The 287,530-nt window shown below is 42.6% G+C and overlaps 3 protein-coding genes and 2 long non-coding RNA genes across 10 annotated transcripts; 3 read left to right on the forward strand and 2 right to left on the reverse strand.

The window, feature by feature from the left end:
• The first annotated feature begins 5,612 nt into the window (after positions 1 to 5,612).
• On the forward strand, positions 5,613 to 11,777 carry LOC308633600. 2 transcript variants are annotated; one of them, XR_014018807.1, is made up of 3 exons: positions 5,613 to 6,218; positions 10,777 to 10,939; positions 11,632 to 11,777. It is a non-coding gene; the product is annotated as an uncharacterized lncRNA (long non-coding RNA). The 2 variants fall into 2 exon arrangements; XR_014018808.1 differs by lacking the exon at positions 5,613 to 6,218 and adding an exon at positions 7,635 to 8,065.
• Positions 11,778 to 16,963: 5,186 nt separating this feature from the next.
• Positions 16,964 to 65,484, forward strand: LOC308633601. Its single transcript, XR_014018809.1, has 3 exons — positions 16,964 to 22,067; positions 63,892 to 63,930; positions 64,273 to 65,484. It is a non-coding gene; the product is annotated as an uncharacterized lncRNA (long non-coding RNA).
• KLHL38 (kelch like family member 38) lies at positions 29,219 to 38,503 on the reverse strand. Of its 2 annotated transcripts, XM_081266485.1 has the most exons (4): positions 38,301 to 38,502; positions 36,293 to 37,643; positions 32,383 to 32,488; positions 29,219 to 31,566 (listed from the first exon to the last, which is right to left on the reverse strand). In XM_081266485.1, the coding sequence occupies exons 2-4, from the start codon at positions 37,640 to 37,642 to the stop codon at positions 31,277 to 31,279; spliced, it is 1,746 nt and encodes a 581-aa protein (XP_081122611.1). In that variant the 5' UTR covers position 37,643; positions 38,301 to 38,502; the 3' UTR covers positions 29,219 to 31,276. The 2 variants fall into 2 exon arrangements, with proteins under 2 accessions (XP_081122611.1, XP_081122612.1); XM_081266486.1 differs by lacking the exons at positions 29,219 to 31,566; positions 32,383 to 32,488 and adding an exon at positions 35,843 to 35,985 and having other exon boundaries at positions 38,301 to 38,503.
• On the reverse strand, positions 62,961 to 117,510 carry ANXA13 (annexin A13; the record flags this gene model as incomplete). The annotated part of the gene is made up of 12 exons (XM_081266487.1): positions 62,961 to 63,164; positions 65,568 to 65,680; positions 68,863 to 68,938; positions 72,832 to 72,933; positions 73,335 to 73,403; positions 74,782 to 74,861; positions 74,966 to 74,999; positions 79,018 to 79,188; positions 82,253 to 82,347; positions 96,981 to 97,056; positions 116,226 to 116,348; positions 117,496 to 117,510. 12 exons carry the CDS (start codon positions 117,508 to 117,510, stop codon positions 63,045 to 63,047), a joined length of 1,074 nt encoding a protein of 357 aa, XP_081122613.1. The 3' UTR covers positions 62,961 to 63,044.
• FAM91A1 (family with sequence similarity 91 member A1) lies at positions 97,009 to 183,182 on the forward strand. 4 transcript variants are annotated; one of them, XM_081266483.1, is made up of 24 exons: positions 97,009 to 97,065; positions 148,682 to 148,768; positions 149,892 to 150,043; positions 150,647 to 150,704; positions 151,418 to 151,485; positions 152,019 to 152,132; positions 153,389 to 153,479; positions 153,875 to 153,937; positions 158,162 to 158,268; positions 159,268 to 159,306; positions 159,832 to 159,944; positions 160,372 to 160,487; positions 161,297 to 161,409; positions 161,744 to 161,830; positions 163,792 to 163,924; positions 166,192 to 166,340; positions 167,239 to 167,373; positions 167,502 to 167,615; positions 171,831 to 171,903; positions 174,106 to 174,255; positions 176,153 to 176,257; positions 176,749 to 176,872; positions 177,967 to 178,036; positions 180,206 to 183,182. In XM_081266483.1, the coding sequence occupies exons 3-24, from the start codon at positions 149,960 to 149,962 to the stop codon at positions 180,389 to 180,391; spliced, it is 2,292 nt and encodes a 763-aa protein (XP_081122609.1). In that variant the 5' UTR covers positions 97,009 to 97,065; positions 148,682 to 148,768; positions 149,892 to 149,959; the 3' UTR covers positions 180,392 to 183,182. The 4 variants fall into 4 exon arrangements, with proteins under 4 accessions (XP_081122609.1, XP_081122608.1, XP_081122607.1 ...); XM_081266482.1 differs by lacking the exon at positions 97,009 to 97,065 and adding an exon at positions 123,688 to 124,315 and having other exon boundaries at positions 148,684 to 148,768; XM_081266481.1 differs by lacking the exon at positions 97,009 to 97,065 and adding an exon at positions 142,813 to 143,778 and having other exon boundaries at positions 148,684 to 148,768.
• Positions 183,183 to 287,530: the final 104,348 nt, after the last annotated feature.

Below are 287,530 nucleotides of genomic sequence, written 5' to 3' on the forward strand. Positions count from 1 at the left end.
AGAGAGAGAGAGAGAGAGAGAGAGAGAGAGAGAGAGAGAGAATTTTTTAATATTTATTTTTTAGTTTTCGGTGGACACAACATCTTTATTTTATTTTTATGTGGTGCCGAGGATAGAACCCAGCGCCCTACGCATGCCAGGCGAGCTCGGTACCACTTGAGCCACATCCCCAGACCGAAAATACCATTTTCTAAGGGAGTGGTTCTTATAGCTTGGGGAGGGGCTATTTTGAGGTGAATTTGGAAAACCCTTTTGTCTCTCTCAAATCACACCATTGGTTGTGGTTGGGTGAGGTGGTGGCCTCTTCTACCTGTTCTTTTGGCAAATTCCAGGAGACCTAGAGTAAGCCAGTGAAGGGCCTATTTTATTTTGTAAAGAATTGGCTCTAAAAGTTCATGCTCACATGTGTTTTACCTCCTTGGATTGTCTGGATGGTGGTGGTCTGATTAAAATGCTCTTCCTGGTGACTCATCCCCGGTGGGTGGGGGTATGTCTACCGCAGAGAAGGTCAGGTCCAGCCAAGTGAGATGTGTTTATTCCTTTCCAAACTCACAAAGAGAAGCAAAGAGCTAAGGGCAATTATTAGGGAGGGTCTCTGAATCCTGACTTAGAAGGAAAAGCTTCATTTTTAAAGGGATGGGTCCCAGGTGGTTTCCAGATTTTGGAAACTCACTGAATACTTCCTCTGTGGCTGACAGAGCCACCCAGTCATTTAAAGCTTCCCACCCTGGCCCTGTTCGATTCAGAACTGATCTCCAATAGTAGAGCTTTCCCCTTTGCTCTCTAATTGGTGAAAAGTGTCTTACAATTCACACCTGTGAACCCGGGTCACCGGCATGTTGGGACCACTTCCTCTTCAGGCAGGAAGTTTAAGGAGCCTCAGGACCATGTTCTGCCTCAGCTCTTGGCTTTTGTCCAGGTTCCTCTGCCTGGCTTGCCTTTCCCTTCTGGGGAGCTCACGCTCGTCCTTCACTCTCCACCCTGCAAGGCCAGGTCACCTCAAGTGCATTTACATTTTGCACATCTGCAAGTAGGCTTGAGGCCTAGCCAGTGTTGCTCTCATCAAGCCTCAACTCTGTCTTGACAGGGGCAGATGGAGTTTTCTAATTCATCTCCCCAGAGCAGGAGCCTTTTCTAATTTTTCTCCAAAGGCACCTTCTAGGCTGAGGGAGACGCTGTAGATGCACCTTCAAGACTCTTCGGAGTTTTTCCTGGAAATCTCAGGCAGGGATGGTCCTTCACTTCTGTGCTTCTGTGCCACCTGCTCACGTGGTCAATGCTGGAAGTTTCTCTAGACCAAGCAGCCTGGCTTTCGGCTTTGGAGAACCATGGCTCAGCAGAGGGGTGGAAGAGACACCCACTCAGAGGGCAGATCTGTGGGATGAGCAGGAACTGAACTGTGAGTGCAGGCTGGCCACTGTCTTTTCAGCTGAGCAGGCAGGCTCTGGTTCTGGTCCTCAAGATGCTGATGGTCCAGCTCCTCTTTGCATGTGTATGGAAGAGAGACGGGTCCTGCCGTCAAAGCCCTACCCTCACTTGCTCTCCTTTGGTCTACTGAGGAAGACAGGGATGCCTCAAAGAAGAAGATATTAGGCTTTCTGCCAATATTGGTATGAATTAATTGAAAAAATGAAAGCAAATTGGTGCATTTGACTGTTGAGATCATGAAGCAAGTTAAACTGAACAATGTACAAATATGTACATATTTGTAATTACCCACTCCTGTCTCTTTTTTTCTCTCCACTTGATTAAAGGAATTGGAAGGCAGGAGTCATGTAATTCACATCTCAGAATCCACAGCACCCAGAGTCTGCCCCTTAATCAGCACTCGATAAATGTTTGTACTCTCCTAATAAATTATTAAGTGGATAGCTTGTTTTTTTACGGATTCAAAGTCAGTGTACTTCAAGGCCGGGGATAATAATGTTTGAACTTTCCAGCTGTAGACAGGAACACAAAGGTGAACCCACACTGGTTCTGGTTCTCAAGACACTGATGGCCCATAGAGGCACAATAATATCTATAACCATGAGTCAAATAAATACTACGGAAAGTAGAAGGAGCCATTAGTTTCAATATGGCACTTGTAGAAAGCTTCAGGTTATTTTGAGCAGGTCTTTGAAGGATTTCAACACATGGAGAGGAAGGAGGTTTCAGGTTGAGAAGATGGAAAAAGGCATAGACATTATTACTCAGTGGTAGTTAAAGAGTATCTAGAAAGAAAGAAAGTCAGCTTGCTGGTTGCTCTAACTGTCTCACAGATATGCCAGTTGGGAGAAAGGCTAGAATATCGGTTAAGAGGGTATATCAGTCTGCACAGGCTAAGTTATGCTGTAGTTATAAACAGAAATGTGAGGGGCTATGATAACAAAGGCTTATATTTAAAAATATGTAAAAATTTTTTTTTGTTGTAGTTGAACACAATATCTTTATTTATTTATTTTGATGTGGTGCTGAGGATCGAACTCAACGCCTTGCATGTGCTAGGTGAGCGCTCTACCACTGAGCCCCAGCCCTAGCCCTAGGCTTATCAAATCTTTAAAAAAAATGTATATATATTTTAAAGTTTTGATGGTTCTTTATTTTGTAATATTTTTGTACCAACACACCTGACTAGACATTGTCTTTCCTTGTCTCAACCCCCAGAAGGTTAACTTCTTCCTTCCTTTCCCTCCCTCCCGCTTCTTTTTTTCCTACTCTTTTTCTTCTTTCTAAAATAAACTTCATATTTGGGAATAAGTTTAGGTTTACAGCAAAATTGCAAAGATACTGCACAGAGTTTCCATATACTCCTCATCTGGTTTTAGTGCCCCCTGAGGTTATTACCTTACATTCAATTCCATGGTTCTTCCTTAGGTCTGAGGAATTAAACTGCTGGAGGACCATGTCCTTTCTGACCCAGTGCTTCCCTGCTGTGCCTCAGAGAACTGTGGGTGGTGTTCTTAGCTTGAAGTTTTAACACCTGAATTTTCTGTTGGTTGTAGATATCTCTGGTTTGTCCAGAGGCCGATAAGGCCAGCCTTCCAGGGGACTATGAATGGGAGGGACCAAGAGCTCCCAGGAGTGGGAAGAACAAAGGTGGAGGTGCCCACACAGTTGGTGCAAGGGCATGGGAAGGAAGGAGGCTTTGAGCTAAGCAGGAAGTGTGCCTCAGGAGCTTTCTCTCTCTCTGTTCTTTGACCCAGGGAGAGGAGTCAAACTCTGGAAAGACCTTTGTACAAAGGCTGCTGTACTCCATGACACATGCATTGAGGAGGGCGGGCTGGGGATCACGGGAGAACATTATGCACCTGAGATGCAACAGACCGCGGCCACTGAGCCTGAGCTGAGCGGGGAGTCAGACCAACCTGTTTCTGGATGGGGCAGGAGCTCTAGAGCCATTGCTGTTGCAAGAGACAGTTCACACAAGAGCCCAGGAGACTATGTTCCCAGCACGTGAGCATCTTCTTGGGGACCAACTGAGAAAGAGTTGGGTGGAGGTGGTGGTGTGAGGGGGTCATAAGTCTCCCCCAAATTCAGTGTTGTTGATGTATAGGGGCCCTGTTGTATTTCCAAGGAAGGTATAGCTGGGCAAATATAAGTGACATGCTCTGGAGACTTGGCAAATATTGTGATTCACTTCCTATTATCTCTCGAGTGAAGGAAAGTCCCCAGAGGCCAGGACCCAAAGAGATGAGTCCTAACTTGGCCTAGGCACCTCAAAGATGCAAGTCACCCACTTGAGACAATTGGGCACCTGAGGGGTCATTAGCAGGCACCAGAGCTCTGACCCCACACCTCTCTGCTGAGAAGAGGGACTGTAATCCAGAAAGGGGATCCTATTCCTCCTCCAAAGGAGGAGCTTGGGGGATGGGAGCATTGGTGAGCACCAGCCTCAGAAAGAAAAGCAGAGATGGAGAGCTTAGAGGAGCTGCCAGGGACTATCCTAAAGAGGATCCAGCATGGAGAACCTAAGAACTTTGTGATATTTTATACATTTTGGAAGAATATGTGTGTGGTTGTTTGTTGCTTAGTGAGGCCTGTGGGTTTGTCTTTGGGGTGGCAAAGTATTAGAACACAAAGCCATGCTCAGAAGAGGAACCTGTAAGATCGGCTGTGGGGCGGTAGAAGGAAAGAATGCAAGTCCCTGGGCTGGGAGGGAAATCCCAGTCCAGGCAAGGACTGACCTTGGGGCCTCTCCTTCTTGGCAAGGGAAGGGCCATGTTGGTCTGTAGCAGGTCCTTTAGGGCTGGAGCTCCTGGATCTGCTCCAGCCTGTTCATCCTAAGTGTTGCTGCTGTCTTGGTCAAGGGTATCGCCATTGCCTGGTATCCCGGGTTAGAAAGTCAAGTTCCTTTTGTGATGCGTCCTTTAGTCCATAGTGTTCTGTGCACTGTGTTGGGGGCTTTACAGGTATCTTTGCCTTCAATCCTCCTGATAACCCTGAGAGATGGGCATTGTTACTCTTGTTCAAGTAATGAAGCTAATATTTTGCAAGTGGTGAAACTAGTGTTGAGATTAAGTAACTGGTTCAAATTTAAACTATGTCTGATGTCAGAAGCCGCATTCTCTCTTTCCCCATACTGCTTCTTAGGGTTCTCTGTGTTTGTTATCCTGCAAGATCAGTGTTTCTGCAGGAATGGTACCACAACTACCTGCCTCACAATCACTTGGAAGCTTGTTGGGAAGAGTTATGGACTGAGTCCATATCTGTGGAGTCAGAACCTGTGTACAGTGCCACCCCTGGCCTTTCTAGAAAGTTTTTCAAGATATTCCAATGTCACTCATGCCCAAGACCTTCATGGGTGGCCTATGACCATCTCTAAGATTCTGGGGAATGCACAGTCTCCAGAGATGGTCCCACGTTTGTTGATCATAGTCACTAGTTAGAAAAGATGTTATATATGTTCAAGTTAGATTTGGGGGACATTTCAGAGTGAACTTTGATCCACAGAGGAGGCCATTGAAGCAGCTGTTATTTTGAAATGTTTATTATTTGTTAGGCACTTTGCAAAGTGCTGTGCCTGTAGTATCTAATAGCCTTATGAGTTGGATATTATTATTCCAATTTGTTTGGTACAGAAACTGAGGTTTGGACCTCAGTTAAATAAAATAAAATAGTAAATAAAATATAAATATTTTATAAAAAAAATGAAGTCACATAGTTTGGGGCTGAGGATGTAGCTCAGTGGTAGAGCATTCACCTAGTGTGTGTGAGGTCCTGGGTTCAATCCTTAGTAGCACTAAGTAAATAAAAAAGTCACATAGCTTATAACTGTTGGAGGCAGGATCAAATATAGCCTATGGTACTTGTTATTCAGGAGCTGACTACCAAGGATACTAGGCCTCAGTGAATCTGTCTCTTGATATTTTAGCTGAATAAATCAACCAAACTTTCAGCCAATTGATGTTTATATTATATTGAGCTAAGACTCTACTAGTTGCTGTAGGCCCCTCAACAGGGTAAAAGGAGATATCTGCTCCCCAAAACATATTGTGTAATTAAGAAAATGATTATTATGCAAAAAAAACCCCCAAACCCTGTAATGACTCAAATGGGCTTTTGCTCTGCAGTCCCGAGTGTATGCATATAACAGTGTGTATTGAGGAAGGCTGTGAGATGAGAAGAAGGGCTAGGAGGAGGGGTGAGGGAAAGTGATGTGGCTTCAGAACCTAGCCCCAAAGGCATAGGGAACTCAGTGTCCTGCCCTGCTGGTGTGATAAGAGAATTCTCTGGGGAGGTCACATGCAAAGTCAAGCAGGCAGCATGCTAGACTATCTAGGGAGCTTTAAAAAGACACCAAGGCCTATCTAAAGATACTGATTTAATTGGGCCAGGCTGGGGATCCGAGACAGACAAATAGTTTTTGGAAGTCCCCTATGAGACTCTTTATGCGTCTTCAGACTGAGAACTGAGCAAGTGCATGCTTTCTGTGGCCCCCCTGGTTTGAATACCAGCCACAGCTCTTTCAACAGACTTCTTGGTGCTGGGTCTCCTTGTTCTCTCCCTCTTCTCTCCCTCGTGTGACCGAGAGGCCAGATGACCATGCATTCGCCTGCTCAGAGAGGCCACCACCTGTTGCTGTAAATCTGGTGTTTCATCATCTCTTTGCCCGTGTATTTTCAGAGTCTTATGAGTCCATCTGGATTGACGAGCTGTTGTTTTCTGCCTGGTAGCAGCTTGTACAGTCACAAGGGGATGTGGTGCCATCGGGACTGTGTCCTGTGGACGCAGGCTGGGTGAGCAATGTGATAATCACCTTTGCTTGTTATTGACCAGAGTGGCTTGCACATGGCTTTTCTTTTTAAAATTTTTTTATTGGGTAAAAGTCTTGAACAGATCACTTTTATAAAAGCCTACTGAATCCTAACCAATGCAGGGGGATTGCCCCTATAGGGGCACTTTGGTGAGATCAATCCTGGAGGAAATGGTGGAGAATCTTCCTAAAGTAACCTGAAAGAGCAAATGTGTGGAAAAGAGGAGCTTCATAGATGGGTGCCTTATGTTGCATCTCTTCTTCTCTCCCTATATGTATATGTTTTTTCTGAACCATGTGAGAGCTAAGGACAGTTGTCCAGATCCTTTATCCCTAAATACTTCAGAAGTTTATTTCCTGCCAACGGCATGTTAAGACAGTGGTTCTCAGTCTTGGGTGCACACATTAAAATCTAATTGCATAGGAGAATTTTCTGGGGAGCTTAAAAAAAAGTCCCAGGCTATACCCTGGGGACACTGGGTAAGTGTCCAGGTCACGGGACCCAACACTGGTATTTTTTAAAATCTTCTCAGATGATCCCAAGATACAGCCATGGTTAAGAACCCCTGAGTCAAGGATAAGAGAGGCTTGAAAATAAGAAGACACCCGATATGTTGCAAGGAAGAAAGAAGAGTCAGAAGGCAAGGTTGGGGAGTAGTCACAGACAACAGCTTTGGAGAGTAATAATTAAATCCAGCCACTTCCAAGGACTCGGCTTAGCCTTAAGAAACCGATGGCCAACCTCCAAACATCCTCACAATCCCCAGTTCATGAGCCATTTGTGTCATGTGTCCAGGGCACATGTGAGGGGTGATAATGAGAACAGCACCCTGATGCTTCTGTGCCCCTTAGCCCAGGGAGAAAGGAAGGGGCTTCACGATTCTCTATGTAGTGAACGATCCCCATGGAGGATTCTTCTGTGTAATTAGATTTTAATGTGTGCACCCAAAACTGAGAACCACTGCCTTAACCTGTTGTTTGTAGGAAATACACTTCCAAAGTGTTTAGGGACAAAGGAGCTGGAATTCTCCCCTTAACCCTCATATGGTTCAGGGGAAAAAAAAAAAAATATATATATATATATATATATATATATATATATATATATAGAGAGAGAGAGAGAGAGAGAGAGAGAGAGAGAGAGAGAAGCCATAAGGCACCCATCTATGAAGCTCCTCCCTTCCAGACATTTCCTCTTTCTGGTTACTTTAGGGAGACTCCTGATCACTTCCTCCAGAATTGATCTCACCAAACCTTCCCTCTCCATAGGGGCAATTCCCCTGCAGTGGTTATGATTCACTAGGTCTTTACTAGGTTTTTGTGTCCCCAAAAAATCTGTCAGAAAAGATTAGGAAGGTCCAAGGGCCAGGAAGAGTGTGATGGTTCTCTGGGGGATGGTTCTCTGGGGGACAGGCTGAGTAGCCCCCATTTCTGCTTTCCTAGTTCTGCAAGGAGAACAGACAAAGTGACTGTGCACTTGTGCATTATTTGAGGTCTTAGGTGACCAGGTGTGGCCCTTTGGGCAGAATGTGAGCAATCAGCTGGGGATGTTTTTAAAAACCTTTTCATTTTGTAATCATTTCAAACTTCTAAAAGAGTTGCAAGAAGAGAACAAAGAAGTCGGAGACCATCTACCCAGACCCGTTGCTGTGACCTCATTTCTTTTGTCACTTCCTCCCTCTCTGTATGTGTGTTTTTCCGAATCATTTGAGGGCTCGGGGCAGACCCTTTACTTCTCAACACTTCAGCATGTGTGGCCAATGGATGGAGACGTTCTCTCTCAATACCACAGTGCTGTCGAAATAAACAAAGAGCAACCAAGTGAAAAAGGTAAAGGCTATTTATTCTGAGCTTGCTGTGGCATGGAGTCAGATACCACCACTTGCATGTTGGCAGAGATGCAGAGGCAGGCAGGGCATGGGGAAACTTCATTGGGGACCAAGGGGAAGGTGCAGGCATGTCTTATTGGAGGCTGTCTCCATGGGGATGCTCAATGCGCCACGAGCATCCTAGGTGATTGGCTAGGGGGCATTTTGACTTTCTCTGGTTGGTCCTAGGTTGGAGGAGGGGATAAAAATCAGGGAAGCTGTCAGTTATTTATCAAGTCTTAGCCATTAGGTGTTGATTGTTACAGAATTTATTGTTTCATTTCCTGGATTGTCACTAGAGATGACGATCTGGCTTCCTACGAGTTTAAATTATACCAGGCTGGCCTCCTGGGCTTATTGTCATGAAGGATTGTTTTCTTGGATAGGTTGTTGCAGGCTGTCTGTCCACATCCCATTTTTATATATGGTTTGGCCATTGTCCATTTGTCCATTTGGTCTTTCAGTATAATAATCAAGTTCAGACTTCACTTTGGTTTAACACTGTTGTCTCATACACACTCCAGATTTGAATTTTTCCAATTGCCCCAATCACATCCCCCAGGGCAGTTTCCCCTCTCCGCTCCCCAGCCCAATATGCATCACACCTGGCATTTGGTGGTCACATTGTTTTCATTTTCTTTAATCTCAAACAGCTCCTCAGTCTTTGTTTTTCACGGCACTGACATTTTTGAAGCATAGAGTCTAGTTGGGGTGGGGACACGCTAGCACACATACATATGTCTGTGTGGCTTGAGGAAATACAGCCACAGCCAATGCTCCTGTGTGTTCTGCTCCTTAATTTTTGTCCTAAAGCCTCTGGGAATTGTTTGGGTTTATGCAGCCCAGGTAACCGGATAATCAGCCCTGGTCGGGGACTCGGAAAGTCACGTCTACATGCAGGGCAGAGGGCAAGCTTGTAAACAGAGAGTGGTACCCACAGTCACGTCCTTTAGCAGCTAATCCTTCCCAAGGCCAAGAGAGTTTGTGAAATATGTTTTGGTTCCAATTTTGGAAATATGTTCTTTCAGGGACTCAGCCTCCCTCTGCATTTTATATACATAAGCATTGGCTCTTTCCTCCTCCTTACCTCTCCATTCTGCCTCCCCCTGCACCAGTTTCTCATCTCTGTCAAGATGCCAGAAACATTTTCCAGGCCTTGAGTGGAGATGGTCAGGGTGTTGCTCCTCTGGTGTGGGGTACTGTGGCAGCCATGTGTCCTGAGATGATTGAAATAGACCTGTGTTCTCTAAGAACATCAGGGAGTCAAAGAAAGTTTTTGATGTAAGGATTGACCCAGTGCAATTTGTGATCCTTGACTGTATTTTGGGGCAGAGAGGGAAATTGTTGTTTAAAAAAAAAAAGCCATTTGGAAGCTGGCCTGCCCCTCTGAAGACATTCACCCCTCAGTAACCTCAAGCTCCTGTCAAAGAGCAGATTTCTGGGTCTGTCAACAGCCTGGATTGCAGCTGAAATCTGCTCTATCTTCATCCCTCTTAATACACTGAGCAATAACAAGTTTTTATTTATGGGCGATTGAGCTAAAATAAGTTTGCTATGTGCAGTGGTTAAGATTCTGGTGTTTGGTGTCAGATTGTCTGGCTGAAATCTTGGCTATCTCACCGTGTGTCCCTGGGCACATTGCTTCACCTCAGGTTCCTTTGCAGTGAAATGAGGACAATGTGAGCTGTTTCACAGGGTAGGATGAGGATGAAAAGTCCTGAGAAATGATGGCGTCGTGGTTGGCAAATCACACGTTGTCAGAGAATGTTTATTGTTACTGATACTTTGCTTACCACTGAAGTGGAAAGCTAAGACTCATTTGATAAAGATCGTTTCTTGGTGACTACTGCAGGAAGAGTATGGGTTTTGATGAGTCTCAACGTCCCCTGTATGTAGAATGGGAATGGTTAACAGGTGAATTTGTTGTGAGAAGCCTGGAGGGTCCATGGGATGCATCATAACTGTAAGGACTGACCAAATGCAATTCGTGATCCAGCGCAGTGTGTTTTGGAGTGGAAGCTGAAGAAGATACCTGGATGGTTATTTTTTCTCTTCTCTTTTTCTCACCCCTCCTGGCCCCACATGAGTATCATTTTTCAAACAGGAAAGTGAGCAGCTATTTCGATAGGTGTCAGGGATTACAGTGTCTGAGGATCAGTATAACTGTATCTATTTACCATTCAATGGGCATCCATAAAGGTCTAAAAGCCTTTTACCAGGGCAGACTCCTTGTAGTTTTAATTAAGGCCCAGCCAAGAAAAAAATGTGAAATAAGAAAAATAAGTTTTATTTGGACCTTATCTACTCCTCTTTCCTTTTGGTTTCTCCTGAAAGAAAGCCCTGCGCTTCCGATGACTTAGCCTGGTCTCCCATCAACTTCTTCTCCCTTGGTAGACCCCATCTTTGAAATCTTTCCTTTTTCATTTCTCTACTTACATCACTTTTTTTTTTTTTGTAAGAAGATGGGCACATGAAACTTGGAGGCTCTTTTGAGTTAAGTGTGTAATAGTCAAATAATATGTCACTACTTTCAGAGAATTATTTGTATTTAAACAGAGAATCCTAGATACTTTAGGGTAGAGAGAATTTCCAGGGTTTGAATTCCTTATATTCCTGTGTGGTCAAACCCCACAGAACCTGGGTTAAGTTCAGGTCTTCTGATTTCCCATTCAGATTTCTTCCAGTCTCAAGTGCCAAGGTGGGCAGGATGGGAGAAGAGCGTCAGTCCTTTGGACTGGTTTAGTGCCCCTCCTGCTCCACAATGAGCCACAGCCAAGGGCTCTGATGTGCCTTCAACGGTACGTAGCACCGCAGTGGACTGTAATAGCTTGGAAGGGTAAGTTTCAGGTTTTCATTTTTAATTTAATTTTGGGGGGTGATTCAATTTTCTAGATTGAAAAAAAAGTTTTGTTCATTTGTGCAGGAGAAGAGCAGATACTAAGTGATGGGAAAGGGCATCTCTATTCCAACATCCAGTCGTGTCATTTACACCTGTAGTAGGAATTCTCTCTCCTTCCCTCAGTACTGGGGTTCTTCTTGGGTACCTAAGGGAGGACCTGGGCTCCTCTGAGGTCTCTGTGTGTGCCTGCTGGAAAGACGGCGCCAGTACTACTTCCACCGTAGGTCACCCTGGGGGATGACTCCTAGGAGGGCCCTGGGAAATGGTGGGAGTGGAGCTGAAGATAGTCATGACACAGTCACCCATTACTGCTAGGGAAGGATTGGTGAGGGGTGGGAAGAAGGGTCCCCAGGGAGCGGGAACAGGGGAAGATATGATTTGAGGCAAGCGGAGAGTCAATGAGAGAAAGATGGGAGAAACAGGAGAAAACACGTCTTTGAAGAAAGAGGAGAAAACACACATTCATGAATAAGCCACTTCTGGGTAGGGCACCTGTCCAAAGCCATCGTGTGCTGTGTGTGGACTCCCCCCGCATTGTAGCCTTTGAATAGGAAAATCTGGTATTCGGGGACTTCCCGTGGCAATCCCACAGGATCAGATCACCCAAATACATGTGAATTTCTATTCAGCTCTGCCTGGCCCCACACAGCATCGGGGAGGGGGTGACCTGCTGCAGCCATAAACCTCTCAGAGATGGGTGTGACCTGCCAAGATGCCCATCAACCTGCTAACTGCCAGACATCAGGAAGCAAGACTGCACCCTGAAACCTTATCCCTGCCTTTGATGGACCCCTCAAATAAACCACGTCGGAACTGGGAACCGTTCTCTAATTGTCTAACTCAAGCTCCTGAGTGGGCTGATTCTATCAGGTTCTCCATCCTTGAAAACTATAATTTGTCTTTTGTTCTTTACTAGTTATTTCAGACTTTAAGTTCTTTGGAGGCTTATCCCTCTGAGTAGGCAAAAGTACCCTGGTGAGGTGCTGGCCACCCCACAGGCACTTTAGCTTGGGGGACAGTGGAGGGACAGAGGGCATTATGAAGATAGAGAGTGAAGTAAGGAGAAGATGGCGAGTCAACTTCACCTGCTTGTGACCCATTCATGAGTGTCCTCTGTCTTTGAAGACCCCAGGCTTGTCACTTGGAGACCCATCAAATGGCCACTTGAACAGAATTTGCCTATTTGGACTGGCTGTGGGAAAGGTGAAGAGAAACTTTCAGGCTCACCCCCACTCTTTTCTTGTTCCCAAATAAATGTTTTAGGCAGGAAAGAACACACAGACCTTGACCCCGTTTGTGTCTAACTGAAGCAGAGCTGTGGGAGTTCAGGCCTGTAAATCAGGTTTTCCTTCTGAACTCCTCAAAGACAGTCTCCCCCAAGGCAGCCAGTCTCGTCCAGGGTTCACGCACACTGCTCAGCCCTTTGAAATTCTGTCTGCTGACAGTGGTAGAGTCCGATGGCCTGTCATCTGTGAGAGACTCCAGAAGAATCCCCAAGGTGTCTGATGAGATTTGCCGCTTGGAGGAAAAATTGTAACGAGGATTATAACACATTTCACCTGGTATTTCAAACAGAGGTCTTTAATCTTGTCATCCTAGGTATTTTAGGATTCTAAAGTTGGGAAGATTGTCTTCCAGTTCAGTTTGGATTCAACTGTGAGTTGATGAAGCACTACCGTCTCTTTGGCTGAGTTTTTGATGGACAGAGGCTTTTCTGAACCCTGAGGTCCACCCACATCTGAGGCTACAAATAGCCAAGACTGGATGGATTGCCAGGGGCTCAAGTTAAGATGAGAACACAGGGTGAGAGAAAGTCTGAGTGTGTGTGTGTGTACTGGTTTTCTTTCTTTCCTTTTTTATGAGTACATTTTAATTAGTACATTTACTTAGAATAATAAGTTTTATCGTGGTATATTTGTATGTGCAAATAACATGAATCCTTTCTACCCCCTTATGCCTTCCTTTACTCTCGATCCCTTCCTCAGATCCCCTTCCTCGATCCCCTTCCTCTTCCCTAATAGCCTTCTATTTTCTTGTCATCTTTTTCCACCCCTAGATGCCACATATGGGGGAAATGTGGCATTTGTCTGAGTCTGGCTTATTTTATTTAACATTAGGGTCTCCAGTTCCATCCATTTTCCTGCCAATGGAATGATTTTTGTTCTTCTTTGTGGCTGAATGATACTCCACTATGTAAATAGACTATATTTCTTTATCCATTCATCAGTTGATGGGCACCTGTGGACTGTGCCCCAATAAACACAGCTATGAGGTACCTCTGTAGTATGCTGACTTTAATTTCTTCAGGTAGACACTGAGTTGTGGTATGACTGCCATAGTGGCTGTTCATATTTACATCTCCACCAACAGCTGTATGAGGGTTCATTTGCTCTTCATCTTCACCAGCATTTGTTGTCTTTTGTGTTCTTGATGAATGCCATCCTGACAGGGGTGAGATGGAGTCTCAATGTAGCCTTGATTTGCATTTGCCTAATGGCCATTTGTACTTCTTTGAGAAGGGTCTGTTCAGTTCTGTTTGCCCATTAAGTGATCTTGTTTGTTTTATGGTTCTTTAGAACTCTTTGAGTTCTGGATTCCATCAGAAGAGCAGCTGGCAAAGATTTTTCTCCCGTTCTGTAGACAGGTTCTTCATTCTACCAATTGTTTTTCTTTTGCTGGGCAATTTTTTTTTTTTTTAAATTTGATGTCATCCCATTTGTTGGTTCTTGCTGTTATTTCCTGAGCTGTTGGAATCCTGTTCAGGAAGCCATTGTCTTTGACCATTTTTAACTGATTTTTGCATAGGGCGAGTTAGGGATCTAGTTTTAATCTTTTCTCTGTAAATACCCAGTTTCCCCAGCATGTTTGTCTTTTCTCCGACATATGTTTTTTGGCGCCTTTGTCAGGAATCACATGGCTGTAGCTGTAGTTTGTTGTTGCGTCCTCTGTTCTATTCCGTCAGCGTACATGCCTATTTTTTGCAAGTGCCATACTGTGTGGCTCTATAGTGTATTTTGAAATCAGATATTGGGTGGCCCCTTCAGCATTGCTATTTTTGCTCGGGACTGTTTTGGCTGTTGGGGTTTGTGTATGGGTTTTCCATGTTGAGTATACAAATCAGAGTTTCAGTACACAATAACAGATGCATAGGAAGCTTGTTTTAAATGCTTGATTAAAATACTCCTGGGCTCCATCCCAAACCTACTGAATCAGAGATCTGAGTGGGAGGCGAACTAGAACTTTCTATCTTACAAAGTTTTTCCATGTGATTCTAATGCACACCAATGGTTGCTTCTTAATGAGACTCAGCTCCCCAAATTTCTAATATCTGTTAATTTCCAACCAAAATTTCAAAGTCTTCAGAGAAAAGGGCTGATAAATTTAACGTTCCTATTATCTATCACTGAATAACAAATTATCATGAAACGTCTGGGGCTATTGATGAACAGATGAAGGATCCATTTCCAAGATGGCACATTCATATGATAAGCAGGTGCTGGCAGCCTGTTAGAGCTCAATGTTGGGACCATTAGAGAGGAGACTTCAGTTCCTCTTCACATCAGCCCCTCCATGGGACTGTGTGGGCTTCCTTACAGAACATCAGCTGGATTCTAAGAGAGGATGTTCTGAGAGACTAAGATGGAAGCTGAACAGCTGTTTCTGACCTACCCTCAGAGTTCAGAGGACGACTTCTGCTGTTTTCTCTTGGTCAAGAGAAAGACCAGCCCAGATTCAAGCATAGGCAGAATGGGCTCCACTCTTGATATGAGAAACAACATATGCATAGAAGGAGCAAAGGAATTTATGATGGTCATCTTTGATGACTTTCTATTATACCCTTCTTGGGTCAGTTGTTGATTCCTGGGTCCATCAGTCATGGGCACATGGATATGAACATAGAATAGCTTTAGCCACTGGGAGCTGAACCTACCTGGCATACTGATGATATTGTCATCAATCTTGTAGTCACCCCAGGAGATTTTTGATGATGACAGATTTTGAGAGGTTTTCTGGTTTGAACTCTTAAATAGGAACTTCCCATTGGCATTGTTTAGCTGGACTCTACTTGTGCTCTTCTGACCAGTCCAGGAGTCAGTTTATTCCATTTGGAGAGATGTACTTTTCAAACATGATCCTGGTTCTCTGTAACAGCCAGCCATCACCCATGAGAGGAGTATTTGCTATGGATGAGTTTTCTAGATTCTGAGTTTCTCCACCAGGCTCAAACTCTGTAAGGCCTGTGTATTTTGTGTATCCAGTCTCAGCCCCGGCACATAATAGGTGGTAGGAGAATGTATGTTGATTGTTTAAATGAATAATCACAGTTACTTTTCTTTATCTATGTGGGTAGCAAAATTGACTTTGATGTTCATTTATTGTCACATTTTCTCCAAGTCAAAAATCAACTGATGTAGTTTATAACACAGGTGGATAAATCAAGTGAACACTGCCCTAAATATTTTTGACAACTGAAAGTTAATTCTTTAAAATCACAGGAGTCGGAATTGAAATAACCATAAACAGAAGCATGATGTGTTTAGTTGTTGTGATTTGGATTTAAGCAGAGATCAGCAGACTATGGCCTCAGATCAAATCCTGCCTGCCGGCTGATTTTATAAAGTTTTGTTGGAATAGAGCCATGCCTATTTGTATCCTTGCTGTCTATTGCTTTCTTTGTGGAGGTGAGAAGTTGTAGCAGAGACTGGATGACCCTGAAAAACTTCAAATATTTGCTACCTAGCCCTTCCAGAGAAAGTTCGCTAGCCTCTGGTAAAGGGGTTGATTTCTTTACCCTAGATCCCTTTGTTCTTGGTTATTTTATTTGGCAAAGTTGAGGGAGTCTTAGCTCTGTATTTCTGGATATCTAGATATTTATTCCAACTGCAGAGGGTTTTTTTCTCAGCTCCCCCATGGTGGTGTTGACTCCAATGATGCTGAACTTCTTAAGTAAAGGCAAAGTTATCATTCTTGACCAACTAATAAGAACAGACAGACAATGTGGGGAATGAGATTGATCATGTACAAGCATGAACATGGCATAATAAAGGCATAATTATAATGTACCCATTAAAAAAAAAGAACCAAGGACCAGCATATGGAGGCCAGGACTTTTAACTTAATGAAATGAGGATGGGTTTGGGAGCCATTGAAATCAAACCCTGTTGCAGACATTTATTTTTCCTTAGCCATTGAGGATCCATTCTTTCTTTTTCAGTAACAGAAATTTATTTACTTCCCCCCCCCATTAAGGGCTGTCTTGGTTGAATCAAAGCACCCTGTCCTTCCCTCCCCCACCTTAGCTTAGCCATGTGACACAGGATGGATGGAATGTTGAATTGATTCATCCCAGTGATGGTAGCCTGCAAGACTGTCTACCACCCCTTCCTGTTGCCTGGAGCCCTGGGGATGCTCTGGGCCCTCTCCATTTTCAAGCGAGGTTTCCACCTTTCCCTTTAATTACATGAACTACTAGGTGGTCTGCTCCTCCTCCTTTTTTTTTTCTTTGTGTGTGTATGTGTGTGTGTACTGGGGATTGAACTTAGGGGCACTCAACCACTGAGCCACATCCCCAGCCCTTTTTTATATTTCATTTAGAGACAGGGTCTCACTGAGTTGCTTAGGGACTTGCCAAGTTGCTGAAGCCAGCTTTGAACTCGTGATCCTCCTGCCTCAGCCTCTTGAGCTGCTGGATTACAGGTGTTCTCTGCTGGCCCAGGTATCCTTTTTAATTCCAAATTAAAATTAGTTAATTGGATTATTCAAACTAAGTAATATCTTTATAGGAAAGGAAACAATAGAGTTAAGAGACAATTTATGGAGTAAGAGATACTATTTACCAACTGTTCATCTGACAAGGGATTAATATTCAGAATATGTAAGCAATTCAAAAATCTTAACAACAACAACAACAACAATAACAAAATAATCCCATGTAAGTGTCACAAATAATCAGAAAAATTGAAATAGAAATCACAGTGAAATATTACCTCACCCAGTTAGGATGGCTATTATAAAAAAGACAAAAAATAAATGCTGGTGAGGATTCAGACAAAGGGGAACCCACACACTTTTGGTGGGAATGTAGATTAGTGTAGCCACCATTGAAGATAGAATGCAGTTTCTTTAAAAACAAACTAAAAACAGAGTTACCATATGATCCAGCAACCCCACTACTGAGAATATATCCAAAGGAAATAAAAGCATTTTATGAAAGAGACATCTGTACAGCCATGTTTATTGCAGCCCTATTGACAATAGCCAATATATAGAATCAACCAAAGTGTCCATCAGTGGATGAATAGACAAGAAAAATCTCCCAATCCACCCCCCCACACAAACACATGAATATTATAAAATCCTATCATTTGTAGCGACAGGGGTGGAATTGATGGGGATTATTGTGTTAAGTGAAATAAGCCAGACACACAAAGATAAATGCCACATTTTTACGAATTTGTGGAGAATTAAAGAGTTGATCTCATAGCAGAATGGAATGGAAGAGTGGTCACTAGGGACCGGGAAGGCTGGGAAGGGCAGCGAGGATGGGGTGGAAAGAGCTCAGGTAAGGGGCACCAAAACACAGTTAGAAATGGAGTTTTACTCAGCCACAAAGAAGAATGAAATTATTTCATTTTCAGGTAAACGGATAGAACTTGAAAACCTTATGTTAAGTGAAATAAGCCCAGCTCAGAAGGTCAAGGGTCGTCTTGTTTTTCCACATGTGGAAACTTGAGAGGAAAAAGGAAAAGAAAGTTGTGGGGTGGTCTCTGAAAATCAAAGGGACATCCACAGAGTAGAGGAAAGGAATCGGGGGAGGGAGAAGTGGAGGGAAAGAGGAAATACTGGGAATGGGGTTGGCCAGATTATGTCACAGGGCATGAACATACAGATGTGTAGCAATGAGTCCCACCATTAGGTACAACTACAATGCACCAATAAAAATGGGGAAAAAAACCACAGGAGGAATTACTTCTGATTTTCTGCAGCACAATAAGCTAACCGTTATCTACGTCAATCTATATTTCAAAATAACTGGGAAAAAGTATGAAAGTTCCCAATACATAGAAATGATTAATGTTTGAGGAAATGGAAGTGTTTGAGGAAATGATCTGATCACTGTAAATTATATACATGTATCAAATGATTATATTATACCCCATTAACAGTCCAAATATTATGTCTTAATAAAAAGAAAAAGTTAGTTAATTGGCTTCTTTTGCTTATAACGAAAGACCCCAATGAATCAAATACATAATAATGATGAGAAAATTAAGAAGTGTTCCAAGAAATGCAAATCAAAACTAGCATTTTTAGCCTACAAAAACTAATAGAGATTTAAATGATGTTAATATTCAGTTGTATTAAGAATACAGTGAGACAGACATCAGACAACCGCATGGGCTTTTATTGGTTTTTCCTTTCTGGAAATTATATTTTGCATGATGTACCAAGAGCATTAAAAAAATCCATACTTTTTGACCTGACAATTGTATCTCTAGGAATTGTCCTGAGACAATAGCAGGAGATGCAGGAGATGGAGGTAGAAATTTATGTAGAAAGAGTTGTCTACAGAGTTTTTTTATAGTAACAAAAAATTGAAATTTACTTTAATATCCAATATTCATAGGATAGTTAAAGTAAAGAGGTGGTATCATGTTATAGTTAAAAGTCTGAGTTCGTGAGTTGGTCACTCTAGCTTTAAGTCCTATTCTGTAGCTGATAAACCATGTGTCCTTCAGCTAAGCTCTTGGGCTTTCAACTGTAAAATGTAAAGAAACTCATATTACCCAATGGAGGTATCCATCCTTCCAAGGTGGGTCCTATTGCTTTCCTCTTCCAAAGACTCTTGTCTGTATTAATCTGTTTTCTGTTGCTATAGCAAAATACTTGAAGTTAGATACTTACAAAGAAAAGGGGTTTATTTAGCTTACCACTTTGGGGGCTGAAACTCCAAGTTCATGGGGCCTCATTTCTCTGGCCTCTGTGAATCCCTCCCGACTAATGACCATCAAAATATGGCAGAGAAGTAGAAAGGGAAGTGGCCTGTGCCAAAAGCCCTGAGTGTTGGGGTGCCCACTTTATAACAATCCACTTTCAAGAGAACTAACTCTGTGAGGCCAGCATTAATCCTTTCCAAGGGCAACATCCGCAATGACCTAATTATGTCACGAGGCTCCGCCTCTTAATAGTTCCACTCTTAATACCACCATTTTGAGGATCCAGCCTCCAGTTTTGAGGAGCTTATCCTCTACCTGCTTGAGGGACAAACCATATTCAGACCCTAACGCACATGTCCTCGTGTGGTTCTCTCCCACACTGGAAAGGCTGACCTAGATACCCAGTAGCAGGTGGGAAAATGATGGAATCTGACTTCTGACTCTAGATCACAAAAGACATGGTGGCTTATGTTTTGCTATTTTGGATTATTCAGTATGGGGGACCCAGCTGCAAGGCTGCGGGGCACTCAGGTGTCCTTTGGCTTAAGTAGTATGTTGCTTACAGAACACTTTGTAAATTGTCTCTCACTTAATAGGTACTACATGTAATTATAATTTTATAATTATAATTTCATGCATCAATATGATAGAATATGACAAAATAAAATACAAAGAAATAAATCAAAATGTTAGGAATCGTTTTCTCTAGGATGGCATGATGCTAATTTTTTCTGTTTTGTTTTGTATTTTCCAAATTTTTTACAATTACTGTTTTAGGTTGTGTTTATTTAAAATCATCTGTACTCTTCTCTTTTTGCTTAAGCATTATTTATGTTTGGGCATGCAAACCATAAGCCGAGAGAGTCTGAAAAGCAGCTTTCATGCAGGAGACATGCAAGAAATTTGGGATGTGTCAGGAATTCAGGTCCCAAAAGCCAATGTAAACGTCAGCAAGGGTATTAAATCCATGGCCACTCACTTCCTTCAGCCTCACAATTATTTATAGGGACAAGAAGTACCCACATATAAATGTATGTAAGAGTAAGCAAAGAGGAAGGGCAACTAGGATGAAAAAAAGCATTTGGGTAAAGAATGAAAATAATTAGATGAGTGAAGACATATTGGAGGGAAAGAGCATACAGAGAGGAAGAGGGAGGGAGGAGAGTCTTAGCAATGCAAACTATTGGGTGCTATGTTTTTTGTTCATTTGCTTTTGTTTTTTATTTTTGTTTGTTAGGTACTGGGGATTGAACCCAGGAGTATTTTCCACTAAGATATATCCCCAGATCTTTTTATTTATTATTTTTTTTAAAAAAATATTCTTTCACTATGTGAGAGCTGAGGCTGGCCCCAAACTTCTGACCCTCCTGTCTCAGCCTCCTTAGTCTTAGATTATGGGTGTGGGCCACTTTGTCTAGGTTCTAGGTATTTTGTATAACATATTTTTCATGTTCACAGTAACTCTGAAATGCAGAATGTTATAACGTACCATATTCCATTTTAAGTACTTCATATATATGTATATATACATTTAATGTCTATTATACATACATGCCTCTGTGTGTGTGTGTGTGTGTGTGTGTGTGTGTGTGTGTGTGTGTGATGATGATCAATTCTTCCCCTTTGGAGGGAAGAAAGAGCAGAGGCCTCTCAGTCAAGAGTCTTTGGCTAAAAGCTAAAGAAATCCCCTCTGGCCAATCCACACAAATAAAGGCTGACAAGCCATAAATTCAGGATTCAGAAATCTCAGGGCAACTCTCAACACCTAGCACATCTTCAGGGACCCTTGCTGGGACCATCCACCTCCAGCTCTTGTGGTCTTTGAGTCACTCCTCTCTGGGCTCAGTTTTGAGGAAGTGTGAATTATTGGCTAAGCTTGGGCACATGCCCTTCCCCTGCCTAGGTGAAAATGGGACCTCCCAAGTCTGCAAGCAGTAGAGGAGAGTGGGGAGAGGAGAGGAGAGTGGTTTCCTAAAGTAGAACTGAGGTGCTGCACAAAAATCAGGGCATGGATGGATGACCAATGGGGAAAACAGTGAATGCCCAGTACACCTGGGTTCTAGTCTGGTTTGACACTAATTACTTGTCCACACAAGTAATGTTTGAACTTCTCTAAATCTCAGTTTATCCACTTGTTGAATGTGTACAATACTGCCTGACCAAGTTTATGCAAAAAGCATATAAAATCAGTGAAGAATTATAGGTCCACCATCTTTATCAGAAAACTTGGGTGCAAGTATTTTGGTTTTCTTGGGTGCAAGAATGTTTTAGCCTTTATAAAGGTAATGAGATGCACAGGGGCTATATGTCATGAAACATCATATTGGACTTTGATTCAGAATCTCATAATCAAAGGATAGCATTGCTACACCAAAATGTATGAGTGTGCAACCAAAGTGACATAAAAGACTAAAAATAGTCTTATATCAATTTTTGTTGTCAGGCTTTGCTTCCAAGTATATTTGCTACAAATATGCAAAAGAAACAAGCCCCAATCTTGGTTTCTAGGGTTTCCTAGCTCTCAGAATTGTGATGAGGATTGTGGATATGTATCATTTCAGGTTGGTTTCCTCCCAAACATCAACTCCCTCTTTTTTTCAGTGGGTTTCTGGTTGTCTTGTTCCATTGTTTTTAGATTGTTGAGGAAGAGATCAACATGGCTTCCACTACTCTTTGGAGACCCAAAGAGTGGAAGCTTGAACCATCAGAAAAGCTGGAGTTTCAGTTAGAGGATATCTTCCCTTATAAATTTAGTTTTCATTTCTGGGTCAGCACCTGATAGTCATGACCCCAGTGGAGATCAGTGAATCATCCAGTCACGGGGTTTGGGGATGACTCAGCAAGAGCGGAGTGCTTTTGGCTGAAGTTCTCTAAGGTACAGATTACAGGTCCTATTATGCAACCGGCCCGAGGCCCACATTGTGGTCCGATCTGATTCTCACCCAAGCTAAGAATGTGAGGCCGGGCTCTCACCTGGTACAGCGTGATCTCTTGGTAGATCTCGGAGCCCAAAGAAGTTGTTCCTGCCAAGATGGTCTTTTTCCTCTCCCCAGAAGATGGAAGATGGACTGGGAGTCACCTCTATTCATATTTGCCCTCTCAACGTCATCCTCTTCCATGGAACTAAGGTCAGGGTGATTTGGGGGACCCAGAAATGATGTCCATCTGATATCTTCTTGTTGTGTTGTTGGACGTTGTAGTATGAGGGGAGACTTCTCCAGGCCAAATCAGTTCCTAATGCCCACATTCAATAATCTGAAACCCATTTAATGGAGTAAGACTTTGTCTCCTGTTCTTGAAGGAATATGGTATGATGGGACTAGAAATCATAAGCATGGGTTCAAACTCCATCTTTGCCCTTGACCCTGTCACTTTATCTTTCTGACCATCATTTTGATCAGCTGAGTTGGGGTGGGGGCAGAAGAGGTTCTACTGGCTTTAATATTCTATAATCATTTTTGCAAATGTGATTTGAGAACTCCTTTGCCTCTATTCTCCATTCATCCAAACCATAGTGTGTGAATACTTAACTGTGTGAACTGTTTTAGGCACTGAAAATATATTGTCTCTGGTCTTAAGGCAGAGATAAGGTAGAAAACAAATCTTAATAGAAGAAATGGAAAGTGATGATAGACTTACCATGGCTAACTAGACAGAAGTTGGGGAAGGGTCTTTGGAGGGAGGTGACATGTGAGAAGAAAACTGATAATTCCTTAGTAATGTTTATTGAATGTACGAACGATCAGGAAGGAGTTAGTCATGGGGAAAAATGGAGGAAGAACATTCTGGGCAGAGGAAAGAGGCGGGGATTGCTTTGGAACTCTAGCAAGAAGGCAGTGGGGCACAGGAAGTAGAAAGTCAGAGGTGACCAGAGTTCTGCAGATGGGGGAAGGAGTCGGGTTTTATTGTCAGTGCAAAGGGAAACTGATTTAAAAATATCACTGTGCAATGTGATCCCACATTCCACCCACCAGAATGTCCATGATTAAAAAAGCAGAAAATCCCCACTGGGGGTGAGGCTGTGGAACCCCTGGAGATCCCAGACACTGCTGGCAGGGGAAGAGATGGGGACGGCGAGTTTGGGAAACAAATTGACTGTGTCCCTTAAGCTGAATATGTGAAGCCCTAGGACCCAGCCTCTTCATTCCCAGAACACTGAACAGATCTGTGTTCATACGGTTCACCAAAAGTTCTGCACGAGAATGTCTGCAATAACTCCAAATGGGAAATGGCCCAAGAACTCGCCAAGCATCCATCAGAAGCAGGAGTTGTGCTATCCTTGTGGCCCAGTATTCTAAACCACGAGAATGAGCAGGTTTAAACAAGGGGTTTAAACAAGATGATCCTGGTGGCAGGATGTGCACATGGCCACCTGGGGAACTGCACAGCTTCATGTTGAGCAAGAGGGGCCAGTGTGAAGAATTCCGACTTTCGGATTCCATTTGTATGCCTTTCAAAATCAGGTGCAACCAATCCAAGGTGTTGGAAGTGAGGATGGTCGTTTCCCCTTGGAGAGTCGAGTGGCTGGAAGTGGGTGTGAGCGGCCTGGGATCCTATAGCTGGTTCCATGAGTGTGTTTTGTGGCTTTCTCTACATAGTCCTTCGTTCTTGCCTCCACTGGCTGAGTGGGCCTTGATGCTGGGAGCTGGAGGGAGGAATGTAGGAGACCGTTCCTCCTGGCTGTCAGCTGCTTTCACATTTGTCTCAGGAGTGCTGGGCATGTGGGCATGGCCACAAGGATCCCATGGCTTCGTAACCTATCCAGGGTCTCGTGCTTAGTCCAGGGAGGGCTGCCCCTCAAATGCAGCTTCTCAGATGGGTCTTCTGAAGCCCACTGCTGTTCCCATGCTCCAGGATGCCTCTCTGGACGGGAACAGGCCTCTCTACCTCCTGAGTCAGAAACGCTGTCTATGCATTTGAGAATTTGAGTCTTGAAACGAAATCTAAGAAATTACAGCATTTTGACCATTATTTTTATTCATACACCCTATTGCTAATTACTTTTAAAAAATGTTTTTGATTAAGGGGATAAAAATATTATAAGTTAAAAAAAAATAGGCCCGAGGTCCATTAACCCCAGGGAGAAAGAGGGTGGTTTCTATTGTCAGATTTCTCTCTTGGTCCCGCTCCATGGACATATGGAATCGTGTGTGACACATTTTTGCTCTGACCACAGCATTTCATGAATTTTCAGCCACTGAATAATAAAATAAATCATTCCAGACAAAAAGAAGAGGGCGATTTTGAGGGCAAAAGTATTTCCTTGAAAACTTTTATTGAGAAACAAAGGGCCTTGGCCACATCCGCAGGGCTCAGCCCTCATGGAACAAAAATCTCCCATCCTAGGCACGGAGAGCAGGTCACCGTGTCCCCAACGGATGAGGTGTGGTGGCCGGGCATTGGAGATCTCTGAAGTCTCTGTTTATATGTGTCTGTAGCTAATAGCTAAGCGTTGTTTGTCCACAGGCAAATGTGCAAGAGCACTCCTCTGGGCCTGAGTGCCTGCCGAGGGGCCTCGCCTCCATTTTCTTCTTATCTAATCCAATGGAGACTGTTTATTCTTTCAGACATAAAGGAATTCAAGAGCCTAGAGGCAGAGCCAGAATTCTTGAGGTAGGAAACTGATGAAGGGGTTTAAACAAGGAAGGGGACTTTAGATGACAGATGGGTTTATCCCCTACCCTGACTGTCCCTCTGATCCTGGTGGCAGGGGAGAGGGTAGGACAGGGAGGACGGGGTAGGGAGAATGGCCATCTCTCTGCCTAGTCTGGCTGAGAGGTGGCTGGATCCCACGCCCTGCAGCCACGCAGAGTGCTGTCTCTGTCCCTGCCTTTCTGCTGACATGTGACACACTTCACTTGTATACCTGACACTCTCACCACTCAGTTATAATTTCTGGCTTAAATATTTATATGGTTTTCTTAAGTGTTTCCTCCCCATTGAGCCCTGAGTGGGAGGAGGAAGATATCACAACTCCTAAAATGTCACCTGGGCCACCATGTCCTGGAGAGAGTGACAGAGTCGATTGCAACCTTCCTTCATGTGGGAAGAGCCAGAGGGTGACCATCCAGAGCCCGCTGTCCTCTGCAGTGGACACAGCTAGGTGAAGGCCCGTGAAGGCGACACCCTGCCTTTCGGGCACCCTGGAGTGAGGAGGAGGGTGAGGGAGATGGAGAATCAGGTAGTCCTCCTGCCTTGTGAAGGAGTCGGGCCGTGACGGAGCCCGTGCCAGGCGGCAAAGCCCAGCCACCTTTGCCCGACCTTGTATCTTTGTTTTATGGGGGAGACCAAGGCCCAGGGCAGGGATGGGAACGACGAAGATCATTGCTGGCTGTGCACACCTGGGACCTCGCCCGTGCCTGCGCGGTCCTAGGAGGGCGTGTGTCAGCTCCTCGTGGCTGCTGGGACAGATGACTCCGAACATGGCTCAAGACACTGTCGTACTTTTGCTTATGGTCCTGGAGGCCAGAGGTGGGAAAGCAGGGAGGACAGGGCCACACTACCTCCAGGGGCCACTGGGGGAGCATTCTGTGCCTCTTCTAACATCTGGTGGCTCTGGCATTCCTGGGCTTGTATCTGTGACACCCACCCCTGCCCCAGCCCTCGCCCATCATCTCCTGGGCCTCAAATTGCCCTCTGCCTTTCTCTAAGGGACACTCACTGGTGGACTTAGGGTCCACCCAGATATCCAGGGCGATTTCATCTTCAGATCCTTTAGTAATTATATATTCAAAGTCCTTTTCCCAAATACAATCATAGCTTTTTTTGAGGAGAGGCTTTTAACCCACGGCACGGGGATATCATCACCTCCATTTTACCAACGAGCACACTGAGGCTTAGAGGGGCAAAGAGATCTTTCCTAGGCCACACAACTAGTAGTAATAATGGCTAATTCATGGACAGCACTTATATGTCAACTCAATTAATCCTCATAAAAGCTCTCTGAGAGGGTTGATATTACTCTAGAGAGAAAAATGAGGAAACAGTAACAGAGAGGTTGATTCATTTTCCCAAGACCTCACAGCCAGTGGATTCAGATCTGGGTTGACACCAGGACTTCAGACCAGAGTCGGTCTGGTCTCATCTATTCTGAGATAAGCCTGCCAGTCTGCCTCTTCCTAGCTTCCTTCAGACTCTTGAATCCCTGTCTGTGTCTTCAGAACACCATTTTCTGGACCACTGACTTGTTGTGTGGTGGGGAGTCACCAGGGTATTCAGGGTCATGGGCCCTGGCATTTTAATTTAATCAAACAAGTGAAACGAAGAGGAAAACACACTCATGATTATCTTCAGGGAAAACAAAGACCAAATTACCCACATGAAGAGAATGACGTAGCATTTGAATAGCGGCCTGGGATTCCTGTAAGATTGCACGAGAGCTGACATTTCAGAAAGCAGGGCCCTTTCCCAGCACCCCTGCACACATGGTGCTAGAGAGTGAAAGGGGCTAGAGCCGGGAAGAGGAGGCACTGCAGAAGAGGCGAAGGTCCAGTGGGAGTTCATTAGGCAGGGCAGGGAAAGGCATCCAGCAGAGGGAATAGCACGTGCAAAGGTACAGAGACATGGCGTGCATAGTGTGTGGAGTCTGAAGGAGGGACCAGGCATCCTGGGAAGGGTGAAGCATTCATGCAAAACTGGGCACAGTTTGCCCTCTGGGGTGTTATGGATTTTAGTTAGAGATGGTGAAGGAGAATTCCACCTGCTTTGGGCTTTGAGTGTAGGAGGTGGATACTTGGGACTTTGTATTGTCACCAGAGGGTGTGGCTGCAGCAGAGGGTGAGGAGGATCATGAGGAGGTAGCCACCTAGAGGGGGACTGGAGGCTCCAGGCTGGGTGCCAGGGAGGTACCCTTGGAGCCTCCCCTGCTGTGGGCAGAGAAGCAGGAGGGGTCTGAAAGCAGAGGTTCTGTCCTGCCTGGGACAGGCCATTCTGCCAGGGAACCATTCCACACAGCATCTGCTGGCCAGGTCCTGGCCCGTGGGCCTGACAGTGGCTCAGGAGAGCCAGGCCTTCTTTTCAAGTGCCCACTGGGAGTTGGGACCGGGTGGCATTGCCCAGTGCTGAGGCCCGCAGCCTCCTCTGGTCACTCTCGCTGCCCCTCACTGCCCACTCCCTGCCCTCCACTGCTCCTTTCTCCCTGGTTCCTGTGCTCCGGTTTCAGGGTGGAAGGGGCCATTGGTATTTCTGTTGGTGTTTTCTTGCTGAGCGTCATTTCCCGCCTGTTGAGATAATTAGTCAGGTCCTTTGACTTTTTTTTTAAAGTTAGAATGTTTCCATTTAACTGCCGCTGGCTAAATATATTTTGACCTTGGCTATGGACTGTGACTCTATCCAGCCTGCCAGGCCAAGGGAGCCTCCTGCCAAGACCATCTTTCTCCTTGGTTCCAGACAGACTATCCTTGGCAGATGGAGAGGGGCCCCTCACAGGCTGACCTTGTTTTACAACTCAACTCGGATTTTGGGTTGATCCAGGTGTGTGGATCCATCGGCCACAAAGGCACTGGGTTGGTCACACACTGCTGGCCTGTGACGTGTTTTCCAAAGTGTTTGGCCCTGATGCCATCTTCCTTTATGAATCCCAGGAGGCAACTTACATAGTTCTTCTGTCCCCTAGGGAGACTTGGACAAGCTTCGAGAGGCCACAGGAGCTGGCTGTTTATCAACTATTGCACCGAGAAGAAAAGCAAAGCCAGTCAAGGCGTTAGCAAGTCTCTGACAGGAGGATTTTTGGAGGACACAGAACGAGTTTATAGACTCTCACTTCCAATTCCAGGCAAATAGGGTCCTTTGGGCTGGACCCCGGAAGGCCAAACCACATCATACCAGCCAGACCCGCCACGCTCAGCTCAGGGCAGGAAAGGGTCATGGAGGGAAGGGCAGAGTGACCCTTAGCAGAGGGTTTGGGGCCTTCAACTAGTGCCTGTGTGGACTTCCCTGAGTTTGAGATGAAAACCCCAGAGAAGATATTCAGCTTCTTTATTCATTTGCCAGTTCTTTCATTCATTCATTGAATGTTTATTGAGCTTCTACAACATATATGCAGACCCAGAGGCCAGTTTTGGGAATGTGGAGGAGGGAGAATGGGGCAGATAAAAGCAGCTAGTCAGAGGACAGACGATCAAGTAATTTCAAATAGGATGAGGGTCTTGAGGTGAATGCATGGGGCACAATGGGCTTTTAATAGGAGAGCTGACCCCAGCCAGGGTGGGAGGCAGGGATGGCCTCCCTGATGTGGGGACTTTTAATCTGGTGGGTGAGGTCTAAACTGAAATTGTCGCAGGTGAAGTCCAGAGGGGTGTCTATCAGGGAGTGGCAATTGCTCTTGCAAAGCCTGAAGCAAGAGAGAACAGGGCATAGGATAGTATAAGACAGCTGCTCTGGGGACACCTGTAGGGAGGGCGGTAGCAGAAGATGAGGTCAGAGAGAGAGGTGGGTGCTGGGCCCAGGAGGCCCCAGGAGCTGGATGAAGGGTTGGGGACTTTGTTCAAAGGCCTCTGGGAAGCCATGGAGCACTTTTAGCAGAAGAACAGCATGCTCAGGCTCAGGTTTGTGCTGTGTAGAGACGGCCCTGGCTGTGGCTCAGGGAAGGATCAGCAAGCAGGGCACCGAGTCCCTTTAGGAGGCTGGACAGGAGACAGATGGCTTGTCCTGGAGACGCAGCAGTTAAAAGCCCAAGGTATCTGAGAGCTATTTCAGGGCCTCGCTGAGAGACCTGCTGACGGGTGGGATGGAGGTGGTCAGGGAGGCGCCTCCATCCAAAGCAGGCCCCTGGGGAGTGGGGGAGGGACTGTGCGGTAGGTTATCTAGGGCAGGCATTTCCAGGCAGGGGACAGAAGTGTGAAAACAGAGAGTGGGGACTTATCCAGGATGTGCGAGCCCGAGGGTCAGCAAGGCTGGTGCTGAGGGAGAAGAGCAGGATGTGTTGGGGGACAAGACAGAGAGGGAAGGCAGAGCGTTGGTGGCCAGGTGGAGGGACCTTGCAGGTCTCTGAGCGTCAGCTCAGTAGCCAGGAAGGCTTAGGAGACTTTTAAAAGGGGGAATGGCCTATTTCAACTTATATTTGTCTTTTTTTTTCCTCTGCCACTCTGTCAACTTACATTTAAGTTTTTAAATGATCAAATAGCCCAGCTGATGGTGGTACAGTCCTGTAATCCCAGTGACTCTGGAGGTTGAGGCAAGAGAATGGCAAGTTTTTAGCTAGCCTTAGCAACCTAGTGAGACCCTGTCTCAAATAATAATTAAAAAAAAGAGGCTAGGGATAGACTATGGTGAAAAACTGCCTCTGGGTTTAATATCCAGCGCCAAGGCCGGGGGCTCAGGGAGGGTAAACAAGGCTGTGTGGAGAAGAGATTCAGGAAGTCAAGCTGAAAGCAGATGAGAAAAGATGGCGGCTTGGGCTGGACTCTGGTGGTGTGTGCAGGAAAGGTGTCACTCTCCCCGAGGGTGGGGAAGCCCATGGGAGGAGCAGGATTGCAAGAAAGTTGGCTAGTGAGTGGTGTAGGGTGGTGTGCAGATCCATGGGCCACAGGAGCTCACCCAGCCAGGGAGAGAGTGGATACACAGACGATCTAGGGACTGAGCCCTGGGGTGCGTCACCATTTAGCAGTTGGGGATAAAAGGAGACAAGAAGGAACTCTGTGGAGGAGGAGGAAGAGTGAGTGGTGTCCCGAGGTGAGGAAGAGGTCCTACAAGATGGAGGGAGGGCAGCAACGTCATATGCTGCCAACTGATCAACAGGACAGGAAATGCTGATTTGGGGACTCTGATGGCCACTGGTTACCTTTCCAAGCAGAGGCAGGGAGAGGTGGGATTGAGGAGAACCGGCTGGGGTAAGATGCCAGCCAGTAGCTCAGGGGCAGCGTGCAGGCCGAGCAGCAGGCACTGGCTGGTGGTCCAGGGAGCACACAGAGCTTCACCCTCAGCCCGAAAGGCTGAGGCACAGAAATACAAACCAGGAAGAAAAAGTCCAGAACCCAGAGCAAGAGAGCTAGGTGGGAAGGGAGGGCCCAGCACCGGTGCACCCTACACTCAGGGCACCAAGACTTGTTCCAGATGTTGCTACGGGGTGGAGGGTCCTTTGTGTACAACGCTAGGTTTGGATAGGGCTGGCCAGGACAGGATGGGAATGGAACCCGAGGTCTTCAGTGCCCACAGCTGAGCAGGACTGTGGTTCTTTACCTTCTCATCTAGGAAACTTAAAAAAAATCCAGAGTTCTGGGCCCCAGCTAGCTGAATCCCCATCCATCTATCTTGAAGGGTGCTCGTCCTGGTTCCAAACATCTCCCCAGGTGGTGGTGAGGAGCTGGCAGCGTGCAGAGCCGCTGTTCTCAGCTTCAGCTTGTTCTTCAACTGGAGCCTGAGCTGGGGTGGGAGGTGCTTCAAGATAAAGGGGCCGCAGGGCTCATCAGCCCTGGCTTCTGGAGGGTAATGTTTCCTGGAATCACTGAAGGAATTTGTTGGCTTTCCCTGGAAGAGCAATTCTCATAGCATTTACTAAAATGAAAACCCAGATTAATTCTGCAGGTTTACAGCTCCCCAGAGGCCGGAGAAAAACATCATTTGGCACCAGAAACCAGCTTTGTTCTGTTTTTATATCCTGCAGTACGAGATCATTTTGCAAACACGAGATACTGAATCGCACATACTTCTCTGGAATTTTAATGTACGACATCCATAGAATTCAGACAAACACAGTCGTGGCCAATTTCTCATGCTGCCACCTGGACCAAATGCTTCCAGGGGTCCTCTTGGGTCTCTCAGCCCTCTTGTTCCAGATTGCAAAGGTGTCCTGGGCCAGATGTGCTTTTTGTCTATCCAGAATTTCTTCCTTTGGAGAAATCCTTTCTTCCCATTGCATGTGTTTTGGATGGGCTGCCAATCACAGGAGTTAACCCCACTCTGTTCCTAGGGACCTGATTCAAGACTAGGTGGATGTAGTAGCACCATTCTGGCAATAGTGATTGTCTCAAGAGGCAGGCATGGGATTCAAAAAGGGCCTGCCAGCACCTTTTTTTAAGATTAATATGTGGATCATGGTACAATGAAGATGCAAAGCTAGAGGTGGTGAGTTAGAGTTTATCAATTGTCACTGGTAATCCTCATGCTGTGTGGATGCAGAAACTCGAGGAAGGAGACCTAGTAGAGACAAGGTAGAGACAGTGGGAAAGGCTGGGGGAGAAGAGACTTCTGGCCATAGGCCTGGCTCCAGGCCCCCAGGCCTTGGTTCCTTCAGTCCTGAGAGGGGTTCGTCCCTGCATCCCTGTAGGGTTAGGCTCTTTGGAGCTGGGTTTCTGTGCTTTGCAACAGAAAGCATCTCAACTAAGGTTCCCTGTGGACTTTACAAATGGGTGGTCATGTGGGGTATGCACTGGAGGGTGAGGCAGGCATGGTCGAAGAGTTTGTGAGGCAGCTGCCCCTGGGATGTCCAGGTGTCTGACTCAGGGTCATAGCAGTCAAAAGAGGCTGAGTCCTCAATGTTGCAGTCTGTGGTCAGCCGCCGCCCGCCTGTCACATAGAGCTTGTTCCCCATCACCGTGGCCCCGTGGTGCATTTTCCGGTCTTTCATGTCTGCACATTTGGCAAATTTGTTGGTCTGAGGGTCGTAAGCAAGAATCCTCCTCGTGTAACCTAAAAAATCAAATGACGTAAGCAAGCTCAGTGTTACCCGTCTGGCCTGGAAGTCAGCGGCTCTGCAATGTGTCTGTCCCTGCTCACAGCGAGGCTGGGACCCTGAACTAACGCGTGGGATGTTGAGGGACCCTTCTGTGGTCCAGCATGAGACTGAGCTGGGGCTGGCCCCCAGTTCTCTCTGACCCTGGCCCTGCCTCCCATTGTAAGTTATCCATAGATGGGGAGCAGTACCCCACATCAGCCTCGCTGGCATTTTGTTTCTTATGTGCCCAACCAAGAGTTAACAACCCAAAGAAGCTTTTCTGTGGGAACTCAGACGTAGGTCCCCACAACAGTCCTCTATGGTGGACACTTTAAGGATCCCCATTTTACTGATGGGGAAACTGAGGCACAGAAAAAATGAAAAGCTTGCCAAAGTATGGTTAGTGGTAGAGCCAGGACCTCTCTGACCCCCAAACCAGCTCTGTTAACCAGGTCACGTTATGCAAGCACAGAGAAGCCATACATTGGAGCCAATACTGTTCACAAGGGCAATCACTGCTTATCGACTGAGTGTCTGGTTAGTGCTCTGAGCTTCACGTGCTCTGGCAACACCTTGGCGAAATCAGTATTATTTTGTCCCTTGTTTACAAATGAAGACAGGGAGAAACGGCTGCATGAGGAAAGAGCTTGGCCAGGCTGTCCACGCTCTCCCGCGTGGATGGATGTGCTTTTAAAAATACCATCCTGCAGAACAGCATCTACTAGCGACCCATTTTTCCATGAGAGGCGCCAAGTTTCTGTCCAGCGCGGTGAGTCTCCGTTCAGACTCACCTCCCACAATGACAATCCGCTGCCCAAGCACCACCGCAGGGGCGCACACGTTCTTGATCATCCTCGTCTCCATTTTGAACCACGTGTTTCTGGAAATGTGATAAACCTGAGGGAGGAGCAAAATCACAGCACGGCATTGAATTTTTTTTTTTAAAAAAGAAGTAGTGATTAGCAAGGTGAACCAGGCACGAGTTTTTCTATTTCTTTACAGTTTTTAAAGCGTAGCTAAATTACTATCAATAAATGAAATATTGTTAAATGACAGAAGATTAGGATGAGAAGTTGGTCTTTCTGTGACTGCATAAGATCAGTGGCTGTCCTTCTATAGAATGAACTGGGAATTCAGCATGTGGTATGTATTTTGCTGATCTTGCATGGAACCTTTTTTTTTTCTTTTATTGAGAAATGGAGCAACTTGGGTATTTAGAAAACCAGTGACTTTTCCAATCATTTTTTATTACTAGCTCATGTTTAAATTTCTAAATGTTCTGGTGGATTGGAGAGGGTCAGAGAGCCAAGAATAAATTTGAGGCTAAATGAGGAAGGCTTCTGAACAGTTTATGCCTGAAAGGAATTAAGAATCTCAGAAAAAAAAAAAGAAGCATGAGAAAGAGAAGAAAGACCAGGGAGGAAAGGGCAGGCTCACTTGCCATGCTCTGAAATAGTCCCTAGAGCTTGTTCTGGTAATGTCCTCAGTTTAAAATTCAACTATAAAATATGGGTTTAGTTCATTACAGGAAAAATTTAGCACAAGAGATATAGGATGGACTCCACAGAAAAGAAGGGACAAAAACATTCATTTACAGTATTCTTTGGTGGAAATTCTTTCCATACAAAATCTAGTTCCTAGATTTTTTCCTTTTGATAAAAAATTGACCTTCACAATCATCCTATGTGGTAGATGCTATTATTTCCCCTGTTTTTCAGATTAGGTAGTTGAAACTCAGAGAGGTTCAATGACCTGCCCAAAGTCAAACAGCCTGAGTGGAAGAGCAGGGTCTGGTTGAGCCCAAGGAGCATACTCTTAAGCACCACACTCATGGCTGTGTGGGGCCATGAAAGTGTGGCCTTTCCTGTAGAGGCTGTTGAGTTTGGTGTCTCCATGGAGCTCTTCAAGCCTAATATGTCTCTTCAAGTTGGTGAAGCCCGGAGGGGCTGGGTTCTAGAGACGGGCCAGCGCAGGGCTGTGTGAAGCCTCTTGGTTTCATCTGAAAATACACAGGTGACACATTCTTGGAAAGCGGGGTCCTCAGGGAAGAGCAGGCATGGTTGCATTTTCTCAAGTAAGTAATTGCCTTCTGGCCTTCTGTTCCCGCTCAGCTTTGGGTATGGTTTTAAAAATAAATTCAACATTTGCTCACAATCCTCTTAATGCCCCAGAAATACTTCGGCAGGGGTAACAAAGGAGGGTCTTTGGCCAGGGAAGCAAGTGAGACTGTCATGGTAAAGGATGTGCCCAATGCCATCAAGAAACAGAGGCAGGAAGGAAGCCAGGTAGAAGGGGGGACCCACGCGCACAGTCTGCATGGTGTAGTTCTAATCTATACCCACTGCAGGGTAGCTCTTGAAACAGGGCAGGACACAGAGGAACCATCCCAGAAAGAAAAATGCCAAGGCCATGCCTGGAAATCCAACCTGCTCTACCCAGCACCTTGGAGCACTCGTTTTAAATTATATTCAAGTGAGCAAAGTTTCCATTTCAAAGTTAGCGCTGAATAAATAAGAAAAGCATCCAAATGAATACTTTGACCCCTTTCCCTCATCCGTGGCTGTACTACAACAGGATCACTCACGCGTTTAGAACTTTTGACTCTGCAGGGATCTTGTTTGATCGTACTATGCATTTCTCGATAGGCTAGTTGAAAGCTTTTTTGAGCAGTGCGTTTTATTCTTAGGAGGTCGATGACAATTTTGCAACGTGAAATCATCGGCATATTTGTTGATTCTATTTTGAAAAATATAGAGGAGGGAGGAGTGTTCGCTTTACAGAGAAGCACTTTGTCAGATCTACTTTGTGTGATCAGAGTTTGGAATGGAGCCTAATATGTCTCTCCTGGCTCAAGTAAATGAGCAGAACTGGGGACAGTCATTCTGAGAAGACTAAGAATCTGATGGTGAAGATGAACATGGGCTAGAGAGTAAAGGCAAAAGTGGAAAAAAATCTCCATCGTTCTCTCTTGCTGGGACTTGATGAAGAATCTCCTGACTAGACTCCCCAGCCCTTCTCTACGGGGCATCCAGAGGAACTTCCGCAGATGAAAATCTGATGACCGCACTCACGGGCATGGATCTCTTTCATGATGTCCCTGTCCTTGGACTGAGGCTGCAATCCCAATTTCTAGACAAGACCTAGAAAACTCTGCCAGACCAGCCGCATCTCCACAAACGCCCATCCCTTAAGAATGTTCCAGAATTTTGATAGGAGGGGCTCAGGGGCAGCAGTCTGGGTGGAGGGGGTTGCTGGGTGTCTTGGGAAAGGGCTGATGGGGATGGTGTGGGGACTCATACATGTCCCTTGGTGCTGTCCCTTCTCCTCCTTGCTCTGCTTGGCAAGGACACTGTCACCATGGTCAGGCTTTTGGTTCCTCAGGGCAGTGGGCTGTGCACCCTTTGTGCTGCAGGGCCTTCCCCGGGGTCACTCCTGCCTCTCAGTACTACTCAGTATTGCTCTGACTTCTTCTTCAGCTGGCAGAGGGCCCCACCCTGCCTATGCCAGACCCTTCTGTTTCATGCTTTCTTAGCACCAACCCTACCCTTCTCCCTGCTGATTCTCCATCACCCACCGTCTCTCTTCTGCTTCTTTGCTCAGGTCAGCTTACGTGGGCCTCACAGGATTCCCTCCTAAGCTCCCCTGAAGCCTTCTCTGATTCCCTCCAGAAGGTTTTAGGACACCCCTATGTTAAAGTCCCCCTGTATTCAGCTTCTGAATTGCAATTGTCTTGCAAGGTCCTTGAGGATTAGGTGGAGTTCACTGTTCCCTCTGATGTCCCCAGGCCTTCACAGTGGGCTCAATAAACCACTTTAAAATGAATGAACTGCATCTCATGGGGTCTTTAAACCTAAAGATAACCTTGTTATTCAAGTTTTTCATATAGTAGATGAATGCAGAGATTACTAGAAACTTGCACAAAGTTGGAAAACCCTTAATATTCTAGCCTCTGGTAATCCTGCTTCTCAGAGAGCTTATTAGTGAAATCAATATCTCCTTTCATTTAAGGCAGGGGTTCTCCAAACTAGATGCACTGAGAACCTCCTGGAGGCTTATAAACCACACTGTCAATATCCAACAATGTGAGATTTTGATTTAGTTGGTCTGGGGTAGATGTGGACCAAGTCTTGGGCATCTTCTTTTAAGGCCTTACTGATATGGGGTAGAAGCATCTGCTAAAGTCCTATAGGGCTTCACTATCTGACATATTCAATATTTCTAGCTTGAATTTCTAGATATGCTTTTTTCTCAAATGAAGACACAATTTTTGTAGATAAGGATTGTATTTGTTATTAGTCTTACATTGAAAAAATTCAAAAATTGAAAAACTTCTTGCTGAAAATTGTCCTTCTTCTCTTTCTACCTGTCTTGTTCTCTCTTTTCCTCTTCTTTCCCTACAAAAGACAAGTGTGTATGTGTGTGTGTGTGTGTGTGTGTGTGTGTGTGTATACAGGCATGCATGTATCCATGTGTGCTTGTGCACACATATGTATGTATGTGTCAGGATTGCACACACACGTTTATATGCATGTATAGCACATCTTTTGGCATGCATGTGCATACCTGTATATGTATGTATGTTCACATGGGCATGTGTGCACATATGTATGCTTGTGTGTGCATGCAGGTAGGCTGGGCGTGCACATGTGTATATGCAAACACACTCATGCACTTACATGATGGGAAGGACCAGCCATTTACCTGGATAAGGCGCACAGGGTTCTGCATGATGTCCTCTCCCCCAAAGAGGTAGAGCCTTTGGTCCTTCGCAGCAACAGCAGGGTGGAGAACTCCCACGGGCATGGTGGCCATACTCTCCCAGACATTGCAGATGCTGTCGTACCTCTCCATGGAGCTCAGGAGCTCCTGCCCTTCTCCGAGGCCTCCGATGGAGAAGATGAAGTTCTTGTGGGCAATGCTTCTGTGGGAGTAGCGGGCCACCAGCATGGGCTCCCCGAGTCTCCACTGGTTGAGTTTCAGGGAGAAGACATAGACATTGTGACTGACCAGACTCTTCCCCCCGCTGACAGTCATGCCCCCGAGCAGGTAGATGCTGCGGTGCAAGGTGACAGCTGAGGCCTTGTATAGCCGGGTGGGGAGCTTGGCAAGGCTCTGCCATTGGCCGGTCTGTAAGCTGTAGAGCAGGACCTCCCTGGTGGTCTGCTGGTTGTCCTTCCTTCCACCCAGGAGGATGAGGAAGTCTTGGTAAGAGCTCCTTGGAGGGACATGCCACAGGGGTTTGCAGTCTGGGGCACTGGAGCCATACAGAGAAAACATCTGCCTCCTGGCCCTCTCCAGGATGGTCTGGCAGGCCGGCGAAGACTGGAGGAGGGCATCGTTGGCGATGAAGTGGTGGAAGAAGGCTGGGTGGACGTACTGAAGCCTCACCTGCTGGAACAGTTCCTGCATGTATCGCTTCCGGGCCTGGAGGTCGTGCTTGACCCAAGCCATGAGGGCCTCGAACACCTTCTCCTCCTCCCCGCAGAGCCCGTCATCTCCGAGGTAGTCTCTCAACTCCAAGGCGCACAGCTCCTTCAGGTCAGCGGAGGTGGCCACCTCCGGGAAACACGCCAGGGCCACCTCCCTGGCTTTCTCCTTGAGGGTCTGGCAACTCAAGATTTCTGAGAGTCTGATCATGCCCAGGCAGTTGCTGGGGGCCAGCTGGCTCTGCAGGTACGAGGAGCAGGCCTCGAACAGCCTGGGGTACTGCAGCAGAGAGGCCGCCTCCATCAGGGCGAGGACGTTGTCGGCCGCGATGCGCACCTCCCCGGTGTACACGTAGGCCACGATCCAGTCCAGCACCGGGGAGTCGATGCCCTTCAGCTGGACTTTGGCCTCACTGCTCTCTCGGAAGTTGCTGCAGAACATGGCCCTAAAGTAGGGGCTGCTGGAGGCCAGCACGTTGCGGTGGCAGGGGACCTCCCAGGCACCAGCACAGATGCTCACATCCGTCAGGATCCTGTGTTGTCTTAAGCCGTTGAGCTGCCTCAGTAAGTCCGAGGAGAAGTTGTGGTCTTTGAAGAGCAGCTCGTCTGGCGACTCGTCATCCATCCTACAGAGAGGGCGACAAGGGTCAAGTCGGCCTCCGCAGCCTGTGCTGCAGGCTCTCGCTGGTGTGCACCTGTGTCCCTCACCAAGGGGTTTGTGGGTGTGGCCAAGATTGCCACCCGGTGAAGACCAGAAAGGGAGGCCACCCTCACCCCAGACCCCAAAGCTGACACATCTCTTTTGGGTCAAGATTATTCTCAAGGGTAATAGGCAAACAGCATCTTTAGCTAACCTGAGGGGCAAAGATAAAATGTTATTGCAAGTTACTAGATTGCCGGGGCTGAAACACGAGCCTGGAGCACAGTTAACAATCCATGCATTTGACCAGCAGAAGTGTGAGCCTTTCCCCAGATTCTCAGTGTATCTGTCATTTAGTAAACTCATCTAAACATCTCTGTCTGGGTGTTAGTCTTTTTCCAGGGATGACATTCTGGGGGTGTGGAATTACGGTAACTAGACAGAGATGGGGATGAAAATGGGCCCTTGTGAGATTTATATCTTTAGCTCTCTATCTATCCATAGTTAGAACACACGACTGTACAGAGTCTTGGGGTTTTACTTTAAGGATGGAATCAGTAGAAAGTAGAGAAAAAGCAACTCCCTGGTCTATTGGGTGACCCATCAGTCCACCTGCAGAGAAGTAAGCAGTAGGGATATTTACCTTGTCTTGCTGCAGTGACACCCACCGATGCCTGGTCTGTCTTGTCCCCCCAGAAAGTTTCCACCTCTTGCTCCGAGTGAAACCGTAAACCCCAGGCCTTTCCTTCAGTTGGCAAGCGATTTGTCCTGGGAGAGTTCTGGATTGTTTATGCTGAAGGCACTTTCACAGTTTTCTAGAGCTTTGTGCAAGGGCCGCTGGGCAGGGAGACCGTGTATACATTCCAGGGCTAAGAATAGCTGCATATGTACTTTCCACTGTTATGACATGTGACTTTCCAGTTGCCTTTTGCAGCCACCCGAGGGCCTGCAGGGCCAGCGCATGCCCACATGCCTTGTTTCCTTGGCAAGTGTTTATATGGGCATAAATAGACCCGGAGGAACGGTTTCTCTTAGTAAGCCTTCACTGCCCATTTGGAACTGCCCCGGAGTCCCTTGTCCTAAGAGTGCCTGTGAATTCTAGATGTTTGTAAACAGGTTGTTGTAACCTGCCCAGACTCACTGAAGTAGTTCTGGGACACGGTAAAGGTGATGGTTGGTCACAAGGGAAGCCAGAGCACAGCACGAACTCCTGGATGCTGTTGGTTGGGTCTTGATTTCCCACCACCCACTTGGCAGGATGGTGGAGAGGCTGAGTTCCTCCTCCAAGGTCTAAGGTGGCAGAATTCATGATAGCATGACAGAGTGAGGTGTTGTGTGTGTGTGTGTGTGTGTGTGTGTGTGTGTGTGTGTGTTTAATATTTGTTGAGTACCCTGGACTTTCCAGACTTGCGAAAACCCCAAGCTTGGTTGGGCCTCCTTTCCTGGGGAGCCTCTGTTTGGGGTGGCCACATCCTTCCCATCAGGCTTCCTTTCCTGACTTCCTTCCTCTCCCCATTTTTTTCTAATTGGGCAGGTTTGAACTAGAGGCAGTAAGTCTATTGCTTCAGAGAGGGAGAGAGAAGGAGACGAAGAAGAGGAAGAGAAGAAAGAAAATGAGGATGAGGATGGGTAGGAGGCAGCCTCCAATTATGTGAATCAGGACCATTATGGAGGACTTTAGAGCCACAGGGGAAGAGTAAAGGGGGACGAAGGTCCTTGCTCCCCAGGGTGGTCCACAGTTGTTCAAGCCATGAGTGGCCGGGGAGTCACCTTCTCTTCTTCTCAATTCTTGCTCAGGCTATTGCAGTTCTTGCTCTAGTCTCTCCCTCTCTCTCTCTGCCTTGTCGACATCAGAGTAACCCCTGAGAAGGCAGCTCAGAAATTTGCTAGACCCCTACATCATTCCTCTTGATGGCTCCCCAGGTCACCTACCTGCTTCCAGATGGTGTCTCCTCCTATATTTTTATTCTAGCTCCATCAAATAGCTTGCAGATACATCTGGTCTGTGTTGGGGAGGTTGGGCTGGCCTGGCCTTTAGGGTATCCCAGGACAGTGTGGAAGGGGGAAGTGGAATGTCTCAGGTTGTTGTAGGTCATAGAGTTGATTATGTACAAAAGAGTCCAAAAGGTCAAGGTCATGGAGGTATATCCTAAACATGTGGTTGGGATCAGAATCCTGGAGGTCAGAATTAGAAGGAGAGGGCCTGAGCAAAGGGTGTCAGAGACCCAGAGAGATGCAGGCCGGAGAGGAAGAGAGGAGCTGGGCAGATGGCCGAACTGTTGACTCTTCCTGGGCTCCTGATCATGCTAGTTACTCAGGTAAATAGCCACCTACCTGTGAGACTGGAGGGCCTGGTGTCCCTCTATCTTGCACTCCTCTACACAGGTGATCCCCTTTGTCCTCTCTTGCATTTTTACTGCTCCTATTCATCCTTCAAGACTTTGTTTGTACATCAGCTTCTCTTCCTGGAGCCTGTCCCGTGATTACTTTCTCTCTCTTCGGTGCCCTTACCATTTCCTCTACACACTTTTAACATGACAGGCCTCATACCTCACTGCAGCTATGTTTACCCATCTGTGTCTCTCTTTTTAGAGTGGAAGTCCCTGGGCAGCAGGGACCTTGCCTTAGCTGTCGGTCCATCCCTCCCAAGTGCAGCACAGTGCCTGGCTCCAGCAGGTGGATTGGCTCAAGTTCTCTAATGGAGTGTGGCAGAACAGAGAATGGGGCGACGGAGGGAGCTTTGTCAGGTGCCCTCCATACCCAGCAGTGTAGCAGGGCTGCTGTGGACAGCTTCGTATGTAGACTGCATTGCAAATGTGCCCTGAAACTGCCCTGTGTCCCTCATTTTATACAATCATATGATGATGTGAAAAGCAGAACAATTGCTCTGCGTTATAGAGAAAAAGTGAAGTTTGGCCTGGGAACTGCACAGAGGATCCTGGGAAATAGAACTTCCCCCCTGCTCTCAATTGCATGGGTTCGTTCTTTTCCCAGCTGGCCAGCAAGCCCAGGCCTTATTCCGTTGGGGAGAGTTAGGATTTGGGGAGTGAATGAACGAGCCCTGCTCACTGGTGGACATCTCAGATTTCTTCTTGATCCCCCAACTCATTCATCCCTCTGGAATCCAGCCCCGACCAGCATTCAGTTGAGCCTCAGCCAGCCAGCAATGTCAATGACTGACCAACTTGAATAAACCTTTTGGTTGTAACATTTAGTAAAAACTGACCCCATCCCATTGGCCTGGGCTACTAGGAGAGTTCTGGATGTATGTAAAATGTCAGGAAAAGACACAAAGGGAGTGTTCTAGTTAGCTTTTTTTTTTGTTGTTGTTGTTGTTACTGTGATCAAAATACCTGACAAGAGGAGGAAAGTTGAGTTGGGTATCACCATTTCAGAGGTCTCAGTCCATAGATGACCCAAGATGAGGCAGGGTATCATAGGGAAAGGGCCCAGTGGAGGAAAGCTGACTAGCTCATGGTGGGGTCAGGAAGCAGGGAGACACAGACACACAGAGAGACGGAGAGACAGAGAGGGGTAGGGGCTGTGGGAAAAACATCCCTTCTAGGGCATGCCCCCAGTGACCCACCTCCTCCAGCCACGACTCCCCTGCCCATGGGAACCACCCACCCAGCCATTCAAACTAGGAGGGACTGATTAGCTCTCACAGTCCACTCATTTCATCTCTGAATATTCCTGCATTAGCAGGAGCCTTTGGGCGACACCTCATAGCCAAACCCTAACAGAGCATATTGGTGTTTAGCTCACAGTAAAAGCACACATATAACCCCCAAACTAATCCAACGTCTTCACAGTAATCCCAGCCAACCTACTCATGAATCCATTTCTCTCAGAGCGTTTCATGACTTTTCATCTTAAGCTTTGTCTAGAAGGTGTCTTACAGTCTGAGCAAATGGTGACCTAAAATAAATGAAGGATACCCAGGACCTTGTCCCTGCTTTTGAGGAAAGTCAGCATCATAACTGGTCAAGGCCCAGACTGTGGGGGCAGAAGGGCTGGGGAGAGTTGGCACTTCCCTCAGTATCTGATGGTCTCTGACAAGTTACTTATATTCCTCCAGTTTCAATTTCTCCATCTGCCAAATGGGGATAGCGGCTTTGTCACAGAGAATTATGTGACATGTCCGGTAAGGTGCCTGGCATGGTTGGTACTTTATTAGTGCCCCAAAGATAACCTCAGTAGAGTCCTACAGGTCTTAGAATCTGGTTTTCAGTGTCTACTTTGGCCTCCTGTGCATTCTAGCATTTTCTCTGCCTTGAACAATTGCTGTGTTCCTCACTCTCTGCTCAGCCTTCAGGAGTCCTGGATTCTAGTCTGAGCTCTGTCAGGAACTGGCTGTGTGTCTTGGGACAAGTCACGTAACCTCTCTGTACTTCCTCACTTGAGAGTGTCTGCTTGCCCCTTCCTGTGGTTGTGCCTTGAGGTTTCCGCTGCAGGCTGCAATCGAGAGGGAACCCTGAGAGGGTGAGCCTCAATGATGAGGCCTCCTCCAGAATACCTCTGGCCTGAAGCCAGGTGCAGAGAAAACCACCAGTCTAGGGATCAGCCAGTGCCTTTTATTAGTTTCCCTTTGTGCAAGGTCAGGAAGCCTTCATTTTCCTCCTAGAGGCTCCAGTTGATATTACAGGGCACTCAGGGGCAGCCTCAGTTTCTTTCGGGTCTGGATGTGCGGGTCCTGGATTCCTGTGGAAAGGGTGGGGGTGCTGGCTCAGTTCAGCAGCGGGTTTGACTACAGCCAGGAAGCCACAAAATGCGCCCCACTCCCTACCCCTGGACCCTCCACACCCTTGGTGCATTCCTGCCTCCCCTTCTGCAGGGAGTTACCTCATGCTAATTAGTACGGCCACCCGGGAGCTGTGTTTGAAGAATGGACAAACTGCACAAGAGGACCCAGGCTGGCTGCCCGGTCCCTGGCAGGCTACTTCCTGCAGGCAACCAGGCATCTCCTGGTCCTGCCTTGGGTAGGTGGAAGAGAAACAGACAAATAGGGCTGACTGGACCATTTCAAAGTGATGGGAAGGAACTGGCCTTCATGTGTTTTTATTTTATTATTATTTTTTAATGGTCAGCCCCCCATATGCACAGGTTCCACACTGTGGATTCAACCAAGCACAGACGGATCAAAAATGCTGGGAAAAATTGTGTCTGTGCTGAATGTGTACAGACTTTTGTTCTTGTCACATTTAAACAAAACAGTGTAACAACAATGTACAGAGCATTTGCATTGTATTAGGCATAAGTAATCTAGAGTTGATTTAAATTATGGACAAGCTATATGCAAATACCACATCATTTTATATGAGGGACTTGGCCATCCATAGACTTTGGTATCTATGGGGGAGCCCAGAACCAACCCCCCTAGATCCCAAGGGACAACTGTGTATGTGAGCCTGTCTCTCTGTCTCTGGATCTCTCCTGCGGGGTGTGCTTTTTTAACAGCATTTTGAAAGCTGAACAAGGACTTTGTACCCCAGACAATGGCCCAAAAGGGGCCTGCTTCTAGATCCAGGGGTTGCCATGACAACCATCCTCCAGGGGCTGACGGCCTGTCACTTCTGTTACTAGCCTGGTAGCACAAATGACCACATCTACATCTCTTCCTCCACCCTGCTTTATCACCAGAAAATATCTTCATATTTTTTCCCCCTGGGGAGGGAAGGGGTAAAGCAGGCCAAAAGAGATGACGTCAGGACTGTTAGCAGATTGTTGGTATAACCCCGCTGTCTGGGGCCCTTCTTCCCGCAAATGAAAGTCTGACCTCATGCATCATTTACGCACAGACCAGCTTACTGGGCCCTCAATCAAACGGGGAAGGAAGAAGGATCAGAACCAAGGGTGCTTTCTCACTCTCCTGTCTAGCACTGAGGAAGAACAGGGCTGCTTGGCATCCCCCCTGCCCAGGCCCAGGGGCTCTGACAGTGAGATGGCATTCAGGCAGGGGTCCCATCTCCTCCTGGCATGCAGGGACACTGTGCGACAGATGGCAAGAGGCCAAAGAGGGAGGTCTGATGTAGAAGGCCAACTCTGCTATCTCACAAATAGGATTAGACTCCCCAGGGGAAGTGGAATTGAGCCAGGATCTGATGAATGAGGTGCAGTCACCTATCTCTCCATCTCTCTGTCTGTCCATCCTTCCATCCATCCATCCATCAAGACACTAGGGAGACAGCAAGGTCTCTGTCCTCATGGAGCTTACAGCCTGGTAGGGAAGTGTCCTGAGGATCTTCCCCGACACTCCCCCTTCCCCCCTCGCCATCCTCCTTCACCCCACCAGGAACTCAGGGTCCCTGAGAAGTAGAACTTCATATTTACATATTTGAAAAGCTGTCACATCAGGCTGACTTTTAATCATGCGTTTCTGGTGCTCTCTCTTGTGTTAGTCTGTGGCTCCTCAAGGTCAGGGATAGATTGTGCTCCTCGCCCTATATTGGTGAAGGCAGAGAAATGTAATGGAATCAGCTACGGTGGCTGCTGCTGGGGAGCGCTCTGGGCCCTTTGGGGCTGTTTATATCTTTACTAGTCATGGCCCAGACTGTGGGGGCAGAAGGGCTGGGGAGAGTTGGCACTTCCCTCAGTATCTGATGGTCTCTGACCAGTTTCTTATATTCCTCCAGTTTCAATTTCTCCATCTGCTAAATGGGGATAAACTGGCCTTGTCACAGAGAATTATGTGACATGTAACATGGCATGGTTAGTACCTTATTAGTGCCCGAAAGATCATCTCAGTAGTGTCCTGCAGGTCTTGGCATCTGGTTTTCAGTGTCTACATTGGCCTCTTAAAATTTTCCAAAGGTGTTTTTAATCTATGCTTTTCTAATGATTAAAATAAGAGTTAATGGGACTGGGTTGTAACTCAGTGGGTAGAGCGCTTGTTTTGCATGTGTGAGGCCCTGGGTTTGATCCTCAACACCACATATAAATAAACAAATAAAATAAAGTTATTGTGTCCATCTACAACTAAAAAAATTTAAAAAATAAGAGTTAAGGAATATATATGTGTGTGTGTGTGTGTGTGTGTGTGTATAGACAGATAGATGCAGACATATATGTATTTTTAAATCCCTGATAGGAAAGAAAATAATCTGGAAAACTTCTAATTTTTTTAAAAAATATATATTTATTTAGTTGTAGAGGGAAAAAAATCTTTATTTATTTATTTATTTATCGCTATGCGGTGTTGAGGATCAAACCCAGTGCCACACACATGCGAGGCAAGCACTCTACCTCTGAGTCACAACCCTATTTTCTAACTTTTTATTCTTCTTTTTTTTAGTTGTAGTTGAACTCAGTACCTTTATTTTTATTTATTTATTTTTATGTGGTGCAGAGGATCGAACCCAGCACCTCACACGTGCTAGGCGAGTGCTCTCCTGCTGAGCCACAACCCCAGCCCCTCCATTTTCTAATTTTTATAAAGATCATATGAAGTTTAAATCTTAGATTATTGTCATCAAATCATTTTATGTAAGTATCTTTTAAGAATTACTTTGCTATTTAAGTTTGAATCATATTCATAATAATTATTTATGCTTAGCTGTATATGTAGCTGATTTATGTCCACACTGCCAATTCTATGCTATACCTTTCCCATTCTTAAATGCTTAATCTGGCCAAGAGTGGTAGTACATGCCTATAATCCCAGCAACTAGGGAGGCTGAGGCAGGAGGATTGCAAGTTCAAGGCCAGCCTCAGCAATTTAGTGAGGTCCTGAGCAACTTAGTGAGTGAGACCCTGTGTCAAAATGAAAAATTAAAAGGGCTTGGGGATGTGGTTCAGTGGGTAAAGCATTCCTAGGTTCAATCCCTAGTATCAAAAAATTAAAAAAAATAAATGCTTAATCTGATACATCTTTTGATCATCATTGATTTGCAATATTTCTAAAGGTATGGGAGGGATGCATTTTCTGAATCCTTTCTTGTCTAAGGTTCTCCTTCTATTTCCTGCCACCTAGGAGCCACCACTTGAGCAGGCCCTATAGTTTAGCATAAAATTTTGTTTTCCAAAATTTTTACCCATTTTATTTTGGGGAAGTGGAAGTGTGATCCCTGAGAACTGAGTGGTTTATATACCTTTTTTTGTTTGTTAAAGTTCTTTGTCGTTATACTTTTAATTAGAAAATATTGCCAGGGTACATCCAAGTCCATGTTCTTGTGATAAACTTGGCTTTGACAACATAGGGAACTTTTCTTCAATCATTTCTTTGACTGTTATTTCACTCACACTTTTGATTTTCCATGAACAATATCTATGTTTTTAAACTTGTCTTCCTCATCTAAGTCATTCTCTCTCTTGAAACATTTTAATGGCTTATCCTTTCCCCTCCGTTCTGAAACACTATGCCAAATCCATCCTTTACACCATTGGTTTATTTTCCCACCAGGCTAGTTTTTCCCTTTGTTGTTTTGAATGCAGATTTGAAAAATGTCATTGCATTTTCAATCCCTCTGAAGTAATCCCCTGGTTCATCCACCTCTCATCTCAGCTTGATTTCTATGCATTTCTACATATTTCACAGGAGGAATGTCTTTTTTTCCTTTCTCTTGATGCTGAAGGTATTTTTTTTTTTTTTTTGTCTTTTGGACTTTCCCTTGTCTTTACATGACGTTCTCTTTCCTTGTCCTGCAGTAGTTTCCCGTATGCCACATTTTTTCTTTATTTATTCACCTTTAATGAGAACATTGATCCAGCCCTGGTGACAGTGTTATCCATCCATAGTCTGTATCTTTGGAACCCTCACCTTCTCCCTTGGGTGCTATTTGGCTGTCCTTATATGTCCACTTGGAGGGGGCTCCAGGTCCAGGGGCATAGCAGGCTTCCTGTACTTTGGAGCTGCTGGATTGAGATATGTTTTTCTTCTATCTTCAATGCATTAAAAACTAAAATCCTCAAGTATGCTACAAATACCCCTGCAACCCTCCATGTTTTCTCCACATATTTCAAAACTTTATTTATGCAAACTCTATTCCACCTTCCAGGATGCCAAGGCTCCCTGGCCTGAATGCTTCCCGACATCTTCCACATCTTGCCCTGCTGCTTGCTTTGAGAGTTGCAGTCTCTGGAAGGATACAGAAAGATTTTGTGCAGAATGTGTGTGTGTGTGTGTGTGTGTGTGTGTGTGTGTGTGTGTGTGTGTTAATGTTTTACTCCAGTTGCCTCCAAAAAACCACCCATGTATTAGAGAATAATTGGCATGTATCAAGATTGGTCTATTCTTTGTGTCTCCTAATAGAAGAACAGGAATGTAGCAGAAATGAACTCTTTCCTTACTGACTTTTGCAGAATTGAATCTTCTATGAGGAAAAGAATGGATATGTCACACAATATGTCTCTCAGGCCAACCACACTGTCTTTGTCATGATTCAAATGACTCCCTAATTTTGATACTGGATTATTATCAGTCCTACTTTTCTGGGGTGCGGTCAATGTTCAATATTCCTTGTAAGTGATTTTTATGGGAAATAGATATTCCAACAATATATCATTTTGAATTAAAATGCTAGCTGTGCATATTGTTCATGAGATTCAGTCCCCAGGTATTCAGGGTCCCTTTCAGGTAGATAAAGGTTTCCCTTGTCCTCTCTTTACTTTCTCCTACAGCTGAATAATCAAGAATGGGCAAAGGTAAACATGGTTGATTTGGTAACCTCCATTCGTAGGAAAACTTGCCAAAGTCCCCAGGGCTTTGGATAAGGAAGTAGGGAGGATCTTCTTGCGCTTTCCATTCCAGTGGGCAGGCCAGGACAGGCCGCGGAGTTTCAGACATGAGCTAGAGGTTGGAGAGTCTGCTATTTAAACCCTTCCCAACACCTAGGGCTTTGTCAGTTGCCCAGAGGGATTGCACAACATGGGTAGTAATCATAGCAACCAGGAATCTGCTCTTCCACCTTGGAGAGGTGCACATTATTCCTATTGCCATTTCCAGAATTTTCTTCAACACAAATATCCAAAGGAGGAACTTCCTCTGATTGTGGTTCTCAAAGTAGAACATTATACAAAGGGAGTGGGCAGACATGGCCGAGCTTCCCAGCCATCAGTGTTCCTCCAGAAATAATTGTCTAAGAAGAGTAACAAGGATAAAGGGTGATATTTGCTGAAATTTGGAGCAACAGTGACTCATACTCACTGATTCCCAGTATGAAATTATTGAAATGTGCTACCTACCAGCTCTAGTCACAACTCATGTAGTATGTTTGGGGAAATAAACAAAGAACCCAGATCTGCCAGGCCATGAGGTATCCCTCTTCTACCTGAAACTCAACCCCTCCCCAGGTTAGAGCAGATGATGAGTTGACAATAGTGAGGAGAAAGACACAGGGGAGGAGGGAAAGAGGTGGTTCAGAAGGTGTTATTGAAATGTGACTTATCCCTAGAAAGGATGTTCTGGTCCTGCCATGGGTTAGTTGGGCTGGTTGGGGTCTGAGAAAGGGGCTCCTTGGACAGGTAAACAGAGCGGCACCAGAACTGGAATGGTGGTAGAGGTTTCTTGAAGATAAACTCATCGCTTTACACATATGTGGAGGTTGTCTGAGGACTTTTGAAAAACATTTCCCTCTCCCAGTGCCTCATGCAAGATGCCCAGATGGTCTGATTTAGAAAGAGCAGACCCTGCCTCGTCTCCCTTCTCTCCTCACTATCTCTCCATCTCTGTTCTCCTCTTGCTCAGCCAAAATTATTTTTTTGCTTGCAAAAACCTCTATCCTCTTATCTCTTCCATTATCACTCCTCATGGGGAGTTTCTGTGGACTTGACAGACAAATTCCATTCCTTCCCTCTTCTTTCCTTGAGTGCACCCAGCTTCTCCCAAGTGGGGTGACTGGATGGAAAGAGCCATTTCTCTAGTTACCGCTCCTGAGTGCCTCTGCCCAAGGGGAGGCAGCTCAAGGGAGAATTAATGGATCGCTCATGGGGAGAGAAGCTCCTTGGGTGAAAGGAGAGAACAGAAAGCCCCACAGACAGAGGCAGCCAGGTTTGCTTCGGTAAATTTGCTTTTTAAACTGTGAGTCAATATCCCATAAGGACTCTTGAAAAATTCTGTATGAGGGTCCAGGATTATCCACTCCAGCTGTTATGAAAGGAAGACAAGCAGTCTTCGAAAAGGCCAGATGCAGTCAAGTGCTGCCATTTGCTGGTCGGGTACCTTTCACCATCTGTGTGTTGAGTATCCTGAGGGTGCTGTGGGGAAGGGCTTGTTAGAGGGTTTTTAATGTACCTTCCAAATATTGTATAGGACATACTTATGCCCCCAATTTTCTCATTCTCTGAACTTCAACTTTAATATGTGTTCTGTATTTTTATTTTCTGAATATGGCAGCTTTCCATTCAACATGTGCTAGAGCCAAGGTTTTGCTCAGGGAGCTTGATAAAAGGCAATTCTTGCTCCTCTCCTCCCCTATTTTCACCAAATGGTCAACAGAGAGAAAGGGGAAAGAAGGAAGAAGGAAGGAATCATTTAAAATGAATGAACATGTTCTGGCTTTCTGCCATCTGTTAGATCTTTTTGACTATTATCAGACGTTCCCTGACGTCACTTCAGTAAACGACATGGTGATGATCTGATCTTTTGGCTGAATCTTGACCAGAATTCTGACCTTTCTGAAAGGCACAAGGCAAAGCAGAGGGCCCTGAATCCTTGGCTCCCACAACCATGAGTACCAGCCCTGGCCTTGATACTGACTTGGTCCATGGGCTGGGCCACCTCTATTCATTCTTTCATGAGTTTTCGTTTTTTCATTGAAAATCAAGGATGGCAATACTGATTTTCAGTCTCCATGAGGCCATGTCATACAGCATGGTGCAGCATCTGATGTCAGACAGACTGGGATTCAAACCGCAGCTCTACCACTCCCAGCTGCATGACCTGGGGCAAGATGCCTAATCCATCTGCACTTTGGTTTCCTCATCTATAAAATGGAGATAATGACAGAGCAAAATAGAACGAGGGCTGCGTGGTTTTGAGGCAGGGCTTGCTAATTAATTCTTTCATTCACACAAGCTCTTATTGACAACCTGGATAACCCCTCCTGCAGACGGCTCTGTTCAGGGGCTATGATGAATACCTGGCTCTGTTCAAGGAGATACTGGGGATACCAAGGGAGCAGAAAACCTGATTTATGCCCTGAAGGACTGATGATCCCACAGGAGGACACTAGTTGTACCCAGGTGAAACAACAAGACAATAAAATCAAGGGCGTGATGATTCACCATGAATCCAGGGACGTTGCTAGGGAGGCGGGAAAAGCAGCAATCTATGACTTATGCTTTTATACCCATTCCAATTTACCACGGGCATCCACACACGTTTGAGGAGAAGGAGAGAGGGCAGGTTGAGATGGGCTGGCCAGGGAAACTCCTTATGCAGGGTGGTTCTTGAAGAAGTAATGGATTTGGATTGGAAAATGGCACCTGTGGTGGGACAAATGCAAAGTGCAAAAGCTGAGAGCCAGTGACACCCAGCATGGCCGGGGAGAGTTGGAGTAGGGCTGCCAGTCACAGGGCTGGGGCCTTTGCACCTGTGGTTCCTCTGCTGGCCCCTGACTGCGCAGGCTCAGCTCAGTCAGAGCCCTTCCCTGAGCCCTGGAGGCAGTGCGTGGCCCCACCTGCCCCTCTGTGTCCGTTACTCTGTTTTATTTGTTTCATTGCACATTCAGGTTTCGAGATGATTCTATCGATGACATTTTATTGTTTGTTCTCTGTCTCCTTTAAGAAAAATTAAAGTTCTATGTGAATAAGAACATTGTGCCCATGGAAGGGCCTCGGTGACTCTTTATTGGATAAACATATGAGCAGGTAACCAGAGGTCTCAGAAGGTAGCCTCAGGAATTGGGATTTTACAGAAAATTGTGAGGGTTTCAATAAAACCTATGCAGGAGAATGTTGTAGGTTTCAGAAGGTGACTTTCTAGTGACAAGAGTTCATGAGTCATCTATTCTCCCCTCTTTGATTTAAATTGGCCTGAGGGGAATGGGGATGGCAGGGGGGGTGGTCCCTGGGTGCAGCTGGAGCCTGGTTTTCAGACTCCCCTCAACCTGAAGCTGTGTTAGGGAAGGGGTTCTCACTCTGGCTTCACATGAAAGTTCCTAGGGGTTTAAAAATTCCTAATTCCCAGGCTGCACCCCAGTCCAAGTTCAATAAAGCCTGAACCTCTGGGGGTTCTGGCATTGGTGTTCTGAAAGTCCTGGAGGTTTCATGTGCAGCCAAGGTTAGGAACCATGGTGCTCGGCCCACACACGTCTCCTGGGCACTGTAGGTATGAATCAGCGCCTTCTCTTACAGTAAGAGAGGAAGTGAAAACCAATAACTTGTCTTATCTTTTTTGTGGAGACTCTGCCTAAAGGTGAAGGTGGTCAAGGCAGTTCTCTGGTACAATTCTAGCACTGGTAACCGGTCTAGGATCAGCCATACCCAGGGTGTGGCTGCTCCAGCCAGGCCTCGTGTGCCATCCTGATGAAACATTTCTTTGGGGTTTGTGGCTGGCAGCCCCAAGCTGGCCATGTCGATTGACCCAGTCTCCACTTTCTCTGCTCTGTAGCTCCCACATTGCCCGACTTCTATTTTCATACCTTCTTCAATGCTGTGGACCCAGTGTGGCTTAATGTGCAATATTATTTACGTGCCCCACAGAAGATGCCAACCTGATATTGCCACTCACATGCCCTCTGTCCTTCTGGCACAGAATGTGGGTCCCTCTAAAGAGGCTATTAAACCTCTGCTCTTCTTGAATCTGCATTTGAAATCTGTTTGGCTGAGTGTCTCCAGACGCTCATCTTCTGCATGCAGATGGGCATGTTAATCTTCTTGGGCTGCTTATGCAATGTGACCTCTGATGCAATCGAACACTTGGGCAATTATCTATAGACATGTTTCTAATGGGTTTAATTGAAATAGAATTAGAGCTGCAGAGAGACTTCCTGCCCCTGTTTGGGCTCTCCACACCAAACAAAAGGAGGAACCAGTCTGTTGGTAATTCAGATGGGGGGTGCCCTGGAGCAATTTTGAGACCCATTTTTCTCATTAGCCAAATCTCTCCTTACCCTTTCCCCTAACGTTTGTTTTGGGATGTGATTTTTATGAATCATATCCTTATGTTGTTTTGGAAAACATGAGTAAGTACTATAAAAACATTGAATCTCCCTGCTCTTTGGGTATGCTGAAATTTATTTTGCCTGTGGTGGCTAATCGATCAATTATTCATTCATTTAACAAGCATGTGGGATGAGTCATTTGTAAACAAATCTATAGTGAGCCCCTACCATTCCTCCGCCACTGTTCTAGGCACCAGGGACACATTGGGGGAGGCAGACAATATAAGAGCAGAACAAATGAACCAATCAATGGAGATAAGTGTTTGAAGATAGGTCGATGGGAGGGGAAGTGGATTCCTATCTGGTGGTCAGGGAAGGCGAAGAGATCAGATGTGTACAGAATAGCTGTGGGCATTGGGGTTGGGAGGCTGAGTGAGATGCAATTCTTGTCCTTACATAGCTCCCCGTGTACTTGTGGATATGAATGAGGATAATGATGGAGAATGAGGTAGTAGGTTCTGTGATGCAATTGTACAAAATGAAGCACACAGAGGGACTGACCCACTGCGTGGCGGTGGGAAGGGAAGGCTTGCTTTCTGGGGTCATTCTGCTGAGCTACGACTAGAAGGAAATGGGGAAGCCAAGAGGTAAAAATGACTGGTTGGAGGAAGGAGGAAGGACATTAAGTGTTCATTTGGCCAGTCATTGAGCATTGTTTCATTGAGCATCTGTTAGGGGGAGCATTGTTCTAGGTGCTGACATTACAGTGGAGACCAATCGAGAAACAAGTCTCTGACCTCCTGGAACTTACACTCTAGTGCTGGGTGGGGCAGGCAATGAATAAGTGAGATAATTTTGAATGCTGACAACCACTGTGAAGATAATACAGGATAAGGATAAAGGGAGAATCCAGATGTGTGGGTTTTTTTTTAGACATTGATGGACCTTTATTTCATTCGTATATTTATATATGGTGCTGAGGATCCAACCCAGGGCTTCACACCTACAAGGCAAGTGCTCTACCACTGAGCTACAGCTCCAGCCCTGCCAGGTGTGTTTTGAGGGCAGTGATGGCACTGTTTGACAGGGTGCCCAGCGTGAGCCGTGGAGGAGGAGAGCCATGTGTGGAGGGACGGTGGAGTTGCCGGGGAGGAGGGAGTCCTAGGCAGAAGGAAGTCTTGAGGCAGGAGTGACTGTTACAACTTGGAGCAACAAGAAAAAAGGGAAAAGCAGGCATTCCAGCAGGGGTCAGAGACAAAGCCCTGGGGGGAGCAGAGAGCCTAGTTAAGAATTCATTGTGGGGGTCCATGTTAGAAAGGACGGGCAAGGACTGCCTGGTTTCTGTGGGGGTGATGCAAAAGGGAAATGGTAAGGTGTTTGGAGGAATAGAACTACTAGCAAGGGGTCCTTGAGGGCTGAGGGATGGGAGGAGCCAAAGATGACTCCTAGACATTTGGTTTCAGCAACAGATGGGAGTGAATGGTGAGATGGGGAAGACCAGAAAAGAAACTGGTTCTGCAGGGAAAATCAAGACTTTTGTATTAGTTGTGTTTAATATGGGATGCTAATTAGGCCAGGGACCAAGCTGGCCTGTCTTGTGGGTAATCCTTCCAGAATCTCCACCTTAGGTTTGCCTTCTCCTGCAATGGTCTGGTCCATGATCTAATTTCAGGGTTGACCACCCAGCACTGAGGATGGGGTGACTTGGTTAGATAATAATAAGACAATAATAAAGCGGATCACATGAGTTCTGCTTGACATGACTGCAGCCATCTTGAATCATAACCACTATGATTGCTCCTAAGTAACCCTGAATGGTTTTCTGTATAGTTTTCCAACATGATAAATAGATAAAACCATGAGAGTATTATGTGGTGCTTTGCACCTGAACCTGGATCCAGGGATGTGCCCAACTTTTCAATATTATCTTATGATAAACCAGGTACATCCCAATTAGGAAGAAGTCAATATTGTCCCAATCCATAAATATGCCTCACTTTCTGACCCAAATTGCAGTGATCCAACTGGTCCTGCTGCCACCCAGGACCAGGCTTCTAACTGTAAGAGTCCCCCAATAAATTGCACTCAGTACAGTCCTGGATCTGTCTGCCTCCCTTCCTTTGGGGCAGGTCCTTGCACACTAGGACTGGTTTGGTCCAGGACACTGATGTGTGGCAAGTTCTCAGCATGGGTCCATCTCTGGTTGAGAGCTTCCAATACTTGATCTCATTTCACCCATGCAAGATCCCACAAGGTGGGCACAGCTCCTCCACTTATTAATGAATTTAATTGTTCTTGCTGTTATTTTTGGTAAGCTCAAAATGGCACTAAATAAGTAGCCTCTAAAGACATCTGTTGGTAGCCTGTTTGCCCTGGAGGTGGTTTTGTTCTTGTCTATAAAGGTGCTTTTGCTTTGGATTTTTTTAAGTAGGGGAGCTTCTGGAGTGTCATTCAATATTATTTTATGATAAACCAGGTACATTCTAGATAGGAAGAAGTCACAGATTTCACAGATGAAGAACCGAGTCCCAGAAGGGCATTTGGCTTCCCAAGGAGACACCTGTTATTGGAGCAGTCAGGAGACTCCCCCTGGTCCTTCTCATTCCATGGCCCCTGTTTCTACTTAACCCAAGGAGGGCTGGTATAGGAGAAGTGGGGGGCCAGGTAGCTCTGCGTAGAGTTTTGACCAGAAGAGAGGCCTGTGGGAGACTCATGGACAGTCAGTGTTCCAGAAGGAAGAAAGGGTGTGTGTGCAGTGGAAACCCAACAATTACCGGACACATGTGAGGAACAATTTATATTCAAGCCTAAAGCTGAGAATCATTAAAATAAAACATCCATAACTTAGTTTTATTTTTCATATAAAACATTCAAATATACATTGATTTACTGAGAATTTGATTTTCCAAGAAATTTACCATTTTCTTGGAAAATGAACCTTGGATGAGCATTCAGTGTTACTGTTTATTCATTTTTTTTTAAAAGAATGTAACCTAGCTTTACCTAATCTTTCCAAAACATTCACTTTGGCTTCCACAGAAATGTCTTTTTAAATATTTAAATTAAATCATTTGGCTACAAATAGATAAGTAGATACAAACAGTTTTGGGCATAAATACAATCTGTTGCAAAGTGCATGATCCACCAGAAGAGAGGAGGCCTCCTACCCAGTCCCCACCAGCTTCCTGCCTTTGGGGCATCTGGGGATTGACCAATAGGGCAGGGGAATAGTTCATGCTGATTAGCTTGGCACATAGGTTCCATTAAGAAGCTCCTACTGATTGAAATGCATACAAACAGTATATATTTGTATGTGCCAAGTACTTAAAATGAATGGAATATTTGTGTGGATATGATTTTGCTTTTCTGATTAAATATTCTGGCTCAACCTTTTCCAAAGACTGGTTCTAATTTGAACTGGTTCAGTAGGATTTTAAAAACAACAACTTTGATTTTGTTTTTAGGACAGTTAAAAAAAAATAACTAATACTTGGGGAGTTCAGGCAATTAATGTCATCCACTTCAGCCTGAGTCATCTTATCCTGGTCCGTATTACTCTCAGGGAGGAATAATTCCAAACCAGTGCTTTTCCCATCCCCTTCTAATGCAGAGTCTAAAAATGCCTCAGGTCCCTTTTGTCCTGAGCTGTCCTTGTCCTAAGCAATCCTGAAGTGCCATTCATTGGGGACCAAAAATCATTAACAGGAAGAGACTGATACCAAACATCACTGTCTCCTGGTCCAGAGGCTGATGATGGTCAGTACACTATTGCAGAGGAACCCATAGAAATCAATAACCTTTCTCACTCAAATGCTCTTCAAATAAACAATCCTTCCCAGCTGCGATCTGTCTGCTGGGAGAGGCCCAATCTATCTCAAAAACCGTATGTACTCTCCTGGGACTGACCAATTTTGGTGGAAGATATTTTGAACTTATTCTCATTGGGAAGAGAAGACATCAGTAGTCACAAAGAACTGCTAATGTCCTGAACTACTGGAGGATTCTCTTCAAAGCCAATTCCTTGGGTACCTGTGAGCACAGGTCAAAGGATCATTCAGCCTTGGCCTGCCCTTTCTGACCAGTCTCTGGGCACAAATTTGGCCACTCACAAATAAAGTAGTGCATATCCTAACTAAATATGGGAAATAAATGAAATTCTATGTGTATGTGTATGTGCATATTTAGGTCTGTATATGAGTTGCTAGGGTTTGGATGTAGTTTATCCTCCAGAGACTGGTGTATTAGAAGCTTGGGTTCCCACTGTGGCTGGGTTGAGTTGTGCAACTTTCAAGAGATGGGGCTTAGAGGAAGATGGTTAGGTCATAGGGACATGGCCTGGGGAGAGATCAAGGCTCTTCTCAAGGGAGTTCTTGTTCCCATGGGAAGTCCCAAGAGACCAGGTTGTTGTGGGCAAGCCGCATCTCCCCTGAACCACTCTTGCTTCCTGGTTCATTCACACGCCCCTTCTGCACCTTATTGGCTCCCTTTCCACTTCTCCACCACGTTGTTATGCAGCCATGTGGCCACTGGCAGGGGTCAACAGACGGCACTGCCTGATCTTGAACTTCAGCCTCCAAAACATTGAGCCAAATAAACCTTGAAAAAAATTCTGCCATCCAGAACCTTATCTGAAATGTTTGGGGCTAGAAGTACTTTGGCTTTTAGATTTGTTTGAATTTTGGAATATTTGCACATACATAATGAGATCATGTTGATGCTCCAAAAGTTTTGGATTTTGGAGCATTTCAGATTTTGGTTTTTCAGATTAGGAATGCTCATTCTTTATAGAAATGATTTTAGATGTGTATATATACCTGGTCAGTAATTACACTTACCGTTCCTATTTCTGTCTACTGAGTGGGCCTTGAGCAAGGTCATCCCCAGCAGCAACAAGTATACATGGGGCCCAAAGGGTGGTGTACAATTAAAAAAAAATTCCACCATCCACAATGGGAGTACAATCAGATGATTTTATTTTTATTTTCCAATAAAAGGACCAAGGGCTCCTTGGAAAAAAAATGGCTGGTTTTAGGGCTGAGGAAGGATATGCAAGATGAGTCGAGAGCATCCTCGACAGAAATTAAAGGAAATCTCAAAAGTTAAATGAGAGGATAGTCAAAGGAGCACAGGAGTCAACTGCAAAAGCTCCTAAAAGAAAAAACTGGAGCGGGGCATAGGGCCACATGCCTGTAATCCCAGCAGCTCGGGAGGCTGAGGCAGGAGGATCTAGAGTTCAAAGCCAGCCTCAGCAAAAGCAAGGTTCTAAGCAACTCAGTGAGATTCTAGGTGTGTGTGTATGTGCATATTTAGGTCTGTATATGTGCTGCTGTGGTTTGGATGTAGTTTATCCTCCAGAGACTGGTGTGTTAGAAGCTTGAGTTCCCACTGTGGCTGTGTTGAGTTGTGCAACTTTCAAGAGATGGGGTTTAGAGGAAGGTGGTTAGGTCATAGGTCTCTAAATAAATTCAAAATAGGGCTGGGGATGTGGCTCAGTGGGTGAGTACCCCTGTGTGAAAATTTTGAGCAACAAAATAAATAATGTAGTATTGGATTATAACTCAAAATACAAAATAAACGTAAGTCTCTACTGAAATCAATGAATTATTAAATATGTAAATGATATGAGTGAACCAACAAATCTCTTGTAGAGGAGAGTCCTGTTTTGCTCACGTTTTTTGCTGCAGATTTTGGGTTTTCCAGATTAGGGATGCTCATTCTATATAGAAATGATTTTAGATGTGTATATATCTAAAAGATCTGACCAGCACAATTATAGAGGAGGAAGAGTTTATTTGAGGGCTCATGGTTTTTGAGGTCTTACTCCATAGAATGCTGAATATCATGGTGGGAGAGGTGGCAGAGGGAAGCAGCTCCTGTCCTAGTGATCAGAAAGCAGAGAGTCTCCACTCACCAGATCCAAATATATACCCCAAAGCCACACCCCAATTCCCATCACCTCCAGCCACACCCTACCACTTCAGTTAATACTATCAGGGATTAATTAACTGATTAGGCTAAGGCTCTAACCCAATCATCTCTCCTTCTTGCATTGTCTCACACATGAATTTTGGGGAGGCACCACATCTAAACCATAACATTCTGCTCCTGGCCTCCCAGAGCTCACACTCATCTGACAATGCAAAATATATTTAGTCCATTCCCCAAAGTCCCCAGAGCCCCAACAGTTCTGAGATTGCTCAAAGTTCAAGTGCAAAGTCTTCTCTGAGGTTCAAGGCAATCTCGCATTGTGAGCTCCTGTTAAATTAAAAGAATTTTACAAGTATCCAATGTATAATGGTACAGAGTAAACATTTCCATTCACAAAATTAGGGGCATAGGAAGAAAGGATAGGACCAAAGCAAGACCAAAATCCAGCTGGGCAAACAGGTCCTGTAGCTCCATGTCTGGCGTCTGGTTCATATGGCATTGTGATATTCTCTCCAAAGGGCTGTGTAAATCCCAAATAATTTATATAGATACTCCCCATTCAAGAAAATGGAGGTACCTCCCCACCCCTCAGGTGTGGGTGCACAGGAGGTCTTTCTTCCAATGAGTACAGCATAGAAAAGAGGAACAACAACAGAACAATAAAGTGGTGGTGTTGTCATAGTAGGACGCCCTGACAAACACCACCTGGCCCAGCTGATCCAAGGTGAGTCAACAAAGGAATGTCATCTTAACAGCGTGCACCCTGGATATGATGTCCTGGGAATGGCATTTTGGCTCCGGGATCCTCCTTCCTCAAAGCCTTAACTCTGAGGAAAACAAGGGAAAGACCAAAACTGATAGGACATTCTACAAAATACCTGACTGGTACTGCTCAAAACTGCCAAGGTCACCAAAAAAAAAAAAAAAAAAAAAAAAATCTGAGCAATGGTCATGGCTAAGAGGAGCCTAGAGAGACACAGTGATTGAATGTGAAGTGGTGTCCTGGTTGGAACCTGGGACAGAAATAGGACACAATGATCATGTGCCAATGCTAATTTGTCAGTTAGGATAAATGCCCCATACTAATGTGAGTGATATGGGGAACTGGGAGTGGGGTATTTACAAATTCTAAGAGGATTGCAACTTTTCTGTAAATCTAAAATCTCACCCTCTCCAGACCATTTCTTCCCTTTCTCCTGACCTTATGTCTCCCTTCATCCTGGTCTGCATCCTGTGCCCTGGTTGTTAGAGAGATGGTGGTGACGCTGGCCACGCTGACGTCACTCTGTACCCAACCTGTGAGCTCTCAGTTGTGAACACAGAGAGCTGAAGTCCATTTCTAGGTTTTCTGGTGCCTGAATTTCTCAGCTTATCTAGTTTCTGGGGCTTATCTGAGGCATTCTTCTGGCTGTGTGTGGTTTGGAACATAGTCTGTGGCCTGGGGCAGGGGGTGGGGGGTGGTCCTGTGCATTAATCTGTTGCTGCTGTAGGAGCCAGGCTGCTCCTGGGCCGGGTGAGGATGGGGGCATCTCACAGGGGCTGTCACACCCAACTGCAATCAGAGTGGTGTCCAGTGGGAGCCTTGTCATGCTCTGCCTCCTTGGGCTTCCCCACCAATGATCATCTTTGTGTGGCAAAAACCCCATGTCATCTTCTGGACCATTATTTGCATCTACTTTTCCTTTTTTTTTCCCCTTTCATAACTTCTGCTTTATTGTCTGCTTATTTTGTTTTAAAATAATACATTTTTTAATTGTTTATTTTTAGTTATAGATAACATTAGGATTCATTTGGACCTAATGAAAAAATAATATTTTAACAGTACTGGTTGAAATAAAAGATTGTAGTTCCCACTAAGGAGGATGGAGGGGATACTAAGAGGAAGACAGTATAAAGAGGTTGTTGGGATAGTATTGTATTCTGTTTCTTGATATAAGCAGCAGACACAAGTATTTTCTTTATGGTAATTCAAGGATTTATATAATTTTGATATTTGTCCTCTCATTTTGCTCAATAAGATCAAATTTGTTTTTTAAAAATCAATTAAAAATTAAAAAATACAACCAGAGATATGAAAAATTGTGCTGTATATGTGTAATAAGAATTGTAATGCATTCCGCTATTATTTATTTTTAAAAAATCAATTAAAATTTTTTAAAAAAGATCAAATTTGTTAAATAAAAGATCGTGAGGAAGAGCAGAAAGGAGGGATTTAAAAGGGAAGTAGGGTACACTTAATAGTAATTGACATGTTAATTTTGTTGATTGTGGTGCTGGTTTCATGGATGTGCACATGTCAAAAGATAAAAGTATATACCTTAGATATATTCAGGTTGATATATGTCAATTAAACTCCATACAGCTATTTAAAAAAAAAGTGGGTTGCATGTAAAGCTGAGGCAAGAAAAGAAACATAGAGTTTTAAATCAATAAACTAAAACCAGGACTAAGAATTTGTTAACTAATCATACTTTTCCTTCTTAATCTTCACTTCTCAACACTCCTAAGAATGATTAACAAAGACTGACTGTATGGTAGATCCATTCCCAGCTTTCATTGTTCAATAAAATAATTTAAACAACAACAACAACAAAAAAGACTGACTGTATGGTATTATGGGTTGCCTAGAGAGTCAGAACCTAAAATTTGTAGAAGAAACTGGTCACAGGCATCTTGTTGGAGGAAGAGGCTCTCAGCGGCCTCTCCTAGGTAAAACAGGTTGTGTGCAACGCCAGCCAGTTGGTACCAGCCCAGAGGGCAGCTATGTGCAGATTAGCAGAAGGCGCCCTCTCTAGGAAGCTGCGGCCCTGCAGACTCCGTGGGAGAGAGCTAGGGCTGAATTTCAGGCCCCAAATGTCTCCTCAACCAGGCAGTCTTGTGCAGTAGACAACCTATATGAGAGGTCATTGTGACCCTAAAACATACTGTGGGTATCACAGGCCCTAGGGTCAGAAACAGAGCTGAATTCTAGCCCTAACCCTTCCCTTGGGTAACCTTGAGCAAATGACCTTGCTGCACAGTCTCACTTGGCCCATTTCTTCCCCATGAAACCCCGTTTCTCTTCTGCCTGTGTCATGGCCTCCAACAATCTCAAATTGTGTCTGTTTTTAACAAATCTCTTTCCATTGGCTTGCTTTTCTGTTTTTACCATGAGCTCAGATCCTAAGAATGGGGTTCTTTGTTCCTGTTTTTAAAAGTAAAGATCACCTTTGGCAATAAATGAATGAGAGTATGTTTTGTCACTGAACTTGGCTCTAAAAAAAATAGCCTTTTGTGAGTAAAAGCTTACAGTGGTTCCAATGACCATTGGGTAGATAAGACACCAACATAAACAGAACCTCTTAATTTTTCAGTCACTGTTTCATAGCTGCTAAAATGACACACCATGATATGACATCTGTTCTTAGACTGGGCGAATTTGCTTTTCTGTTAATCACACCACCACAGTGATTTCCCCAGGCCCGGATCTGATCACCATCCTCATTTTCTTAGACTTCTCTGCTGATTGCCACTGTCCAAAAGACCCAGCCCATGCTTGGCAGGTAGAACCATTGCTGATGGGGTCCAATTATGTCTTCAGCAGGCTTCTTGCTGGGCCCCCCACCCCAGTCCATCCCTTCTTTCACTACATATATGCTCCAGAAGAATGGAGTCCATTTGTTCCTGAGCATATCCTGCCCCATTCATGCTTTGGAGACTTTGCTCGTGACTTTCTTCCTTTATTTCTCTGAAGAGCTTCTGTGCATTTTTCAAAACCCAACACAAATGTGTCTGTGTGAAACATTCTCCAGATCACCCATGCAGAGCTGTGTGCTTATGGGTAAAGCCCTTTTTTCTATTCTTCTTAAAGCACATGGAGCATTGTGTGGACCAATGGAGATATCTGTCTCCCTTGCTGTCTTGAGAATGAATTGCCCAAGGTGAACACTGGGTTGTACTTACCTTTGTGTCCCCAGTGATTGGCAGATAGCAGGGAATTAAGCAGATGAATGAATACAGACCTATTACCATGTGCTTCAATTACTTTTCCAAAAAAAGTAACCACTTGGTTAATAGTGTGATTTCTCAAGTCAATCAATCTGAGATTCAAATCTCTTTTTTTGGGTACAGGGGATTAAATTCAGGGGCACTCGACCACTGAGCCACATCCTCAGCCCTATTTTGTATTTTATTAAGAGACAGGACTGAATTGCTTAGTGCCTCACTTTTTCTGAGACTGGCTTTGAACTTGTGATCCTCCTGTCTCAGCCTCCCGAGTTGCTGGGATTGCAGTCTTGTGCCACTGTGCCCGGCTCAAATCTTAATTCTATTGTGTACAAATGCATTTATCCAGGGTTCTTAATGTCTCTGTTTCCTCAACTGATAAATGGGAGTGATATTAACTTCATAGAGCTGTGGGAAGGACTATGTATAAAATTAGGCTACTGAGCAGTGCCAGGCACAAATACTTATCCAATGAGTGTAACTGTAATTATGAGACCAAAGTGCCCAGGTTCTCTTGACAGGTCCCTCTATGTCTAACTCCATGTGACTATGAGACCAACACCTTGCAACAGAGATTCTATTGGTGCAGAACTTGAGAGGCAGGTTATGGGCCTTGGCCTTACTGGCACTTTGCTTAGCGTAATGGTATTTCAAAGATCCGAAGGAAGACTGATGAGTCAAACGTCTCAGAATGAGAAAACCCAATTAAACCAGGCAGCAGATTAGGGCAGTTTACCCCTACTTGCAGGTCACATGGGCAGGTCACTGTTTCCTTGCTGCCAGCCTTGATCCCTGTCCTTGGTGATTGTTAATAGATGTAGTTGTGCATTTTCCTAAATGTGTTTGCATTTCACTAGTCCTATAATTTCCAGAACAAGAGCCCAAACTACTCAAGCCAGTTTGGAAAAGCAACTGACTAGGCATAATCCACAACTTTAATTAACATTGAGGCTTTGAAATTGAGCACTCAGAAGGAAAATTAACAAATTGGTTAAATTTGTCTTCCCTGTACTATAACCATTCAGTCTTTACTGGAACCATATACACTCCCACATTCTTGTGTGATAGGTATTCTTAACATTTTATTACAAATGCATAGGGTTTTTATATTTTATTATTATTATTATTATTATTATTATTATTATCAACTGCTGATTTTATTTGTGCTTGGAAAGCTTTCAGTTACCATGTTAAAGGAAGGTTAGGGGGCAACCTAGATACAGGCTAAGCCAGCATTCAAGGTGTCCCATCCAAGTGTCTTTAGGCTGTTGCTCTTAATGTAAATAGCTTTGGCCTTTCAGCTGCTTAAGATGCCAAGAAAACAAACCAGGACTTGAGGGGTTTTGGTGCCATGGTCCCATTTTCAAGCTTGATTCAGAATGTGCTCTTGATAAAGGCAGTTTCTCCCTGTGTTCCTCCTAATGCTCTGGCTTGGTTCAGTGCAAGAGGGCCAGCAGCAATTTCTGGAAATCCCCAGAGGTGTCCGAGCGAACCATGTCAGAGAGAGACTTCTGATATTTCTCCTGGAACTTGGCCTTTATGCCCTGTAGGTCCACCTGTAGGAAAGATAATGGAAGGGGGGACCCCAGCATTGATAGTATGTTCCCCAGGAACAGTCAGCTAAGCCCTCACACTCATTTGCCTTAAACAGCCTTTAGGGGTAGGGCTATCATCATTTCCATTTTGTGGATGGGAAAAGGAAAGCTGAGTTCAGTTCCCCAGAGGTGTCTGCATGTAGTTGTATGAGCCATTAAAACTGTATTGATGGAATCCAAAACCTGAACGTCAGAATGGTTTTTATGTGTTACAAAATAGAATTTTTATTTTTGAATTTTCTTTCAAGTTATTTGTGTTCGGATTTAGAAATGAATCATTCTTGGATATCAGGATTGTTCAAAAACAGGTGATGGGCCCCGCTCAGGTGATAGGTCAGAGTTTGCTAACCCTTGGTAGAAGACAAAGGAAATTATCATAATGGAAACCTCAGATGAAGCATTTTTTTCCCCTTATGCTCTGGATAAGCAAGGATATTAAACCTGTCAACAGAATTCAAATCATTTGTAGGACTTAGTTTAAAGCTTAAAAACCTGGGTGCTGTGGATGAGGATAGACCTCAGGAGAAAAACAGCCAAGAAGATCACTCTGCTAAGGACTCCTTCCAGCTAAGAGGGAGGTAACTTGCATCAGAAAAGATATAATTCCAGATTGAAGAAAATGAGTCTCATAAAAGAAACAAAGAGCCCTCTGTAACCAGGAGTATTTTTTCTTTTCTTTTTGGTTTAGGCTCTGCCTTGCACTTCGGACCTAGAAACCGTGGCTCAGGTATCTGATTCTTTATTCTCCTGCCCCAGTTAGAGGGCTGAACTGAGAGAGAGAAGGTGGGGGAGTGAGGGATTGTTTGAAGTGGACACTGAGCAGGAGGAGAGGGACTCTTGGAGGCAGTGTGTCCCCTGCTCCCCTGCCTGGCTCCTTACTTAGTGCTGGGGGAGGGGTAAGAAGGTGTGGGTCAGGATGCGGGCTCAGTGGGCCTCTGTTGTGGCTGTGAGGGATTAAAGGATCTGGCTAAACTCTAAGTGGCCAGGAGAAACTGCCTACCCAGGACACTGGTCAATACCGAGAGGGGACAGAGCATTCTGGAACTGAACATTCCATGGTCTCCTTCAGGGTGAACATGGAGCCCTGGACAGCCACTCTGGATGGATCCAATCCCCCTGGAGCTCTTTCAGAACCTTGGGTCTGTTCTGTTGTGAACCTCGAGACCTCTGGAGTCTTGGGCTGGGAGATGCATTGCTAAGAGCCAGACAGCCAGAGCTGGAAGTCTTCTGGAGAGGACAGAGGAGGAGAGCACTCCAGGAGAGCGGTAGAGAGGCTGAAAAGAAGAGAGGGAGGAGAGAGAAGCAGACTTAGAAGAAAAGACAAGTCATGGAGGAGGAGGGAGAGAGGGGGAGGAGATATTCCAGGAATAGAAAGAAAAACAAAAGAACTGTCTTGCTGCGAAGTTTTATTTAAAACCAGCATCAGATGTTAAGTATTTGTCAAAAGGCGTGGATCAAGATTTGGCCTGGCACTTCTCCCTCTCCCTTTGTCAATTTTTAGGGGGAAGATGTCTGTGGTTTTCACCTGTTTTGTTCTACTTCATCCTCCAGGGCTGCCACTGCAGAGAATGCCCTTTCCCCTTGACGTCACACCCTTTCTATCTGTGACCTGATGTCCTGAAGCGTTAGCTCGGCATCTAGGCAGCTGCTCCCAACCTTTTGGCAATTCATTCCCTTTTCTTTCTTAGACATGTACATTCTTTGACAGAGACAAAAATTGGTCCTTAAAGGGTAAAAAGGACCCTTAATCTTTTAATGTATAAAGGTGCATTGCTATTCCTGGAAATAAATAATTCAAACGGCACATAAATGGATCAACAATACTGTCTGTGGTTTTAAAAAACATTTGGTGGGTGGAGGGAGGTTGTTAATTAGGAAAAATAAGTGTGTGAACCAGATCCTTGGGGGGACAATAAGGAAAAGGTTGAGAAACACTCTTAGGCTAAAGTGTTCCTTGCGTGAAAATTGTGCTTCTATGGTGTGTTCAATTTTAAAAGGGCTCGCTGAGGAACTGGGGGGTCATTTGCTTATTATCTCTGTGGCCGGGCAACCTCCTTCAGTGTCCCTGTTTTGGCTTCCTTAAAATGGAGGTGGGCGTAGCTTCTGTAAGTTCCCCTCCACACAGCACCACAAACTCTCCAGAGCCACAGAAGACAGAAATAGAAGCAACTATCATTCTTGTATTTTTATAAAAAGAAACAGATTGAAGCAGAGCACAGTCTTCTACAAATTCTGGGAAGGCAGGGACCATCTCTGTTTTGCTTTTCCTGTAAATAGGTCCTTAATGAAAACTACTTGTCCATGACATCAGTCGTGGGCAAAAGAGAAGGTGCAGCTGCCTCTTTGGAGTGGAGTGTATCTTACCTTATCCCTGGTCACCAAGATGCGGATTAATGTTTCCTCATCGGTCCCTGCACCTTTCATGGACTTATACAGACAGTCGGCCAAATAGCCATCCAGGTCCTGAGCGCATCTCACTGGGCAGGACGAGAAAAGGATAGGGGTGGTGTTCACAATTTGATGGGTAACATGGAGACCCTACCAGGGCCCGGAGTGGCCCAGAGTGGCCCCTGGCAACCCTTGGAGCTGACTGATCCCTGAGACAGAAGTTTGGAAGAAGCTGATGTCACATTGTTTTGGAATGAGATCTGGAAGATTCCCCAGGTCAAGATACCAGGGCCTTCAACTAGAGCCAGATCAAAAGCACTTCAGCAGAATAAGAGCACATCCTGCTTCCTGAAGGCCCTCTGGGGGAGGGCGTCATCCTCAGGTTTGTCCTGTGGGATGCATGGGTCCCACCTGCAGAAATTACTGTTCCTATCTCAGGGAAATCTCTGGTGCTGGAGCAGGATTCTGAGGGCAACGCAGGTTGGCCAGCAACCTCGTGTAATAAAAATCCGTAATCTCGCAGGTTGACCCCTCAGGTCTGTGGGCTGCTTTCCTGTGCTCAACCAGCTTTAGAAGCCTTGTATCTGTACCTTCTCCAGTCTCCCCATGATTTTCTCAGCCAGTGACCTGGATGTAGGCTTGGTAAGATGATTGGTCGCCTTCCCAGGTGCTCTTTCTGACCTCCCCTTGCCTGCCAGCTTTGCTCCATCCACAGATGAATGGAGTGTGGTTTCTAAGCATCAGCTGGGCGACAGGGTGCCTCTCTATTCCTGGGCTAAATCACCATTTCCCTTCCTCTCCAGCTCATATGCATCTGTCATGACTAATGCTTAAGAGCAATAAGCTATTTACTCTTGGGGTTGTTAACATTTCTCTAGATTAATTTTTTTGATGTTAGTATGAATAATAAGTTCCGCATACATGTGGACCATGCAAGCTTAATATGGCCTGGAATGGGGCTCTTGTTTTCCAGGTAAGTATCTGTGTGGCTGATGCTTCTAAGCAAGGGAGGGGGAGCAGGATTATGGAAGGAGAGCCTAGGGGTGAGTGTGTGGGGGGGAGTGTCAGTCTCCTTTTATAGGCCACATGGCAGCCTCCAGAGTTTTAGTGGAAAAGAAAAGCCCAACCCAGATGTCTGGTCTCTTTACCCCAAGAACAATCCAAAAGCCCCTGGGTGGTTGTTGGTGGAAACCTGTATGCTGCTTTGAAGAGCAGCGTATTTGAGACTCACTGTGGTCCCCAGGCAATTGGAGCTATTGACAGACAAACTTTTCCTCTCTAGGCAGCATGAATGGATCTGAACCATCGTGAGCCCAGAGTCAGGGTGCTCCGTACCTACTCAGAGTCTTCTTTCTTCACATTCCTTCTTCCCAATAGATTGGGAAGAAAACTTTCACCATCTTTAGTGCAGATAATCTGTGTCTGGGGAGTAGCTTATGCTGTTAGCAGCAGGAGGAGTCTTTCAGCAGGATAGTGAGGGAAGCATGGGGTCAAGTTGCTCAGGTGAGTGGAAGGATGGACAGCCGACTCTTCATGCTGTGCTGTACCTCACTCAAAGAGCAGGGGACACAAGATGAGCTGTGGGGAGCTTATAAGTGTGGCCTCTTGGGCTCCATTCCATTCCAGGTTTCTCCACAGGAAACCTGAAAGGGGCTCAGGAAACTGTTGTAACAGGAGATTCTGAGGCAGGTGATCCTTGGGCCCCATGGTCATGGTGGGAGTGGTTTGGGTAGAGCCCCTCTTTTTACATTGTAGCTATAAGTTGGTGTTTCTAGGAGTTAGGTGCGGGCAGGGTGAGGAATGTCTAGAAACTAAAGTTGTGAAGTCATGTTCTATTATTTGTGTGGTTTATTCTCAAGGTCTTTTCTAATTATTTTTGCTTTTCTACTGAATATCTCAACTCCTACAGTTCCTGGCTCCAAATTCCCAGGGATTAACTTTTTCCTCCTCTGTACTCTCCTTGTTCTGATTGTTAATTGTTCATTTCTTTACTGTAGCCCTATCTGTTGACTTGGATATTAAACTCCATAAGAGCAAGAACTGGGTCTTATTTGCCTTTGATCCCTGTACCTAGCACAACCCCTGTACTTAGGTTGGTGCTGAGTAGATGTTAAAACATTGACTGGTTGCAGGACCACCCTCTGACAGCACTCTGCTATTTTTCTGGCCTTAGAGCCTCTGAAATAGAGGCTCCATCTGCAAAGGCTTCCATCTGCTTAGGAGACTCTTCCTTAAAGCCCTAAGGACAGTCGTCCACACTAGGGCTCCTGTGTGTCCATGTGGTCATGAATAATACTAGAAACATTTAGGCCTCTGCACATCACAGCACAGGTCCTGCTAAGAATGCAAAATGAGCATGGATGGGGGAAAAAATCCCCAATTGTTGACATTGTTTTTAAAAAAAAATCTCAAGTAAAGTTTGGCAACTGGAGCACATTTTTGAGCTTCCAGGACTGCTTGTTTGGTTCTTCCTCTTCTGGGGATGTGTCTCTCCATTCTTCATGCCATTTGGGTTGGTGCCCTGGACTCCTCGCCACAGCAGTGTGGACAATGGACAATGCCTTCATTCCAGTGCTTGCAGAAAGGAAAAGGGAGCCTGCCAGACACGGCCCTGTGCCCATCTCTCTGCTATTTCCTGTCTTTGGGCAACACCTGGAGAGAAGGTCCTGGGGTTTGCTTGGCATAGCCAAGATCTAGTCTCCCTCCCCTCTCTTTCTAAACAGAACTCATTCTTTGAATGTTGAAGGGCATCAAATGGAAAGGAAACCCTCCAGCCATGGGGCATGTGTAAAAACTTGTCTCGATACTAAACTAGGTATTCTTGAGTATGTGTCATTTGAGCCCCATACTGCCACCTGAGACTAGATCATGATCCAGGGCTGCTGACAAGTGCTCTTTAGGACTCCCTACCCTGGTAGGACTGCAGTGGACATTCTGGTGCACAATGAGATGTCTTCTTCAGGGCTGAGGCATGCATTCCAGGGGTTGCTTATTGACTGCTCATATCTGGTGCCCTCTGCAGAAATTGCTGACTTCCCCAAGGTTGCAAAGGTCCCATTACAGTTTGATATGGTGTGCAGAAAACTGGTCCCCTTGTTCCACTGTGACCATCCCCATTTCAGAGCTCCCCGTTGGACAGATACAGCATCACCTAAGCCAGATGCTGATTAGGTATGTCATTCCTGAAATCCTCCTGCATGCAGAACTCCGTCTCCCAGGCCAGCTTCAGAGAGCCTCACTTAGGACAGGGACCCTCCTAACTTTACTTTACCCAGGGTTAAGTAGGCCTTCTGCAAGTCTCCTGATGTTTCTTCTTTAATGGATTCTTCTATGTCTTTGCCGATGAGCTGGAGAGACAAGCAAAGTCTGGCTGTTATTCTAGAATTTGCTTTTGGCCCTGGAGTTCTTGGGTCTTTTCTCTAAATGACATGCTAAACTCTCCCAGATTTAGTGCCTCAGCTGTAGGGAGCTCCTGTCCTGGCTCTTGCTCTTCAGGGTGGGGGTGGCTGCCCCTTATTTGAGAGGAGCTCTTACTGCTAAGGAGTTAGTTCAGAGGGGACCCATACTGGACCCACACTGTAACACTCTACAGTACTTTAACTTCCAATGTATTTCTCATCTTTTCCAGTTCCCAGGAGACTGGTATAATAATCTGACCTGCATCTCCCTTGTCTCCTTGTCTTGGAACTGGGAGTCAGTCACTTATAGCTTGGGTGGAATAAGTGGAGGCCCGTGAAGTTCATGATGGGGACATGATCTAATGTTCCTGACAGAGCGGGGTTGACCACATCAGAATGCCACTTTCCTTCGCTCTGGGGTGACTGCAGATGATCTTATATTCACCACTGGTCTGCATGTCACTCTGCACAGCATTGCACATTAGGTTTCTTTCCAAATATTTACAGAAGCTAAAGTTAGAGTAAATTGTGACTCTTCTTAACACAAATACAGCCTGGGCCAAGCTCAGGGCAGGCAAATAGAAAGGAGAGCTCTTTGCAGGGTTTGAGCACTTTGCCTTTTTCTTAGAAATGATCTTTTCAGGATATGGCACAATTGATCCTATAAATACTTGGGACCTTTGAGTACATACTAGTGGAGCTGATGGTTTGTATTATGGAAACAAGGGTAAACAAAATATTCTTTGAGATGCAAGCACAATATATGTGAGAGGAGGGGGGTCTGGATCCCCAGCCATGTCTGCAAAGCCACAGGCCTCAATGTGTCCAGAGTAGAAAGGGCAGGGCCTTTCAATCCTGTCCCTGCCCCCAACTTTCTGGGGTTTGGTCTGGAAGGGATACCTATCACTTTCCCAGAAACAGAGTTCTCGTTTTGCAGACTGAGATTGAATTTCAAGACAACCTTTTGTTCACACAGATCTGTATTTACTTTAAAAAAAAATCCTCACATTAAACCACTTTCTGTTTCTACTGTTAATCCCAGGCCAGGGGAGTGATTTTCAATATTCCACAGACTCTCAGACCACAAAACAGATAAAGGCAGATGAACAGCTGGTCTGGGAAGGTGGAGGTGGGCTCCCCACACGAGTCCTGGACATTGATACCATGTTCTGGAACCTCAGTGCTCTTCCTTGCACAACTCCTGGGGACTCTATTCACATGCTGCAATGAGATGCTACTTCCCCCTTTTCTCTTCTGGCTCCAGCCCTCCTGAAGGCTGCAGGAGCATCTCCCTGGGCTCTCTGGAACAGAGTCTGGAATAATGGACTGGCCCAGCTACTGGGACTCTCCTGTGTCCACTTTTCACTTTAGTTACCTCAGTACCTAATTCCTAGGGGACTCTTTGGACAGAACCAGGTTTTCTGATCTCAGAATAAAAACACTTTACAAGGGTGGATTCCAAACCAGTCTCAGAGACTAGTTAAACAGGTAGCAGTGCCTGTAGGGAGACACATCTCTCTTTTAAAATGGAAGCCTCCAAATTAACAGTATACTGACCACAGAGCCCCCTGCATTCTGGCTTTGATGACAGAGGGCCATTCTGGCTCTTGATGGCTTAGGAATGTAAAGAGAAGGGCCAAGAGGCGAGGCTCAGGATGAAGAGGTGTGGGGCTGGGCTGTGCCTGTATGTAACCTATTTATTCTGAGCCCTGTTGGGGAACTAACTTTGACTTTGTGATTGTGTGTTTCATGTTTGGTAAAACTTGGGACTGGAATAATCTTGCAGGATGTACCAGTTTGGAGAGATCTGTTTATTGGGTTGGATTGCTGAGCATGTCAGAAGTTAAGACTCAGGCTTAGAGGGCAAGTAAAGGACAAAACCCTGAGTTTTTGTGCCAAAAATTAAAATTCAACTGTACGCCATGCCAATCTAATACATAATACATTCCAGTGTTCTCATACAAGTGTCTTGGTGCTCTTGGCCAGATACCATCAAAAACGTATTGAACCTAGGTTCTAAGAACAGGATAAATTCTAAAAAATAAGCAATGAAGATCAAGATGAATGAGATTTGAACAAGGCTTTTAGAATATACAGGTAGCATTTTAGAGCTGGTTTTGTGTCAAGAATCAGCACCTCTGTAGGGTGCTTTATTTCCTTTGGAGATTTGCTCTGATTTTTGGGGTCCTGTTGGTTCAAATGGGGAGAGTGCTAACAATTGCTAATGTTTATCGAGAACGCGTATACAGCAAGCAAGGTACTGTCTAATGTTTACTTCCGTGAATTCATTTAATCCTTACTAATCCTATGCAGTGGGTACCATTAACCCCACTTCATAGTTGAGAAGAGTTAGGCACAGACCTTTAAGAATTTGCCCCAGACTCTGTTGCTAGTGGCCTGGGGCCAACTCCTCAAGCTTCATCATGCATCAGAATCACCTTCGGGTCTTGTTAAGTCCTGCAGTTGGTTAGACCCGAACCCCAGAGAATCTGGTTCAGTGAGTCCAGGGTGGAGAGTGAATTCTCAGGTGATACTGATGCTGCTCTTTTGGAATCAACTTTGAGATATTGACCTAGAGTGTGTCCTAGTTCATACAGTTGCACGTGTGAGTGCACGCACACACATACAACACACACACTCACTCCCGTGTGGGAATTTCTCTGGTGATCACCAATGACAGCCATTCTTGGAAACTCCATCAGTGGCCTCTATCACGTGGAAGAGGACCATGGTCACCGAGAGGTCCTCCAGCTCAGAGGCCAGAGGCCTGCGGGCACTGAGAGCAGGGGCTGCTCGATTGGCTGCCTTTGATTATGACTCTGGGCACAATTTGAAAGCAGGGGCCCCTCAAGGCTTCCATGCAGTAATGATAAAATTCCGAAGCCTCGTTGTCTTTTCATCTACTGGCAGCTCCCAAGAAAGGCTATTTCGAGTGAGGAGCAGCCAGCTCCAGCTGAGGTAGGCGCTCGGGCCGGGGAGGCTTGGAGCTCTCATCCACTTTCTGCTACTGACTTGTTGTGTGGTCCTGATAAGTTACAGATGGCTCCTCACTGGGCGGACTTGCCCTGTCCAACAGTTACAGGCCACAACAGCTGTTCAGCCTACATTATGGTTATGATATTGTCGTGAAATTGAAATGAGACACGAGGCATAGAAGTGCTTTGAACAGGTAAAAGCACTCTACAAAAATAAAATAGGAGGAAAAAAAAGGTTTTTTGCAAATTCAAGATCGCTTTTAAGGGAAGGACTTAGAACTAAGTACTCCAGAAAAGCTAACTCACTTCGTTGGCTTAAACTGATCGTGAGATTAGAAACACAATTTATCCATGTCTTTTCATGAGGGATCTCATGTCTGTCTGGAGAGTTGTAGGTACACTGTGAACACAACTGTAAATTGGAATAATACCACCAATAATAGAGCTTACAACCTGTCAGATATTGTTCTGAGCCTTTGTCTTCTTTAACTATTACAAATAGCTCTATGAGGGTTGGGTGGTGATGCTCATGGTCCCTGTTTTACAGAAGAGGGTGGAAGAGGTTTGGTCACTTGCCAGTGGTAGAACCAGCATTTGCACCTGAACCCTGGACTCTTGAGTTTTGCTCCTAAACATAACACTCTGCATGTCCCTGGTATCCCCGGGTATCCCAGACTTAGCACCCCATCTTGGGGCTGTCCTGTGCAGGATGAAGGGAAGCATCCTAGACCTTACCCCACCCCTCACCACTGAAAACTACTATTGTTTGTGATTTTCTAGCTCTGTATCCCAGGTCTTGGCTTCCTTTGGAAATAATTCAGGAGAGTTTCTGAGGGAGCCTTCTCCCCTCAGTACTTCATTACTTACAATCTGATAGGCTTGAAAGGTGGCTTGTAACTGCTTGTAGTTCCTACTGGCCAGGACTTCATTGAAGGCAAGCTCATCAGTACCCCAGCGGCCTTCCCCTGCCTCGAAGCAAACAATTTAAAAAGGACTTTGTGAAAAGATCGCACACTCAGTGCTGTGATGAGACCTTACTTACAGGCAATTACAAAATACAAGCTGAATAGAAGTCAAATGGATTGACTAAGCACTTTGAGCATCTAACCCACAAACATGCATTATATATTTATATTATTTATACCTTTCCCCATTCCCAAATGGATCCAGGTTAGCCCCAGAGTATAAGAATAGGAGCAACTCCCTATCTATGATCTGAATAGATGTAAGCATATATTTATTTCTTAAAGGTCACACTCATTTCCCAAGTAACTCCCATGTGCATGAAATAAAGAAAACGTTTGTGGAAAACCATGCTCATAATTTAAAAACAAAAGAAGTTGCGGAGACTGGCACAGGAGCACACTTACATCATACAGATCTTTGGCATCCCGACCAGCCAGATCCTTGTCCACTTCATCTCCCTCATCACGATTTGCCTAGAAAAATCCATACATTGTTGTTAACTCGAGTTCCTGCTGGACCACCGTCTTGGGACGGTGAGGGTGATTTCCGAGTGGCCTGAAGCACCCTTCAGCCTGGCAAAGCGTCAAGGCCTGCTCTTTGCTGCCATCTTTTGGGCATGACTGATAAACAGTGTCACTTCTGAGCAAATGCTTGCTTGTAAAATCAGCGTCAGTCAGGAACCCCACCGACCTCAGAGCAGGCTGACAGCAGTGACCTCAGTGACCCACAGCCTGATGGAATCCCTTTCTCTGAGTGTGCAACAGTGGAAACAGAGATGTCGCTCTGTGGTTATGTGATGGTAGATGGTCTGGGGGATTTTTGTAGATGTCATTCGGGTCCATAATTAGTTGAATGGATCAAAGAGGAGGTCATTCTGGGTGGGCCTAACCCAATCAGGACCCTCTTAAAAGTGAGAGATGGGAGTAGTCAGAGAGATGAGCTTCTGCTGGCCGGGAAGAAACCCCACAGCTCTATTGTAAACTGTTCCCAGGGTCCATGTGGCAGGGAGCCGCAGATGGCCTCTGGTTGACAGCAGGGAAGGGATCAGAACACCAGGAATTCTCCCCGAGCTTCAGGTGAAATGGCAGCCTGGGTTTCAGCCTGGTGAGACCCTGAGCAAAGGACACGGCTAACCCATCCCTGGACTCCTGGCCCGTGACCAGGGTGAGAAAGTAGAACTCCGTTGTTTTGAGCTGCTTAGTTTGTGGCGATGCAGCAGGAGAAAACTTACACAACCCTCCTGCGGCCATTGATGCCTAATTTTTTGGTTCTGTTCTGTCAGTCTATCCACAGTGGGATAAATGACATGGAGGAAATGTATGAAGTTCAAGTAGATGGCTGTGAATGAGATGCAGGTGCTACCTACCTGGAGACCCTGGAGTGGGAGGGCTATGTCCCAGCAGGGCCAATTCTGAAAGCCCTGCTGTCCTGGTGGAGTTCCTTATAGCAGTTCCTACAGGCCTAGACTCTGGGCACATCCTAGAAGTAGGTGCAGATTTGTGGTGTGGAAAGAGCCTGGCTTGGGTCAGATGGTCTTGCTCCTGGGCTGGGTCTTACTGGTTGTGAATCAGGCAGGTCCCCCATCTTGGGAGACCTGACTTTCCTCACTGGTCAAGGGAAGTGGTTATATTTAATCAGCTAATCCAGTCACCCAAAGGCTTTGCAAACCGCACATGACTGGGCAGGTTGTTATAAGAGGAGAAATCCCAGGTGGATAACTTCCTGGTCCCTGGGCTGATGGAGCAAGGGTGGACAACTTTTAATAAAAGAAGGAAATGTTTATTTCTTGTCATGGTACCATGTGGCCAAGAATTATTTCCTCAGATGGTAAAGTAGGTGAGAACAGTTTACCTGCAACAGGGACACCAGAATCTTCTTTAGGTTGCCACTTACGTCACCTTTGACATCTGATTCAAGGCTCCTGTCAAATACTTTTGAAGAAGCAAAAAGGAGAGGAGAAAGCAGACAATTCAGTTCCTAGAAGTGTTTTCAAAGGGACAGACCTTATCCAAAGCCAGAATGAAAAGTCACTTACGCCTTTGGTAAGCCTCTTTGATGGCACCGATTTCCTGGAAGAAAATTAAAACAAATCAGTGTCCAAGTGGAGTCAATCAGCAAAAGGCAGGTGCCCACAGACCGGGCAGGTGACTGTTTCCAGACACAGGTGTCTTCCTGACGTCTTAAGATAGTCATCCCTGTGAGACTTGCCTGGGGTGTGAAGGGACCCTCTCCCTGCAGACATTTCAAACACACCAGTAACACACGCATATATTTAGATACAGAACCAACCTAGGTGTCCATCAATAAGCAAATGAATAAAAAATAAGTTGTATTTACACAATCGAATACTATGTAGCCATAAAAAGAATGAATTTCTTATTGTTGAGGAAAAGAAACAAAATTAACTAAAACAATTTTTAAGCTCAAACTTGTACAAACAAAAATTTAGTAGATGTGGTTTTTTCATATTTGTGCATTTTATGTCTTTCTGTGTCAGTTATAATAATTTGATTTATATAAAATGCTACTGAAAGAAGAAAAAAAAGAATGAATTTCTATCATTTGTGACAACATGCTCGAGCCTGGAGGACATTATGTTAAGGAAACTACCCAAGCACAGAGAGACAAATACTTCATGATGTCACTTTTTTGCAGAATTTAAAAAAGTTATCTCGTGAAAGTTGAGAGTGGAATGGCGGCTACCAGAGGCTGAGGATGAGGGGAGAAGAAGGAGAGGGAGAAATTGATGGACAGTTACTAAGTTATAATGAGATGGGACTAAGAAGTTCTCCTTTGCTATTGAATAGCAGGATGACTGCTGCTAACAATAATATATTGTATACTTCAAAAGAGCCAGAAGACCCACCAGCGGCCAATTTGGAAAGCAGTTTGGAGATTCCTGGGAAAGATGGGAATGGAACCACCATTTGACCCTGCTATTGCCCTTCTTGGACTATTCCCTGAAGACCTTAAAAGAGCATGCTACAAGGATACTGCCACATCGATGTTCATAGCAGCACAATTCACAATTGCTAGACTGTGGAACCAACCCAGATGCCCCTCAGTAGATGAATGGATAAAAAAAATGTGGCGTCTATACACAATGGAGTACTATGCAGCAATAAAAAAATGACAAAATCATAGAATTTGCAGGGAAATGGATGGCACTAGAGCAGATTATGCTTAGTGAAGCTAGCCAATCCCTAAAAAACAAATACCAAATGTCTTCTTTGATATAATGAGAGCAACTATGAACAGAGCAGGGAGGAAGAGTAGGAAGAAAAGATTAACATTAAACAGAGACATGAGATGGGAGGGAAAGGGTGAGAAAAGGGAAATTGCATGGAAATGAAGGGAGACCCTCATTGCTATACAAAATTACATACAAGAGGTTGTGAGGGAATGGGAAAATAAACAAGGAGAGAAATGAAATACAGTAGATGGGGTAGAGAGAGAAGTTGGGAGGGGAGGGGAGGGGGGATAGTAGGGGATAGGAAAGGTAGCAGAATACAACAATGACCAATAGGACATTATGTAAAATTGTGGAAGTGTAACCGATGTGACTCTGCAATCTGCATTTGGGGTAAAATTGGGGGTTCATAACCCACTTCAGTCCAATGTATGAAGTATGTTATGTCAAGAGCTTTGTAATGTTGTGAACAACCAATAAAAAAAAAAAATAAAGCAAGTGAGGGCAAAAAAAAAAAAAAAGAGCCAGAAGAGAGGATTTTGAATGTTTGCACTACAAAGAAATAATGTTTGAGGTGATGAATATGTTAGTTATTCAACTGTGATCATTACACATTGTATATACATGTGTCAAAACACTATACTGTATTCCATAAGTGTGTATGTACAATGATTTCATATCAAATAAAAATGAAAGGTTAAAAATATCACAGCTCAGCCTTTCTCCACCTCCTGGCCAATCTCACAGTCTCACACCCATCCACATAGCCAGCATTAGAAGTTCAGTATGGGCCAGGCACGGTGGCACATCCCTTAATCCCAGCAGCTCAGGAGACTGAAACAGGAGGATTGTGAGTTCAAAGCCAGCCTCAGCAATGGCAAAGTGCTAAGCAACTCAGTGAGACCCTGTCTCTAAATAAAATGTGGCTCAGTGGTTGAGTGCCCCTGGGTTCAATCCTGTGTGTGTGTTTGTGTGTGTGTGTGTGTGTGTGTGTATATATATATATAATTCACTGTGAATCTTCCCAAACATTTTCCTTTGCATTTGCATAGAGTTAGGGTGCTGCTGAAAACATATAGGAATTTTTGAGTGTGAGTGTTTAGAGGTGGAATGTGGTCCTTATCATTCGTGACCCACTTCTTGACTACTTAGTGACTAGGAGGATCAAGCTCTGCTCATAAGTAGACAGTCATCTCATTTTTTAAAGGGCACAAAGTGTTCCATCCTACTGCAGGCCACAGGTTAGCCAGTCACTCACTGATGGCTGCTTAGGTTATTTCTAGTTTTTTGCTGCTTCAATTAAGGGTACACCTGATGCCAGCAGGAGTGCAGTCCTGGGGTGCAGACTGAGAGGGATTGTTTTATATTGAATGTCTCTGCCGTGGCTGCCTCAGGAGCTGCCTCCGTTTACACTGGCCCCAGCAGTGGACCACACAGGCTGCCCCAGTCATCCCCTCAGCCAGAGGGCAGTGATGAGCAGCAGCAGGTGGGGGCAGCAGGTGAGGAGCTGGCTGCAGGGCTCTGATGGTGGGAGGGAGGGCCCACCAGGAGATGGGGGCTGCTGACCACGAGTGAGGTACAGCTCCCCTGCCCCCTTCCAGCCCACCACTAGGATCTGCCTCAACCTGGCGCCTGCTCTCTCTCTTTCCTTTTCTTCTCTTTATCATCAGACCTATTTGATTAAGAGAAAGGCTTTGCTTATTGCTTGGACCTTAAAGAAACCAGGCCAAGGTGAGAAAAAGAATAAGAAAATTAACCTTTTTCACAAAGGCAGGAGCTGATTGCCCTTGACATTGGGCACCTCACGGCTGGGACCTTAGGGCTTCTGAGAAGGGCAGCATGAATAGGGAAAGTGGTGTGACTATGGATCCGTGGGCATCACCAGGGCTGGGTGCTAACTCACCTCTGAGGCATTTTCTGAACCTGAAATGGAGGAAAGGAGTGCAGGGGTGTGGAGAAGAAGGGTCTGCAGCCATAGCATGGGTCATGGCCGTACTCTGGGGGGAGAGGCTAAGCCTGCGCCCTGGGCTGGACGGAGTGACAGGTGGCTAGCACTGCAGGCTTCAGAGAACGTCCAGCATCAGAGTGCTACTCCTCTTCTTGCTGTCTGCCCCAACCACTGATGCTGTCTCTTACTGGGAAGTCTCAGAATGTGGGGCTTTTCTGGTATTGTTCTTGCTGGGTCCCCCCCATTCTCGATGATGGGTGGTTATGGAAGAAGACAGGGTCACCTATTGATGACTTGTGGACTCTCTTTACTCTTGATGAATTCCTTGGCCCTCCTGGATTCTGGAACCAAAGACAAATGGGCTTCTGCAAGGGCTTTTATTCTTTTCTTTCTTTCTTTTTTTTTTTTTTTTTTTTTTGCACCTTAAATGATGGCATGAGCCCAAGGGATCTTCTATTGATTGAAGGACATAGAATCCTCCAGGGAAGTGCTAGCAGCTGCTGGGGGTGCTCACTGGGATCCCTGACTCCACCAACCTTTCTGTCTGGTTATATAGTCTTATTCATGCTTTACATGGATAACAGTCACGGACAAGGTGGTAACACAAACGTGCTTGGGTTACCTATTGCATTGTTCATGCCTGAGGGCCCACATCGTCAGGCTGGGAAAGGTAAAGTAGAATCACGCCTCCTGTGCATAGTTAGAGAAACAAAACCTAGACTGACGCAGATCTGGAAGGATCTATTCTGTCAAGCAGGGGTAGCAACACCAAGACTGACCTATGGAAGACAGCACGAGACATCCTTCCTACATGGGCCAAGTGGACACCTCTCTGCACAGACTCTTGCTCGCCCATGGAAAGAAGGCCAGGAAGTGGCTTCCCTCCACGGGGTTGCAGCCATTTCTGGAAGGTGTGCAGATTTTTGTTCAAGAGTAATGTGGGACTGACCTTATTGGTGCTTGTGCACAGGATCTCGATGAGCACAGCCTCGTCTGTGCCCAGACCCTTCATAGCCTTCTGCAGTTGTCGGGCGGCATATTCACTGGGCCTTTCCAGAAGAGCCAAGGCTGTCTTCTCAAAGTTTCCACTCAGCTCACCCTTGAGCACCTCTTCCAGGTCCTAAAGGAAACACAGAGGCCTGTTGGGGAGTGGCTGGGGGGAAAGGGACAGGTGTCTCACTGCACTATTGCATGTGCCCAGGCCTGGCAGGAAACCTGCCTTGGCCACATACAGAGTGACCTGGCAAAAACGACCCACTCTTGAGAACAGTGGTCACCATGGCCATCCATCCAGTCTCCCATCAAGGCTAGCAGAGAGGCAAAGAGGAGATTTCCCACTCAGGGCTGGAGACCCCAAAGAAGAATCATTGAAACAGCAACGTTTGCAGAATATTCTAGGGTTCAGAGACCTTTTTCAATAGATCCTCAAGACAACCCTGTAAAACTAGCCTAAGTATTGGCACTGTCCTCATTCATTGGACTTCAGAAGATGAAGGGTTTGCTGCCAAACATTCAGCTAAAAAAGGACTGAATGCAGGTCTGTTTTCTCTAGAGGAATCTGATAATTTACCATCCAAACTGGGTTAGTTTTGAGAGGAAAGGGGACTATTATTAATAATTGTGATGGACAGCAGGAACAAACAGGGACTCTCTTATTAGGACCAGATGTACAGTCACTTCAGTTATCTTGTTAAATCCTGAGAGGGAGGTGTGTGAGAAAGAACTCAGACAGGCAGATGTCAAGGAAATTCTCCCTGGCATCCTGTTTTCGGTGGGCATAGTCTTCAACTTTTCTTAGAGCTCCCTCTTATCACAGTGAGGAAACTACCCTTTCCTACCTGTTCATCTCTGATAACGGGGTATAATAAGGACAAGGTCCAGAGGGGGTAGTCAGTCTATCCAGTTGTCAATGCCCCAACTTATATTAAGAACCTGCCGTGGAGCCACAGCCCAGGATGGGTCAAATTGGAGGCCCATAGATCAGTGGGCATCTCAGGGATCCAAGTAACAGCAAGGTCCTGGCTGGCTACTCAGCAACAAGTCTGAAGGCTAAGGACACAGTCACAGTAACATTGTGACCTTGGAAAACTTAATTTCATCCACAGGCAATTTTCTTCTCTAGAAGATGGGAAGAATAATCAGATTTATAGAGTCGATGGGAAAATTAAATGAGAGGATCCATGTAAATAATGAGCACAGTGCCTGGCATATTTGATAATGCTCAAAAAATACTTCTTATTATTCATTATGTGTCTTATATAAGAATATCATTGTTAGCCTACGTTGAAAGGGATTTCCTGAAAGGAGGCAAATCAACTATTTATCAAATGAACCTCTGAGTTCTGGGCCAGGGAGAAAAATCCACATTTTTGTGCAAGGCCTTGGGATCTACCATCTTAAGAGGACTGTAATATGACACTCCTGTCCCCACTTCTGCCTCTCCCTTTCACACTGCATCCTGTGAAGGCAGGCTTCTGCTCAGGACTCTGTGGTGTGCATCCACCTGGACACTGGAAATCCTTTCCCAGGTCAGAATGGTGTTGTTTAGAACTGCAGCAAAGAGAAATCCCGGCTGACCACTCTCGGAAGGCACAAGCCTGGAAATAAATCCTTGAGGGTTTATATTCTGTTGGGCAGAGAAGCAGACTTGGGATTCCTCAGCTCCTGTCCTGCTAACTAGCTGTGTGACCCTGGGATGGTTATTCTCTTTGGAGCTTAGCTGAGATGGGGACTCTGATTTCATCATCTCCAACACCCTCCAGCTCTGAGAATCTCTTCCTTGGTCTCATCTCTGAAATACAGCTGAGAAGCAGAAAGGAAGCAAGGGATTGGCAAACAGGGGTCACGTTTCATTCTGGAACATGCCCTCTTTAGTTTTAGCAGAGACCCCAGGACCTTGTTTGCTCCTATGTCAGAAGAAGGTTAAGGAGCCTTGTGTCTGACTTCCCATATTGGTGGGGTGCAAGCAGACATAGAATGTGGGGGCTGCTAGAGTTTGACATGTGGACCAGGATTAAAATTCCACTTCATTCAATTCAATTAAATGCAGTTGAACTGGAGACTCACTTATTTTCACAAAACGAATGGCATCGACAAGCTGCTGATGAAAAGAAGCAGGAAAACTATGCAAGCACAGCCACCTGGGATGTTTGGAATAGGAGGGAAATGGCTCTGCTCTTGGCCCTGGATCCTCCAGGTATGGACGCTGGCCCTGAAATCAGAGACTTAGATCTGAGTCCTGCTACCTCCCCATGTCACGAGTTTATGTAAGTCCTTGAAACATGTGAGCTTTTCCTTTCCTATCTGTGAACTGGGAGCAATCCTACCTATCTTAGCTTCCCTTTGTTGATAGTGCTAGTGTTATCTTCTTTGATAAACCAGCAATCTGAGAAGGGAGATGAGTGACCATCTTATTTACCTGTGAGGAGAACAGGCCTAAAGAGATTGTTACCTGCCCAATGTCAAATAAAGAAGAAAACCCATCTTTCTCTCATCTGTTTACATGTCTAGTTTTTGAAATGGTAGAGGTTTTATAAATATGGATGAGACTACAGCGTAATGATGGATATTCACTTTGCATAATGGTAATTATAGCAACACTACAAAAAGGTTAAATTGTGTTCATTATATATTAATAAAGAAACAAGAAAACCTAATGCATATTTTAAGATTCCTGTCCATAAGTGCATCGTCAACAACAAAAAGAATAAAAAAGGGAAATAAAAAAAAAGAAAAAAAAAGCCTTGATCAAAAGGAAGAGTTTGGGGTTTGTTTTAGTTTTCTGTAACAATAATTTATGAAGACTGTATCATTCTTGAAGAGAGTTGAATATATGAAAAACTTCTGCATAAAAACCCACCTGGGGAAACTGATTTTCAAATCCTTAGCTCATCTATAAGTTATTATGTGGAATTAGACCAAATTGAGTAGAAAAAAATGACGAAGGGCTTAAGAGAAAAATGAAGTCAATTTAAAAAATAATAATGAGTTAGAGTATTGATTGTATAGGCTATTAAGTTAGCACAGCAATTTCAGGTTTTCTGAAGTCAATTACAAGTTTTAAGTGGTTATTTCAGTTTTTCTCCTGGGGTAACTCAATAAAGCTTTGAAGACATTCTCCACGACCAGGGGAGTGTGGAGGCAGAAGAGATAGTCAAGGCCACCCTGGTGCACCCCGCAATTACCTTGCCGTACTTTGCCTTGTACTTCTGCTTTATTTGCTGCCTCTGGTTCGAGGTCCTGCTTGCTAAGATTTCAATGATGGGGGCTTCATTTGTTCCTAAGGTGCAGAAGAGAGAAGTGAAGCTGGAGTGGGCGAGACACCAGATGAAGGATCAAGTCACTCAGGTTGGGAAGCCACAACCCATGATTTCAGGGTGATCAGAGGCTATGGTGGAACTGAGTGGCCCCCGTTAGCCCTAATGTTCTGTGCTGAAAGTGTGTTCTCGGCACTCACTCAGACAAGACATTGGAGCCCTCTCTGCAGGAAGCACAGCGAAAACATTCTAGTGGAAAGAGGAACATGTACAGCCCAATCCCTCATTTCAGTCCTAGAGAAGCAAAAGCATGTCCACACACAACTTGTGCATGATTATTTCTTTTTTTAAAAAAAAATTGTTCTTTTTAGTTACACGTGACAGTAGAATATATTTTGACATTATGAATACACGGAGTATAACTTCTTTCCCATTCTGTGGTTGTACATGATATAGAGTTACACTGGTCGACTATTTGTATGTGAACATAGGAAAGTCATGTCTGATTCATTCTACTGCCTTTCCTGTTCCCATCCTCTCCCTTCTCTTTATTCCCCTTTGTCTAATTCAGTGAACTTCTATTCTCCACCCCTCCATGAATTTTCATAGCTGCATTATTCCTAATGGCCAAAAGGTAGAAATACCCAAAACTCACTCCATCAATGGACAAATGGATAAACAAAATATAGTATATCCATATAGTAGAATATTTGGTCAAAAAAATGTTTATTTGCTGATAAATATGGAAGAAACTTAAAAATATTATGCTAAGTAAAAGAAGTCAGTTGCAGAAGATCATGTATTATATGATTACCTTCATATGAAATTCTAGAATAGGGAAACCCATAGACACAAGAAAGTAGATTAGTGGCTGGGGGTGTGTGGGATGGGAAGAGGGACAAAGGTTCAGGATTTGAGTGAGGTGATGAAAATGTTCTAAAATCAATGGTTGCAATGTATGGCATATCTATAAATATATTCAAAACCATTGAATTGCATACTTTAAATGGGTGGATTATATGGTATGTGAATTACATTTCAATAAAACTATTTTTAAGACTCAAGAAAGAAGTTGTGATCCATTTCTAGTCCACTAGGTACTTACTACTGACATAGGCCTAAGATCTAGGCCCAAATTGCAACAGTATCAATCCCATTCACAAAACTGTTAATCTCAGAAGTCTAAACTGGGACTGTAAGGATAGTTGTCCCTATAAGCCTGTAAGCGCCCATAACACCTTTGAACTTTGTTCTTATAAAGCTGTTTTTTTCCCAATGCTCAAAGTAATGAATGCTCATTTCAGCAATTTGATCAGTACTCAAAGCTGTCATGATTAAGAAGGGACAGGAAGATGTCCTTGAACAAGGAAACGGAATTAGGAAGATGCCCCAGGCATGGCCAGTGTGGGAGTGAGAAAGACCAGGTAGCCATCAAGCTCTAGATTAGATTTTCTCAGCTGAATTCAAATTGTGGCTCCACCCCTTACCGACTGCCTGGCACTGGACCAGTTATAAGCCTCATTTCTCCACCTTTACAATGGGGAATACTAGAAAAGGCTGTGTGAAAATGAACTGAGAATCCAAGGAGGGGTCTGTGGTGGAGCTGGGCGTGCACCCTGGGGACCCCAACCTCAGGGTACGTAAATGTCCAAGTGCCTTGGCGCTGCCTCACTCCACGTGGGACTTGTGCAGGCCACCCAGCATGAGCAGCCCACCTTGGTGATGGAGTACCCTGGGATCCCACATAGCACTCAGCAATCATGAGCTCTGGAAGGAAATCTGAGGACCATCTAATCTAAACTGTTCGTGACAGATGAGGAAACTGAGGTGTAGCTCAGGGCCTCTTCTCAGGTCCTGTGCTGCCTTTCTTTGCCTGAAGCACCTTCCTTGATGACTGTCCTCCTCTCCTCTCATTTGTTTCTTCCTTCCCTCTCTCCACCTCGCTCTCCCATCCTCCTTTGGCCCTTCTTTCACTGGTCACCTAAGGTCAGTTTCCAGTTCTCCTTTCTAGCTATTGTTACTCCTCCCACAGATGACTCCTTCCTTTTGTTGATGACCCTCTGAGTTCAGATCTTATTTCCAGTATCCCATGGCCATCTTCCCACAGATCTCTAAGGGGCTTCAACTTCCAGGGGAGCTAAAGCTGAACACATTTTGTCGATTCTCAGTTTAACCCACTCTCCACTCTCCTATTTCTTTTTTTTTTCTTTTTTTAAATTGTTGGTCGTTCAAAACATTACATAGTTCTTAATATATCATATTTCACAGTTTGATTCAAGTGGGTTATGAACTCCCATTTTTACCCCGTATACAGATTGCTGTATCACATCAGTTACACTTCCATTGATTTACATATTGCCATTCTAGTGTCTGATGTATTCTGCTGTCTATCCTATTCTCTACTATCCCCCTTCCTCTATCCCCTCTACTGTAAATCATTTCTTCCACTTGTATTATTCTTCTCTTACCCCTCCTTTCCTCTTATATGTAATTTTGTATAACCCTGAGGATCACCTTCCATTTCCATGCGATTTCCCTTCTCACTCCCTTTCCCTCCCACCTCTCATCCCTGTTTAATGTTAATCTTCTTCTCAAGCTCTTCGTCCCTACCCTGTCCTTGGTTACTCCCCTTATATCAAAGAAGTCATTTGGCATTTGTTTTTTAAGGACTGGCTAGCTTCACTTAGCATAATCTGCTCTAATGCCATCCATTTCCCTCCAAATTCTATGATTTTGTCATTTTTAATGCAGAGTAATACTGCATTGTGTATAAATGCCACGTTTTTTTAATCCATTCATCTATTGAAGGGCATCTAGGTTGGTTCCACAATCTTGCTATCGTGAATTGTGCTGCTATGAACATCGATGTAGCAGTGTCCCTGTAGCATGCTTTTATTAGGTCTTTAGGGAATAGACCGAGAAGGGGAATAGCTGGGTCAAATGGTGGTTCCATTCCCAGCTTTCCAAGAAATCTCCATACTGCTTTCCAAATTGGCTGCACCAATTTGCAGTCCCACCAACAATGAACAAGTGTACCCTTTTCCCCGCATCCTCTCCAGCACTTGTTGTTGGACTTCATAATGGCTGCCAATCTTACTGGAGTGAGATGGTATCTTAGGGTGGTTTTGATTTGCATTTCTCTGACTGCTAGAGATGGTGAGCATTTTTTCATGTACTTATTAATTGATTGTATATCCTCCTCTGAGAAGTGTCTGTTCAGGTCCTTGGCCCATTTGTTGATTGGGTTATTTGTTATCTTATTGTCTAATTTTTGAGTTCTTTGTATACTCTGGATATTAGGGCTCTATCTGAAGTGTGTGGAGTAAAGATTTGTTCCCAGGATGTAGGCTCCCTGTTTACCTCTCTTATTGTTTCTTTTGCTGAGAAAAAACTTTTTAGTTTGAGTAAGTCCCATTTGTTGATTCTAGTTGTTAATTCTTGCGCTATGGGTGTCCTATTGAGGAATTTGGAGCCCGACACCACAGTATGTAGATCATAGCCAACTTTTTCTTCTATCAGACGCCGTGTCTCTGATTTAATATCAAGCTCCTTGATCCATTTTGAGTTAACTTTTGTGCATGGCGAGAGAAAGGGATTCAGTTTCATTTTGATGCAAATAAATTTCCAATTTTCCCAGCACCATTTGTTGAAGATGCTATCCTTCCTCCATTGCATGCTTTTAGCCCCTTTATCAAATATAAGATAGTTGTAGTTTTGTGGATTGGTTACTGTGTCCTCTATTCTGTACCATTGGTCCACCTGCCTGTTTTGGTACCAGTACCATGCTGTTTTTGTTACTATTGCTCTGTAGTATAGTTTGAAGTCTGGTATCGCTATACCGCCTGATTCACACTTCCTGCTTAGCATTGTTTTTGCTATTCTGGGTCTTTTATTATTCCATATGAATTTCATGATTGTTTTATCTATTTCTACAAGAAATGCTGTTGGGATTTTGATTGGCATTGCATTGAACTTATAGAGAACTTTTGGTAATATCGCCATTTTGATGATGTTAGTTCTGCCTATCCATGAACAGGGTATATTTTCCATCTTCTAAGGTCTTCTTCTATATCTCTCTTTAGGGTTCTGTAGTTTTCATTGTATAAGTCTTTCACCTCTTTTGTTAGGTTGATTCCCAAGTATTTTATTTTTTGGGGGGGATATTGTGAATGGAGTAGTTGTCCTCATTTCCGTTTCAGAGGATTTGTCGCTGATATACAGGAATGCATTTGATTTATGCTCCACTCTCCTATTTCATTTCAGTGCACTTGAAGTAGAAAATCCAAAGTTACATCGGGGTGCCCATTTTTGTCTCCCTTGCTTTCCAAAGTCACCAAGTCCCATCCATCTCACCTATGATAGAATACTTGCATCTGTCCCTTTCCTTCATTCCCACTGCCACTGCCAGTAGATCCTGATTGTTTCAGTCTTTCTGATGCTAGGCTCCACACTCCATCCTGGACCATATACATATGTGCTCATTTCACTTGGTAATTTAAATGCTTTTGGTGATTCCTCATGACTTCTTGAATCAAATCAGAATCCCTTAATGGAGCATCAGGACTTCCTGTAATCTGGTCTCAGACTACTCTTTCAAACCCATCTCTGCTCTCATGGACACAGAACTCACTTACCTTATCTCAATCACATTTGCTGGTGGATCAAGTGCTTTAAACCTTAAAGAACTAAGTTCCAGCTCCATAGCCCAAGGCTTACATAGCAGTAGTTCCTTGCAATGATTATAGGATTGCATGAATGAGACATTCTGAGCCTTGTGGCTGGGCCACAGGGAGTGGTCATTAAACGCAGCGTGTACTATCACAGTGCCAATTATGGCCATCTTGCTTGGGCCACAATTGGTTGCTTGGGGGAACTGGATCTGTCTGGCACACCAGAACTATTTTCCAAGCATATCACTGAAGGTATAAAAAGTGACTTGGGACCATTTTTATTTTAATAGTTTCACGTTTATTTTAATGTGAACCTAATGTGTAAAAAAAAAATGAGCTAAAATGAGTTGATTAAAAGAAAAATGCTGTTAATAGTACTCGGACCGACAAAAATCATGGAAGTGTAAATGGTGGAGGTCTAGATTAGATTGTTGCCTGGATTGTTGATTCTTTGGTGACAGAGGTTGTGCCTTATGGTTGAACCCTCCACACAGTGGGTTTCAGCTGTACTTAGTATTTTCCAAATAAATCTGTTGAATTGCCTTGCACTGATTTGACTTAATTAAAGAAAGGCAAGGGTTCATCCCAGTCCACTACTTTTTTTTTTTTTTTTTTTTTGGTACCGGGGATTGAACCCAGGGGCGCTTGACCACTGAGCCACTTCCCCAGCCCCTTCTCTATTTTTATTTAGAGACAGGGTTTTACGAAGTTGCTTAGGGCCTTGCTAAATTGCTGGGACTGGCTTTGAACTCGCGATCTTCCTGCTGGGATTAAAGGTATGTGCCACCATGCCCATCTCCACTGCCTCTTTTGAGGACATCTTGGTACCCTATGTGAATTCCAAGACAGGTTCTGTATCCTCTTCTCTGGTCCTGTCGCATAGCACCTGACCTGCTGTGGGCTGGGGGGAAAGATCCATATACATGAGACTGGGCAGCACCATTGGTCTCATGGGGTCTGGGGATATATCCAATGTTTTGACCTCTTGTTTGAATGATGTTTAAAGAGGATTTCAGCAGCTAGTCCATAGGTGGAGGAAACAACGAAGGTCTGTTTGATTGGAGGGAGAAGTTAAGGGAGGGGCTCCTGGCTCCTGGTCAGGTCTTGTGCATCACAGGGGAGGAAGAAGAGTAACTGAAGTTCTTGATTCTTGTACAAGTAGTGAGCTCCCGTGATATCCCACCTTGGAGAGGTCTAGCTGTTGCTCCAGATTTTTATACGTGGAGGACCTCAGGGTTATATTCTGGGGGGAGGAAGTGAGCAGGGAGGTGAGGGGACTTGTTTGAACCTGAATTTTCATGGGACAAATGCTGTTTTTCCTTGGTTTGCATGCTCATTCAGAAGCAGCCTGTTAGAGGCAGTGGAGTCCAGGGATGGGCTAAAGCCATTGTCCTTGCCCCATTCCCAAATATCATTTGATCTGACACTCCTTCAATCAGAGCTGTGGGCAAGGAGATGGCTGGTTCTATGGTAGGACTCTAGGTTTTAGGGAGGAGTACTCATCTGTCTCCAAATCCTTCTCTACTGTTCCTGCCATAGGACCCAAGATCCCTGCTATTAGAATCACTTAAGCTAAGATAGTCTCTCAATGGGGCCTGTTGGACCTGATACATAGGCCAGCACATGAACTCAAGCAGGGAATGGCTCATGGAGATCAGCTTCCCTAGCAGGCTGCAGGGATGAGAAGCAACTGGTGTGGAGGGAGAAGGATGAACTTTGGAGTCAGATTGGACTTCCAGGTCTGCCTCACACAAGCCAAAAGATGCTGGACTCTTGGGTTGTAATGTCCCAGACTGTAGCAGATATGGCTATCTGCTATCTCAGAAATGGGGCAAGTTGGAGTTGAGATGGCTAGGAAAGCAAAATACAGACTGGATTTCAATGACTTTATATACAAAAAGAGGGTTAAATATCTCACTAATAATTTTTATGTTGACTGCCTGTTGTTATCATTTCAAACTGATAATATTTTGGGTCAAATAAAATGGTTAAAATTAATTTCATCTGTTTCTTTTTAAAAATGTGGCTTCTAGAAACTTTGAATTTGCGTTTTTAGCTCACATTATTTCTCTGCAGGACAGCGCTGCCTAGTAGAACCTAGTCTACCTGCCCCTAGTGGATGGAGATTGTAATACTGATCCCATAGAGGCTTTGAGAGGATGGGGTACAGGATGGGGTGCAGTAAAGCTCTGTTCTGATGTTAGTCCTTTGTCCATCCTGGGCCCTGCAGCAGTGTGTACATTTCTACAGGAAGGTCTACACTGGCAGAACCTCCCATCCAATGCTCCCTGTATCCTGGGCTATTGAGGAGGCACCTGCAGGGGTTGAGTTATGACCCCACAAAAGTGCCATATTGATGTCCTAACCCTCAGTACCACCGAATGGGGCCTTATTTACAAATAGGGTCTTTACAAGGCAATCAGCCCAAATGAAGTCATTAGGGTGAGTGCTAATCCAATAGGACTAGTGTCTTTATTCAAAGGAGAAACCTTCACAGAGGGACCTATACACACAGGGAGGATGACAGGAAGACGCACAGGGAGGATGCCCCCCCGGGGGGGGGGCGAGGAGAGGAGAGATGCATCTAAGAACCACAGAAACCAGAGGCTGCCTGGAACCAAGGGAAGTGAGAGACATCCATCCCAATTGCATGCAGGGTGTGTGGTCCTGCCGACCCCTTGATTTTAAACTTCTGGTTTCCATAACTATGTGACGATAAATTTCTGTTGTTTTAAGCCACCTGGTTTGTGGTACTTAGTTATGGCAGCTCTCAGAAACAAATATGCCTACTATCTTCAGCAATGCCTTAAGGTTTCAAGAGAAGAACTATAAAACATTTGTCACAGCCCCACGTATGGAAACTCTGCTGCAGTTGCTGACAAGTGGTCTGATGCTCATGGTCTGCTGTCGTGGAGGGTGTGTGTGTGTGGCAAGTTTTGAATGCAGGGTGGGGAAATTGAGCAGGTGGGCATTATCACACTCTGGGACAGAGCCTGGGAAGGCCATATTGGTGGGTGGGCTGATATATCCTTATTGACAGGTTGGTAGCCGGAAAAAATATGAACCATAGGTGTGGGCAAGGGATGGAGAGGTCCTGGCTGAAAAAGGGGATGAGAGAAAGAAGTCTGGCAAAACCACAAGATGTTTTCACTCGCCTCACCTTTGGCACCAGACCTCAAAATCATCTTTGGAAAGGCTCAGCAGGACTTAGGTCTGGCCTGGAACTTAGAGAGGCCACCAGCTTTTTGTTCTTGGACCATTCACTTCATCTCAGGGATTATTTCCTCCTCTATAATTCTGGGAAGATTTAGCTATTTGATTCCAACGGGAGAAATTGAAAATCCTAGGATGAGTTCACTTGCAAAAGTTAATTCACTCGCAGGAGTTCATTGCTTGCCTCATTCTGGTTTGGATCCAACACTGTTACTTACATTGTTCTTCTTCATTTCTCCCAGAGCTCCACCTATGTAATGTGGATCTAGTTACTTAGGCTGTGGTGTTACGATTAATTTTTAAATTTCCGAGTACCAGAAGATCTCCCTCGAAAGGGATTTCTTTTTCTTGTAAACATCCCAGATTTCTTTTTCTCATAAATGTCACTGGAGCTCGCCCCTTTGGGTCCAGTGACATCCCCTTCCATTTGGGCTGCTTCTTCCTGTCCATGTCAAGGGCCTCACACCTCAGGCCTGGACTGTGGCAGTGCCATCCCTGGAAGGAGCTTCCGGCTTCCACGAGGTCCATTTGCTATTTCGCGCTGGCAGGAATCTGGGGCTCACCCCGGGCTCCCTCTTTTCCTTCACCTCACGTCCAGTTAGTCGCTCCAAAGCCTCTCTCCTCTGAGTCCTTGGGACCTCTCAGACCCACCAGCTCCTCTCCATCGCCACCTCCACCACTGCTCAGAACTGCCGACATGGCTCACAGGATGCATCCCGTCTCCCTCTCCCCTTTGCCCCCAGGAGGGCCTTTCTGAAGTACAGATGGACCTGTCACTCCTCTGCTTCCGGCTGTTCAATGTAGGCCCCTTTAGTGCGGAAGGAAGCCTCGATGCTCCAGTGGAGTCTGCGAGGCCCTTGGGAGTAGCTCCTAAGGAGCGCCTCGGTTGGAAGCCTCACAGAGTCTTGCCCTCCTACCTGCTCTTCCCCAGCCCCCTGATCATCCATGCTAGTAGATTTGCAGCGCCCAGAGCAATTCTTTCTTTCTCCCATAGGGTCTTTGCTGGCTCGCTGGCTGGCCCACCTGTATCTTCGACCTTGGACTTCACTCCCACTCTTCCTTTAGGACTCAAAAGGCTTTTCTGGATGGCTGTGTCCCTCATGCTATGCACATCTCTGCCATGGCACAGCAAGTTCCCGGGGAAGGGGCGTTTTATGCATGGCTACACACACACACACACACACACACACACACAAGGCTCTCAACATTGACCTTGCTGAATGGATGTGTGCATACAGGAGTGGAGGAATGGATAACTGCAGAGCATCGTGATGAAACCCCATCTCCAAGCCGGTGGGAGTTGCGTGATATTCACTGGGCTGTGCAGAGCAAGGACCAAGAGAAAATCTTCCCTCCTCAGAGGCCACGTGTGGCCCACAGCTGCATAATTGGGAAAACAGTTAATATTTTAAAAAGTAAGGTCCTCTAGACTTTCCTCCTGGAATACTCTTCAACAAGAGGGAGCCTGGAGTGTGGCAGGCATGGAGCGGCTCTGTTCTAGCCTGCAGATGGGGGAGGTGGGACCATGACACTGGCTTTCCCTCAAGCCCTAAAGCCCCAGGCTCAGGTTGATCCTGGGAGCTTTTTTTTTTTTTGCAACCAAGAAGCGATTTGCTGAAAGGTGACTTCATTCTACATTTCACAATACCTGTGTCACATAAGCAGTTCGTGCTGCCCCACGGTTTCCTGTAAACATTTACGCTGATTTGAGGCACCAGGGCTAGTCCCCAGTGATTCTGGGAAAGACTTCTTAAAAACTGAGAAAATAAGGACCCTCAGTCCTACTGAGCATTGGACATGTAGGGGTAATGACACAGTGGAGGTCAGAGCCGGGTGATAATCAGCCTCAGGAAGCGCCCAAGGTTCTCTGTGGTTTGCTTTCCCAGCATTTTTCTGGGAAGATACAGAGTGAGGTTTTTGTTTCGAAGGGGTGGAGGGTACGGGGTTTGAAGGCCTCTGGGGACTGTGTGCCAGATAAATAGTCTGAGCCAGTGGCAGAGCTCAGCTTTCCCACTGTCCAAATGCTAGCCCAGCCTGCCCTCCTGAGCCCAGGAGGCTGCAGCCCCATTTCTGGTGCCCAAGAGCTAGTCTCTCTCCTCAACCACTGGGCTTCCAGATTTCTTCCTGGAAGTGGGGTGCAGGGAAGACAGATAAAGCAACAAATGGGGCAGAATCCTGCCTGCTTAAGCAAGTCATGGCCTTTCGCTTGTCCTCTGTATTTAGTTTCCCGAGGTGGTTACATCATTCACCACAAATTTGGTGACTTCAAACAATCTAGTTCCAGGTACAGTGGTGCATGCATGCCTATAATTCAAGAGACTTGGGAGGCTGAGGCAGGAGGATTGCAAGTACAAGGCCAGCCTCGGAAATTTATCAAGACCCAGTCTGAAAATGAAAAGGACTGGACTTGTAGCTCAGAGGTAGAGTGGCCCTGGCTGCAATCCCAGTACAAAACCCAAACCAAACCAACAAAAAGATCACCACATGAGCAAACAGAAAACCCCTATGTACTCCCATTCTGGAGGCTGGAAGTCTAAACAGCGTCAGTGGTGCACAGTCCCTTTGGAGGAGCTGAGGCAGAATCTGTCCCTGGCCTCTTCTGGTAGCTGGCAGTCCTTGGTGTTCTCTGGTTTGTGGTCACGTCACTCCATCTGCCTCCATCTTCACATGACCTTCCCTGCACATCTTCTGTCTTTCGTAAGGACACTTGTCATGGGATTTAGGATCCACCCAGGTCATTGGGGACGATCTCTTCTTAGGATCCTTAATTACATCTGCCAAGGCCCTTTTTCCAAATACGGACACCTTCACCGATCCAGGGTGGATATATCTTCCAGAACCCCAATCAACCCAGTGCTCCCTCCAGATGGAGGACAGGGTGGGCCTACTGGTGCTCAGACTGGTCTGACTGGATCTGAGCATGTGATTCAGAAGGAGGCGACTAGCACGCTCCATGAGGGTCAGCGGGTGGCGGCGCACTGTGCTGTTACCTATCTCCTCGCCACCTCCACCCGAGGAGGCATTTGCTATGACATTTTTTGGATGATAAAGCTAAGGTCACACGGCATCAGTAAATGACAGAGTGGGAGCTAAAGTTCACACCTGTCGTGTGGAAAGTGCTGGGCAGAGAGTGACTCGGTTCTAGGCCTGGTTCTGCTCCTGTGTGGCTGAGCTGCGTTGCTTGACTCCTGGGTGTCTCAGGAGGACCTGGCCTTGACCCCAGAGCCAGGGCAACACCTGGAAGCCTCCTGGAAATGAAAATGGGAGCTCTGCCTCCTCCCACACTCCACCAAGACCCCAGATGACTCGAATGCCCCAGGAGAACTTGAGAAGCTGTGTCCTGATCACCTCTGGCCGTGTTGACCTCTAGGAGCCTGTCGGTTCACACGTGCTCAGGATTAAGACTTCATCGTCAGGAGAGCCCCTCCTGGGCTGACCCAACAAGAGCAGGACTTGGAAGAATCTGATGAGAAGTGCAGTCCCTAGGGGCTGGGGCAGGGGCAGCAGAGGACCAGAGCCCTGGGACAGAGGTAATGGTGGCGCTGTGAAGGTGGGGATTGCTTGGGGGTTACCTCTGACCTTAACCACATGCACAAAACTCCAGGGGAGCAGAGATGCCAAAAAATGAAATCTGTAAATTCTGTGTCAATTGGAGAAATAAAATCTAATTTTATGGCATTCTAAATTATTATTTTGACTCACATAGGTGGGTAAGGGGTGAGGAGTGCATGTAATCTTGGTGGTACCTGGGACCTCTGTCCAGTAGCATAGCCACTGGTCACCTGTGGCTATTGAGCCCTGGGAATGTGGCTTGTCTGAGTCTAAACCTTCTGTAAGCATAAAGTGCATGCTGGATTCCGGAGAATTAATATTTTTTTAAAAGCAGCATGTAGAATACCTTGTTAACACTTTTTAGGTTGATTCACCTAAGGAAGTTGATGTTTTTGATATAAAATGAGGTTAAAATAACATAAAATAATGCATTTTATCTGCAGTTTTTCTTCTAAAATTTGCTTCTCAAAAATTTTAAATGACACTACTATTCATTTAAATTCCACTCTGGAAGGGCTGGTATATCCATGAGAGGGCCACACGGTCTTGCAGACAGACATGGCCAACAATATAATGTTGCTTCCACTTGTACTTATCAAAGAGGGTGGGACAGTCTAACACTCAACCAAATCAGAGCCCTCTGAGGCAACTCTGGTTTTCATAATTTGATGGTCTTGGGCAAGATACATAACCTCTAAGCCCTGCGTCCTCATCTGTGAAGTGGTTCCAATAACACCAGTTGTATAGATTATGGGGGTTCTGAACATGGTGACGGTAAGTGACATCCAGCTCAGGACTGGGCATGGAAATGGTGCTCCACACAATAACCAGTTCCACATTGGTCCCACCCTGTGGCTACATCCCAAATAGGGAAGAGAACACCGTGAAACTTTGCATTCAATAGGTGCTCACTCTGTGTGTACTGAGCTGCACTTTCATGGCAAGTAAGAGAGTGGGTACTGGGCCATTCTCACACCCAGTTAGTCTCCATCCCCAGGCCAGGTGTCAGGACCTCACCCAGGGCAGCAGGAGGCTTCCCCTGTCTGGAAAGCACCTGAGAATCCTACCGCTCAGCAAAACTCAGGGTCATAAACATCCTGTGGCTTCCATGCAAAATCTGCTTCCCACAGCTGTCCTCCTAACAGGAACTTTGCCTGTGGGCTGAGAATGCGCGCCTTCTCTCCCTTCCTCTGTCCATCCCTCCCCTTCCCCTCTCTCCTCCTCCCTCTTTCTCTTCTTCCTTTGCCTTTCTCTCTCTCCTCCCTTCTCTTCTCTTTCCCATCTCTTTCTGATTTATTCAAGAATATATACTATGTAGAAATCCCTCTACCACTTTCCTACCAGATCTTCCCCAACCCCCAGCTCCTCAGGACTTCTCAGAATTTCTTGGGCAAGGCAGACTATTTCTCATACTGAAGCAAAATATATCCACTTAGAACTTCCATCACGGATCCTGATATTTTTCTCTCTACACACACACACACAAAAATTTGTGGCCATATTTATTTTACCACGACAGCCATTCCTAGGCAAGAAAATCTCCATTCATTTCCTTCTAAGTATAAATCTACCACTTGTTTTTGCAAAAGCATTATGACAAGTAAAAGAAACCAGACCAAAGGCCACGTATTGTATGATTCAGTTTGTATGAAGTTGCAGAGCTGGCAAATCTTTAGAGACAGGTGGGGTATCCGTGAGTGCCTGGGGCTGAAGGGAGGGATGCTAATGGGCTTGGCTTTTCTTTTTGGGGTGATGGAAATGTTCTGGAATTAGTGGTGATGGTTGCACAACTCTAAATATACTAAAACCCACTGAATTATATGTTGCAAGAGGGTGAATTTTAGGGCATGTGAATTATATTGCATTAAGAAAAATAAAATAAAATAAAATACCTGTGGACTCAAATGGCTCCTGTCAGTTGTTAACAGCCCCGAGCAAGGACTTCACAGGCCGTCCTTATCTGCTGGTAGCACAGTGGTGTGGCTGAGATGGACTAACTATAATGTCTCTGAGTTGGTGACATCTGGAGTGAATGATAGGAATGGCACCGACCCCACCGTTCGCCACTAACTGACTTGGTGACTTGGGGTTTGTTATGTAACTAGTCAGGGCCTTCATTCCTCCTCTGAAAAATTGATTTTTTTTATGAGGATAACTTAATGAGATTTTGTGTATAAACTGTCTAAAAAATTTTAAATTTCCCATTAAATGTAAAAAAGATGATCTAGGAAATTTAATTAACTCCATCCCTTGACCCTTCTCTCCTATCCATTTCTCCTGTCCTCTTCTCTCAGGCTGCAGGAGAAGATCCCACAGCTGTGTGGGCTGGAGCCATGAGAAGACATGGTTTCCCTACTCAATGGGGCCCTGAGCATCAGTCTTCCTGGTCATCTCCACCTCTTTGCTACTCAAGGGGTGTTCCAAACTGTGACTCAAGGCCCACACTCCATTGTCAAACCCATCTCTTTGGTAGATGATCTTGCCTGAGCAGTGTCCTGTTTCATGCATGAGCACCTTTAATTTTTGCCCTGACAACACTGTGGAATGTATCTCCTCCAGCTGTCAATCTCAGCTCCTTCCCTCCTCCTTCTGGTTCAGGGCAAATCCTTCCGTCTGTGCTCTGGATTTCTCTTCTTCCAGAATTCTGGACCAAACCTTGTTACACCAGTGGCCTCCTTGGACCCTAAGCTTTGCTCTGTAGCTTTGGACCTGGGGGCTCGCTTCTTCACCTCACCCTGGTCCTGGATTTACCTCACTCTTGCACCATGTAAACAGCTTCTCCAATTTTGACCCTGGGGATTCTCAACTGTGGCTACAGCTTTGTACTCACTCAATCCACTTCTCTGTGCGCTTCCCACATCCATAATCCAGCTCTCATTAGACCTGATTTCCCCACCACCTCCACGAAAGGAGTCAGGGGGGTTTAGATGACATTAGGACTGCAAGAACTACACTTCTTATGGACCTTCTCTCACCTCAAGCTCAAAGTAACTGTCCCAATATCCACCTTCTGCCCATTATATATAATCCTGAAAAGTTAAAGGATCTGATTATATCTTTGGGAATTTGAATAAAGAGATCATTAGAAGTGATCAACTTGAATTAACTTGGAACACATAAGATAAGTAGGTCATTTTCTCACCATCGTGGGAAAGTTGATTATGAGATTGAGTTTAATCAATTTCTGAAACAAATTAGCAGACAAAAATGTATTTTCATACCCATTCCTTTGCAGGCTTTGTACAGCGTTTTGGCATCTCGATCCACATCGAAACCCTGATGACTTCTCTCTTTGGCCTGGAGAAAATAATTCGAAAGGTGAGTGGATAATAGAGTCATTTAAATTTTCTCTGCCTGAAATGAGTAGCTAACTGGAGGACCAAGCCGTCATCTGAGCAAGAGACCAGCTGCCACGTTTCACATGGGTGATGTGGAAATCAGAGGGGGGGCTCTGGCCCTGGAGAGAGAGCTGGTACTCTGTGGGCCCAGCTGGCTTTGGTGACCATTGAAGAATAGACCCTTCTGTTCTCAAGGACAATAGTCTTGGCCAATTTTGTGAAAAGCAATTTTCATATCAACCCCTTCTTTGTGTGTCTGTCTCTGAAACAGGGACTAATACAGTGGGCCAATGTCCTGGAGTGCTGGTTCTCTGCTTTGTCATGAGACACAAGTCTATCTAGGGAATAGGTTTTGCCTGCCAGAAGCTATGAATTCTAGGATCTTACTACAGATTCATTTGGATCCCTGCCATCCACACAATGAGGTACATACATTTGTCAGTGGTATATTATGAGAACAAATAAGAACATAGTTTTGGGGTTTTAGTGCTCTTTGGGGAGAAAAAAGTCCTGTTTATATGCCGAGCCGTGTCCCATACTTCAGCCTTTGGTTTAATACATGTACTAATGTATCCACAGTTACCATGTCGATATCATTATTATTTATTATTTTTCTTTCAACAGACCTTCTTTGTTTTAACTTAAAGTTAATTTTTAAAAAGAGACTTTTATTAGCACTAAGCTGGAAAACCAGTGTTGCTTGCATAAGTAGAAGATAACTATAAAAATATACGTATTGCTATTAAAAATTTAAAGATGTGAGGCTAATCGCAGTTATGCAGCTAGTGACCTTGAGCACACCCAGAGTTTTCTCAGTTCCTTGCCTCCCTTTCCTCTGTGAGGCAGCACGTGTGCCTGTATTTCCCATCCTTCAGCAAAGACTGGTTTAAGTGCTAATTCCCGAACCTCCCCTGCTGGTCTCCCCCTCCTGTCATGTCCTTTGTCTCCTAGAGGGAGTGATGGTAAACCACATAGAGCATATGTTGCATTTATCTGCCTGACATCAGCTTTCCTTTGGGGAATGCCCCTTCCCCCATTTATGTGATCTCACAGAGTCATGAGACTGGAGCCCCGTGGTCCAGTCTCCGTCATCGTTGTGGGCACCTGCCCTGTCACTCTGGCAGTTGTGATTGGTTTAGGAGTGGAGATATGATCCACACCGTATCCATGAGTCTCTCCCTTGGCTAGTATAATGAGAGAGATATGTGTCTCCCCACTGGGCTCGAGAGACTGTGCATCTAGGGCTGTTGGCAACCATCTTGTCCACAACATAAAGAGGTGGAGAGGGCGGGAGGGAGAGAGAAGGAGAAACAGAAAGGGAATGACATGCTTAGATGCAGCAGTGCCTATTTCCTGTACTTCCCCAGCCTCATTAACTAACAAACTTCCCCTTTGGCTAAGTTAATATGAGTTGGATTTCTGCCCTGGCAACCCAAGTGTCCTAATAGACATGGTCTGGAGGAGGTCTTGGTTAACGGAGAATCATGGGCTCCTGAGCCAAAGGGTCTGCAGGGCCACCGATCATCTCACTGCCTTTTGAAACACAAGGGCCTGGTCCATCTTGAGGTATCTATTCCTGAAACAAGCTGGGAGGGGATCTGACAATTTTTTTGAACACCTGCCCTGTGCCATGTCGTTTCTAGACTTTTTTCATCACTCACAGGGAAGAGTAAGCATGAGTGGGCCACCTTCGAGTTAAGGAGACCTGGGCTCAGATGGGTGAGGGTTTTGTCTGAGGCCTTGCAGGAGGCAGAATTTTATCCAGCTCAGTTGACCAGCTGAAGCACATGCTCTACCTGGCCACCGCCCTCTCACATTCCAGTTATGTCAAAGGTCTTTGTGCTTAGGCAGAGGGGTGATATATCCCATTTTCCTTATCCAAAACTTTTGTGGGGTGTGGAAAGCTATGTGGTGTCTCTGAAGGCTTGCTGGCAGGACCAGCTACATAATTTGCAGAGCTCAGTGCAGAGTGAAAGTGCAGGGTCCCTTGCTCAGAAAGTAAGGAATTTTAACACAGTGATGCCACAGCATTAAACCCAACACAAAGCCCTTCTGAGCACAGGGCTCTCGGAGACTGTATAGGCTGTGCACCTAAGAGGCCCACCCGGCTTTTCCATCAAATTTTAGAGAAAGTGGAAGTTGCAATCTCAGAACTGAGTGTGTGGGGGTCTTTGCTTTTCATTGGAAGTATCTGGGAGGGCTTCAGAAGGAAGGCAGAACTGAACCAGAAACCTACTAACAGACTAACTGTTCTGGGGGTCCTGCTAGTCTCCTCAGGGCAGAGAATGTGGTGGGACACTGGCTATCAGTCCCACTTCACTGATAAATGGAAACACACAGGCTCTGCAACTGGCAGTGCAGGTTATGCCCTTCCTGAGGGCACCGAGGGCTGGGGTCACACCTGCCAACCAGAGCTGGCAGGGCTGCTTCCCCACTCAGGGGCACCTTTTCCTCTTTGTACAAAGAAGCTGTGTGGGTTTGTAGCAGCCAAGTGTAGGCTTGTCTGAGATCCCCTGGCCAAGCAATGGCTGGGTTGGAGCCAGGGCCAAACCAGGACTTTCTGATTCTGGCAGATATAAAATGACATTCCTGGCCCTCATCCCCTTCCTGTTTTAGTAAGATTGTCCCATGATCCAAATATCATAGAACTATAGGAGCTGAGAGATGGGAAAAGGACCCTTTGAACTTGTCCAGTTTGCTAAGCCAAGGTTAAAGGTTAGTCTGTGACCTTTGGCTTGGGGGGTGCAGTGGACAGGTGCTGATCCATGTGCTAGGAATGGACATGCTGCTGAGACTTAGATCTTTTTTTGCTTGGTGATAATGGCAGGTAGCAGTCTATGTCAGAGGTACTGCCAGCAGCAGGGCAGACTGAGGTCACTGGCCCCTGGCTCCTTGTAGGAACCACTGTTAGTCATGTTGGTCGTCCTTCCTAATCCACTGGAGAAGAGAACACAGTCTTGTTCCTTGTAACAGCAGGATACGTGGTGTTGGAGCCAAGGAACCATGTGATGTGATGATTTAAAAATGAGTGACACAGAGAGAGAGCTGCCTGGAATCTTCCCCTCTGTGCATCTGCGGCTGCCTCAACAATGGTCGCATTCATGAGGGATGCCAGTGTCCTGGCCAGGGTGTGCTGTGGCTCCTTCAGAGGAGCTGGGAAAGCACTTCTCTGGATGTCTAGGGCTGCATTCCACCCCATTGTCCATTGTTGGAAGGGCAGGCAGCTGGCTCTGGGGCTTCAGGCCAGCTTGCCAAGCAGGAGATTTAATTTGAAACCTGAAGCCACTGAGCAGAACTTCCACACGGAATGGGAATTTGAGTCAGGTCCAGAATGGGCGCCCTGGAGACTAGCACCTGGTCAAGTGCTTCCTGAGGTGGGGAGACTCCACTTGCCTTCCATCTTCAAGCCTGTAGAGGCAGAGCTACAGGCCTTGTTGTGTTTTGTTTGATTTTTAACATCATTTGCACAGACACCCAGGAAACAGTGACGGCGCAAGAAATTAGATGCCAATAACAATGGTTATGAAAGTCTGGGCTTGGAGCCTCTAGGAATTGTGCTTTGAATGTGGTTCTGTCCCTTAGCGACCATGGAAACCTGGGTCATTAACCTGCAGGCCACCATTTCCTCATCAGTAAAAGGGGTTTAGAGTCCACTTTTCAAGGGTTGAGGCTTAACATGGAATAACATTTCAAGAGCCAGGTTCATGGGGAGCTGTGTAAGTGTTAGTCCTTCCCTGGTTCTTTGGGCCACCTTATGGCTTTTTGTCTTATAATAATAATTACAAAACTTCATAAAGTGATATTTATGCAGGTTTCAATAAAATATATTTTAATTTGACAAGTTTGAAAGATATATAGATATATAATGATATATATTCACACACACACATATATATATTATATGTAGACAGATGTTTAATTTTGCACATTTTTAAAATATTTATTTTTTAGTTGTAATTGGACACAATACCTTTATTTCACTTATTTTTTTTTTAATGTGGAGCTGAGGATCGAACCCAGGATCTTGCATGTGCAAGGTGAGCGCTCTATTGCTGAGCCACAATCCCAGCCCCTAATTCTGCACATTTTGATTCAAGAAATTTGGAAGCTATCTAGATATGTTCCAAACTTTTTTTCTCTCTCTCTCTATATATATATATATTTTTTTCTATATCTCACAACACCCCAAACAATATCATATCATAGTTTATATTAGGTGAACACTGAAGATAGAGAAGTCAAATTTCAGAAAAAAAGCTTTTGAGTCAGGCTGAATCTGAATCCCGGCATGACTACTTATTAGCTGTGTGACCTTGGATAAGTTACCAAACTTTGGTAAATGGGGATAATAGTGCCTGCCTCATAAGGCTCTTGTGAGAATTTATATGAAGTCATTCATGCCAAACATCTAAAATGAAGCCTAGCAGAGCCTGTGCTTAATAAATGTATGATGGCAGATCAGAAATGAATTTTCTGGACTCTTTTAAACACACTTTGCTTGAGAAGTTTTATCTTGTAAAGGGCACCCTACAGGTCCATTTTTTCCTCTCACCTGTATTTTTTCTCTCATATTGCACCAGGGCAGTAAAGAGGTTAAAAATTCTGGCTGTGGAGTCTTTGGCCTGGAATGAAACCCCAACACCCCACATCCTTAGCTGTTTTACTCAACAAGTGTGAGAATTCACACCTCACAGGGCTCTGAAATTTGCTGGGCTACAATCCTGGGGAGGTGCTTGCCAGTCATCCCAGAATAACTGGAAATGGAAGTGAGTACTGTCTGCCCTACCAGAGGCACCCCCTGTTTGTACAGCTTGGACTTTCTGTCTTGAAGTTTCTTCCTTCTAGAAGGTATACATGCCACTTTCTGAGTCTCTGTGCTTATATCTAAAACAAGAGAGTGACCCATTGTTCTCGAGGAAGGACACACAGAAAATAAACTGAGATGCAATGATCCTAGGGAGCAGTGTCACCTGGGGGAGAAAGAATGCTGAAATACCTGCTCTGTGAAATTACCCAGAGGTCCCTGCTGCAGTATAATGGGTGCCCCAGAGGAAAGTAGACCCTTGCACCAAGTCCCTGATATCCCCGGCCAGAGGGCCAGAATGCAAGATAGAGACACCCAATCAAGGCCTTCGGTCCCAGTCAATTACCAGGGCAAGGAAGTCTTATCATTTATGAAGTGGGACATTCTAGAAAAATCTTCTTCCAGGTTGCAGCAAACTCTGGGGATGAAGTTCACGGAGTTGGCTGAGAGCAAAGGTTTATATATTGGTTTCTCTCTATATTATACGATAGCAAAGATTGTCTAGGACATAGCTTTAAGGGCACTCATGTCTGTCAATCCTCATGTCCTGATTTCCTATTTGGATGGCATCAATATTGGACACTAAGAATACAGTAGCTCATGAGTGACATAGGAATTCATTGAAAAATATGTTGCAAGCAAATTAAACGCTGCTCTGAATTCTTCCTTGCCCTGTCTTTCTTCTCCTCCTTCCTTCTTTCCCTCCTCGATCTTACTGTTTCTCTTGCCTCTTCTCTTTCTTCACAAACAGGTATTGAAGAGCTATTGTGCACCAAGCACTATCCTAAGTGATGGGGACACAACAATCCAGGAAGCACAGTCCTTGTCCTTGGGAAATAAGCAGATAAGTAGAGAAATAATGATTGCATTGTGATAAAGCAAGAACTTTGGGTGCAAATAACTGAGACAAGAAAGGAATTTTTGTGGGGGAGGGGACATTTGCTATGGTACTTGAAAGATAAGAAGGAGTTAAGCAAGCAAAAAGTAAAAAAGGGAGGGGTGGAGGTGAGAGAAGGAGATGGCTGGGAGGGACCCCCAGCATGATACTTCTGGCTCGTGTGCCCATGTGCTTACTGTACTATTGGGCTGCAAACAATTTTGCCTTAAATCTGAAGGTGACATTGGTCTATACTGCATAGACCTGAGGGTCCCATCTACTGTGTTCAACTATGCTTTGGCCCTTGCTGGGTGATGACTCTGGTGGGCTGACCCATCTCTCTGAGCCTTAGTTGTCTCATTTTTAAGGTGGAGACCCACCTGCTCCTGTTGGAGTGTGATGTTGAATGCGGTCGTGTTGGGGCTGGAGTAGCACCGTGCTGGATTTCAGCGAGCACTCAGTTGGCGGCACGTAGGGAGTTTGATGCCTAGTGACATAAGGATGTAAGGGTCATTTGTAAACTCTGAAGGATGATGAAAAGTGTAAGGGGAGTGGCACTTGGATTGTCTAATATTTCCAGTGCAGTTCCTCAGAAGTCCTGACTTGCTGAACTCTGCTCAGTAAATATTTGAAAGTGGTTGCCTGGTATCCAGACTCTGAGCCAAGAGGGCTCTTAGGAAGCGCTGGGGAGCGGAGGACATAGTGCTTGCTGTACACTGATCTACAGAGAGCTGCTGTTGGAGCTGACATGAAAGAGGAGGAGGCCAAGGAGATTAAAGAAAGGCCGGGATTAGAACCAGGCAGCATCTACCAAGCAGGAGCAAAGAGGAGGCAGGTGGAGGTTTTGCTGGCGCAGGCTTTGAGGTGCCCAAATTCTCCTCAGTGCTACCCGTGACCATGGCACTGTTTGTTTGGTCATGGCACCGCCAGCCAATGTAACAATTCTGCCAAAACTGCCTTGATAGATTTTTTTTTAAACGAAATTCATGAAAAATATCTAAACTACTTTATTAAGATAAACTTAGTATACAACAAACAGCATACATTTAGTGTATACAATTTGATCCATTTGGATAAATGCATCTACCCACAAAACCATCACCACAAACAAGATAATAGACACCCATTACCTTCCAAAGTTTCTATGTATCCCTTTGTATATCGTGTGTGGGGAGAGCACTCACCATGAGATCTACCCTCTTCACAAAACTTTTTTAAGGACACAGTAGTATCCTTGGCCAGAAACAACATGTTGTACAGAGTTTTCTAGAATAAATTCATCTAGCGTAATTGCAACTAAACAGCTATATCAACTGATCAACCCCACTTTTCTCCTCCCCTTGTTTTCTGGTCAACTCTGGCTACTCGTGTGAGTTTGGCTCTTTTAGGCTCCTGGTGTCAGAGGACCCCCGAAGTTTGTCCTTCTGTGACTGGCTCATTGTATTGAGCATGGTGTCCTCCAGGTTCATCCAGACGGACACCAGTGGCAGGATTTCTATCTGTTTGAAGGCTGAATAATATTCCATTATAAACTTGCTTTGTATAGAGTTTGGGGACAGTATAGAGTTGGGGACATGGAGGTCCCTCAAAGGGACTTCTTTGATATCACATGTGTTCCCCCCTCCTGCCTCAGGGATATCTACCTTTGACCAGGAATAGAGCTAATCTTTCCCTCTTATCTTTTCTGTTTTGCCATCTGGAAGGTGGGGATAGGAAGGTCTACCTCTCAGGTGTTGTCACGAGGAATGTATTCAGAGTACGTGGCCAAGGGCTTGGCACAGGGAGGCTCAGTGTCATTGCCAATGACTTCCTCTGTCTTCTCCTGTTTCCTGGTAAATGAGCCCCTTCCACAGTGCTTCATGTGGTGACTTCAACACCACAACAAACTCAAAATGACTGATCATAGAATTTTGCCTTATATTGGAAATCACTTTGTACTTAAGTAATGGCAGGGGCTAAGAGTCTAAAAGAGATTTATGGGGGGGAAAAAACCTTAAAATCATGAATGACAACAAGCTATAGAACACTTATTATATACCAGGCACCAGTCTAGACAATTTATGTATAATAATTCATTTAACCCTCACAACAACCCTATGAAGTATGTATTATAACCTGCGATTGTGCAGATAAGAAGATCAAGACACGGTGAGATTGATAACTTGCCCAAGGTCCTGTGGCCAATAAGTGGTGAAATGGGGAGTCTGGTCTACACAGCCTGGATCCAGAAACCCTACTACTGACTTCTCATCAACTTCTTATTAAATTGAATAATAGAAAAGCTCAGCATAACTCTTAGAAAGCTGGCCTTTTACAGAAACATCAGTTGAGACTTGAAACTTGTCCACTGGCTAGGGAAGACAAGAACCTCTTGTATAACTTTGGGATGTTTCTGCTGATGAGAAAATGGAAAACAAAATGAAAAATGAAGCTAGTTCCCACCATTTTCCAGGCAAAATGGACAGTCATCCTCCATGGACAGACTGTATGCCAGACACGCACAATTGTCAAATTCTGCTCCTGAGGTTCCTTCTAGTTTAAATGGAATATTATATTCTGCTTCTCATGAGTATACTGGGACTAATACCTACCCTACCCGTCAGAGTCTTCAGAAAATTAAACATGGTGACCAGAGAGTGCTGAGCAGGGAGTTTTCATTGTGATGACCCACAGCTGATTGGGGAGGAGCAGGTTTTCTGCTTTTCCATAGGCTCACAAGAGGAGAAGAGGGGCAGAGTGAGGAGGAGGAGATGAAACGATGGAGGAGGAGGAAATGTCCTTAGAGCTATTTCATGCTAAACCCGCCAGTTCCCCTTTGCTTGAAAAACTTTACCCTTAGAGTAAGGGAGGGATCCTAGGTAGAGTACTACCATGTTCCAGGTACACCAGGGGTGGAACTTTAGTAGAAGCATTTCCAAGACTGAAGTGGCGGAAGGCCAACAGGATGGCCACGGTATCTTACTTCCTTTGGGGGACTGATTTCTAGCCTGATAAATTGCCAAATGTTTTAATATGTAAATTGTCACTTGAATGACAGAATCTGTGCCTGGAGCCCCAAGCCCCTCCATGTTTTAAATACTTGGTCCGCACTGATTTCCTGGGCAAGTGTGGGGAGGTGTATTTACATAGGGGAAATGCGTTGAAGTCTCACCTTCATTCTGAAATGCTTCCTGAGCCCCTTGGGAAGAACTGAGGACTTTCTGTTAATGGAGTGCTAGAGTGAATGGATGAACTATTTGGTAGCCGAGCCTGAGGAGTTTTCTGGAATGTGGGAGTTTCTGTGCCAAAATTGGGGGCAGTTCTAGGTAAACCAGAATGGTTCACCCACCTACCTGGAGCTGACTTTGCAAGAGCATAAGAACATTCTGCACACCCTTTCCAAATTCTGGGTTCAGTGTGATCATGTTGTTGATTTGAAATCAGCCGCGGTGGCAGTATTTATACCTCAGAAATTGGTAAAGACCACCAATTAGTTTTTGTTTTCTCCCAAGAGAGCTGATGCAAGGCATTGTCTAACATGCTTTTCTCTTTGGTGCTTACATTCTTCTCCAGGGATTTCTATCTGACTCCCTTAAGATACGTTATTATCTCTCTCTCCCTGGACCATAGTCTCTCTCTCCCTGGACCATAACCCTCTTGGAGCAAGATTCATGTCACCTTTCATTTTCACAGCCCTAGTCCTAACACAGTGCCTGGCATGTTGTAGACCCAGGGTCAGTGTTTATACATTAATGGAGGACAGCTGAGCTCCATCCTGTCAGTCTAAGCATATGAGATTGGATAGCAAGGAACTCTTCTCTGTGTGTGCAAGCCATCTCTCTTTCCTCCCAGGAGAGGATGCATCACCTTCCTTTGTATATCATAGATACACTGCCTACCTTGCCTTTGCATCTTGCCATGGGGTCAGAGGCAACAGTTAGGGGCAGAGAAAGGGGACGGTTAGCAAGAATAAGTTCAAGCTATCTAGGATGATGAAGAGGAGAGATTGAAAAGAAGCAGTCACCTTAGCCAGAGTGCCAGAAAGGGGTCAATCAGACCCCACCTGGAGGAGCAACAGGTTTAGAACTTGGGGCTCTTAGAATTAATGACATATGGAGGGAAGAATGCACTCCTGGAAAAATGACCTGGCCAACAGAGAGATTAGTATCTTTTTAGTTCTGGTTGCACATAAGAATCATTTGGGATGCTTTAAAATATACAGATAGCTGAGTCCCATCCTGGTCCTATTGAGTCAGGACCTCTGAGGAATATACAAGGGGCATTGAAAAAACTCTCTAGACTGTTCTAACATATAGGTAGTACTGAGAGCCATTGGTCTAACAAAACCCTTTGGGAACTTTCCCTGTTGACGTCCCAATGAAGGTAAAAGATAAAAATGTACTGAGGGTTTACACAGGTAAGACTTATCTAAGATGCTAGATAAATACAAGAGGCACGTAACAGGATCTTAGGGTGGAAATTCAACCTAGGTTTTTCAAATAGGGTGACATGGAACCCTGAGGGCATTAAAGCCTATGGGCTGCCTGGAAAAAGGAATTCCTTATTAAATTCACTCCCAGTTCTTCTCATTACATCTTTGCCTGGCAATAGCAGCATCTCTCACTCTTCTCACCTACAGGATGGTAAATTGTATCAGTTTGTAATTTTTTTTAAAATAAAGCTTTATTGGAAAACAGCCAACTACTCATTCATTTATATGTGATCTGTGGCTACTTCCATACAATAATGGCAGAGTCGAGTATTTGTAGTAGTGGCTGTGTGACCCACAAGGCCTAAATTTTATTCTGTCATCTTCTGCTCTATCCCATGCAAACAACTGAACAGTTTTTTTTTTTTGTTGTTGTTCTTAAGACAAAGAACAAGTGATAGGATCTGAGCCTTTAGGTGGCAACATGAAATTTGCCAACATTTCCTTTGCTTTCCTTTACTTTGGTATGAACAGTCACTAGTTCCCCATTTATAGTGCTAATATAAACTTAACTTTTAATGTAAATTGATGTAGGTAAAAAAGTGAGAGGATTAAAATACAATAATTAATAGAACAATTAGTAGAACGGATGATGCATATATTTGGCAAAAAATCATGGAGGTCAGGCTTAAGTCTGAAATTCGGGAAACATTGAATCTATCTAATCCCTTCATTTTGCAGAAGTCTGGTTATTAAGTCAGCTGCACTGGGTCACCTACTTGCTTTAAAAATAAAATACTTGTTTATGGAAAAACCTAATTCCTGTCTCTCCTGGGGCAGAGATTTTTTTCAGAACAAAGAAAAAGATAATGTGGTGCCATCTATCAACAGGAGCCTTCTACAATTCTGTTGTAACATTGTTGCCACTTTGTAGTTTAGACATAGAATGCCCAACCAGATAATGTGGATTATTTTATAAGGGAGACAAAGAACTAATATGTAAATGAAAACTGGCAAAAGTATATAAGGCTATGCTCCTCCATGCTGAAGTTTCAGCATTTGGATAAGAATCCGCTGAGCCAGAGCTGGCATTAGTAAACACTGCTTCCTGCTGATAACCCTGGAGTCTTGTATCTCTATGTGAGTCTCCCAATGTTCTTTTGCCTCTGACTGGTTATTCATTTGGACTTTGAAGCTCACTAGTGTGAATAAAGTATTGTAAAAGACAATAATTAATAGAACAATTAGTTCTATTAATTAAAGTTCGTGGAATTCAGAGCCAAAAAATATCCTGGTGACATTTCCTCAGGCATGGTTAGTAGAGACTAATGTGCATTTTGAAGCAGAATCAAGGGGCCATTCACATTTTAAACATGACTCTTGGGTGATTAGTAACATATTGTTTTCATTAAGTTGATTGTTTCTTGGGTATGGTTCCTTAGGGCAAAAATATGGTGAAAAGTCTTGCTTTTTTGTTATTGGTCTTGTTTTAAATCAAAACCCACTTAAATGTTTGTATGAGCAAAAAGTAAAACTACCAAAAAAATCTACCAAATTTTTTTTAGTATACTCTGTTGGGTATATATAAGTAGTTTGTATCTAATAAGAATATTTTGTATTTCATGACATCATTATTGCTCTCAGTCAGCCTCATCATCTTAAGAGTAAAAGACAGTGGCTGTAACTCAGTGGTAGAGCACTTGCCAAACATGCATGAACACCAGAATTTAACACCTAGGACTGAAATGAAGGCAGGCAGGCAGGCAGGAGGAACACCTTTCTTCTACACTTGGGATCGCTTTTCACTGGCATTTTAGTACTTTTTGATGAAGATTTGTACAGTTAGGTCATTTTCCCAGAAAGATCAGCATCCCTGGGCTATATACTGTCTGGGTTATATATGTCAATGTGATTTTTACTATCAAAGCTGACTGTGGAATTGGACAGGAGCAAGGAAATCTGACCTTAAGCATTCTTTAACATCTAGTGCCTCAATGTGGTGACACCATTGTTCCTGCAGGCCATGATGAGGGACTCAGAAGGGCAAGCCACATAACAAGCCTGCAGTGCACTGAGCTCTGGTATGGGGACACCAAGTCGGGCAGCCTTTTGGGAGCAACTCCCAAGCAGAGGAGAGCTGAGCAGATCAAGGCCCGAGTGTTTCAGGCCAGCACTGCTCATCTAGGTGGGAAACCCTCAGCTCGAAGCCCAGGAGTCGGGTTCCCCAGTGTTCCCAAAGGAAGCCCTCCTAGTGCCCTGGCCATCAGACACTGGTGTGGGCTGACAGCCTTTGGGAGAAACGCTGCTACCTCGGCTGCTGCTTCCTTAACGGGAGAACAAGAGCCAACCTCCAGCAGCAGTTGGCTTCCCCCGGAGACAAGAGAGGGTATCAGTGTGAGGGAGTTCCAGGGTCTCAAGGGTGGAACGTGTGCTGCTGGTGGAGGCCCAGGGAGGTACAGACATGATGGAGACACCTCTGCCCCTCTGCCTTGCTTATCTCAGGTCTGGGTCTAAGGCAGTGGCTCTCAATCAACCAGGAGCAATTTCTCCTCCTAGGGCACAGTTGACAATGTCTGGAAACATTTTTGCTTGTCACAAATGGTGTTGGGATTGCTACTATTATACCTAATGACAAAAGCCAACGATTTTGCTAGACAACCTATGCCAAGACTGTCCCCTCACTACAAAGAATTATCCAGGCCCAGATGCCAATGGTGCCGAGGTCCTATGTGCCAAAGGTCTATAACGCTGGCCTAATGGTTGCCTCAATTCTGTCCACATGTTACTTTAAAAGGTGTCGAGGAGGCCGAGCTTCCAGTGGCCCATGGGTACAGTTAAGGGCAAGGCCTCCAGTCACCAAGAGGGAATTGCTGTGGTTACACAAGAAGGAAGATCACAAGTGGACCACGATGTCTCTCTTTAATTTTTTGTAAAGTAGCCCAGAGGACAAATCTGAAAGATGAGTAGGAGCAGGATAAGGCAACTAGGAGGAAGAATGTGATTTGAGATGAGACCAAAGCAAGAAGCCTGTCATCACCTCCCATTTCTAAGTCTGCGTCATGACTGCTGTGAGCATCCCAGCCTCTCTGAAAGGATGTCATGGCCATGTCACAGCTCTCATTTGAATCCTTTGAGGGCCCTTTAGTGCTGGGTTCGGCTGGAGAACTTGAAACTTCTGCTAGAGGTAGAATAACATTCGTTATCTAGAAACAAGATTTGTGTCCAGGGGAAAATGACAGTCTGCGTTGAGATTGTCACAGATTGTTTTGGGAGTGAGAGACCTCTGAAGAGTGTTTAACTTCCAGATATGCCACGTCTGATGTATTTCACTGACAAAAGTGTGCTTCAGGGTAAGGTGGTTGTGGAGAGATGGCGGCCATTCCTCAGCTGCGAGAGGCCGTGCCTTCGGGAGTCATAGAAAATGAAGCACGTTTCTCATTAAAGAGAAATGGCCCACTTCCTTCCTAGAGTGCCAAGGGCTCTCTTTTGCCAACTCAGTCGAGAGTATAAACGTGGGATTCATTATTTACAGAAAAAAAAAAGAGACTAGTATACTCTGGAATCCTCAAGGACCATTGATAAGTGGGCGGATGGAATTGAAAAGAGAAAATACCTGGGGCTGAAAAAGACCTCGTGGTATCAAATGTGCTGTGTAGTGAGATATAAGCAACTGTGTATGAACAAGTTCTGATTTGCAGAGAAGGAAATGAGGTGAAATAGCTAAATTTGCTTTGAGCAAATTCCTGTCTCAATCAATATTAAAACAATGAATGTTATTCTTTCCCCTGGTAAGAGAGTTTAAATATGCATTGGATCCAAATCCATGCATTCTTTCTTTAAAATTTGTTCTAACATTTCTCTCTCTCCTCATACTCACTGTAAACATCCAAGCCCCATCACCTGGAGGGCGAATAGTTTCACTTCCTTTCCATCAGATATTCCAGGCTTCGTTCCCTTTCTGTCTTCCCCAAGGGTTAGAATTAGTTGTGGGAGAAGAAGTAATGTTAATAAAAATAATTGTTATAAGAAATCAGTAATGACAAGGCAATGTCCCCACCCCCAAGAATACCTAAAATCAACCTTGACCAGGGATCATCTAAGCAGTAGGGACATGACCTGAACCAACCAGAATTCTCCTCTGACATTTTATATGTAGAAACTGAGAAGAAGAAGATAAAGTCAGCCTTTTCTTCTGCATGGACTCTCCTTCTGCAGATTCAGTCAACCACTAATCAAAAATATTTGGGAAAAAAAGGATGCATATGTGCTAAACATGTGCAGATGTTTTTCATATTACTTCTGAGACAGTAGAGTATAACTGTTTATGTGGCTCTAGGTGTTACGTAGACATTAATCTAGAAATGACTGGAAGTGTACAAGAGGATGTACATATGTCACATGCAAATACCATGCCATTGTGTACAAGGAACTTGAGCACCTGTGGATTTGGCATGGAGTGGGTGGAGGCCCTGGAGCCAATCCTCCACAGATACCAAGGGATGGCTGTCCCCTCCTTGAAGTCGCTAAGCTGGAGCTAGGTGGCACTTGGTCCATCTGTGGCCAGGCTTCCCTCCCTCCAGCCCCTTTTACCCCCCACACATTGAACAGCAAAAGCAAGAGTTCATTTTCAGAAGAGAGTGTGGACAACATGGGGGGAGAGAGTCGGGAAGGAGGGAACAAGATGATCAAGATGATCTGCTCAGCCCAGGGACAACTCCTGAGTCACGGCTTTCCCCTTTGCCAGTCTAGGGTTGGTGGTTTGACCATTTCTGGCCAGGGAGGTGGAAAGGACTGTCTGCTTGAACCTTTTCAGCTTTTCCTTGCTGACTGGGGAGTGGGGTCCGAGGAGAAGGTCACTTTCCCTCTATCCCCTTCCTTCTTGTTTGTGACTCTATCACATGAGATCACCATCTTGCATTCTGCCACGTGGCAGGTGGCAGAATGAAAATGCAGACACGATGTGTCCTTAGCGATATGACTGAGGAGCTGAAGCAACCTGGGCACCTCCTTCCAGACTTCCTGTGAGGGCTGACAATGAAATGACCTTGTCATTTAAGCCACTGTTGGTCAGGTACTGTGCTACTTGTAATCAAGCACATACTGGTGGTTTAAATAATGAACAGAGAAAATAATTGAATTCTTACTTCCCTAATTACCTCAATCCCAGACTTCTCTCTTGAATTTCAGACATTCATCCCTTGGGCTTTATACCCAGACAAGACATCTCAAACTCAACAGATCACAACACTGAACCTCCTCTCCCACTTAGCAAGCCTTCACCTTGCCCTCCATTCCTGTGATGGACCAGTCTACCTGGGTACAAAGGCTGGACTCCTAGCAGTCATTCTGCTCTCCTCATTTCCCCCGGCCTCCCATATCCAATCCATTAGCAAGTCAGGTCTACTTCACATTCCAGTCTTTCTCCTCTCTCAATTTTATTGCCACTGTTTTAGTTGGCGGGCGGGAGGAAGAGGCTCTTCATTCCGCTCCAGGATCACTGCCCCCCCCCCCAAGTACTCTGCTTAACTCCCATCTTGTTCATCTCCCAACCTCCATCAGATCCCAAGATGGTCCATGCAAAACCAGCTCTGCCTTGTCATTCCCTTGTCTGAGGCTGGGATTCCCTAGTTGCTTAACGGTGATTCTCAAGGTGTGGTACCTGGACCAGTAGCATCAACATTACTGAGGAACTCATCCCATGCAAATTCTCAGGCTCACCTTAGTGTGTCTGCTGAACCAACATTCTGAGGATAGAACCCAGCTCTCTAGTTTACCTGCTAGAAGGTAAGATTCTAGTTGTTTTAATAGGAGGCTTTATTGAAACCAACACAGTGTAAAGAACTTCTGCTAAACCCAATCCAAGCTTTACTTCTTACTAGATGTCCAAATTACCCAACCTCCCTTTGCCTCACTTTCTCATATTTAACAGGTAATATTGACAGTATTGCCCTTTTAGGATTGTCAGAAGTGATGTAATTCATGTATTGCTTGAAATACTGAAAACCTTCAAATTGCACGGACCAGAATTCATGCCCTCAAAACAGCTCACAGTCTATTAAGCACTGAATAGACACGTCAGTTATCATCAGCATCTCAGCAGGCTCTGTTTAAACCTCCAGTTGTGTTGGAGGAACACTGAAGAGGAGCATGACACTGACCTTAGAGAACAACTCTGCACACTGCTAACAAAAGCAGGTGTTACTGTGAATGCCCACAAATGAGAACTGATTTGTAAATGTCAGCGGCAGTCATCCCTGGGATTTCTGGTTCTCCTTGCTGTGCTGAAAGCAGAGATGCCGGCAGGTGCCCTGGGGCTGTGCGGCTTTCTGTGCCTTACACTAAGTGACCCCAGGCTCCTGCAGCTTTAGGATCCTTGTGTCAGTGTTTCAGTTTGCATGTTCTTCCTTCTGCCTGTTTATCTGTCTCTGGCAGCCGTCTTGCCACTTCTTACAATGGCTGCTTTTTATCTACCATACATAAGAAACCCCAAAAGCTCGGACTGTGCAATTGCGTTTGAAATGAAGCTAGACTGTGAATGAATCGTCTTTAAATGAAGGCGTGCTTTAGGTATGCATGTGGTACTTTGACATCAGAGGTCCTTTTTTTGTCCTCCTATACCCATGGTGGTGTTTTGAAGGACAAACTTTCTTCAAATAAAGACTGCATGGTCTAGCTTGGTTTCTGCTTGGGGTTCACTGGGGGTTCTTCTGGGCTTGGGGATCACATTTTAATGCACGCTCTTGGTTAAAGCCATACTTATTTTTCTTCCAAATGCTCTACATTTTTATCTGCCTCTGGAGTCTCCCTTCTTCTCCAGGAATCTCCTTTCTTTTCTCAGGAATCAGGGCCTATTCCCCACCTGGCATGCATCTCCCTTGTGCCCCTGGTCCACCTTCACCTAAACTTGCCTGGTGTTCACCTGCCACTATCCCCAAACTGTTCTCTATTTTAGACAATATTTATGTTGGCTAAATATTGGCAAAAGCAAGTTATTAGCTTGGCATGTTCACAAACACCTTGGAGATCACTAAGCAGATGTTATAACATTTACAAATCGATTTTCATTTGTGAGCATTCATAATTACACCTGCTTTCGTTAGCAGTGTGCAAAGTTGTTCTCTAAGGTCAGTGTTGTGTACCTCTTCAGTGTTCCTTAAACTCTGCACTGTGTTAGATCCTCTTGGGGAGAAATTACTAATCCTGATGTTCAGGAAAACCACCAGAACTATTAATTCACACTCTCTGGCAGTAGAACCCAGGCATCAGTGGTGTTTAGAACTCTCCAGGTGAATCCAATATGCAGCCAAATTGGAGAACTTGCTCCTGGGTCCAGTGCTTCCAAACTTTAATGTGCACAAGATGCTCTTAAAGATCTTGCTAAAATGCAGGCTGTGATTCAATAGGTCGAGATAGGCCTGAGATTCTGAACTTCTGGCAAGTGCCCAGGCAATGTGATGCTGCTACTAGTCCAGGAACCACACTTTGAGTTGCAAACCTGTAGTCTCATCAGCCTTGCAAATGATTTCCCAGAAATCATTGTCCTTTTGAGTTCAATTATTTCCACATTTTCATTGGCTTCCCTCAGTTATGCTTTTTCCCTGTCATTCTACCCATATTCCATGGCTATGCAACACTCCCATGGTAAGGCAAGCTTGGTTCTCTAGATAATAATTCTCCTCAAAATAACCCACACAAAAAGAATTGAAGCTAAACATAAGCCAATTTTCTCCCCTATTGGATATTATTTCTCTGTGAAGCTCAAGCACAAGGACATATCCATCAGGCCAAGCACTCTTTGAACATTGTGTGATTTTGCAGATGATAATAACTCAGTATCTTGATTATTGCTGCTCCAAATAGTTTACTCACAAACACTAGGTCTTTGGCTTAAAAAAACATTCATGATGGCAAAAAATAAAATGAGGAAACTGCAAAGCAAAAATAATTTTCAGTTTCAGAACTGGCTAAGATTCTAGATCACAGTGCCTTGGAAAATGTACTTCCTGGCCAATATTCTGCTGACTGTAAAAGAATATTTGTCAAATAGTTATCTATGGACCTTGGTCTGTGACACATTCTTGGGATTTAAAACTTTTCTAGGAGACTTTTAAATTAGTGTATTCCATGCTCATAATAACTTACAAATGAATGTAAAAGATACTTTCAGAATGACAAAGTATTGGCATGTGATTTCTAGGCCTGCATCTGCATTTGAATTTATAATTGTATATATGTCACGTTTCATTTAATTGTCACAGGAGTTAAAGAACACAGAAAAGTAGGAGAATGTACATAAGAATCACACATTTGAGCCAAGAGAAGGCCCAGTGGCATTAGACAGAGCATTACAAATAACAGTTTCTCAGTACGAGAAACCCTCATAGAACTAGGAAGTCACACCACATCATATTTAAGACGTGCTGAAACTCAAAGGAAGCCATTTTATAGAAACAAGGGCTGTTTTAATTAAGCACAGCCTTTTAATTTAATAAAATAATATTGTTCATTACACAAAATCAGTAACATACATTTAAACATCATTGACTCGTATTTCACTAGGAATTAATTGGTAAATTGTTTGGTTCTGTGGTTGCTTCAAAATTAGCATTCTAGTTTGAGTTTGTACAGACTCAAGGAACTTTCTAATGCAATTATGTTAAGCCATGACTGAGACTTTCTTGTCCTTTAGAAAGGGTTTGCGTTTACTTTGTTAGAGTGTTTTTATTCCTCATGCACATGTTATATTCCTTACTGCTTTCTGAGATGTCACAGTGACCTAAGTGTAGACTCTAGGGGGATGTTAATGGGACACCGCTGGGAACATAAACTGAGCTCCCAGATTACATTTTTTTTAATATTAGCTGCAAATATTGTAATAAACATTTCCGAGCAGAAAATCCCCCAGCTTGGAAGTTATGCCTGATGATAAAATGTTCAGCCTGGAGGAACAGGGTGGGAGGGTTCTAATTTGAAAGGTCATTGGGAGAAATACTGGGTCTACAAGAATCCTATGATTGGGAGGCAAAATAAAGTGCTTACGGGCTTTGGGGCCTCTGGGTTTCCAGACCCTGATGGGTGGCTGACAGGTTTCACGGCTGCCGAGGGTTGGGTGTCCCCTTTGGGCAACTGTTGACTGCATTCTGAGAGGGAGTAAGACTGGCTCTGAGGAGTCAAAACAGAAATAGATAAAAATGCTGGTCCACTGTCAAAGTCTGTCACAAGGGGTTGATTTTCCAAAGGCAAAATTGTCCTCCAAAGATGCTAATGCAAGAGCCAAAGGGTTGTTCTTGAGGTCCTCTGCATTCTGCAGAAGCCATTCAAAACTGGTTTTCAGTTTCTGTGAAAGATACTCTGAGTGGATAGCTTCAGAATTCTGGCTAGTATGAAAGTGCTATTTACGGATGATTTCAAAAATAATGCCTCTCTGTAGAAAATATCTGTGGGATTGTAAGCATCTGAGTGCTCTTTTCAGATACTTTTAGTAAAGAAAACAGCTTAAAAACAAAGCCAGAGTTTCCAGGGGATTTGGGAGGTTATTCCTTTTCCTCCTGGTAGACATGCAACGTATCAACTTGGTGTGAGAAGCTGCAGTAGATGCACAAAGCCTCATCAAACTGCTCATTGGAATTGTTTTAGATAGACATATTTCAGTGTAAAACGTCAATAATCAACTCTTACTTGTCTGGTGCATAGTTGGTTCCAAGTGGTAATATTTTAGTTCATTTTTAGTCATTAGCAAGTTATAGACACACTATTCACAAAGCCTAAGCCTAGACATTTTAAAAGAAAAAGTAAAATATTCAATCTATTCCGTGGATATTTGCAAATACTTGGATGTTTGATGCTGTTTTAAAGGTAGGGCTGGAATAGTTTCACCTTTCAATCCAAATGATATGGCCTTGCAGGAGCATTTTTGCCTTGGCCTACTGATCCTTGCAGGATGAACCATCTTTCCCACAAAACTCCAAATGCGCAGTCTATTAAGTTTTGGACAACTTTGCCACAAACTAACAGCTTTCATTATACATTCACAAATATGCCTTCAGCCATTTGCTCTCTGCAAGGCACTGTTTACTGCCTTATTTTAAACATTTCTCTTCAGCACCCTCTAAGAGGAATTTTTAGTCAATGGGGAAGAAACATATTCCAAAGGCATTTTTAAAGCATGGTACACTGTTGCTAACACCCACAATAAAAGGTAATCAAAGTGGTAAAGCATGAAATTGTTACTATAACCTCATAGTCTAAATTCTTCCATCAGCTAACCAAAATTCAGATTAATTCCCAAAATCAGTGACAAAAAACTTACATGATGATTGCCCATTTTCGTGAGGTGTTGGTCTGTGTTGCATTAAGAGTTCAGTCCTCCCACAGAGGAAGTTTATAATGGTTTTCCCAGGGCGCAGTATCTCTGGTGTTTAATGAGTAACTTCTGGCTTTGGATTTGAATACATTGTTGAGGATGGGCAGGGAGTGGCCATGGCTACAAATGAGCAAAACTGCCCAAGCTGCAGTTAGGCCGTCTTTTAAGATAAAATAATTACTAAAGATAAACGGTGGACATCTTAGGAGGAGCTATTTAGTTTAAGGCTGTATATTGTTTGCATTGGTTGCTGTTATTATTTGTCTCCCACTTAAAGGCAAGGTAGTAGAAACCTTCCGTCTATAGGGTAGGAACTGTACTGCCTCAGATCCACATGACTGGATGGGCAGACACACAAACAGCCTGAGAAGACAAGGGAAAAATCGCCCCAAACAAACCCAAATGCACCAACAATAGAATCTAATAGAATCACCACAGTGGAAGAAATGTCAGAGAAGGAGTTTAGAATGTACATAGGTAAACTGATCTGTGAGGTAAAGGACAATGTAAAGAGTGAAATCAGAGATAAAATTTAGGAGGTGAAAGATGTGAATTCAATAAAGAGATGGGGAATTCTAAAAAGAAATCAAGCAGAAATCCTCAAAATAAGGAATTAATAAACCAAATTAAAAATTTAATGGAAAGCATCAGCATCAGACTAGACCACTTGGAAGACAAAGTCTCAGGCAATGTAGATAAAAGATGTAATCTTGAAAATAAAGTTGACCATTCAGATGAGATGTTAAGAAACCATGAACAGAACTTCCAAGAAGTATGGAACAACATGAAAAGACGAAATTAAAGATTTATCAGGATAGATGGAGGCATAGAGATATAAATCAAAGAAATGTGTGATCTTTTCAAAGATATAATCTCAGAAAAAATTTCAGACATAAAGAACGAAATGGAAAATTAATACAAGAGGCTTACAGGACCCCAAATTACATCAGGCCCCCACCAAGACACATTATAATGGCTGATCTCTCAATCCAGACTTGGAAAAATATATATCAAATTCTGAAAGAAAATAGATGCAAGCCAAGAATAATATACCCAGCAAAATTAAGCTTCAGATTTGAAGATGAAATAAAAACATTCCATGACAAACAAAAGTTAAAAGAATTCACAAGTAGAAAGCTGCACTATAGAACATTCTCAACAAAATATTGCACGAAGATAAAATTTTAAAAAAGTGAAAACCGGCAAAGGGATAAACTACACTAAGGGAATAATCAATCAAAGGAGAAACTAATTCAAATTAAAAACCAGAAATAAATAAAAATGACCAGGACTTCATAATATATATCAATAATAACCTTGAACATTAATGGCCTAAACTCATCAATCAAAAGATACAGACTGGCAGAATGGATTAAAAAACAAGACCCAATAATATGCTATTTCCAAGAGACTCACCTAATAGGCAAAGACATCCACAGACCCAAGGGGAAAGGATGGGAAAAAAACCATATCACTCACATGGACATTGTAAATAAGCAGGGGTTTCCATCCTTATGTCAAAAAAAGTGGACTTCAATCCAAAGTTAATCAGAAGGGACAAAGAAGGACATTTCATACTGCTCAATACAACAACAAGACATAGCAATCATAAATATTTATGTCCCAAACAATGGAGCATCTATGTACATCAAACAAACCCTTCTCAATTTCAAGAACCGAATAGAACACAACACAATAATACTGGGTGACTTTAGCATACCTCTCTCACTACTCTATAGATATGCAAACAAAAACTAAACAAAGAAACTATAGAACTAAAAATACAATCAATAATTTAGACTTAACAGACATACACAGAATATATTACCCATCAATAAGCAAATACACTTTCTTCTCAGCAGCACATGGATCCTTCTCTAAAATGGACCATATTTTATGCTACAGAGCAACTCTTAGCAAATACAAAAAATAGATATAATACCCTGCATTCTATTAGATCATAATGGAATGAAATTTGAAAAAAAGAAGCTAATTTAACACCTGAAACTAAATAATATTGAAAGACGAATGGATGGCAGAAGAAATAAGAGATGAAATAAAAAATAGAGGTGAACGAGAATAGAGATGGAACATATCAAAACCTCTGGCACACTAGGAAGGCAGTGCTAAGAGGATTGTGCATTGCAATGAGCTCTTTCATTAAAAGAATAGAAAGTCAATGAATAAATGACCTAACATTACATCTCAAAGCCCTAGACAAAGAACGAATCAACACTAAAAGTAGAAGACAGGAAATAATTAAAATGAGAGCTGAAATCAATGAAATTGAAACAAAAGAAACAATTGACAAAAGAATAAGTTGGTTCTTTGAAAAAATAAAATTGATAAACCCCTAGCCACATGAATGAAGAGAAAGAGCGAGAAAACTCAAATTACTAAATTTCATAATGCAAAAGGAAATATCTGAAGTTTTCTTCCCTCGATGTGTCTTATCTGGTTTTGGTACCAGGGTATCAGGGTGATACTAGCTTCATAGAATGAGTTTGGAAGGGTTCCCTCTTTTTCTATTTCATGGAATAATTTGAGGCATATTGATGTTAATTCTTCTTTGTCTTGAAGACATCAACAAATTTCTAGAGACATATGACCTATGCAAACTGAATCAGGACATACACAATTTAAACACATCAGTTTCAAGCAGTGAAATAGAAGACAACCTCAAAAACCTACTGATTAAGAAAAATCCAGGACCAGAGGGATTCTCAGCTGAGTTCTACAAGACCTTCAAAGAAGAATGATGTACCTGGGGCTCCTTCAGCTTCTGGAGAGAGTAAAGAATGTCACTCAATCAGCTGGCTTCCAACTGTAAAAGGCAGAGTCACCTCAACAGTCAGGATACTGATTAGTGAGAAATCTGAGAAAGAAAATAAAATTAACAAACAAACATAAATGCACTCATTCACACACATACATATTTCCTGGAAATGTTTTGCAGTGCTAACATGATCATCTTTACTGATGATACTTTTTCTTCTTTGCATTTCTCTTATTTATAGTTTCCTTTAATTTTTTTAAAAAACTCATGTGTTGCTTTTAAAATTAGAAAATAAATAAAACTTCAAGAAAAAAATTACTGATACATAAAATATAGGCTTTCTAAGTTGTATAATTATTCACGACTAAAAGGCTAAAATTGACTCACTTCTGAATTGCTAGAATGATTCTTTCATGTTCTTTAAAAAATTTAGACCTTTTAATAATAAAAACATTAACCAAGTAGAATGAAAAATCTTACTATTTTACTATTTACTACTTTATCACTGTCGTTGTTAGAGAATTTTATGATGGCTATACTGGGTTCTGCTAGGTCATCATTTTTACAACCTAGCTAGTTTTTAAATTTAAAGAATAATATGTGAAGATGGTAATTTTTTTCTAATCATATAAGAAGTGCAGTGAAAATGAAGCCCACTGACCTCCCAGAGTCTTTCCCAGGGAGATTCCTGCAAATCCTTCCAGAATTGAACTATCCACAAATAGCCATGTCTGTCTGTTTACCTCTCCTCCTCTTTCTCTGTTTATCTCTGGTCTCTTCTTTTTCTCAATAAATAAGTTTGTACCATGCATTTGACTGGTTTCAGGCCTTGTATGTTCCTATATCAGGAGATGCATGACATTGGCGCATTTCTGTTTTGGTGGCAGGATGGAAATCCATTATAGTTGTGAGCCAAGCCTGAGTCCATCATTACAGTTCACTTAGGAACCTGTTTTGGGGTTTTTTGTATGAATATTTTTCATATATACTTCAAATTCTGATTGATGTTGCCAAGTTGCTCCCCACATGAAAGTATAGATGCTGGGCTGCTGTCAGAGATCAGCTGGCCCAGGAGGCTTACTTCCCAAAGACAAAATGTACACTCCCTACAATAATATGCCAGTGCTCATTTCCTCACTTACTGGCCAACACTAATATTAAACTTTCCATTTCTGTCAATTTCAAAGATGAAAACTCATTATTTTATGGTTTAATTTTTATGTCCTTTATTTAATAGCGTTAGACTTCTACATTCCATTCCTTCGGAGCTATTTTTATGGATATTTCTGTGGTTTACTTGTTGCTGTCCTCAATTTTCCTTTTTAGTTATTTGTCTTTTCATTTATATTTATGAAACGTTTTATTTAGAGTGGAACCTAGGCCTTTGTCAAGTGTGACGATTATTTCTCCCCAGTTTCTTTGTTTGCTTTTTGTCTCTGTTTATGTTTTGAATGTGTATATGTATTTGTGTGAAATGTTAGTTGTTTTTTTTTTTTTTTGCGGGGATAGATACCTGGAGCACTTGACCACTTGACCGCTGAGCTACATTCCTAGCCCTTTTAATATTTTATTTAGAGATAGGATCTCACTGAGTTGCTTAGTGCCTCCCTTTTGCTGAGGCTGGCTTTGAACTCTTGCCTCACCCTCCTGAGTCACTAGGATTACGGCATGCACCACTGCGCCCCCCTGAAAGTGTTAGTTTTTATGTAGTCAAATATCAGTCTTTTCTTTCAATTGCTTAGAAAAACCTTTTCTACATGATGATACTTAAAATCTTCTTATACACTGTCAAGTTATTTTATTGTTTTAAGACTTACATCTTTGATCCATTAGGAATTGATTTTGATATAGATTAAGAAAGAAAAGGATTTGACTTAGTTTTTGTTAGACAGTCAATCCTAGAGTTATTAAATAATTCATTTTTCTTCTATTGGTTTAAGGTACCACCTTGATTTTATGATGAATTCCCTTATAAAACAGAATTAGAATTCTATATAGGTTTATTAAGTCCTTATTTTATATAGTCACTTTTGTTCTTTCAATTTCCGTCAGTTGAGAACTTTGGATGTACTAATTGCTGCAACTACCAAAGCAAACAAGACTGATATGGATTTTCTGTTCCTAGAATTTATATTTGAATTTCTATATAAAACACAAGCAAATAACTAACAAGAAATGGTTATGTGTGCTCTAAAGAAGATAAACAGGATGCAATAACAGAGACTATGTGTGTCTGTGTCCATGTGATTTCCCTGAATTGGGGACAAGGAGCTAACATTTAAACCATGAATTAAAGGATAAGAAGCAGGAGTTATCATTTGAAGACAGAGTGTTCCAGTGTGGATGTTATTATCTTGTGCAAAGGCTCAAAATAGGAAAGAGCTTTGCAAATCGGAGGAAAGAAGAAACCACCAAAAGAGACTGAAGACTATGGGGTGCCAGGCAAGTGCTGGGTACTGAGGATACCTGGTGAACAGGAGCTTTTCTGTCTTTCTATCTTGTCCAGGAGCTCACAGTGGAATGTGGTAGAAATGAGAGGATGTAAGTTAGCAATCAATGCTTTGGCCATTTGCTATTATTTTTTTTTCTTTAGGATCTGATTTCTGCTTTATAGCTACTAGCCCCATATTTCTTCTCAGGGCACGTCCTCCCTGTTCCATCCCTATGCTGGCTTTAGAATCCCAGTCTGTGCCATTCACCCTCCTAGGAACACTCCCCCTCCCACATCAGTGATTCCCCCTTCTTTCCCCTCCCACCCCTGGCTTTTGAAGCTCAAAGGTCAGGAGGAGGAGCAGGGCACTGCGTGCTGGTGCTGGCTGTGGAGATAAGATCCTTCAGGGTGCTGACTTATTGAGCACAGGAAATGCCTCCTTAAAAGAAGAGATAGAGTTTATGGCTCCAGGGAGGTGAGAGATAGGAAGCTGCAAGGCCAACTAGGAAGCCCACTGGGTTCTGACTGAGTTGATCTCCAACACTAGGACACCCCTAGGTGGTTAGATGAGCCCATAGTTAGGACTGTTCTGAAAGGGAGCTATCCCAGGGGTCATCTCCTCCTGTCTCCTTCCCCAGCTGAATGGGTTCTTAGCAAGGAGACTGGGATAACTCCCAGCAAGGGCAGCCTCGGGGAAGGAAGGGGCATTCCTTCCACCTTCCTGGTAGGATGTGGTAATTGAAAGTTCAAAGGGGAGAAGGAGAGGAACTGTCCTGGGAAGAAAGACTGGGGTGGGGGTGTGATCTGGGGGAACAGAGAGGGCAGAGAAGAGTGATGGGAAGGTGGGCTTTCCCTCCCTCCCTCCCTCCCTCCCTCCCTTCCTTCCTTCCTTCCTTCCTTCCTTCCTTCCTTCCTTCCTTCCTTCCTTCTGTGCCTGGGCACGTTTATCTGCATCTCCTTGATTTTGGTGGTTCTCAAAGTGGTGAAGCTGCCCACCAAGAGGGTTGTTGGCAGTTTGTATGGGAGTGTTTGGGTTCCTGTAATGACTGGCAGAGTGGGGATTGGGACTCAGCCCAGGGGTAGTAAATAGCCTGCCCTGCCTGGGACAGTTCCACATAATGAAGAATTGTCCACCCCAAAGTCAACAGTGCTCCCCTTCCAGTAAGAAACACCTGTTGGAGGCTCTGGTCTCCCCCCTTCCTTGTCTGCAGGGCTCTATCTGCAGCCTGAGATGTGTACTTCTGCAGGGCCCCTGGGCTTTTGCAATCTGTCGGATCTGACAGGTGCAATGTTATGAGCTTATTTCTGACCCAGGAAAGGTATGGGATATGGGTGACATGTAAAAGAGCAGGTAGGATTGGAAGGGACAAATCACTTAGGCCAACTCCCTCATTCCACAGATTAGAAAACTCACGTCCTGAGAAGCTTTATGGGCTTATGCAACTTCAGTCGGCTAAGTAGTAGAAAAGCCAGTGGGATGAGAATATATAGGATATATAGTATAATTCTCAATTTTTTCCCTTCCAGGTACCTTCTGAAGTACACCAAGTTGACCTGAGGTAATGAAAACATATGAGTAACTGCTTCAAATTATTTTCACATTTTGGCTTATCAAAAATGTACTGCAGGCTTTTCTTAATCGGGATTCAGCAGAAAACATGTTAGGTGCTGCTCATGTAACAATAATGAGGTATGTTTGTGCTGTCAGGGAGATCCTGGCTAGTGGTGGTGCTTGGACCACTAGGTCATTTCCATGCACCATGTCCTTTCCCATAGTGTCCCCTCTCAGCCACACGAGCTTGTCTTCTGTTCCCCCAACATGCCAAGGTCTTTCTCCCTGAGGGTCTTTCTCAAGCTCTCCTACCTGCCTGGAAGAGTCCTACCTCTTCACCCCCATGGGCCTTCTTCCTTTTAGGAAACTCAGCCTCTCTCACTCTTCATGTCTCAATCTTGCCCTTCCTGCTTCAGGGCCATTCTATGGACAGCCTAAGAAAGACTTACTCTCCAAGGAAGTCCTACCCAGTGTTCCTCCCTCAGGGCAGCATGCCAATTTCTTCATACGGATGCATAATACTTCATCATGTTTGTATCATGCCTACATCCTCTATTCCAGGACTGTTCAACAGAAATATAAAACGGGCCATGTATGGAATTTACCAATTTATAGCAACCACATAAAATAGAAATAGGTAAAATGAACAATGTAATTGATATGTTAATAACATGTCACATAACCCTATATCTAAACACAGAACTCCAAACATTGTCTTTGCAACACGTAGCCCAGTCCACGTAGGAAGACATCTTACATTTTTATTCTTTGGCACCAAGTCTTCAGAATGTGGAATATGTTTCCACTTTTAGCACGTCTCTTGCCATGTTTCAAGTGCTCAATGTCTACCTGGGGCTAGTGGCTGCCAGCCGGAGCACGGCTCTCGATTATAAATGTCACATCTGCAGGGACAGTTTGCTGATTTCTCAGTCAGCTAAGTTCTTTGCACAGGGTTAGGCTGATATTTGCTGAATGAATGAATGAAAGAGATGGGTGCGATGGTAGCTGTGATGGAGCACGGAGCTGGGCACTTGGGGAGCCTTTAGGTTTGGGGATAGGCTGGGGGTGGTGGGAACATTGGGGAAAGTTGCCTGGAGTTGATCCCTGAGCTGAGGCTGAGGTGAACGGGGTCACCCTGGCAGGACAGGTGTGACAAAGGGCATTTCAGTCCCAGGCAACAACGTCTGCAAAGATACGGAGGCATAAAACAGCGACCTTGTGAGTGGCAACCGCCTTTGACTGGAGACTCAGAATGAAACATGGGAGTCATCCTTGACTCTGCCCACACCCAGTTTGTCAACAAATTCTGTCATCTTTATTTAAAAACTGTATAAAACCTGAACACTTTTCTCCACCCCTGCAATCCAAGCACCATGACGGTTTGCATAGGTCACTGCACCCCGGGATCTGCCTGCTTCTGTCTTCATACCTTGTCATCTCTTTTTAATGCAGCAGCACAAAAAATCCCGTTGATGCTCTAGGTTATATCTTTCCTCTGTCGTTAACCCCAGGGGCTTCCCATTGCACCCAGTGAAAGCAGTCTTTGCCACGACCGTGTATAAAGTCCATAAGGTCTATGTCTCTTCCGTTCCCCCCTCCCTCTCTAACCTCTTCCTCTTCTTCTCCTCTTGTGCCCTGTGCTCCAGGCACACTGGGCTCCTTGCTGTTCCACAAACAGAGTAGTCATGCTCTGACCACAGGGCCTTTGCAGCTTTGGGTTATCTGCATGGCTTTCTCCTCATTTCCTCCAGCCTTCTCAGATTTGCCTTCACTGAATAACCCTTTTCAAACCTGCAAGCTCCCTGCCTCTCTCCACCCTCTTCTCTGAACCTCCTAGTCCTCCCTTGATGAATTTGTCTTCCTTGCACGTGGCACCACTAGACTTAGTACTTGTTGTTTAGATGCTGTTTTTCTTTGTGCATCTCTATTCACCTCACTGGTATAGAATCCTCCAGCAAGGATTTTCGTTTTGTCCCCTGTGCTTGGGTGACTGAGTGGACTGAGTTTTAGGGACCTGCTAACAGATTCATTAGATGCTGGGGATGAGCGAGAAGAGGAAGGTCAAGATGACTTCTGGGTGACTAACCATAGGTGTCTGTATAGTAAGTTTGTTTCAGACCAAAAGTCGATTTTCACTTCATCTTCTTCAACCTTGGGTAAGGTGGGTCAGCCACAGCCTCACTCTTCTGATCACCCTGGGTGTCTCAAAACCCAGCCATAGATCAGTCTGGCCCAAGAGAGTCTGTCCTTCTGCATCATCTGCCAAGGCTAAGTTTCTAAAACTTATTTTAAAAAGATGATTCATGTATTTGGTATGGGTTAAATTGTATCCCCTAAAATGATATGTTGAGGCCTTGCACCTGAGAATGCCACTTAATTTGGAAATAGGATCTTTGTAGATATAACCAAGTAAAGCTGAGGTTTTTCATGTAGGCCTGAATCCCATATGGCTGGTGACCTTAGAAGATGGGGAACTGCTCTGTGGAGACAGACAGTCAGGGACAGGGATGACAGAGGCAGAGACTGGAGTGACTTGTCTATAAGCCAGGGAGCTCCAGGTCTGACGGCCTCCATCAGAAAACAGGATGGAGTGATTCAGGACTGTTCTTTCAGGTTTCAGAGGGAGCACGGCCCTGCTGACACCTGGATGTTGGGCTTCCAGCCCCAGAAGTCGGAGACGATAGGTTTCTGTCCTTTAAAGTTTGTGTTGCTTTATATGGCAGCCCTAAGAAACAAATAAACAACAAAAAAGAATCCATTAGTGGCTTTAATTCTCACAGCAAATACATTATGTTGTACGATTTGTATTCAATTTCCATTTCCATTTAGAAAATCTTTGGGGAAATGTCATTGCTATGGTGTGAATATGCTTTGTCCCCTCCCAAACTCCTTGGGATTTGGTGCCATTGTGACCGTCACTGGGGGGGCCAGGGCCTTTCAGGGGTGATCTGGTTGGTAAAAAGAGATGGATGTCTCTCATGGGAGTGGGCTCGTCTCTGTGAGATCGGTTCCTTATGAAACAAAGCTGCCCCTAGTGTTTGCACTTCCCCTTCTGTTTTTCTGCCATGAGTTGAGTGCATGTGCCCCTCGCAGCCACCCAACCTTGAACCTCCAGCTTCCGAAACCATGAGTTAAAATTTATATTTCTTTATAAATTACCCAGACTTAGGTATTCTGTCATAGCAACAAATAATGACCTGAGACAATCATATTCATATGATATTAAGATCACAAATATTTCAGGTTCTTTTACAGCCACATAATATTGATTAAAATAACAGAAGTGCATAAATACTAATTTTCAAAGCCTGAACACTTGCCTAATCTTCTTTTGTGCAGACAGAATTAATAGTGTTTCCTTTATGCAGTGTAACTTAGATAGAATCCCCCAATTCTAGTTTAACTTTGTACTGATACTTTCCTCCACATAAACAAAAGTAAAAATGTTAGTATTTCTGTCATGTTTGCTTATAGTTATTGCCCACCCCCCCCCAACGTTAGTTGATAAATTCCTAAGAGCAAAGACAGGCCTGTTACTTGCCATCCCCACAGCATCTTCATACAGTGGCTATTTCCTAAAGTTGTTGCTTCACTAGGACAAAAATTCCTAACTTTACAGGACAGGATTATAATTGGTGAAAGAGGCTACATTTCTATACTTCTATACTTTTCCAGTAACAAAAAACACTGAAAGTGACACATTCATCTTGAGGTATAAAAGCAAAAATCTCACAGAACAAAATGCCTTCTTCAGCTCATGGATGTGTGAACAAGTACTTCTTGTCTCTTTGGCACATGCAAGACCGTGCTGAGCTACAGGGCATGTGGCCTCCCGCCCTCTCTGCCACTTATGCTGCAGAAGAGGAAATAAAACATCTACATCAGGAAACACACCTTCATTTAATTTGCCTTTTGTGGTAGAAAAATCACTGAGAGAGCAAAGCCCTGGGAGTTAGGCTGGTTTCTGCTACAAGTTAGGGGTATATCAGAGTCATTTACTCTCTCCACTTCTTTATCTCTACTTTACTTCCAGACCTCAAATACTACGAACAATTTGACTTTAGGAAGGTATGTCAGGTATATCTCTTCTGAACACAAGTGACTTAGAACCTGACTCACAAATTGGGGGAACTAGGGATTTTTTTTGGGGGGGGCGCTCAAAAAATTTGAAAAGGTAGCTAGCTTCAGGCATGGCTGGATTCAGCTACTTAACATACATCCCTCAGGATGCACTGTCTCTCTCCAGTTCTCAGGGCTTGTGTCTCTCTTCTTTAAGGGATTTTCTGATCCACCTGTGGGTCACTGCCAGGGCACATTCAACAGCACCCATGGGACACCTGGCATCCACTTCTGGTTTGCTCTACCCTGAGCTTTGCTTCATCTCTGGCTGGTGATCTGTGCTGTGCCGCCAGTGCCTCTGTGGGGATGAGCGGCCACTTCCGGCCTGCACTGCAGAACTTCATCGCTAATACAAAAGCATTGATGAGTAGAAGTGGGACACTAAAGCACTGTGTTAGGCACTCTGGGTCAGAAGAAAAGGAGGTGAAAATGGAGTGCTTGTCCCCCAGGACCTCCAGACTCGTTTGCAGAGTAGAGCATATTGAAATTTGCAATTGGAAGCCAGGATATGATTGAAGGACTAAATGGCTACTGTAGACAAGGTGTGTCACAGACGTTGGGGAGGGAGAGGTCGTTGCCATAAGGAATGAGGCAGAATTCACAGTAGTTCTGACTCTTGCTGGCGTGGGGGTGTGTGTGGGTGTTTCTCTGTTGAGTGGCAGGAATTTGAGAGGGGAGTGGGAAGGACATCGAGGGGTCAGCACTGGGAGTGGTGAGTGCCCTTGAGATGATGGGAGGTGGTCTGGAGGGTGAAGCTTAGGGGAGAGGAAAGTTGAGGAGACTCGAGACTGCAAAGTTAATCTACGTGAGACACCTTGACTTGGATGGCGGCCAAGGGGCAACCGTCAAGAGAAGCCAAGGGAAATCAAGGTGTCTCCCCCAGATTTGGGCTCAGCCACCCGAGTGGAAGGTGGTGCCATTTATGGAGGGGAGGAAGGCTTGTTGCAGGGGAAGAGATTGTGGAGCAGGGGCATGAAGATGTGGGCTTTGATCATGTTAAGTTTGGGAATTTTTAGACATCGGGGGAGATGTCCAAGTGACAGCTGGGTAGGGACGATGCCTGTTGCAAGTACATTTGGGAGTCATTGGCATTTCCATGAGTCAGAAGTCAGGTTAATATTACTGCTGGAAAGTGTGGAGCAAGCAGAGAGGAGAGGAGGGAAGCAGAAGGGAGGGGAGGCAAGAAGAGAGAAGGTAGGGGAGGAAGCAGGGAAGAGAGCCCTGCAGTAAGACTCAGGTGAGCCGGAGAAGCTGATGGAGAGAGGAGGTGGGGGTAGAGAAGGCAGTGTCTGGAGGGCGAGATCAGAGCCCTTCAAGAGGGAAAGAGGGAGCTACGTTGGATATTCCCAGGAGTCATATAAAGAGAGTAAAGCGTCCAAAATACATTTAATTTTTAAAAACCAACCTCACAGGTTTTCAGGAGCATATGTTTCATGTGAACAGAAACATCTTTTCTCAGATAATTAACTTATTTGATGTAATAGAAAATCAATTTATTTTGATTTGTGCAAAGAGGTTTGGAGAGAATCAGCATCGGTCTGATGGGATGAGCAAGAGCAGGTAGCTGCTCATGAGGTCACTGGGGACCTTGGGCCTGGCTGGCTGCCTTGTCACATGGTGCTGCTTTTCTGTAACTAGCTGCGCTGCTGTGAGTCAGCTCCTCCTTCTTTGCGGCTTCCATGTTCATAATCCTAAAGTGAGGAGGTAGATCAGATGGCTTGCAAATCCTCATCTATCTCAAGAATATTTGATTTCACGACCCCAATTCGGAGCATCAATCTAGCCCTTATTAAAATGCACCCATGTCAATAAAAATCTCTTTGTTTTTGGTTCCAAAATTTGCCTAACGTGAGCATTGCCTGCTGGGATGGGCAAAGGAATATTTTTACTGCCAACTTTTCATTTCATAATTTTAAGAAAGCAGTTCCAATTGCAAGATGTCAGACTTCCATCGTTTTTATGGCAGCTTAAAGCCTGTTCTATGTTAGAAATTAAAATCTTACTTTACTAGGGGATTCTGTGACTAAGTTATCTATGATAAGAGTTCCTTGTCTTTTGAAATTTACCATATTCTGGCTTTGTGTTACTGGCTGAGTCTGAGCTCTGAATTTCTAAAGAAAGCCCATGTTGAAGGCTATTTGTAGTGAGGCCAGTTGCTGTCCCCAGGACCACACCAATTATGGGCTCTACGCAGGAGCCTGACCAGGTTTTCATTATCTACACCTGGGAAAAGGTAAAGCCCAAGCAATACAGCTCCATAAAAGTATTTTTACAGCCTGCTAGCTCTCATGAGTACTCCCAAGTGATTTTTAAATGAAGGATGTAGAAATTTGTAATATTAATCATGTAGAGTGATAGTGGATTAATGATTACTAGAATAGGAACTAATACATTACCTGCTGACTAATGTTCCCATGGAAAATGTAGCTGCCAGGGTTACACATCATTTGTTAACAGAGACCTAAGTCTTCCCAACCTTTCCTAATAGTCCAGTCTACTTTTAGAGACAGATTTCTTCAAGTAACAAATGGAATCCATCATTACTGGGCATTTAATTAATCTAGATACAGTGACTTCTTTTGGTTCCCAGAATTAATTTTTAACACCCCCCTTTTTGGTACCAAAGATTGAACTTAGGCAGGGGTGCTTAATCACTGAGCCACATCCCCAGCTCTTTTTCATTTTTTATTTTGAGACAGAGTCTCAGTATGTTGCTTTGAGTCTTGCTGAGTTGCTGAGGCTGGTTTTGAACTTGGGATCTTTTTGCCTCACCTCCAGAGACACTGGGATGATAGGCATGCACCATCACATCTGGCAGGAACATTCTTGCTTGGTTGAAAACATACACAAAACCCTTCTTGTAGAAAATTCAATGGCATTGTGTAGGCATGTGAACATTTGTCAATATCAACAATATCAAAACCCTAGATGACAATTATAGATATTACATACACAGCTAGATTTTTAATTTGGTGAAATTTTGTTTAGAGCAACCACCTAGGGTAAGGTTTTCTTCTGATACCGAAAGAGGATCCAGGTACTTGAGAAGCCATAGGGAAATTGGAACAGAGACCAAGGCCAGAAGCAATGGACTTTGGGTTGCAAAGGTTCGTTAAAGGTGTGGCATTGATTTGAAAGATAGGCTTGATATTTCAAAGTTATTATAACCCAACTTTGCGTTTCATTCCATTAAGCATTTGTTGAACGACAAAGCAAATTCACCCCCAACTAAGTGCTGGGGTTTAAAAATTATATAAATGCTAAAGATGGAAGTGATGCAGATGTTGCTGGCATCACTGCTTGAATAATTATCATTGAAAGCATCATCTCATACCATGTGGCAGCCCTGCTGCTAGGCCTGTGGGCACCTCGATACTCATTCTGGTAAAAGGCAGTTGCTATTCCATGGCTCAAATTTTGACCAATGGAAGGCTGAAGACAGGAAGGAGCCAACAGATAGAGCCAACAGGAGGAGCCCCACTCTTCCTTCCTCCCAGGGACCATCTTGGGGGTCAGTGGTTTCACACACCCTCTTGAGAGGGGCTGCACAGCACTGAGCAGCTACTTTAGCAGAGAGGTCGTGGCCTCCCTGGTAACACACCATCTTGTATTTGCCTCTTGCCTTTCCTGCCTCATGTTGCTTCCCCCCACCGTCTGCCCAGGCTTTGTTCCCCTTGACAATGTGCTAACATCTAGGGGTACCCATCTGTCTCCCAGAGGATTGAGGCTGCCAGCTGCTCTTTAAATACTTGGAATATTATTCCTCGGTGCTGAGGTGGTACCCAACCTAAGGGGGAGTGTGTTGAGGGCTGGGGAAGGGAGATGAAATCAGGAATGGCTTCCAGAAGGAGGTGACCCTTCTAGAAGGAAAAGTATGCTAGCCAGGCAAAGGGGGGCTGATGACAGATGAAAGCCAAAAAACAGGGCTGCCAAGTCGTGCTGCATTCAGAGAGCAAACTTCCATTTGGAAAGCCGGAGGAGATGGGAGTTTTGAGGTCTTCCTAACACTACCACTGGGGTGGACAGAAGGCTGCTTCATCTTCTCTCAAATGAACCTTCCAGTGAGAAGGAGGTGAGTAAAGAGGGGGTTTAACAGTATCCTGGAATTGGTTCATATGTGGCCTGAGGACTGACTGGCTCACAGGCATGTGCCCGTAAGTATTGGCCCGCTCAGTGGATTTTTTGTTTATTTTTTTTGTTTTTCCATCAGTTTTATATGAATCAGAACTCTAGTTTCCCTTGTGCAGTCAGATTTGGATTTTATTTCCATCTGGAAACAGACGAGTGGGGCTGAGCAGCAGCTGCCCACTGCACAAAGCAGAGGGGCTCAAGTGTGTGCAGACCCCGCCACTCCGTCATCTCGCACCTATCACCCTTTGGCTTTACCTTGTCCCTCTGGCATTTCGGTTTGTCATTCTGGGAATTATCCTGAGGTTATCCTGAGCTGTAAGAAAACTGTCTACACATGTTACCACATTTAGTTTACTTGGCCAATAAAGCAATCTACAAATATTTTTGAAGAGCCACCTTATTCCCCCCCCCCCCAAACCAACATCAGTAAAGTTTGTCTAGAATCTAGAAATACACCATGCTATGGTTGGGAAGCCCTAGCCTGGCTCCTAAACTTGACTTTGCCACAGCTGTGCAGTGCAGAACACAACTTCTGCAGGTCTCGGTTTCCTCATCTGAAACTGAAAAGGTATCACTCAGGGCTTTATTTGCACACAATGAGAACTGAGAACCGACACCAGTGAGCCTAAGGATTTGTTTTAAAGGTACTGTCAAACAATATTGGATAATTCACAGACGTTCTGAAAAGGTTGTTGAACTAGGTTGGAAAACAAGATCACCAAAAAAATCATGCAGCAAAATCGAATCAGTGAAAAACCATTACTCCCCTTGGACATCTCTGCAGCCCCAGGAGCTCACTGTTGTGACCTCAAGATTCACACTGTCTGCTTCTTTTGGTCACCAGCTCCTGATTCGGTTTTTTTCTTGGTTTTCCATCAATTTTATATAAAAATCAGAACTCTCTTGGGCAGGGACCAGAGCAGAAACCTAAATTCTGAGACCAAATGTAAAAGTCAGATTTGGTGGTTCTCAGTGACAATGGGGAACTTCCAAGGGGTGGGACTGGGAGGAGTAGGGTGGTCAGAGACGGTTTCTCTTCGGGTGCCAGCCCATCTGATGAGTGAAGCCTAGACAGAAAGGAAAGTGGGAAAGAGGACATTTGCATTTACAGGTTTCTTTTCTTTTCTTTTTAAATTTGGGTTTGTTTTATTTAAGTTTAATGTTGATTCCATGCTGTGTTTCAGTAAGAACAATACAGATTCTGTATCTGTGGCTCCAGTCAGATATCCAGTAGTACAAAATAGCTTCAAGTTACACATACTGAACAAAAGAGGTTGAGCAAGCAAAGGAGAGTAGGGGAGGCAGGGGAAAAGAGAAGAATTGAACACTCATGCAGGCTTCTCATACCACCTTCAATGCTTCAGAGGGAGGGTAAAAGTAGGCAAGAATGAGCGGCCATGGATTGTTGAACTGTTACCAGCACCACGCTTTTCAGCAACATTTCAGCACAATTTGGAACACTTTTTACAGCAAAACCATAGCAAAAAACCTCCCCGCAAATGACCTTTAACCACCTCAAGCTAACATCCAATTAAGTTTAAACATTGGTATAAAATTCAAACAATTAGAAAAAGGAAAAAAAATGATACCATATATGCCTCTCAAGTGTGATCAATCTCTCAGGTGCATCACCTAGAAGTCTAATGGCTTTCAAATATAATTTCCATTTCTAATGGTGATCTTCTGGCACAGAGATGGTACAGTAATGCTGAAAAAGCCTCTATGCAGTCCTGTTAGTGTCTTAAAGAACCTAAAAGCTGGGACCAGTAAATCCACAGAAATTCACTCTTGCCTTTAAGAACTTTTGGAAATGGTTAAAAAAAAACCAAAAAAACAAACAAATAACAACAACAACAACAAACATTGAGGGGGTGGGCAGGGACCAGGGCAGAAACCTAAATTCTGAGACCAAATATAAAAGTCAGATTTGGTGGTTCTCAGTGACAATGGGGAACTTCCAAGGGGTGGGACAGGGAGGAGTGGGGTGGTCAGAGACGGTTTCTCTTGTTAGCTTTTATGTCTCACTGATTTCATCTTCACATCCTGCAGCTCTTCTTTGTTCTGCTCTTCACCATGGCCTTTACACCAATCCTAATAAACAGAGTGCAACAATTTAAAGAAGGATCTTAAGTAAGTGGCAGTGAGATTTTGGAAATTGGTCTTGATAATGTAAATCTCTGAGTTTATTTTTGTGCTAAGTAATATTATTGATAAAAATAAACTTATCCTTTTTGTTGCTGGAGGCCAGACTCTTTGGTAAGCACTTTGGACGAGTCTGTTTACTTAAACATGGCATAGCCCTCAGGAAAGAGATAGGAACTATTATCAATTTACAGATTAGGACCCTGAGGCACAAAGTGGTTAAATGCCCAGGGGTTAGGGTAAATAGCCAAATGAAGACTTGAAGTCAGGCCACTACCCTGTTCTGAGAGCTACAGGATGAGCCGGGAAGTGGATGACTCTGCAGTTATGGCACCTGCTACCTTCATGACTGATTTGGGATTAAGCATCAGATATGGGGGTGAATGCTTTAGGATACTTATTGTCATGCCAAGTAGTCATGCTGTGTAGTTCAGAGCAGGGTTCTTCCTCCACACTGTTGGCATTTGGAGCTGTCCCGTGTATTGTAGGATGGCATCTCTGGCCTCCACCTACTAGATGCCAGTAGCATCTTCTCTGGTGGTAACAACTGAAAGTGTCTCCAGACATTGCCAAACGTCCCCTGGTCACACACCACTGCCCATGTGTAGAGCAACTGGTATAGAGAGTTACAAAGTAGCTCAGTGAGAGGCCCATTAATAATTGCCAATGTGATGAAATGATGTGACTCATCAGCTCTGGCTTGTTTCTGTGGGTATTTTCTCGAAATATGGAGTCATTGATTGTTAATAGCGGGTGTGCCTTGCTTCTCATATCAGCAATAAATACACAGTACCATCTGGTACCAGCTACAGGATTTGAATTCAATATGTGGTAAATCTTTAACTTTGTGGCTTACTTATAAACTGAACAACCAGCCCCTTATTTTCTAGAATTCAGTGGCCACACTAGGAACAAGAATATTTGGCATTTTAGCTCAGCAGGAAATTATAATCATTTTGAATTTCTGTAAGTATTTAAGCCAGTCCACATTTCTTTCTTGACTTGGTGTTTGATCATAATGGGAATTTTTCTTTGTTCTATGTAAAACTAGAACAGATTATAAACTAGGTTCTTTCTCTACATTTAAATATATTTTGAGGACTTCACAGACAAAAATTAATAACTATGACTATGATATATTAATACACCATAAAACACTGAAGAACATAAATTGGACAAGTTCTCTTTCAGGAGGGGCTTCTGGTCCTTAAATCACTGACCTCAGAGTCTAGCAGGAGTATCATTCTAATTTAGTGCACCCTTGTCTGCTGTGACATCTCCCTAATAATTCTGTAGCAGCCAAAATATCCTTCACTTACTTAGGATATATCACAATATTCAAACTTAGTAGAAAATTCTTTTCTTCTCATTGTTTCCAGAATCTTCACTGAGATGATCTATTTCCTCTATAGCATCTTATACCCATCTCTGCATTCTACTTTACATTCCATTGAACTATCTCAACCCTACCAGTCTGTAAATCACTGAAAAGTAGGATCATGCTTATTCAACAGTGTGTTCCCAAATACTTAGCACGGTGCCTTGCACATAGCAACCCTTAGTCTATGTTTTCCTTAAATCAGATCTTCCCAGATTGATTTCAGATTTCTAGACTCAAGAATTCAGTCGTTTACTAACACTCTTTTTGCTGCTGGGCCCTGAGGATCAACTTTGGTGGTGGGATCTTAGTATGGAATGTTTCCCTTCTCTTCCACTATTTACAAAGTGAGATATTTTCCTCTGCAATTTTCATTAGCACACTTAGGAATTAATCGTGATCACTCCATCTTCCTGGTGGAGTCCAGGAAGCAATCTTGATCCCTACGCTGTAGGTAGGCTGGGTCAGGATTATGTGCCTTTCACACACAAAGAAAATCCAGCTGCTTGATTTCCAGGTGCTTGAATTCCACAGAATTTTTTAGCCTTCAAAAGCTTCGCAGTTTCACATCAGATATGGGCTCTTTGGGTTTTCATCCTGAGTGGTCTGGAAAACGTGCCCTGACAACCTGCCTCATCCCGGCTCCTGACAAGCCCTGCTGTTAGCTCCTGAGGATCCTAGTGTGGACACTGATGCTGTCTCAGCAGGCAGATAGTGAGGGACTGTTACTGCGGTTCAGTTTCACTCCCTATCTCCTGTGTGTCGAAAATAGGTCTTAGTTCAGATTAAAGCTGGTGGCTGTTTGGGGGCTTGAATATACTCATATGTGAATATTCACACACACACAAAAATCCAGCTGCTTGATTTCCTTAGGTAGGCCTAAGCCTTGTGTGCGTGCAGGTGCACGTGCGCCTTCTTAAGCCTCCCAAGTAAAAGACTCTGCATTTGGCCGTTTTCTGTTTAGAGGCAGTCATCTGGGGGCAGTGGCTTCTCCTGGGAAATGTTCCCTCCTGAAGGTTTCATCCTCCCCTGTTTCACATCAAGATCTGCGAATGGGAGCTACAAGGACTCCAAAAACTCTTTCTTCACATAGCCTGGCTTTCAAAACTTGCTTGCTAGGACTTGAAAATCCAATTGTCTTGCTAGGACTTGAAAATCCAATTTTCTATTCAATCTTGACTTTCTTCTTGCCTTTCTTTGTAATACTTCTTATTTTTTTCAAAGGTAAATAGATGTCTTTGGTTTCTTGATTTTTTCACCTGGCTTTTGCTTCCTGGGCCCTACCTTTTCTAGGCACATGATTCAATTAGCTATATATGGATGAAAGTATGCATATACGGTATGTACATGAAGGAAAGGAAAATGAAGAAAAAATTACTATATAATTTCTTAAAAGATGAGGTCATTAATTAAATCTAAAAGGAACAGAATTCCACGTTTCTGTACAGGAAGGAACACATGCTTCCATGGACGTGAGTCGCCCAAGTAGCCAATTGACATTTTCCTGGAATTGGTTATGGTTATAGCCAAGAAAGTAACCTATCTCTCACTTATATCTTGTTTATAGAGGTCACAAAACCATCCTACTATACTTGAACCTAATCCATGATCATAGTTAATACTAGTAGACAAACTTGTATTTCTTGTTAGACACTTGAGAAATTACGTGTTGCTAAAGGTGTTATGTTTGAATGACATAATGTAGAAGGAAACAAAAAACAATTTCATTTCAGCCAAGTTCCAAGCCACTGTAACAATATATCTAAATAAGCTAAAAGTATCTGAGGTGGACCAATGCCATAAGAATTACATAAGCTTAGATAATTTCCACATTGGCCCAATAGTGTGTAATTCTTTGTATCATGACTGTCTTGATTGTAAACAAGAGATGGAGAAATTAATTTCCTTGGTCTATATGCATTTTTCAGAGCTGCCGTTTATTTCTTGTACTAAAGGGCCTAAGTTGGGGAAGTTATTCAGCATCTGCAAGAGAATCATTATATTTTGTCAGAAATTATTCACTTATAGAGATAGAATTAGACACTAGAAATTATCTTTGTTCAAACTCCTAATTTTTCAAATGCATCTCAACACATGTTTATTGAGTCCCTGAGGCTCCAAGATGCCTGATAAGTCAACCTTCACTGCACGTTAGAATTACCTGGAGATATTTCATAAATATGCAGACCTGGGTTCCAACACCAGGAACTTTGATAGAGCTGATCTGCTATGAGACTTGGACATGGTGATTTAATGCTGTTTCTTTTTTTTTTTTTTAAAACAAACAGTGGCACTGGAAATTTTTATTCTGTTTTATCCCTTGAAGATTACCTATGTATTTAAATTAATTTCATGAAGAAATGAAAAGAAAAAATGAGAGGAACTCTCCAGGGGACTCTTCACTTTCATGGACTTTTTTTCCGTTCATTCTTTTGCCTCTGTTTTTTCTACTGGTCCAACCTCTTGAAAAATAAAACTGAATTCCAACATGGACCATCCTCATTCAGTCACAATGTGATTTTACTCCTCCTCATGGATACTGTGAAAATATTTTCAATTAAGGATAAAGAAAACTTTGTAGCTACACAACTTAAGCAGTGGCCTGGACCTATCAAGAGGCACAAATGATGACCTTGAGATTGTACAAACCGCAGCTGGACCACTGCCCAGAACGCCTAAGTGAAACAATTTCAAAGAAGAAGCAACAGTGTTTGGTCCACTAGCTGCTGAGATAAATGAGAGAAAGAATTTCAAGGACTGTAAGGCCTGAGAAAATGGTTTGGATGAAAGTCAACAGTTAGAAACGGAATAACTTAAAGGTTTTAAATATAGAAATGTTGTGTGAGATCAGCCCCTGGTGGTCACCTTGACTACTACAGTTGCCAGAGTTTGGAGGGGAGGTGGCTTGATAGTGGAGTGTTCATGACACATCAGACTCACTAATGTTCCAAATGTAAGCTGACTCCAGATGGCAGACATACACCATTCTCTCTATGCAGGTCATATGATATTAATCTTTTCCTTCAGTTGCTTTCCTCCTTTGAAGAAAAAAAATCCCAGAAACTTCTTAAAAGGAAAATAATCCCACGTTATCTTGCCTTTTCCCTCACTCTATCCTCACCTTGGGATTCTTCAGAACCCCTCCCACAGTGTCAGGATGCAAAGCTTTCCAGGTAGAGAAGCAGGGATGAACACTGCAGAAATGGATGTTCTGCTTGCAAAGATCTGAAGGGATTCAACGGGAGGCAAGTGGAAGGATTTGCAAGTGTGAATTTATGAAGTGTGAGAGGCAGGGCAGGATGGACGGGGCTTTTCTGTCTAGCTCACATTTCCTTCATATTCAGCATAGACAAGGGTATAGACATGTTTATCCACTTCAAAATAAACGTGTGACAATGTTCACAATGCACCTCCGAAGCAGGGAGGCAGCAGGGAGGAGTGGGGACTCTGGCCTGTGGGAAGGTCTGTGTCCTGACTCGGTGAGGCAGGCTCTCCCCAGCTCCACTGACTAGTGTGGGAAAGGAGGGCCAAGAGGGCAGGACTTTCCAGAGTTTACAGAGAATCCCCATATCTGGATTTTAATGAGAATTTTGCTCTTTATATCTCGTTTGTTCATCCATTCTGTTCACTGAACGTCTATTATGTGCTGACCTAAACTTGAGAACAAAACAAACAAAAACACCTGCTTTATTGGAGCCTTTAATCTAATGGGGGGTTAATTAAAATGACTAGATCACTTATTAAATATTTTAGATGGCAATATGTGCCATCTCCATTTTATGGAGAAAAACAATGCAGGGAAGGGGGAGGCAGAAGGTTGTAGATGTACTACAACTTTGAATGAGGTGGACAGGGAAGGTTTAACTAACAAGGTGACATTTGTGAGCTCACATAACACATGACTCGTTCATTTATTACATTCAAATACTGAGCACTTACGATGTGTGATACATGATTCAAGGTAGTGGAAATAGACCGATGAATGAGACAGACAAATCCTTCCCTCCAGGGAAAGACCAATGACAAACAAGAAACCAAAGAGGATGTCAGATAGTATTCCTTGCAATGACGGGCATAAACCAAAGTAGTGTTGCAGAGGGTGAGTGGCTATCTGAATGAGGTAGTGGGAGAAGAGAAGGCTCAGTGATAAGGAGCCTGTCAAGCAAGGGTCTGGGGAAAGGCATCAAGGTGAAGGAGTAGCAAGGGCAAGAACTCTGAGGTGGGACCAAGCTAGGCCAAGATGTCAAGCAACCATGGAGATGACCTGGTTCATGGGAACAGAGCAGAGCACTTCTGGTATGGAAACCCATGACCAAGTCAGGCCCAGCAAAATTGTGAAGTAGAAAATGTTTATAGTGACTTTCTCCTCTTTTGTTCTAGAAACCATTTTCTGATCTCATTTAATCCCTTAGTTCTTTATCTTTCATACTTAACTGTTGAAAAAAGGTGTGATAACTCACCTAGACCCCAAGATACAAAGGCTAAAAAGGGATTATTCCTTCTCAGTGTATTTACATTTAAATTACAAAATGAATTTAAGTATAAAATTTGATGGATCAGTTGTTTGAGTACTGGAGTATTTTATAGTTGGGGGAGTATATAATTTCCTACCGCTTCCATAACAAATTACCACAAACGTAGTGACTTAAGTCAATACAAATTTATTACCTTCTAGTTCAGGAGATCAGAAGTACAAACTGGGTTGTGCCAAGAATCCATTTCCTTTTTCTGCTTCTAGAAGAGAAACTCCTTGGCTTGTAGTCTCCCATCACTCTAACCTCTGCTTCTACCATCCTATCCTGTTCTCTGACTCTGACCCTCCTGCCTCCTCTTATGAGGACCCTGTGGTTAGGTTGAGCCCATAATCCCAGATAATCTTCCCATTTTAAGATCCTCAATTTAATTTTAGTTGCAAAGCCTCTTTTGCCATGAAGGTAACATTCACAGGTTGTAGGGATTAGATGTGGAGCCATTATTCTTTCTACCATAGCACATGACATTCTGGGGTCTGTGAGTAAGGTCTTCAGACCCTACTAGTTTCAAGTTGCTTCTGCTCTTACTAAAGGGTATATTACTCAAGCCAGTTGGGTAATTTCTCTTAAGCCAATCTGATAAAGCCAGATAAGAAGACATCTCATTGCACTTGTGTATTTGAACACATTGCTGGCCTACACAGCTCCTGGGATGGGGTTTCTAACACTCTGAAGTTTCTGACCTCTCTAGAGTTTGAAAGACAAAGATATAGTGAAGCAGAAATAGCAGACACCTGAATCAGGGACCTAAAAGGATGAACATTATTATTTACCAAAAAGGTTTAATGATGTAATGACTGAGTATATGAAGCCCAGTGAACAGTTGTTTTTGGTTTTCTGATGTTTGGGGAGCAGTCCTGGTTCTGAACTTCCAACTGAAAAGGACATTTAGCCTTGTGGGATAATTTATGAACTATATAAACTTCTGTATTTCCAAATTCTCAAAGACTGGCCACTTTGTGGGAAAAGGAGGTAGCTCAGTACTTTAATAAAAATGCAGCACTCTGCGTTTTCGTAAACCAAACTCTGATACCAGTTACTGCTCTGAAGGAATTGTTATTTGTGTTATTCCTGTTCACATAACTTTGACCCATTACCATTTCCTCTTTCAAATTTCTGATTTTTTCAGCTACTTAGTTAGAATCTTTTCTATTCCCCAAGGCCAAATTTTCAAAGGTCTGTGCCTTCTCGATTTAGCAGGCATAAGTTTAACTCTACTATCACCTGATTACTTTTCTGTTGTAATATGTCCACATTATATTTAATATTTGTTAAGCAAAAAAGATAAGTTTAAGATAAGTTTAACAGGCACACTCTTGCTTAATTGCTAAGATAATGGTTTTCAGAGATTTAAAAACTAATTTGTCTTAATATTCATTGTTACTTAAATTAGATCCAAGACTTTGGAAGGATATGGGCTCTTCCACACTTAGAATTGTATAAAAGTTATTTTCTGGCAGATTTGTGTTGTTGGCTTTACATGAACATTATCTAAACTGGACTAGAAGGCAGTATAATGAGAGGTGGACTTGGGAAATCAAAGGATGGCTTTAGAGTAAGACAGCTCTGTCACTCCTGCCTGAGTGGTTTTGTGAGCAAGCTATATAGCCCTGCCAAGCCTCACTTTACTCTTGTATTAAATTGGGATAGCAATCAGGATAGTAATTTTCACACCGTTGTGAGGAATGGAAATCTCCTGCAAGTTAAGGGCTTAACACTTAGAAGCAAGGCAAACAATATTTGTTGAACTTATGTCTCATGGTTGGCATTCAGTTAACTTTAGCTATGCTGATGCAGGTCTGTAAACATAGGAGTCAAAGTTTCTATGTATCGTTGGCTAAAATGAGACCAATATACCTATGCAAAAGTAGTGTGTACCATGTTTTTTTTTTTTATTAATCAGATATTATGGAGTCTATGTATCTGATTCTCCAACTGTTTAGGTTTGAGTTAGGCATTTTATGTAACAAGTTCTGAGTTTATATATGTTAGTGTATAATAAAACATTTAAAACCATTGTTTAAAACTGAAAATAGTTGCAAAAATACAGAACTTGTCTCTAGTTGCTGCAAGTAACCAAAGTCATGAGATCGCTTGGGCATTGTAACAAATTCTAGAAGACACTATTCCCAAAGACTGTCTTACTGGAGATAAAGAGAGATGTGCTGGATTTCTGCCTTTAAAAAGAGGCATTGGAGGCATTTTTTTTGAGCAGAAGACACCCAGAAGCTGCATGCCAAAGGTTGGCAATGGTCGTTGTCTTATCGATTCTCTTGGGTAGCCAGACTTGTCAGTACCAGTTTAAAATGTCTGCTCCCTGAATCTCTAAATTCAAAGAATTTAAATTTTGAAGCTCAACATTATTCTTCCACAAGATACAGCTTTGATGTATCATGGCTTCTCCCTCAGTCAGGGGAAAGTATTGATTTAAATATTCTCTGCTTCTGAGCTTGGACTCTGTTCACCTGGCCCTTCTTGGGGTGCAGGTGGTGGAGAGTCCCCATGGTGCTCACTACTCTTCCACTATTTGAAGCCAGCTATGGTCCTTTCCCAGGGTGCTTTTTCTTAGACAACTGACCCCAGTGCCTGTAATCATCTGATTTTTGGGCCACCCCCATTTCGGGGAAAGTGAGTCATCCAACAATGGCAACGCAGGCCCAAGCGACCATCATAATTCATCCAGGGACTGAAAGGCCAACACCAAGCCTGCAGACAGGAGGCGACCTCCAGAGCATCTCCCGTTATCACCTCGTTGCCCCGCCCACCAGAGTTTAGGGGGCGGAACGGGCCAATCTGGAACTCCGCCCCTCCAGCCTTGCGTCACTGGCGGAAGTGACGCAATCCCAGAGCCATTTCCGGCGGGCAGAAACTAGGAAGAAACTTGGAGCCGCCAAGGCGCTCCAGCTCCCAATCGCCGCCGCCGCTGCTGTGCCCTGTGGCCCGGGCCGCGCTGAGCTGTCGGGAGGCCTGACCATGGGGCAGCGCGGGCCCACCGCAGTGTGAGGCGCGGAGCCTCCCGCGGGCTCCCCTGATAGGCCGGGGACCGGCAGGCGGGAGGCGTCGTTCGGCCGCGGTCGCGGCTCCGGCCCGGGCATCATGAACATAGACGTGGAGTTCCACATCCGGCACAACTACCCCTGGAGCAAGTTGCCCGCCAACGTGAGACAGGTACGGCGGGGACCTGGGGCCGTCCCCGACCGGCTCGGCTCCGCCCCACTGTCACCTGCTCGTCCCTCCCCCGGAGCCCGCGCTGGCTTCTCTCGGCTGACTCCTGCCCTTTCCCCTGCCAGATTCTCTGGAAAACCGACTCTTGGCTCAGGAGGGGGCCATCGCTAAATGGGACAAATGGTGTTCAAAGAACTCGCCTTGTGCCTTTGCGCTGAGCCACCAGGCGCCAGGGATACCCACATTTAAAACACGGTCCTTGACCTCCACAACTTGAGGAAGATGCAGAAGGGACAGACAGAAATGAATACGATACAGGGGATAGCAGCTCAAACGTGCCTCCATCGTAGTGTAGATCGGGAGTAAGCAATATAGTCCATGGAGCATTGCGAGGATGTGTAGAGGAGGCATTCAAATTGGGCCTCGAGAGGACCAAGAACAGTAAAAGAAGAAGGAATAGAATTTTTTCTAGATAGACGGAACATCATTTTCAAAGGCTTGTCAGTGAAAAAACAAGTCCTGAGAGTAGGGAGCAACTGAATGTCACCACAATTTGGAGTTGTGTGTATATTAATATATTTGGAGGTGGAGTTTGGTAAGAGAGTGGCAGTAGTAGCAGATGAGGCTGAAAAAAAAAGTCAGGAACTGGTTTTGAAGGAAATTGCATGCATTGTTTTGTTGCACTTTATAGATTAGAGGTGATGTATCAATAAGAACAACATGCGATGTTTGAGAGGCAGTGCTCAAATTTTTGAGTGGCAGTTTTACTCAGTTGTTTAACAGGTACTTATTGAGTAACTACTAGGTGTCATGCCCTGCTCTTACACAGGTAGTTTGCACCAGCAAACAAGACAAAGACCTTGCTTTAATGGAGCTTATGTTTTAGCAAAGATTAAGTAAACAAATGAGTAAATACATAACACAGAAGTTGGTGTTAAATCTTATGAAGGTTGTGATAATGTGCTACCTACCTATAAGGTACTGTTTTTCTGGTTACTGTTTCTCTGATCTTCAGTTCCTCCCATTATACTTGGTTGACAGTGACATTTTTGTTTTCTGTGGATGCTGGGCAAAAGTATTTTTGGAAGGCTTGGAATGCTGGTGGTGATAGTGAATAAATTATTGTAGTTTACTTGCCTCCCTTCCTCTTTGGATCTAGGAAATGAGTAATTTCCTAAATCTAGGGTCTGGTGATTCATCATTTGACCAATGATGAATCTTTTTACTTTAAGACACCCAAACCTAAGAAAGTGGAAAGAGAACTTTCAGGGACTTACAAGGACAGTGGTTGACCTTTGTGGCATTCATTATCTACAAGTAGAAAAACAAAGCTCTAATTCTGAAGGAATACATTTCTCTTGTTAAATTTGTTTGAGGGCTTTAGTGGACAGTTTTGTTCTTTAGAGTTCTGTGGCATATCTGAGGATGAGTACAAGAACCAATAGTCCTTGTTTTTCTTTTCTTTATTTCCATCTTTTCTCTGTTTCTGTTTTTATCAAAATAAGTATAACATTATTAAAGATACATGATTAGATTTTGACTAGCATGAATAATTGATTTTAATTAGTATTGGCAGAAGGTTTTTGAAACCTTACTTATGTTTATTAAAAAACAATCACAGGACAGTGTTAAAATTAGGCCCAAATCTGAAATTACACTGTGGTCTGTCCTTGTCCCTCCCCCCCATGAAATCACTTAAAACATGTAAGCTGTTTTAGCTTAGTATAAGTTTGGCCATTTGTAGATGTTGCAAAATCCATCTGTACAAGTTTGCTTCCTTAGACTTTCTCTATTCTTATCGCTGTTTCATAGGTCAAACTCTGTCTGTATCAGCTATATGGTCTCCTGACCACAGACTTCTCATCCATTCTTCATTCTGCACTGAGGGTGGGGCTTCTAAAGTGCAAACCCAGTTCTATCACCAAATATCTCCTTTATATTATAGTTTCTTTTTGAATCTCACTCAGATACTCCTCCTGGAAGGTTTTTCTGATCTTAATCTGGGGTAGTTGCTCCTTGGATATGTTTTCATTGTATTTTATTTCTCATCCATCTAGGTGCTCACACCAATATGGTGTATTTTGTGGTTACATTACTTGTTATGCTTTTTTTTTTTTTTTAACCATGAGTACCTCTACAGAGTTAACTTTTAGTAAACATTTGTTCAGTTGAATGATGCCATCAGTCTGAGATTTTTTTTTTCCTGGGGAGGTAAAGCTCAGTCATTTTAAAAGCAGGAAATATTCTTTGTAAGGGAAGAATATATTTTGGCATTAAACAAATGGAATATTCTGATGATTTCCAGTAAGTTTTGATGAGTTTAATTTGGAAATGAGTCACATTTCATAGTTCTGAAAGTTGGGGGGAGGAAATTTCATATTTTTAAAAACGTATTTCAAGCCATTTTTTTCATGTGGATGGAGTGAAACTTTCTTTTTTAAAGTATGATAAAGGTCACACTGGAGTTTAAAAAAATGCCTTAAAAAGTTGTGATTAGGACCATTTGTTTCAGGATTTTTCTGTAGTTTATCAATTGCTTGTATTTATTGTTCAAAACAATTCATAGTCCTTTTATTTTAAGAGATACCTTATGATGAGGTTCTGTGTAATCCACAAAGGGTCAATTGAAGTGTGCATTTTTACGGGAGAGAAGTATGCATCGGGATGGTATACATTGAGATTGAGGTTTGTAGGAATAACAGCTTTAGAAGGTCTTCATGCTTTTAGAATAATCTGTACAATGAATGCTTTATAGCTAGTACCTTATTCCTATGTCCCTCTTCCTCTGTTATAGCTCCTTTTATATGCAGACTGACTTCATTTGTCAGGCCCTATCAGTATTTCTATAAGACCAGCATTGTTTCAGAGTAAAATGAGTTTTTAAAAAACTATCTGTGGTGGCAACAATGTTTTAAAATGTTAATGGTGGGAGATTTGGGGTAGAAATGGAGGAGAGCCAAAGAATCTCTGTACAAAGATATTTTATTGTACATTTTTTTTGTCTAGAAAGGAATTAAGTTAACTTTTATTGTGGTTTTTGGGTATTTGTGTACACATTTGTATATTGATTGATTGGGGCCATCAATGCTTAATGTCTAGTGCAAAACTTAACATGTTAATAGATTTTATATTTTGTTATGAGACTTATAAATAATGGGTCCATATATTTTGTGTGAGTGGTTTGATTTATACTTTTAATTGTGGACTTACTAGGAATAGAGTTTGAAAGGGATGAAATGGTTGTTAAATTAAAAGACTTATTTTGAAACAGAAGAACAAAGATTGGAACTTATTAAAGTTTTAGCAAAATTCATGCTTGTGTGAGTATGCATGTGTATGTTTTGTGTTTCTTGAGAAAGAGACTTTTATTTGGTGGTAGAGCTACAGGAAACCTTTAAAAGTTCCACAGAAAGCTTAACATTTTGAATCCCCTAAATATCTTCATTACTGACTCTGACTTTGTGCTACATAGAGGATGGTGGAATAGTTTCTCCATAATGAATTCTACTCCTAATCTTACAAATCTTTTAATGTTACAAGCAGATGAAAATAGTATAAGCACATATATTCTGGCAGTAGTATGAGTTCTGTTTAACTTGTGGTAATCTAACCTAGATGCAGAAAGAAAGATACTTAATTTTCTCACATTATGTACCACCAGTGTGTTCAGTTATGGGTCAGTTTATTTAGATGTGAGTTTCATCTGTCTTGTTATGAAGAGTGCCTTAAGCAAAAGATTTATGGAGGTTTGCTTTGCTTTCAGAAACCTATGGTAAGAAATATGATGAACTGAATCCTCTGATCTGTCATTAAAGATGTCTAGTTTCACTTTATAGTGTGTCGGGAAGACCATACCTAGTAATTAGAAGGGAGAGAGCCCATGTATATTAAGTTAAGTTTAGGGACACACAGTAAATATAATGTTGACTGTAGTCAAGCAAACTTGTTCTTTCCTTTCATGAAGACTCCCATCTTTGAACTGAAAATACTGAAATGCATAGCTAGAAAGTATTTTACTTATTAAATACAGTTGACCCTCTGTAACTATGGGATATTCATCTGCAGATTAAACCAGCTGCTGATCAAAAATACTGAAAAAAATTATGTCTGTACTGAACTTGTACAAACTTTTTCCCCTTACTTTTATTCCCTAGGTGATATAGTATAAGAACTATTTACATAGCATTTATGTTGTATTATGTATTATAATCTAGAGATGATTTAAAGCATACAGAAGGTTATGTGTAGGTTGTATGCAAATACTGTACCATTTTGGGTAAGAGACTTGAGCATCCCTATTATCCTCAGGATAGTGGAAGCAATGCCTCCAAGATTCCAAGGATGGCTGGATGCCAGAATTCTAAAACAGTTTTCTAATGAAGCCACAAGGAAATGGCATTTTAAAGAAGCATTCTTAAGTACATTTGAAACACATATTATCTAGAAATTTTAATCTTTAATAATCTTAGTTCTCTGTTATAAGTGACTACGAGTCAGGAATCTGTCTATCCATAGTTGCTGTTCTTCAATTTGAAAAAATGTAGGTGCAAGACACCATCTATCCATTCATTTAACACACACAAATTGGGAGTGTTCAAGAAGGAAATCGCTATATGTAGAACTTTGTTAAGTGAAGTTATGCTCACACTGCTCTTTGATATTCAATATTTTGGGCAATTTTAGTAAATAATTTTAGAAAGGCAGACTAAAAAGAAACATTGAACTTTTGCTTTAATACCGAAGTGGGAAAGTTAATATAGCAAAACTTAAGAAAGTATTTCTTATTTAGTTCTGGAAATTAGAGAAGCCGGGATAAAGTTAGGAGTCATAGTTTTGACATTTTCTGGGAGAAAAAAGTAGTAGTATTCATTTTGCAAGCTGTTTAATATTTATCTGAAATTTCTTTAGAGTCTTGGAAATTCACAGAGAGAATATGAAAAGCAGGTTGTCCTGTACAGTATCCGCAATCAACTACGATACAGAAATAACTTAGGTGAGTAGAGATGTTTTTATATTGGGGTTGAAATGATGGTTGCTGATTTATTGTTTTCATAAATTCACCCTATTTTTCAATATATATTTCATGGTATTGAAATTATTCCATGTACAAACCTTTAAGGAACGCTGTACTGATCCATTCAAAATGAAACAATTTGTATTAGCAAGTACAATTTTCTTTCCAATTCTGATGAAAATTATTTTTTAGAGTATTGTTTATAGGTTCATTTTTCCTGTAGAATATTAATCCTAATTCAGTGTTCTCTTTTTGCCTGGGGTGAGAAAAGGAAAAGTTTAGTTTTTAATAATTTTTAACTTTGATTTTTTTTTTTGCTGCTATAAATTTTCTAAATAATAAGACTTTAATGAAAAACTTACTATAATAATTGGAAAACTTTTAAACATAGTTGGTTTCATCATTTTTTAAACTCCAAATTTTAAAATATTTGCTTTTTATTTGTTAGATTGATTTGGTAATTAATTTGGTATATTAACTCTTATATTTAATTTTTATTTTTGTAGTGCTGGAAATTGACCCCTGGGCCTTGCACATGCTAGGCAAGTGCTCTACCACTGAAATATACCTCTAGTCCTGAGATACTTTTTCTATATAAACCTTTTCCAAATGATTTTTAAAAATATACTTGAGTTCATTGAAAGCTAACATGCAATTTGTCTATTTTAAAAAGCAATATCTAAGCTGGGTACAGTGAGTGGTGTGTGCCTATAATCCTAGCTACTTTGTGAGGCTGAGGAAGGTGGATTTCAAGTTTGATCTTATCCTGGTCAACATAGTGAGACTCTGTTTCATGTGAAGGAACAAAAGTAACACAGTAAGGGATTTGAGACTCTGGCCTTTGTTTCCTACCTTTTTGTGTTTTCCAATTTAAGATTTATTTCTCTACTTAAATGTACCATTATACATTTTACTTTTATGCTCAGGTCTATTTCTTGGGGTATAATTGTTCTTTTTTTCCAACTTAGAATATTTTATTATTTTTTTTAACTTACATACTTTAAAAAATTGATATTGGTTTGTAAAGTATTTCTTACTACATTTATAGTGATTATGTAACTAAAAGACATCTGAAAAAAAACTGGAAAATTTCCTTCTACAGTTAAACATGTCAAGAAAGATGAACGCAAATACTATGAGGAGCTGCTAAAGTACAGTCGAGATCACCTCATGCTGTATCCTTACCACTTATCAGATATTATGGTGAAGGGTCTGCGGATAACACCATTTTCCTACTATACTGGGATTATGGAGGTAAGTTTATAGTGTGAGTGAACCGGTAAGAATGGGGTGGGACTGCATATCAGGGATGCTTTGCAGCTGATGGCCAGCTCTTCAGTTCAGCCCACAGCTACACAAAGAGATAGGGGATGGAAGAAGCTACATTCTGAGTTAAATTCTGCAGCTAATTGGAACTCACAGGAGCAAAAGCTTCCTAAGTGACTAGAATCTCTTTTGGTAGTATGTATTTAAATGCATGTTGGTAGAGCTGTGACCTTTTCTTAGGATAGACTCTAGGATCAGGATGAAGTATGGAGATATTAGAACCCTGAGCTCTAATGAGGCATTCTTGTATAGTTTCCATAGGGCAGAGGGTACAGGGCAAATGTCTGGGATTCATAGATTCATTTAGAGTGTTGTGAGAAACCCAGACTTGAAAGTCTGTTCTTCTGTTACTAGGAGGGGACCATAGAGTAAGCCCTACAGTGTGGCATGCTTGCTTTAGGTGACTAAACTAAGATCTCACCACTTCCTGTAATAACTGGTGTTGTTTGTCAATATTAATGTATATTTATACACATGATTTCATGTAAGGCAGTTTTGCATTTCAAATTTTAAATTTCTTCTTTTTAAAAGGACATTATGAACAGTGAGAAAAGTTATGATTCATTGCCCAATTTTACTGCTGCTGACTGTAAGTATTTAATTGTACCCAGGGAGGTATGTTGAGATTTTGTCTTTGTGCATGCATGGTATTGTCTGTCAGTATTTCGATGTGATTTAGTCTGAGACGTGAAAAATGAGAACAGCTAGAACATTGTTAATGGAAATTTCATTGTATAATACACATCAAGTGTAAGATTTAATCTAAATGTCTAAAAGAGGAACATTTTGGAGTGGTAGAATCAGGAAAGTAGAACTAATCATATTTTTAGAGAATGAATTTTTGTTTTGGTATTTGGACTCTATTTACCAAATGAAGGAAGAAAATGTTTGTACAATATTTTTACAACACGATATGTACGGTTTCTACCAACATAATTTGTTGGTGTTTTATTATGGTTATTTTAATGAAGTATGTATTTGAAATGTGACATAGGTCTGTTGTATAAGAAGCTTTGCTGAGAAGTACATTTGTACTTCTTAAAATTGGGAGCAGTTCTGCTTTTTAAAAATGTTCTCTTTCAACATTGTTCAAGTTTTAGCTTGAGTTCCTCTCTCCCACAGTTTTTTAGTTTAGTTTTCTTTTATACTTTAGAATTTTTTTTTAATTTGATACTGATGAACTGTGTCAGTAATTAAAAGATGAATATAAGCTAAGGGTTTTTACTAAAGTCACTTGAGAGTATGTGATATTTCAAGATATTAAATGTCTTTAAAGGAAAGTTTTTTTTTTTTTTTTTAAAGGTCTGAGGCTTCTTGGCATAGGAAGGAACCAGTATATTGATCTTATGAATCAGTGTAGATCATCAAAAGTAAGTCATTTCCCTTTCTTTTTCCTTGTTTGGCATCTTTATCGCAGTCTTTTTTTTTTTTTTTTTAAATGGTAGAAGTAGTGAATTATAATTTCTTTGAGCAAATACCATATAAAAATAATTCCTGAGTATTCTCTAGGTTACGGTTTAAGTGATTATTAAATTTAAAATCAGCATAAAACATTTAGTTTTTTAAATTAATTTTGCTCTGCTTTCCCATCCTGGACTTGGAGCTCAATTAATGGGTGTATAAGTACATATTTTCAAGTACACTTTTCACCTCTTGGTCTTCATTTCTGGATTTTGATTCAGGTTTAGTGATTTAATGATTTAAGGTAATTTACTTGAAACAATTTAAGAATGACTTTCTCCATTCAAGTTTATTTAGAATAGTAAGATTTTAAAACATGAGAATTTAAAAGATATTTATTTTTCCTGGTAGAAGCAAACTTACATGATTGGATAAAAGAAGAAAGTGGTCATTTTAGGTTGTCTGCTTGTCTGCAAATTCTCAAGTGTTTGTATTATTGCAGAAATTCTTCAGAAGGAAAACGGCTCGTGATCTTCTGCCCATAAAGCCAGTAGAAATCACCATAGAGGCGTGGTGGGTGGTACAGTCTGGATACATCACAGAAGATGACATCAAGGTAGAGATCTTTAAAATTAAAACCAGAATTTTTTAAACTTACTTTTACAACTTTTAATTGCTGTTATATAATATTTTAAAAAATAACAATATTTGGTTTCTTATAGAAAATTAAACTCATTCAAAATCTGAAATAATCTTAGTAGGCTAGGCTATTGGTAGTTTCCAAGATGCTTTTTAACAGTGAGGGAGACTTGACATAGTTCAGGTACAGTATCTGGGCATGTTCATTAGGCAGTAAGTGATATATGATACCATAGCTACCAATAGCAATGATATGGCTGCCGTTGCTTTTGAAAACTTGTTGTGTACTTGTGTGACATGTACTCTTGTTATATTTGCTGCTTATATTGTTTCGTGTAGTTCTTATAGCAACCCCAAGGGAAAGTATTGTTTGTATCCCATTTCACAGATGAGGAAAGTGAGCACAGAGCAATTAATTAATGACTCAAATTATGATAGTAGAGGTCAAGGATTTTTACCTAGACGGTTTGCTATGGAACCTGTGTGCTAATCATTTTGTTGAATTACTATACTGAAAAGATAGGTGCTTCAGTATTATGATAGTGTCAAGATCAGGAAAATGGTATTCCTGTTGGTCTAACCACATTTAATATAAGTTTTATATATTTTGGAGGGGGTGTTGATTTAGAGGAATGTGTGGGGGAGGAGTATTGAGGGGACCTCGAGACCAGGTCATATCTATGTGTAGTTGAATGTAAGTGAGTAGATGGCCTTTTTTGGGAGTGGTCTGTATTTAATTTTTTCTGGAAGGTATATTAAAGCCAATAAATACAAGGTTTAGAAATTTGGCTTCAGAATAAGTACTTTCTAATGGAGTTGTCAAACTGCGTCATAAGCTAATGAACCTTCTTGTCTCTGATAATGAATATGTGAATATCTGGAATTTGAATCAATTTCTGTTTTGAGAGATTCAGAATCAGCAAATGGATCTGATTCCAGTTCAAAGAAGAGGAGAAGATATTGGTATTTATTAGCAAGACTTATTACTAACCAACAAATATGATATTTATATAGTGACTTCATTCTCTAAATTCTATTGGTATTATAGATTTTGGCAACTTAAGTAATTTATTTCTGTAGATCTTTGAATTCTAGAGTGATAAATGAAGAGTGTATATAGTTCATTCAACTAATGACATGGAATTATTGATTTCAATAATGAGTAGATTTCAGGAGACTAAAGAATTAGTTAATTTGGACAGAACTTAATTGGAAATATTTTGCTTTTCTTAGATATGCACTTTGCCTGAGAAATGCGCTATTGATAAGATCATCGATTCAGGCCCTCAACTCTCTGGATCACTAGATTACAATATAGTACATAGTAAGTGGTTAGTAGAAATGGTCTTTTGTCAATATAAAAGCTTGTTTTAAACCATTGAAAACTAATAGCAATTACTTACCAGTTAGGCACAAATACTACTATTTCCTAAGGGATGTTAATATTTGAAGTGTGACTCTAGTCTGTTGTTTTCCACTTAGTGATATACACTAGAAATTTATACAAATGAATAGTAAGAAAAATTTTAATAGTTATGAATATATATAGGAAACCAAGATTTTAAAACTTTAATGTAATTCTTTTTCTCTTCTGTTTTACTTTTTTCATCTTCACATAGCATTACTTTAAGAATTTTTATTGAAATTAGGAGTCTTTTTTAAAATTAACTGTTATTAATTTAATAAATGAGATAAAACAAGATGCTTTTGCTTCTGTAGGTTTATATAACAAAGGATTTATTTATCTGGATGTACCGATATCTGATGACAGTTGTATAGCAGGTAAGTCTGGGCTAACATTCTCACTGGTTTTTGAATAGCTACTAGGTGTGGGGCACTACATATCATCCCAATAAATTAGACAAAGATCATTCTAGAATCTTAGGTGTTAAGATTTTTCAAGGAAAAACATTTATTATTATATTGTAATCATTATAATAGTTTACTTAAACTTTTTATTTTCATTTTTATGTTATATTTATCCTGTATTAACCTTGAAGCAGAGTTCTCAGAATCTCAGATCAGATCAGTGTTTTTATAAATTTCATTGTCACCTTTTAGTCTTGTTCAGTGCATAGCATTTCTTACACATATTCAGCAGTATCATAGAACTGTATATTTTCCTCGTAACACATCTTATTTTTATATGTTATTGTAGTCTTTTTTGTTTTTATTTCCTTCACCCTCCCTCCATCTGTTTAAGTGAGACCAATATTAAGAGGCTGTGTTTTTATTTCCTTCTATATCTAATGAGTATATCAATTTATTAAACCCTTTCCCTGTTGCTGGTTATTGAGGTCATTTTTAGTTTTTTGCCCCTACAATAGTGCTAATAAGGTTATTAGTATCCTTTTTCTGTAGTTTAAATTTCTTGCCACTTTGTAGAAGCACTTATAATATTTAGCACTTGTGTGTTACAAGTATGTTTTCTAGTGTGTTTTAACTATTGTTTTTGTTTATGGTATTTTAAAATTCATACTAAGATATCTAATATTTATGTAATCATATATAAAATGTCAAATTCCAGTATTCCATACTGTTAACAAATAAGTGGTGACAGGGATTATTTGGTGATGTGAAGGAAATATTCCCCCATGTCAGTGTTGAATCTTGACAGGTTATCTTGCTGTAGTGTATTTTGACCTTTATTTGGGCTAACATGTATTTCCAATTCTTTAGTAATGCATTTTTAATCATATGCATACATGAGTTCTATTTTAAACTTGGAAAGACAGCTAAAAAGTTAAATGAAATACTAATTTGGGTTTCTATAGTTGATGGTGTAAAGAATAGAATACTAGTTTAAAAATTTAAAAACCTTTTAATAAAGAAATGATTTCTGGAAGACAAGTAATAGTGGTTTCCTGTTGCAGTTGGAATATATGAAAACATTATTCTAGTTCCTGTTCTTATCTGATAAACTGACACTGACTAATTTGAGATCCACCTAAAAAGATTAGTCCTTGTTTCATTTTGACTGACAGTTTGAACACTGACTCACATTATCTCTAAGTTCTTTTGAAAGAAGCATTCACAGAAGGGCCAAAAGGATGGCTGCTCCATTACAGTGATGTATTCTGCCACATTTAGTACTTGATAGTTTTTGGTGATACAGACAAATCCATAAAATTATAACTGCTTAATTCACCTTACTTTTCACCATGTTGCCTCTCTAGCTGGGCCCTAAGTTGGAATAAACCTGTGAGAGAAAAGCAGGTTGGCAACATGGAAACCACGAAGTTCAACACAAAAGACACCTGAAGATGATTTCAGAGGAGGCATTTCAGAAATGTTTCAATAAAAGTACAAACAGTATGGGTGATAAAACAAACACAGATGAGGGGGGACAAATACTTTGAAGGAAATATTCTTTTTCAAAAAATTAAAATAATTTTTTTTAGTTATAGATGGACACAATACCTTTATTTTGTTTATTTTTATGTGGTGCTGAGGATTGAACCCAGTGCCTCACATGTGCAAGGCAAGCACTCTAGTGGCTGAGCCACAACCCTAGTCCTAGGAAAAATCTTTATAAAGTCTCTGTTATTGAATTAAATATATTTCATCATTGATCATACTTTCTAGCTGCATATTTTATGTCTGCCCTTTTATTGCTTCTAGATTTCTGTTATGCTTGAGTGGAATGCTTTCAGGATATATAACTAGTCTAAGAATCTTGGAAACTTTAGCAATCCATGTGTTTAAATCTGTAGTTTGTTTGGAACTTTAATATTTGATGTGAGACAGGGTCCAGCTTGGTTTTTTTTTCTATTTGAATAGCCAGTAGCATTTGGGCAAATGCTAGCTGTTTTTTCATTAACTCATTTATGTTGAGTGGAAGTATGACTTTTGTCCCATACTGAATTCCCCTCTATATTGGATCTAATTCTGATATCCTTTTATCTCCCAATGAGACCATGTTTTCTTGATTATGGTGTCTTAGAGTAAATTTTAGTATTTGTTGTGACCAGGTTTTCCTTGTGACTATTCCAAGATATTTTTTCTTTTATTTACTCATTTATTTAACATTTTTGAGTAGGGAATACTTATGATGCAAAATTCTAGATTTACAAATGAGTGTAAGAGTCTGTCTCCCACTTTTGTGCTTAAGCTACCCAGTTTCTCGTATCCTTTTAGGAGTAAATCTGTGCACATGGGCTTGTACATATACATGCCTATATACATATCTGTATATATACTTTTTGATGTGTTTTATTTTTTCACAGATGAGGTGTGTATTTTAGTTCATACTTTCAGTTTTAACAATATATTAGAGACTGTTCCACTTTTTTTAAAATATAGAGATGCTATAATTGTAGCTTAGGAAAATTTCTATACTCTTAATGGCTTGGTTTCTTTATCTCTAAAATAGGGGTAATTAGATTAACTGTATAACTCACAGGGTTAAGAGGGTTAAGTGAAATTGTATATGTAAAGTACTTGGGAATAGTCCAGTGCTTAGTAAGTGTTTCATAATTGTTCAGTATTATTTTCTTTTTTTTTTTTTTAAGGGACGCTTTTTTTTTCCTAGAGAGAGTGAGAGAGGAGAGAGAGAGAGAGAGAGAGAATTTTTAATATTTATTTTTTAGTTCTCGGCGGACACAACATCTTTGTTGGTATGTGGTGCTGAGGATCGAACCCGGGCTGCACGCATGCCAGGCGAGCGCGCTACCTCTTGAGCCACATCCCCAGCCCCATTCAGTATTATTTTCACACAGCTTATAGTGTAGGAAAAGAAGTAATGCCATTAAATATGGGATTTCCAAAATATTTCTAAAAAGAAGACTTTCATCCTTGAAGTCCCTAGATAACTGGAAATCATAGCACTAAGTTAGAAAAGGACAGGAACCAGATCTATAAAGTATGTAACCTGTCCTGAAATGTACATTGTAGTTATATAGTATTTTAATTTTAATCACTTGTATTGTGTCTTATGTTTTGCTTTTAGGAAGAATTTAAGTTTTGTGTACAATGAGATGGCATTAGGGCCAGGGGACACAGGAATACCCAAATGCTGCTATGCCTAGACACTCCTTTCCCAGGATATTTTCATGGGAAGTGTACACATGGGAGAATGGCAAAGAAAAGCATAGTGCTTCTTTATCACTGGCTGGCAAAGCTCTCTGGTAAATGAGATTTAGAGCATTTGGACCAAATGAGTATGAATGAAGCTTCAGGTGGACAGCAGTGGTTGGGCCACATGTGTAGAGGAGGTCTTAACCTTCTCACTATTGTGGAAGAGAGAGAGTACAAAGTCCCAAAGAGCAAATTATACTGGTGACTGCTGATAATTGGGGCAGTCATGCAGATTAAATTCCCCCTCTTCTCAGGATACAGTGAGGTGACAGGGAGAAAGGCAGAGAGCCAGTACTTTCCATCCGTCTGGTCTCTTCTTGAAGTCCTTTTCTGCTTTGGCCTAGCCAGTCCTGCTGCCTGTGAGGCATGGCACATACATCAGAAACCCTTTGCACACTTCCCCTTTCTGAAGCAGCCTCCGTACACCTCTGCCTTTGGACCAGGTCCATGTCTTTCAACAGTTTCTCTGCCTCAGTAACCCTAAGAGTTCTGTAGAGAATTAAATAATTCTTTGCAAATTTTTGTGGTCTCCCTTCCTAGTTCTTTCTATGTAGGTATTGTTGTATGTGACCTAAACTTTGGGAGTTTATGAAACTTTCTGTGGGGTAGATAAAATAAATCAAAAGTTATATTCAGTTCCTAAGGAGGAGGATTCTCTTTTTTGAATAGATGTTTTCTTTTCTTTCTTTCTTTCTTTCTTTCTTTCTTTTTTTTTTTTTAGAGAGAGAGAGAGAGGATTTTTTAATATTTATTTTTTAGTTTTCTTCGGACACACATCTTTGTTTGTATGTGGTGCTGAGGATCGAACCTGGGCTTCACGCATGCTAGGCAAGCATGCTACCGCTTGAGCCACATCCCCAGCCCAAATGAATAGATGTATTCTTTTAAAAAAATCATGTAACTGAGAAAAGTCTATTTTGTTTATTTTAGTTCCTCCTCTTGAAGGTTTTGTAATGAATCGAGTACAGGGTGATTATTTTGAAACTCTACTCTATAAAATATTTGTTTCAATAGATGAGCACACTAATGTTGCAGAGGTAAGTGTGTTAACATTTTGTGAAAAAAAATCTTAAGAAATAAGTTTATGTAGAGTATGTAAAAAAATTTTAATAATATGGTTAAGATGTGTTCAAATTCTATTCATTGAGAAATTGAGAGACCTTTAATATATTTAAATGTCACCATTCTTAATTCATGTAAATGCCTAATAAAATTTTTATATCAATAATTTATAATTTGGTTAAATAACTTTGTATGCCTCTTCTTAGTAAAGGTTTATATACTATATTTTCTTTTATTAGAGCATTACATTCATACGTAGTATTTGGGTTCCCTTTGACATAATTAATAAAGAATTTGATTTCAATCCCCATTCCCTCTCCCTTTTTTTCCTCCCTTCCCCTTATCTTTCCTGTACTCCATCAATTTTCTTTCCAGTCATTTATTTATTTATTTATTTATTGATTCTGGGGATTGAACCCAGGGGCACTGAACCACTGAGCCACATCTCCAGCCCTTTTTAATATTTTATTTAGAGACAGGTTCTTGCTGAGTCTCTTAGTCCCTCTCTGAGTTCTTGAGACTGACCTTAAACTCATGATCCTTCTGCCTCAGCCTTTCTTTATTTATTTTTGATTGGTACTTTCTAAATATATGTAAAGGAGATATTCCCCTTGGTACATTTATGTATATATATACATATAACATGATTCTGTTAATTCACTCTGTATTTCTTTCCCTTCGTTTCTTCCTTCCTGTAATTTTCCTTTTTTTTTTTATTTAGGAATTTTTTAATTTAAATGAGACAAAATTAAAGAGTAAGGAATCTTAAATCATTATGGTCACTACCTAGATTTATATTACTCTTAGTATCTTAGTGATAAAGAAAGAAAAAAAAACCTCTGAATTAAAAATTTATTCAGTCTTTCAATTATTGATAATTAATTTTTTTCTGATAATGATTACATTTATCTATTATTGCTGAATGGTGGCTAATAATTCTAAGATTAAAAAATAAATTTTAATTTAATTTTCAGCTTGCCAATGTCCTTGAGATAGACTTATCTCTGGTTAAGGTATGTTATATTTATACTCTTTGTAATGTGACCGATACATTTTACTAGTTGATTTTTATTTTGATACACTACTGAGAAACAAAGGTATGAGAAATTGTTATTAGCTGCTTTGGGAGAATGCACAGTATAGGCATGGTTTGCAGAGAGACAAAAGGGCAAGATGAGGTGCCCTGAGTTAGTTTTTTACTGATGAAATGAAAGAGAGCACTAGCACAAATGTGTGTAGCAAGGGAGGCCCGATTGAGATCTTGTAGGGAGCCCAGTCAGTGACACAATTTTGCCTCATTGGAGTAGATGTAGGAGGGCGAGGCCAGAGAGGGGGGAGCAGGCCTCCCTCAGCCCCCACCACACAGTTGTACATATGAAGACCTGAACAGGCCTATTAAAGAGGCTGTTTTTATTCTAACTGTAGTGTGAAGTGTTTGAGGATCACTAGAGGTGTGTCTCTTATAGTATTTTTTTTCTTTACAGATATTTTGATGTGTAGTTTATTTTAAATGCTAATTTTCTGCATATTCCTTTCAGAATGCTGTTTCAATGTATTGCCGATTAGGCTTTGCCCATAAGAAGGGACAAGTAATAAATTTGGATCAACTTCATTCATCGTGGAAGAATGTTCCATCCGTAAACAGATTAAAGTAACTCATTTAGTGTGACATATGAAAGTTTTCTTTTGAAAAAAATTAATTGTATACAAAGAAATTTTATTTATTCAATTTGTCATTTGTGGTATAAACCTTATATATTAGTAATTTCAAATATTTTGTATAAAATGTATCTTTTAGAATCTGGTAAAAATTAAGAACCTTCACTATAGAAAAAAGCATATAAGATATTGTACACACAATTTTGAAAGATTCTTGAATTCCCTTAAGCCTATCCATGGGTCTTGGTTAGAAGATTTTATTGTATGTGGGCAGAGCATTTTTTGCCCTACAATCTTAAATTCAGACTTGAGTATAAGACTGAATTTAGATTGTTCATAATTTAAGTACTGACTTCAGTGGTTATTTTTATGTAAGATACTTTTTATGATTTTTAAGTGAATGTATTCTTCATTAATAGGAGTACTTTAGATCCACAAAAGATGCTCTTATCATGGGATGGTGGGGAAAGTCGGAGTCCTGTGCAAGAAGCTTCTTCGGCTACTGACACAGACACAAATAGTCAAGAAGATCCAGGTTAGCAATAACTCCATTTATTTAGAGGTTGTTTTTAAGTACAGTATCTGTCTAAACATATACTCTTATAGTTATTTTATAGTTTTTTCTTTTAAATTTTCTTCACTCAATATGCAGTTTTTGAATACTTACCCACATATTGGGCATTATACTAAGCCTTAGGGGTATACAATTGACAAAATATGGCACATCCTTCTGAGAATTAAATCTAGGGAGAAGAGAGTGCAACTAAAAAAAAAATCACAAAATTGAAAGCACCAATTATGGTGCTTGTGGGGTACAAAGAAGAGACCCTTTATTGTCTGGAGAGGTGTGGGAAGCCTTCATGGCAAAGATGTTACTTGGGCTGACAGTGAATGCTAGCCTGCTGGTCAGTGAGGGAAGGCCATTTCAGCCCAAGAGAACAGTATGGGCTAAGCGCAAAGGGAGGTAAAGAGTAATGCGTGAGGGGACTGCTCAGGGTTTAACGCTGTTGGGGAGGAGGAAGGCAACATGGACTTTCTTTCAAGACTTTTGTTACTTGACTCAGGTGACTGGTCTGAAGGGGTTAGGCCAGTTAGTCTTGTTCATCTGACAGTTATACCAAGTGTTTATTATTAGTTTTCAAGAAACTTGTTACAAAAGTAAATGCTTTTAAAAAATATTTTTTAAAAAGTCTTTGTGCTTTGAGATAGGTGTGCTTGGAATCTCTTGTGACTCTAATATTGCTTATATTTGATTTATGTATTTTCATAAATACATTCTAAGTGATAGGCAAAGAATAATTTTTATTTGCCTAAAATTTTTAAATTATGATTTTTTTTTTTCAGCTGACACAGCTAGTTTAAGCAGTTTGAGTCTGTCTACAGGATATACGAAGCGTATTGCCTTCCTATTTGATTCAACTCTTACTGCCTTTTTAATGATGGGAAATCTTTCACCAGTAAGTCAAATGTTTGTTTAAATTTAAAGATGTGTACAAATTAAAATAATTCAGTGCTCTTATAACTTTGTGTAAGTATTGGATTTATTTCTGAAAACATTTGATTTGTTTTATATTCCTTAGGGGATATAATAATTTTTAGTAAGGGTTGCTTTTGTAATTGGAAGAATCAGCTCCTTATCTCACCTATTTTCAAATTTGACTGTATTGGAAAGTGTAATTAGAAATTACAAGGCTTAATTTCTACAAGTCCTAGAAAATATAAGACTTAATATTAGAAATATAAGATATTATGTTTATCTTTAACTTTATTATTTTTGTTTCTTTTTTTCAGAACTTGAAAAGTCATGCAGTCACAATGTTTGAAGTAGGCAAACTCTCAGATGAATCTCTGGACAGCTTTCTTATAGAACTAGAAAAGGTAAGTTTAGATATCATTTTAAGGGATGGCAGAGCATTTGAAATATTTCCTAGCTTGATGAAATATCATTTATATTGACTGTTGATTATCATGGATTTTTGGCGTATTCTTGCTTATTCTTAGTCATTCCCCACCTTAGTATTATGGCAATCATTTAGACTTAAACACTGAGTGGGCGAATTAATTTTATGATTTTTTTTTAAGGTGGTATGTCTACCTCATCTGTCTCTTAATATGTTATAATGAGAAATGGGGAATAGAAATCTTCATCTGTATGTAATTTTTTAAATTGAATTTTTTTAAAATAACCTTTTTTTCTGGTGTTACTCTTAAGTTTACCCTTTAAGCCATTTTATTTGAAGTTTTTGTTCCTGTTATCTTGAACCTGGAACAGTGTCCCTGGTTTCATATTTATGTCCGCTCTCACTATCCCTTTTAGCATCTTGAAGACTTCAGCCATATTTGCTCTTAGCCACCTTTTTCCCTGTGAGTACAGCCCTAGTTTTTCTTAGCTCTAAATTTTGATGGCCTTTATTGGTGTTTTTTATACCCTGGATATTTTATTCTGTTTTCTGCTCATCTTTATATATGACAGTTGGTGTGCCTAACCTGTTCCTTGGCTAATAATTTAATAATGAACTCTAAATGAACTCTGTATATTAAATGTGCTATTTAGAGAATTTTTGATGATCCTGTAATTCTTTTATATTTTAAGTATTTTTTATTGCTTTTCCTTCATAGGAGTTTTACTTTAATTAATGCAAAATATATATGAGATAATCCTTGCAATTAAGTGGTCTGTTTTACTTTGATCTATATGCTTCATTATTCCTTAAGTGCTTTTTAAAATCACTTGTTAACCCTATTTCTTATAGTGTATCATCTTTTGCTAATTACATTTTACCTTGTTCCTGCAATTTTAAGTTCTGGTTTCCTGGTTTTTATATTTTTTATATTCAGCTAGTCTTTTTTATCATTTATAGTTTCAAGATCACATCTGCTCTTTTACTTGCTATATATCTATATTGTTTTTTAATGACATAGTCATTCTTGGGAAAATGTTTTTGGCTGAAGTTTAGTTCTAAAAGTGTTTCTTAGCTATTTTTTAAGTACACTGATTGTCATTAAGCTTAATTAGTTGATCTTGTTACCAATTAAATTTAATTATATCATCCCTTTAGACCTCTCTTTCCATTTTTTTTTGTGTTTTTTCCTAGGATATATGTAAACAAAACTATTTTATTTATATATATGTAGATAAATAAAAACAGGTGACACACTCATTGTCCAAAGAGCATGCATTAGATATAAGGCCAGTGAAGTCAAGACTTTTGTCTGTTTAGTCTTTATCTCCCAGACTGGTCACGTTATGTAGGAGATACTAGGTAAATCTTGGTGAATGAATTTGAGCTGTGTGTCCATCAGTGACCAACATCCATGTTCACTCACATATTCCAGTGTGCCTCGTAACTGATGATACAAAATTGTGAGCAAAGTGATGAGAATTAGAGGGGCTGTGGATTGGGGTACTTATTGGATGAAACAGAATATGGGTTTTAGAGTTTTTAAGCACCCTATTTGAATGGTATATGGACCTATAACTTATATAATGGTCTAAGTTAGTATTCTCTTGCTAAAATTATTAGTTTTACTTGTTGGAGTAATTTCTATTATTTTTTTCAGCATTGCCTGAGCAAGTTTTGTTTTTTTAATATTTATTTATTTGTTTGTAGCTGTACACAATAACTTTTTATTTATTTTTATTGTGGTGCTGAGGATTGAACCCAGGGCCTTGCACATGCGTGGCGAGCGCTCTACCGCTGAGCCATAACCCCAGCCCCCTGGGCAAGTTTTTGATCTGTTGCTTTTAAATAATGTCCTAATATCTTTATTACATGATTATTGAAATTAATGGCATGAAAGTGTTATTTATTGCAAAAATCTGTTTTCTTTTGATTTAGGTTCAGAGCACTGGTGAAGGAGAAGCACAGAGATATTTTGATCATGCACTTACTCTGAGAAACACAATACTATTTCTGAGACATAATAAAGACCTAGTTGCACAAACTGCTCAGCCAGACCAACCCAATTATGGTATGTTAAATATATGTAATTTTGAAGACATGATCATAAGCAATGTATTCCTAAGACATTGAAAAGATCCTGCTCATTTATTTAATCATCACTTAAGAGTGTTGTTTAAGGGCTGGGGATGTGGCTCAAGCGGTAGCGCGCTCGCCTGGCATGCGTGCGGCCCGGGTTCGATCCTCAGCACCACATACCAACAAAGATGTTGTGTCCGCCGAGAACTAAAAAAAAATAAATATTAAAAATTCTCTCTCTCTCTCTCTCTCTCTCTCTCTCTCTCTCTCTCTCCTCTCTCTTTAAAAAAAAAAAGAGTGTTGTTTAATATAATATATAATTAGTATTGTAGTAATATATAGTTAGTATTGTATAGATACTGAATTTATAACTGAGGTCTGCTTTATGAATTTCCTTGCCAACTGTTTTCTACTTTATTTTACGTTTTCTCCTGTCTTCTCATTTGTTGTATTTAAATCTTATTACCTACAAATAGAGTTGGAATATGTACTTACCTCACTGAATGGAATTTAGAATAGGCATCAATCAGCTCTTGAGGGATAAACAAAAGCTCAAATTTAGTTAATGTAGGAGGATAATGAGAGAATGATAGATTCTATCATTTGAACCTCTTGTTCAAATGCTTCTACAATATTCAGTAAAGTATTTTACTTTGAAATATGAAAATGAAAACAAATAAAAAGAAGTAGTAGCACTTTCGTGTGTTGATGAACTCTGAAGTAGCTGTTGCTCTGTCACTAAGTTACTATGAGTGACATCAGTTGCACTGATGGTACCAGAATCTCTACCCAGAGTTCATGATTCAGAAGATTTTAAGTTGGAGAAAGACACCCAGGAATGTGTGTTTTAAAAAAGGTGATTCTTGGATTCAGCTGCAATTGGGCACTCCTGGAACAGTATTTGGCTCAAGTCCTTGGACATTCACAAGAGTTCATCTTGGGAATTTGTAAATCCTCATTGCCACCGTAAATCCTCATTTGTAAATCCTCATTTTTTAGGTAAATGAAATTAAATTAACATTTAATTTTATTTACCTAAAAATTCGGGGTTTTTTTCTAGCCAAGAAACATCATTTTCTTAGTTATGTCCATTTTCATTTTCTCTCTCTCACTAGCATCTGGCTCTCTCTTCAGCTCAGTTTAAAAATTTAAGGAAGGAATCAAGTAGCACTTTAACATGAGTTGTCAAATAGGTGAGAACAAAGTAGGCAGGTAGTTTAGCTGAATAGGCTGGACTCACTCAATATCTAGTGACTTACTATTATACTCTTATTGTGTCTTAGCAGAATCATAAATTGTCATTTGCTGGGGGCTCTTTTTTTGAGATCATTCATAAATAGTTAAATAGTTAAAACTGAGAATACTAAATCACCAAATGCCAAGAGTCTGAAGCACTTGCATTTATTGATAAGTAACCTTTTTTGCTACCAAATTTTAGGTTATGCAATCAGATAGTGGCATAACGTTGAAAGATGTCTTTCTATATACGTTTCCTTACTTTCTGTCAAAACAAGATTTGATCTTATCTTGTACTTATTCTGCTCAACCCTGAAATTGGTCGTTTCTCTTAGGAGCACAGTTTTTTTTTTTCCCGGGGAGTGGTGTTAAAGACCAAGATCCTGGTGATGGTTATGCTCAGTTGCCCTTTTCACTAGGGTATATTTTTTTAAGATGCATTCTTGCTTGAGGAAGGAGACAGTGCACTGATTTGTAGTTTATTTCAACATTAAACATCTCATTTTAGACAGCAGTAGGATTTGGTGTTTTCCTAAAAGATTAAGAACAGGGACCCAGAGTCCATGCTTTATGGACCAGTGGTCTGTGGCACAGATTTCTAAATGAGGAGTGCTTGTCCCTGTGCTAAAATCAGAATTGACTGATTCTTTTTGTAGCACTTAGAAGCTGAGGGAGAGGGAGACACAGCTTCCCTTGGTACTTAGGTTATTGTAATATGCCATATAGTGGCTGGGTATTAAGGGAAAACAAGCTTGTTTTGTTAAAGTAGAAGATAGACTGAAGAAACAGCATTAAACAGGTTTCATTCTAGACCACAGAATAAAAACTTTGTATCTCAAAATGTCTTAATGGTCTCCTTGGAAATTTGGTACTTCTTAAAATAGAGGTATTCAATCTTTATTTATTTATTTTTTGTACCAGAATTGAACTCAGGGGTGCTTAAAGGCAATTATCAATAATATATCTCCAGTATTTCTGTTTCACATGGTTGTTTCATTCTCTGTGTGCTTAATCATAATTCAGGTTTTCCCTTGGATCTCTTACGCTGTGAAAGCCTCCTTGGTTTGGACCCTGCCACTTGCAGCAGAGTTCTAAACAAAAATTATACACTGCTTGTTTCCATGGCTCCTCTCACCAATGAAATCCGGCCAATCAGCAGCTGTACTCCTCAGGTAAAGCCCCACTTGGAAGATGCACTTGGTAGTACCATCATTTCAATATGGGGCTAGGGCTATAGCTCAGCGGTAGAGCACTCGCCTCACACGTGCAAGGCCCTGGGTTCGATCCTCAGCACCACATAAAAATAAATAAATAAATAAATAAATAAATAAATAAATAAATAAATAAATGTTATTAAAAAAGAAAAGAAAATGATTTTATTTTCCTAATGTTCAATTTGCAGATACCAAATGTTAAAAGAACTGACTTAGAAAGCACTTGTATATTTTATGCTATTATGTTTAATTTATGAAGTCTAATTTGTATATTTAATTGGTGCATCATCTAGTGACTTGTGACACATTAGATTAAAATTTATTCATGTGCAAAATATTTTCAAGAGAATGTTCTGGGGTGCTCCAAGAAGAAAATTAGGATCATTTTGAAGGGTATGATAAATTTAATCAGAAAAATCAAATGTTTTAAAAGGGGATTGTGGTGCTGAATTAACCAGAGATGGTACTTGAAAGCTAGAACTCTAGTTAACTCTAGAACTCATATGTGAAAACTACTTCTGGTCTTTTACTTTTTAAAAATAAATCAATTGCATCTATTATATACTTAGCTAGGAAGTAGTTGTATTTTCAAAGAGAGGAGATATGGTGAAGGGGCGAAGCCCAGATTCAGACAGTCCGGTCTCTTAACTGCAGGGATAGGATGTGCCTTCTTAATTACAGTATAAAGCAAAATTATTTTAGTCAAACACTTAACATTTACTTTTATAAGGACAATGGCAATTAAAATTTATATGAGGCATTTGTTGTTTATAAGACTATTATACTTGATCACTTGTGAAATTTGTTTTCTTTATGTAAGTATTACAACTTGAGCTTACCTCTTTTATGATTGTAGCATATTGGACCAGCTATCCCAGAAGTCAGTTCTGTCTGGTTTAAACTGTACATTTACTTTATCACTGGGCAAGGACCACCATCTCTCTTACTGTCCAAAGGTACAAGACTTCGAAAACTCCCAGATATATTCCAGGTGCGTATGTGGGGTTTTTCTTAAAAATTTTAAGGGTAGAAATTGGTAAGCAGTATTATAGATAACTTTAAATTTTTTTTTCTTATTTTTAACTGCCATTCTATCTTTTATTCATTTCTTTCCAATAGGGTTATGATCGATTACTCATAACATCTTGGGGTCACGATCCTGGGGTAGTTCCTACGTCAAATGTACTCACGATGTTGAATGATGCTTTAACACATTCTGCGGTTTTAATTCAGGTACACTTACATCATTTCAGAAAATTAATTTGGGATTTTTATTGTAAAGATCATAATTTGCCTAGCTTTCTACTGAGTTTCAATCAGATATCAGTAATTCAGATTTATAAAGTTGAAACAGGGAATCAGATCTGGGTTTTAGTCCTGGTTCTTTGACATTATGGGGATGGAAGAAACGAGATATGCTTTGAAATTAGAGTCGGGTTTGAATTTTAACCTCACTTTTGCTAGCTCTGTGGCCAGCATCCTTTTTTAAATAATAGTTTTATGGAGATATAATTCATATACTATACAGTTTATGAATTTGAATTATACAATTCAGTGGTTTTCAGTATATTTACAGATATATGCAGTTGTTAATATATTCAGTTTTGGACATGTCCATTATCTCAGAAGTAAACTCTGTACCATTTAGTTATCATTCTCATATGTTCTTTTCCCCCTTACCCCTAAGTAGCACAAATGTCTCTACAGATTGCCTACTCTTGAGTGTACATGTACATAGAATTGTAGATTTGTTTTGTGTGTGAAAGACACTGACTTTGATTTAGCATAATGTTTTTAAAATTCATCATGTTAAAGAATGTATCAGTACTTTGTTCCTCTTTATGACTAAATTAATATTTCATTGTATGGATATACCACATTGATGGATAATTGGGTTTCCATCTTTTGGCTGTTGTGAGTAGTGCCGTTATACTAATTTGTGTACACATTTTATGTGGACGTGTGTGTTTTGTTTCTCTTGGGTATATACCTTGGAGTGGAATTGCTGGGTCATGTGTTAATTCTGTGCTTAACCATTTAAGGAACTGCCTGCCAGAACAGACTGACCGAAGTCTCTGTTCCAATTTGCATTCCTACTACCACTTGATACTTATCTGGCTGTTTGGTCATAGCCACTATAGGGAGCGTGAAGTGGAGTATCATTACAATTTTGTTTTGTCATATCCTGATGACTAATAATGTCAAATCTCCTTTCATGTACTTCTTGGGCTATGTGACATTTTTGTAATACTCCTGATGTTTTATTTCCTTTCTATAAAATAAGAGATGGCAGTGTGTACTATATAATAACAAATAATAATAATAGCAGCCAGTGATGAGATGGGAAATGTACGCTCATAGAGTTGTTGAGAGAACGAAATGAGAGTATGCATATGAAGTATGTAGTGTACTTTTTCATAACTGAAATCTCTAATTGAGATTTCAATAATTAGTTCAACTAGCAGTGGAATGTGCTAAATTCTGTGCTACTTAATATGGATATGCAAATGAGACATCTTTTCCGTCTTCAGCAATTTAAGTCTGGTGGGAAAAGTTGAATGATAAGTTTCAATTTATGCTTTGTGCTGAATAGAATTATCTCCATTGTTTAAAGGGAAGTACCTAATCCAGCCTTGGGAATTGGGGGCTAAGCTCCTTAGAGAAGCGAGAGACAGGTAAGTATAAGAGGAGGATTTAAGAGAGCCAGGCTGGGCAGAGGGGTCAGCATGAATAAATCTCTCAGCAGGGAGGTTTCTATTCCCCCCCTTTATTGATGTTTCCCTAAGAACTAACATAGCACTGACTCCTAGTAGTTGCTTAATTAATGTTTGATGAATAAATGAATAGGGATATGAAGTGGCATAACATATTCTGGGGACTGCAAGTTGTTTGGTACTTTTGAGAGGTGGATTGGAGCATTTTAGGATCATGGTCAGAAATGAGTCTGGAGAAACAGGCAAACCCTGGAGTATATCATGAATGTCCTGCTGTCAAGCTTAGGTTTTAGCCTATAGATTTGTGGCAGCACTTAAGAAGCAAAGAATTAACATCGCCAAGTGTATTTTAAGATTCAGCCTGGGAACCATACTGAGAATGGATGGACAGGGTGAAGACACCTGAAACAAGAGGATAGATTAGGGTGTGGTGTGTAGCAGTTAAGGGGTTAAGTCAGGGAAATGGTAAGAAAAGAAAAGAAATAATGGGTTTAAGAACTACTACAAACAAATAGAAATAAGCAGATGTCTGAGAAGGCTGTGGGAAGAGGTGGAATGGTTCCCGGTTGGTAGGCTTGTGAAGGTACAAGGGTGCTGCTGATGCCACCACTCAAGAGAATACTGGAGGAAGAGCTGGTTTGTTGGAATTTAAAACATGTTACAAATTAATATTTTGATGGAAATTGTGATTTTATTTTTGGGCATGGTGTATATAAAGTGCCTGTTCAGGTGATAGAGGGGCAATTGGGGATAATCTGAAATTCAAACAAGGTTGGATGGGGAGGATGTCCTAGTGTCCATGTCTGCACATAGGTGGTGGTTAAACATCTGAGAGGATGAAATTAGCCAGAGAAAACATTTGGTAGCGGTGCTAGGGAGAGAGAACATAATGAAACTGGCTGGATGTGATCAGGGCAGACAGCCTGAATTCATATCTTGGTTCTACCACTTATTAGTCATGTGAGCAAGTTACATAGCTTCCCTGAACTTTAGTGTCTTTACTTGCTGCCTGGGGATAACAAAGTCCATATCTTTATCAGATTGTTGAAAGAAATGGCTGAGATGGATAATTGATTAAATGCTTAGCGTGGTGCTTAGCTCACCGATGTGACTGCAGTGATAATGACAGTAGAAGTAGAGTGAGGGGGCAGTGGTGACCCATTACTCTTTTCTGTCACTTTTGATGAGCCATTCACTTTTTTGAGCCTTAGTTTTCCTTACCTGTAAAACAAGGGGTGAGATTGCCCAGATCTATTCTATAGGCAGTAAGTTTTCAATAAGTCAAACTAAATTAATTCTTTGGCATGGAAAAACATGGATAGAAAAATATAACCAAATAAGTAGATGACACCTGTTTTTAAAGCATTAGTTAAAGAATTGTGCTTTTGCTAAAAAAAAAAAAAAAAAAAAAAAAGAATGCCTCCTTTATTATATTTTACTGAAAATTTTCACCTTTTTGGAATTTTTAAAAAATTACAAATGAAGTTTTTTTTAATTAAAATCATGGTTTTAATTGCAATCACCCAGTTTAGGATTAAGTTATATATTTTATCAATAGGATACAAAAGAGCTGTTAAATTTATTCATACTGCTAAAATAAGTGTGCTTTCTCTTGGATATATCAGAGATTCCTGAGTTTGAGGAATTGCATATAAGCAAAACTTTAAAACAAAATAACAAAATTCATATGAATAGTAATTGAATGTGATGGATGAAACTAAATTATAACATTGGAGTGGCATGGGTGGACAGATTTTTTTTTAAGATAATTTTTAAATTTATAGTTCACAAGCTTCAGAATAAAATACTAGATAGGCATGATAGTACACACCTGTATTCCCAGCTACTCAGGAGGCCGAGGCAAGAGGATCACAAGTTCAAAGCCAGTCTCAGCAATTTATTGAGGCCCTACGCAACTTAGTGAGACCCTGACTTAAAATAAAAAATAAAAAGGGCTGGGGATATGACTTAGTGGTTAACTGCCCCTGGGTTTAATACCTGGCACTAAATAAATAAATAGCTACTAAAATGGGTACAAAGAAAGCCCCTTCCAATCCTGTCTACCCATTTTGCACTCATCTATCATTCATATGAGATAATCACATTTATTAGTTTCTATTGTGTCCTTCTTTATGTAAATGTGAGTAATTATACACCAATGTTCTCCTTGCTTTTTCCATTTGCCATTAGATTTTCCCATTTTTAGTTCATAAAGGGCTTCCTCCTTTTTTTTAACAGCTGCATGAAAATATGTGCCATAATTTATTTAAACAGTTGGTGACCGTTTTGTTCTTAATTATATGTAGATATATTGTTGTATCAAGTGTCTTTGGCTATATGCCATTTCAGGGTGGGTTTTTGAGGTTTTTGTTCCTGTCTCTGGTATGCCATGTTACTGGGGATTCTTGCATTTCTTTCAGAACAACAGCTAACCTTGTGCTCGTGCACTTTACCTCATTCATTCTTCATTTGATTTGCACCTACCCGATTTATCTGTTAATTAGCCTCTGTTTTTTTCATGTGCTCAATTTGAGAAACATCGCCCTATATGTTCACATATACATAAGATTGTCATTGTTGGATGTAGAAAAATAAAAAATCATTGAAAGCATTCTGATGGAGTATTTATGTGGAAAATAGCATCATAGGATACAATCTTATTTATTGTTGTGTATCAGTGATTAGAAACATAGGTTTCTTGTATACCTTTCAACTCTTGTTTCTTTATGTTTAGGGACATGGTTTGCATGGGATAGGAGAAACTGTCCATATACCGTTTCCATTTGATGAAACAGAACTGCAAGGAGGTACTCTTTGAATTGTTTCCATTTGACTTTATCATTAATCATGTCAACTGTTTGATGGAAAACATGATGGAAAGTGAATTCTTAACATTTTTAAGTTCTAGATTTTCACCATTCTGCTATTTAAGCATATTGGAAAAGGTAGCTTTTTTGTCATGTGCTTTTTCCCTTGGAACTCATAGATGAAGACTCATTTAGTAGCTTTGAAAGAATATTAGTCTGTCTTGGAAGTGAAGAGAGTAAGTAGATATTTGCCTGGATGGAAGATTATCTGTATGTTTTGCTTTTGAGGTTCCTTGAGAGGTTGTTTGAAGGTTGAGGGAGAAGCCAGAATTGGGGAATATTTTGTGCCTAAGAAGTTTATATTTTTTACCATGTGTTTGATACATTCTTTTTCAGAGACTCTTCAAAGTATTCAAAGCAGTTTTCAATGTCATTGGAAATCCATCTGTGTGTACAAACAATATACACTCATGGAGTGCTGCTAGAGTTTTAATGCTTTTGTATTTTAATTTATAATCATTTAAAAATTTTACATAGTTTTAAAATGGATGCTAATAAACATTTGTATAAATTTTATGGTATGCAGAGCACATGCATATATTTCTTTTAATTTTAGCATTTGTTTTTGCTATTAAACTTCATTTTTGGTACTAGAAGGGATTTGAGTGGATGCTGAGTTTGTGCTGAGTCAAGCTAGTGAGAAATAGAGGAGGAGGCTTTGTTTATTATCTGTAGAATTGGATATAATTGGAAGATGCTCAGAAAATTTCTGTGAAAACAAATTCATCTCTCCTTTTGTAATATAGAAGATAACTTTTCTCTTTTGAATATTAAGAAATGATATGCAGATAACCTTTGGTATCCATGAAAGATTGGTTCCAAGAATCTACCCCCCCCACCCCCAGAGGATATCAAAGTCTGCAGATCCTCAAGTCCCTTATAGAAGATGTTTATAACTGACACACATCTCCCAGCATATTCTAGATTATTTATAATATCTACTGCATTGTAGATGCTATGTAAATAGTTGTTATAGTGTTTTTTTTTTTAAAGAATAATGACCAAAAAAGTCGGTTCAATACAGCTGCAGCTTATTTTTCCCCAAATATTTTTGATCTTGGCTTGTTGAATTTGTGGATGCAGAACTCTCATATTCAGAGGATCAACTGTATTCAAAAGAAAAGTTCTATATGATTAAACCTTACACTTATATAGCACTTCTCTTTCCTGTTTCATATAAAACTGTTGCATTGTAATCTGTTTTTCAGATTTTTAGAGCCATATTGCATGGATTTTAGAGAATAGTGAATAGTTCAAATAATTGAACTTATATTCCTAGAAGAACTTAATGTTCTTCTACAAAGTTAATCACCACTTACTTTCCCCTCTTCTCCAAAGTAGGGGAAAGGAAGGAGAATTGTGTTAATATTGCCTTCCTTTTTATATGTTACCATGTTTGAAATTAAGATGCTTTCTTCTGCTTGTTGTGAATAAATGTGTATAAAATCTGGAGAATAGAGATTTCTTTCTCAAAATAGTCTCTATTCAGAAATGAATACTTCTCTGCATCTATAGCTATAGCTCAGTGGTAGAGTGCTTGCTTAGCATGTACAAGGCCTTGGGTTCAAACCCCACCACTAAAATATAAATGAATAGAAATAAATGGAAATTTAAAATTTCAAGAACTGATTAATGGGAATTTAAAGCAGAATATCTTTACATTTGGATATAGAGCATCTTTCTCATTTATTCATTCACATATTAATGAAAACTCAAGCTAATATCTAAATAATTTATCAGACATATGATTTCAAATATGATTTTTAGTATAAATTTTAAAAAGAATATTCATATTTTTAAAAACCATGACTTAATATATTTCCTGATAAAAGCCCTCCAAATAAGTATTTGAAGCATAATAGAACTAAAAAGAGAAGACTAGCAAATTTGCCAGATTTCCCTATTTTGCTTGCTTATTAGCAGGTAAATTGTTTTGCTATAGTAAATGTCTTTAGAAGATTGTAAATAATATGAAAAGGGTTTTTATTTTCTTACATTGAATTTTTTAAAATTGGATTCAGTCTTGATTGATTAAAGAATAAAAGTACTTCAAAAATTATTTAGGAAAGAAAAGTATCTTTAAGTGTTTGGTGTTATGTAATAGAACTGTTTACTAATGCAACATCATCTTTTTGTTCTTAGAATTTACTCGTGTCAATATGGGTGTTCATAAAGCATTACAAATATTAAGGAACAAAGTGGACTTGCAGCATTTCTGTGGATATATCACCATGTTGAATTCTTCTAGCCAACTTGCAAGTAGAAAACTCAGTGATGCTTCTGATGAGAGAGGTTAGCTAAGAATTGAGTTCTTTGAATTAAGATAACTGGTTTTAACACAATCTTAATATATAAAAAGCAGCAGACCTTTATGTGAATGTTGAATTGGTTAATGATATTCTGGATCATCATTTGGACAAACTTCAGTTGTTTACGTGGAGAAAACTCCAAGGTGCAAAATTAAAGAAGTGATGCTCTCAGGTTGGAATACAGGATGGCTGTTGGGCTTTAGCCCCTTACTGTCAGATCTGTGTTTATAGGCTTTGAATTAAGTTAGCCTCGGTGGGTGATGTTTCGAAATTCAAGTTATTTAGTAAAAACATTTTTAAAATTCACTTCGTAGTTAGTTTCCAAGTTCTGTGATTTGGATTTTAGAAGTATCTCTTATAATTATTTCTTTCCCTCTCTCTTCTTTTTTAATTCTCTGTAATTGCCAATCTAGTCTGGTTCTTGATACCATAAACCTGTATTACACCATTTCCTGCTTAGCCTTCCTGTCCTATTTATATCTCCAATCCATCTTGCATATTAACACCAGCTTATTATGCTATATTCTTTCTTTTTAATCTAAAAATCCATTTTCAAATAACCTTCTCCTGCTTACTGTTGTTTTTATGCTTTTATAATATTGGCTTGTATCTGGCTTTGGTTGCCATGGTGCCAGCTCTAGTCCATTCACTCTATAAGACCTTTCAATTCAAGTGTCTCTTATGGTTGAATCTATTTAATTTAGTTTGAAATTTTGAGAAAATGTGATTGATTGCTACCCATCCAGATGTCTCCCCTTGAGTTAGATATCTACTTCTGGTCTATTATCTTTTGCCAAAGGAGTTGACATGCTTTCAACAACTAATCGCCAAATATTGCAGGGGCATTTTCCAGAGAAGAGGGCTTAGTCATTTCAGAGCTGTCATTTTTTATGTCATTCATTTCACAAAACATGTAAGCAATAAATAACCTGTTTAAGAGCTGGAGATCTTATTTTAAGTGGTAAGTGAGAAGTTAAAAGACTGATGGGGGGACTGCTTAGAGGGCTGGCAGGAGTCAGAGAAGGTGTATCTCAGCCCAAGGTATATTTTGAGCCATCAGGGAAGGTCTGTTAGAGTAGGGATAGTTGGAACTGAACTTTGAATTTTTTGGGGGTGGGGAGAGGGGGAAGTGGCAGCCTTTCAGGCAGAGGGAATTAGAAAACAGTAGTACATTATTTTGGCCAAAAGAAAAGATTTGTTGGAGAAGAATAGAGAAGTAGGTCAGATGTAGGAGGAACTTATAAGCTAAAAGATGCAGGAGTCTTAAAAAGAATTTTGAAGATGACTAATGTAATCAGGTAACTCCACAGGTACGAAAATGACTTTAATAGTGACCTATGTGAAAATCTTGTGTTCTGCTTTTTGAATTTTGGTTTCTTTAGGTCAGGGTTTCTTACCTTGGCATAGATTGCATTTTAAGCTGGATAATTCTTTGTGGTGGGGGTTGTATATGGTAGGATGTTTAACATCCATTGGTATCTACAGCATTGCTCCCATTGGGGATGGCCATGCTTGGCTCCAGACATTGATGTTTTACAGTGTTCTTTTGGTTCAGAACCCTGACTTTAAACTAGTGATTCTTCATTCTTTCTCATCACCATGTCTATTGCCTGAAGTCTTCTTCTTCTTCTTCTTTTTTTTTTTTTTTGAGACAGAATTTTTTTTAATATTTATTTTTCAGTTTTCGGTGGACACAACATCTTTATTTTATGTAGTGCCGAGGATCTAACCCAGTGCCCCACGCATGCCAAGCGAGCGCATTACCGCTTGAGCCACATCCTCAGCCCTTGCCTGAAGTCTTCTTTATGTTAGGACTGACTTATTGACAACTTCTGTTGACTACTAGAATCCTAATATTGTATATGGCCTTTAATTATAAGGAGATCCTGATTTGGCTTCTGGCTCAGATGTAAATGGCAGTACAGAATCATTTGAACTGGTCATTGAGGAAGCAACTGTAGATTCAGCAGTGAAACAAAACTCTGGTATGTCAAAAAAATTCTTTGCAATTTTATTAAACTAATTTCTGAGGCTTAATTTTTCTGTTGAGTCACTTGTATACTATTTGTTTTATTATCCACAATGGACTTTTAAACATGAATCTTCTAAAAAACATTTTTAAATTCAAGTACTATTAAAATTATGACCTGAGAATAGTGACTTCAATTTCATTATTCTTGCTGTAAATATTTTGATTCATTCTCTCATGCAGATATCTTTATGAGGCAAAAGACTGCTTTGAACATTTGATGAAAGTGTTGTGCCTTCTCCCTAGACACATTTACATACTCAAAAGGCATACTTTTCTGTTTCAGATATTACTTGAGTCTCTTTGAGTCCCCCTCCCTTGCCAAGCCCTTGGTGCAGATCACTGGGTGGAAGAAACCTAGGAACCTCAGATTAAAGAGCTACTGTTGCTCATATAGTACATATCAGTATTCGTGGTGTTAAGGATAAGTTTTGTATCTTTTTTAAGGTGCCACAACAGAAGCAGAGTGGGTTCCTCTTGAGTTGTGCTTTGGCATTCCACTGTTCAGTTCTGAATTAAACCGGAAAGTTTGTAAGAAAATTGCCACACATGGCCTCTGTAGAAAAGAAAGGTGAGGATATGTATTCACTGTCATCCTTTCATCTACTTGATTTGAAGCTGTTCTTCTACATGAATGTAGTAATTGCTCTATGTATTTATTGATTGAATAAAGATTGCTAATTTAACGATTTTGCTATACTTTTCAAAATTAGGTTTCATTATATCACAAATTAGTTAAAAGCAAACCTGTCATGTTTTGGTTAACTATATTTAGTTACCTGGATTTGGTGAGGGAGTGGTAAAAAGGTCATACTTATAGTGGAATATGAACTTATTTAAAATATATAGATGTCTTTAGAAAATTTATCTTGTGCTCTTTTAACACATACATGCTCAAGTTATATTAATAATGATTGTCTTTTGTGGTGAAATTATGACGACTATCCCCAAATTTTTTGCTTTCTACCATTTTTTTGAAGTGAACATGTATTTTTTTTCCCCCTTCTAAGAGACCACACAGGTTTTATTTCATTAAACTCTGATTCTTTGGGAGTGGTTGCTAGATGGCAGTGCTGGAAGGGATAGCAGGAAAGAATATCACCGAGACCTATTGTCACAATGGATGACTTGGAAGGTGATAGCCACAGATCTCCCTGTTTTATTTAGGAAAACAAAATTTGATAACAATTAATTTATTTAGATGGCTTAATGTAGCTTATATCAGAAAATTGAAAGTGCTCACCTGATAATTTCAACAGCTGTCTTCTGAAAATAACATACATGAATAAAAAGTGGAAATATTGTAAGATTTTTAAGATTTTCACCAATTTACAGATTTGAAGAATATTTCATGTGGGTAGCTTGCTATGTGTTAAATCTATCAGGCTTTTCCCCAGGTCATCCTTTAATGTTTGGAAATTTGAAGTGTGTGTCAGAGTTGGAAGTCCCTCAGAGTGCCTGCATCTTTATATAAAGATTACACTATTACTGTCCTAATAGGCAAAAATATTATTGATGAAAATCACTGAAATTGTGTTTAAAAAATTTTAATAATTAATTAGAATGTATGTATATACATAAATGCATTTAAATTGCTGAATTATCTTGTGAAATTTAGTTTGCCATTATATTTGTTTTGAACTTTTCTTTCCCTTTGTTTTTCAGCCTTCAAAATCTTTTGCATTCCAGTAGGAAACTCTCTCTACAAGTCCTTAACTTTGTTCACTCATTCCAGGTAACAAAAGCAATTTCTAAATGTTATCTATAGCCAGATGTGGTGGTGCACACCTGTAATCCCAGTGACCCAGGAGGCTGAGGCAGGAAGATTGCAAGTTTGAGACTAGCCTGGGAAATTTAGTGAGACCCTCTTCCCATTAGAAAGGTCTGGTGTTGTAGTCTAGTCATAAACCACTCTTGAGTTCAGTCCCCAGAACCAAAATGAAAACCAAAATAACAGCCAAACAAATGGTATTTGTGAAAACTTTATAGTATTCATAGGACTTCTATATTTGTTTTTGAGTCTTCACAGCAGCAAGACATGAAATAAGTACTGATTCACTAATTTTACTTTTTTAAACGAAGAGCCTTATATTCATTAAGTTCATTGACTTGCATATTTTATTGACCAGGTCTTTGTAAACTAAATCTTGCATTGCTCCTCACCAGTGCTACGTTCTGCAGCAGTGTTTTAAGCATCTGCTGGGGCCTGCACACTGTGCCAGATGCTGGGTAGGGTGAAATGCCTCTGTTTGTTGCAGCATTGGAGGCCAGTGCTGTGCATCTTGAGTCTTCCCTTAGGAAGGAAAGGTCATTCTAAACTTGATTTACAGACAAATTTTTAGAGTAAAATATTTCTGTTCATAACATCTCATCTAGCTTAGGAAATCAATATTTTTGGAATTTTATTTCATTCATTCATTTAGTCAATACTTGAATTTACCTTATGCCAGAGCCTTTTTCAGTGGTAGGCAAAAGTGATATATAAGACTAATGATGAATGTAGTGTTGTGTGAGACAACAGTCAAGTAAACATTGAAATATGTAAGTAATTACAGATTCAGTAAGTACTTTGAAGGAATCAGCCTATGATGGATGGTAAAGGTAGGCCTATTTTATAGGGTGATAAGTAATATGTAAAATGAAATCTGTAGGACGGAAAAGAGTATTCCAATCAGAGCCTAGGAGACAGAGAGGTCCCATATCAGGAAAGTACTCAGTGCACAAGGAACAAAAGAAGGTCAGGGTGGCAGACACTTCATGAAGGAGGGCAAGTGGCAAGAGGTGAGGTGGAAGAGGAGAGCAGGGAGAGTGTGTTAAAGGATTTGTATTTTATGCAAAGTGCAAAGAGAAGTGATTAAGGGCTTTTATTCAGGGGAGAGACGTTATTTCTGATTCAGTGTTGTAAAATGAGAATTATCATTGGAAAGGCACAAGGGTAGAAGCAAGTTCAGTTCAGAGACTATGGTAATCTCTCAAGAGATGCTGACAGCTGAACATTCTTTTCACTGAACCAAACCAAACCAAACCAATTTTAGATGTAACTCTAATAAGGGTTTGTTTATTATGTGTGTATACTGTTTTACCAATAAACCAAGTATATTTTAAGAACACACAGAAGAGAAATTTTATAAGGATGTAATAAATAGATGGAGAAATTCTGAAATTCTCTCAGTACTGTACTCGACTCCAGAGACCACTGGCTTTGGATGTGATGAATGAATAAAGTAAACTAATTTAGGATATATTCTGGAGATAGACTGGCAAAACTTAATGATGAATTTAATTTGAGAAAAAGTTTGAGGATGTGGAGGAAGGGAGCAATCAAGAACAATTCCCATATTTCTTGATTAGCTAAATGTGTAAAGAAGACTGGGAAAGAAGAGGTGGGAGACATGTGGAGAGTTCAGTTAGAGACATGGTCCGTGTGGAATGCATGGGAGATAGCTGAGAACACAGGTCAGATAGATGGAGGATTGAGCCTGGAGTCTGGGGGGAAGGTGGGTGAGAATATATCACTCTAAGAAACCTGGGAGTGCATGGATTGTGCTTAGTGCTGTAATGAGTTTTAGAGGTGATCTCCTACTAGGTTATACCTTGAGGTAGGTCCAGTGTTCCCAAAATTAACCTCTTCTTATCCCAGTCTCATAACATGTTATTTCTGTTTATTTCAAAGCATTCATTGCAGTCTGACTTGTACTTTCATTTTTGTATAGATTAATTCCTGCCATGGATTATTTTGAGCTTGTAATATGATAGATCTTTTGATCTCCTGTCGTGGTTTATATTCCATGAATAGTTCTCAGCTAATCAAGATCCTTATTTCTCATTAGTTATAATTAAGTGCTTTTAATTTGGTTAAGTGGTTTTGGTAAAACTGAATTAATCTTGTTACTTGATCTTTTAGGAAGGTGCTTCAACACTGGATATTCACACAGAGCCCAATTTTTCAAGTTTGCTTTCACCGTCATCCTATGTGGATATGGGAGTTCCACTTCCTGCAAAGAACTTAATATTTAAAGATGGCATCTTATCAGAATGGAGTGGACGGTCACCTTCCTCACTTCTTATTGCTAATCTTCATTTGCAATAATTTGATTACACCATATGTTGCTCTCACACTTCCAGCCTTTTTTTTTTTTTTCTTACTGTTAGCTTTATAGTGTCAGCTACTAAAAAGCATCCTGCTGCTGCAGTGCAATTCTTGCTTAACTAATATTAAAATTGGGGGAACATGTTCATGTTTTCTGACATGTTGTTCATTATTGCACATCTTATTGCAACAAAGTGCTTTTTAGCAGCCAGCACTGTATTTTTTACCTTGAAACAATCTGCATTTCTTTTATAATACTAATTATATACTTTATAGGCTTTATAATGACTGTTAAGTTTATAAACAGTCACTATGAATATTGCAACGGTAATTTTATATGTTAGTTTATCAGACATAAATCTTGTTTAATTTTATATTTTGTTACCGATACTTTAGGGGATCAAGGGAAGAGATATAACTCTTTCTCTGAAAAGCTTCTTGGTACTTAAAGTAGTGAAACTGTAAAACAGTAAACATCTGGTATTGAGAGGTGATATGATGGGGCATTAAGAATTCCTGTGGATGTTTGTAAATTATGTGTATCAATTGGATATTGTTGAAGGTATGTAAACAGCGGCTATGTATAACTTAACCTTGATTCATAAGGTCTTAGGCTATGACTCTTCATTGACATCTCATTAGAAGCTTTGGAAAACATTCTATTTTTAAACAGTATTTATATGTGGACTTCTGTTGTCACTCACTTTGGACTTTATATTTTCATAGAGTCTTTATGGAAAAATGGAGTTTATTTTCCACTCATAGCTGAGACTGCTGCATGTTTTCACCTGATTTTTTGTTTGTTTGTTTTGTTTTGTAGCTTTACCAATGAATATTTTTGGAAATTGAATTTGATGTTTTCAAACTGAGGATTGTGAGTTTAGATTAGAATTACATACAAGAAGCTTTAAGGCTATGTCTTTGGATCAAAACACTTCATGATAAATCTATTGTGAAGGCATATTCTTAAGCAATCTGGATTTTTAAATTTCTGTTAGTAGTTTTGGAAGAAATGATAAGGAAAATTGAATAATTTCAAAGTGTTTCTTGAGTCATTGATTGTTTTAGCATCTCAAATGTTAATTAGAATAATTGGAATCACTTTTTAAAGACTTTTCAAGTTACCTTCCTTGGGAAGTTTGTGCAGTATTATAGTTTAGCTTAGGCTCCTCTTATAGGATAATGGTTTTGCTAGTTTAAAACTGTAACCAAACTAACTGGTCAAATAACATATATCTAAAACACTTAAAATATTAGAAAATTTTGGAATGTTAAAACCAAACTTTTTGCTGATGATTTTTGTTATTTATGGAACTGATATTTGTGTATTTAACATACTTCTGGAAATATATGCCTTTCTTAAAATTGTTAACCATGCATTTAATACCATGGCCTATCTATAGAATTAAATATTTTGGACCAGGTTACCTGTGGCACAGTCTTGCTGTGTTTGGGGTAAATACCATAATGTTTAATTTTCTACTTTGACTTCTAGAAGATAGAAACCATGTCTGTGTTTTGTGCGTCTATAAAAGGAGAACTACATACTAATATTAAAATAATTTCTTATGACTGTGAATCACTCATTTATTTTTCCAGTAATTGATATTGTACATTCCTAGTGCTATTACTTATGTATGTATGTATGTATGTATGTATGTAACTTTTAGAGTTTCAACTGAAAGTTGTAAGTATTTCTTTTGATCAGGGCTCCTTAATCTCATTTTAATGTGTTTGAATTAACTGTAGTTATTTATTTTCGTGTTAACCATCTAAGCCAACTGTAATGACATGTACACTAATAAAGAATTGAAAGTTTGTAGTTGTTGACATTGAACCCAGTTGTTGCTGAGTTGAAAGCTTAAAATATGGGAGTGATTTGCTGCTGTACTTCCTTTGAGAGAGAATGGAGAGAGAAGTAGAACCTAATAATGATCATGAACTTCAGGGAAAGTACTTGAGAGGATACGGGGTCCACTCTGGTTTCTTGTGTTCAGTGAGGACGGTGATCATCTGATTCCCAGCTGAAGACCTCTCATACTCTTTCAGAGAGAGAATTTGCATTTTTAGAGCTGTTAGCAAAATGTGAAATGCTGATGTTCCTGCTTAGCTGTATGAATGTAGCTTTGTTTCATTTATACATTGATTCATGTAAAGATACATCTCCTAAGTCTTATAAATGTTGATCCAGTTCAACAAAAAAGTAAACTTAAAATAAAATAGACTTTGTTATTTGCCAAAGAAGATTCTTGAAAAATTTGTATCCTATTTTTTTTTTTTTTTTTGCAAATGTTTAAAGTAATTTCATTTGGCTTCATGCCACCTCCCCTCCTTTTCTCCCCTGCCCTTTACTGCCTCATGAACCATGGCAAACATTCTTTAGAAACGACAACGAAAATAGGGACTATCAAAAAGGGAATAGAACTTACTAGGGGAACAGTTTCACCTCTCCAGTGGGTCTAAAGAAATGCAACTTTATGTCACTTAAAAAATGCTATTGTCTGATTTCCTTATCTTCTTTCCTTTTTAAAGTCTGTATCAGATGATTTTTTTCATTTGTTTTCTGGGGAATTACTGGTTTCTTTTATGTTTGTTTTCTCTGCCATTCATGTTCCTTTTTTTATGTTTAGTGTTTCAGAAACAGTTTGTATTAAAAGATTTTAAAGTACCAAAACTGTAATAGTACAGTGGATTGTTTTCTGTTATGTTAATCTTATACAATGAAATGTATAAAGTGTTGTCAATTTGATTATTGACATATATAACATGTTTACAAATAAACTGTGGTGTTGATCAACTTGCTGTGAAGATGTATATAATCTTATGTAAGTTCCTTTCTTAAATATAGCCAAGCTGCCTATATCTTAATAACTTTTTATTTTGTACCAATTTCAGTAGATTTTTGTACCCTTCCCTGAGCTTCCTCTAACATTAACACCTTATGTAAACAACAGCACAATTGGCAAAACTCAAAAGTTAACATGGCATTGAGTAAGCTACAGGCTTTACTGGCTCCCACCAGTTTCTCCACTAATGCCAGTCTCCTGCTCCAAGGGCCAGGCCAGGATGCCTCGTTGGACCTCCTTTCTCCTAACATGACAGTTCCTGGGAAGAGTACTGATGAGCTGCCTGGGCTTGTTCCTCAGTGTGATTTCTCAGTGTGTTTTCTCATGACGAGCTTGATGTTTTACCAGAGGTGATGTGCCCATCATCTCTGTATGTCATGTCAAGGGAGCAGTTATGTTAATATGTGTTACTGGTGATGTTCCTTCATTGGTTAAAATGGTGACTGCCAGCTTTTTACCACCGAAAGTTAACTATTCCTCCCCCCCTTCATACTCTGTTCTTTGGAAGATGGTCACTAAGTCAAGCCCACACTGAAGATGAAGGAAATTTAGCTCCACTTCCTAGAGGGGAAATATTTATATATATTATTTAGAATACTTTTAAAAAATATTTATTTTTTAGTTGTAGTTGGACACAACGCCTTTATTTTATCACCTTGCTGTGAAGATGTGTATAATCTTTACTTATGTGGTGCTGAGGATTGAACCCAGGGCCTCACACATGCTAGGCAAGTGCTCTGCCACTGAGCCACAGTCCCAGTCCCTAGAATACTTCTTTAAAGAAAATATATTTCTTCTGTTTTAAAATTAATTTGATCATTTAATTTGTATGAGCTTATGGCTATTTTTTTTTTTTTGTCCTTGGGTTAAAATGCAGTACTATTGTCATTCTATTTGTTATGCAGATTGTTTCAGTTTTGACCACAGGAGCTCTTTGAGGTTGGCTCCTAAATTTTTTAAACATAACTCTTCCTGCCCCCTGGTGTTTTTTTTTTTTTTTCCCTAACCATCTTCCTTCTGGTACCAGCCCTAGAATTAGCTGTTTCTTTGGAGATCTTTGGTTCCTTTTATTGGAAACTTATTTAGAAAGGAAGATCTGAGTAATGGGTGCACTTAGTGCTGTTGCCCTGTTATTGCTTCTAGGCCTTCTCAGTGAGTTTAACTAGGAAATAACAATATATATTCACTAGCCAGTATATTGGCACACATCTCTGTAATTATAAGTTCAAGATATACTTATTAGTATCTAAATTAAACACAAGATTATGCTGACCATAATCTAGTACCTCAAGTTTCATTCTAGCTTTACCTCTTATTTCTTTGTCCAAGAGTAAAAAACTTGGCTCCTTTTAGCTACAATTTATATACTTTAGAATACTTAAATTGTACCTCTGTGAGAAAGATGATGATCAAATATACCATTTAATTTTTTTTTTTTTTTTCAGGAGTGCAGGGTTCATTAACCTTATAGTATCTGGCCCAGACACCATTTTCCCAAGTAACTTGGTTTGGTTCCTTTTATTCCCTACTCCCTCCATTTAGGTCCCACATTCAAGAAACAGATTCATTGGTTACACTATGTGTTCCATTTGGGATCCCCCGACAGTTGATCTTATTTATTCATATGGTAAAATTCATTCTTCATGGGCTTTGACAACTTCCGAGTTGTGTCTTAACACCCAAGTACAGTACCATACAATTTCTATACAGTTACTGAACAGATTCATCATCCTAGAAAGTCCCCTTTGTACACAAACTCTCCCCCAACCCCTGGCAACTACTTACTTGTTTTCCTATGCTACAGTTTTGCCTTTCCAGAATGTTTAGCCTCTTGTATAGCAAGATACATTTTAAATTTATCTCTTTTATGAATCAGTTGCTTATCCTCTGTTGCTGCATACTCCAACCTACAGATATATTAAGGTTTATCACTTGATATTCATGATGGGACTTTTTTTAGATAAATACCTAGGAGTGGGATTGCTGAGTCATTTGGTAAGTGTATATTTAACTGTATAGAAAACTGCCAAACCATTCTCAAAGCAACTATCATTTTGGCTTTCATTAGTAGTGAATGAGTGTTCCTGTTGCAGTAGTATCTCATTGTGGTTGAAATGATGTTGCGTATCTTTTTTATACTTATTTGCCATCCATGTATCTTCTTTCATGAATTTATATGGATTGTTTGCTTATATTTTTAAAATTGTGTTGTTCCAGGTGCAGTGGTACACATCTGTAATCCTGGCTACTCAGGAAAATGAGGCAGGAGGATCACCAAGTTTAAGACCCGTTGGGGCAACTTAGATTCTATCTCAAAATAAAACAAAATGAGGTAGGCATGTAGCTCAATGGTAGAACACTTGCTTAGAATTATCAAAGCCTGGGCTTAATCCCCAGTACCACCACCACTACTAAAAAAAAAAAAAAAAAAAAAAAAAAAAAAAAAATTGGGTTGTTAAATTGTTGACTATTAGGAATTCAATACATGTTGTGAATAAGAGTCCTTAATAGGTATGTGTTTTTCAAATATTTACGTCCAGTCTGGATTGCCTTTAAATTCACTTAATAGTCCTATAGTCATATATATAGTTAGTGTCTTTTGAAGAACAAATATTACTCATCACCATACCCAAGGCCATATGGATTTCCCCCATGTTTTCTTCTAAAAGTCTTTAGGTCTTAGATCATTTTACACTAATTTTTGTAAATGCTGTGAAGTACGTATTGAGGTTTATTTTTTTTGCATAGGGACATCTAATTGATACAGCATCATTTCTCAAAGAGGCGCTCTCCTTCATTGAATCGCCTTTGTCAAAGGCCACTGGACAAGTCTGTGGAGACAAAGTAGATTGGTGGTTGCCTGGGGGTTGGAATAGGGAAATGGTGACTGTAAATGGGGCATAAAACATCTTTTTGGAGTGATAGTATTCTGTAATATTCTTTAGCATTCTGTAGTTTTTGTTGTAGAGGTCTTTCACCTCTTGTGTTAGATTGATTCCCAAGTATTTTATTTTATTTTTGAGACTATTGTGATGGGATAGTTTTCCTAATTTCTCTTTCAGCTGACTCATCATTGGTGTATAGGAATTCAATTGATTAATGGGTATTGATTTTATATCCTGCTACTTTGCTGAATTCATGAGTTCTAGAAGTTTTCTGGTGAAATTTTTTTTGGCTTTCTAAATCTAGGATCACGTTCAGTAGGTTAGGTGTATTCAGTGCATTTTTAACATAGAGTATTTTTAATTTATGGTGAGTTTTTTGGGACATAACCCCATTGTAATGGAAAAGATATACAGAGAAATTGGTACCAAATACATGCTATATTAATACAAGACAAAGTAGACCTGAAGATAAACAGGCTTTGTTATACTTGGAAGATTGTAATCTTCCAAGTATAACAAAGCCTGTTTTTTCATTTATTTATTTATTTTAACTGTTGGGGGTTGGGTTTTCTAGGAGGCAGAAGCTGAGAGGGAGTGTAGGAAGCCTTATGATACCTGGGAGTGGGATTGGTGGGGAGCTGTCAGTCCACGATGTGCACCTGCCAGGCCAGTGAGCGTGTGCCTGGTGGAGGATTCCTGGGGCTGGGGCGGTGGGCAGAATGGCCAGACTCCTCATTGGCTGCCTTTCTTTCCTCCTTTTTTCTCAGGAGACAACCACCGTGGTGGTGGGTATTCTGGGTGGGACATTGTGGGCAAGTCAGTGTGCACGTGGGCATACCCTTGTCTGTCTGTCTTCCACTTGGTTTGAGTGGCCATCTTGTTCTTGTCTCTCTTGGATATTCTTTCTTCTTGCCTGGCCATTGGCTAGGGACTGCCCTGAGAAGACTGTGGCCCAGGCTAGAAAACTGAGGCCAGCCCTGAAGGAACTGACAGCAGGAGCCTGCCAGAGAGTCACCCTTTTTGCAGTTGGACAGCACATCCCTTTTTGAAGGGCAACTCAGGGATATGTCTCCGTGCCTGCTGCACTTTCTGTAGGAAAACCCCTGTCGAGAAGAAAAGACTGTGGAAAGGTAGACGAATGTATGAATAGACAGTTCATAGAAAAAGAAGTGTAATGGCCAACTGAAAAATCAGTTCATCATTCAGTGGTGAGTAGAAGTAATGGTGTCATTTCTGGGCGAAAGATTGAATTGCCAGTGCAGGATCCTCTAGAACTCTCCTTTCCCTCTAGCGAGGTAGCTGGTAACATTCAAGATGACAGTGCTCCATCTGGGGCCACAGTGAGTGGCCACCCCTCCCATTGGCCTGTGCTGGACATGCCATGTGCAGGGGACCTGTGATGGCCTACTGGGAAGAAATACCCTCGGTCACCTACTTTTTCCACAGACACATTTATTGTGAGGCTAGCTATTCTTCATTTACATCAACAAAATAATGTATCACAGCAGATGGAATGCAGAAGTAGGGAAGAATCCAGTGGTCAAACATGAAAAAATTTGCAAAGATTGAGAACAATGCCGTTCTTTTCATTAAGTTATTTTTGCTTTGGGAAATATTCTTATTTTTCATAATATATGTTAATATTTAATGAGTTTTTTAAAATAACTAAATAATTAATTTTCTTCAGTTTTAATTTCTAATATAGCAGACACAATGGATATAATCCACTCGAACTAAAGCTCTTTGAGATCCTTGATAATTTTTCAAACTTGTAAAGGATTCCTGAGATCAAAAAGTTTGGGAACTGCTGACCTACACTTCTGTTGCAGAAATTACAGATGTACACATATTTAAATCGCTACCAGTCATGGCTAAATTTTATTTTTAGAAAGTTTTTTAAGTTTTTTTTTTCTGATTGTGAAATAATTCACATTCAATATAGACAAGTTGGAAAATGCAGAAAATAATGAGGAGGACAATGTCCCCCCAATCTTACAGCTCAGAGATAAACAGCAGGGTTGTTTCTTTGCAGCACTTTACCCACTAACTCCCCAAACACATCTTCACAAAAGCATAGACCACAGACACACCAATGCCTGGAAGAGTTTGGAACCAGAGTCCATGTGAATATTTTTTCCACTTCACAGAATTAAAGTTAAGATTTAGTTAGAAAAATTAAGACTTTTTTTCACATATTAAATATCCCCTGAAAGTGTACTTTTAACGTCAGTGGACAATTTCATCACTGCCCTGCGTGCTCTATGAGCCCCAAGAAGTAAACCATCTTCAGACATCCTGAAGATCAAAAACTTGCCTGGTTCTTGAAGGCTAACCAATGAGAAACAAGTTTATTTATTTATTTATTTCTAATTTGTAATACATGAGAGCAGAATGCATTCCAATTCATAGTACACTCGGAGCACTATTTTTCAAGTCTCTCGTAGAGACACACCATTAGTGTCTTTATTGTACTTTGGGTAGTGATGTCCATATCATTCCACCATCTTTCCTACCCCCCTGCCCCACCCTTCCCTTTGCCCTATCCAAAGCTCCTCCATTCCTCCCATGCTCTCCCCTACCACCCCCATTATGGATCAGCATCCTCATATCAAAGAAAACATTCAGTCTTTGTTTTTTTGGGGATTGGCTTACTTCACTTAGCACAATATTCTCCAACTCCATTTACCTGCAAATGCCATGATTTTATTCTCTTTTAATGCTGAGTAATATTCCATTGTATATATATACCACAGTTTCTTTATCCATTCATCTACTGAAGAGCATTTAGGTTGGATCCACAATTTAGCTATTATGAATTGTGCTGCTGAAAACATTGATGTGGCTGTGTTCCTGTAGTATGCTGTTTTCAAGTTCTTTGGGTACAAACCGAGGAGTGGAATAGCTGGGTCAAATAGTGGTTCCATTCCCAGTTTTCCAAGGAATCTCCAAACTGTTTTCCATATGACTTGCCCAAACTGAATCAGGATGATATACACAAGTTAAACAGATCAATTTCAAGCAATGAAATAGAAGGCACCATCAGAAGCCTACCAACCAAGAGAAGCCCAGGACCAGATTTATACACAGCTGAGTTCTACAAGATCTTCAAAGAAGAACTAATACCAATACTCCTCAAATTATTTCATGAAATAGAAAAAGAGGGAATGCTTCCAAACACATTCTATGAGGCCAATATCACCCTGATTCCAAAACCAGACAAAAACACATCAAAGAAAACTTCAGACCAACATCTCTAAAGAACATAGATGCAAAAATTCTCAATAAAATTCTGGCAAATCAAATACAAAAACATATCAAAAAGATAGTTCATCACAATCAAGTGGGGTTCATCCCAGGGATGCCAGGTTGGTTCACCATATGGAAATCAATAAATATAATTTATCATATCAACAGACTTAAAGATAGGAATCATATGATCATCTCAATAGATGCAGAAAAAGCATTAGACAAAATACAGCACCCCCTCATGTTCAAAATACTAGAAAAACTAGGGATAACAGGAACATATCTCAACATTGTAGAAATTTTTGTTTTAGAATAAAGTCCACAGCTGACTGGCTCATTTTCTCAATCCAAAGCCTCCAAATGAAAGTCTAATGAGCGTTAGTTAAATACCCCTTGAGAGGCCCAGTGTCAGGCCTACATCTCCCAATATATCATTTTTTTTCCATGTACAAGACAAGGACAGAGCTTTATCAAATCAACTCTCCTTTGGAATGTTTTCTTGCTTTTGTATGTTTTCCACATGAGGAAAAACAATGAATAGTCTTCATTTTCTAAGCAGGCATCTACTTAAACCCAAGCAGAATTGTCAAATAGAAATTCATCTTCGTGCCATTCTTGCTCTGTCCTTTGAACAACACCATTCTGCAGAAAATTCAGAACACCCCCAGGGCACGGATGCCTCATTAAACTTCTTTTAGTTTTATTTCTCAACATTCTTGTTGCTGGTGTTGAAAAGCCAGGGTCCAACTCTATGTGAGGGTGGGCGGAGCTCTGGGTGGGCTGCTGAGGCCGGAGCAGCCCCCGAGCCTCCAGGTTTGGTTTCCTTTGCAGGCTTTTCTCTTCCCATGGGTGGCAGTATTTCACCTTCAAATCCTCATTTCTACTAGGGACTTCTCAAGTTGCATGAGGGTGGCAGATTTTTCTTTTCAAAAGATAGAGCTCTATATGTGTAATAAGGATTGTAATAATTTTTAAAAAAAGAGCAGAGTTCACATAAAGGTTGAGGTTGTTTTCAGAACTACTTTGAGAACATTGGGACTTAATATTGCAGGTTAATTGTGAATTCATTTCCAGGGGAAAGGGTCTCACCTGGACCTGTTGGTGTGGAGGACCACACAGAAGCACTCTTAGAAAAAAAAAAAAAAAAGGTGACTTAAATGCCTTCTGGTGGCAATGATGGTGATGAGCCACACTGCTACCCTGCCGGGCACCCCCAGCCTCCTCCTCCTTTCTGGTTTGTTCCAGAAGTCACTCTTCTCTCCTGCCATGGGCCATTGGAGCCTCTGACTCAGCGCTGACATTAGAAGGCAAGGGCAGAAGTGACCTGGGAGAGGAGACAGAAGGAGTCAGTTGGCCGGCAGGGGATGGGGTGGGCTGGGGGCTGGAGGTGGATTTTGGAGGCTTAAGGGTTAACATATATGCTTTCATTCACTTATTTGTGAAAATATTTGAGATTTATTAAGTTTCTATTGTTATGTAGTAAAGTATCAGGAGTTTAGTGGACTAGAAAACATCCTTTATTCACCGTTCAGAAGGTCTTATGTCTGGGCATGGTGTGGCCTTATTCTCTGCTCTGGACCCCACAGGACAACATCAAGGCATCTGGACATGTTGCATTGTCCTTCAGAGCTTGGGGTCCTCTTCCAAGCTCACAGGATGTGGCAGGACTCAGTTCCTTAGGTCTCATAGGACTCAGGTCCCTTCTCATCTGTTGTTCATCTATCTGCTAGGGGCTGCTGTTAGTTCTTAGATATCACCTGCATTCTTTGACACATGTCCCCTGCTATCTCCAAAGCAACAGATAATTTCTCTTGTTGGATCCTCAACTTTGACCCTCTCTGACTTCTCAGTCTTACCTCCAGGCCCACCACACAGTCTCCTGATTTGGGATCTTACCTCCATCTGCTCAGTCCCTTCATGGAACCACTTAAATGACTGTCCAGTTAGACAATTAAAAGCATGGAATCTTGTAGGCAGCTGTAGACTGAATGGTTGTGTCCACCCAAATTCTGCTAAAACTAGTCCCCCCCCCCCGCTGTGATGGAATTAGGAGGTGCAGCCTTTGGGAGGTAATTTAGGTCATGAGAAAAGAGCCCTCATGAATGTCCTTATAAAAGAAACCCCAGAGAGCTAGCTCCCTTGTACCCTTTCATCCTGTGAAGTTACAGCGAGAAGATGGCTGACTCTGAACCAGGAGGGAGTTCACCAGATGCTGAATCTGCCCAAGCTTTGACCTAGGACTTTTTGTCTTCTAGAACTGTGAGAAATAGATTTCTGTTGTTCATAAGCTGCCCACCCCATGGTATTTTGTTATAGAAACCTGAATGAACTAAGTAAGAAAAGTGCTGTCTTGGAGCCCCACCACAAGAGGGCTGAGCTCCCAGTCTTGTGGAGTTACATTCTCAAGAAGTTGGGCTGGGGGACATACAATAAATGAAGAGATGAATAGACAAGACACTTCCAGATAAAGTGTTCATGAAGGAGATAAACAGGGAGGTACTGAATGGTTGTTGGTAGCCCTCGCTGTCCATGGGTTCTCTAGAAAAGGCCTCTGAAGAGGTGGCATTGAGCTGATGACTAAAGGAACCAACAATGGGAAGAGCTGGAGAAGCTTCCCAGGTGTCTAAAGCAATAAGTGCAGAGGCAGAAGGAGCTCAGGGCTGCTGAGGAATGGAAAGGAAGACAGAGGAGTCTGCACAGCTCATTTTCTCTCTGCTCTCTGCAAGTGGGTAGGACTGGCCTCCTGAGGCCAACCCAGGGGAGCATCTTTTGTCTCCCACTTCAGCACTGTCCTGATATACTTGAGGGTCAGTGCTGTACATAGGGTCAGTTTAGTGTCTTGGAGAAAGCAGAGGCTTTCCTGAAGCCCTTATGCCTCAGTGACAGTTTTTAACTTGACTTGACCAGAAACTCTTGTGCCCAATGAGGGGACAGAACGAGGGCTAAGATAGTGTGCATGCCCGGAAATCAATAGGTGAGAGCACGGTAAGCACATTTATTATTTGTCTCAAAGTACTTTTTGAAAATACCCTAAGAATAGTACCTTAGAAAAATTTTAAAGGAGTTTGGAGTCACGAGATGAGCAATGCCTGGCAATAATTAATAGAGGAAAGAGACCTTGACATTTACTCTGCACCTGGTACTCGCCAGGCCCGAGGGCTGTTTCAGCAGGTGCATGCCAGCTCTGGCTCAGCATCAAGCACAGAGTTGCCCCTTAGTTTGGCATTTAGGCAGTGTATGGATGTAAAGTGAAGTGGTTGTGGCATCTCTGTTTGGTGTTTGCTTTTTAGTTACAACTTAAAGATGTGCTCTTTTGGGGAGAGAGGAGTAATCTCCAAAGGAGACACAGATGACAAAGACTTGGTACAAATAGCTCATAGATTCCAAGAAGCACAGTTGAGTGGGGGAAGGGAGAGGAGAAAAGTCATTTCAGGGTTGATTAGTGAGAGGGTTAATGCTTTAAGCAATCAGGACTCAGTTTCAAAACGACCCTTTGGAGACTGTAATTGACCCACCTGAGAGCTGTCCCACCGAGGAGCAAGGAGTAGAGAATTGCCTCTCTACCCCTCCCTGGTCCTCACTGGCTGAGGCTTGCTCCTGTTGACTCTGGCACTTTTGACCTATCCTGCAGAGGTCTGAGCACATGTTCTGGCCAGGGGACACTGTGAGGTAGAGTAACAGGGGCTGGGGACAGGAAGCACCAGCATATACAGGAACTGAAGCTGCAGGTGGTCTTTGGGGAAGACCAGGGAACTATCAGTGGGGCTGGTGTCACAGGTATATGGAAGCCACCTGTTGGCCTCTGCACAGAGTCCCCTTGGGAACTCCATGGGTGGGTAGCATTCTGGGCTGTGGCTGCAGGTTGGCTGTCTTCTGACACATACACCCGCTGCCTAGCCCTGGGGACCTGGTAACTTTCAGGGGCAAGTGACAGAAACACAGGTCTTTCTCTGCACCTGTTTCGTTCTCTGTGCCTATGTTGCTTTCACCTCCCAAAAGCAAAATCTGTTTCCCCATAAGCTCCAGAGAAAAAGTCACGAAGAGAAAGGTGCTTAGCTCAGTTTGGATCCCTGCATCCATCGCTGTGGTGAAGGAATCGGGTGATCTGATTGGCTACCTGAGGTCATGTGATTCTGCAATTGACAGCTGTATCAGGGCCAGTGGAATCAGGGATGGATCTGGGGGTTGAGGGGTGGGAAGCACATCCACTATAATTTCTGTTTGTGCAGTGCTTGAAGACCTGGGCTCTGAGAGATCCTCTGATGTTTGATAAAGAAACGGAAGCCCAGATAGGCTGGGCAGAGATCAACAGATTTCAGTGCTGGAGAACATTTACCAGAGTGAGGCCAGCCATGTCAGGAGACTGTGGGCAGCTGTGGAGGGACTAGGAACTGCTATTCTGCACACATGGGGATTCTGGCTCACTGCTGAGGCTGTCCTGCAGAAGTAGCTGCCTGTAGTCCAGCCAGAGATACCTGGAGTATCTGCCATCCTGGACCTGGTCAAGGCAGCAAAGCTTTCTGCAGAAGTCACTCTTCAGAGACTCCAAGGGATGGCTTCTCTTAAGGGTCGACTCTAGGTACCATGTTTTCTTTTGCTTCAGGGTGCTGCCACATCCCAGGCTTGATGGTACCCAACAATTCCTGGAGGCAGAGGTGGAAGAGGATAGCGGCTGCTTCATTATCACCTTACAGTCACCCACAAACCTTCCCTGGTGTAGACAGAGGTGGGTGGGGCTGCCTGGTGAGCCTTGGATCTTTTCTACCATTTTGCATTTTACCTCATTCAAGGCTACCCTTGCTCTCAATGATGGTTCAGCTTGATTCCTCCTGGATAACCGCAGAGCAATAAAAGCAATTGCCTTCATTCACTCGGCTTTTCCAATGGGTCAGGCCCTGCTCCAATCACCTTGCAAGCATAACTGTCTGAATTATGGGGGTTGGCAAATTGATGGCAGACAGGAGGACCCACACTGTGATCTGTCTCTGGGAGGGGTGACTCAGGGAGGAGGTATTCTGCAAGAGACTCAGAAGAATAAGTCATTATGAGGCAGAGAGAGAGAGGGTGGGGAGAAAGGGAGAGCGATATTGATTCAGTCTCCATTCAGACAGTTCAGTTCAATACAATCTTCTGGAGCCTCTGGGGCCCCTTTCCTAGTGATTGCTGAGGCCTTGGTGACTTAAGGGCCTTTCACAGTACTCTTGGAGCAGTGAGAAGAGGCTGTGCTGTACAGATAGAGCAACCCAGGATGAGCCCACAGTGCAGGGGACCCTGAAGGTGGAGACTACACAGCTCTCCAGGTGTCATCCCTGGCTGTGTCCCTCAGGCTGCCTGGTCTCTGCCAATACTTGGCTCAGCCATGCAGGTTGTCATGGGTGTGGGAGTCACATATGGGTGCTGTGATGTTGGGTAGCCAACTTGCCCTCTTTCAGTGTCAATTTCCACATCTACAAAGTGGAAAGTATTGCTTACCTCCACATGGATATGAAAGTGTATGCCTGTCAAGGACTTTTAGTGGCACTAAAAGCATGAAGCCAATCCTTCATTCTTCCCACTGCCCAGGTCTAGACACTGGTGCTGGGCTAACCAATCTTCTCAAGGGCAGATAAGACCAGATCCAAGTCCCGTGTTTCTGGTCTACCACTGGGAGGCAGTTGAATTTTCTCTAATTACCTTGGGGGCTGTTGTCACAGGTATATGGAAGCCACCTATTGGCCTCTAATTATGTTGGCTCCTAAATATATTGGTCTTTATATTTTATGAGGTCTCAGAAGTACAGCTGAGGTCTAGAACCATCCCAAGGATTCTAGAGGGCTCCCGAGCCACCTTCCCTGCAGGTCCTGGCTGCTTCTGGCCTCAGGCTTACAGGGGATTCTGTTTCTTAGAGCTTCTGCCCATTCTGGAGAGATGCTGTTTGGTCTTCTGTATCTGAAGGAAGCTAGCTCCTGACTGCAAGAGGCTCAGGGTCTCATGAGAAAATTCTCATGGATGGAGTAAGGGGGGACAAGGTGCCATGAGGCACCATCAGTAATAAAACAGCTTAAGTTTATCAAGCAGACTGTGACCAGCTTCTTTGCATACATAATCAGTGAAGAATTGGGACATGTTTTAAATTGACCTTAACTTCAGGGTTCAGGTTGCTCAACTTTTTACTAGATTCCATCACCTCTCCCCTGTGGCATCGCCCCAGTGAGGAGCAATAGTCAAATGGGAAACAAGATACCATGCTACCATGAGCTGCAAGGCCAGTCAGGCTTCCTTCACCACAGCCCCATGGCTGGCTGGAGGACATGGCTTATGTAAGAGGCTAACTGGTGTCCCTAATCCAAATCTTCTTATAAAGCCCAAAATGACGAGACAAGGAGAGTAAAGAAAGAGAAATATGGCTACACTCACCCTGAGGAGGCAGGCCATGGACAATTCACCAACCTGGAAAATGGCGGCTGGATGGTGTTGGGATGTTCCAGAAGCAGAGGTTAAGTACGGGCCCCTCTGACATTGGGCATCCTGTGGTCAGTCGCTGTGGTCGTTCCCTCATCTTGGAGAATGAGGTAGGGGCTTCTGCAGTGCTGCTTGGTGGAACCTAGAGGAGGAGTCTACTTTACGAGCTTCCTTGGCAGAGGAATGTCCAGGCACTCATCCACTCAGGGCCTTTCCATGCCTCTTTCCCTCTCTAGAGCACTCTCTCAGCTGATGCGATGACACCTGTTTCCTTACTTCTTTATTTAAAAAAAATATAACTGCATTGGGTTGAATAGTGTCACCCCTACCCCAAACCCCCTCCATTGAAACTTCAGAACATGACTTTATTTGGAAATAGGATCCCTACAAATGTGATTAACCGTGATGAGGTCATAATGAAGTAAAGTGAGGCCCAAATCCCATGACTGGATATTAAAAAAGGAGAGGAGACTCACGGGGAGAAGGCCGGGTGACCACAGAGGCGGAGACTGGAGTGTGTTGCACAAGGCAGGAACCAGGATTCCAGCACCACAGGAGGACAGGAGAGGGCCATGGGATGGAGTCCCCTCAGAGCCTCTGGAAAGAACCAACCTGCTCGTGCTTGGTTTTGGACTTCTGGCCTCCGAACTCTAAGAGAATACATTTTTGTTGTTTTTGGTCCCTCAGCTTAGGATGTTTTGTTGCAGCAACCCTGGGAACTAGGAGAGCTGCCCTCTGGCTGAAACTGTCCCTGAAATCAAATGGCAATGGCCCCGCCACCCCTCCTCATCATCACTGTCACCACCAGGCCCAGCACATGCTTTACTTCTTTATCCTCATCTCCTTAGGAGGTAGGCTCTGGGGGTCAGGGATTCCTCTCTGCTCTGTTTACGGCTGCATCTCCATCTTCTGGAGTGGAAAATAGAAGCCCTCAGCAAACATTTGTGAATGAAGGAATGTGTGAATGAATGAGTGAATGAATGAACGAGGGATCTAAGCTTCTTAAGATTATGTGGAGCTACTCAGTTCTTTTTATGGGATTATGGGATGCAAAGGAAACAACCTAACTCCCTCCCCCTCGAGCAGAAGTAAACAAAGAGTTGTTTGCTAAACTAACAGAGGTCCCTTGTTTTCCAGTGGCCTTGGCAGACTGGCAAGGTCTTAACCCTGTGTCCCCATTGTGCAGGGTTTGATGGTCTCCATCTCCAAATTGCACCCAAGAAAGGAAACTCAGGCTAGTTCTTTAGTGGTTGGCCTTTGGTCCTAATCTCTTGAGTCCTACCAGCCTCTTTACTTAAGTTGCTCTGTGACTTCTGCTGAACTGGTTGACAGTCACTAAAAATGGCCCTAGTTATATATTCACTGGAGAAGCACTTGATACACAATTGCTTCTCCAAGTGGTAACAGTGGAGGAAAGGGCAGTCATGTCAGCCATTGCTGGGGCTGCAGGGAGCATCAAGTGCCTGCGATTGGCAGTTGGCATCAGAACAATAACTGGCATAATAGGCATGGAGACTGAGAGGCAAGGGGTGCTGACATGTGGGGGTCCCGAGACTTTGCCAGAGGAAAGGACCTTTGACTTGAGGCCATCCCTCAAAACTTATAGGCAAGGGGATGGAAGTCCAGAGAGTGAGCATGACATCAGCAGAGGAGACATGCAAAGTGGAGAGGAGAGAAGGGAGGGAGAGGAGAGGGGAGAAAGGTGTGTACTCTGACATCCCGGATGATTATGGTTACTGGTTCCTAAGGTTGCTGGATTGCCCTCCCGGTTCCTGTAACTCTTTTTCATTTCTCTGAGATACTCTAGCATCCTACCAATGAAGCTTCATGTTGACCTAAGATTTTTGAATTGGGCCTAAGTCCCTTGTAACTGAGAAGGTCTTGATGAATACCGTGTAGGTGCAGAAAGGAACAAAGAAAAGAGACTCTCCTGGGCCATCAGTCCCCTGTCCCTAGAACCATCTCAATCCAGCCTTCTTTCCCTTGAACTCAGCTGGGTTATCAGAAACCTTACCACAGTGCTCCAGATGATTGGATTTGGCAATAACTGAAACTTGTTTGTCACCCCTGGTGTGGGGACTCTATTTATGTTATCAAATTGAACCCTTGCATTAACCTTATGAGGTGCGCTTTCATTCCACGAAGGGGAACACTGATGTCAAAGGGGGTCAGCCTAAATCGACACAGCTGTCCCTTGCTCCAGCCCAGGCTGCTCCTGACAACCCCCTGAATTCAAGTGCCTCAAGCTGGGACTTGAAGCTATAATCGTGGTGGGGTCTGATTTCTTCTGTGGGGCCACAGCACAAAACTGTCTCAAAGTCCCAGTCTGAAGATGCTGAGAAAGACAATTTGGGATTGGTCCATAAAAAGAATATGTGCTATAGGAAACTTAGTCACGATGTGATCTGCTGCCTGCAGATATCTGTCTGGATAAGAGGGTTATTAAAGGATTTTCAGTTCCCTACAGGAACACAGCGAGATAAATCTAAGATGTATATATCCTGGAAGTTGTTGATCTCACATATCTTTAACTATACTTGGTTATTTTTGTCATTGAAATTAAGATGTTCTTTTTTCTTTCCCCTCAAATAGAATTAGCTCGCGATGGTTTAAATGGATGATGATGGCTTTTTGCTTGGAAAATGCAATTATGCAAAATAAATGTATTCTACACGGCCATTATTTCTTTTAAAAATCTAATGAAAATCCAAACTAATGAATAGCTTCAAAGCAAAACAGACCTAAGAGGACTTTGTATGTTTTGGAGGATTTGGGGCTCATTTTACGAAGGTTTATGCAACATATCTTTTTCATTTTGAAAAATAGCCTATAGCAGAACCAGAGTTTGAGTGATGGTTAGGTATCCTGAGCAATATATCTATGATCCTCAACACCAGTCTAAGAACAAATTTGCAAGTCATTTAGTTAGGCAAATTTGCATATAGTCTGTAATAGAACTTCCTTATTTTCTATTTCTTTTGTCTCCAAAGGGTTAAATGACAAAAAGAAGTGGAAAGAGAGGAAGACCAGAGAGAAAGAGACAGACAGAGACAGCTGGGGAGAAGAAAGGGTCCCAGTGGCTGCCTGGGTTCAAACTGTGGCTCTACCAAAGTGGCAGCCATTATGGCAGCCCATGAAGAACCCATTTCTCCTCTCCTGGGACCCGATCCCCCATTTTCCACTCCTTTAAGTCAGGCCTGGTCACATGACTTGCTTTGGCCAATGAGGTGTGAACAGCAGTGATGACATCATTTTCCCAGAGAAGTCTCTGGAAGCCAGTGCAGTTCGCTCATTCCCTTCCCTCTGTCACTCTCACGGAGGGTGGAGCAGCCTGGGTACCCTGGAGAGGGTGGTATGAAGCAGAGCCCCCTGTCCACTTGTCATGGGTCCGAGGTGACTTGGGGAGTGTTTGTTTCCATGGCAAATGGTAGCTTACCCTGACTGACTCCTGGCGTGACCTTGGGCAAAGTGCTCGACCTCTCATTGGTCAGTTTCTCCTTTTGGCGAATGGGGATCTTGACGCCTCTAGACTGTTTTCAGAATGGGGTGGGGTAATATATGGAAAGGGTGTGTCTGGCGTGCAGCAGGGTCCCCATAAGCCTTAGCTTGTAGACAGGGAGGAGGTTTCTCTGTGTGGAAAGCAGTGTTTCCTGTAACTGCGCAGGTGTTTGTGTTCAGGTATCGATGTCTGGCTCCAGCCTGAGTCACGACGGAAGCTGAGAGGATGGGGGGAGGGGCGCTTCTCCCCTCTGGATTTCTTGGGGCAGGTATTTGGTAAGGGTGGAGTGGATGTGCCTCGAGTGTGGGGTGGAACCTAGCACAGTCAGCACCCAATTTAGGAACCTCTGGCCCCAGGTCACCCATGCATTTGAGTGGCTGGGTTGCCCCAACCTCACCTTCCACGGTGGGGCCTTCTGCACCTGTTGCCATGGAAACTCATTGGGGTGGATGTCATGGATCCGTCTGGATTTTTTAATTTCAAAGGAGCAGAAACCAAGTCTGGCTAAATTAAGCAGCAAAGGGCACTCAGAAAAAGCAAAACATCGAAAACATTGCAAAGCTCTCTGAAACCCCAGGGAAGACGGAGCCAGGCTTGAAGGTCCGGTGGTCAGGGACCTCATCTGGCTCATGCCGTGGACCTGCAAAAGCATCTCTGCTGGGCACGTGCACTTCAGACGGTCCACTGATGCCATCGGGGCCACAGGCAGAACCCCTGCCATGGTCTCCACTGGAACTTGGTGCAGCTCCTGCCTGAGCCACCCCCTCATCAAAAGGACTCTGTGAGGTGCCTGCTTTTTCCTGCCATCCATTTTGGTATAGAGAGAGGACTCTGCCTCACATTGTGGGGAATCCTCTCCCTTCCTTTCAAACTCCTTAACCCACTTGTAAGGCTCCAACCTTTCCGGAGCTGAGATCTAGTGCGGGAATTCTGCCGCCTGCAAATGCCTTCAAATGTGTCCTAAGTCACTGAGCGCGCAGCAGTTGCTTCTCTTCCCAAAAGAAAAGACAAAAAAAAAAAAAAAAAAAAAAACCAAGTTCTTCTTCTTCTTCTTCTTCTTTTTTTTTTTTTTAATTCTTTTTAGTTATACATGACAGTAGAGTCCATTTTGATAAAATCATACAAGCTTGGAATATATCTTATTCTGATTCGGGCCCCAGACTTGGGATGTACACAATGGAGGGATTCACTGTGGTGTATTCATATATGTACATAGGAAGGTATGTCATGTTCCTTCCACTGTCTTTCCTATTCCTCTCCCTGCTCCCTTCCCTTCATTCCTCTTTGTCTAATACTCTGAACTTCTCTTCTTATCCACCACCCCCTTATTGTGGGTTAGCTTCCACATATAAGAGAAAATATTCATCCTTTGGATTTTGGGATTGGCTTATTTCACTTAGCATGATAGTCTTCCAACCTATCTATTTACTGGCAAAAGTTATAAAGTCATTCTTTTTTATGTCTGAGTAATATTCCATTGTGTACACATACCACATTTTTTTATTCCATTCCCCTCTGTTGAAGGACACCTAGATTGGTACCATAGCTTAGCTATTATGAATTGAGCTGCTATAAACATTGATGTGGCTATATATGCTGGCTTTAAGTCCTTTGGGCATATACCCAACGATGAGATAGCTGGGTCAAATGGTGGTTCCATTCCAAGTTTTCTGAGGAATTTCCATAGAGCTTTCCAGAGTGGTTGCACCAATTTAATTTTTTTTGTTTTTATTTTAGTGACAATCTAAAAAATGAATACCAGCTCTCTCCCTTATAGTCAACTATGGGCACTTAATTTCACTGCTAAGTTCTTGTTTACTATCTTGTTGAGATCAGCTAAAGCTCCTTTAAGTTCTGAGGACAACTGAGAAAAGAAGAGAAGCGAGGTGATACTGGGGATGATGTGTGTGCATGAGGCAGGGGCCAGGTCATCTCAGGGTCAGCTCTGTGTATGAAGGGCTGGTGGAGTCCAGGCAGGAACCGGTTGAGGCACCACCCCTGCAGGGCAGGCAATGTTCATGGAGCACGTGGCCATCAGGTCTCTACCCAGCAGCACCTCTGTCCCGTCCAATTAATGCTGTTGATTTGGATTTCATTGGTTATATAGATTTGCTTGTGTTGAATTGTAAATATGATGGTTTTAAAATTGCATGACATTTATAAGGGTGAGGATCTTATGCTCACGTGTTTCAAGATCTTCATTTAAAAAAGTAACCTTGATTAATACCCAGGGTCAATCAGAGAGACGTTTTCCCTGTTGAGAAGGGATGTGGGGAGACACCGCTGCTGTGCCTGGAGGTCTCTTCCCTGGGCACAACCCGTTTCCTCCAACTCGAAGTCCCGTGCTACCTCTGTGGTAGCTGCAGCTGAACCTGAAGTTCAAAGGCAGCCTCAGCAATAGCGGGGCACCGTGCAACTCAGTGAGACCCTGTCTCTACATAAAATATAAAAAAGGGTTGGGGATGTGGCTCAGTGGTTAAACACTCCTGGGTTCAAAAAGGGGGAAAAAAACGTGGAAATAACTCAAATGTGAGAAACAGCTATGGGCTAGTGGAGAAGAGTGGGGAGGGGGTAGGAGGAACGATTTAGAAAGGAGAGGAAAAGCTTAGCAAAGAGAGGCGCGGCTTGTGGGAGAGAATAGGTGGCCATGCCGGGTGCAGCGTTGTTTGGGGAAGTTGGAAGCAATATGAATTTAATGCCAACTTCTTGTGCAGTGAAAGTGCAGCCCTGCCCGGCGCACAGTAAGTGCTTACATTTGCATGAATGAACCAGTGGGTGGCTTCATGGAGTTGATGAAGAGTGCTGGGACCTGCTTAGCCACCCAAAAAGCCACTGACGATTGAGGGTCTGGGAGCATTAGAACACTTACTTACCCAAGAAAAGAAAATCAATGATGACACGAGACACACATCAAAGGGACGTGATTTGAATATTAAAGAATTATGAGATGCTATGGGGAAAGAGGATAAAGCTCTTCTTCTTAGTCAGCTAGGGCTGCCATAGCAAGGAAGCGCAGACTGTGGGGCGAAAACAACAGGTGTTTATTTTCTCACTGTTCTGGAGCCAAGATCAAGGTGGTGGCAAATTTGAATTCTCTTCCTGGCTTTCAGATGGCCACCTTCTTGGTGCATCCTCATATGGCCTTTCCAAGCGTGTGTGTGTGTGTGTGTGTGTGTGTGTGAACAAAAGAGCTGTAGCTACCCTTCTTATAAGAACATAATCCCATCAGATTAGAGTCCTATCTTTTTGCTTCAATTCAACCTTAATTACCTCCCCAGGAGGCCAGCCCCAGGTGCAGTGATGTTGGGGATGGGGCTAGAACACATGAATCTGGGGGCACACAAGTCAGGTCGTAACTCTCTCCAGTAAATATTTCTGCAAGATGGGAAAACAGACCCAGATCCATTGTGTGATAGTCACAAATTAAACAAGAGATACTCTCATTAGCTGGGTGCTTTCATTATCTCAACTTTTTTCCAGGAAACTATACCCAAAGCAACAACCAACACTTAGTTTATTGCTTTTTTTATTCCAGGAGTTGTTGAATAATTACATTTATAACTCCAGTTTTGTTAACGATTAGATAAAATGAGTCTGTTTTTATTATTGAGATGAATTCACATAACATGAAATTAGCCCTCTCCGGTGGTGTTTGTTCCCCTTGCAGTGTTGTGTGACACCAGCTCTGTCTAGTTCTGAACCATTCTCTGAACCCCTTCCTGCACTGCCTCAGGAAAATCCAATTTACTGGAAGCCAATGTTCCTTGGGCGACTGAAATGCTTAGGTTTTACCATCAAAGAAAGCAGAAAACAGAACAAACTAGTTCTCAGAAAATTCATGGAGTTCATTACCTTAGAGTGGAAATGCAACAAAATTCCATGAGAGAGAGAGAGAGAGAGAGAGAGAGAGAGAGAGAGAGAGAGAGAGCGAGCGCAGATCCCTTGCTTTTTAAAAAATAGTTTTTCTATATTTTCTACTTTCAAATGCCAAGGAATATTAGCTTTTGGGTGCTTATGCCTCAACCTCTACTAGTTAGAAATTCCAGTAAAGTTGATTATTCCCATGTTGCATCCTGGAAAAATAACAGCAAAATGAACATGATAAAATTTTTTTTAAAAACCCCACATATCTTTTTGGATTATGAAAATAATTGGAGACAATTTGGAAGCTACAAGGAAGCAGAAAGCCAAGGTAATCACCCATAATTACAAAGAATAAAAGACCCAGAACAGCCCAAACAATTCTAAGCCAAAACAGCAATGCTGGAGGCAACACAACAACTGACTTCAAATTATACTACAGAGCTATAGTAACAAAAACTGCATGGTGCTGGCATGAAAACAGACACATGGACCAATGGTACAGAACAGAAGACACAGACACAACCCACACATCCACAGTTATTTGATCCTTGATAAAGATGTCAAAAACATACATTGGAGAAAAGACAGCCTTTTTAAAAATACTTATTTCTTTTTCAGCTGTAGTTGGACGTAATACCTTTATTTATTTATTTCTATGTGGTGCGGAGGATCGAACCCAGGGCCTCACATGCACTAGGTGAGTGCTGTACCGCTGAGCCACAACCCCAGCCCCACAGTCTTTTTAATAATGGTGCTGGGAAAACTGGTGATCCATATGTAGAAGAATGAGACTAGACCTTATCTCTCATCCTCCACAAAAATCAACTCAAAATAGATCAAAGATCTCGGAATCAAACCAGAAACTATGGAACTTCTAGAAGAAAATGTCTAGTCAACTCTCCAGCTATAGGCACAGGCAATGACTTTCTCAACAGAACCCCTAAAGCTCAGGAAATAATGCCAAGAGTTAATAAAGGGGAAGACATCAAATTAAAAAGCTTCTGCACAGCCAAGAAAACAATTAGGAAGGTGAAGAGAGAATTCACAGAATGGGACAACATCTTTGCTAGCTACTCTCTGACAGAGATTAATATCAAGAGTATATAAAGAACTCAAAAAACTTTGCACCCAAAATCCCAAATAACCCAATTAATAAATGGGCAAATAATTTAAACAGACACTTCTTAAAAGAAGAAGTACAAATGGGAAACAAATATATGAAAAAATGTTCAACATCATTAGCAATTAGGGGAGTGCAAATCTAAACTACACTGAGATTTCATCTCACATCAGTCAGGATGGTAGTCATCAAGAATCCAAATAATAATCAATGCTGAAAAGGGTGTGGAGAGAAAGAAACACTTTTGCAATATTGATGGGACTGTGAATTAGTACCAGCACTATGGAAATCAGTACAGAAGTTTTTCAAAAGGTTAGGCATTGAACCACCCTATGACCTAGCTACACCACTCCTCAGTAGTATCCTGAAGAATTCAAGGCATCTTACTGCAGTGATGCATGCACACCCATGTTTATAGCAGCACAATTCACAATAGCCAAAGTGTGGAACCAGCCCAGGTGTCCATCCACAGATGAATGGATAAAGAAAATATGGTGTATATACATGATGGAGTTTTACTTAGCCATAAGAAAAATGAAATTATGTTATTTTTAGGCAAATAGAACTAGAGTCCATTATGTTAAGTGAAACAAGTCAAACTCAGAAGGTTTAGGGACATCTGTTTTCTCTCATATGTGAAAGCTAGAGAGGAAAAAGGAAAACAAAGGTGGGGGTGGACCTCCTGAAAACCAAAGGGAGATCAGTAGAGGAGAAGGACCAGTGGGTAGGAGGTAGGGAGGGAGGGGGAAGAGCTGGGGCACAATATTGGCCAAATTATATTGCTATAGTGTGTATTGTGTGCATGTAGAAATATATAACAATAAATCCCATCAATATATACAGCTATAATGCACCAATAAAAATGTGGAAAAAAACAAACAGCCATAAACCCGGAAGAGAGTGCTGATCAACACACTTCAGTGAGGTCTCCTGTCTGCTGCTGGAGGCAGATTCTGGGATGCTCTCTTGGACCCATCCTGCTGCAGCCTCCAGACACTGACTGCCATCCGCAAGGCCAGCAGTTTTCTCCTTTCAAAGAAAGCCTTGCAGAAACTGCTAATCAGCGGGATGAGCAGGACTTTGCAAGGAGTCTAACAATAGCAAAAAGAGATGCTTTGAGGTTTCAGTGAAGACTGCTAACACTTTGGAACCCTGTAAAATGTCTCTATCTTTACTTCTGAAATGGCTCTTAAAGACACAGCAATGGAAAGGAGGTCAAGGTCAAATCTCACTGTATAAATAACCCTAGGCGACTGTGTTCCTGTCTTGTCCACTTCCTTTGGGATTCTTTATTATGTGGTAGTTTGTTCACTTGATAATGCAGCATCCATCACTTGCTTGTGTTTATAAATAAGGCTTAAAGAAACAAGAAAAGAATAGATGTGTTTTTAGATATGTAATCAAAATGTTTGGATCCTAAATTTACAGCTATTCTCTAGCTTGAATTAAAAACTTCAATTAATCAACCAATCAATCAGGTTGCCAATCAATCAGTTAAGTTCTCTTGAGCAGAAGGCATTTAAAAACAAAACAACAAAAAAAAGAGGAGTTAGTGATCATGGGGGAAGGAAGGATTGAGTTTCTATTCTTCAGTCTTGGGCTTAGTCAGTCTCCCCCATCTTCTCTGCAGCCTGCATCATCATCTTGAGGCTCAGGGAACCCTGCAGAGCTTTGGGAAAACACATTTACCCCAAGTCCAACCTGGCAGTAGGGACTGTTATTCTTCCACTAAACATTTATTGAGCACCTATGTGAAAAGACGTTCAATATCATTAGCTGTTAGGGAGACACAAATCAAACCCAGAAGGAGAAAGCATGGCACATCTTTCGGAAATTAAAAGTAGAGACAAGACCAAATGCTGGTAAGGATCAGGAAATATGATCACTCATAAATTATTGGTGAGAATTTAGAGTGGTAAAGCCACTCTGAAAAGAATATGGCAGAGTCTGCTCAAACTGAAAACACTGTTGCCACATGAGCCCTCCGCTGCACTCTTCAGCAGGGATCCTGGGAAATGAAAACTTTTGCCTATGCAGGACTCTATGCAGCTGTGCAGAGCAGCTTTGTTCATAATAGGCCCAAACTGGAAATGACCCAATGTCCTTCAGCGGACCGATGGTTAAACAGACTGTGGTATGCCCATAAAGTGGAAAATTACACAGTCTCATTGGTGTAGCATTCTTTAACTGACAACATTTTAGAAATGGAGAACAGATGAGTGGTTTTCAGGGACAAAGGGAGCAGGAAAGAAGAAGAGAGGGAAGTGGAGGCTACAAAAAGTAGCATGGGATGGTGAAGATGTGAACTGGAGCAGTAGCCTGGGGACGAAGAAGAGGGTGTGATTGGGGATGAATTAGAGGGTAGAACTGGTTGGGTGCTCAGGACGAAGGAAAGGTGAATCTGGCTGTACACCCTGACCCTAAAGGACCATCACACCCCATCAGCCCATGCTGCCTCACACGGGGCCTCCTTCCGTCCTCAGGAGCAGGTGTCCCGCCCACATGGCTGACCCTCCACTCTCCTCAGAGCCTCCTGCCTCCCCTGCTCTGCAGTACCAAGGGTGTTCTCTGGGCTCAGGAGTGAGTGTTGATTGTGCTTCTTCAGAAACTTCTTAGGCCTTAATTTTGAACCTTGAAGCTAAATGTAGAATAAAAATAGTCTGTAGCCATTGAGAGAAGAGCTACCTTTCACTGCCACAGAATCACAGTCCAGGGAAGGGATCTAGGTGAGATGCCATTGGTAATGCCCCTGGTCCACTGGGCTGGTGAGGTGGCTCACCGGGTGGCCCATCTGGTCAACTGCAGTTGCTTATCAGCTTCCTCAAGGGGTCAGGCCACACTCTCTTTGATTTAGCATCACACATGCTGTCCCCACTGCTGCCACTCCCTGAGAGCAATGCACACGTATCCCTGAGGACTACACAAGAAGAGAGGTAAGTCCCCACTAGACACCCAGCCCGCTGCCCAGACTTGCGTCTCTTCTGGACTTCTGCTGGACACATGTAGTCCCCTTTTCTTGGTCTGTTTACATACTAATGTGCTACTCAGGTTTGGCTTTTTTTTCTCTCGACACCATATTATGAACATCCATTTCTGCACAGTGTGTGGTTCAACTTCATGCTCCCTCGGATTTGTCACCTGGCTCTGCACTCCTGCTTGGTCATCAGGGCATGGCACAGAGGCTCGTTAGCTGCATCCATAATTACTAGAACTCTTGGTTGGTTGTAAGTGAGAGAAACAAATTTGGTTCAGTGTTAGAAAGAGGGCCCATTTATTAGAGGGGTCCTGGGGTTGGTGGAACTCAAGGACAGAGGCTGAATTAGTCAGAGACAACCTAATAAGGACCAGGACTCTCAGCCCTCCTCTTTGCAAGCGCACTCCATTCTTCTTTTGCCCCAAGCTTGTTTCCTCTGCTTCTCTAGTCTGGGCTGAGGAAAACATGGCCTCCAGCAGCTCCTGAGGTTTACATGCTACAGCTGAGCTTCCCAGAGGGAGCCTGATCTCACTTTATCCAAGTGCCTATATTTGGAAAGGGAATTGTGCTTACTCCACCCCTGAGTCCAGAACATTTGTGGCTGGTCAAGTTATAAAAACTAGATATTCCTGCAATAAATACATAGGTGGGAGGTAAGGGAAATCCCCTTACAATGGGTGGGACCAGTAGACAGGTGTTCAGCACATCTTCCTTAACCACCCACTGAGTCAGGCCCAGAGCATTCTGTGTTTACACCATCAGAGCACTTCCCACAGCGAATTGCAAGTTCTCATTTGCTTGTCTGTACTTCAAGGTAGAGAGTAATATCCACAAAAATAGGAGTGCCAATATGTAGTAGGCGCTCAATAAATGTTCATGGAATGAATGAATGAGCCCCAATTGCTGTGATTTTCCTCACAATTCTTTCTCCAAGAAACACAGAGATGTTCCTACACAAAGTTCTATTGCTTTATACCCTTTTTCCAAACCCATGAGTTCACTTTTTTGTGGTTATGTTAAAAGCAACTCAGATCTTTGGCACAGACTTCTTAAATGCTCCCTAAACCCTGTTCTCTAGTAAAATTGCTAGACTAAATTTCTCAGCCCTCTTGCACTGGATAGGGCCATGTTGCCCATGAAATGTGAGCAGAAGAGATGCTTGGTTCCAGCCAAGGCAAGTAAGGGCAGGAAGACTTCTCTGTGTTTTCTCCCTTCCCCAAATATCAGCTAGATCTGAAAGAACTCCAAGATGCTAAGGCATCCTGGATCCCTGGATGACTGTGGAGCTGACTCTTTTCATCACCTGCCTGGGGCTGTGACGGAGCCACAGCTTGAGATTGTTTGGCATAGCAGTTGGCCTGCCCTAATCAAATATCCCCTCCCAGGTAATCACCCTATTTCACCTCCCAAGAGAAACCAGCTCTGAGTCACTCTCACCTTGTTTGTTTATGATTTAGTACCAGAGGATTATGGATATCTATATCCAATTGACTTTTACTTCCTGTTGAGGCATCAGAGAACTGTAGATAAATTTAGACCTACATGATTCTTATTTTAAGATGTTAGCCGTTTGCTCATCTTGTCTTACTGGGTTCTGATTGCTTTGATCTAATCCTCATCTCTTTTCTTTTTTTTGCTGGGCTGCTTCAGTCCAAACCATCTGAGCTCCTAGGGTAAGGAGTAGTAACTCAATGGATTATTGTGAAGGGATAAACCAATGAACACTGGGCCAGAGCTAGATCCTTTGAGAGGAGCTTCCAAGATGGCCCAGGCCATTCTCCACTTTTTTTTTTTTTTGTAGTGCTGGGGATTGAACCCAGGGCCTTGTGCATGCAATGCAAGCACTCTACCAACTGAGCTCTATCCTCAGCCCTCTCTTTCCACTCTTAAAGTGTGTGCTTCAGTTATGCTCAAGCATCAAGTTTTTCTTCCTTCTTTTTGCCCTTCTTTCCTTCCACAAACATACTGTCCTCTATTGAACTGCAAGATCAACAACAATAAGAACTAAGGCTTTTATTTATTATTGCATCCCAGCACCCAGCTTGGTACTTAGCACAGTAGAAGCTTAATATATGAGGCGGCATAGCACAGGCTATGGGTCCTGAACACATTAGGTGCTGAGTAGGCAGAAATGAAAGAGGACTCAATTACTGCCCTCATGAGGCTTGGTCACAGCCCCAGGTAGGTGATGAAAAGAGTCAGCTCCACACAGTCATCCAGGGCTCCAGGATGCCTTAGCAGGTGTTCTTGCAGATCCAGTATTTAGGGAAGGGAGAAAACACAGAGAAATCTTCCTGCCCTTACTTGCCTTGGCTGGAGCCAAGCATCTCTTCTGCTCACATTTTATGGGCAACATGGCCCTACCCAGGTGCAAGAGGGCTGAGAAATTTAGTCTAGCAATTTTATTAGTGAGAACAGGGTTTAAGGAGGATTTAAGGAGTCTGTGCCAAAGATCTGAGTTGCTTTTAACATAACCACATAAAAGTGAACTCATAGGTTTGGCAAAAGGGTATAAAGCAAAAGGGTATAAAACAAACTCAAAGAATTCTTCAGGAAGCAGTCATAATAATAACAGCCAGAACTTACATTTATAGGTCACTTACCATGTGTCTGGCATGGTTTAGGCCACGGGAGCAGAGCATGGAGAGTGTGGCACCAGGGTGTTCGTCATAGCTGACATGGTCTCTGCAGGGATTCAGGGACCTGGTATAGTGGCTGTGACTGTCAGGTCGGTGGTGTAGGGGCTTCATGGTGTTCAGAGTACTTCAGAGAGTCCCACGCTGGGTCACACCCCACCAGAGCAGAAGTCAGTAAGAACGTGAGTTCAGCCCTTCCAGACTTTTCCTGTGACCAGTCTACTGAAAACCAGACATTTTCTGCCTCGAGTCTGAGAATCCAAAACTATTTTCTACCTCAGAGGAATGCTCCTCCATCTAAAGACAGGACTGGGATTAAGTGACATTTTGGATGGTTTATTTAGAGTAAGAAACATTTAAAAAAATTTTTTTTCAGTTGTATATGGACACATACCTTTATTTTATTTGTTTATTTATATGTGGTGCTGAGGCTGGAACCCAGGGGCTCACATGTGCGAGGCAAGTGTTCTGCTGCTGAGCCACAACCCCAGTCCCTAGAGGAAGAAACATTTTGACATGGCCTAAAAGTTTATTGCCAAGAGCCATCCATGAATTGTGCATGGGCCAAAATGATGTGGAAGCCATTAGGCAGGAAAAGTCTGGTATTGAGAACTCCCAGTGGCGATCCTGCTGGTTTGAGAATGCCCAATTTGTGTGACTTCCCACCTGGTCCATCTAAGTTCATCACTGCACTGGGGATGGGAAGACCTGCTGGAGCCGCCCAGCCGCTCAGAGATGGGTGAAGCTCGCAGAGACGCCAATCACCCTGTCTGCTGCAACACTGCTGCTGAAATCTTATCCCTGTCTTTGATGTACCCCCTTAAGTAAAGAATTGGAGCCATTTTTCAGTCGTTCAGTTCCAGTTCCTACCAGGACTAAAAGGCCTATCAGGCGCTCACCTTTATATCTAATTTCTGGCTCTGTCTCTATTTCTTTCTAATTATTTCAGACTTTCTATTTCTCAGGTGCCTCTCACCTCCTGAGTAGGAAACTACCTGTCAGGGTGCTGACCACCCCACAATAGTTTATACTACTAAATCTTCCTGTTTAAAAAAAAATGAGCAAGTGGTTGGGCATGGTGGTGCATACCTTTAATCTCAGCAGCTCAGGAGGTTGGAGCAAGAGGATTGTGAGTTCAAAGACAGCCTTAGCAATGTGGCAAGGCCCTAAGCAACTAGTGAGATCCTGTCTCAAAATAAAAAATAAAAAGGGACTGGGGACATGGCTCAGTGATTTAACACCCTGGATCCAATCCCCAATACCCAAAACAAAAAGCAAGTGATACATGATGAAGCCTCACTCCTTACTCCTGACATATGAGGGTACCATATTTTGCTGGGAGTTGGAGATGCGGGCCTTCCTTCTTCCTAGAGAAACAGAAGAGTTAACAGTGCCTCAGGGTCATGTACCTGGGGGCAGGCATTCTCTGAAAACATTTTGCCTGCAGTATGTTTGCATCTTCTCCTTTCCCAAACCCTACCCTAAGCCTTTTCTTGTGTGACAGTGATTGAGGTTTGTCCATCAGTAGCCACATGTCCTTGCATCCATGGTTATTTAGTTTTAAGCTGTGTACATGACTGCAAGGAATAAAGTGCACATGTCCCCCAGCCACCCCTAGAGCCCCGTGTGGGAGGTGACTAAATTCTGGCTAATGGGAGCAAGCAGAATTTATCTGTGCAACCTGTGGGTTATGTCCTCAAAAGGAGTCAGGGGCTCTATTCTTCCCTTTCCCTTCTCCTGTCAGTTGGACTGAGAATGTCAGGGTGACATTCTGGACCGTGTGGCTGGGGGTGGTGGTGCAGGAAAGTTCGAGGAACCATAATCCCTGATAACTGCCCAGCAGCCTTGGGTTGCTTTCATCCAGACAGTTGTGTGAAACAGAGGAAGAAAACACTATCAGGGGAAAGTCACTATGGTTTTAAGTTTCTGCTACAGCCGCGGAACCCAGGAGGCCCTGGCTGATACACTCAGCAGACATGGTGCTGGGTAGAGGCAGGGGCTTGGAGATGACGTGAAGGTGGGGCTGGGTGGGGTGCAAACGTAAAGCCACTCCCACTTTCTGGGGCAGTGTTTGGGTGGCTGGTTCTGATCAGTCCAGCTGCAGGGTCAGTCTGCAGCCAAGTTCATGAAGGTTGTAGGAGAGAAAAACTGTCTTCTAGAAAAGGTCTTGGTGTGAGACATCTAAGTGTCAGCCTCCAGCTGGCCTGGATGAGAAACCCAAGAAGTGAGGACTGGCCATGTCAATCAACCCTCTTGAAATTTCTCCTTCCGTCCCAAATGAATTATTCTTTCATATCTTATTGCACAAGAAATTATATAGTAGCAATAACAGCAATAACTGGAACACAGAAATCAATAATATTGACAGTCTATTAAATTATACAATATGCAAAGTTGTTAATTTTATTGAATCTTTAGAACAGTTCTTTGAGGTATTATCTCCATTTTAGAGTGGATTCAGAGAGGTTAAAGGACTTGGAAAAGGTCACACAGTTACAAAGTTGTCAGGCTGGAATTGAAATCCAATACACCATGACTTTGAAGTTTAATCTCTTTGCAATGCTAGTCTACTTCAGTGATTGTTATTATAACTAATTAATATAATACTTATGATATCTAATACTTAACTGAATAGTAGGGGTAGTAGGTATCTTGAAGGCTTAAGTGACTCACAGCACTAACATAAAAGGACAGATCACTGAGCACCCAAGAGGTGAGGTGCTCAAGTTCACACAGTGGCTATTGGAACTTGAACCCAGAACTTGTGGCTTTTGGGTCCGTGTTCTTTTCTCCTAACCCACATTCAGGATGGACTCTGGATTTGAAATAAATGTTCGCTGCCATTGAGTTCTACATTCAAGAAGGGCAGGGGCTACTTGAGTTAGACACACTTGCTTGGACCCCACCTGGAAGAATCGAATAGACTGTCACAGGGTCCAGGCATCTGTGCTTTGATAGCTCCCCAGGTGACTCAAATGAGCATCCAGGGTTGAAAACCACTGAGTCAAGTTTTTGGCTGAGTCCATTCAAATATTTATTATTCTTTCCTTGGATTTCCTTTGTTAAGACAGAGGGGAAAGTGACAAATTCGTGTGGTGATATTTTCAGTGTTGCGTGGTATTTGCTTGCCTTTCTGACTCACCTACTGCTTTCACAATTACATATGATATCAAATACTACCTTATGAATTTTAAATGATAAAATATGTGGAGTATGAATAGTCCTTATTTATAGTGAATGAAAAGCCAAGTTCATTGTACTCTCCATTGTTTCCCCCTGCTTTTATTGTGGTGCTGGGGATTGAAGCCAGAGCCTCCTGTGTGCTGGGCAGGAACTATCATTGAGCTCCACCCCCAGCCCAGTGTTTTCCCTTTTTTGACATTAGTTCTTGAAGTCTCAGAGACAGTTAAACTCACCAAACAAAAATTCCGCCAAGATGACTATGAGTTACAGCGTTTGTATAGATTATGCTGAGGGTAATATGCAGAATTATGCTCCTTTTATTTTCCTCATAACCTTCTTGTATTCTTACTTAGTGTTCCTCATTCTTTCTGTTGGTAATCATCCATCCATTAGGGCACAGATGAAACAGTACATGGCTAAGAATAAAGGCTATTTAAAACTGCATTATGATCACCATATGGTGGCTAGTAGCATTGGGTTGAGTAACATGTTGAGTCATGAACACACTCTTCTAATCTCTGAGTTGCTTACTCACTTGATTCTCTTATAGAAGCACTCCAGTATTGCTTGTATTAAATGGAAGGAGCTTTTTTTTTTTCCAGGAGATAATATTTATTATCACAGTTTTGTAGATAGCAAAATGAAGACTCTAGTCACTTAATTTAGAAAAGAACAATAAGATAAAACAGTAAAATTTGTGTCCAGATGCATCAACTTGTGAGTCTTTTTTAATCTAGCATTTTTTTCTAACTAGTTAAACTTGACAGCAGAATGCATTTTGATTCATTATACACAAATGGAGCACAACTTTTCACTTCTATGGTTGTACACAATGTAGAGTCACACCATTCATGCAATCATACATGTACCTAGGGTAATGATGTCCATCTCATTCCACCATCTTTCCTATTCCCATGCCCCCACCCCCACCATTATGGATCAGCATCCACATATCAGAGAAAACATTTGGCCTTTGTTTTGGGGGATTGGCTTACTTCACTTAGCATAATATTCTCCAATTTCATTCATTTACCTGCAGATGCCATAATTTTATTCTCTTTCAATGCTGAGTAATATTAATTGGATGGGGTTTGATAATTATTTTATTGATTAAAATTTTAAAGAAAAATGTGGTATTTTTACCTTCAAGAACCTTCTGTAAAAACTCTGAATCTTTGGAAATCTCCAAACAAACAATTAGGTAGACCCTGGTGTGGTGAGCAGAGAAAAAGACTCAGACATTGGGTATAAACAGAACTGCAATCAAATTCTAAGTCTATTAATTCCTGTGTGGGCGAACTAAGTGACCTAATTTCTCTGAGCTTATTTTCTCATCTCAAAAGTGGTTTAGCAATTTTAGGTGAGAGTTAAGGTAAGTCATTACTTAGGAACAGATACTAAATTTCATACTTTGCAACAGATAGTATCTTCAAGATCATAAAAATGTTAAAGCTTTGGTGTGACTCCTGTACAATAGGTAGAAGGGTCCAGGATCAAGGTCTACTTGAGAAATTCTCCCTTGACAAGTATGTTTCTGCTAGGTACCATGTTATAATAAGGCACCTAATATTTCCATAGAAGTAGACTTTTACTGGTCTGCCTTTGTTGGGAACAACCATTACTGCATCATCTAAGTTGGGATAATATCTGGTCAAGTAGACAGCAGAATGATTGGGTTCAACGTACTTTGAAAGCATTTTCCCAAGAGAAGAACAGATTTTCTTAGATATATCTAGTTTCTTCCATGGTTAACTTACACATATGAAATTTCAGTAAAGGAAAAACAAAAGAACTCTTTGCTTTATATTTATTCATTTAGTAAATACATGCTGTATATCTACTCTGTTATAGGAATTGTGTCAGGGACTGGGGGATAGAGTACAGAGAAAGGCAGTCTCTACACTCAATGGTCAGGTAGTCTTATTGGGAAAATACACATTAATCAATCATTACATAAAGAAGGGTAAAATTGAAACTGTAAAGAGCTATGAAAAAGAGGTTTACAGTGCTGTATGAGCTCATAATACAGATCAGCTGACTTAAAGATGGGACAACGGAGGCCCAGAAAGTAGCAGTGATTTGCTAATGTCATATAGGATCTTAGTACCTCTGAATTTATATTTACTATTGGATTATCTAAACAAAACAAAGCAAACAACATAAATGAAGAACTCAAACCTCAACAGATTAAAAAATGGTGTAAAGAGATAGTTTACCTGGGAATAAACCTAATGAAAGATATAATTTTACAACTACAAAATAATTATTGGGTAAAAGTAAAGAAAACTTAATTAAATGGAGAGATATACCATGTTTATGGATTAGAAGATTTAATATAATAAGTTAAGTATCCTTAAATTGTTTTTATGTGGTGCTGAGGATCGAACCCAGTGCCTCACACATGTAAGGCAAGCACTCTACCACTGAGCCACAACCCCAGCCCCTCGTCTCCTTTTTGAACTTCCATAATGCTTTCCTTAGTTCGCTTGATGAATCCAATAAGTCTCTTGTATTTTTTTTTTAATTTTTAAAATTCCTTTTCATTCTTAATTTCTTTTGCTCTTCTGACTGGATAATTTCAAAAAACCTGCTTTTGACTTCACTTATTATTTCTTCTGCTTGATAAAGTCTTCTGTTAAGGTCCTCTAGTAAATATTTTTCAGTTTAGTTACTTTATTCTTCAGCTTCAGATTTTTTCATTTTTTTAGTTTCCATTTCTATTTTTCTTCTTTCTTTCTTTCTCTTTTCTCTCTCTCTTTTGGTGGTGGTAGGGAGCTGTAAATTGAACTCAGGGTCTTGAACATACTAAGTAAGTACTCTAAACACTTTGCTATATCCCCAGCCCAATATCTTCATTTTGTTCACATATTGTTTTCCTGATTTTATTTAGTTGTCTGTCTGTGTTTACTTATAAAATCACCTAGCTTTCTTAAGACAATTATTTTGAATTCTTTGTCAGAAAATTCATAGATCTCCATTCCTTTAAGTTCAATTACTAGAGAGTTATTTTATTCCTTTGATTTTGTCTTGTTTCCATGATTGTTTGTGTTCCTTGTAGCTGTCAATATTCCTTGTTGATATCTGCATATTTGAATAGCCACTTTTTCTAATCTTTATGGACTGACTTTGACATAGAAAGTCCTTCATCAATCATCCCGGCTTGATTTTCTGAAAACAAAAACAAAAAACTTTTCTATTGTTGTATCTTCTCTGGTCTTGGGCATTCAGATATCCAATTAGAGTGATTTACGGGTTTCTTTTTCTTTTTATCCAGGAGTCCATAATCTCTTGCTCTCCTTCATGTCTGATTTCTGTATCATTTGTCAAAACTTAGAAAATATGCTCCTTTCTCCTTCCTCTTTCCCCGAGGTGAAGTCTTGAGTTTTATATCTTTCCCAATCTTGCAGAGCCATGCCTGGTGCAGCAAGCCACCTCCCTCCTTTCCTTGGTTCTTAGCTTCCCCTGCTGAGCTATGCTAGCTTTGTCAGTGGTCCAGGTTTGACAAGCCAGAAACGTCCCACCCAGGGAGAAGTTGCAGGTTACATTTACTGTTTGGTGCTGAGCCTGCTGACTTGGGAAAGGTGGGGTTTGCTGATGTGGATATAGTGAAATTGCTCTTCTTAACTTGTTTCAATGTAGCTGTTCTCAGTTTTGAGCGCATCTGGGGCAGTGAAACTCCTTGCCTGGATTCTGATCTTCTTGTAAAGATATTTTGTTTTGTATATCATGCTCAAATTGGTGTTTTGTTGAAGAACAAGAACTGGGACTTCCTATTCCATCATCTTTCTGGTATTTTTGCTAACCTTTTCTCCAAAAGGGAAAATATGAAATCAGAAATTTGAGTTTCTTAAAGAAGGTGATCTTCTTTAATTATAGGGAAAATGAAGCAAATCACTTGAATCTAAAAATACTTTGTTTCCCCACTATGTGTGACTCCCTACTCAGCTCTGTTGTATGCCAGTTCTCTGGAATAGCTGAAAGAACACAGGAAGTAAAACAAAAAACCTACTTGATAATTAATAAGGTCGAGACAATGGTCTTGTAATTAAACTCAAGTATGGTTTATTTGCATCATTTTTTCTTTTATGTTTGCATAAAGATAAGGATTCTCTTGATGTCAAATTGTTTTCTTTTACACTAATCTGTTATCACCTTGATATGTTAACTTCTATGCTTGATGAATGCCAAAATTCAAAGGAGATAATTTAGATGTTAAAAATTCAAACAAGACATGCTTAGTGTAAGAGATAATCTAATACAATGTGAGACTTATCTGACATGAGATACATAGTACTTGCTACCCATTGTCAATCACTTTAGCTATATTCTAAGCATAAATTAATTTTCAAAAACATTTTTTTTCTGCTTAGAAGGAAGTCTTTTATATGCTTAATACAACTTACAGAGATATTTAAAATTGTTCTCTTTTTCTGCAGGATTTTTAAAACAAGTTTAAATTAAATTATAAAAAAGTGTTTTGGAGAGTTTCTAAGTTTAAACATATTTCCAAATGTGATCTGTCTACAGTACTAAAAAAGTTTTTTTTTTTTTGCTTGATTTTTTGGTCTGGATTCTATCACAGAAGTCATGAGGAAGAAAACAAAGGATGTGATATTTGTAGTTCAACCATAGGAGCTGAAGAGAATGACGTGCATAAGCCAAGGAAAAAGAAAGCCAGAATTTCAGTGTTTCATGAGACTCAGTTTTTCTCATGAAGAAAACAAGAACAAAAGGCAGTACTGACCCTGCTTGTCATAGTGGATAATCTGCATAATTTTTCTAAATCTAAAACATATAGGAGAATAAGAAATGGTTCCCCTGATGGATGATCCAAGCTGTCTGAAGTGGTAAAATTCCATGTTTAGAAATTTGGAATCAGGTGTCAGACAAGCTGTTTCTGGTCTCAGCTCCATCACTGAAGTCTGGGACGCTTTAGACATGTTACCTTATCTCAGTGAGCCTTGCGTGTGTGTAAAATAGAGATATTAAGACCTAATTTATTCAGTTATTTCAAGAATCAAATTAGACAATATGTTCATAGTGTTTCACAGCTGAGGCTTTCTGAGAAAATGAAGCAGCCCAAAGACCAACCCTTCAAGCCCCTTTTCTTGCCCTCAAGTCAAACAGATTTCAGACATGTCACTCAGAGTAACAGGCATGAGTTGTGTGTTTTTTTAAATTTTTTTTAGATTTACACAGGCATGAGTTTTATTGAAGGGATAAGAAAAAGGAAGGGGGACACTCCTAAGGGAGAGAGTGGGTCCTCCAGAGAGGAGAGAGACAATGTGCCTCTCCTGCACTCCAGTTTTATTGGGGATCCCAGAGAAATTTCCAGAGAGTCCTGCCTAGGTCTACCTCTTGACTTTTGACTGACAGCAGGGTGACATCAGACTTTTAAGTACCTATAGCCATACAATTCTAGGTTCCCTTGGTCCATGCTGAGCAGTTCTAATTGGATTGTTAATCATTTTTACAAGTTTTAAGGTTAGGAGGAATTGGAGTTAGGAGGAATCTAGTCTGTGAAAAGGTCATAGAAGTCTCTCCCTTCAATGTAACTTGAGTTTCTCTTATCAGTGTTATTATTCAGCCTTCATTTCCTTGCAGATCACAGGTAGCTTGCTGAGGGATGTGACAGCCTGTCTACTCAGGTCAGGCAGGGCTGTGGGTAAATGCTGGGAGCCATCTATGAATTGTGCATGAACCAAATCAACATGGAAGCCATTGGGTAGGGAAGTCTGGATCTGGGAACCCCTATTGGCACTCCTGCAGGTTTGAGACTGCCCACTACATGTGACTCCTTACTCAGCTCTGTCAGGTTCAGCGCTACACTGGAGATGGGGTGACCGCTGGAGAGACACAGCCACACAGACTCTCAGAGATGAGTGTGGTTTGCCAAGATGCCAATCAACCTGTTTGCAGCAAGACTCCTCTCACCAAAACTTTATCCCTGCCTTTGATGTATCTCCTTTAAATAAAGAACCGGAGCCATTTTCTAGTTGTTCCAACCCAGCTCCTATGTGGACTGGAGAATCTATCAGTTGCTTCTCTATGACCCTAATTTCTGTCTTTGTCTCTTATTTCTTTACAATTATTTCAGACTTTCTATTTATCAGATGGCTCACAACCTTCTGAGTAGGAAACTTCCCTGCTCAGGGGGTGCTGGCTACCTCGCAGTAGGTAAATTGCTTTTTTGTCAAAGCATTGGGGGTCAGTACAGGGGGCCCCATTGATAGAATTATTTTCTTAACCTCATGTTCCACCATCCTCATCTGTGTGTCCCCTTAAAATAGTCTCTAGCTTTTTGCAAGGCATATAGTAAATGCTCAACAAATATTAATTAATATTATTTCCCGGTATTTGAAAATAAATAAACTTGGAGATAAGTAGAAATATAAATTCCTACATCAGAAAATTTTAAGGATAGAGTCTCCTTTGAACCTAATCTGATATTTAAGGCATGTCAGGACATGTTGAGTAAGCTGAAAGCACAGGTGTAGATGAGTTAATGTGTATGTAGGGGAAAGGTTCTTTTTCTTTTTCTTTTTTTTTTTTTTTAGAAAGAGAAAGAAATAGTTAATTGAGCTGGCCCTGGAAGGCAGAGATGTGGAGTGGGAACTAGATGCTTGGTTACCCATGGACGGGCATTCTCAGGGTGGAAGGGAAGTGGTGGTGTGAGACTCTTGGGCTCTGCTCATTGCTGAGGGAGGCTGGGGAGGAGGAAAATGTGGTAGACATTGAAAAGTGAATGTAGTTTGCACACTGATGTCCCCAGGGCATGATTTTTAATTGAGAAGAATCATTGTACTGTTGACCACCCTGTAAGAATTAGAACATAGCATTTTTCTTTCCTTAGCTTCTTCAGGCTTAATTTGCCACCCCCCCTTTTTTTTTAGAGTCTCCTAAGATGAAAACTGTTTTTTTTTTTAAGTCTTTCTTCTCTTCTAATATATTACCCAAGAGGACATGCAACTTTCTTCACCATTGTGTATTAAACATTTGAAGAAATGCCGGATAGAAAGCTCAGCGGGAAGATGCCCGGTCAGTTTCTTCTTTCTCGCCCTCTTTCTGCTTTTATTTTTAGGAATCTTTACTTTCTCCTTATTTTAAAAGATAATTAATGGTTCTCTCATTATAAGAATGACTACATACTTTCAGGGTTTATGTAATAAAAGCTAAGTCTCCACATATATAAGCTATATCTCCACACTGGAGACACAGTTCTCTCTCATCTTGTTATATAGTGGCACCCCCTCCTCCACAGAAAATCTTAATTAAGTTTCTCCAGAAATCTTTACCATAATTGATTTTAGGACTATCAGCCAAAGAGTCTCTACAAAAGAGTTCAATGTAATTAAACTTCCTGTTTTCCTGTTGCTTTTTTTTTACTTGGCCACTAGCCTGGAATAGATCAGCACTCCAGGTGCTGGACACCCCTTTTCCTTTTCTCACAAACCTGTATCCAGTATAGTAGTTTGTAGAAGTGTGTTTGCAAGTGCAAAATGTGATAAAAAGACAGATCCTTTAGCAAGGCCTCTGGCCTTGAGCTGGGGCTTCACAGAGATGTCCACATTTCTAAGATAAGAGAAGTTACCAGTTAGGCTCCCTGGTAACAGCTGGCCCGGGAGGAAAGAAAGGGGAGAAGAAGCTCTCCTCTTCTCAGGTGTTGTCCTTGAAGGGTTAACTTGCCCAAAACAGTGAAAGAAAAAGCTGCTTTAGTGTGAACTTCTGAGCCCCTCCCCTTACATGCTGGGTGTAAAGTTCTGAAACTGCCTAAACTTGGGGCTCAGGGGATGGACTGATTACAGTGAAAACTGTGCCCTCTGAACCTGGCTGCAGCCAAATAAAACTGTTTGCTGCTATCTTCGGTGCCCTGCCTTGTCTGTCCCCTGTAACAGTTATAGTGCTTGAAGCTCAGCTCATGTCACCCATCTGTAGTTTTCACACTGTGGGTGACAGTCCCACCAGGGGAATGGCCCCCAAAAGCAGCTCAGAAGTACTTGGAGCCATGTTGTCACTGATGCTGGCAGGGGCTTGGCTTGGGAGGAGCCTGGCTGAACGGCCTTGGACAGGTTGCTTTCATCATTTTGTGCTTTACTTTCTCCACCAGGAAAATGAAAGGGGATAAAAGGGAGAATCAGATGTGCCTTCCCGGTTGATGCAAGCATTAAGAAAGATGAAATGAGAGCTTCTGGTGAACAGAACGGCTTTGCTTTCAGACGGTCCTGCCAAATACCACAGCTCAGTCTCTGGTTAATACCACCTCTGCAGCTGCAGAGTCACCTACCAAAATGTTCCCTCCAAAAAATAAAGTAAAACGGACTCATGAATAAGGGATGCAGGCGTTCAGTCACGCATCATTTCTCTTTAGAGACTGAGCAGTAATCAAACTTCCAGACCTGATGTGTCCTGCAGGGGACATGAATCGGTGACAGCTTAATCAGATCTTTGCCAGCATCTCCAACTGACTATAAGCAGGAAAGCCTGGGGGACTCTCAGGAGATCGTGTTTGGATACTGAGGAACTTGAAACCTGGGTAGATAATTACATTCCCTCCAATCTAGCCCTTGAAATTACCTTGTGCAGATCAAGCTCACTCAATCCATTCAAAGGTTAAGAAAAAAAATCATGAAATAAATTGAGTTTGTCTTAAAAATCAAGATAAAATGTATTTTAAATAAAGAGTTACAGACTGTATAGTCTAAAAGGATCCTGGCTGGTCATCTAGTCTGTATTTTCCCATCCTTAAATTCTTGCTCTAGCTGGGCTGTATTTATGGAAGAACCCTCAACCCTTCCCATTTTCAGATTTCTTCCTGAAACTGGAAGACTCAGATATGTGCGTGTGCACTCATTTTTGTGCAAGTGTGAGAACTCATGTGGCATGTTTGCACATACTTGAAATAAAAATTTCTAGCACCTCAGGAAACCCACTTGTGCTCCTTCCCAATTAATGTCCGTCTCAGAGGTAGCCACTTTGGCTAGCCAACACGTCTGTGACATCTATCTAGCTTGTTGCTTGTGGTCTTAGTTTGCTTCTTATATCTATTTAGCATTCAGTTGTGTGTATACACAACAATTTAGTTACTCTATTTCTGATGAACATTTAAGCTGTCTTTAATTTTTGTGTATTATGATTATAGCTGCTGTGAACACTCTTGTATAGTTGGCCTTAGAATTTATCTTTACATATTTGCTAAGGTATCCCTAGAGGTATGAGCTAGAAGAAAAGTTATGGGAGAATTTATTTTGGGGCATAACAATTCTTAAGAAGAACATTCAAGAAATGTCTGATTATTTCACCTGGGGACAGAAGGGGAGTGAGGACAATAATATGCTACTGTACACTGGGCGGTGGAACCCCCGACCAATCTTCAGTGAATTTCTGGAGCCGTGGAATGCTCCCCTTGAAGCAATCTGCATACACACACTTAAACATTCCTTACAAAATAAGGAAGAAGTGTTCATTGACAGTTACAGTCCTCATTTCTTCACTGGTCACACGTTCATGTTGAGTACTTATAACCTTCTTTACCCATTCTGCATCCCTTTGCACTCAGCACGCAGCTCAGATGGCGGAGGTTTCTCAATTGGTGGGATGATTAAACCTTCATTCCTGAAGGCTCTGGGCCATTGGTAGTCCTGCCTGACTTGGATGGTTGTGGTTTTTCCATTGACTTTAATCTTGAGGCATGGAAATACTGAGAGGATCCTGAAGGGCCTCTTGTATTCCAGACATATCCTTCCTTATCTCATGGTGGAGTGGTCATCCAGTTTCTCCTTGGTGTCAGGATCTGTCACACCAGCAGCAAAGTAACTCCCTTCTTTGCTCATTGATTCAGTGGCATGAGGATCCCAAAGTGGCCAGCAGTACTCTTGACCTTCAGTTCAGTGGGACCATTATGTATCAGTGGCGGAAGAAGTCTTCCCTTTGGATCTAGGATCCTTTGGAACCAGGATCTCTAGGCAAGCAGAGCATAAGTTTGCAGGAACAAGAAGAAAAATTTTGCTGGTGGTGACAGTGAGTTGTGCCACTCTCATTTCTATCCCTTGATTTCTGGACCTCTGAATACTGGCGGTGGGAAAAATAGTCCTGTGTGATGGCCCTGATTCAGAGCCCTTACGGTAGCCTGCTGGAGAACTTTGCCTCAGCCATGTGAGGTAGTGCCACCTCACTGGCCTTGTAACAGTGACTTCAAAAGGCCATGCTACTGTACTTTCAAGCCAGCTCCCTCAGGATGGTGGACCATGTGATAAGAACAGTGGGTTCCACAAGCACGAGCTCCTTGCTGCCCTTCTTTGGCTGTGCAGCGAGTTCCCTGGTCAGAAGCAGTGCTGTTCAGAACACCAGGAGCGTGGACAGGGCATTCCGCCAGTGGCCAGGGTGGGGCTCTCACAGGAGCATTGTGTTCAGAAGGCAAATCCCAGCCAGAGAGAGTGTCTGTTCCAGTCAGGATGAAACACTGCCCTCCATGATGGAAGGGGGCCAATGCAATCAACCTGCCACCAGGTAGCTGGCTGGCCACCCCCTGGGAATGGTGCCATATCAGGATTCGCTGCTGGGCTCCGATGCTGGCAGATGGGGCTCTCAGTGGTGGCCACAGCCAGGTCAGCCTTGGAGAGTGGAAGTTCATGTTGCTGGGAGTGTCTGTGTGTGTGTGTGTGTGTGTGTGTGTGTGTGTGTGTGTGTATGAAGGTGGGGGTGAGGGGCTGAGGGGAAGGAGAGAGAGACACAGAGAGAGAAAGGGAGGGAGAGACTTGTAGAAGGGTAACGGATTGTGGAGGCCAAAAGCAGCGTGGAGTGGGTTGCCCCAGGAACTCACAGAATATGTGGGCAGCTCACAAAACTGATCTTTAAAAACAAATTTTTATTTTACAGGAAAGTTGCAGAGATAGCAGGGTTCTCACGTATCCCCGCCCAGTTTCCTCCCGTGGCAACGCCTTACTTTACTATGGTACAGTCGTCAGCACTAAGGAACCAACAGTGGCATGTTACTATGAACTAAATGCCTCACTTTGTTTAATTTTCACAACTTTCCTACTAATGTCTTTTCTGTTAAAAGCCCAATTTAGCCAGGCGCTGTAGAGCACACCTGTCATCCCAGCGGCTCTGGAGGATCGCAAATTCAAAGCCAGCCTCAGCAACAGCGAGGCCCTAAGCAACTCAGTGAGACCCTGTCTCTAAATAAAATACAAAATAGGGCTGGGGATGTGGCTCAGTGGTCGAGTGCCCCTGAGTTCAATCCCCAGTACCAAAAACAGAAACAAAAACAAAAACAAACCCGGTCCAGGTTAGCATACTATTTTGTGGAACTAGATTCTTAGGCAAATTTAACCCTTCCTTAATATTACATGTACAGATAGGTCTATACGCCATGCATCTCTATTTCTATATCTACTTAGCTATTAGACAAATTTTAAGATACAGGAAATAGTTTTTATTCATTCCTAGAGAGCCCTCAAAAAGGAAATGATACAAGAGATTATTTGAGCTCCGGGCTGCTGAAAAATGAATCATTACCTTTTCTTTTTTCCTGAGATGTTTAGTTAATTATGATGAAGTGAGGGGAGATTCTACAGGGGAATGAGGAGGAAGAAGGGGAGCAGATGGGCTTCGACATGGGCAGGTGTGGGGTGGTGCACTTTGAGAGACCTGTCCTAAGATACTGTAATGTGCACATTTCAATTATTTTTATGTTTGGAGAATCTGATTGAAAGAGGTCATGGGTGGCCACAAACAATTTTCTACTAAAAACTGAGCCCCTGGGGGAGAGGGAGCCCATGCTGCCCTTCACTGTGTCTCCCACTAGCCTGGTGTGGACTTGTCTTAATTTCAGTAGATAGAGGTTGGTGTTGTGGAGGGCAGGGGCAGAGCGGTTGGCTGGTTGCACCCCAGGTTTGACTCTGTTGATGGTAGAGTTTTCATGCAGGGACTGAGCATGAAATGGTGACAGGGAATGGGCTATGGATCTGGGCTTTGGAGTCATGTCCCAACTCTGCCATGAACTGAAAATATGGCTTTGGTTCAGCTGTCTTCCTCCTGGACCCCACAGAGCTGTTAGGAGTGCCGATCAAAAGAAAAGGGGAAAATGAGCTTTTCAAAATCACAACTCATACTAACACAGTCTGTAAAGCTGCAGAATTTTCAGTATGCATACCAACCTGCAAGAGAAGGGGGAACCTGGATGCAGTCCTAGGCTCTTCCACAGTCTTGGGGGCTATGGTATGAAGTAAGTTGTTTAGTCACTTATCCTCATCTTCAACGCTTTACTTCACAGGGCGGTTGTGAAGATCTCGTCTTCACCGCACAAAGTGCTTAGCAAAGCACATGGCCTGTCACCTTAGCTGGCGCTTATTCTTGCTGTCACTGTTACTATTCCTATTGAAAGCTTTCATAAGAGATTTCAGAGACACCTTCTCCTTGTGTTCTGGCCACCGCCTTGCCTGTGTGTGAGTCATCTGCTGATACGAAGAGGGGCAAGTTAGCTCAATAAATTATTCACTCTTGGCAGCGTACATGGGTCTGTTCACAGGATTATACCCCATTTCTGTTGCTTTTCTCTTACTCCAGCAAAGAAGATTCATGTTTAGAAGCAGATGCCCCCCCCCAGGGGGTGTGATGCTTCAGTCGGGGAGCTGTCAGACAATGGCAGTGACAGACCAGCTCTGTGTGTCGATGTCAACAGCCACTCAGATCAGATGCCGTGGAAGACAGAGGGCTCATTCATATTCTGAGTTCTTCATACACATCTTCCATGGCTTGAATGTGATCTGTCTGCACCAAAACTCATGTTCAAACTTAATTGTCAACATAACAGTTTTGAGAATGGTGGGTTCCATAGGAGGTATTTGGGTCACGGGGGTTCTGTCCTCATGAAGGGATTAATATAGTTCCTATGAGTTAAGAAATCATTATCATAAGGCATCAATTCCTTTTATCCCTTCTCTTTTTGCATGTGCCATTCCTACTTTTCTGCTTCACATAGAGCAGCACAAAACCCTTACCAGAAGAAGCTAAGCTCATACAGATGCCCAATTTGGCCTTCTAGAGCTGTTACCAAAGAAAACCTCTTTCCTTTATAATTTACCCAGTCTCAGGTGCTTTGTTATAGAAACAGACAATGGACTAAGAAAACACATTATTGTCATTATTGTGTTTGGGTTATTAAAACTGAGTACCATGGGAGGTAAAAGTAAGAAGTGTGTTTATGTTTTTCAATCATTGCCTCCCCTTGCTCTGAGAATTTTCTTCCCTGCCCCCTGATGATATCTCAGAAAGATCCCATAGTTCTCTTTAGTTTTAATTATAAAAACATATTCCATTGGGTGATCATGACTTATATATTAGTATGGAAAAATCCAGTCCAGTGTAAATCAAAATTTTGACATCATATTAGTTCAAAAATTTCCCCTTCTCTCCAGATCAGCACTAACCCATTAGGAGAGGCCTATTCTTTCCTTCTTCTTATCACTCCTCCTGCTTCTGGCTATTTCTGGCTGTCAGATGTGACAGTCTCATCCCAGTAGCTGGTTTCTTGGGTAGGAAAGCAGCTACCCTGGCCTGGCGGCTGTCTTCCACATGGTCCTTCCATTCATGGAGATTCTTGGAGGCTAAACCTCAGTGGCTTAATGTGGCAGATACCATTTCTTGCTGACTTACAGTTCATCCACCAGTGGAGTGAGGTTGAGAGTGGAGTGAGGTTGAGTCCCAGATTTGATGGGGACTCTGCCATTTCAACACTTGCTGGCACATGAGGAGAGAGAGAAAGTGGAAGATGAAGTGTGCAGTTGTACAGTGCGGGCCCAGAGCTGGCATGTGTCACTTCCCTTGGTGTACCTCGGCCACAGCTCAGTGCCGGGATCACAACTGCAAAGGAGTCTGGGAAATGCAACCCAGTGTACGTCCAGGAAGAAGGAGGATGGCCTTGGGGAAGCTGGTCAGTTTCCATCACATTCTTTCAGTGGTAAACCTTCCAAGGTAGGGTGGAGATAGCCTGGGAGGGATGGTAAAGGTCAGGTAGGCCAAGGGTTTGCAACCAGGGCAGTGCCCCCCCCCCTTTCGACCTTCACCAGCCCCCCCACAGGGAACACACTTTTGGAGGGATGTAGCACTGTTTTTAACTGTGACAATCACTGGGTCACTACTGACATTGGTGGCCAGGGGACAGGGATGCTAAACTCCTTGCAATGGGCAGCTCAGTCCCACGTGGAGAATAACTAGCCGTACCTGTTGGTTTTACAGGGAGTGGAAGTGCAGGGTGGGAAACATCCTTGTCTGCAGTCACATACGGGACCTGGGTCAGGAATGAAGTGCCCAGCACTGCTCCAGTCCTCTTACTTGGCCATACTCGGCGAGGAGTGCTGGGGCCCAGTCAGGAAGCCTGGGCACTAGCGCTGACTCCAGGATGCTCTCTCTGTGTGGCGCTGGGCAGGTTGCTCAGGAAGCTTCAGTTTCCTCATCCGCAACATGAGGAAGCTTATTCATGCTCACCTGGCAGAGCTTTTTGAGAGTAGCAGTGAGTTAATTTGCTTGCAAAACACTCAGAACGAGGCCCCTTACGTGAGAGCTGTACCTTTATGTCTCTCGATATTTGCATGTGGTTGTTTTCAATTCTCCTTAGTTTTGAAGGTTTCACATACATATAGAAAAAGTCACAGAGCGTGAACGTGTAGCTCCATGCATGTCCACCAGTAGGGCCCGTCCTTGTATCCAAATCAAGATGCGGAATGTTGCCAGTTCCTAGGAAGCCTCCTTCCGCCCCCTGCCAATCACTGTCTCACCAAAAGTAGACCATTACTCTAAATTCTAACAGCAGGGTTCTTTTTTGCCCATTTTTATACTTTATATAACTGGAATTATATACTATGTACTTTTTTTGCAGTCCTGGGGAATGAACCTAGGGGTGCTTTTACACTGGGTTTAACCACCCCATTTATATTTTGAGAGAGGGTCTCACCAAGTTGCCCAGGCTGGCCTCAATCTTGTGGTCCTCCTGCCTCAGCCTCCTGGGTTGCTGAGACTGCAGGCCTGGGCCACTGCATCTGGCGTCTTTCACTCGGCACTGTATTTACCTGCTCTCTTCCTATTCCTCTTCTTCCCTGTTTGCCTGTTTTTGTGGAAGAGAATAAAGTGCAAGTACAGAGAGAAAATATTGGGGTGGGTGACTTAATAGGAATTTTTTTTAAAGGGAAATATACAACTTAGACTAATTAAAAAGATTTGGGAAACTTTTGCTTATTAAATTAAATTCCTGACACTTAAGAATCCAGTGTGGTAGGAAGTTTTGAATTCGTGATTTGGGCTTTGAAGAAGGGATCAAAGAAAGCAAGTAATGACAAATAAAAACATAAGACCATCGCATCTTTTCTAGGGCAAACACTGACAGCAGGCCTATTGCTAGCTGGGCCATCAGTTCAACAGAGCGTTTCATCTCCTTGCAATTTCCCCCTGATCATTTTATTTATCATAACCAAGGCTCATTTCTTCATATAATGAAAACACACTCTAAAGTACAAGTTGTTCTCCATTCCCAGAAAAATGATTCTCTGTGGCCTCTGCACACTTAATGAGGTAGCCTCAGGTGACCCCACTGCTTGCTCCGCCCCCGCCCCCCGCCTCCCTGCAGACCTCTTAGCATGCCTGTGAGAAAAATAAGAAAAAGTCTGCTGGCTTGAACTCATATTCGTCTTTATACTTATGCTCCAGTGGGAGTCATTGTCTGCTTAATTTCAGGCCATACAGGTAATAATTTTTCTTTTGCTTCCACCATAGCGGCAAAACAATTCTGAGCTAAAGGACCAAACGGGTGGGAAGTCACCAAAGAGTTTCTGACAGTTTAATGGAGGTATGATATAAAGAAAGTAAAAGAGCACAGCTCCACAGACAGATACATAGATGATTTAATCAGCAGCCCAGAGAGTGGGGTGGACTAGTGGGCTGTCACCTACCAGGTTTGCCCAAGTGATGCATTAGGATCCAATGCATGGCTGGTTTAGGGTGACACCATGCTTGCTAGAGGTGACTCAGATAAAGTAATGGATGTATTTTTCTCAGACACAGTGGGGTAAGTGCTTTTGGGTCAGGTCTAAAGGTAGAAAAAGCAAAGGATTAGTTTCTTTCTTGCCTTGATAAGAGTTAAGTTTTGACTATCGAGACTCATTGTAGTTAGTTTTCAGTGTCATTATTATGATCAGATATGGTCTTTGTTTCCTTGCACTTGCCCATGGCTTCAACCATCACTTTGCAGACAAATCATTTCCCAAGCACATCCCTTCCCTGGTGCTCTGTACTTGCATATCCAGATGCTGGCTAGGTATCATCTGTATGTCCTGCCACCATCTCTTGGTTAATATGTCCAACACTGAGCTCATCATTTCTGCCTCTTTCCTGCCAAATCCATTTCATTCTGCATTATCTGACTTGACCAGTGGTGCTGTCCATTCACACAAGCTCAAGTTACAGATACGGAGGCCCCTGTCCCTCTTCTCTCTTTCTTTTTTTTTTTTTTGCACATATCCTGTTATTGCCAAATCCAGACAATTCTACCTTCTAAATGCAACTTAAATCCTACCCTTTATCCTTTAGTTATCATTACCACTGGAGAATTCTGGTTCCTTTCTATTCCTTAATAAAATTACTTCAGTGGTCTTCCAAATAGCCACCTGGCCCCTGGTCTCTCATCTCATCAGTCAACTCCAAAAGCTGATGCCATAGTGATCAATATCAAAAGTGCATCAGGGTCTCATGATGTATAAAAAGAATTATATGCAATGACCAAGTGGTATTTATTCCAGATATGCAAAACTAGTTCCGTGCTGAAACATCAATCAATGTAACATATCAATGGAGTAAGAAGAAAAACCATATATCAATTGATGTTAGGAAAAATATTGGCAAAATCCAATATCCATTCATGATAAAATTCCCATAAAACTAAGAGTGGAGGTGAATATCCTCAACATGATATAAAATTTCTTTAGAAACTTCCAGCTGACATCACATGAATGATGAAAGTCTGGATTGCGACTTCCTCCTAAGATTGATGGCAAAATGAAAACGTCCCTCTCACCACTCCAATTCAACATCCTGCAGTATGGCAGTGTGGTCAGCACCTTGCCAGGGAATTCTTGCCTGCTCGGAGGGATAAGCCCCCTGAGAAACTGAAGTCTAGAATAATTAGTAAAGAACAAAAGACAAAGTCAAAAAGGATGGTTTTAAAGATGGAGCCCACATAGGAGCTGGAGCTAGACAATTAGAAAATGGCTCCCACGGTTTATTTAAGGGGGTACATCAAAGGCAGGGATAAGGTTTCAAGGGCAGAGTCTTGCTTTGTGATGTCTTGCAGTCAACAAGTTGATTGGCATCTTGGCAGGTCATACCCATCTCAGAAGGGCTGTGGGACTACAGCAGGTCACCCTATCTCTGGTGTTGTGTGGGACCTGGGGCAGAACTGGAATAGGGCTCATCTTAGTTTAGGCTGCCGCAACGAATATACCATGCACTGGGTGCTTAGATAACAAACACTCGTTCCTCACAGTTCTGGAGCGGGGAAGTCCAAGATCAAGGGGCAGATTCTATTCAATTTCTACCTGGAATTTGATGTCAGCAGACCAAAGCAACTGCTGGCTAGCAGGTGTGTTAGACAAAAGGGGTCGGTCCCTAACCCTGGGACACTCCTCTTCATTCCTTGAAGATGCAGATCCTGGCTCTCTGTGATTCTCTCCAATTCTACTTCTCATAAATGCCTGGTGATTTGAATTGTCCCCACGGGGGACCCTGCAACATCCTGGCTTCTCAATCTTTCACCCTTCTCTCTCCCAAAGATCTGGTCTTATGCGCTACTGCAGACTCCATGCCTGCAGTCAGACCCTGATCTTGTTGTTATCAATAATTGCATCCAGCTTCTATTTCATTGCATTCTGACGATTCTGATCTTTGTATTTGTCCTCTGACACCCTGAATCCGACAACTGGGATTCAACCCACTGGCCTGGGTTAGCCTGACCATCTTGTCACTGCCCTTCATGCTATCACTTTTCTTTTGATCAGTTTAGACTCTCGACCATCTGGTAATTCTACTCCGCACAGACCTGGGTTCTTTCACTCTTATCTCTTTTTATTATATCCACGTGGCCAAATTTGACCAAGATTAATTATTCCTTTCCCTTGACCCTTGGTCTGTTTCCAGACAGCTAAATGATGCTAGAGAAATATATACAACCATGTTGACTGGTAGTATTTTAGTTCTAGAACTACTAAACTTAGGTAGCCCTTACTGGCGTATTCTCCTAATTTATTCTCATATTCTTCTAGAAGACTATTTCAAAATGCACTTTGTTTTCTCTAATCTTAGAATCTGGAGTCAGAATGCCTAGAGTAACATCTGGGTTTTGCCATATACTAGCTCTGCCAAGTTATCTAAACTTTCCAAGCCTCAGTTTTTTCTTCTAGTAAGTGGGAACAATCATAGCTACTTCATATAGTTATGACGCAATGAAGGGTGCATGTTCTCTGCTCAGGGCAGTTCTACCTGCTCATAGCAAGCACTAAAGAAATGATAGCTTCTGATTGTGCTGAGAAAGTAGTAAGAATCAGAAAAGAACTGTCCCATACTTCTGCCACCTCAGCTACCAATATATCTGGGTAGGATCATCTATTCTTTTTTCTCTCTGTTGTCTATGAACTAATTAAATGATTTGTACCTTACTTGTCTAAGTCAGTCCCTTCTTGGTTGCTAAGCTCCATCACCAACTCAAGGCCACCTACAGCAGTTTGCCTCTCTTCCCTGTGTCATTAAATATTCTTTTCTAGTAGACTCTTCCCTTGAACATACAATCATAGGCTTCCACCTTAGCCTTCTTTTGATCTACCACCCCATTTCTCTGCTTTGCGTTAAAGCAAATCTCAAACACTTTTTATAATCATGACCATCACTTTTATTTTTCAACACTGTCTCTTGAACCCAATCTTCTGAAAGAGAAGGACACCAGTGACTTCCACTCTGCTAAATCCTAGTAGTCCTCATTTCACTCTTCAGCTGTTTTCTGGGACATTCTGGACCTGCTCCTTTTATCTCAGAGCTATTTTTTCTCAGTGTCCTTTTCAACCCCAGACTCCCAAGGCTCAAGCCTGGTTTCCTCTCCTCTTCCTGCTCCTCTTCTTCCTTTTCTCTTCTTTTTTTTCTAAAGCCACATTTACCTTTTGAGGGGTCTTATCTGGTTTCATGATTTTAAATCCCATCTTCTAATTTAATTTCTACAGCCTGGATCTCTCTGCCAATTCCATATGTGAATGCACAGCTGCTCACACAAAATCCCCTGGTCATCTCTCCCAGAAATCTGAAGCTTCGATTCCTTCACAGCTGTGTGTAGCTTCCCTCTCATGTCACCTAAATCTGCTATTCTAAATGTCTTTCCCATATTAATAAGTGACACTTCCATTTTTCAAAAATTTCAGGTCAAAAGCCTGGGAGTCATCCTCGAACCTCTCTCTCTTGCCTGTTATATCCAATCTCTGAATCCACTTGAGGGCTCTACCTGCAGATTACACCCAGAAGCTAACCATGTCTGCCATCTGACACTGCCACTCTGTCCCAGGCCACTGTTGTTTCTTGTCTGTGTTGATTTACTGCTGTCTCCAGGCCCTTTTTCTTTTTTTTTTTTTTCTTTTTTTTCTTTTTATTTTTTTTATTGGTTGTTCACAACATTACAAAGCTCTTGACATATCATATTTCATACATTAGATTGAAGTGGGTTATGAACCCCCAATTTTACCCCAAATGCAGATTGCAGAATCACGTCGGTTACACATCCACAATTTTACATAATGCCCTATTAGTAATTGTTGTATTCTGCTACCTTTCCTATCCCCTACTATCCCCCCTCCCCTCCCCTCCCTTCTTCTCTCTCTACCCCATCTACTGTAATTCATTTCTCTCCTTGTTTATTTTCCCATTCCCCTCACAACCTCTTATATGTAATTTTGTATAGCAATGAGGAATGCTTCCATCTGTGCTGTAACACTTCCACGGCCAGGTGCGTGGCGACGTTCCGAGTCAGTCGGAAGGAAGCAGGCCGGGGACAGTCTTTGGAGAGGAGTAAGTTAAATATCAGGCAAGTGAAATCTGATGGCGTCATTGCAGCTGAGCCTCAAGTGACCCAGCACTTCTCAGAGAGACACTGTCCCCCACTTCAGTGTTTTCTGTGTTCTGACACTTGGGCAGTGATGCTGCAAGAGGCCGGGGTAGGAGATAGGCCCAGGGCCACATGACCTGGTGCTCCACTCCAGGCCCTGCCACACGAGCTATGTGACCTTGAATGTTTCCTCACTCACAGGCTTATCCTGAGGAGAAATGAGCTAATGTTTGTGGAGCATCTGGAAGAGTGGCAAGAGCAAGAACTATGTGTATGGTAAACAAAATATCTTGGGGGGGTGTTGTACAAATACTATTCATCCTATTCTTTATCCATAAACTTTATAAAATTCTTGATTGACATATATATTTGTGCAAGTGCATGAGCTATCATGTGTTGTTTCGCTTAATGTATACATTGGTAGTGATCAACTCAGGATAATTAGCTCACCCATTACCTCAAACTTTGGTCATTTCTTTATTGCAAGTACATTCAGATTCCTCTCTTCTAATTATTTTGACATATGCATCACTATTTCTAATTATATGTATGTTGCTATGCTATAGATCGCCAGATCTTATTCCTCCTGGCAAACAATAACATTGAACCTGAACTTCTAAGTTTAACTATATTTGCTTTTAAAAGAAACTACTACTGGGCTGGGGGTGTGGCTCAAGTGGTAATGTGCTCGCCTGGCATGTGCAGGGTGCTGGGTTCCATTCTCAGCACCACATAAAAATAAAATAAAGATGTTGTGTCCACCGAAAACTAAAAAATAAATATTAAAAAATACTCTTTCTCTCTCTCTCTCTCTTTTTTTTAAAAAAGAAACTACTACTAAAGGAGGAACTATAATTGGGAAAACTAATATTAATTGTAAAAATAAGAGAACTAAAAATGAAAACATTGAGAACAAAACAATGCTTTTGAATTCTAGATATATCCTGTGGCCTTGTAGAGCTCTGAGCCCAGGACTCCTCTCTGTTAAAACCTGCAATTAGCATACACTTGAGCTCCCTCCAATGAAACCACAGGATCAGGGAGAATGAAAGTTTGCAATAATTTTCCATAGTATTTAATGTCACATAGAATGATCTTAGGGCCAGCAATATCTGGTGGGCATATGTCCCCTACTATGGGAAACACTCACATGAGTTTGTACACACACACACACACACACACACACACACACACACACACACAATTATACACTGGGGGCTGAAGGTCTAACCTGGCTTTTCCCCTCCTTATAACCCTCACCCCTCCCAGCTCAGCAGGGAGCAGAAGCTGTGGTCAGCACTTTGGTCTTGTGGGCACTTGAGAAGAGATTGAGGTTACTGTGTCTTGATTGTGCTGACCCTCCACTCACCACTACCATGCCACAAGATGGGGATAGATGAGAATCTACTGAAGAGCTAGAGGTGATTTAAGAAAATCACACACAGGTTTAGATCACAGAACTTCAAAGGTATTTTAAAATCACAATCTTCCCCCAAGGTCTTGGAAAACTAATTTTCTTTTTTTTTTTATTGTTGGTCGTTCAAAACATTACATAGTTCTTAATATATCGTATTTCACAGTTTGATTCAAGTGGGTTATGAACTCCCATTTTTACCCCGTATACAGATTGCTGTATCACATCAGTTACACTTCCATTGATTTACATATTGCCATTCTAGTGACTGATGTATTCTGCTGTCTATCCTATTCTCTACTATCCCCCTTCCCCTCCCCTCCCCTCCCCTTTTCTCTCTCTACCCCCTCTACTGTAAATCATTTCTTCCACTTGTATTATTTTTCTCTTACCCCTCCTTTCCTCTTATATGTAATTTTGTATAACCCTGAGGATCACCTTCCATTTCCATGCAATTTCCCTTCTCACTCCCTTTCCCTCCCACCTCTCATCCCTGTTTAATGTTAATCTTCTTCTCAAGTTCTTCGTCCCTACCCAGACCTTGGTTACTCCCCTTATATCAAAGCAGTCATTTGGCATTTGTTTTTTAAGGATTGGCTAGCTTCACTTAGCATAATCTGCTCTAATGCCATCCATTTCCCTCCAAATTCTATGATTTTGTCATTTTTTAAAGCAGAGTAATACTCTATTGTGTATAAATGCCACATTTTTTTTATCCAATCATCTATTGAAGGGCATCTAGGTTGGTTCCACAATCTTGCTATCGTGAATTGTGCTGCTATGAACATCGATGTAGCAGTGTCCCTGTAGCATGCTCTTATTAGGTCTTTAGGGAATAGACCGAGAAGGGGAATAGCTGGGTCAAATGGTGGTTCCATTCCCAGCTTTCCAGGAAATCTCCATACTGCTTTCCAAATTGGCTGCACCAATTTGCAGTCCCACCAACAATGAACAAGTGTACCCTTTTCCCCGCATCCTCTCCAGCACTTGTTGTTGTTGTTGGACTTCATAATGGCTGCCTACTGGAGTGAGATGGTATCTTAGGGTGGTTTTGATTTGCATTTCTCTGACTGATAGCGATGGTGAGCATTTTTTCATGTACTTATTGATTGATTGTATGTCCTCCTCTGAGAAGTGTCTGTTCAGGTCCTTGGCCCATTTGTTGATTGGGTTATTTGTTATCTTATTGTCTAATTTTTGAGTTCTTTGTATACTCTGGATATTAGGGCTCTATCTGAAGTGTGTGGAGAAAAGATTTGTTCCCAGGATGTAGGCTCCCTGTTTACCTCTCTTATTGTTTCTTTTGCTGAGAAAAAACTTTTTAGTTTGAGTAAGTCCCATTTGTTGATTCTAGTTGTTAACTCTTGTGCTATGGGTGTCCTATTGAGGAATTTGGAGCCCGACCCCACAGTATGTAGATCATAGCCAACTTGTTCTTCTATCAGACGCCATGTCTCTGATTTAATATCAAGCTCCTTGATCCATTTTGAGTTAACTTTTGTGCATGGCGAGAGGAAGGGATTCAGTTTCATTTTGATGCAAATGGATTTCCAGTTTTCCCAGCACCATTTGTTGAAGATGCTATCCTTCCTCCATTGCATGCTTTTAGCCCCTTTATCAAATATAAGATAGTTGTAGTTTTGTGGATTGGTTACTGTGTCCTCTATTCTGTACCATTGGTCCACCCGCCTGTTTTGGTACCAGTACCATGCTGTTTTTGTCACTATTGCTCTGTAGTATAGTTTGAAGTCTGGTATCGCTATACCGCCTGATTCGCACTTCCTGCTTAGCATTGTTTTTGCTATTCTGGGTCTTTTATTATTTTATATGAATTTCATGATTGTTTTATCTATTTCTACAAGAAATGCTGTTGGGATTTTGATTGGCATAGCATTGAACTTATAGAGAACTTTTGGTAATATCGCCATTTTGATGATGTTAGTTCTGCCTATCCATGAACAGGGTATATTTACAGCATCCCTTTATGTTCAAAACTCTAGAAAAATTAGGGATAACAGGATCATACCTCAACATTGTAAAAGCAATCTATGATAAGCCACAGGCCAGCATCATTCTGAATGGAGAAAAATTGAAGGCATTCCCTCTAAGATCTGGTACAAGACAGGGATGCCCTCTCTCACCACTTCTGTTCAACATAGTCCTCGAAACACTGGTCAGAGCAATTAGACAGACGAAAGAAATTAAAGGCATAAAAATAGGAAAAGAAGAACTTAAATTATCACTATTTGCAGATGATATGATTCTATACCTAACAGACCCAAAAGGGTCTACAAAGAAACTATTAGAGCTAATAAATGAATTCAGCAAAGTGGCAGGATATAAAATCAACACGCATAAATCAAATGCATTCCTGTATATCAGCGACAAATCCTCTGAAACGGAAATGAGAACAACTACTCCATTCACAATATCCCCCCCAAAAATAAAATACTTGGGAATCAACCTAACAAAAGAGGTGAAAGACCTATACAATGAAAACTACAGAACCCTAAAGAGAGCTATAGAAGAAGACCTCAGAAGATGGAAAAAACTAATTTTCTTTATAAGAGATTTCTTTGTGAATATCTCCCTCTTCCCCCTCAACTCCCAGTTCTCCACTCTCCTCTGATACTCTCCTTCCTCAAACCAACCAACCATTGACTAGCCAACCTACCAGCCTACCAACCTACCAACCAACTGGCTGCACTAACCCACCTCCTACTCTCCATTGTCTTTATCTTCCTCCTCTTTTCATAACATCCAACTGGCTGTCTGCAGCATGGGCTTATTCCAGGGCCGTGGAGGCCAATGTTTTTCAAGTCTAGTTTAATTCAGTCTAAGTTAACGTCTCAAAGGTTTTTAGTGGGACAGCCAGCGATGGAGTTGATTCCCACGTTCTGCAGAGAGGCTAGCTTTGTTGTTCGAGTTCCCACTGAGTGTTGGGACAGGGAAAGATCAATCAGGGAAGCAGACTCAGGAAGTTTATGGCTAGCTGGCCTGAAAGTGTTCCCATCACTTCAGCACACCTCCTCCTGGCCGGCACTCAGCCCCAAGCTGCCACTCAGCCAGCAGAGGAAAGGGGACGGGTGATCACATGGCATTGCTTCTGTTTCTGTGCACTGATGTGTCTGGTAACAGGATGGTGATTCTACTCTGTCATTGAGGTAGGAACCCTGCCCGATGGCCTGTAACCTGTTAGTTATGATACAGTTCTGGGCACTTTGCCTAAGACACATAACAGGACCTGGCAAGGTGTAGAATCTGCTCTGAGCTCTCACCCAGTGCCACAGAGGCTGGGACACCACGGAGGCTGGGCTTCCTTGCATGTCATCTGCAAGGGAAAGATCGCTTCCAAGTGGTCATGTCTACACTGTGGTGACCAGTAATAGGACATGGGGAACGTTCACCTTAGGAGTCATTTCAGAGAGCTTTTACTTATTTATTTATTCAACTGGATTGTTGTTAGAACTCAATTTTAAGATATGTAAATAACATTTTTCTCCATTGGGGTATGAATTTTTTTTCCATAAACATATTAAAATTTTAAATGAGAGAATGAAGAACATATAAAATCCTTCCCTTGTGGAGAAAAATTGCTTTTCTCTATTCGCTTATCTTCCTGCTGAACCTTCCTGAGGGGTGTCAGGATTGGGAGCTGGGGAGGAAAGGTCCAAAGGCAGATGAGCCTGACCCTATGGCAAAGATGGGCACGTGATCGCTTCATTTCCATGTTGTGAGTGAACTAGTTTGATTTTCCTTTAAGACTCTGAGGGTAAATTTACATGATAGTTAGTCTGAGCAAAGAGTAAGTTCCTATGTTGAAGGTGACACTGAGAAAATTTTCTCCACCTCTCTTTCATCCAGAGAATCTGACTTGCCAAAGATGAATGAAAGAAGGAGCTTTGGTACCACTGTCCAGTCTCTCCTAGACTCCCCCAGAGCAGAGGTCACAGCTTTCAACAACCCAGACCTGGCTTGGCCCATCTCACTGTGGACCATGACCTGGAAGAGTGAGGGCCCCAGGAGTGGGGTCAGCCTTGCTCACTGGGGAGAAGGTGCAAGTTTTCTCACAGAGAACAGGTCCTGGCAGACCTTCCAGCAAAATGAGGACCACGGGTCGTATTCTCCCAAATTGTGACAGAACAAAATGACACAGGTCTCCTTCTGTGGGTGCCGGAGAGCTGATCCACGGAGCACACCTCAGAAACCACCCTCCTTCCACATTAGAATCTACTCACTGTTTCCTAACTTTTCAGTCATTGCTTTTTAAAAGTAGTTAATAAGTCGAAGCTACTGCCTCATGTTCAAATGGCATCGTCCTTCTTTTAACTTAAGACCTACAAATTGCAACTCATTTAGGGGATCCTTTGGGAACCAGAGAAAGAAACTCTTATGTGAATGTGATATTTGCTTAAAAGACATTGGCCATAGAGAAGAATGAAATTATGACATTTCCTGGTAATTGGATAGAACTTGAGACCACCTTGCTGAGTGAAATAAGCCAGAAAGTCAAAGGTCTAATGCTTTCTCTGATATACAGAAGCTAGTGCAAAATAAGGGGAAGAAAAATCGAAAGAAAGAAGGGGATTCCATCAAAACATTAAAAAGATCAAGTAGAGGATGGGGATTGAGGGGAAGGGAGGAGGGAGAGGAAAGAGAAGAACAGTGGGATGAATCTGACCTAACCTTCCTATGCACATATATGAACATACCACAGTGAATCTCACCATCATGTCCATCCACAAGACACTAATTAAAAAATTATCAGTAAATGGCAGAAAGATCCACAGGGAGAAGGGGAAGAACTGGGGGCTGAACTAGAGAAAATTATATTTCATACTTCTATAATATGTCAAAAGGAATCCTAATGTTATATATAACTAAAAAGAACCAATTTAAAAAAGACATTGGGACCCAAAGAGGTTTGTCCTGGGACTCTGACCCATAAAACTACTCAGTGTATTTTTATTTTTACTAAGACTTTGACGTCAAAGAGCATTTTGAAATAGATTCATCATCCAGTAAACTTGTTTATTCTGGCTTAGAGCCAAAGGGTAAGCCAGAAGATCCCACTCTCATGAGGCTGGCCACTGCCTGGCCCTCTGGTGCCCATCTAGTTCAGCAGCCCCTGAAAGAACAAAATGGGAGTGGCCAGTGAAGAATGAAGTTGGTGCTGGGCGCAGATGCAGATGTGCTGATTTGGAGGGTGCAGAGGTTCTGATTTCTGGAGAATAAGGTCTGTGTCCATCTGGTTCATTATTCTTGTATTCATTCACATATTTATTGAGCACTGACTATTTTCTAGACATGGACAGCACAGCTATTGAACAAGTTAGAAAAGATGTGTCACAGAGCTGATGAAGAGGGCACCAAGCAAAACCTAGATATATAAATAAGGAATTTTCAGATAGTGGTAAGCATATAAGGAAAAGAAATAAGGGTGCTAAATATAATAGGGAAGGGAGAAGAAGGCTCCCTTAGGGTGATCAAAGAAGGTCTTTCTAGAAACGTGTTTGTGAGCAGGCAGGGCATGAGCTTTGAGGCAGGGCAGCTACTCTGCAGGACACCATCATGGTGCGGACCTGTCATGATACATTTGTCCAAACTCATGCAAGGTGCAACACTAAGAGCGAACCCTAGTGTAGACTGCAGGCTTTGGGTGGTAATGATGTAGTCATGCAGTTGCATTGATGGAAACAGAGGTACCACTATGGTAGAGGCCGTAGGTGATGGGGAGGCTGTGCCTGGGTGGGACAGGAGGACGTGGAAAATCTCCCTCCTTCTGCTCCATGTTACTATGACCCTGAACATGCTCTAAGAAAAAATGAAAACAAAATAAAACAAAACAGACCTTTGAGCTGAGACATGAATCATGAGGTTTGAGCCGTGGTAAGGGTGGGGAGGTGATTTCCAGGAAAAGGGAGGAGCAGATGCAGGAACGAGGAGGTGGGACACGGTGCCTTGCATCTGGCATCCCAGGTCTTGCCCAGGGCCTGCTCTTGGGAGGTGCTTTATGAATGTTGAACCGCATCCAGCCTTGAGGCTGCTTCTGAGGAAGGGAATGAGGGCAATGAGCATTGTCATGCAGACATGGCACAGCCTTGGTAACCCAGGCTGCAGTGATGGCCAGGGAACCAGTCAGGATGTCTCAGGAGTGTCTGGCACTTCACTCAAGGCCTCGTGTGCACAGTAAACATTGGTTGTTTGCTGAATAAAGGGAGGAGAGACAGAATGTTGGGGACATTTGGTGGCACAGAATAATGAGAGATTTAGAATCAGGTCGATGTCTATTCAGGTCCTTAAATACACTGTCTTAGTGCATTCCTGTTGCTATAACAAAACACCATGGACCAGGTAATTTGTTAAAAAAAAAAATCTTATTTATGTTTTTTATCATTTATTTCTTACAGTTCCTGAGGCTAGGAAGTCTAAGTTCAAGATGCCAACAAGAGATTTGGCACCTCTTGATGCAGCCTCTAGAGAGGGAGAAATGCTGTATCTTCACGTGGCAGGACAAAGGGATGAACAGCTCACTTACACCTCTTTTATGGGATTCTTACCTCATTTGTGAGGGCTCTTCCCTACTGAATTAATCACTCCCTAAAAGGCCCCACCTCTGAATACTCTAGTCCTATTTCAGAGGCCATTAAGTTTCAACATGAGAATTTTTGGGGACACATTTCAACATAACACTCCCTAAAACACGGAGTAGTTTCTTCACACCCACTGAGCTCTTGGGAGACGCTTGCATTGGGCAAGGCCAGGGCACGCCCCAGGGAGCTCATGAAGAAGCAGGAGAGCGGCATGGGTTACACATCTCACCACTGTGCTGTGCGTGCTATGGTGCCAGGCCTCCTGGGTACATTCACAGAGGACAGTGTGCGTGCTGCCCCTGGGATGAGCAATGCAGTGTCCCTGGGCAGGCATGTAGGGAAGCAGTGACCTATTATCCCTTTGAGTGATCCCACAGTTAGGATGGAAGAGCCTCACTGTGTGGACAGGGAAACTGGGCAGTAAGCGCTGTGCTCTTGACCCCAGAGCTGGCGAAGGGAGGAGAGGATGGGGAGCCACACCCAGGCCTTCTGCCCCAAGGCCAGGACCCTGCCACAGCGCCATACAGTTTGGCTGGAGTGGTAGCAGGGGAAGGGCAGAGAGATGGGAAAGGCAGAGGTAGAGCTGCTTTCATGCATACATGTGCTGGTCAGATCCTGTGGAAGGTTCTAGAACTTTTTCAAAATAGTTTGCTTCAGCTGTTAATGATGCATATATCAGAGTCCTGATAAGAAACAGATGGCATGCTATAAATGGGAAGAAGACTATTTACAAAGACAGGGCAGGGAGTAGGGAACCCCAAGGGTTAGCACAGACCCTCTGTGCCAGTAATGTCTCTGAGAGGGTTTGGGGAGGGAGCCATTACAACCTGGAGACAGAAAGGGTCTCCTGACAGGAGCCACAGCCCAGGACATGCAGTCCCTGTGACCCCTCTGGGAGGCAGTTGGAGGAATCCGTCCCCTGGCTGCTTCCTGTCCTCCTCCCATCTCCTCCCCACTACCCTAGCCCCTGAGGGCACTTCTTCCGGGGTCTTGGAGGTTGGAGAGTCGTGTGTCGTAGTTTGGAAAGGGCTTCTGCCAGCCAAATCAGCAACTGTTTGAGCACCAAAACAACAATGACAGCAGCAGAGAATTACCCACTGAGTCACATAGGAAATCCCGAGTCCAGGCTGACGTGAGTAAAGCACCCACCATATTTACCTAGACATGAAGCCGCTCTCCAGGCACACTGAGTGACTGTAAAACAGAAAGGCAGACTTCATCTTCACGAGGCCATCAGCACAAACGTTTGGGCAGCAGGTCTCTATGGGATGGGCCATCACAGCACCACTCTGGGGTATTTCTGCCAAAGATGCATGACCTGGATCAGGTCATGAGGAAACACCAGACCAACCCAAACTGGGGGACATCCTACGACCTGAGTGACCTGAAATCTTCAGAAGTGTATTGGCAACATGAAAGTCAAGGAAAGACCGAGGAAGCGCTGCTGACTGAAGGTGACTCCAGAGACGTGATTACAAACACATTTGTGATTCTGGACCAGGTCCCTGTCATTGACACATCTGGACAAACTAAGGATTAGGTCACGTAATTCCCTTCTACGTCTTTTCTGTAAGCCATATATATTAAGTGATTTAATCTTCATGACAATCCCAAAGGAAAGAGGTATTGATTCACACACAAGGCAGTGAAGGCTCAGAGAGGTTAAATAACTTGCCCCAGACCACAAAGCTAGAAGGTAGCAGAGCTGGAATTGTCTTGATTCTGGAGGTGGGGCTCTCTCCACTGCTAAACAAATAAGCTAAAAATACTGTGAATCAGACTTGTGCTAATGGAGAAAGCTAGAGTAGGCGATTCTGAGGACTGGACTTTGATTTAGATGAGAGGCTAGAGGGGGCTGAAGGAGGAACCTTGAGAAGTGGTTCATCTGGCTCATGGATCAACCTTAGGAAAATCACAGGAGGTTTTAGTGCCAGCCTTGCCCATGGCTCAGCTCAAAGTAATAGGATATACAGAGTCAAGTTCACGGAGAAACATGATTGATGTTCTGTCTGGGAAATAGGAACGAGGAGATCCAGACAAACAGGTGGATAGTAGGATGGATTCTTGCCTTCACTGGTGCCTGGTTCAAAGGCACAGCAGGGTCACCCCGTGCTGCCCAGGCTGCCAGTGGGCAGCGTTCACTGTCGGGTCTTTGGGATGAAATAAAGAGGTGTCTGTTCTGGAGGCAGCAGCTATAGAGAGCATGTGTGTCCTGGCAGGAAGAAGCGAGGCAGGCCTTTCTGGCCTTGTCCCAGAGGTGGCAAATGAGTGAGAGGGTCTCCTCCCCGGGCAATGGAGGGGACCAAGCCCAGCTCACCGGCTTCCAGGCCCCGGCTCTAGCAACGTTGCCCTTTGTGAGTTGCTCATTCCCTGAAGGATTTTCAGTCCTTTTGGGAGAGGTGCCCAGGTTTGCGTTTTCTACTAGTTTGTCCACCTGAGCAAGCCTGGCTCATCCCTCCCTTCTGCTGGGCACCACGGCAAGAGGAGGGGGCGCCTGTGAAGTTCTGCGTTTGCTGTTCCTGTGTCGGTTCTTAAGAGAACACCTAAGCTGCTCCAATTGGACTCTGTCGAGGAACCAGTCTGTGAATCTGGAAAGACTCTTGGAAGGTTCATAATTTCTTTTCTGCATAAAAGGCCAGGATCCTTATTTTAGAATTCCTTTTACTTTCCTTTCACCTCGAGGCTCTCCTCCCCTGCTGCCATTTTCATGTGAGTATCACCCTGATTTCATTTTCTTTTTAAAGACATGAACCTGGTCTGTGGTTATCACCGTCTAACACAGGACCTGTCTCTACATGGAAAACAATCCCTTTAAATGCCATCTATTTCCAGCCGACGCCCAAGTTCCTGTCAGTTGACCCCTCCTGGAACCCCAGGCTCAGGTATCAATGGCTGCCTGCAGCTTCATGGGGTGGCTTGTAAGCTTCTGAGTCTTCACTCATCCAACCCTTGCTTGGTTCTACCCCCAGAGGGGCCCTGCACACGATTCTGCCAAGGTGTTCTCCATCTTGGAGACTGACATTGCCCCCTGGTCAATGACTCAGACCAAAGTCTCTCCCTGATGGTCCTTGAGCTTATTCTCACACACCTCACATGTGAGTCATCTGCAAAGTCCCAAGGTCCTGCCATCATGTTACACCCACAGCCCTTTCCTGGCCCTTCCCTGCTGCCACTACTGCCCAGCCCTCACTGGTCATGCAGTAGCCTCCCACGCAGTCTCTGGTTCCTGCCCTCATCCCCTCCAGACACCAACCGGAATGTTCCTTTCAAATGTGAGTCTAACTTCATCCACCCCCTGTTCTAAGCCCCCAAACGTATCTTTTCTGTTCCAGAAGAGTTTTCTCATTGTGAAATAGGGCCTGTCAAAAAATTATCTCATGAGTCTCTTAATGAAGGGAGGCAACACATGGAAAGTGTCAGGTCTACATACGGAGGCTCTGGGGACAGCCCACGGATGGAGATAGCATCCTACATGTCTTAAGACCTAACAGTCACAAATTAAGCTACCACCTGTTTGGCAAACTACATTATATCTTCATACCTTGACAAATCTGCCTTCACAATGACTACAAAGAGATATACAAGTAAAGCAATTATTTTTACAGGACTGGCAGTTGGCTCAGCGTCAAGGACAGCTGAGTTTAATGATGGTCTCCTATGTCCAGATATTCTGTTGCCGCACCAGCCCTGTTTAGTGAAAAACTGATGTGGTATATAACTCACAGCAGGCTATTTATTTACCTAGTAGCACTTATTTATTTCAACTTCATTTTAGGAAAATCGCCAACTTTATTGATAAAATCAGGATTTTCACATAATTTGTGCTCTCCTGACAGGAAAGCCGGTGTTGGCTTTATGAACTGTTTGTCTCTGTCTCAAATACTCACCTCAGCTGTGGAAGCAGAAAAGCGGCCAGAGACAAAGCATAAAAGAAGTCTGTTCCTACATGATGCCATCTGCAAAAATAAGCAGCAGGCTGGACTTATTCTGTGGGTCACAGTTGGTGCATTTCTCATCTAAAAGGTGAAACAATAAAATGCAGTTGTGTTCAAAATATACAAATTTGAATTCACTTCCATCAAAATAGAATTTAAAAGTAAGTGTAAAACCCTAAAATTTCATTCTTCATATGTTTTAATGGATTTTTGTTATAAAATATTCAAAACTATTAAAAATAAAAAGAATGTAAGCATGATTAATGACTATCCAAATTTTATACAACAGTTACTTAACTAAAGCTGAAAATTTCAATTCTGTTCTTTTGAGAATGTGATTATATCTTATTAGATAATTGTGTGAAAAGAAAATTGTTGGCAAGAGTAGCATCCGATATCCACCTGATTGCCAGTGTAAAGAATTGGCATAATGTGCTAGGCATATTAGGCCTGCATTTACATACGCACAAATTGAAAGGCATTAGGACTGTATCTTATTGCAGAGTTTCCTCCCGGAGTCATGTGCCACTGTTGGTAAGGCTGCACTAATCCTCAAGTACCCCTGGAATGGCAGATCATAGCCCAGAAAGAATCAAGATGAGATGCCGGACACTGCTGGGAAATGGTGCTTAGTTACGTAAGATCTGATGCTCTCGGAAAGGAGGCAGTGTAATTAACTTGTCTTTTCTCCTACCTAAGCCCTTCTTCTTTTTTTCTTCTCTATTTATTATTGGTGCATTAGAGTTGCTAAGCACTTCTACAGTCAAATCCTCTCCACACTCCAGAGTGGTGGCCTCCTCCGAGAGGGTGAACACTTAGGAGACTTGGAAAGCACTTAGCACTACCTCAGTCCTTAGGACTCTCACAGCCAAGCCAGCCCCTGCTGCACACCCTTCAGCCCTGACCCCTGAATGCGGTGTGGGAATGTGGAATCCTGGGCAAGCAACCACTGTGAGATACTTGATACAAAATACTTGACCTCTCTAAGCCTTGCTTTCCTCATCTATAAAATGGAGATCATAATAGGACTTAGTAGGATTGTTGTGAGAATTACATGTGATAATACATGTACAATGATTATCATGGCTCTTGGCACATGATAACCTCCTAATTCAGCCAGAGAGATGCGGATGGAGTCTACCACCCAGATAGAGTAGAGCAATGGACTCCTGAAACGTGCTTTAGATAATGACTATTCCACATCATCAAGGTTCTTGGAAGATCGTGAGACCTCCTTGCTGGAGGATTGAGTGGAAGGTGGATGTCAAGTTAGGAGTGGCCCAGAGAGGAGTCTTTCACTGATACATGGTAAATCTAAATGGGCTCTGAGTTGTCTTTCAACTCTGAGATTCTAAGAGTAAGATGAGGTAAGGTAGCAACAATAAACAAACAAAACATAAGTACAGGGGTGTGCTTGGAAGGGTGTGAGCAGATGGATAAGCCATTGGTCACTTGAAATCTGCCATAATGGGAACATTTACACCTTGGGAATGGGCAAACATTATTATTCACGGCTAGCTTTCTCTCTGGTGGGTTTCCCACTATGTTTAGTATTTATTGATAACAAATACATCAAAAATATAAAATTATGTTCCCAGATCTCTGAATATGAAGTTGGTTCAGGCTTTAAGTTTAATCTTAGCTAGGATTTATAGAACTAACTCGATTCCACTTGTCTGTTTGTGGTAGTGGGGATTGAATCCAGGGCTCTGTGCATGCTAGGCAAGAGCTCTAGCACTGAGCTACACTCCTGGCTTATTAAGTCTCCTCTTCTTGGCAGAAGACCACAGGAACTGGGAGAAGACTACTACACTGGTTAGGTCCCAGGCTTTGTGCACAGGTAGACCTGGTACTAACCACCTGTGTGGCCTTGGACAAAATACTTGACCTCTCTAAGCCTTGCTTTCTTCATCTATAAAATGGAGATCATAATAGGACTTAGTAGGATTGTTGTGAGAATTACATATGATGATACATGTACAATGATTATCGTGGCTCTTGGCACATAATAACCTCCTAATAAATATAGCTACAATGGTCATTGTTCTAAGTTGTACACTGTTAAAAACAGCAATCTTGGCTTTAAATGACAAAAACTATTCCTATTTACATGAAGCAATAAGGAGTTCATTTCGAGGATACCACATGGCTAATAAGATTGATGGAAACACAGAAGAACAGGATCAGAAAAATAGTCATGAAGCAAGGGAAACAAGGAGGTCAGAATTCAGGTGGAACCAGGCCAGAGGGACAGTTAGGTGAACCATCAATTGCCATCCTCATGACATTGCCTCTTCCGCTGATCATAGGGGCCAGGCCTTTCTGCTGGCCCTCTGGCTGCCAATATTGGATATTTCTGCTGTGGCCAAGCCCAACCCTATTTGCTTGAATACGTTGCAAACTCCAGATTCAAAGCTGTGTTCAGTTGGCAATCCTTGGCCGAGTGCCAGAACCTTAATTCCGAAGAATATGGGTAAAAACAAGTAACAATGTTTTCAGAACTTACCCTAAAACATGGGCTCTTTCACCAAAGTCCACATTGTGGATAATTTTCAAACACAGGAAAAATCAGGGTAAGTGACACAAGTCCAAAATGGCTTGTTACTTTAGACACCCTACATCCTTTCCCACTATGTTTAATATTTATTGATTACAAATACATCAAAAATATAAAATTATGTTCCCATTTATGTAATGAAGCTATTTCTCACACATCTGAAATCCTTTAACCTTTTTTCCAAAGAAAGACCACTGAAGTCTATGGAGTTAATGTCCAGTTCCAACTCTTGGAGCTCTGACTGATGCTCATTCCTCCTTTAGTATTGAGGAATCCCAGCTGATATTCTGTATCCCCTTGGACTAGACCAGAGGTTGGCCAATGTATCAGTAAAGGGCCATATGATCAATATTTTAGTTTTTGCAGTGCATATCGTGTTTGTCTAGAGCATCCAGAGTAAGACCATATTCTTAAAGTTTTACTATAAAACTTTATTTACCAAAGCCCTTAGGCCTGCAGTCTGCAGTTCGGTAACTCCTGGACTAGATTATACAATTTGCTGCCACCAGCACACTCTATATGTAATAATCAGACAAAATAAAGGGGGGATGGGAAGTTATTGGGGACACACAGTCAACACACTACAGAGTACAGAAAAGAAGGAGATGTGGGTACAGGGGGAGCTCTGGGCTTCAATTCATCCATAGATCACATAGTCATAGCTGTGACATCACTGCCCTCCTTTATGGCCCATTCCCTGTTTCTTTTTTGTCAGTCAGCAACTCAGGAGAGGGAGCCAACATTTTTCTTTTATCTGAGGATTTGGTAATTCTGCCTGTGTAGGATTGGAGCAGTTGTCCAACAACTTTGGCACAGGGGATGATTGTAGGAGAGGTACCCGGAGTGTCCCTGACTTCTGACCATATTCTTACGCTGGGGAGTTAGCAACTCTAACTTCTCCTTGATGCTCAGAGCATGGAGAGGAAGTTCAGATAATGGGCAGACAAGTTCCACATGCCCGCTACCCAAACTGCTGTCAGAGGCACAAAGGCTGTGCCCCAGAAGCCCACACAAGGCACACACAGCAAATATGGTGGCGAAGATGTGCTCTTTAGACGTGGCATTTGACTAATAGGATCTAAATGGCTTGTTGGTTTCCCCATTATGCTATAAGCCTCCAGGTGTTGAGAACAAAAACGTATTTGTCTTTGCCATCCCAGAACCAAGCACAGTGCCTAATAAACTATTAGATGCTTCAAAAATGCAGGTTGAATAAAATCGAAAGGTTATAAGAGAAGTGAAAATGCAAAACTATGAGGAAGTAAGGCATAAAAAATGTAACTTGCATGAAATGGGAGGACAATAGGTTCCCATGGGCAAACAATGTGTATAGGAAAGGCGTGTTATTGAGGAGACTGGAGCTGGGAATAGACCACAATGCAGGAGCTTCCGTTCTCACCTTGGGGTGGAGAGTGGGTGTTTCTCTCTTTTTTTTTTTTCTCGTGAAGTCCTTATAAGATACTCTGCAGCTAGGAGTGGTTTTGATTCATGGCCAAAGAAAATTCATTGCACTTGCTTCTCTTTGAAGAAATGATTTATTTAAGAGATTAAAATTTTAAATCAATGGAACATTGGAAAATAGTTTGGTTTTCTCATTTTATAAGGCCTTTAGTGAGAAGCAGGTGCTATGAGCACTAATAGAGGATCAGTGTAGATGTGCAATGAAAAAATATGATCGTATATAAGTTGATTTTTTATTAAGACTGACTGCTGATTGAATTAAATTAAACTAAGTGCAAGTCAACATTATCTTTTGAACATTTCCTAAGTAGAAGCGGGGCTGGTAGGCAGGGTAGGGGACACAGATGAGTAAAATTCAGTTCTTGCTCTCAAATTGCTTATCATCTAGTTGGGAGGATAGCCCTGGTGAAGTCTTTTAGGTGCCATAGGGAGAGGCCTCAATTAAAAGCTCAAAGGAGGACAGAGGAGGAAGAGATCAATACAAACTTCATGGAGAAGACAGTATTTGAGGGACAACTATGATTTCAATAAAAATGTATGGGGAAATTCACTTCTGGTGGTGAGAACATAAAGCAAAGATTGCAAATCCACATGTCTAAGGAGTCAGACATATTACAATTATGACGGAGGCTCGTTAGAAAGAAGGCAACAGCGAATAGTGGGGACTGTGGCCCGTGGAGAGGGTGGGCCCCCTTTCAAGGGATGAACCATTTCTCAGACTTGGTTCTCTATTATGGTGATGCACTAGTTTTTTAGGAGATGCTAGAGATCTCCAGCTTTGCCACTGGATTAGATAAAACCACCATCACAATAACAATGTGATCCAAATCCACCTGGAGGCTAAGTTTAGTCTTCAGGCATTGAAGCTCATGAAGATGTAGAGGGAGAAAGATGGAAGCCATGCCTGGGGAGGAGCCTGGCTGAGGGTATGAGCACAGGAGTAGTTGGGAGTAGGGGTGATAAGACAGTGACCAGCGGGGCCTGTGATTATGAACAGGACTAGTTGAGACTGGTTCAGACTTTCCCAGCAGCTTCTGGAGGAGGGAATGAAAAAGGTGTTGAGTGAGAGCAGAGAGATGAGTGAGGAGGGTGCTTTGGCCATCCAGGATGAGAACTGATGAGAGTCTGAGCCTGAACTGAAGGAGACGGATGAGGAATATTGAGTCGAAAAATATTCATGACTGGCTAAAAATAAAGGCTCAGGGACATAAAGGTGGCTCTCTGTTGCTTCAGAGGTTGATTTAGGAAATTGAGGTCTAAGACCCAACCACATCATTGAATAGTTTCGTGGCCTAGGAACAATTACTTATCTTAAAATGTATCTTTTCTTCTATCAAATGGTACAGTGATAACTATCCTTGCCAACTTGGGGGATGAGGTATCAACAGAAGGATGAGGAAGACATGAGAGAGGTCTTGCCACTATCAAGAACGTCTCCATGGAAGTGATTTTGATTGTTATTATTACAGTCAGCCCTGGGTTCCACATCAGTTAAAACTTTATGAATATATAGAGGGATGAAAAAATATTTAAAAATGACAGTTAAGGATAGTTTAAAGTTTGTAAGAAATAAACAGCAACATCTGAGGAGGAAAAAATTTACCATGATGTTAGAAGTCACAGTCACAGCACCTGATGTGATTTTAGCTCTTTAAGTAAAAGAGACCTGCTTGCCCCCTTAGATGAGGACACTGTCAAAGCCAGCAACATTTGACACCTCCAGCCACAGGTGACCCAGCAGCAGAGACATCTGCTGATCAGGGGTCTGGATTGTGCCCTCATGTCAATGGTATTCTTCCAAACAAAAGTAATGGTAATTAGCTGAGCTGGGGAATTTGAGTGGGTAACTAAAGAGTAAGACATCCAGTCAACGGCATGAGGACAATGGGACAGATGAGTGGTGTGGCAGGGAGGAGAAGGAATATGGTACAATGGACAAGAGAAGATGGGAGAAAATGGTGGATGTAAGATGGCAGAAGGAGGATGACCAGGGAGAAGAAGGCAGATAATCAGATGCCAGGTGCTGATGGGGAGGTGGCGAATCACAAGGGAGAACATCCAGGACCTGTGGCAGCCAGCATTGTTAGGTTGGCTTTGGTTCAAGACCCCTCCTTAATCTCATCCTCCATGGGACATAGTCACTTAAGTGACTATGACTCTTCACTTGAGTTACCTCTTTCTTTTCTTTCCTTTTTATAGAATTTTTTTTAGTTGTTACTAGACCTTTATTTTATTTATTTATATGTGGTGCTGAGAATCGAACCCAGTGCTTCACACGTGGCAGGCAAGTGCACTACTGCTAAACCCCAGCCCCAGCCCCAAGTTAGCTCTCTCTTACAACCAAAAATCTCAAACTTAAAGACCATCCCTACTCACTTGAAATAAGAGAAATATTTTCTGAAGTGTTTGAAATAGAAAACAGAGTTCATCTAAAAGTTGTTAAATGTCTTCTAGTGGGAACAAGATTGGTAACATTAGATGACATGCAACTGGAAGGTCTTAAGGGTTAGGGTGAAACATTTAAGAAGAGTTGTGTTCCAAATTCCATGTATATAGAAAAGCTGCTTCTGAAAAGGAGTATATTTTAAGATTAGTCAAGGCAACGGCAGTGAGGGAAAAGTTGGATTCATGAAGTCGATCCTGAGGTGGAATAACCCTGAGTTTCAAAGTTGGAAGCTTTCATTTGACCTCCTGATAGTTGTTCAGCCCTGGTAAACCCCAGGTGCCATGAGATGGAGAGATGGAGATGATGATGATGATGGTTGTGGAGATGGTGATGATTGATTGAGTCCATGACATAATGCATATGAAATTCCTAGTAAACTAATCTATAGCATTTGCTCTTTTTAAAGAAATACAGTGTGGGAATTGAAAGTGTTCTAGGTGGAAAGCAATAGCAATAATACAAGGAGAGGAAAATTGGCTGGTTTCAGAAAAATTTCTAGTGAGGAGTTGATATTGCTATTGGACTCCTCATAATTGTTATGTAATAAGATGTCTTTGAGACTTAACTTTTTAAAAGAAAGATCACAATAGTGATAATGGTGCTAATAATAATACCAATGGTGGCCCAGGCACAGTGTCATGATTGCCATTCACTGGCTCAAATCCTCTAACAGCCGTGTTTATTATCCTCATTTTACCTGTAAGAAAACCAAGGCTCAGAGATTCAGAAGCTTGATTAAAATCAAACAGAGATCCGAACCCAAGTCTCTGGCTCTGTACTCTGTACCTCCTTCCTTTTGGCTTCATCAGCTCGTCTAAGGATGCTGAAAGAGAGGACCCTCCTGGTGATCCTGGGAGATGGCCTAATTGCGGCCCTTCTCTTCAGGAGAAAGGCATTGGATGCCCAGAGAATGAAATAGCTCCCCAAAGGCACACAGCCATTACTGATGAGCTCAAATCCTCAAACTCTGGGCTCCAGACAGAGCAGTAGCCGTCATCTACCCTGGGCACAACTCTGACATGTTGCTGTTTTGAATTTCTATGCTCTTCTGCAAACAGGCTGCTGGGTTCATTCCAGAGAATTGCAGGGCAAATTTACCCATCTGGAAGGAACAGCTGGCATGTGCCTTGTGAACCCTGCTCTTGCTGCACACCCCAGGTTTATGGTGGGCTTGCCTCTGGCTTCAATTGGGAGTGAGGAAGCTGTTTGGCATCGAGAGAGCAAATAAGGGAGTCTACTAAGTGTCAAGATTCTTGCTTATCAGCAGCTTCTAGCATGAATATTACAAGGTACTCACCGAGGTGAGAGGGGGATGACACATTCATATGCTCATGCAGCCTGCCTTCAGGAATGCTCGTCAAGTGTCAGGGTCCTTCAGTTCTCGGAAACTGCAAGAGCCACTTGCTGGAGCCACTTAACAGATCAGGAATCTAAAACCCAGGTCCAGCAAGAAATTTAAAAATACTTAGTAAAATGCAGAGTCCAGATTTAGCCTTCATTTCTAGGTGTGTTGGATGGCAGTGCAGGCAGAGCCCCTGTAGAATTTTGTTTCTTTGGGGGCTCAGTGGGGGAGGGTGGGAAAGGATTTGAAGTCAAAGTCTTTGTACCTGCTAAGTTTATAGTCTAACATGAGACACACACCTGTGTGTAAGCATGATTATTTATAATACTCACTGTCTCAGAGAGAGCAGTGACGTTTTTACCAGCCACTAAGAGACTTATAAGAATCATCTTTAATTTCTCAACAAGACTACACAGTGAATTTTGATTCCCATTTTACAGATGGGGAAACCGAGACTGAGAGAGGTAAAGTTAATTAGCAAACTTTCTCTAGTTGGTATTAAGGGTCTTGCTTCAACCCCTGATGGTTTGAGTCCAGGATAATAGACACTGTGGTCAAGGTTAAAAAAGGAAGAAAATCAAATACTATGAGAATCTGGAGGTTGCAAACTTTAAAATTAAAAGACTGATTACCCCAAATCCTTAACGCTGACTTCAATAAAAATTCCTGCCAACCAGGGATCTGGAAGGGTAATGCAATGTCTGATCGGGGTGGGAGTGGGAGAAAGGCAAAATAGGAAGAGAAGAGGAGTCAGACGGTGGAGCTTGAGACCCTTCTCTTTTGCAAGGTGAGCTTGTGGCTGCTGTAACTGAAGCCCCTTGGCCCTTTCTTATTGGTCCTGCTCACTGTCATTGAAAGACCTAGTTTATTTTATTTTAAAAAAATATTGTTTAGTTGTCAACAGACCTTTATTTTATTGATGTATACGTGGTGCTAAGAATCGAACCTAGTGCCTCACACATGCTAGGCAAGCTCACTACCACTGAGCCAAACCCCAGCCCCTCTACCTGGTTTATTTTTAAGAAATACTTTTTGTTTTATTGTTTATTTCAGAGACAATACCCTCAGATGCTAATGAAATCCCAAAAAGACTGGGGAAGTTGTAAAAGCATAAAAAAAATCTCAAAAGTTATTGAATTTCACTGAAATGCAGAGGGGCTAGTTCAAAATTTTTCTCAGCATCTTATTAGGAATACATATGTAATTATTCATCGTTTTTCTTCTATGTGTCTGTTCCCTTATTTCTCTTAATTTCCCAAGAGAAGGGAAAGAAAAGAAAGGCATTTGGGGGTTCCTTTTGGGTTTGCAGCTCTCTTTCTTCTTTGGGTTTGTGGCAGAGTGAAAAGAGCACTGTTCCGGCTGTCAGGCTGACACCTCCCTTCATTGCTAAGTGATTTGGGCAGAACTCCTTTGGGATCCTCTTTTTCTCTTTTTCCAAAGCAGAACTTAGATAAAGCCATTGGGCTTGGTACCCTGGGCATGGTGACAGGGGCTGTGGAGTTGTTGAAGGGGAACTAGGAATCCATGTATCAGACAAGTCTGAAGTTGAACAAAACCACGCTGCATTTATGTCTATAAGTATGTGTTGGCGACACTCTTGTCATTAATAAGATGCAATTAATAGTATTATGGGATCTTTTCTAACTTTTGCCAATGTGCTTTTCCTAATTAAAAGTGTTTTTTGAATTTTTAGTTTTGATATTCATGACTTTCTCAATTAAAATGCAATTGAATTTTTGCTAATGTTAGCCAATACAGTGTTCTTAGTCAATGTATACTGACTATTCTGTTAAAATGAAAAAAGTCTGCATGCATCTTTGATAGTAAGAATGGCTCACAATTGTAAAGGCTGAGAATCACAGGTCTAAATGATTTATCGGCTCTTCCCCAGGAACAACATTTTGGAATTCTTACTTGTGTGTAAAACAGTAGCCATTAGCTATGAAGCTACTTAAATTCACATTAAATTCTAAAAATTGATTCATTTCACAATAACTAGACTTCAAATGCTCAATAGCTCCATGAGTTAATGGGTACCATATTGGAAAGGGGATATAATAGAATGTCTTATCATTGCAAGAAGTCCTATTCGACAATAGGATCATTTTAGTGTATTTTCCATGAGATGATATGGTCTTATCATGTAATTCTCAGAAGAACATGCATTTCAGTCTGAAAGGCCTTCAGTCTTTGGTTCAGAGGCTGAAGTGGGGAAAGGAACACATGGTGAGCAGGGGGTTAAGAAGCCCGCCCCGCCCCTTGTAGGACAGTTTGCTTTTGCACCTTTGATTGCCCTGGAAACATGATGCCCACAGACACCCCGGCACACCAGTAACTGTTGGCTCAGCCACACCCCCAAACAGCCTCACCCACCAGATTACCCTGAAACCCAGAAGCCTGCGTCCAGGATCTGGATAAGGTCAGACACCAGGACTTGGCTGGTTCCTAACCCAGAGGAGCCCCTGAGAAGAGGAGGAATGGAGAAGCCACCTAAAGCCAAGTAACACATTTCCCTTTCCTGAAGGAAGGTCTTTGGGTGTGAACAGAGCCAAGGGGCTGGGGCTGGGGGTAAGGGTCTTCCTTCAGAGATTTCTGTGGATTCACAAAGACTTAAGGCTTAGTAGGAAACAGTCATGGGTCTGGGAGAAAAATGGGCCTGATTATGTGTTTAAAAGACCCATTTCCCCTTCTCAAGAGGAAATTAATAATATATTCTTTGAAGAAAATTTGGAAAATGCAGAAGCTGTGAGGATTTTAATAATCACTCATCGTCACTGGAGAGAGCCTTTGTTAACATTCTTAACATTTAAAAAATCATTTTCATTCCTTGAACTATAGGAAATGCTTTTGATTTGGCCTTTCCCCGTTTAATTGCACTAAACGATAATGTCAGCTGAAGGCTGTGGCATCTTTTCTCGCTCTGGACACTTTCTGCTTCAAAGCCTCTTCTCTCAGGTGTAAATGAGAGTTGAGGTTTTTCTGGCCCCTTCATGGGAATAGTGTCCATCGGCCCATTCACAGACTTGCTCAGGGAACTCTGCGGGGGCTACGCCTTTGCCCTCATGACCATGATGGTGTTGGGGAGTTTGTCTTGTGGTTCAGGTAGGGCCCTGGCTCTTTATTTGGTTTGGGGCTGGAGCATAGGTGTCTGGACTCATTCATATATATTCATCTGCAAAGTGATTTGGTAGAATAACCTGGGTATATAGGGAGCTTAAATCTGGGACAGGATCTGAGGACTAGTTAAAATTCAGTTGCTGAATCATTTTTGAAATTTAATCAATCACTTATTAAATGTTTAGTGAATATCCATTATGAACATGGTACTTTACTCAGCACTAGGTCCACAGAAGTGGGACAGACCAGACCCCTCTCTCAGAACACTTACAGATTAGTGATATTGATCAATAATGAAACAGGTGATTACAGTGTGTGCATCACAAGTGTTGTGGGAAGGGTATGCTCAGGATACAGCTGGACCCTCAGCAGGAGGAGACACTTAGTCCATTTCAGTGAATGAAGGAGTGTCCGAGAAGGTACTTGTTAGTTGAGAAGTGAAGAAATAAATTTGGAATAACCTTCTTGAACATGGAGGTGGAAGTGGGGGTGAGGGAATAGGAAGATGCAGGCAGCATGGATAAAGTGGGGAAATGAGATAGCCTGATGTGTTTGAGAACAAGTTCAGTGAAGTATATGTCCCATGTCCATTTTCCTATTTTGCTGCTAACACCTTGAGTGATGATGTTTGCTTCAGGGTCAGTCTGGGTTGATGTCTGAGGGTACACTCTTCCTTACCCCCATGTATGCATGTCTCCGGCTTCTGAAGAACACCCCGGTCAGGGCTACCTTCTCAGGTGGCCTTCCCAGATCTCCTGTGATGGAAGTGAACTCTCCTTCCTCTGAGTTCCAGAATGTTCTTCTCAATACCTTTCCACTTGATGTGACTGTCCTTTATGGACACCTCTCCCTCACCCTTCCTGCATCATAACCTCATGGAGAATGGGGTAGTGGGGCTGCCTTCCAGAGTATGTGCCTTCCAGAGTATGTGGGAATGCTGGGTTCACGATGAGGGCTGGTCTGGGCTGCTACCTCAGGTATTTTTTGGAAATCAACTCTGTTCTCTCCCTGTTTTCCCCATGGGTCTGCCCCCATTCCCCACCACAGCCAGACTCAAAATAATTTTTAGAAAAGGGTGATGGTACTTGATCCTACTTCTTCATGCAGATTGGATTCATCATGATGCAGTTTTTCTTAAGTGGCATTATAAGAGCTCTGCTGTGAGTGAGGTGAGAGCAGAATTTCACATGTGCATAGCAAACCTTGAGTGTTGTGGAGGAGTTTTTGGTTTTTTGCTGTTGTTGTATTGTAACAAGTGTGTGTGCATTCGTATGTCTGTGTTAGTGGTCAAATTAAGGAATACCAGTGGGTAAATAGCTCCTGCATTGAGCCCAACAAGTGCCCCTCTGATACCTAGGACCCATTTTTACCTAGCCATTGGTGGGTTAATTCTTGGCACAGGAGGTCTCCAAATTCTTGCACCAGTGACAGGGCTGTAGCACATTGTTAGGTCAATATACATGCCATCCGTATTTGGACTATCACCTCTGTTTATCAACTATATGTCTGTCAGTGATATTAAGGTATTTCCTCCTAAATAAAACAGATTTGGGAGGCATTTTGGATAAAAGAGGGTTGATTCAGGGTCTATACAGTGATTCCAACCCATAGATTTTACCATGGGCTTACTATCACTTAGGCCAGTTGCTTCACCTCTGCTTCTTAGTTTTCTTATCTGTAACAAATGGATACTAATTCATTCCTTTCTTCATTCATCCATCTCTCTGCCCACCCATTTATCCTTCCAACAAACAATAGTGCTGGACACGTTCCCTAATTGCACGTACATTCAGGGAACTCAGTGTGAATCTAGCTTGAAGGTTCCACAAGACATGGAGAAAGGCAGCCTGGTGAGACCGGGCAGGACTGGACTGAGGTTGGGGGGGGGGGTCATCACAATAATGACATTTACTTAGAGAACAGGAGGGCACTTTTGCACCCTGTGATCTTTGATGAAGCCCTCAGCTCGTCACTTATCTATTTTATTTGTGTAAGTCATGCACAGTGCCAAAAGAAATCAACTTTTGGAAATCGACTAGCATTTAATGAGAATCTTCTTATTTCAGATATTTTCTCTCCCCCCAACATAAAGAGCTTCTATAGTCTTTGCCAAATGTGAAAATGATATACAACCTTTATAAATGTATAAAACCATACAGAAAAAATGATAAGGATAAAAGTAAAATTAAATCCAAGTTCCATTTCCATAGGTAAATTTGATGAAAACTCCCTTCAGGCATCTTTCTATGCAAATATTCATTTTTTAAAAAAGAAAACCATAGACTGCATCCTATTATTCATGCTGTTCTGCAGCCTACTTTTCTTCTGAAGATTATCAGCATATGCTGAAAGTTCTATTGCTGGCTGGATGATTGAAAAGAAATGTTTAATGTTAAAAGGGGCTGTGATCTCCACAGTTTCTTTCATCACAGCATCCTAGGGTGGTGTGAGTGTTAAATCCTCTTCTTACATTTTCTCCTTGAATAAAGCCTGTACATGGGTCTCGACAGGTGGGCTGCTTTTCAATTCAACAAATACATATTTGCATGGCATTCCTTTGTGTGTACATAATTAGTTTATTTAATTACACCCCAGCCAATAAATATTTGAGTTGTTTTGTGTTATCATTCTATTATAAACGACTTGTGTATTCAACTTTGTCTAGGTGTAAAGTTGTACAATCCCACTCTGAGGATAAATTACTAAAAATAAGAAGGCTGAGGTCAAAGGCTTTTACATTTTAATTCCTATTTGAGTCAGAGGCTAAGGAGCAAGAGAAGCAAGAGTGTCCCATCCATGCCAGGCATGGGACATGGAGACAAGCACACCAGTGCCTGGCATCAATGGCCTTTGAGTCCAGTGGGGGACACACAGACCAGACGCAGGCTCCTGGAGTTGCCTGTGCCTGATCTGTACAGGGATCTGGCCACCCATAATGAGGGGTCTGGGTTGTGTGTGCCAGGGACTCAGAGGAGACCACTAGCTGGGGAAGGTAAGGAATTGTAACTGAAGGTGGACAGCCCCTGTGGGTCCCAGCTTAAGGGGCAGACAGCACAGATGACTCTGCGGGAAGGACAAGGTGGATAGGCAGAGAGAATGTCTCCCATCAGAATAGGGGTGGGTTGAGCAAGAAATCCTCAAAAATCTGGGGAGGGATTCCCTAAAGTCTAAGCAATGCAGAGGCTACAAGCTGGGAGAGTGCGTGGGGCACTGTGGTCCAGTCTGGGTGGCTGGTCCTTAGAGTCTCTTTCCTACCCCTTGACCTACTTACTGCCTCTTAGCCCCTGGACTTTCTTATCTCCTTTACTGTCCAGGCTGGGTTTCCTTGCATGGGGACTTGCATGACAGCTACTCTTTTTTTTTTTTGGTACCAGGGATTGAATGCAGCAATAACCCACTGAGCCACATTCCCAGCCTTTTAAAAATATATATTTTATTTAGAGACAGGATCTTGCGGAGTTGCTTAGGGCCTGGCTGAGTTGCTGAGACAAGCTTTGAACTCATGATCCTCCTGCCCCAGCCTCCAGAGTCGCTGGGATTATAGGCGTGCAGCATCGTGCCCAGCTTGTATCTACTCTTCTGCAAGGTAGAACTGACTAGACAGCATAGGATCAAGGTCAATTGTGGAAGGACTCTGCTGTCAAGGACAGGCTTGCTACTTGCAAAGCTTCCTGCTGGTATAGCCAGTACAGCCAATAAGTAGATCCTCACCTTCCAGGGACCTGCTGTGATGTAGCACAGCGATGGCAGGATGAGCCACCTCTGCTGGTGGCTAAGGTCAGGGGTTATTTCCAATGTAAACCCCTCAGAACTGAGGCCTCCCGATCCTCCACATGGAGCTATCCTCACGGGCAGCCTGCAATGAGCCAGTTCCTTGTCCTCCCAGCTCCATCATGTGCACTCACTGGCTCTTGTGTCCAGCAATTGCCACCTGGGTACGATGGCTGGTGGCCCATATGACATCACCAGCAGGTGTGAGAAGCTGTGGGATCTTGATTCTTGGGTTGACTGCCAGTTGGGGACAGAGGACGTTTGTTCTGCATGACAGAAGGTGACAACTGTGGCTGGAGAGATAAGCAAGGATTCTGAGTCTCTGGAAGACAGGTTGGCTGGAGGAAGCAGGAACAAGAGGAAAACTTCCAACCAAGGAAAGGCTCTCTAATTGCAGCAAGTGCTGCTGGTGCTATTCCTTGGGGCTTGAACCCGAGCAGAGACCTGCACAGGCTCCTGGAGTTGCCTGTGCCTGGTCTGTACAGGGGTCTGGTCACCCATGATGAGGGGTCTGGGTTGTGTGTGCCAGGGACTCAGAGGAGACCACTAGCTGGGGAAGGTAATGTCCCCGACTGTGCTAATGAAATATAACCAGACTAGACAGCCACCTCTATACTCCTCCCCCACCCTCCACTTGCCATTGCCAAGCAAAATGGCAGTGTTTCTAGATTCTCAGGTTCACATTTTGGCCCAAATGTTGAACTGAGGTTGAATTTTGTAATTGATGTGTATAATTAATCTGGTGGTGTTCCTGTCCTATCTTCCTGCCTCCCAAATGCTTATAAATTACATGCCAACATTAAAGTACTAATATATGAGTTAGGATGTTGGTTTGGCAATTGTCATAGACACTAAAATGAGTGGCTTTAATAGATGGTGACCCAGCCTCTGTCTCCCTTGTCGATCAGACATCTTCTATTTATTTATTTATTTATTTATTAGGTGTAGATGGACTCAACACAATGCCTTTATTTTTATGTGGTGCTGAGGATCCCGTCGGTGCTAGGCAAGCACTCTACCGCTGAGCCACAATCCCAGCCCCTCGATCAGACATCTTGATAGTGTTCCCTTATCTGAGTGGCTTAAGATGGTTGTTGAATTACCCACATTCCATGTAGCAGGATGGAGGAAAATTTTGGCAGGATGCAGACTGTTCCCTGCCTTTACAGTAACTCATTCCCCAACATCCTATTGGCTGAAAGTTATTATGTGGCCACACGCAGCCTTACAGCCCTGGCTGCAAGGGATTCTGGGAAAGATAATTTTTGTAATTTGGTGGCTACGTGCCCAGTTAAGAATTAATGATTCTATCATATTCAAACATATGATATGTCAAGATCATTGTACTGTCATGTGTAACTAATTAAAACAAATAAAAAATTAAAAAAAGAATTAATGATTCTATTATGATGAAACAGAAAAGAAAGAGAAAACAGGAAACAAGACTCAAAAATAAAGATTCATAGTGATGAGATAAACGTGTATCAGTAGAAATTTTAACACTTTCTTCCTACACTGCAATGGCTGGTTTTGTCTAGGTCTTGAAGAGTGTGCACTCACTCCATTACCCTTTCCTTGGAGACCATTGCCCTACAGGGTTGTCTGGTCTTTCCTAGAACTTTTGAGGAACTTTTCTGAAAATAACAGTACTTTGCTTAGAAATATCTATTCTAAGCCCAACTACTTGGACTTGTGACTTTGGAGTGGTAAGGATCACTGATAGCAGTCACACTTTATTGACATGTCTGAGGGACAGCCCAGTTTTTCTTTGTTGAACTGGATCGTTGGCTTATTGCACTTTGTAATAAACCTACTAAATTGTGAAAACCTTCATATTGGCTCTTGGAATAGCACCATTTGTCACAGTAGAAATGTTCTTTAATGCTTTTCTCAGAATTCGTACTTCTGGTTAAGAGCTGGGTGGGCTGGCAGATATTATCTTACTTTATTGATGCTCACATTATTCAAGGTAGAATCCTAAACCCTGACAAAATAAAAATAGATCACATTCATTACTCCTTCTCAGTGTTCTGCATTTGTCTGTGTTGAGAGCTGAATTAGATTAGTTTGACAGGATTTGTTTTTTAGGACACTCTTACCAAATGCCTTTGTACATCTTTATATACTGCAGTGTTTCTTGTCTAATGATTTCTTTCTGCTGCTTTTTTGTCTTTTAAAAAATGATGCAATGTGCATATCATGAATAATGATTGGTTTTATTTATATAATTGTTACAAATAATTATCAGGGTTAGACAGGAATATTTCTCTCTCAACATGGGCATATGAATCATGTATTATTTCATTTGTAAATTATACTTTAAAGAAGTTTTAAAAAACTTTTCTCATCTTTCTGAAAAGTCTTGATAAATTTTTACCTTTGTATACAAAAGTAGCACAGATGACTGTCCTTTTATGTTCAGTTTTTTTGAAACAAAGATGATACTTTGATCAACTAATGTCATTGTAGCTTGGTGGTGATTTATTAATGCTTACTAATGGTAGATGGATTTTTTTTTTGGCTGTTATGCAGCTTTGAATTTCCCTTCCAATTTGTAAATTGGCACCAAGGTAAAAGCTATAAACTTGCTTTCCCAGCTTCCCTTGAAGCTAGGAGGGAGGCATGTGACCTAGGCTAAACCAATCAGATGCTCACATTTAAGGTTTTGAAAGCTAGTGACACAAATAAGCAGTGCAGCATAGAACCATCTGGTGAGAAGAGAAAGTTGGACTATTTTCTTAGAGAGAGAAGTGGGAGAGATTCTGGCAGTACCCTTCCATTTCCAGTGTGATAGAGAAGCTGCCATAGTGGCTTATGTGTGGCAGCTTATCTACCACATAGATAAGGGTCTGTCCAGAGGTCACGTGCAATGAGATGGGCGCCTCACTAGGCTTTGTAGTCATCAAGCCTGTTTCTCTGGGACTCCTTAAAAATTTACAAACTGCTACAGATACTTTAACTCACCCCTTTTCTATTTAATCTAGTTAGAGTTTCTGTACTTTGCAACTAAGAAATTAATTTGGCACAATTGGAATATGAAGGTTATGAATAAGGAAATAGGATTCTTTCATAATACCTCTTTTCAGTTATTGAAAGATATCAGTAGAACAAGAGGATTTGCCAAGTCACTCTTACAGGATTCATCATTTACTTAAACTGCTTCGGTGTTGAGAACGTTCTTCTAGGGAGAGTAACACACAACCAGGCAAGATATTTCTAAAGGAAATGGAAGGTGAGTTAATACTCGTTGATACAATGAATAATTATAAGTTTAGAATTCACCAATAACCTGAGGAGCAGAGTCTCTTGGAGTTAAAATATGAGTCATAAAGAGAGGTCCTTTGGAATTGTCCAGGTTCTTGGTTTGAGAGGTTAAGAGCTGGTTGGATTGGAGAATACAGTCTCACTAGACACCCATGATGAAATTTTTCATTATAGTACAGTGAGTTTAGTTCCTTTATATAAATACGAAGAAATGGGATAGCTGGGTGTTCAATATATGTGTTGAGTGCCTACTCAGTACCATTCACATGCATGAGGGTGCACAGTCTGCACCTTCACTGGTACCATAGTTCATGTGCCAGATAAGTGAAGTGTGTGCACAACCAAGTCCTTCCTGTCCTCAGGCCTGTACCTCTTGTATTACATTTTTCTTTGTAATTGAATACTTTAAAAAGTGTTCCTATTGGTGCATTAGCTATACATGATAGTGGGATTCATGCATGGAATATAATTTGCTCCATTTCAGGAACCAGTACTTCCTCTCCCCTCCTCCCCACTCCCCTGTTCCCCTTCTCTACTGGTCTTCCTTCTCTTTATTTATCATTTTTAAAAATTAGAACTATATATATATATATATAAAGATGGAATTCACTGTAGTGTGTTCATATATGAACATAACATAATTTGCTCAATTTCATTTTGCAGTTCCTTTCTTTTCCCATTCCTCCTCCTTCTCAATCCCTTCAATCTCTTCAATCCCTCCCTCAACTCCACTTCTAGTCTCCCGTTTATTTTCATGGGATTCCCCCTCCTTTTTTTAAAAAAAAATCTTTATTTATTTTATTTATTTTTATGTGGTTCGGAGGATGGAACCCATTGCCCCACATGCAGGAGGCAAGTGCTCTACCGCTGAGCCACAACCCCAGCCCCTCCCCCCCTCTCTCCCCCCTTCATTTCTCTCTGACTTCTGCATATGAGAGAAAACTCTGGACTTTTGGAGTCTGGCTTATTTCACTTAGCATGATGTCTTCTGTCTCTACTCATTTACCAGCAAATGCCTTAATTTCATTCTTCTTCCTGGTGGAGTAAAACTCCATTGTGTATATATGCTACATTTTCTTTATCCATTGATCTGTTGATGAGCATCTGGGCTGGTTCCATACTTGGCTGTTGTGAATTGTGCTGCTATACACATTGTTATGCATGTGTCATTATAGTACAGTGAGTTTAGTTCTTTTGTATAAATATGAAGAAATGGGATAGCTGGGTGTTCTGGTGGTTCCATTCTTAGTCTTTTGAGAAATCTTCCAGAGTGTTTGTACTAATTTGTAGCACCACCAACAATAAGTGAGTGTACATTTCCCCCAACATCCCAACCAGTGAGGAGCGGTGGGTATGATAATTGAAAATTTTATTGAGATGTTTGCAGATTATTGAGAAATGTAGATAACATGACAGTAAAATAAATAATACAGAAATCCTGTGTACCTCTTACCCAGGTTTCCCCAATGGCACCATCTTACAAAGCTATAAGTCAACCAGGATGTTGACTTGATAAAATGTACTGATCTTATTCAATTTCCCAAATTCAATTTCCCAAGTACTCATTTGTGTGTGTGTGTGTGTGTGTGTGTGTGTGTGCATTTAGTTCTACACAATTTTATCACAGGTGCTCATTTGTGTACTAACACAGTTGAGAACAGACTAGTTTCATCACCATAAGGATCCCAAAGGTTTTTCCCTTTTTACAAACACATCTTTTTCCATCTCTTATGGTATCTTTTTTTTTTTTGAGTCATGTGTTCTTGGTACTTATAAAGATACTTAATAATTTGTGTTATATGAATAAATGAATTAAGTGCCACAAGATAGATAGATCTCTCTCTCTCTCTCTCTCTCTCTCTCTCTCTCTCTCTCTCTCACACACACACACACACACACACACACACACACACTACTTTCACACACACATACTGGATTTGAAAGGCAGGAGAAGGAGCCCTTGTTTGAGCTGAGCCTTAAAGACAGGGAACAGGAGTGGCAGGGCTTCACAGTGAGAACCATGGACACCCCTGTCGGGGGCTGTGAGCATCGTGGCTAATCTTGCATGTTCAGAGGGACTGTCCAGGTTTGAGGAGTTTCTACCACTTTCTGTCTGATGGCCCCAGGCAAATGGCTTGACTTCTCTGGGCTTCCCTAGTTTTCTCATCTTTAGAACAGAAGGGTGCTAGGAAGGAAGGGCGCTTGGACTAGGATGGAAGGACAGACAGCCTGTGGGTCAGAGGTGGCCTTCAGCTGTGTCCCTTGGGAACTGGTATTATAGTAAGACACATGTCATTAGGGGGCCTCATGTGAGCTGTCCATGTGCTTTAAAATTGCTCTGGACTGTCTCAGTTGTTTCAAGACAGAAACCCAAATGGTGGTCCACTGTGCTCGGGAGCCGAGTTCATTGAGAAGGCCAGGGCCTGGGGAGGATTTGAAGATTGGTCCAACTCAGTGTGGCACCCTGCTTTTTCACTATAGATTTTGTAAGTCCCTTTAGCATTATCTACCGAGTTAAATAAGACAGTACTCTCTGAGTCTGGAAAGTGCATTGGCATTTTTAGATAAAAGGTGATTAAAGCCTGATATTTAAAAAAAATAAATAGTACTAAAGTTTTTCAGGCAAAATAAGGGTACCATGACATCTTGATCTCTTGGACCCAACCATCTGACATTTTCTAGCCCTCCAGGTGTTAAAAGAAGTGTGTTGATTATCCGTAAAACAAAAGATGTGTAGTATTCAGTATTGAGTCACAAACACACAGCATTACTCCTCTTTGTCGTGCCCAGAACACACCTTGATAACCTACCACAGCTTCACACCCTTCCCAAGCAGTTCTCCAGGAAGCAACTGACAACTGATAAAAGTTAATATTTATTAATACTTAGCTTAGAGTGCAGACTCACCCCTACGCCATTCCTCATATCTGCCCAGCGAAGATCCAGATGTAAGACGCTTAGCTTGCAAAGATATGTCCCCTCTGTCCTGATTCATTAAGCCAGGAAAACATACTATTCCAATTAACAATTTTTTAAAAGTGCTATTTGATTCATCAAGAAAAAACATGTACTAAAATAGAAGCAGGCTCGGAGAACCCCTGAGTTTCACTTCAGGTTTGATCTGAAGCTGAGCAGCATGCCTTAGGCTGATCAGGCCCTCAGTCTATCTGTAGAGTGGAGTTGGATTGATTTGCTAAGCTTTCTCCAATGTACAATCTTCATTTTTTTTAAAAAAATTAAACACCTGCTATAATATTGATTGGATGGCTACACTGGCTGGTTGAGAAGGGCAAGAAAAATCCTGTAAAAGAGCTCTCATAGGCTGGGATTGTGGCTCAATGGTAGCATGCTCACCTAGCATGCATAAGGCACTGGGTTCAATCTTCAGCACCACATAAAAATAAAGACAATAAAGTCCATCAACAACTAAACAAATATTTAAAAACAAAAGAGCTCTCAGTCTGCTTGGGAAGAAATCGAGGGTGCTGGTTAGGACCATTGGAGGCACTCTCTGTTGATTAGAATATTGTAGTCGTGTGGAATCCAAATGTCCACCTTCGCTGTACAACAGTAGTTGAATGAGGACTACAACATGATGTTACTTTCTAGAAAGAGACTTCTCCTGTAGCCAATTTCAGTGACAATTTCCCTGTGTTATGCAGTGTTTAACAGTGATTTGGTTTCTTTTAAATTGCATGTAACAAAATAATACACACATCACCCTCACTAGTGGAAGTGGGTTCTATGGATACATTGAATGATGGATAGTAAAACGGAGAAGTTCAGAGGTCAAGAATCTAGGTTTTAGAGTCAAGTCTTGTCTCCATCTCCTGCAGGCTGGTTGATCCTGGGCAAGTCATTTAACTTCTCAGAGTGTTTCTTTCTTCCTCTGTAAAATAGGGATAATAAATAGTAGCTACCTTATAAAGTTATCATAAAATAAAAACAGAGGTCCCCAGTGGACATCTGGCTTCCCTTAGCACTTTATTTTTTGATCATTATGAAAGCTCAGCTATTTTGTCTCTGTTTTGAATTCTGCTACCACCACCAACTAATTGTACTCTCTTTCTTTTATACCAGTTCACTTTTGTTGGCTCATAACTCATAACAGGAAGTAGCCCTGTTGCCATTTCTCTTTGGGGCCCCAGCAGGTTGCTTTTACCTGTGTGAGTTTTGGGCTTCTGCCCCTGTTACCGTCTTCTCAGCTGTCTCTGACTTGAATTTGAATCCTTTTATTCATATAGCTAGATATTGTCATCCTTTTGTGACAGGTCACCTCCTAGACCTCTGGTGGATCCATGGACCAATCTGCTGGGCCCATGGATGTGGTCACATGGAGCCAGAATAGCCTGACTCCTGAGAAGAGCGCTCTGGGGATCACAGCCCACCTCAGCCTGGTGTTGCAGTCCTGCGGTTATAGGGATGAGCAGAGGTCCCCAAATAGTCCCAGTTCCCTTGACAGCCAGGCTGGGAAGAAGATAGGAGGCACGTACCATCTCCGATCTCTTATGCAACACATTGTTTTCTTAATTGCTTTTCACTTTCATATCTAGAATATTAGCAACCTCAGGAGAGGAACTTAATTATTTATGGTTCCTTTGTGTTTATGCATGACTTAGTATAGGTAATTGGTTAGTAATACAAGACACACCTGCACACACACACACACACATACACACACACACACATTTCAACAAATATTTAGTAATAATCTTTTTGTGTGAGTTGGTGCTGAGAATTGAACCCAGGGCCTCATGCTTACTAGGGAAGTGCTTTCCCACCAAGGTATATTTCCAGTCCCAATAATAATAAAGTTGCTTCACTTTTTATATGATATACTTACATATTTTTCTAATATCAAATAAATTTATAAGCCTCATCAAAAAGTTGCAGTGTTTAAGAATTACATGCAAGAAGTGCCATGTGCAATCTCTGTGATCTTGTCCCAGTGACATTGTTGCTCCAGGTCTCTGTTTCTTCGTTTAACCAGAAAGAGGGATAATAGATCTACTAACCTTTGGGATTGCAAAGCCTAAATGACACATAATTTGTGGAATGCCCACTACAGTCTGCTTGTGACGTGGTAGTTGGTGAACAGCCATTAGTTCTCCTTCTTACCGAGAACACCTTCTTATTGTTGGGCTTCTTAAGGAGAGGAAATGAAACCCAGGGAGTTTGGGATGCCTGAATTCCAGAGGGGCTCATTTTAGTTCTCTTGTCCCTAAAAGGACCCTTATTTACTCTTTCAATGATTCTCACTTAACTCAGGGACACCTGGAAATGCATTTTCTCAGTGAGTTTCACACAGGTTGAGTTTTTTGTTATTGTTTTGCTTTGTTTTGGTTTGGTATCTGGGGTTGAAGCCAGGGATGCTTAACCACTGAGCCACATCTCCAGCCCTTTTTTAATATTTTATTTAGAGACAAAGTCTTACTGAGTTGCTTAGAGCCTCACTAAGTTGCTGAGGCTGGCTTTGAACTTGTGATCCTTCTGCCTCAGCTTCCTGGACCACTGGGATTGCAGGTGTGAGCCACCTCATCTTGCTCAGGTTGAGCTTTTGCAGTTCCAGGGAATTTATGGAAAAGCTAGAGAATGCCTGGCCTCATGAGACCCATTGTTTCATTCGAATGTTGACTCAAGACCAGGAGTTGAGATCCAGTCACTGACCTTTGACATTCAGTGCAATCGTTTTTAACAAGAATTCACTGAATAGTGTCCACAGTTAATATACTCAATATTAAAATTTGTAAACAATTTAGAATCAATTAGTTATTTTTAAAAGCTTTTTCAGCATACTGTCTCTTTAAAATGATTCCTATTTTAAATATTCAAAAGCATCTCATTTTCTAAAATAGGAGCCAAGTGTGAATATAAAGGAGAATTCATTTCCTGTTCTTCAAGGGAAGATTGACTTGCTCATGGGCTGCCTGGGTCACTTTTCCTGCCCATTTTCAGCATTGTAGTGCACATTCATTTGAACCTAGCAAGAGAAGAGAACAGAAAACCATAGTTGTAAGAATCTTTAGCAGTGCCATGGAGAAGACAGGTGTGTGTGTTTGTCCCACCGTGAGACTTAGCAACGGTTCTCATATCATGGTCTGTGCAAAGGTAGCATTCCAAGGCTCCGGTCTCCAACTGAATTAGAGGACCCACTAAAATTTTTTATTATCAAACCAGTTTGGGGACCACTACATTCTGTGGTATTTTTGTACTTTTGAGGAATCTTATTACACATTAGAAGATTGAATCGAATCTAAGGAGTCCTGTGAGACTGGGTTTGTCCCTACATTTTTCAAATGTATTTCAAAATGGAGCCTCTTTATTGGTAGAAGTTCTATTTGTGAATCACAAGATTTGTATTAGATACTGTCAAGCCAGGTCCTCTGAGAAAAGCAGATGCCAAGACAAGCGTTAGTGTGCCAGAGATTTATTCAAGAAAATATTGGAAGGATCAGCTGCAAGGAGGGGGACTAGGCAAGTCTTCAGACCATGATGCAGGTCTGACAACTGTGATGGACAGGAAGCTGGAAGGGGAACTAGGTGGGGGGAATCTTCTCAGATAGTTTCCTGTAGGTGGATGGAGAGACTTATGTCCCAAGTCATCCATTAGAGGAGTCCTGTGTCTCACAGGAAGGGGCTAGAATTGTTTGCTTGCTATGGTTAGTCATTAGCTGGGAGTAGCCCACTGAAGTGTGGCCTCAGTGTGACACAGGGGTGGCCTGGAGACACTGTAGCTGGGGCTGTCAGTCATTTCTTCTCCCTGAGTTAGAGAGCTGAGCGCCCATTCTCCTGGTCTCCACCGGTTCTTGTCAGACAGATGCTTCTGGGTCATTCAGTGCTTTTGGGTCCCAACAGTTGCTCTATTCACTAGGGGGACATGTCCTTGCTACCTTGTGTGGCTATTTTGGTGCAACCACAAATGAAAACTCTCTGTACTCTAGAAAGAATTCTAGGAATATGGAGGATTGTCATTATGGGTGACTGAAGCCTTTTCAAGCGCATCGGCTGCTAGAAGCCCTTGTGTTCCTAGACCCCAAGGCCTTGTCTTGTGCATCATTGTTGAGGTTTTCCCACCTGCCATGCAAGGTGCCGGGCCTCTAACAGGTACTCAGTAAATGTTTGTTGAATGATGATAACAACTGTGAGCTCTCCAAGGAAACGGGCGGTGACTAAGGCTGTGTGTGGGTTCATGATGGGAGTCACTGAGATGTGTTCCCTCTGGCAGGAGGCAGAGAGCTTGGGGGAGGACCTTGTGTGGCTTCTGTCACTGTGATCTTTACTGTGTCTGGATCCCAAGTAGCAGCTTTGTGGTGAGGACGTTAATTTTTCCAAAGTGGGGGAGAGTCTCACAACCTTGCTTTGCAATATGTTCTCTTTTGCTTTTTAAAAATAATTCTGAAGCTAATTGTGTTGATAATTCCCAAACCCTGATTGTATAGCATCGCCCTTCCCACCAAAGGAATTTCCCAGAGCTGTGTACCTTCTTGACTGCTCTGAGTTTTTCCAGCTCATCCCTTCTCCCTTTGGGGAAATTCTAGCCAATGCTACATAGTTAAGGTGCAAGGAAAGCAAAGAAGGGAAGGTGATCCATAGCTGGGTTTTCTCTCGGAGCCGAGTGTCGCCCTTTTATTGGTTCCAATTCCTGAAGACTGGCGTTTCTTTTTTTTTTCCTGCCTTATTTGTATATTTCTTGTATCTGCTCAGTGTTTTGGTCAATAAGTGCTTGTGGAATGACCCAAGGGATGAATCACATGTGTGCTGTATAAAATGCGTGCTGGGAATCATGGGGGATCTGATTCATGGCTAATGGTGAAAGTGAACACTAATAAAAAAAAACACACAAAAATAAAATCTCAAACTATGAATGATGAGAAGGAGAAATCACTGGGCTCTGGAGAGCTGGGGACCTGCTGAGACGGGCTGTCTGAGAAGGCCTTTTTGAGCATGTGATGTTAAGTGATCCTTGGAGGCTGGGATGGTGGTACCCAGGCAGAGAGACGCGGTGGGGCACATGAACTTCAGACACAGAGCGGAGCATGTGCAGAACCTGGACCAGGATGTGTTCTGCTGTCGCTGAAGGAAGGTTGTGTGGCCCAAGCAGAGCGAGCCACGTTGTGGTCGTGGTGGGGACCACACAGAATGAAGCAGGGATGACTCTAGAGCATCATCATCTGCTTGAAATTTCTCTAAGATCTGCTGCAAACAATCATTTATTTCTGACTATCTACCATGTGGCCAGATGAGTCTCGAGGTCTGGGTATTATTCTAGAAAAAAAAGGGAGAAATAAACAATAAACTCTAGGAGGAGGATTTGAGCTGCTTTAGGTGGAGACTGCTGTGGGCCCCCATGTCCTCGAGCTCTCTTAGGAGATGCCCCGGGATCTTTCTTTGTGAATTTTGAGAACAGACCAGACAAGGGCAGGAGGCAGGAGGCTTCTTGGTTCTCTCGAGAGGGTCCTGGGTAAGAGGTCATCTGTGGCAGGGCCAGGTAGCTGAGGCTCAGACCCCTCACCTGGTCAGTAATCGCTTCCCCATCTCTAACCTGTGAGGGTGGGTGCAGTTCTCCTGCACTGTCTGAGATTCTCACTGGGAGCAAATCTGCCATGATGGAAAGTGGCAGGAGGCGTACTCTGGGACCTGAGCCACAGCCCCTTTCTCTGAGGTGCCTTTTACCAGCCACGTGGCCTGGGCAGCTCAGGCTGCTCCTGAAGGGCCGTCCCTGCATGGTCCTCCCCTGTGGGCCCCCTTCTTCTTGGGTGCTCAGCCCCTCAGACATCTTACCATTGGTGACCCACAGGCCTCCACCCCAGGACCCACTGTGAGGCCCTCTTCAGTCCCTGAAAGGCATCTGGTAGGGACAGCCGGAGACATCTCTGTTTCCTTAGCAACATCAAGAAGAACTGGGGGAACTGACAAGGTGGGGGGTGATGGTTCCCTAGGCTCTGGAGCCAATGGCCACAAACATGGCAGAAATGTGTCCTCTCACCATTCTGGAGAAGTCTGAGCTTAAGCTGATGGCAGCACATCCTGGAGGGCTCCAGGGGAGAATCCTTCTGCCTCTTCCAGAATCTGGTGGCTCTAGTGTTCCTCGGCTTGTGGCCACAACACTCCAGTCTCTACTTGAATGTCCATGTGACCTTCTCCTCTGTGTGGCTTCTCCTTCTATGTCTCTTACAAGGACACTTGTCTTTGGATTCAGGTCCCAGTAGGCAATTAATTCAGGGTGATCTCATCATGAGATCCTTAATTACATCTGCAAACACAGGTCTGGAATGTGGATTTCTTTTTGGAGGACCACCACTCAACCCACTGCAGTGCTGATTCGAGAGGCACTTCACCTGCCCCAAATGCCTTCTTTTTATTCTATCCATGACCTCTTTGAAATGACATAAAACACAGGTCCCAGAGAAATGTCACAATGGGGAGGCAGCAGGCCGGGGAGCCTGAAAGCACAGGTTCCTGGGTCAGGCCATCTCAGTGCAAAGCCCAGCACTTACCAACCTCTCCAGGGCTCAGTCTGGTCATCTGCAGATTGGGCACAATAACAGTACCCACCTTTGAAGGCTGCTGTGGGGCTCAGATAGGATAATACTTCTAAAGGCAGCTTGGGCTGGCCCAGAATGAAGCACTGAAATGAACAGTGAAACTTATGACAGATGAGCCGGGTCCTGAAAAGGATCAAAACCTGAGTGTGATGGTTGGATGTGACTGGACCCAGCCAGGGCCTGGGCACCTTCTGGAGCTAGGCCTTATTGAGATTTTTTTTTTTTTTTTTTTTTGGTGCTGGGGTCAAATCCAGGTCCAGGGCCTCACGTGTGCTAGGCAAGTGCTCTGCCACTGAGTTGCACCCAGCCTTCTTTTGAGTCTCCATGTACCTGTGGTTACCTGACTTGGGAGGAAACGCCGTGCCCCTCCTCTCAGGCCCTCCTCTGAGCCTCTGTTTGCTGATTGGAGTCTTGGTCTCTGGCAGCCAAGAGCAATTTCAAACAGAGATAGGGAGCTGCCAGGCAGGCACACTCAGGAAGCGTACTGTGGGTGGGGGCAGCCAGGTGCCTGGTACCCAGGTCACTGGGCTCCCGAGGGGATCTTTTCTCCTTCCAAGACAAGTGCTGGATACCTTTCCTCCTGCTGGGCTCAGCTCCACTGGTTGGGAAGCGTGGGCAGTCCTGTGCCCACCCACGACCTGCTGGTCAAGGTGAGGTCTGTTGCTGCTTCTCATTGCTGAGCTCGGCCCTTACTCTGTCACAGGCCAAGCTGTTGGAAACCCTTGGCCATGCTCCTCCTCTGCTTGTCCTTAGAGAGCTGGGCCACCGAGGATGAGGATGCAAACAACACAGAAAGACTGAGCTTGGGGGTCAGGCTTCTCTGTGGCTGAAGGTTGGTTCCTTAACCTCTCTGAGCGCAGGTGTTGGTGCCCTGGATGGATATTTAGTAGGGAGCCCAGAGTGGAGATCTGGAGGGTCAGGCTTTGATTGCACCTCTGTTGTTTATGGCTGTGAGACCTCAGGTGACTCCAAACCTCTAGACCTCAATTTCCTCTTCTGAAAGAGAGATTGAGCACCTCCCTCGGGTGGCCATGGGGAGGGTCCAGTGAAAACAATGTCTGCAGAGCTGGGAGCGCAGAGCACGGCCCCCTATACCTGCTCAGTGAAGGGCAGCTACCACAACCGTCCTGGAGCACTTTGAACAATGAGAATAAAATAGATGACTATATTCAATCAAGTGTACACTAGACAATGGGTAACCGTATGAACTCAATTTCAGTGTGGGCAAGAAGGCAAAGCATTTATGGAAGAGTAAGGAGGTACCCAGCGTGGCCAATTTGTAGCTGGGTGACTCTGAGTAAGTGGTCCAACCTCTCTGAACCTTAGTTTTCTTGTCTTGAAGTAAGAATAATAGTAGCTATTTTCTTCACATTGTAAGTGCTTTACATGTATACACACTCATTCCTCAGTACTGTAGGGGGCAGGTTCTATTTGATATCCAATTTAAGATAAAGAAATGAAGCACAGAGAGGTTATGCAGTTTGCTCCGTTCACTCAGAGGATAAGTGCTTGAGGCCAAAGTTAGACCCGAGCCTGTGTCTGAGCCAGTCTGCTGGGAATATTTGCCAGCCCCCCTTCTCTCTCAGGGTTTCATACATGGCAAAGTGCACAGAGGAGGGCAAGGCCCTGTATGACTGGGACCTGAGGTCACTATTTGCCTGTCTGAGTCATGGCTTCATGCTTCTCCGTGTCTCCTGTGTATGGCACATGCTGCTCTGTGAACGGGGATCTTGAGCAGGTGTGGAGAGTGGTGCTTTGCATTTCTGTATAAGATCCATATGGGATCATCTTCCGATTTGGCTCCTGTCATAGACTGGGAACCAATTAGGTCTTCCCTGTTGTTTGTGCATTTGTGAGTTGATCAGCACTGGAAATAGCAAATCTTTTCTGAGTCTCCCGGTTCAAGACCAGTGATTTGGACTCCTTCCCTTTGGTGTTTCCAAGATGAGCCTGGGAGGAACAGGTTTGGGATGCTCTGCATGATTGGGACACAGTGAACTTTGACCCTGAGCTGAGGCTGACATTTTAAAGGTGGCTACTCCTGGAGAAGTCCACGGGACTGTGAGAGCTTCCTCCTCCTATCCAAGAGGCTCAAATCCCAGCTTCTGCCTCAGCAACTGAGAAACATTTGAGCAGAGCCCTGAGAAACATTTCGGCTGAGTGAGGGAGAAGGGTTGACAAGCCCCTGTTGTTTCTGGGACCCTGCACATTTCCCACAGAGGGCTCATTCAGGATGGTGTGGTTCTACCGAGCCTCCCCCAAATGCCTGCTGAGGGATGTTGGCCTGCATGGGAGCTTCCTGTCCTTCTGTGCAGCACATCAGTGCAAAAGGGAGCAATCCATTTCTAGTGGGGATTTATTTTTCTTTCTGAGATCATTTCTGTTGCACGGATGGCTGGAAGCTGTTTGTGAGTAATTGCACTGGGTTTTGTCTTCCTAATTCAGGGTTTAACTGACTTAGAGAGGCTCATTCGACTGCTCTAATTAAAGTTTTTCCTCTTGGATTTCATCAGCTGGAGTGAAGTAGATTTTCCCACCTCTTGGTTGCATATGTTATTAAGGAACTCACACATATCAAGTAGGTAGGCCCCTTTGCAGGTCATCTTTGAAATACTTATAGGCATTCATTTTCAAAATCTAGTGGGTTTTGATTTTAACAGCTTTGAATTTCCTTTTATATTTTTAAGAACATAGAGAAAAGTAATGAGGCTACCATTTTGAATTTGGGGGGAGCATATTATGTAATGCACAGGAATTCTGAAGTAAAGTTCTGTGGAAGGAAAAAAGCAGTTTTTGAATGAATGGGATATGAGATGCCTGTCAGCCCTTGGCCTGGACTTGGAGAGGATGGTTGTGGCTTGCATCCTGGTAGGTGTGCACAGGGTAAGTGGGTGTGCAGAGGTCCCAGCCCCGCTATAAGCTCATGTGTGAACTTGGGTTTGTTCCTTCTGTTCTCTGTGCTTCAGTTTCACCAGTTGTCCAGTGAATAAATGGGTCTTGATTGGTGTTTAAACATAAAAGACTTAAGTTTATTCAGTTGTTACTCCAATTCCTCAACATATAAAATAGACAAAAATGGACCCTCTCATGTTGAAGGAGGTAGGAGGGGTGGTGGCCAGATCAGGCTACCTGGTGCCCTTCTTGAGCTGCATTCTCTTCCTTATACCTCTGAACACTCAGGCACACACCTAGACTTGAGATTGACAGACATTTCCTCCCAGGTCGTATATCTAGAACTTTATTTTCAACTTCTACCTTAGCTCACTCCCATTTCTCTAGTCATTTTGCGAAAAGATAACGAGGAAATGACCCTATTATTTAATCTCCTCTTGATCAAAATTGCAAAATATTTTATGATTCATTCTGATTTTTTTTTTCTTGGAGAAACTGATAAAAAGTCTCATTTCCCCTCTGTTGAATGTTTTGGGGCTCTCTGTGGACATCAGCTCATAATGTTGAAAGGAGTCGAGTTCTTCATCACTGGAGACCATGACACTCGGGCTGGCTGTTGTGAGAGTCTTATGTATTTGACTAAATAAATACTTCATGAATTAGTCAATATTCTGTTGCTACCACAAAATATCTGAGACTAGGTAGATTTTAAAGAATAGAGGTTTATTCTATGAATGGAGGTTTATTCACAGAGAACTCATGGTTCTAGAGGCCAGGAAGTCCAATACCAAGGTGTCCACATCTGGCGAGGGCCTACTTGCTGCATCATGACATGGCAGAGGGTATCATGTGGCAGGAGAGGGCAACACGCTAACTCAGATCTCCTTTCCTTGTCCTATAAACCACAAATGCCAACATAGGGGGTCCCACCCTCATGACTTCATTTAATCCTAATTATCTCCCAGAAGCCTTCACCTCCAAATACCATTAACATATGAATTTGGGCATCAAGTTTTCAACACATGAACTTTGAGAAACACGTTCAAATCTTAGCAAGCACCATCATGTGCAAAGCACCTATCATGTACAAAGCACTCAGGTATCTCCACACTTGCTAACGAGGGGTGGAGACACACAGCAATATGGGAGAGGCTGGCCTGTTTAGGATGCAAATAAGTGATACTGTCTTTTGCTTTCAAAGTAATTGCTTTAGGAAGTTAGGAGAAAGTTTAGCATATTTTTATGGAGGCATGTCTGCTAGTTTCTTAAATTTCCCTGGGAGTGCAAAGAACAGATTTGCTTTTAAAAGCCAAACAGACAAGATCAACCCATTAGCACTTACAGATTTGGCTTTTGTCTTTAAATTGCACTTCCTTTGAAAAGGAATTCTTCTTTGATAAAGGATGGTTCCAGGGCCTCATTAGCCTGTAATGTGCTGTTCTGTACTTGGAGGTGTAGCCACTGTTGTGCCAAGTCCACTGAGCCAGGAGGGATTCACAGTCCCAGCCACACCCTGGACCAGGACCAGTTAGTCTTGGTGTTGGGCATTGGGTACCAATCCAGAGTCCTCATGGAGAATCCCCTTTGGGGGGTGTGGGTTGTTTTCTTTTCAGAGGGTGAGCTTCAGTCAGGGCCAAACAACCCATCAGAAATATTTCTTTTAACAGTGGACCTCAGAAGATCCCTCGAAAGGTCCCTCTGCCTTTCCTCCAGGAAATACTCGTCCCCATGCAAATATGCCTTTCCTTCCCAGTCGGTCTCTGGGCGTCTGGAGGCAGAATCTCAGTGGAGACAACAAAAGAGCCCCTTCCCCAAGGCCCACTCGCCACGTAGCCGCAGAGCTGAGAGGCACTGGTCAAGGACCTCTGCCCAGAGGAGGACCTGCTGCGGTGGCCCTGCCAGGCCCCACTAGGTGGAGAAGCCAGAGGCAACTTCCTGCTGGCACTTAGCCGCAGTTCACAGGGGAGTGGTGGAAGGTGTCAACATCTCCAGGGAGTGTGGGGAGCAGCGAGGACAAGACCAGGTGGCCTAAGCAGGGAGAGAATGATACCCCGACAGAAGGCCCTCAGGGCTCCCTATTGTTCTTCGGATGTCCTCGAGTGGCTTGTTTCTGCGTGTTCTGCTCCCTGCCCTCTCTGGGCTCGGTGCTCTCCTGTCCTTCCCTCCACTCTTTAACTCCAGGCAGGCAGAGAGGGGGACTTCTCTTCCACGGCTTGGGCTTTGCCTGCAGACCTCCATACTTGCTGTTCCGTCTTCCTCAAGCTCTGACAGCAGGGAGGGGATCCTCTGAAATGCCACTCAGGGCAGCCTGGAAGGGTGTTACTGGGGCCTGCGGAGAGGAGAACAACCTGCTGAAGGTCCGAGTGGATCTCTTGCCGGACTTGGTGCTGGAGGGCAGAAACCTTCCAGAAGAGGGCTGGGTGCCATTTGGTGGCTGCTAACCTGAGATTCACCGAGTGCCTTTCAGACCTGCCAGCTGCTGCTGCTTCAAGGCTGCCTGTCCCTCTGCCTCCCTCACTCAACTTTTTGCAAAAGAGACTTCCTGTCTTTCCCTCTCACAACCTCAGGTAAAACCTTAGAGCATCCAACCAAAGCTACACTTGAACCACTATATACTTTCAAAAAACTGTGACCTAAATAGTTACGTGCTTAGGAAGGAACTGGATTCTGCAGAGGTATTCAAGATTGATGCATGTAAAGGCATGTTTAAGAGCCCTTCCAGCTCTGAGATGCTGCACACTTCCAGAAGACTGCATGACCTTTCACATGTAGTTACCTTCTAGAACCTCAGAGAAATGAAACAGCTGTGCAAGAGAACCCCACTAGAACAGGCATCCAGGCGTCAACTGCAGCCAGAGAGGTTATTTTCTCAGATTTGATTTTGCATCTCTCAATAGGAAGTTTGTGGGTCTATTTTAATTCTGGAAAAGTTCCCAAAGAAGGTCTTCTATCATGAATGTAGAGAGGAAGGTTTGGGGGCTACAGGTTAACGGAACAGAAAGCTTTGGTCTGACTTCTGTATACAGACTGGACGTGATCAGAGATGGGCATGAGATGGTAGTCCAAGCAGAGCTGAGTGAGGGACCAGGCCAAGGAACTGAGACAGGGTGTGGCTCTGAGCTGGCCAGAGATGGGAACTTTCTGACCACGCCCTCCTCCTGGTGTTGGGGGGAGTCTCTGAGTTATTTCTGTGTACTGTCGAGCTTGACTGGCTGCTGGGTCTGAGGCCTGCCTATATTCGTTGTTTACCATGACCTTGGGCAAGCAGCCTGACCTCTTCAAGAGAGTTTCTCCTCTTTAGACTGAGGCTAATGTTGCCTGCTACCAAGGCTGTGGTGGTCATTAAATGAGTGATCACATGTAAAGGCATCTGATATACAGTAGGTACTCAATCCATGCCCATCCTTTCCAACCATCTCCTTTCTGCTTCCCAGTATCCTCTTCCTTTTAAGACACAACTAGAGGGTTGCCTCTGAACACCTCGACCATTCCAGACCTGATGAAGTCATGCTTTCCTCCATTCTCCAAAAGCACTTAGTATCCATGCAGGAGAGCATGTCTTGTATTGTGTGTGTACTGTGGGCTTCTATCTGCACCCCCACCCCCTGTGCCACACACACTGCGAGTGTCTCTAAGCTAAAAACCCTGCTGGATTTATCTTTGTGAAGCAGGGCCGACTGCAGTACTTAGAACACAAAAAGGCTCCGTATGCTTTCACTGAATGACTATAAAGAAGAAAAATAGCCAACCAATAAAAGATATTTAGATACAAGGAGGGGAAAGGAAAAAAAAAGGACTAGAACAGGGAATGATTTTAAGTAATAGATGAGGTCTGTGCTGGTGAGAGAGCTGATGCACCATTTAACAGGGTAGAAATGCTTCGCCAGGCCCCAAGTGGATAATTTCCTCTTCTGCCCAAGCTCCAAGGTCAGAATGGGGGCAAGGCTCAGCCACTAACATTTTAGCTTATTCTCTTCTGCCTTTTTGTTCATCTTGGAATGACTTTAACTGCTTTCTGTCTTGTATGATATATTTTATAGGCCCCAAAGAACTTCTGCTGAACTTTCATGGAACTTTCTATCTGTATGTGCCATCTGACCATCCACTTATCTATAAGCCAACATTGCTTGAGCCCTGGGGTGTGTGGCATCATGGTGTCTAGCCCGTGACCCGCGCTAGCTTCATGAAAGGAAGTTTGAATCGTGAGAAAACGCTAGGGAGTTTTAAATTAAAGAGACAAGACTCTAATTACCTTTAAAACCAGCTCTAGGATGGCTCCTCCCAGCTCCAGCCTCAAGCCACCAAATGTGGTAGCGAGGTGTACTGAAGAGGCTAGCGAGAGAGAGAGAGAGAACATGCCAGGGAGTGGACTTTTATCGGGGAACAAAAAATTCTGGGGAAAAATCCCATCCAATGAAGATTAAGGGGGGCAGCATCCCAAGGTCAGGGGCGACGATTGGGTCTTCGGGGCAGTGGCCAGACACACCTCTCACGGACAAGCCCTCAGACCTGGAGAAGGGTGGGGAAAGCTCTGACACAGCTGTGTCTAAGCACCTCTCACCCAGCCAAGGAGGTAAATCAAATCATGTGCGAGGATGGCCTCCCACAATGGGGTGGACACTGAGGGTGCAGACATTATCTAGGCTTGGCATCTGCCTTCGAAATCTCAGCATCTCATCTCAGCATCTCATCAAATCACTGTTATGTCCACGTGATAAATGTGATCATGCAGATAGGGATGAAGTAGTAATGGAGTCAAGGGGAATGAGTGACTTGTTCTTCCTTGCAAAACCAGAGAACATGTCACATCGAAGGAGCTCGTTGAGCTGGGCCTAGAAGAACAATTTGGTTCTAGACAGATAAGGGTGTGGGGAAGAAGTCACCCTCAACAGTGGCCTATAAGGAAGAGGGTTCATATGCAAGAGGGTGGGTTCAGGGGAGCTCCAAGGCAGCTCTGAGGGTCAACGCTGGGCTGGTGTGCTGAGGCTCTGTGGCAGAGAGGCCCTAAGGATGTTCAGAGAAGGTTGATCTAGTTTTCTAGCTTAATTAACGGTAGGACATGGCGCATACTATTTACAAGCAGTTCACTGCTTCTATTATCACATTTTTTATCTTCATTGCAGACTGCAAAAGAGACATAACCTCTCCTCTATTTTATTGATGAAGAAGCTTAGGTACAAAGAATGTGCTCAATTTACATAATTAGCAGTGGCTCAACTAACACTTGAAGCTAGGTCTTTTGATCCCCAAGTCTATGCATTTAAAAATTAATTGTTTTATTAAAGTATGACATACACACAGAATAAAAATACTAATCATAAGTGAATGACTGAAAATTTTCACAAAGTCAATAGTTTGTCCAAAACAAGTTGGAGAGGGTTAGCATCTTTCCAATGTGGCATGTTATAATCCACAAGCAGGGACTATTCCTCCACTTAGTTTTTATTTTGTGTAATTTCCAGGTCAGAAGTCTCACTCATATTTCTTAAATTTATTCTTAAGTTTTTGAATTTTTGATGCTATTATAATACCTTTTATTTACAATTTTAGTTTTAATCCTTGTTTTGGGTATAAAGAGGTATAATTGGTGCTTATGGATTGCCCTTGTTTCTGGGGATACCCTGCTACACTCGTTTGCTAATTTAACCAGTCAAACTTTATTGGACTGCAGGAGCATCCAAGTGCAGTGTTGAATGGAAGAGGTGCTGGTGAACACCCTAATTTTATGTTTTTTTAATCTCGGGAAGACTTTCAATATATGCTATGAATATGATATGAACTCTAGGGTTTTGTCAATTAGCAGACGAGAAAGCTCTCTGCTCTTCTAGTTTTCAAAGATGGTTGCAGCGTGGAGTGGGTTGCAGGAAGGAGAGAGAATAGAAGCAGAAAGACCTAAGAGCTGAACCAGCCAGGGAGCCTGGGGTACAGAGGAGGGAGCCCACAGGAAGGATGTCCTGGGTTCTCTCTTTCCTCAGCGATTCTGACTTGATTGTCCAAGTTATGAAATGGCAAAGGACACTAAAAGCTGCAAGGATTCTTTCTCTTGTGTCCCCAGCAGAGTTCTTTAAGCTATGAGTAGATATTTTATGATAAACATGTAGTCAAATCCCTTTGGAAAAGTCTGGACATTCTATCGCCCTCTTGGAGAGTCACAGTACACATTAGTACTTAAAGGTTCCAAGAATTCTGCAACAAAGGGGATTTATTTAATTTAATCAAGCACAGTGCCCATCTTCCTGCCTTCAATGTCCACAACAACAAAAAGTGAGGTTCAGGGGAAGTTTTGCAGCTCTTCTTTACCTAGTATGGAGTTTAATGTCTCTCATTGTTAGAAGTCAGGGTGTCGGGGTTCCTGAGGTGGTAACAGTTCCCTTCTCTTTCCCCCATACATTCAAAACCCACTGAGAAATAGAGCTAGGCACAGATAGGGATGGAAATGGGACCTCCATTGCTGAAAGCTGGATTGGAGGAAGCCATCCCAGACAGTTTTCCAAACACTTCCTTCAGAATTGGATAGAGTCACCCGCCCAACTGTGGGAAAGAGGACTCTGCCTCAGGGGCTTCCTTCCACTGGGCAGGAGTAGCAAGTAGAATGCAAATGCTCCTAGACCCCCAAAAGGAAGAGCCATATGGGGACAGAATCTCAATCCTTCCCAAGGGAGGAATGTGAACAAGTGGATGTCATGCTCTTCATTGCACCGAAAGATAATCGAGAAACACGGAGGAAGGAAGGTTTAGGGAGTAGAGAAAAGCAGAACACTGAAAAGGGAGGGAGTTCAAAACATATAGGCTGGGAACAAGGGAGAGAGCTGTGGATTCCAAGCTATCTATAAGCCAACTTTGGCTTAAAGGTGGGTTCCCTGGACTCTGGGGAGCAGAGAGCTGGGCTCCAATGAGCTTGGATATAAAGAGGAAGAGAAAAGATGCACCATTTTCTCAGGGGCCCAGGCAAGGGAGCGTTTTAGGCTGAGGAAAAGCCAGCAGCCTAATTGCACTGTGTCATTGACATCGCCTGCCAGTATTGGTGTCTTACTCTAACCAACCCAGTCATGCGTGATGTGCAGATGCTTAGCTATGGAGAAGCAGGACTGGGGAAGGACAGAACAGGGGCTCCAGGCTGAAAGAAGATCCCCCGGCCCGTGGAAGATGGCACTCATAGTGAACATGGCCGTCTTGCCGCAGGGTGGGGATGGAGTGGGGGGTGTGGGAAGAATGCCAGGAAAAGCCTCTCTTTTTCTGGGGCAGTCCTACAACACCTGCCCGCCACCTTGCCCTTGAACATTTGGCAAGTGTCCTTGAAGTGCTATGGTGTGGCTTTGCCCGGTGTGGTTCTGAATTGCTCCTGAGTCATCCTTGGTTCAGAGGAGTCACAGGAGGAGGAATTAATTAGCATCCTTGCAGATGCCTTTTCTAGACTTGGCTGACTTCTTGCAGGTGAAGCATCAAGTTTCATAGTGACTCTGTTGACTTGTGACATCTGATGACATTGTGGTGGCTGATGGAGATGGGAGGTAAAAAGTCAGGGCCTAGAGAGATCCCAAATCACAGAGCAGCTTTGTTCCCATGGGACTGGCAGCTGTGCTCAAACCTTCCAGGCCGTCAGCCTCCCTGGGGACTCTTTTGATCCCCTAGGGGAGTGACAATTTCCTCTTGAACCCAGCATTGTGTTTCTCCAAGGCTGGGAGGATCCTGTGCTTAAGTAGAGGGGGCGGCCAATTCTGTGGGCTAATTGTAGCTGGGGGGTTAGGTCATTAAATGCCTAACCTACCACCAAGTGTTCTAAATGTAATAAATGTGATCTTTTCTCTTCATTAAGAGATTATTTTTTGAATTTCATGTATAAAACATCAGCCTCCTTCTCATTGAGAGCGTAGCACTGTGGCACTGATTGTGTGACCACAGGGGTTTGCAACCCTGATGTCCATCAGAATGGCGGAAGCTTCAAAAACACCTGCACCTGGGTCCCAGCCCTGACCAAGGAAAGATGGGATGGGATCCAGCCAGAATGTGGGGGACAGTTTTAGAAAACTCTCTTTATTTAAATTTGATGTGGAGCATAATTACCTTAAGGAAATGGGATGTCAAACAGGTAAAATTTGATAGGAAGATGGGAAGAGGGAGTAAAAAGTTTAAGAGCCTAGACAGGGGTTTCCATTTTAGCAATCTTCTATCAAACTCAGTTACAGCTGTTTCTGTATCAGTGGTTTGACTTGAATACATGTATTCCAGTCTTAGAAATAAGATGAATGCAAAGGTAGGATATTCCTAAGAAGGTCTTTTCCAGCAGGCAACTGTGAATTTATCCAAGGCCCTTTGGATGAAATTGGAAATATTTTGGTTTGTTTTGTTTTTAAGAGAAACTCGATTACATACAAAAATATTTTTTGATAAAGGAATTTTACTAAATATATAATTAAATATAGTGTAATTTTTTAATGTTTGTAAGAGTTTTCATATAAATAAATCCATCGCTCAGCCAAAGTATTTTTTGTTGTTTTCTTTTTGTTTTCTCATACTGGTGTCACGGCTTCAGGCCTGGAAGGGGAGATGTAGGAGTACGCAGGTCACCCGCGTCCTATGCCCTCTTAGATGGGGACCCGTTGGCATGCACCAGGATGGTCACGCTCTTGGCACAGTTAACTCAGAGCTTGGCCACCTGGCCTGAGCCGCTTCTGTTCTGCATTGAAGGTAGACAAGGTGAATCCTGAAGGGATTCAATTGGGGAACCACATGGCTCTGGCAATTTTTAACCCTAGCTCCACTGAGCCATAGACACAACATTAAATTAGCTATTTGTAGAGTTTTTAAACAGTTTAGCATGGGGTTTAGGGAGGTTGTCTTTATCATATCCTAGTGAAGAAAAGCAGAGAACACTTTATGAACACTTCCTGAAGAAGAAGAACAGAAGAAGAGCCTAGTGCTCAGAGAAGTCCCCTGGCCAGGCCCACTGACACAGTTAGAGAGTGGTTAGATGAGACCCAAACGCCTGTGGTCCAGCTCCTCTTCCTAGGTGCCAGGCTGGCTGGCTGCCAGGCAGCGAGGCCCTGTGCTCTACACAGAGCACCCTCCACAGTCGGACTGAAGCATGTCTAATTGTTCAATGCTCTTGTTGCTTGGATACAGATATCGGAGTCACGGTAGCTTTCAACCCGAGGAGACCAGGTTGGTATGGGTGTTCCTGCACGTTGCTTGGCTTATCTTGGGGTGGCCCTGGGAGGAGTTTTAATGCACCTAAGTCAGAAAGTCTTGTCCTTTCTGGGTTCCTGTGCTGGTGTGCTTAGCAAAGGAGAGGGTGGGTGTGAGCAGCTGCCTTGGGGACTGACCAGGGAAGTGTTCCTGATTTGGTGGTTGATCCCAATATATTGGCTGGACCTCCCTGACCACCTCTCATTTGTAAGAAAGGACACTGACATCTACCTCACGGCCTATGATCCTAGGTCATGTGTATAAAATGAAGTTCCTGGAACATATCTCAATACAGCTGCAAAAAAGGTTAAACTCACCTTTCCTTGTTGCTAAGATGGGAATGATCTGTAGGATTCTCTACACCTTACGTTGTTTCCTACCTCAGTGTCACCCTGTGAATCGGATGAGTATATTCTCACATCAAGGGGGGAAACCATGTTGAGTACCCAGCCCGTGATTCTAGGATTGGATTCACACAGGACCCGGGCTGTCTTCCATCACAGACTCACTTTCTGCAGCCTGATCTGCGGTGGCACCATGGTTCAGAGCTGGCAAGCCACACCTCCTCTCCTCTCTGCATGCCATGGGGCCGTGGAAGAGAGATCAGTTTTGAGCTGGAAGCCTTTCCATGCTGGGCGTCATGCCGGGCGTGCCCTGGACGACTGACTCACAGTTTCAGGCAAACAATTTGTGTTTATGGAGCTCAATCAACCCACCCCAGAGGGTCAGCTGGTTGCCAATCCTTTGGGAATTCCTGGAAGGTTCCTTTGGCTTGTTCTGTAGGGGGTCCAGGCGGGGCCTTGACCAGTGCTTCTCAACCTCTGCCCCGCCCTGGATGGATTAAGGATGTCTCAATACATGGGTGTTTTTAAAAACTTCCTTAGCAAACACTAATGGGCAGCAGGGTTAAGTTCTCTTGATTTCAGAAGGACAAGAGGAGGGCCATCTCTCTCTTCCCCTGCCCATGATGGCATCTCAGCCATGCCTCTGTACCTGGGGGCTTCCCTGCGGGAGAATTCAGAATGCCAAGACCATCCCTGGTGAAGATGTCAGCCTCATAGGAATGGGATGCCCAATGGGATGCCCTCTCCTGCAGATACTGTCATTTATTAGTAGCAACTTGCCATTGTGGATGACAGTAAGAGCCTCCGCAAGCACCCGCAGAGCCATCGTTCCATGGTTCCTAGGTTCCTGGGAACATCAGCTTCTGCCTCCATGAACTGAGCCCTGGGGACCACAATTCAGGGTTCGGAGGGCCCGAGCCTTGAGTCCCCTGTTTGGTAACTACCCTTTGACAACATGGTACTAGGAACGATTACTGGAATTTTCTCTTAGAAATTTCAGAAATCGGGAGTCCCCTCAGGGTATGTTCTCCAGAGGTTCCTGGAAAACTCCAGACAATGGCAAACCAATGGGGGCAATGCTCCTTCCCAAAAGGGCACTTATTTTGTACTTTCTGTGTACCAGACACTATTCTAAGTACTTTGCTTCCTTTACCCTGTGCCATTCTTACAAGAGTCCTGTAAAGTAGGTGCTCTGTTCTTACTTCCATCCCACACACAAGGAAACTGAGGCTCACTGAGGCCCCGTGATGGCCCAGGGAGTGAGGAGCGCCATCTATGCCCAGTGCTCCAGAGCCCACCCTTGCCATGCTCCTGTAGTGCAGGGTCTCAACGGACCCCCCACCGACCCCTGGGCCAGTGCCCCCATTGGAGGCTTGTCCTCTCTGCAGCGCCCTTCACAGTTATCCTCAATCCCCTGTTTGCACACCCCCAGGGAAGGGACCTCCCCCCACAAAAGCATCCATCCCACTGTTAAGACAGCACAGATGTGGAGGCTCCTTAATTTCTCTGCATCAAAGCAGGACACAAGCAGAATAAATAAACAAATAAGAACAGGAGTAAATAAGTGGGTGCATCCAGTGGACATCTTTCTCCTAGCACCTTCCTTAGATAGCAGTGGCTAAGGTTTATTGAGCAACAAATATGTCCCAGGTACTGTGCTAAATTCTTTGCATTTATCACTCCACTCCACACACCAGTGCCCTCAGGGTGCAGAGGCTAAGCAGCCTGTGCAAGGTTGTAAGACAGTGTTGAGGTTGAAGTCCAGGCGTCTCAAATATGGAGCCCAATCTTACCCTTCCCCACCACCACCTTGCAAGTCCTAGATAGGAGCTAAATGAAGGAGTCCTGCTGTTCCAGCATCTCCCATATCACTACAGGGCGGCAAAGTGTCCACAGAGCAGGGCAGCAGCTCTGCTGTGCTGTCCTCCAAGGGCATAGCCCTGGTTCCCCGCCTCCATCCCCTGCACTGTGGCCATCCATCCCTCCATCCAGAGCTGCATGCTCCTCAGTCCCTCAGCTCCAGACAGGGATTCCCTCTGGGGGCTGGAGCATCAGGAATGTTCTTGTCTCTTAGATCCAGTGGTTTGGAGCCCTTTTCGAAGATGAGAGGGGGCTCGGATCTACCTCTCTGCTCACTGCTAACCATAAAATAGTATAAGAGTAGCTGATGTTTTGGGCACAGCTGAGCTGTGCACCTGTGGGAGGAGCTCATTAAGCCCCAGTGCCTCTTCACTTTAGAAACAGTCTGAAAGTCTGGCTCTGTAGAGGGTGATCACTCTGCCAAGGGGAATGGGCAGGCTCCAGCCACCCATGGGTTAGACCCTGTGCTCTGAAATCAGGCAGACCTAGGTTCCAGCAGCATCTCTGATGCCAAGGAGCTGTGTGGCCTTAGAAACAGCCCCCAGCCTCTCTGGGCCACAGTTTCTCATCTGTAAGATGGGCAGAAGAGG

The sequence above is a fragment of the Spermophilus citellus genome (assembly GCF_964194105.1).
Source record: "Spermophilus citellus genome assembly, chromosome: 14".
Taxonomy (NCBI): Eukaryota; Metazoa; Chordata; class Mammalia; order Rodentia; family Sciuridae; genus Spermophilus; species Spermophilus citellus.

Coding starts and splice junctions, on each gene's coding strand:
- FAM91A1 (XM_081266481.1), top strand. CDS start 143,707: ATGAACATAGACGTGGAGTTCCACATCCGGCACAACTACCCCTGGAGC. Junction 148,769..149,891: donor ACGATACAGAAATAACTTAG/GTGAGTAGAGAT, acceptor TTCCTTCTACAG/TTAAACATGTCAAGAAAGAT. Junction 160,488..161,296: donor AAATAGTCAAGAAGATCCAG/GTTAGCAATAAC, acceptor TTTTTTTTTCAG/CTGACACAGCTAGTTTAAGC.
- KLHL38 (XM_081266485.1), bottom strand. CDS start 37,642: ATGGATGACGAGTCGCCAGACGAGCTGCTCTTCAAAGACCACAACTTC. Junction 32,489..36,292: donor ACCCTGTGCGCCTTATCCAG/GTAAATGGCTGG, acceptor CTCCTCCCTCAG/GTTTATCACATTTCCAGAAA. Junction 31,567..32,382: donor GCGGATTGTCATTGTGGGAG/GTGAGTCTGAAC, acceptor TTGATTTTTTAG/GTTACACGAGGAGGATTCTT.